General features: G+C 38.9%; 23 protein-coding genes across 27 annotated transcripts; 15 read left to right on the forward strand and 8 right to left on the reverse strand.

The window, feature by feature from the left end:
• The first annotated feature begins 18405 nt into the window (after positions 1-18405).
• LOC108103336 lies at positions 18406-164426 on the forward strand. Of its 2 annotated transcripts, XM_041818412.1 has the most exons (6): positions 21340-21463; positions 21527-21599; positions 21666-21825; positions 131049-131472; positions 163240-163309; positions 164233-164426. In XM_041818412.1, the coding sequence occupies exons 4-6, from the start codon at positions 131286-131288 to the stop codon at positions 164420-164422; spliced, it is 447 nt and encodes a 148-aa protein (XP_041674346.1). In that variant the 5' UTR covers positions 21340-21463; positions 21527-21599; positions 21666-21825; positions 131049-131285; the 3' UTR covers positions 164423-164426. The 2 variants fall into 2 exon arrangements, 1 of the variants encoding a protein (XP_041674346.1); XR_001772217.1 differs by lacking the exons at positions 131049-131472; positions 163240-163309; positions 164233-164426 and adding exons at positions 18406-18838; positions 19818-19886 and having other exon boundaries at positions 21378-21463; positions 21666-22050.
• On the reverse strand, positions 46953-54656 carry LOC108103334 (transmembrane protein 120 homolog). The gene is made up of 8 exons (XM_017208770.2): positions 54540-54656; positions 54025-54245; positions 53137-53255; positions 49106-49235; positions 48655-48794; positions 48345-48562; positions 47842-48221; positions 46953-47441 (listed from the first exon to the last, which is right to left on the reverse strand). The coding sequence occupies exons 2-8, from the start codon at positions 54085-54087 to the stop codon at positions 47328-47330; spliced, it is 1164 nt and encodes a 387-aa protein (XP_017064259.1). The 5' UTR covers positions 54088-54245; positions 54540-54656; the 3' UTR covers positions 46953-47327.
• Positions 56093-62657, reverse strand: LOC108103332 (protein white). Its single transcript, XM_017208768.2, has 6 exons — positions 62392-62657; positions 58550-58823; positions 57834-58488; positions 57422-57737; positions 56993-57124; positions 56093-56863 (listed from the first exon to the last, which is right to left on the reverse strand). The coding sequence occupies exons 1-6, from the start codon at positions 62461-62463 to the stop codon at positions 56249-56251; spliced, it is 2064 nt and encodes a 687-aa protein (XP_017064257.1). The 5' UTR covers positions 62464-62657; the 3' UTR covers positions 56093-56248.
• LOC108103333 (low affinity immunoglobulin epsilon Fc receptor-like) lies at positions 76224-78238 on the forward strand. Its single transcript, XM_017208769.1, has one exon. It carries the CDS (start codon positions 76715-76717, stop codon positions 77906-77908), a length of 1194 nt encoding a protein of 397 aa, XP_017064258.1. The 5' UTR covers positions 76224-76714; the 3' UTR covers positions 77909-78238.
• LOC108103335 (RNA polymerase-associated protein Rtf1) lies at positions 79107-80661 on the forward strand. Its single transcript, XM_017208771.1, has one exon. It carries the CDS (start codon positions 79746-79748, stop codon positions 80571-80573), a length of 828 nt encoding a protein of 275 aa, XP_017064260.1. The 5' UTR covers positions 79107-79745; the 3' UTR covers positions 80574-80661.
• Positions 80803-84714, forward strand: LOC108103331. The gene is made up of 2 exons (XM_017208767.1): positions 80803-82722; positions 82787-84714. Exons 1-2 carry the CDS (start codon positions 80968-80970, stop codon positions 84146-84148), a joined length of 3117 nt encoding a protein of 1038 aa, XP_017064256.1. The 5' UTR covers positions 80803-80967; the 3' UTR covers positions 84149-84714.
• Positions 134891-135794, reverse strand: LOC108103330 (activating signal cointegrator 1 complex subunit 2 homolog). The gene is made up of 2 exons (XM_017208766.1): positions 135662-135794; positions 134891-135597 (listed from the first exon to the last, which is right to left on the reverse strand). Exons 1-2 carry the CDS (start codon positions 135738-135740, stop codon positions 134891-134893), a joined length of 786 nt encoding a protein of 261 aa, XP_017064255.1. The 5' UTR covers positions 135741-135794.
• Positions 137930-139742, reverse strand: LOC108103329. The gene has a single exon (XM_017208765.2). It carries the CDS (start codon positions 139731-139733, stop codon positions 138708-138710), a length of 1026 nt encoding a protein of 341 aa, XP_017064254.1. The 5' UTR covers positions 139734-139742; the 3' UTR covers positions 137930-138707.
• LOC108118145 (UPF0746 protein DDB_G0281095) lies at positions 158839-160026 on the reverse strand. Its single transcript, XM_017230703.2, has 2 exons — positions 159917-160026; positions 158839-159830 (listed from the first exon to the last, which is right to left on the reverse strand). The coding sequence occupies exons 1-2, from the start codon at positions 159996-159998 to the stop codon at positions 158989-158991; spliced, it is 924 nt and encodes a 307-aa protein (XP_017086192.1). The 5' UTR covers positions 159999-160026; the 3' UTR covers positions 158839-158988.
• Positions 161429-162318, reverse strand: LOC108118140 (salivary glue protein Sgs-3). Its single transcript, XM_017230699.2, has one exon. The coding sequence runs from the start codon at positions 162286-162288 to the stop codon at positions 161692-161694; it is 597 nt and encodes a 198-aa protein (XP_017086188.1). The 5' UTR covers positions 162289-162318; the 3' UTR covers positions 161429-161691.
• Positions 164427-171123: 6697 nt separating the features above from the next.
• LOC108118147 (E3 ubiquitin-protein ligase KCMF1) lies at positions 171124-172348 on the forward strand. Its single transcript, XM_017230704.2, has 2 exons — positions 171124-171207; positions 171289-172348. Exon 2 carries the CDS (start codon positions 171317-171319, stop codon positions 172013-172015), a length of 699 nt encoding a protein of 232 aa, XP_017086193.1. The 5' UTR covers positions 171124-171207; positions 171289-171316; the 3' UTR covers positions 172016-172348.
• Positions 172349-200389: 28041 nt separating this feature from the next.
• On the forward strand, positions 200390-205550 carry LOC108118161 (glycine, alanine and asparagine-rich protein). Of its 3 annotated transcripts, none has more exons than XM_017230723.2 (5): positions 200390-200549; positions 200870-201220; positions 202459-203523; positions 203658-204605; positions 204844-205550. In XM_017230723.2, the coding sequence occupies exons 2-5, from the start codon at positions 201163-201165 to the stop codon at positions 205533-205535; spliced, it is 2763 nt and encodes a 920-aa protein (XP_017086212.1). In that variant the 5' UTR covers positions 200390-200549; positions 200870-201162; the 3' UTR covers positions 205536-205550. The 3 variants fall into 3 exon arrangements, with proteins under 3 accessions (XP_017086212.1, XP_017086211.1, XP_017086210.1); XM_017230722.2 differs by lacking the exon at positions 204844-205550 and having other exon boundaries at positions 200397-200549; positions 202459-202526; positions 202605-203523; positions 203658-204706; XM_017230721.2 differs by lacking the exon at positions 204844-205550 and having other exon boundaries at positions 200397-200549; positions 203658-204706.
• A 1459-nt stretch (positions 205551-207009) lies between these two features.
• LOC108118142 lies at positions 207010-208444 on the reverse strand. Its single transcript, XM_017230701.2, has 2 exons — positions 208280-208444; positions 207010-207878 (listed from the first exon to the last, which is right to left on the reverse strand). The coding sequence occupies exons 1-2, from the start codon at positions 208338-208340 to the stop codon at positions 207139-207141; spliced, it is 801 nt and encodes a 266-aa protein (XP_017086190.1). The 5' UTR covers positions 208341-208444; the 3' UTR covers positions 207010-207138.
• A 3265-nt stretch (positions 208445-211709) lies between these two features.
• Positions 211710-214701, forward strand: LOC108118162 (apoptotic chromatin condensation inducer in the nucleus). Its single transcript, XM_017230724.1, has 2 exons — positions 211710-211857; positions 212033-214701. The coding sequence occupies exons 1-2, from the start codon at positions 211725-211727 to the stop codon at positions 214453-214455; spliced, it is 2556 nt and encodes an 851-aa protein (XP_017086213.1). The 5' UTR covers positions 211710-211724; the 3' UTR covers positions 214456-214701.
• A 2570-nt stretch (positions 214702-217271) lies between these two features.
• Positions 217272-218117, forward strand: LOC108118151. The gene has a single exon (XM_017230708.1). It carries the CDS (start codon positions 217272-217274, stop codon positions 218031-218033), a length of 762 nt encoding a protein of 253 aa, XP_017086197.1. The 3' UTR covers positions 218034-218117.
• A 1186-nt stretch (positions 218118-219303) lies between these two features.
• LOC108118148 (kinesin-like protein KIF21A) lies at positions 219304-220378 on the forward strand. The gene has a single exon (XM_017230705.2). It carries the CDS (start codon positions 219412-219414, stop codon positions 220246-220248), a length of 837 nt encoding a protein of 278 aa, XP_017086194.1. The 5' UTR covers positions 219304-219411; the 3' UTR covers positions 220249-220378.
• A 2027-nt stretch (positions 220379-222405) lies between these two features.
• On the forward strand, positions 222406-223787 carry LOC108118150 (mitogen-activated protein kinase kinase kinase kinase 4). The gene is made up of 2 exons (XM_017230707.1): positions 222406-222656; positions 222911-223787. Exons 1-2 carry the CDS (start codon positions 222587-222589, stop codon positions 223729-223731), a joined length of 891 nt encoding a protein of 296 aa, XP_017086196.1. The 5' UTR covers positions 222406-222586; the 3' UTR covers positions 223732-223787.
• Positions 223788-224866: 1079 nt separating this feature from the next.
• On the forward strand, positions 224867-225789 carry LOC108118149 (uncharacterized protein DDB_G0290301). Its single transcript, XM_017230706.2, has 2 exons — positions 224867-225003; positions 225073-225789. The coding sequence occupies exons 1-2, from the start codon at positions 224949-224951 to the stop codon at positions 225726-225728; spliced, it is 711 nt and encodes a 236-aa protein (XP_017086195.1). The 5' UTR covers positions 224867-224948; the 3' UTR covers positions 225729-225789.
• Positions 225790-226868: 1079 nt separating this feature from the next.
• On the forward strand, positions 226869-228602 carry LOC108118143 (PH domain-containing protein DDB_G0287875). The gene is made up of 2 exons (XM_017230702.2): positions 226869-227591; positions 227727-228602. Exons 1-2 carry the CDS (start codon positions 227531-227533, stop codon positions 228518-228520), a joined length of 855 nt encoding a protein of 284 aa, XP_017086191.1. The 5' UTR covers positions 226869-227530; the 3' UTR covers positions 228521-228602.
• Positions 228603-230146: 1544 nt separating this feature from the next.
• On the forward strand, positions 230147-231373 carry LOC108118157 (serum response factor homolog A). Its single transcript, XM_017230716.2, has one exon. The coding sequence runs from the start codon at positions 230264-230266 to the stop codon at positions 231191-231193; it is 930 nt and encodes a 309-aa protein (XP_017086205.1). The 5' UTR covers positions 230147-230263; the 3' UTR covers positions 231194-231373.
• Positions 231374-231798: 425 nt separating this feature from the next.
• On the forward strand, positions 231799-232606 carry LOC108118159. Its single transcript, XM_017230718.1, has one exon. It carries the CDS (start codon positions 231973-231975, stop codon positions 232501-232503), a length of 531 nt encoding a protein of 176 aa, XP_017086207.1. The 5' UTR covers positions 231799-231972; the 3' UTR covers positions 232504-232606.
• A 287-nt stretch (positions 232607-232893) lies between these two features.
• On the forward strand, positions 232894-234038 carry LOC108118158 (estradiol 17-beta-dehydrogenase 8). Its single transcript, XM_017230717.2, has 2 exons — positions 232894-233039; positions 233099-234038. Exons 1-2 carry the CDS (start codon positions 232997-232999, stop codon positions 233803-233805), a joined length of 750 nt encoding a protein of 249 aa, XP_017086206.1. The 5' UTR covers positions 232894-232996; the 3' UTR covers positions 233806-234038.
• Positions 234039-239639: 5601 nt separating this feature from the next.
• On the reverse strand, positions 239640-261417 carry LOC108118155 (irregular chiasm C-roughest protein). 2 transcript variants are annotated; one of them, XM_017230715.2, is made up of 8 exons: positions 261164-261417; positions 252839-252923; positions 243573-244071; positions 243258-243458; positions 242200-242430; positions 241804-241906; positions 240587-241135; positions 239640-240413 (listed from the first exon to the last, which is right to left on the reverse strand). In XM_017230715.2, the coding sequence occupies exons 3-8, from the start codon at positions 244065-244067 to the stop codon at positions 239677-239679; spliced, it is 2316 nt and encodes a 771-aa protein (XP_017086204.1). In that variant the 5' UTR covers positions 244068-244071; positions 252839-252923; positions 261164-261417; the 3' UTR covers positions 239640-239676. The 2 variants fall into 2 exon arrangements, with proteins under 2 accessions (XP_017086204.1, XP_017086203.1); XM_017230714.2 differs by having other exon boundaries at positions 260959-261417.
• Positions 261418-287148: the final 25731 nt, after the last annotated feature.

Below are 287148 nucleotides of genomic sequence, written 5' to 3' on the forward strand. Positions count from 1 at the left end.
GTTCAATATAAGCTACACCTACTTGGACTGATTCAAAGTATGAAAAATATCGGTAATAGCCTACTTCGATTGGCCTCTTTGAATCTGGCAAATGACAGGATCAAAGAAAGAGGCAAAGGCTATTTTTTCAATTTTTCACAGTTTGAATAGGTCAGGGGGTAGAGCAAAGAGAAATTTTCTTTTTTATTTACTTTGTTTATATTTTTTATATACTGAAAACTTAAGCTGCAGGAAAGGGAGAAAACCAAAACTGCTGGGGACTTCCGATGTTGTTTTTTTACACCACTTTCCTTTATTTTTGGATTCTTCTTCTTTCTTTAACATAACTAAAACTTTGCGTTTGACACCCTTTTGTCCTTTATTGTTCTATTGATTAACTACAAACAAGCTGGAAGCCTATATGTTGGGGAAATGTTGCTATAGGTAGTCAAGGTTATTGTCCTCGTCTTTTTTTTTTTTTTTTTGTTAGTTTTCTCGGCTTTCGCGCTTTTCTTTTGTTTACAATTTATTTTGTCATGTGTCGAAAATTGCAAATTTATGAGTTTTTGATGAGTCTTTTTGTGCGTTGTCCCCACCTTAGTTACCACTTCTGTTGTTATTTTTTTGTTTGTTTTTATTTGGGTCAGAGGCTCACACGCACAAAACGAGAAATGAAAATTCGTGGAAAAAGCTGACGGAGCTGGGGGAAAAGCGATAGCTTTGGGAAAATCAAAAGGGGCGGCGGGAGAGGATAGTGTGTGTGCGCTTTTTGACTTTTGATTAAATTCGCACTCGTCAAAAAAAAAAAAAAAAAAACTACCCAAAAATATGTATTTTTGTATATGGTCGGTTGGAAGGATACTAAAAAAATATAATAAATAATTGAGTTTTCAAAGAATGGCTTGGACTTGAATGTATCCTATAAAAGAAGATTATCTTTACCTCTGTTCTTTTTAAGAATAATAAATTAAGGACAAGTTTTTGCTTTTGAATTGCATTCTCTAACGATTAAGGTACATTTACCTTAATTTTTTTTCTTATATGTTATTTTCTAAGAATGACAATTACTTAGCAATAAATCAAATAGGGAATGAAGCTTGCAAAAATTAAATTTCATACAGTTTTCTGCAAGAACATCTTGAAAATACGTCGATATACCCACGCATACTTCCCAAATTGGCAGAGGAAAATATCCAAATATTTCACGTACCAAAAAAAAAAAAAAAAAAACTGTAGACAAATTGCTTTTAAAGCCTTTAAGGCATCCTGCAAGTGCAGGACGATGGCAAAAAAGGATGCGAAGGTTGATCCGCACCAATTTAAATGCGCGCCCAAAACTATGCAACGAAATTTCATATTTCTCCTTTTCCATTTGCATAAAAGTCACACCAACGAAACCAAAAACCAAAAAAAAATTCCCTTTTCCACACCCATGCTGGTGTTCTTTTGTTTTTTTTTTTTTTGCGTTTTTTGTTTGCTAATGCAAATTTTTGTCTAGTTGCGGTCAGGATAAGTGTTTGGTTTCGATGGTTTCGCAAGGAGGGTCCTTCACGTGGGGCGTGCACCTCATCATATTGTGAATTATTCATTTGTTTATGCTCTTAGTTTATGTTTTAATTAAACTTGTTGGATGTCATGCGGCTGGTGGGGGTTATTATTTTTATTCATAGATGGGCGGAATTTTCACTCTGGCAACCAATGGGGCGTATGAGTAATGTAAAGTCTGACAGATTTTCAGTAATCATGGTTTTTTCTTCTTTTAACTATTTTTACATAAAGCTCATTCTTATCATTCGTATTTCGTATGAATACTGGTTAAAAAATGTTTTTTCTTCTGTCCTATGGGGCGTATGAGTAATGTTTGTGATATTTACTTTAAATCATAATTGTAGAAATTTATGGTTAAATAATTTGTAGAATTTAGTATAGTATATATGGATTTTAAGTTTTTTAAGAGATATTTGAACCCATTAAAAAGAACTTTACATCGAGAGTGGCTTAAAGTTGGGTCTCCCAAAAAAGGCATAAAACCCAGGGCAGGCCATGAAAATTGCCAAGTCGCATTATTTATCGTATACGCATCGGGGGGTATAACCAACATACACACTTAAACACACACACATATACACACGAGATAGGACGGAAGGGGGCAAAACAAAATGGCGCTGCATTCATAATGGCGGTTGGTGGTTCGGTCGCTTCCTGTCGACGCTCCGGTTCTTCTTGTCGCAGCGGATGCTTGGCATTTATTGCAGGCGACAATATTTTGCTATGCCCTGCATCCTCTCATCGCCTTGGCCCACCGCCACGCCCTACAGCCATCCCTCGACCTCTTTGTCATACACTGAAAATAATTGAAATGGAGAATATCTATGTTTTTATATTCAAAAACAATGTTTTTCGGTATAATAATTCGTTGAAAATGTTAATGTTTTATAATAATATTTTGATTTTAAAAATATTATATGTAAAGCATACAAAGGATATTAAATTCAACATAAATTTCTGTCAGTGCGCTCTTTTTCTGTGTGCATCCTGTGTTTTGCCTTGTCATTGTCAGCAGACGATAGGAGCTCGCTGAGAGCTAAGGAAATTTTTACTCCTATTTGTTTATAATAAAGTCACAAAAGGACAACAAAGCACTCTTCGCCGATAGGATACGGGTAGGTGATGAACGTCGACAGGAAGTGACACGTTCGCCAAGCCGATGGATACTTGCAGTCCGGGGGAAGGGAGATCGAAAAAGATGCCAAGGGATTTGCAAGAATACCAAAAAATAAATTAAAGGTGCAGTAAATCAGAAGCACTGGGTCCTATAGAGTAGAGTGATAATGAAGAACGGGAAGAGGTATTTAAATTTAAATTGGAAATTTATGGAAACAATCTTAAAGATGCTTCGGGTAGTTAGTAAGACTTAACCATATTAAATAATCTGAACTTAATCTTTATTGAATGATCAACTTGAACAAGTGAACTTCGTGTCTCCAATCTTCTTTTTTATTATATATATATTGCATATTATATATATATTGTTTATATTCCATTAGTGTGTGTTTATTCCTTTATCAGACTATATTCATGGTGTCCTCGTAGCAAGTTGATTGTATAAAGCAAAACTACATTCGAGGATACAGCAAAGTAAACGGCTTACTTTGTAATCAGAGCCCAGGATTTGGTGCTGCAACAACATGTTGTCCTGATGCTGCCACACTTAACCCTAGAATACTCTGTCGACCAACCCTACATCCCAACGCCCTCGTAAGGGACCGTTTTGGCCAACACGTCTTTCCACTCAATGCCTTTTGCAGCACCTTCCCTTGATTTTTCCTTATTTCTGCCGGCTGGGCTAGCAATTGTCCTGTCCGAAGACAAATTTCATTCTTAGTCCTTGCCACAGCCAAAGGATTTGTCAAAGCATATGAAGAGACTAAAACTTGTTAACTGAAATCTCCTTTATTTTGCTTTACTCGCCGGGGAAAATCACTCGCATATGGAGAGGAAAATGCTGGAAAATGCATTTAAGCAAGTATGACTGGTATGGGGGGGGCAAAAGGATTGCACTTGCCAGCTTAAAAATTGAAGAGCATCCGATGGATTTATCGCAGATTTTCACAACTGACGTTCCAAATGCTTCTTGACTCGTATAAAATTTTTTGCTATTTGCAACTTATGACTCGTTGGTTTTCCTAAATAGACATGTCAAAGGAAAGATACATAATTTGTATGATTTAATGGAAAGAAATTATGCAAAAATTTAAAGGAAATGTCTTGTTATACATTCTTTTAAGTCAATGCTATATTACACACGACACACTGAATTTAGCAATTGAGTGTTGAGATGTTATCTAATGTTATCTAACTTTGTGTCTCACTGTAGACATCACGTTCTATTAAAGACAACTGAGACAAGTGTCAACTGACCGCAAGTTGCATGTTAAGTGAGTCGCTAGGGAGTTAGGGTCCTCCTACGTACCACCTATTTCACATCCCCGAGATCCCTACCCTACCTTTTGGATGATTACCGCCTTGTATCACTAGGACAACTGCTGAGAAAGCAAAATCAATTGAAGACCCCTTACCACTACCCTCATTATCTTCCTTAGAACCCCTACTCCCTACACAGTAAAATTAATCAGATATGAATAAGTTATTAGTTAAATGGGAAATTACCTAAAGCAAAAAGGTTTATCATTAAGAAATAATATAATAAGTAAAAGTATCTTTACAGTTAGTTTATTTTTTAAGAATTTTTTATATAATATAGAATCAGCTTATTTATGTTTCAGTGCACTTAATAAGACGACTCCTGTTGCCGCACAACGTGCGGTTGGGGCGACATTGATTGTGGGATTCGATTTGGTCAAACGCGGGCAATTACATCAATTATTTCGATAATTATCAATTGCAGCCCAGCCGCAAATTAATTGTGGCCGGCTCTCCTATCACTACCTCTTGTATCCGCATTGCTATCTTTGGCTGGAAACCAAAACTCTTGAATAACCTGTCAAGTTGAAGGAGTATCAGAGAAGCAAAAAAAAAAAACCATTGCCTACTTTTGCGGGGTGTGGGGTCTTAGGGTGGACCATGTGGCCTCGTAGATTGAGTGTAAACCTATTAGAGAAATTGCCAACTAAATGAACCCCTAAGCACAAACACAGAGAACAAAAAACACACACACATACACACACACACCCACGCACCTGAGTTGGGTCAATTCAATTACTGTGAGCTGCGAGGGTGGTTTAACAACTTATCAGGGGAATTTTCTTGCAAATAATTAATCAGAGATAACAAAAAGGAATACTTTTTCTATTGCTATCCGCACTGAAAAACTGCGAAATAACTAACTTAATGGGCAAAGCAAAACAAGAAATTTAAACTCATCTAAAAGACTTTAAGTTAAATAAGCTCACAAACCCTTGAAACCACCCATTTAAGCTATGATTTGGCTGGAGTGTAATTTAAGACATATTCCCCTCTTTGTGGCTGTAAATATTTAATATATATTTCCCGGGCCATTCCCGTAAAGCTTTCACCTTACCATCTAACCTTTCTGCCTGTGAGGGAGGGGGGCTAGGGGAGGTCAAAAACCCTCACGCCCCCAAAGGCAATTGGCATAAAAATAAAGCGAAGTCCTCGAATTTCCTGGACTAGCATTATTATTGTTATTAAATTTTACTGCCTTTAACTGTTGCTGCAAAGGAGGTGGAGGGAATGGCGGGGATTTGGTGGGTGGCAGACAAATTAGGGGAAGCCCGGGGATACGTGTGGTTGGTGTATATAAGGTCCTGTTCACAGGACCTCGTCCGTTTTACGCACAATGTTTTAATGTTGTGTTTGTGTGCTCATCAATATTTATTGCGGTTCGACTACGTGAGCCGCACACAATCAGCGCCAGCTCCCACCTTTTGGCCTCAACGTTTGTGCAAATATTTTTATTAAGCCCGCCGCTTGTTTTACGAATATACAAAATTCAATTTCAAATATACCCAGGCATCTTGTTGTTATATAGACAAATATATATATATATTTTACTAAATTTTTGCTAGGATTTTTTAATAACTTTTGAGATATTTTAGAAATTTCCTTATTTTTTATACAAAGTTCCTTTTAGGTCTCGTGAAATTTTCCGTTTTTTTGTAATAACTTTTAGGAAACGTAATTAAAAATATAAATCTCATACCAAATTTATATTTTTCTACAGTACTTTCTCGTCGATTGAATCCTTTCTTAAGCACTTAATTTTACTTATTTTATTTGTTGTTATCGTCGAGGGGAGAAATGCGTGGAAAAGCAAGCCAAGGCAGACAGCCGAGTCTGACCCCTGATATATTACCGTGTCGTGGGCAAAAAAACAATGAGCAATTGTGTGGGCGGTTTGTATGGCAGTGAGAACGGTGTGGGCGTGGCACTTGCTAAACAAGGCGCTTATTTACTATTCAAAAACTTCAATTACCGCAAAGTAGTCGCCGCCGGTGCGCTAATCCAAGCCGTCGTGCTTTCTGTCCGACCTCCCCCCTCGCTTAATTATTATGCTGATTTAACGCTTTATTTGCGAATAAATAAAAACAAAAGTTTATTGGTTATTAAGTCATTTCCGCTGGTTGAACCGTCCGATTTTCAGATTTTCCTTTTTCAAGACGACTTAGTCGCACGCAGCCTTTTGTTTAGTTAATAAAGTTAAACAAAATAAAGGTATTTAAAGGTGAATGGAGTTAAATAAAAGGTGTTTGGGGGCTATGAACAGATTGAATTGTTATTGGTATTGAAAAGGATTAGAGATTGATTTAGCTCTGGAATGAAAGTATATATATATAGCAAATAAAGAGGTTCATTAATACTAAAAGTAAGCAATATTACTTTAAATGGTTATATAAATCCCTAAATATAGATGACATGGATTTGTGAAATCGCCTCTAAGCCCTTAGGAATCCTAATCTTTCTGGTTACTGGGCAGCAATATCCTTCATCCTTCGTCCTTAGGCCGGATCCTTAACATTATACGCAATCCATCTTTCTATCGAGTTGGCCACGCGAACAGACACGAACAAATGTGGCGCATTAAATGCAAATGGCTCTTGTCCCACCTGAGGCGTTTCGTGTCCATCGAGGTCCGTGGGTTTGCCTCCGTGTTCCGCCTTGCTCCTCCATGTTCGTTCGTGTTCCTCATCGTTTCTACAATTCCCCTCCAGCTGGGGGATTTTGCTAATTAAACTCAAATCGCTATAGTTCACATCGTGTTAGGCCAAGCAAATTGATTTGAACAACAAGAATAGGGGGCTTCGGTTTCCAAAGGGGGGGGGTGGCCATTGTCTGGTAAACACTGAAAATGAGACTGCGAAAAGGGGTTTACAAGCTGATGGGTTTTATTTCATAATCGAATTAGTTAATTTAAGTACGATTTTTATGTCATATTTTAGTATTTGTTGTATTATTCATATTGAAAGTTAATTTGTTTCGAATTAAATATGTTTAAAATATAGAAAATCACCCAATTTAGGTTCTTGATTCTCAAAATAAAATCTAAAAATTGTAATTTTTATAACAAATATTCCAAAATGTATAGAAATTATAATAACAAATTGATATTTAAGCTTTGGACTTAATATATATCAATATATTTTTGGGGGCAGTGTAGGATTCGCATTACAGCTAATTAATTCGCTGGCCGCTTGGTTAATTAAAGGCGATTGACCATGGAAACCGAAGTGGATGCCGCCACAGCTGATGAGGTGGCCTTCTTTGGTGCATCCTGCCATTTTGCCACCCATCTCTGGTATCTTCCTTGGCCGTGTCCATTAACCAATACCTTTGTAATTCAATAAACAGCCGCCGATGCAATTTGTCAAATGCATTTTCTCTGCCACTGAGATGGCAAGTAGATAAAACTTAAAGAACATATATGGAAACCTAAGTGATAGAGAAATTTTAGTTAATTTTTGATTATGGCTGGCAATTTCTATCAGTGTATTTTGGGGTGAAATAAGGGGTTGAGATCTACCGGCTTTATTCATTTGCAGTCGATGGCCATAAATTGCCGTGCAACGCGGCGTATGAGTTACGGCACCTGGTCGTCCGTGGAGAAGCGACGGAAAGGCGAATACCGAAGGACAGGCGGTGTATTCTTGAAGGATCCAGCCGCCACCGCCAACGTCGTGTCAGCAATTTTTCATGCATTTAACAATAGGAGAAAGCCAAGATGCAGATCGCGCTGCAGAGAATGCAGATGCAGTTGGCAATGACACCGCCTGCCGCATCCTGTCCACTGCCATTCACTCCATCCACTCAGTCATTCAGTCACCCATTCACTTGCTCATCCAGTCAGTCAGCTGGCCATTCATCTATTGTTTGGATTGATGGGTTAATACCCTGTAAAGGGTGTTTAAGATTTGGTCATTGATTAAGTTTATTATTTTTAATATAGCAATCTGTCTAGGTTTTAAGATATTACTTATTCTTGAGGAACTTCGAATATTAAATATTATTATAAAATTAGGATTAGAGAAGGTCTCTCCGAGTTGTATTTATATTTCTATTCATAAAGGTTTTTATTCGTAAAAGATACTTAAACCAGACCTTCGCTATGAAGGAATTGAATATGCCTGTTTTCCAATCTTGTAGTTTTCAGTCAGTTTCAACTTTTTTCTGTCCTTGTTATTTATGCAATGGCTTGACAAAAGTGTGGAATAGCTGCGACCATTATGGCTTAATTAAGTTTTGCAACACTAATTGAAACTTGGCCTTGCCTTGGCACCTTTTCCCCTACCCGCCTTCCGCCTCGTTTTTCATTCATTTTCCCCACCCACATTTTCCAACACAACCAACCTACCCCCCCCTCACAACCATTTGGATCCTCCATCAGCGAGTCAACCACATTCACGTGCCTCGGCAGTTTATCTTCACACATTTGTCCTTTGTTCCTTCATTTTGTTTGGCCGGGCCAAAGGACACGCCGCCTTGGTGGTGGCCTTGTCACCCGTCTCTTTCGCATCGCCTAGACCCCTCCGTCCCCCTCCCCCCTACTATCTCTCTTTCTCTCTTATGGCCTCGTTCATTCTGTTGTTTCCCTTTTGTTGGCTTTTTGATTGGAACAAATGCTTTTCTAATCTCAGCTGGAACATTGCCTTCTTCGTGCATTTCTTCATCTCGCTTTGCTCCTCCTTGGATATTTCTCATTTCGTTTTGTCGCCTATTTGTCATTGCATTTTCCTTGCACATTTTCCCACAGGCAACAGCCACACACGCACACACACACATATAGACACACCAACAGCCACACACATATCCACCCAAACATACATACACTCAGATGGAAGGATATATATGTCAACATCCACATCTGCTGCAGGCCATCTTCAATAGTTTTGCTCCTTGTCCAGGATAAATGCACTGAAAATAAATCAAACTACATAAAAGTATTAAGCAAACTTTGTTTGTTTTTTTCTAAAATATTAATATATATGTTTTTAAAGTTCTTTTCTTTTTGTAGATAAAATCAATCAAGACATAAATTCAAGATTTAATAATCAAGAAAAACACACTCTCGGCATTTTGAGCAGTTTATAATAAGAGAGAGAGAGAGAGATGGATAGGAAAAAAGAGCAAGAGGGCATTGCATTTAATGGCCAGCTGTGTCCAGAAAAATTTTTAGAGGCTAGAGAAGGCGGTCTTTGGATCCGGAAACAAGTTGTGAAGTTAAAAAGTTTCTATGAAAAAAAAAAAAAATGTTCGATTCCAAAACGGATGTTTTGACTCTTTTTTTTTTTTTTTTTGGGCTGCAAACATATGTCCTTTGCACATTTGGAAAAGGACTCTTAAGTGCCTCCCACGACTGCCACGAAAATCGGGGTCTATTGATAATCTCTGCTGAATTTCAGTAATATTTGCCACAAACCCCTCATTGGCTCTCGGGGCTGGGCTGGTGTAAATCAATATTTATGATTTATAACTGGCTAGCCAAATTGAATTTTAAATGCATGTTTCAATAAGGAATTTGCTCTGGCTAAATAATAATAATAATTTGCTAACGTTGATTGATTAGATAAACGATGCAAAACACAAGTTCGATTTAAATGAAGTTTTGCTTGTGCAATGCCCACAATGTGTGTTACATATTTTATTTAATTTATTAGTCAGCCACAATTTACTTTGAAATTGCAAAGTAAACAAGAAATTGATTTTAAAACCATGAATGAAATGTCATAACAAGTGATTATGAGTAAAAACTTCTTGGAAGATCAAGAAGCAAGTTAAGGAATTTAATTAGATTGAAGGAAATTTATGAATAATTACAGAATAATTACAGTGAGAAAATAAATTGAAAAGCAATTATTTATAATATGGAATTTATTTTCAATTTGTAAACCAAACAATGTAAAAGCACTAAGTTTTTGTAATTTTTCGCCAAAAAAGGTGATGTTAACCCTTAGCAAAATTCAAACTCTGACTCTTCCTGACTTTAACCCCAAAACCACAGTATTTTTCTGATCCCCAAAACTAAATAATTGTCCTAAAACGGAATGTAATACCTCGTTAAGCTTGTCTTCTAAATTTTGTCTTGTCTTAGTAAATCTGCATTTAAAGTTAAAAATGTCAAATTTTAACCATTTTTCTCAAATTTGAATTTTGAATTTACACCTCGAAAAGTAGAATTATAACCATTTTTCGCAAATTTTGATAATGTTTCTCGCCTTATCAAAAAATGCAAAATGTTGTTTAAAAATGTAAATCCCCAAATTCGTCAATCCATTGATGAGGAAAGTTAATTTTGGTAGAACGCTGCTCAAAAGTATCTTTATTTTAGCTCTGAGCCTTGTTTTGACTAAGTTATAGGTATAGAACCGATAAAAATAGTACCATTATCTGTCAAAACTCTTAATCCAGATTGTTGCCCAATAATAATAAGAATTATTCTTATGACCAAGCCAATACTTATCGGAATATGGAAAGCCATACATGACTGAATTCGTAATTAAAATTCCACACGAACTGCATTTACAGTTTATAACTTAAAATTTTTGCAATTTTTGGGAAAAAAAATGATGTTATCTCTTATAGAAAATGCAATATTGGGTTTCTTCTTCCTATTTTTCCCGAAAATTACAGTATTTTGTTTATAACTAAGCCAAAAATCGTCCAAGTATGGAATGTAATACCTCGATGAGGTTATTTTCTAATTCCTAGCAGATCTGCATTCACAGTTGAAAATGTACAGGAACCCGCTAATAAATATGGTTTCTAAAAATCACTATATTTTAATGTGATATTACTTTATTTCCCAAGATCTTTTCGTAATTAAGTAGCTTACTTAGTTGCAAATAGAAATCGCTTAGATTTTTTATCGATTTTATTCTTAAAATAGTTAACCATTTTTCATGAAATATTGAAGTGTTGTATGGCTTTCACCCTCAACTTTCTCTGTTTGCCCTCTAAGCACTTGCCATTCCAAAACCGAATCGTCCCGCAATTGATCCTATTCACATCCACTTAATCACCTTTCACCGAGACTCGTTTATCAATCGGTTTTATTGAGTAATATCTTGAAGCCACACGGCACACTAAAAATCAATGTTTGACGATTCCGCAGGCATTTTGCACTTAATTCCAATGGGTAACTTTAAACCAAATGCTAAAGTTGATAATATATATATATATATATATATTGAGAGCTTGAGGAACAAAGGCCTCGGGACAGACATTCGACTCTGTGTTCCCCAGCTCCAGGCTTCAGGTTTAGGTTCAGCTTCTTTTCCCCATTCCATTTCCTTATCCCGACTTGTTCATTTTTGGTAAATTCCGAAATCATATCCCACACACACACACACACACACACACACACACACAGAAGCCCACCAGAGCGCTGTGCACACACATATCCCAGCCATTTGGACATTTGCTAGTCTCTATAGGTCGCATTGCATTTTAGTCACGTTCCGACGGAAAAGTTATCGAAGATTTAAACGCACGTACATGGGGCCAAAGAAAGCTGAGACAGTGCGTTTCACTCGATTCTTAATTTTCCGGTTGATAAGAAAAAAATTATTTAAAAACGGAAAATGGTTTAAAGTTACAATTCAAGGCTTAAGTTTTGTTCATTTTTAGGTTTTAAAAAGTTACTTCTGTTGATAGTAAAATCACCTTAAAAATATCGAATTAAGATATTAAGATTAAGATAAAAATCGAAGAAAATCGAGTTATTAATGGGATTTATTCATTAGAATATTATTATTTTATAATATTTAATATACTTTACGTGAATGTTAGATTTTGTTAGCTTTCTGAATCATATTTTCCCGTTCCGTACGTTACGGTTATATAGAAAGATAGGGAATACCAAGAGCCGTCATCAAATGCCGTGAGTTATTGTAAAACGTCGAGTTCTTCAATTGCGACTCTAATGCGAACGGGAATATATCGGCAAATGGGTGGCGATAAAGCGGGGAAAGCGGAAAACTTCTCATGCTCCCCAAACGATGTGCACGTAGCCGAAGAGGGAGAAAAAGTGCCAACTGTTTTGCTTGTCAAATTGAAATTAAAAGCCAAAATGCCTCAACTTGGCTGCTCCCGATTCTCCCCATCCTAGAGTTCCCCGTTGGAGTCATAGATATAACCTTTTTATAAAATCAATAAAACCAAATAAAATATATAGAGAAGTGTCTGCAGTCAAGCGGCAATAACACACTTAGAGAATTTCAAAATCAAATACATTGTCTTTGAAAAGTATAGAAAATTATCACCTTTAAGGCTAAGTCAAGCTGTTTTGAGTTCAGTTTTGAGTTAACTTAACTTAAAGTTATCCTGCAAGAAAAAGTATAGTTTTTTTTTTGGGTAATTTCTTTGAGTGCATGATGTGGCACGTAGTCAGTTGTGGATACTTTTGGCCTCGTGATAGGGGCAAGTCCCCGGAGTCAGACGCAAAACCAGACCGAACCAGACCCGTGTGCTGTGTGGTCAGCTTTTTGGGGGATTGTGATACTTCTGCGGTCGCGTGACCTTTGCCCTCCGCCTTTGGGCCACAAACTGGCAACAAATTCGAAAGAATGTTGCAACAATTTTGTGTTCTTGAAGAGAGGGGCCTGCCTGTCCGTGTCTGGGTCAGCAGTCAGTGGTCCAGTTGGTCAGTTGGCTGGTCAGGTGTTCCTTCATTTTATTTTCCCAATTCCAAAAGCTTTACATTGTCGTTGTTTTAACTTGACGTTTTCTTTAAATCCTTTTATTAAATTTTGTCATGTGTTTACTTCATATTTTTATATTTCTTTGATATATGAATAAAATTTGTATATTCCAAAGTCTTTATAGGGAAAAAAGTGAGCACTTTTCTGTATTTTCCATGCACTAATGCTTGCTCATTTGCCAAAAATTTTCCTTTCGTATCATTTTCCCCTCGTTCGTTCGTTCATTCATTGATGATTTAAGTGCCGTTTCGACTTTCGGCAATTCTGTGGGGTCCTATAGAGTCCTGTGGGATCTACCCATATATCCTCCTTTAGTTTCCCCAATCTCCCTCCCCCCCCAACAAAATGCACCTCGCGGCCTTCGAAGCCAGTTTGGCAATTATTCATGCAGCCTAAACACAAAACAGAAGTTGCCTATGTGTGTGTGTGTGTGTGTAGAGTGTGCGTGTGTGAGGCCGCCCATGTGGGTGCAATTAAACGAAACTGTCTGTCTGTCCATCTGGCAACCTCATCTCATCTCCGCTTCCGCCATTTAACACTGTAAAAAAGAATAATTTTTTGGATTTATCTATATATAAATTTTGTAAAGGAAAGTTTTCTATTATTTAGCAGAAATTTATCTTTGTAAAAATTATTTATTTATTAAATATTTATTTTCTTACTAATAAGATTCCCTTTTTGTTTTCCGTGCAGTTTGTGTCGTCTTGCGTTTCTGTTGTTTAGCTGCGTTCGCGCAAATTTTCCCATTTCCCGTTCGCTTATTAATGAATTTTCCAATAATTTCTGTTGCTAAAGGGAAGGGGAGCTTCGGGGATTGGAATTTTTGGGGGGAGTCAGCCAAAATGGGGTCTACGTCCATGTGCTGCTGGCATTCTGGTCGCACTTAGACTTATTGTTCGGGCAACGGCCATTAAATCATTTTATTTCGACGGCAGGCAGATGGTGAGCATACGGGAAAAAAAATCCAAAGAACCTGAAATGAATGTTTTTGGGAAATTGTGAAGAAAATTTGTTCTCCTATTTGTTTTTATTTTAGATAATTATTATTTTTAACTGAAACTTCAAGTTATAATACAACTTGCAATGAATTATTATTATTTTATGATCTTGTTAAATATTTCTTTAAATCTGAGTTAGAGAAACCTGCATTGGTCGGTGTAGAGGGCGATTCACATTATCCATTATCCAGTGAAGCTGTAGCGCTCCAACTCAATCAGCGACCAACAACAGCTCGAGGCAATGTGTGCTTTTCTTTTTTCACGCTTTTCCGACCCCGTTTTTCCACATTTCCACGACCCTGCCAGGCGCAGCAACTCGGCAGCAACTTTCAATTGTTTGGGGAATTCGAAGTGAACGTTTTCTGCCATTAGTTAAGGTTGAGGTCGATTGTTGGCTGGCAAAAGGGGCACACGTGGAAAAATAAATAATATAATAATATAACTTTGAAATAATTCCAAGAAAATGTGAACTAGTTAAACTCTTATAGTTTTTAACTAAGAATCAGAATTGTTGTTTAAATTTCAACAAAAGCATTTAATGTATGAGATTGTTCTCAATTTAAACTTAAGAAGTGATTTGGTAGTTTTATTAATATTTTCTGTGTACAAGTTGTAAGAAAAAAGGGTATAGCTGGGTAAGAAAATGTGGGGAATCCCCACTTGAGTTGCCGGTTGTGTGTTAACGTTAATGCTGTTAAATGTTAACTCGGGTCGGTAATGTATGTTTGATAAGTTAATTTTCGCAGCTAGAAGGAAGAAACCCAGCCGGGGGGATAGCCAGGAAAACTGCCAGCTTATCATTAAAGGCATTGGAAACGATTCCTTGGCTTGAGCACACAGCCAAAAGGACTCCCACGGCAACAAAGCCATTACAGTGCTTTGTATGGTTGGTTCAGTAAGGGGGAAAAATGGGTAACAACTGGGGAAACATCGCTGAGGGGGAAGAGTAGCGGGACGGACGCGTAGGGAAACTGGGGGCATTCAAAGTTACAAAGACGCAACCTTCGCCCCTCTATGAACCCCAAAAAGTAACCCCCATTCACTCATCGTCATTGATCCAATCATTCATTTTCTGTAAGGGGTCGAAAGGGCAGGACATTTTGATTGCCCAGTAAGTGGGTGGATTGGTAAGGAAAGGCAAGGCAGGGCAGGGCAAGGAAGGGAAACTGGATGGGAAAGTCACCCACCAGGCAGACAAAGGCTGACAGTCAGTCATCCATTCATTTAATACAGTGGGTTATCGTTATTTTAGATATTTTTCTTAAGTTGTTTCTTGAATATTTATCAAGGTTTAAGGCATTAATGTAGTATAATATCAAAAGCTTTATCAGTAATATTCATTTAAGAACTTTTCTTATGATAATGTATGTTAATTATAAAAGATTTCATATAATTGCTGTATCAAATTTCTAACTTATACCAATATCTGGTGGATACCAATTCTTAAAGATATATATTTATAACGTCAATGCCAATGTGCGAGTGTCTATTGAAGTCTATAGATGATTTGTTTTATTTTTATTTGATTTACTTAAGAAATCGAACGCTTTACGATTTTGATTTGCGCTCGTTGTGTTTGCTTATGAAAGTGCTACTTACAGCGCAACAATGGATGCCATATCGGGGCATCCCCAACCATTCCGAAATAACCGCAGTCATGGAGCCCTCTCCAATATGCCACTGACAGGACGAAATGTTGGCGTTGGAGTATGAAGGAAGGGACAAGGGAAGCGCAAGACCAGGACCAGTACCAGAACCAAGACCAATATCCATTCCCCTACAAAATCCCAAGTGGCTGGTGTCGTTGCTCGCTTTGCTTCTGTTTGGGTTCGGTTTGGTTATGGCTTGGCTTTTGGCTGATTACACTGTTAGGAAAGGCGTTTTAAATTAAATATTTTATTTCACTTCACTTTATTTTCTTCACTTCACTTCCTTTCAGTGAGAAATATGATATTCGGATTATTAATTATAATTATATAATAAGTAAACTTTTAAAAACAATCTAAAGTAAATTCGTAGTACAATTTTTATTGTGAAAAAGCTTTCTTACAACACAAATATTAAGAGTTTTATAAATAAGTTAATTAATACCAAGAAAGGCAGTGTTTTTAAAACCAATTCTCAAGGGAGTTTACTTCTTAGTACGTAGATAGATTTTCCAAATAGTTAAAGGCATAATTATTACCCCAAAATCTCTAATTTTAACCTGATTACATATTTCAAATTTAATTAACAGTGTAGGGCTTTCGTTTGGTAGCTTGGCTTGGCTTGTTATCCTTTCTGCGCGAGGACTCGCTGGTAATCAATGAAATTACTTTTTAGTTCAAGGCGAGCCAATAGTGTTGCAAAATGAAATTATTGAGAAGGAGGTGGAGTAGAAGGAGGATTCGGGAGAGAAAGAGAAGGAGTAGAAGTAGTAGTAGTAAGAGGTCCTGGTGCTTTTTTCCAGAGCTTGCTAATGAAGTGTTGCCAAGATTGGAGGGCGGGGAACGGGCGTGAGATATTGGCGGGACATGCCAGCTCACATTTTTCAGTTATTTCAGTTTCAGTTTCTGTTTCAGTTCAGCTTGCCAGAGCTTCACTTTTTTTCCGGTTGGCTTGGGTGTTGCATACATTTGCGCTTAATGGCTTTGGGGAATTCCGATGACGTTTATAGTCGCCGGCAACCTAAGTAGGAGGAGAAGAAGGAAGCGTAGGAGGAGCTCTAGCTCTCTCTGGCTCCTTGGATACCCGGATCCTCGGGGGAAATTTGCTTTTGAAAGTTTTCCGCCCCCCAATTGCCGCCTTCTTCGAAAACACTTAAAGCCCGGCTCAGAATAAATGGCAAAGAAATGGCCTGGACATAAAGTAAGGCACAATCTCTGCCCGGACAATAACTCCTTGATGGTCAATGATTTGCTGATGGATGATCTTCATTTTATCCTCGTCCTGGTATGCACAAAACCAGACCGTTGATTGTCAACTTGTCGAGATGGATGAAAGACCATTGGCAAAAAAAAAAAACGAAACCATATATCAACTCTCTTCAGTTTTCTTAAATGCTCAAATCATTAAGAAGCAGTTTAAATTTATATTTGTTTATGAAATTAAAAGAGCTCGTAGGTGGAGGATGACTTAAACAAGGCATTTATGATTAGCCATTGATGAGAAAAAAATGCACTTCCTTGGCAGCAGTACAAAAAAAGTATACACTAGTATGTACTGTGGTCCTTGGCCATAATTACTACGTTCCTTCGGTGGTTCACTGTACTGAAAATCGTGTTGCCTGTCTGTCCGGATGATTGACTCCGGCCGCGGGGATTTACGCGAAAGGATGGCGGAAGGATTCCCATCAGGCAGGCGGCTGGGTTGACAGGATGCGTGACAGGATGAGAAGGAGTAGTAGTAGAATGGGGGCAGGAGGCGAGGGCGGAGACAGGCAGTCAAGGGTTAAGCGGGTCACAGCCGGTTGACAGTTGCAATTAATGCGGCAATTGCAGTTGAGTTTTTGTGCCAAAGATGATGTGCTGCGGCATCATCAGTAGATGGATGGATGTATGGTTGGTTGGTTGGATGAATATGGAGGAGTCAGTAGGGGGATCTGGAGTAGGAGTGACTCCATGTCCATGATGGTTATTTCCAGTTTACAGCTCCTCCTGCTAATTGGCATGCATCAATGCATCGATGACGTTTATTAGCAGTGCTCAGACACACTCGAGGGCGGTGGTATGGTGCTCTCTGATGACGTTATTGTGTGCGCAGTGCGGCAAATTAACTTAATTTGATTTAATGGGCAACGCGAGCCCAGCCCGTCCAACGGACGGATAATAATAATTGCGATCTGGGGCCTCCACGTGGCCACGTGGTTTCAATTGGAGTGGAGTAGAGTGGGCACTGAGTCGAGCACTTCAAGGGTCCGATGCCAAACAGATGCAACAATGCAGCTCAATTAAAATACGACCTAATTGCCGGTGACTTCTATTTTAAAAACTGAGGCTATGATGGTCATACATTTTGGGTATGCTCAACTTTTAGATCACCCCCACAGTCAGGTCAGTTTGGTTTTATTTTTTGGTTAAGCGGGTTTGAATAGCTTATATACATAGGTTCTATATTAGCCATTTTCCCTAATAATTTTTTATACTACCCCTTATAAAAATGGAAAATCTTGCCAAAAATTATTTTTTTTTAATAATGAGGATCGTTAGCCTTGTTCATTAGCTTTACAAAACAGTCATTCTCTTAGCTGTACGACTTGTTTTGGCGGAGTTAGAGCTTAAAACCCCAAAGAAATAATTCGATTTACTTCCAAGAAAAAAATAGGCATTAAAATTCAGTAATTCGGCAAGAGTTACACGGCGATGACGTCATCGCGAATGTTTTGAAATGCAATGACAAAGGGGAGAGGAAAAAGTGAGAGTGAGAGCAGAAGATCTATTGGCAGCGCCGTTCTCCCACTTTTCGCAAAAAAAAAAAAACACATCAGCAACTCATTGAGCTTGTAATTTAAATATCATTTAAATAGAGTTTAAAATTATTAAAGGAAATTCTTAGTAATTTTCCGTAATAATGTATGTATGATTCAAACATTTTCCTTATATAAAAAAAAAAGAAAATTGGTTAAAAAATGTACAATTTTTTTTATGATAAGGTCCATTAGCTTAGTTTATTAGCTTCACAAAACAGTCATTCTTTTTGCTGTACGACTTATTTTGGCCGAGTTACAGCTAAAAAACCGCAAGTAGTAATTCGATTTATTGCCGAAAAAAAAATGGCATTAAAAATCAATAATTCGACAAGAGTTACATGGCGATGACGTCATCGCGTATGTTTTGAAATGCAATGACAAAGGGGAGAGGAAAAATTGAGAGTAGGAAGCAGAAGTAAGATCTTTTGGCAGCGCTGCTTATCGTCTCTTTCGCAAAACCTTCTGCAGTCAAAATTTGCAGAGGTTTTTGGTTGACCACTTGTCAGTCTGGAAGCGGTGCACTCCTAGGCAACACGCACTTATTGTCTGGGCTTTGAAGAAGTGCGGAAAAAAAGCAGATAAAGTGATCGCGGAAAAGTGTTATAGTTTTTTATAATATACGAGTATATTCATTTAATTGTGAATTTTTCTATTTTTTATGCCCAACTACATACATACATATGGTGATCCGCTGGCAAGGTGAGAATGTATGTGTACGCGACTAAAAAATGTGAATACATGTAAGTAATTTATTATCAACGTGTGAACAAAAAAAGTATATGCGTGGTGAAATTTCTGAATTTTAAAGTAATCCCAGTTAGAAAATTGGGTCATAAGGAAAATCATATTTAATGGCCATAAAATATTTTATCCAAATTGAATTAAATGCTGTGACAAAGAGGAGTGAGGGAGGAGATGCAAAGCGAAGATCCGTTATCCTCTCTTTCCCGTGTGCACCCTAAGCTCTTCTTTACAGTTTTCAGCTAGATACCATCCACATGAAAAGTGCGAGAGAAGAAGCAAAACGCAGGTCCGTTATTCTCTCTTTCTCGTGTTCATCTTTAGCTCCACGAAGGCTCTCAGTTTTTGTACAGTTGCCAGACATAGACAGTAGCACTCCTTGGTAACATCCTAATAAGAAGAGGGGAGAAGGAACATAAAGAACCGTTATCCTCTCTTTTCGGTCTGCCCCTAAGCTGTTCCTTGCTGGTTTTTCTCTCAGTTTTTGTACAGTTGGTCTTAAACATTAGTACTCCCAGTACCACTAGGTAAAGAGTAGACGAAAAAGTGCGATCGATTAAGATCCGTTATCCGCTTGCTGTTGTCAGCGACTTGGCATTGTTGTTGGCGCTTTGCAGAGTTGTAGTTGTCACTTTTGAATGGTGGGATTGATACACGAATTACAAGCATATAGTGTTGCTGCTTTAGGAGGTAAAAGAAAATGCATCTATTTGAAAAAACTAAAGGCAGCCTTTTGATTATCACTTAAATTATATTGTATTAATATTTATCCGCTTCGCGATCCATCGAACTGTATGTGTGAGCATCTCAATTTACCTGCTCTATCTCTGTCTATATGAAAATGCTCTCATAATTAAATATATACATAAATATAATATTAATTCATAGCAATTCAATGTAAATTATGTTTTGGGACCACTTACCTTAATTTCCCTTTTATTCAGTGTTCTTATCGAGTTTTGTTTTGCTTCTTTTCAGCCCTGTTTCTCCCCGTGGGACACCGAAAATGTCAAATGCGATGCTGAATAATCTTCAAATCTAACAAAAGTAAGGTCAGCGCCCTTTTATACTTTTTCCCATTATATTATTACTATACTAAAATGCGAATATTTTGGTCAATAATTGAATACTCAGATGCTAGTTTAGAAATTAGGTAGTTTAGCTTTAGACTTTATTTGTCTTGCCAAAATGCAAAAATGCCAAACAGCCAAAAGAAATTCAAGCTAAATAGAGTAGGAGCTTTTTCGAATTTAAAACCGATCGTATATATGTACATGTCATGTGGTCAGATAAATTACTATATATGTTATTGAAATGCGAAACCACCATAAACAACCATCATTTCGCAAAACAAGAACTTTGAAATATTTTTCCCCAAACTGAAATACCAATCTAGGAATATATTGAGACTGCAACCGCCGTAAGGTGGTACATTCGAGAGAAGGCAATTAAGAAATTTAAACAGTATCGAACTCCGAGGTAAGTGACAATGAAATATCTGTTTCTAAATAAATTCTAATAATGATAAATTGGCCGAGCTATAAGCCGAGCTATGACTCGGTGCCTCGTGGGACTAATCAACATGCCGAGCTATGTAATCGGTGCCCCGTGGGACGAATTAACATGCCGAGCTATGTAATCGGTGCCCCGTGGGACATGTCAACTTTAGGCTCATATTGTATAAATATATGAGTTAGCTTTTTGAATGCTAAATTCAATTTTAAATCTTAAATTTTAAATCTTAACTTTTAAATCTTAAATTTTAAATCTTAAATTTTTCTATTTGCTATACCAAATTTATCTATCAAAAATTGCATATAATCAAATAAGTTATATTGCAATGACCACCATAAAGGCAACTCGAAGTTTTGTAACTTCAACCGAGGTAAACTATACCAATAATTAAGAAACTTAAATAGTATCGAACCCTGAGGTATGTGGAAATGAATTAATTAACCTTTTTAAAAAATACAAATTCTAATAATGATCAATTTTTAATTGCCGAGCTATGAATCGGTGCCCCGTGGGACATGCCGAACTATGTAATCGGTGCCCCGTGGGATAAGTCAACTTTACCTACATTCTACATACATCTACGTACGAGTCAACTACACATCATCAAGTCATCAAATCATCAAGTCATCAAGTCATCAAATCATCATATCATCAAATCATCAAATCATCAAATCATCAAATCATCAATTCATTAAATCATCATATCATCAAATAAGGTCAGTGCCCTTTTTATACTTTTTTCCATTGCAACACAACATATATTGAGATGATATTATCTCACGAGAGACGATTAATTTGTCCATTACATGAATAGTCAGCTGTTAGTTTAGGGCGTAGGTAACCGCACTAAAAGTACCTCAAGCTAAATTAGAGGAAAAATGGCAAATTGGCAAATCTTAAAGCAACTCGACCATATATGATTTGTACATATCAGATCAGAAAAGTAATGATTAGTTTTGAACAACCAACTGACCAAATTTTGCAAGGCTAGAACCCCTTAAAATCTTTTTCCCCAAACTAAAGCAATAGTCTAGGATTATATTGATCCTACACCAACTTAACTTCGAAGGAAGTTCCATAACCTGCGCTGAATCAATTTAAAAACTAAGGTAAGTGATCCTAAAGTATGTGATTCTTTAAAAATTCTAATAATAATTTATGTTTTTTTTCAGTGAAAAGTGAAAGTAAAAAAGTGAAATGAATGTATGATATCTGCATTTGTGTGTGGTACCATGTTGCCTTAAGGTGAGTGATCCTAAAGTATGTGATTCCGTATAAATTCTAATAATGTTAAATGTTTTTATTTTTCAGTGAAAAGTGAAAGTGAAAAAGTGAAATGAATTTATGATAATTGCATACGAAAAAAGGATGATACGATGTTAAGGTGCATAAATAATATAGAAAAACTTATAAACGTCGCTCAACAATCAACCAATTCCAAACAGCATCTTTAATAATACGGATATTTAAGGTCAGTTATCCCTGAAATGTTTTTCTATTTTATATTTCTATATCTATATCTTCTATATTTTTTCGAAGATTTTAAACATATTTCACAGTCTTAAATATTTTCTCCTACTTTCTTATGAATGACAAATAATTTGGTGAATAATTGTTCTTAGTTGTAAGTTATAGACATTATCATTATTATTTCATCAAAATACATTCCATTCTGTTTTCTCGAATTTTATTTCTTACTCCCAGTCACTCTTTTTATTAAAGTTTCCGAATTCAACATATTTTGTCGCCTTGTTTTAGACGCTGTAAATGTGACAAAGTTAGCTTTGTCCTTTCACTTTCTAATGAAGATGAACAACAGCTCACAAATGTATCTCGCTTCCTTAGATCACTAGATGTTAATATCTACGTTTAATGTATATTTGTAAGACCTGCTAATATGGGAATTACAACATTGTTTTACCTAGCCAATTATGTTGCTTTTTTGTCACGTCGTAAAATTCCATCAATTGACACATCCTACGATCCTCCTAAAAACAAGGTTGGGGAATGAGAATGAGGATAAGGATTCATTAGCCCGCGAGATGTAAACACTGGCTCGGGTTTCCCTCAGCCCTGCCGTTGAAAAGAAACAAGCCCCCTGCCTTTTGGTGTTACATAGGTGTATGGTTATGCTTACAAGAGTATGTCGTATTCTTTGGGCACTGATTTAGCTGTCGTTTCTTGTTCCACTCGTTGTCGTCATCGGGTCGAGTGGCAGCATTTAATGAGGTGCAAATGAGCTTGTCCCGGCATCAGCAGCATCATCACACCGTGCAGCCCAAGGAGCCAGAGTCGCGCACTTTAAAAAGAAATTAGCTGCCAGGAGTAGGCCAAGTGACAGAAGGCCCAAGGAGCGTCAGGCTCAAGAGTACACTGTCCCAAAATAGAGGTAAAAAAAAGGAATTTCTTGACAAAGGAAAAGTAGTTTTAAATTCGATTTTTGGGACGCCTCTTAAATATTTTTTTTCTCTGTTTTTTTCTAAAAAGGAATTTAAACAATTAGAAATTCTCTCGAAGTATTTGAGTAGTAAATATATTTTTTTTTGTATTTCTAATTTGTTTTTTCCGGTGTACTTAGTATCGAGATGAGTGGCAAATGTTGTTGCTAATTTCCCCACTTGCTCTGCTCTTATTTTTTGTTGTTTTTCTTTAACTGTCTGTCTGTCTGTGCGTCTTGGAAATTTTACATATTTTCTATGAAAATTACCATAGACACATGGCCGCCACCTCCGCCGCCGCCGTCGTAGCCGCCCCCACTTCTTGAGAGTAGGGGCTGGGGCTATGCTCTCCACATGCCGGGCACGTAGTCGTGGGTGCACCCACTTAACATGATAAGCGACAAGACACCTAACATGTTCAACACGACACCTTCACGACAGCGACGACGACGTAGCAGCCAAGATCCGGGGTTCCTTAAGGGGATGGGTTGTGATGGGTAATGGTATGGTTATGGTTATGGGGAAGAGAATGGGGTGGTGGTTCTGCCTCCTTCATAGAGGGGGTTGTGGCATGACGCTGCAGGAGATGTGGGTGCTGAGTACTCAGCTCGTTTAGGGCCAAGACTTTGATTTGATGTGTGGAATTTTTACCATGTTTATTATTTGCATTCCAAAAACAATAAAATAAAAATTTACTTTCAAATTTACTTTCCCTTTATATAAGAAATTTTTAAATATAACAAAAACTATTAAAGCTGCGTTTCAATGCCTGATATTCATGCTCTATACTTTTATATATATTTTAATAATTTAAAATCGAAATAACTCTTTAAATATTTGTAATAAATATAAAGTCAATTGAAATTTATTTAATAATTAAAATGTAATTTATGAATGACAGTTAACTGACAACCCTTTTTATGTGGAAAAATCCCGGCTATCTCAGCGGGAAACTTGAGATTGTTGGCAACGAACAAGTTTGGTTTTCTAGGGTTTTGTGGGCGGCTTTGACATGCAAAGGTGTCCCTGTCTCCACCTCCCTTTGCCACCGTTTGGCTGGTTTCTGGTACTGCTCCTACTCCTGCTCCTGCTGCTGCTGCTGACTTGCGGCTTCTCTGTCTGCGGCAGGACTTCTGCGGAATAAACCCGCCCACATGTCATATTAAGCCAGTGTCCTGGCGAACGTGTGCGGCATAAGTTGCCACAGCATTTACACTCGACAAACTCCCACAACCCATCCCAACCCAACGCCCAACATCTCGCCGCAGCTGCAATTATCTATTTGCGACAAACATTTGCAAACAATTTTTGCCTTTGACTAATTAGCGGGCTTAGTGCTTTTCCCACACACTTTTTCCCGCACATTTTCCTTGCGGTAATTTACAGTTTTCAAGCAAATTGAATGTGCCATTAATTTAATATTGCGCTTTTCCATATAGTTATATTTATAAATTGTGTTTTTAAAGTTTATTTCATTTGAATTCTGGTATTTCGTTACTAATTTCAATGGTAAACGAGTTTTTTTCTATTTATTTTCCTTTTTTCTTTCAAATTTTTGAATGCTTTCACAATTTAGTGATTTTCCAAACATTTTCCTCAACTTCTGTTCAAGAGTTTAGTGTGCATGACTGCTGAGCTTGTTTCGTAATAGCCAAGAAAAAGGGGGAAAGAATTGAATTGTTTCGATTGAAATATTACACATACGCCTCGTTGCCGCAATTGTGCAACAGAAATAATTTCCAACATATTTTGGCCATCTGTGTGCTTCTAATGGACAAACACTAAATAAAATGCATTGACATGCAATTTTGTTGGCCTGCAAGACGATTTTCTAATTATTTTTCGCAATGGAAATTTCTCTCAATTCGTTTGTTCTTTTTTTTTTCTGCAATTTTTTTTTTTTTCGGTGGGCGGTTGGAAAATGTATGGGCAGCTCCATAAATTGTCAAACCACAATGTGGGCGGTGCAGTGGATAACAAAAACCGAACCACATAACGATCGAATGCAACCGCGTAACGTTTTGCCACTTTTTACACTTGTCTACAGTATTTTAAATATACTTTTGTGGTCAGTTTGAGGGGAAGGGGGCAAAAAAATAACAGGGCCAATAAAAAGAATATATAAAACCCAAACAATAAAACAAAAATATAAACGAATAAGCTTTATCTATTGGTAAAGTTATAAGTAAAGGAATATAAGAAATGTATTATTGGAAATAAGAATACAATTTTTATATAAAAATTCCTTAAATTAAAAGCTTAAAATTATATTTATTTTACCAATGGCTATCTACTTAACTATGGCAATTTAATACTCAAAATAACATCTTAATACTTACTTATAAACTATAGTAAAATTCCTATGAAAACCATTTTATTACTTACTATTATTATATATTTGATAAACCTATAGAACCCTTGATACCCCGCAGTTTGTAAAACATAACCACCGTGGTATGTAGAGATCGAAACGCATAAAAACCATGTTACCTCCATTTAGTTACCTCTCTCTTTTTTCGCCGTTGGGGACATTCTTTTATTTTTTTTTTTCTGTTCTGTTTTTTTTTTTTTTTTTTTTTTTTTTTTTGTAGCTTTAAGCTACACAAATTGCATAAGTTCAGCGAGGTTTGAGGGGGTGAGGGGTTGAATTGGTGGGGAAGCTGACGAGTCAATGACTCGGAATGAACACCTTTAAGCCGCTTAGAAAATTGCAATGCCCAAAAATCACATCACAGTGAAGCGGAGCAGCCAGCAACAACAATGGTTAGACATTTTTCCAGTTGTCAAGGGACATGACATTGCATGGACCCCATAGTTTTACACTAAGAGAAAATTGGACTGTAGTTTAAAAGTAAATAATAGTTTAAAAGCCTTTTAACTATTTATAACTTCAACTAATTGCAACTTACATCTTACTCACTTAAAGCAAATACTAAAATTAATCAAATTTAAGTCTTAAGTTAAGTTTAGATTAAGTTAATCAAAAGTTAAGAGAACTTTTAGTGCTTTTCTCACTGTATCACCGCCCACCAACTCCACTTTTTGGGACTCCTTTTCTCTGTTGCACTCGCTGCTGTCCAAAAGGATTTCCAAATCAATTTGATTTGCCAAGGGTTAGAGCGTGTGTTGGGAAAACAGGGGGGGGGGCGGGGGCTGGGTGGAAAGCCGAAAGGGGAAATGGTGAAAGTGGTGGCGAAAGGGGAATGGGAATTGAGAAGGGGAAGGGGAAGTTTCAGGTCTGCTGCCGTTCGCAATCAATATGCAATACTGTTGCCCATTGTCTCTCGCTTTTTGATTTCGTTTGCTTTTGTCAATTTCCACGGGCGGCCTCTTGGTCTTCTTTTTCTCTTTTTTTTTTTTCTCTGATCCCTACGGTACTAACTTCTTTTTTTTTTTTGTTGCATTTTTGTTGATTTTGTTTGCTGCAGAGATTTCATTGCTTGGTCCTGCTTTGTTTGCCTCAGTGGCACTCCCATTCCAATTTCCATTTCGCCCAGCGAAATCACATTTGACTTGGCATTTTAATGACGTTGACAGGAGCGGAATTCCAATCGTAACAAGCCAAATTAACAGGCTTTTTCGGACATAAGTTATTTCTAATAAATCAAGTTAAATGAGAGAGATAGAGAGAGAACTGATTGAATTTTAATTAAACACAATTGTCTAGAAATTAATGAAAATATTTAAAAATGAAATTTTATAATGCTATTATGCATTATGATACCCAACGATGATTATCGTATAAAATTCCAGCATCTGTTCATCATTTTATTTCCCTTTAACAGGAAAAAAAAAACCAGAAATTCAATGTAACACAATTTAATTTTCCCTGTTGCTGGTTGCTGGTTGCTCGCTCCTTCCTTCGACTAAAATTTCAACAAATTATTCGATAATAGAAAATCAAATTGCAACAAATTCGCACACAATTGCAACACCAAATGGGACAAGACAAAGGCAACAATAAAAAAAAAAAAAAAAAAATAGAAAAACAGATGAAAACGATGTGAGATCGAAAATAAAGTGAATGCCATCAGCAAGACGCCATTGCGTCAGTTCGATTTTCTCCCATTTTCACTTGAGGCGGCGGGTAAATTCTGGGGACTTAGTCTGGCTAAGTCCAAAGGGCAACAATGTTGTCGCATTTTGTAACTGTCTTGCAACCAAGGAAAATTCTGGCTTCTGGGTTTCAGCGTTTCTGGGAAATGTGATGTGGTAGGTGGTGGCTGGCAGGAAGGGGTTTTTCCGAGCACATGCAGCGAGTTAAAGAATTCCAATCAGCAGGGCCATTGTTCTTGAGACATTCGCCCGGCAAAATTGAAGATAATTGAAGTGTAAAACGTTGCAAGCGGAAGTGCAGCAGTCAGCAAGGGGTTTCCCCCCCAGGAAAATGCCCCTCCCTTCGCTCTCATCCACAGTTTTCCACACTCAACCTTCTGAGGTTGTGTTTGTGCTGATGTCAAGGCATATTATGCAATACAATTTTGGCAACAGCAGATTTCCCTCCTCAAACATTTTTGAGTCACGTCGTCGCCCTGTCGAATGCGGAAATGATGAGAGACAAAAGGAGATGCCCGAGCCAGAAAGAGAGGTGGCTTTATGTGGTAAAGAAAGAGATAGCCAAGGGGGAGAAGGCAAGGGGGTCTCATATCTGTATATATATATATGCAAGGGCAAGAAGGGAGACCACAGCGTAAATGGAGGCCAGCAATAAAACTGTTTGCTGCATGGAAAGAAACAACAATGACTGTCCAAACTGCACTTAGAAAAATGTAGTTTATTTTCTTAATATATTAGTAGATATGTTAAAAACAACATGAAAAATAACTTCTATGGATAACCATCTAATGAAGAAAATTATTAAATTTTCCGAATGATTAACAAGATAAGATTTTCCTGCAGTGTTTGAAGTAAAATAAGAATCCAAACAATGGCAGCAATATGAAGTGGAGGAATAAGAACAAAAAGTGCAATAACAAAACAACGATATGCAAATCGCTGACAACGAAGTGAGCAAACAATCCTTGCACCGAAAATCCTTTTGTCCTGCCAATGCAATTGCCAAATTGCCAACGTAATAAGAAACAAGAAAAAGACTTTTTGGGGACACACAAAAAACTAAGGGAAAATGATGCGAATAGACCAGCGATAGAGCAGAACGAAAACTTGGGCTATTTTCATAGGCAATTTTCCAAGTGGATATTGCACAGGAGTCAAGGTTTTTATTTGCTTAACATTTTTCCGCTCTTTTTCTTTTTTTTGTTTTTTGTTTAAAAAGAACAAAAAGATTTTAGTTTTGTGTAGGGAAAACCCTTGAATAGCTTTTTTATTTACACATTTTGTAGAGTTTTTTTCATTAAATATCTTAATATCTTCTCGTTAAAATATGAATATGAAAATCTTTTTTTAATTCTGCTTAGTTTTTCCACTTATTCGAGAATGCAACAAAAATATGCCGAAAATGGAATGTAAACGAAAATTGAAAGTAAATCAAAACAAGACATGACAAAAATCGCACAACGACATGCCATAAAAAATTGCTTTGCTTTTGTGATTGAAGCGTCGACCCTTAGGGGAAAAGGGGGCGGTAGCAATGGCGGTGGCCAAATGCCATGGGTGGCCGTTGGATGGTAAAAAGAGGAGAGCCAGGAGGAGGGTAACATTTTGCTTTGGGCTGAAATGTCATTGGCAACGCGACTCAGATTGGCAACAGTTGTATAAACGATTGGGATGTTTACTTCATAATATATAGAGGAGGGGGGGTTCCGTTGTGAAGGGGGCCAAACAGCACCCCCGTTTATTTATGACGTTGTTTTTCTTCTGCCAGTGTAGGCAGCGCCGGAAAAATTCTAAAAAAAAAAAAAACATAAAATCAGGGCTGGATAGTCAAAGAAAAATGTTTTCTTATTAAGTATAAAAGAAATTTGACTTAAATATTTCACAGATTTTCCATTTTTATTTTCTAAAAATTACATATATTTAAGTGCCTTTTCTTACTTACTCAAATTAAGCTACATGTCACATCTAGTGTGACTTTCTGTAGCCCTGTAAACCTACTAAAAAAAAAAGAGAGAATACAAAAATAGGGGAATCCCAGAGTGGAATTTTTCGGGAAGTTGGGGGGAAAATTGGCATCCATCACCTGGAGCGCATTACCAGCGGTAAAACCGAAAACGAATAAATGAAATTCGGAATGCATGTGAAATTGCATTTGTGCATGCAGATGAGCGGGGAAAATGGATGAAAAGTGGGTGGAAAATTGGTGGGAAACTGAAGCATGGAAGCATGGTAAATTTCTGATAGGTGGATGGGCTTAGACAAAATCCAGGCTGGGGCGGCCGCCCAGTAGCCCTTTTTTTTGTTGCTTATCAATAATTGGATGAAAAATGTAGCAATTTTTTATGCAAAGTCAACCACAATGTCGTTTGATAAAAATGTTACTTAAATAATAAATAAAGAAAAATATACATTAATTAAAAGCCATTAGAGATGGCTTTCAGCTAGAAATATAATAGTAGTAGTTAATTGTGATCAGTTTAAGAGATATATTTCGTAAAAATGTTGTAAATGATTTAAGATGCCTTCTTCTTAGTCGGAATTTTGTACTTGCTTTATTTTGATCTTTAAATTTCCTTCTATCGCTGAATCTGTTTAGCTTTCTTGATATCTTTTGCCATTTTCCGGCACAACCTTTTCCGTTTTCTGCTGTGTTTTCCCTTTTGGCCGCCGGCAAATACCTCCAACATCTGTCACTCTCGATTGTACCCAGCCATCGCCCCTAAAATTGTTTCGAGCATGTTATCCACTTTTAGGGCGCTTGACGAATTTTTCCCGCCTTCCAGACTTTCTCTCTACTTTTTTGTTTTTTTTGTTTTGTATTTCCTTTTTCCCCTGACCATTTAAAGTCAACGATGCGTTGATGCTGCGAAGGATTCCCGCTGCACACTGGCTGCTGTCAGCAGGTGACTGCCCAAAGGGGCGTGGCACATGGGGAAGGACTCGCTTCACAGACAATTCGCTGACTGGCAGCCAAAAAAAAGAAAAAAAAACAGAAAAAAAAAGTAAAACAAAAAAACAATGAAATAAGCGTACTGTTTTCACTTTTTCCACCCCAATCCACAGATATTGAGATGTGTTCAAAAAATTAGTAGAAGCAAATATGATATTTATATTTTAAATATATTAAAAATATTATTTTAAAAATAAAAACTGACAAGCTTTTTGATAGAAAAATATAAAAACCATATTTCTTACGATATATTTTTTAAGTAAATGATTTGACTCCTATTTTTTTGGACACATGTGTTTGTATGTACAAAGTACATACTGGAATAGTTTTCTATATATATATATATATATATATGCACTTGATTGTTTTGGCTTTATTTTTGATCAGCTTTTGTACTGCGGCTGTTTGTGGCAGCAAAGCGGAAATGCGATTTAAATTATTTGATTTCCGTTTTTGTGGGCGAGCTATTTATTTTCATATGAAGAGTTTTTGTTTTTTGTTTTTGTTTTTGTTTTTGTTTATATTGTGTGTTTTTTTGATGACATTCTTCCAAATGTACAAAACTATATTTATGCACAGAACTTGTTTTCCTTATTTTGAACATCTTATTTTCGTTCGTTTGGCAATTATTCCGTTTAATAGTACCAAGCAAAATGCAAAACCACAATCAAATTGGCAAAGGAAAACAAATCTTTTATTTTATATTTATTAAATCCATTTAAATTGGATTTTTTGGCACACGAATTATACAGAAAAAGTGATAAGAACATATCAAAATATGTTATTTGAAATTTATTCATCAAAAAAGAAACTTCTCTTTGATAAATAATTATTTCGAATATTTTTCTATGGATACATTGAAGTAAGCTGCTGCTTGCTTGACTTTAGCGTATTAACAAAATTCGATTTTTTCGCCTAGCTTTACCCATTTTTTCACTTCACTTTACTTTCCTGTTTTTTGTTGCCCCCTTTTTTTTTTTCGTTGCCTCCTAATGATGGCCACTTCAGTGTTTCCGCTTGCCAGCGGTGGAAAAGCGCAAAGGCAATGGGAAAAGCCAAAAGGAAAACCATCGGCAGCAGCAGCAGCAGCAGCAGCATCAGCATCAGGGGGCTTGACAGGGGTTGAGGGGCTGGAGAAGGGGCTGGACTGGCGTGAATGTAGCTCGTAAATTTGTTAGTTTATTAGCGCAATTTCCGTTGCTAATTAATTTCCAGGCCACACACACAAATACACCAAAGAAAACGAAGTGAACACTAGAAAAAAAAAAATGATTTCAATTAAATATCAAAATAAAACTCATTAACTAGAAACCAATTTAGGTTTTTTACAAATTGTTAATAATTTCTAGATAAAAAATGTAGAGGAATTAGTTAGTTTGCTTTTTGAAGCTTAAGGTCTAATAAATATTATAAATAACTTTTAATATAAAAAAATGTTCTAATTTTATTTTTTTTTTCAATATTTTTTATTGAGATTTCGATTATTTTATTATTCATAATTAACTTTTTCAAGACTTTTTTTTCTATGTATATAACAGGTCATCTCGCTCTAACGTTAGAAGAGATATTAGTGACATGCAGCTTGCAGTTTTTAAAATGCCGGAAAGTGAGGAAAACTCAGGGGGTTGGTTGGTGGTTAGATGGGGAAGGACGCTTCAAGGATGCTGCGGTTTTGTTCTTGTGCCAGGCAATCTGCTGAGCTGCATATTTCTAATTAATTAACCTGCATGCTGTAGTGTATATATGTATATATTTATATATATATTTCTATATATATATATATATATATATGTATATATAAATAAATCCATGTAAATAGACTGGCACACACACACACACACACAAGAACACAACCTCCACCTATGCAAATTTTCAATTTCCGGCATGTCTTAAGTAGAAGAAGTGCTAAATGGCACAAGTAATTCTGAGAATGCTCTCTTAAAGTGATTTTTTTTTTGGAAGATATTCTTAAATTGAAAAAAGGTTAGTTAGAAAGAAAACTGCTCTTTATTTGAGTTAAAAATTCTTTTAAATTTTGTGATATTTTAAAATATAAAAAAAATCATTTATAGAACTCAAAACTTCAAAGGCATATTTTTATGTTGTAAAAACCAAAAAAATATTTTATCATTTAGCTAATTTCCTATGTTTTTTTTTTAATTTGTATTTTTTTGGCAGAGTATTTTTGCCCTATAAAAATAAAATCAGACAAAAAGCAGCCACGAAGGAGGCCAGCGAGAAGCTATAAATTATAATTTCCAAGACATGTTTTCGGCACATAGCAGCGGGTGGAGCAGTGGCAGTGGCATGGGGTCAGAGGGGGCGGCGGTGTGTGACTTTGACAAGTTTTGATGATGTGTGCCCGGGCATACCCCCCTTTTTGTACCCGAACCCCCTTGTCCCCCCCCCACCGAAAAAACCCCACTCCTTGCTCCCTCGTGTAGGCAACATTTTTCAATTAACAAACGAACGAAAAATGTATGACATGCCACACATAGACACTCACTAATACTTCCATGGTAGCCACTCGACATGAGAAACGGTGCCAGGCACTTCCCGCCCACCCCCTGCTGCCCAATTTCAACCTGATATACATCATTTTTCATAGGCTTTCAGAGCCATTTCCCTTGCCTTTTCCTCTACCGCAGCGCTTCGAATCAAAGCGCCAAAAACGTCCTGTCAAAGAGGGGAGAAAGGGGGATTCAAGGGTTGGGTGGGGGTGGTGCAGAACAGCGGTGTAGGGAGGGGTGATAGAGGGAGAATCTCCGGATCAGAGGGTAACTAACTAACTAACAGTCAGCGGACGAAGACAAGGGAAAATCACATTGCACGAAGATCGAAGAGGTAGATACCTTTGTTTAAAGATTAAATTAAAGGTTGATAAATCTTTTTTTTTGGATTTTAAGAAAATGGGAATTATTTTTAGTTAGATCAATTTTTTAGTTCAGAATTTGGAACCTAAAAGCTTTATTATTATAATCTAGCCACCAAATTATAGGGTATCGAAAGGACAGATTATGTGTGTATATATATACCCCTAAATATATATATATATATATATATCTAAATATAGTATATATATGTGTGTGTGGGGATTTGTCTGGGCGCCGGTGTGATGTACTTGTGTCATTCGTTTCGCCTTGGCAAAATGACAAGCGAAATGTTTGCTGCCACAAAATTTCATTTAGAAAAAGGGTTATTAATAATATCAAATTTGACGCTGGGCGGCCATTATATGGAGGACCTACTCTCCCACCACTCGGCTCCTTTTTCGTCCTTTTGTCTATTTTTCGGGCCATGTCCTGGGTTGTCCTTTTGGGCGTTTTGTGGCGCGCTAAACACCTGCTATTTTATGATTTTATTAGGCACTCAACACGCCACACGAAGGAGGGGGTTTTCTTTTCAGCCAGGGACGTGGCACTCCAAGGGGGGTGTGCTGATGGTTTAACTTGACATGTGGAAAACGAACTTCACTCGATGAAATGTTTCGTGTTTACAGGAAAATGCAAAAAAAAAAGAAAACGGGAAAAATAAAGACTGACAGAAAGAGACATTAAGGAGAATATATATTAGAGAATGATTCTTATTATTTATAATGGTTATAGTAAAGAATATTTTACAAAATTCTAGCCATTATTCAGAAATAACTGATTCTAGTCTACTTAAATAGGAATTTGTTCTCATTTTCCCATCTCATGCCTCAAAAGTTTACCCCTCAAAATCACAAGCGTCGAGTGCTTTTAAAGGCCAAACGTGTCACTATACTCATGTCCGTCTGATGGCCCAGTGGTTTTATAAACGTTTTCCCATAAATAAACTGCCAAACATAAAATATGCATATGAATGCTGGCCGGCCTCACACAAAAGGCCCACCACTCACACAGGCATATGAGTTTAAATTGATTCAACACTTACACATACACTGAGAGAAACCAAGAAACAAAAAGGAATTTTGCCTTGCTAAGGTTGCTAAAGTTATTTTCTGTTCCTTACGGAGCTAACTTCTACACAAAAAATCTGAATTTTCATTTTAATAAGGTATTAATTCAAAATAATATAATTTCATTGTTAGCCTAAAAGTTTCCTACCTTATAGTATTCTTTTTCCATATGAATTCAGTTTATAAAATGAGCAGAAAAACGAGAGTTTTTTTTTTATATCAAAACCACTAAAAACATAACAATTGGTATCCATATATTCAACGACACGGAATAAGTGTTCTCCTGCTGCTTTTCCTTTCACCTAATTAATTTTCCAACTTTTCCAACAAATTTCGCCCCGAAATTATAATGATTTTGCTGTTGAAAATTTCCGGGTCATAAAAAGTGAGCATATTCAAAACAAAAACAAACGCAATAAAAAAAAAAAAGAAGAAAGTTCGCCGAACCCAGCGATGATTTCCTTGGAGACAAATTAGCAAAAGCAGTTGACACACGCACACCGCAAATGTGTTTTTTTTTGTTTTTTTTCGGTATCTTTGGATCCTTTGGTCAAACATTAATAAACTTGCCCACACTGGGTGTGTTTTCCTGCGCTGGCCCCCGCTTGCCCCCGCGTTACTCCTTCCTTCCTCTACGTCGTGGCACAGAGAGAAAGTTCAGGTCAAAATGTTGCCACAGGCAATTTGGCATTTGTCTTTATTAAAGTGCCCATGCGAGTGTGTTTGTGGAAATCTTTTCTTTTCACCGGATGTAGTGGAAAGTCCGCAGCCAGGAGTTTCCGGTGACTTGGCCATTTGGGAAAAGTCTGGCTAGGAATTTAAGGTTTTTAAATTCTGTGCTTTAAAAGAAAACTAAATGTTTACCTGAAATCTTCTGAAATCTTCCTCTGATGAATCAATCTTATGATTGAATGAAAATTGTTTAAAAATGTCTGAAAAGTATGCCTATTGAAAACTTTTAAATTTTAATGCAAAAAATATATAAGAAAATGGACTGATGAACACATAACTGAAACCCAAAAAGCTCTACAAATTACATGTGTTTGGTTTTCCTTTTATTAATTTTCTCTACAAACTAACTGCTTCTGACATCGCTCGAGGGTTCTTATAATGCAGCTCAGTAAATTAGCGGAAATTTGCCTTTTGTGGCACACATGCGTAACTAATTTGGTTTGGTTAAAAACTAACCAGCGATGAAAACTCAAAAAATCTAGACAAAAAATGGGTGAAAAATAAAAAAAAAATACATATGTGTAAGAGGAATCCATGTATATAAATGAGTTGGCCAAAGGTTGGGGTTTGAGGGGAGGTAGGTAGGTAGATGGAAATGTAAGTAGAAAGGGGTGAGGCGGGAAGGGGGACCTAACAGGTGGAAGACGATTTAATGCATACAAAATGATTTACACGCCGCTGGCCAAAGATAATACGAGAGTTGTATGGGGTTACGAAAAGGGGGGGGGGAGGGGATAGGTGTTATGAAGATAAGGTCTAAGGATGCACGCATGTGTGCCACCCCCATACACACTCTTCTCTCAACCCTGTACTCCTGTGCCAGCCAGCAGATAGCAGCACAGTTTTTGTGCTTGGCTAGCAGTTGCACTCCACCCCCTTTGAGTCCATCCTACAACCGTGCCAACATCCACCTTTTCAGCCCCACAGCAGCACCACATTCTTCCACACTTGCTGCAGCACCACCCTTTACCCCCCCTGTTGCACTCCAAAACCCTCTTTTAGTGCCCGCCAGCGAGGCTCTGCTTCATATAATCAGGCAGCGCTGAAAAGTATGCTACACTTTTTGCCCCCAATGACTGCACCGGAAAAAGAAATGCAGTTGATATGCCATTCCATATTCCAACAATTATTGCCTTTGTTATGAGAATAATTCTGATTATTTTTGGACAACAATCTGGTTTATGAGTTTTGTCAGATAATGGTACTACTTTTATCGGTTTTATACGTAGAACTTTGTCAAAACAGGGCTAAGAGCTCAAAAAAAGATAGTTTTGAGCAGCGTTCGAACAAAATCATCTTTAATCATCATTTCCTCATTGACGATTTTCGGGAATTTACATTTCTAACAAAATTTTTAATTTTTTGATAAGGGATAACATCATTATCATAGCATCATCAAATGGCAATAATTTTACTTTACGAGGTATGAATGCAGATATGATAGGAATTAAAAAACAAACTCAACGAGGTAATAAATTCTATATTTGGACCAATTTTTTGCTTAGTTATGGACATAATCTTTAGGGAGGAAATCGGAATTTCGAATTTTTATAAGGGTAACATCACTTAATTTTGCAAAAATGAAAAAAAATTCACTTTTTCCGGATTGAATGCAGATTTTTTTTAGAAATTGAACTACAAGTTTAACGAGGTATAACATTCCATATTTCAATAATTTTTGGCTTTCTTATGGAAAGAATACGGAGTTTAAGGGCGAGCCGAATGGGTGGACCGATTTTCGTATTTGTGAAAGGGGTGGCACCATCTAATTTTGCCAAAATATACTTTTTCAACAATGATTGCTATTTGACTACAGGTTTTAAATAAAATAAGATTACTAAAAAATCTACCAGTAATTTTCAAGGTGTCGATGCTCGAGACATGCTTCTCAATATCAAATCGAAAATAACACACATAATTTTCTATGTGTACAAATAGCTTCCTCTTGCTCCTTTACGCTCTGCCAGCTTGCATTTCAAAGCCAGGAGCCTGACAGGCCATCAAGCTGAAATCTCTGATGATACGAAATCAGCATAAACAACAACAAAAACAACAGCAACAGAAACAACAGGGGCGTAGTGCCAAGAAGGGTACAAAAAAAAAAAAAAAAAAAAAGGTGGGCGGGTGGCGAGGAAGGACTGCGTTTATGGCACAAAAGCAACTGCAAATAGGGTTAACAGCCAGTGCAATTTTCATATTACCAGGCTTTCGAAAAACTGCAGGCGATTTTAACCGACCCCGGCCACGTCGCTTCGCCCAGCCGCCATCCTTAACCCTTTGTTGGCACACAAAGTTCGTTGAACGCATTTCGTGAGGGGTAAAAAAAAAAAAAAATGGCTTAAAGAGGCTCCATCGAACGCTGCACACATGGAAAAGGGGAAATGCTCTTAACACGATTTGGTTTCAGATTATAGCTCGTCTGGTGGATATTTGTAGAGGAATTTTCTTTATTCTTAACGGATGGCCATGTTTAGGATTTCAAACTACTTTCTAAAGCAGCAAATGAAGTTGGAATTAGATCTTAAAACTTAATTTGGTTTGGATCCAACCAGTTGGATCAATGAATACCTTAACTTCAAACAAATTCGTAAACTTATTTAAATTAAAATTTTACTCATAATAATTCTCTGAACTTCTTGTGCATTTCATTCTTAAATTTAGTGAGTGTTTTATTATTGACACAAAGATGAAACGATTTGCAAACACAGTGCATTAATAGGAAACGGAAATGGGGACTCGAGTGATTTGACCAGAATTGCATACTTCCCAAAATCCCCAAATAACCCACGACCACCCCAGCTTCTCTGTCCAACCCGAAAGCCCCAATATACACCCTCCACCTCCTCTGTTATCCACAAACTCAGAGGATGAGAATGCAAAATTGACAAAGCCAAAATGCTTTATATAAGCACATATTGTTTAGACCCATTTGCGCTGCAGAAGAAGCAGAAGTCAACTAAGATGTTTCACAGCCAACTGATAGAGACAGAAGATGAAAGGATGAGAGAAAGAGAGAATGAGATAGAGATAGTTATAGAATGACCGAAGAAGACAAGAAGGAGCGAGGGAGTACGACAGAATGTGCCATTAAATCTCTTTAGAACTCAATTCTTATTCCCAACGCAATTTATACAACAAAATTTCAGACACAGTCGCACACAGATGCAATCCATACATATGCAACTCACATACACAAACACACATGCACACTGAACTCAACAACCAAAAAAGCTAAAATATGAGGATTAAGGATGCACCTGAAATACTCTTACTATGCGTTCGTTTTTTTTGTTCAAATTCAATCAATTCTGAAAACAGTTCCTGGTTGTCATTTAAAAAATATGATAACTCTACTTCACCTCCCTTTTTTGAGATTTGTTTTTTATTTTCTATCAATTTTTTTGTGCAAGCAAAATAAGACATATTTTTTAAGTTCTTGTGATATAAAAAACTTAAACTTTTTCCGCATAGACACACATAGAGTATATTTTTTTAAAGGCAAACAAAAAAATGTTCAGAAAAATAAAGCAGTGAAAGGCAGAAGAAAGAAGTGAACACGAAAAATTGAAGCGATGCACAACAAAAGCGCCGCCGCTTTTGCTTTGCTCCCAGCTTTCTCCTTGCTTTCTTCTGCAGCTGTATGTGTGTAAGTGTGTGTGTGTGTGTGTGAGTGCGGACATGTGTAAGTGTGACATATGGAGCGGAATAGAAAATAAGCGCACGTCAACTGCATGACACCAACACATAGAAAACACACGACGCGACAAAGCCGAAAAAAATATTAAAAAAAAGGCAAATAGAAACACACACACATACACAGAGAGAGAGCGAGGGATGGGAAAGAAGAAGGGAAAAAGGAAGTGAGGTGCAAAGGATTAGAGGAAGAAGAAAACGGAAGTGAATCCTGGAGGAGAGTGTATAAAAATGGCGTAAAGCCGTGGAACATATTTATATTTTTGGCACACTTGAAAAGAAGAAAGGGGAGGGGGTCAGAGATTTTAACCACTACTTGTGCTTTGAAATACACAGCGAGAAAATATTTATCATGCAAATTTAAAAACAAGGTTAACTTGTTCTTAAAACGAACTTAACGTACACCATTGCGTATGGGTAATAAGTATTCAGACTTACATCACTCATACGCTGAGTGAAATAAATATTAAGTATATTGCGTATGGGTAATTTGTGTACAGACTTACATCACTCATACGCTGTGCGAAATAAATATTAAGTATACGAACTAGTTGAAAAAGTCAAATAGTTTCTTGCAGTATGCATATCCACTGGCCATTTTCCCCGCGCATTTCTTTGGCATTTCTTTTTTCTTTGTTTCCCCCCTCAGCCTTTTATTTGCCAACTTGTTTCGTACATTATTTTGCTTGCCCAGTTATTATCATTTGTGCGAGAGGCGGCTGTCACCTGAACAAGGATATGGAGAATGCCAGGGACTTGAAGTTGGGTTGAAGTCGCTCTTCACCGAACCCATCCCCCCTCGGCACCTCTTCGCCACATCCTCCGAATTTTCCCCGTCCATCAAATGCCATTTCAGGAAAATGCGGGCCAGTGTGCATGTGTGTGTGTGTGTGCGTGTGTGTTTGTACGAGATCCCAGTTGTTGCTTCTGTTTGCCGTCGTTTTGTTTTTGTTTTCATTTTGCTTGGCTGGTTTGTTTGTTTGCTTTGCCGCCTGTCCTCGTTGGCTCGTTGAATCTGCCACAGAACACTACGCCCCGCCCCCCTCCATCACAGTTTCCCAACCATTTGCCACTCCCCTTGGCGACCATGTCAGGACTTTGCCAACATTGCATACTTCAAGGGGCCAGTCGCAATGATTATACAGCAATGCACAGGACATGGAGATCCTTGGTCTACGCTCCACGAAGCACCAACACTCTCCACCTACCCACTTTAAGTCGACCAGAAAGTGGCGAAATATTTTCATTCTTAAATATTTACCACAGTCAAATACTCCAATTTTATTTCATACTAATTTTTTCATTTCACTATTATTATTCTTAATTAACTATTTTGAGAAAAATAAGAGAATCCATTTTGAATTTCATTAATATTTGGGTATGAAAAAATATAGCCATTTAGCTTGCCCTACGACCGAAAATGATTTTAATTCTGCCCTTTGCTTGGCTTTAAGATCCTTGAAGTGGCCAGGACTCGGCATCCTTTTGGCCTGCGGCAGGGAATTAATTTCTGTGCATATATCTCAAGGCTTTAACACATTTTTCACCAAATCTTGTTAGTTCGGGCTGAGCCTCATTGGATTGGGGGGCGGCGGGCACAAATGAGAGGGCGTGGCGAAGAGTGGTGCGTCAACATGATTAACGCTTTATCATGAAAGTGTGTGCAAATGTGCTGTCGGTATATGTATGTGTGTAAATATATATATAAATATATATCCTGGCACATCCTTGCGCCAGCCGCTTTTTTCTGTTTGTTTTTCTTTGCTCCAGTCCCATGGCGCTGGAATAAATGTGAATACTTTTTTATAATTAATTGACACATGTGTGCAGTGGCTCCTTTATCCTTTATCCTCGGGTTAAACTGCACAAATAATTAAACTAAAGGCGTCTGCTCAGCAACGGAAATCGCTGTCAATTCATTTTGCCGCATTTTAAATGCTCGAAAGTAATTTAAAAAAAAACGGGTAGAAGAAAAGAAAAAAGCTCCCCGAAATAACGAAATGTATACAAGGATCGAAAGGATATCGATGGGATGGCTGGCTGGATGGTTGAAAATTTATTGTTTTTGCCATTAGCGCTGCGCAAATGCGTGGAAAGTCGGTAAAGCGGAGGTGGAAAAGTGGTACGGAAGGGTCTTTTGCCAGAATTGATGTCGATGAGTTTTCGTTAATGTGCGAATATTTATTAAAAGGAATTGGCGTCGACCAAAAAAAAAAAAAATAAAATCCCCACCGAATGGACACAGAAGCGATCGTTGTGGGTTAATTGAAATGCGCAGGGAAAATCGTGTTAAAAATCTTAGTTAAATGAAGAAATCGAAAAGAGTTTAATTATTGCATCTTAGATATTTTTTTATTAATTTATTTTATCATTTAAAAGCAAATTTTTGTTAATTCCAACTACTTTTTATAGAAGTTTTCCACTTTCATTATATATATTTCATACGGAATCCCAGGTTTTTACCTCTTTAACATATTTTTTTTCATTGCGGCAACTGTACTTTTTCCCCCCATTATTTTTTACCCCAGTTTTTAGTGTCTGCCTGGGATATTCTTTTTTATTTTTTTTTTAACTTTTTTTCATATTTGTGTATAAATTTGTTCGGCCAACTCTTTGGCGGCTGCTCATTAGCCGCTTGTCCAGTTTGCTCATTTGCCTGGCCATTAACCGGCTTCAACTTCAACTGCAGTCCGCTTCAGCCCGTCTCGCCCTTCCTTTGGAACCCTTAACCCTTTGACGCCCCCAGCTGACCCAAAAACTTTTGCCACTTGCCGGCCATTGTTGTCGTTTTAAAAATCCAGAAAGAGTGTGAAAGAGTGCGGAGAAAGGCGGGAAATATCGAGGGAAACTACAGCAATTAAATACTGGGCGTGCGAAAACTTTAAGGCGGCCCACGTGGGCGTGGCTACACTGAAATCAATTTGTTATTTGAGGTTTTTATTATTTTTAATTATATTTCATCAAGTTTCTGGCTTTTAAATGGTATTTATTTGTATTTAAAAAAAAATAATTTTCCTAAAATAAAGAAGTTTTTAATATTTCCTGAAAGTCTAATAAATTTTTAAAGAATTTATTCGATTTTCATTTAAGATCAATTTATAATTAAGATATCAAAAGTTTTATTATTATATTAACAAAATAAAAATTCTGTTTGTGGGAAATGAATTTTCCAGTGGCCTTGCCTTCAGTTTGAGTTGAGTTGAGGTGAGTTGACCAACAACCGTCGAAGTTCGTTGGCGGCGACAATCAATTTACCTGACGCCAGTGAAGAGGTGGGTGGTGGTGGGCGGTGTACGTGGTTTGGCTGTATGGAGTAGATATATAGAGAGGGTCCCTCCATCGCCTGATAAATGAGAAAAGTTTTTAACGCCGCCCGCTCAGGTCGGCTCATTGGCATTTTTACGATGTCCCTGCGATGGGGAAAAGAAGAGGCTGACGAAGGGGAAAACATGGGAAAAGTGGTCCGGGAAAAGCGCAGGGGAAACCAAGGGAGCCATGGACAAATAGGCAACAAATGAGACGAGCCTGGGATGCTTAATAGAAAAACTGAAGCGTATGGGAGCAGCAATGGAATAAGGGAAAATCGAGGGGCATTGTTCGGTTAAGAAGGTGAAGGGATGGGGAGAGAGTAGGGTAGGGTAGGACGGGTAAAACAAGGGGAAGGAAAATCGGGTGGAAAATCGCTTGGAAAATCGGTAGATGGCAGTGGGTGGTGCCTGGTCGAGCGGGGCACTTAAAACTTTTTAGCATGCAACCACGAAACGTTGCAGCTGGCAAACTTTTTTCGGGTACACCATCCTCCTCTTCCCTTTTACTCTCCACCCAAAAACAAAAAAAAAAAAAAAAAAGCAGAAAAAGAAAAAGAAGGAAAACACAACCCGAAAAATTGTGTGTGTGACGGGGGCGTTGTAAAAGGTGGTCCGCAGTGGGTTGTCCCTGGTCATGACCAAAGCCTGTCAGCAATTAAAAGTACAGAGCCAACTTACCGCCCTCTATAGGTGACGTTAAGAACACTCTAATGGAAAATAGGAAAATATGTTTAAATGCTTTTCTGCAAAATCTAAGCAGTTAAACGTAAAGAAAAAAAAAGAAATAAAAAAGAATACATTCAAAACAGTTATGATTTTTTTTTAATTATGTTTTTTTTTGATATAAATGTTTTATTTAAAAATGTTTTTAAATTAAATTTCCCTATTCCTAGTATAAAAATTCTTGCAATACCTTTTTGATCTCTTAAAAATAATCATTTCTGGCTGATATAGTTTAGATCCTTGACAACTGACTGATAGAAACCGAGCAGGGTTGTCGTTAGATGGCCTTCCACAGCGACAACCCTAACCAAACCGCAAAAGAAAAGCAAAAAAAAAATAAAAAAGCTGAATAAAACTACAAAAAGAGAAGAGGGTGAGTGCAGAGCGTCTGACTTTTGACCGCGGGCAGCAAAAGCGTGACAAAAAGCGTGACCCGAACTTTATTTTTCCCTTCTACTATTTTTAATTTTTTTTTTTTTTTTTTTTTGGTGGTAAAAATTGAGAAGGAGTGGTTCAGTGGCGCAGTGAGTGGGGGTGCGGTCTTTTGTGGCGGGTTTTGTGTCTGCTAACAAATTTCAATAAATTACAGTTACATTTGCCAAAGTCAGAAAGTGGCCGAGTGGCCTTGGGTGGGCGGATGGTGGGCAGATGGTGGGCGGATGGTCGGCAACAATCCACCCATCTAATGCTTTTGCAACTCCCTCTCAATCCTTTTCCACCAGCCTCCTCCCCCCCCCCAAAAAAAAATGCTCTCTTTGTGTCTGCGAGACTGCATAATTCAATTTGTGTGCGAAAGTTTTGCCAGTGCGTGGTGTAGAGTTTTTAGCAGCTTCCCACTTTTATTTCATTTTTGTTTTTGTTACCACCCCTCATTATAACACCACACCCACCCACCCATGTCAGATTTCCCGCCAAAAAGGTCTAACTAATGCGGCACATAATTCAAACCAAAAGCTACAAATGGGCAAATGACCAGGCTGTTTGGCAGTCAGAGGTTAAGGGTCCCGTCTACTGACACCCACGAGCGGGAAACGTAATTATAAATGGTGGGTGGTTTTCCTAGGCCAGCCAGAGAGATTCTAATTCAGGGAAATGTGGCTAGGGGTTAGAGGTTAATTTAACTCTAGGTACTTAAGCTATATATGATTAAATTCTAAAATACTTCTTCTGGTTTGATATAGAAAATATTTATGTTTTTATAGATTTAAATGAATTTGACAATAGTTATGATACAAGTTCTATGCACTTAAACTTTGGCAATTCCTACCTGGCTTAAATCCACCTTAACTATACTCGGCCAGACTTTCCTCGATCCATTTTGGACTCCTCCCGTATCTCGGTGCATTGATCTGATTTTCAATTGTTGCCGGCGGACCAAAAGGCGAAGAAATGCTGCAAACATTTTGTTGGCAACCGAAAATCGTGTGTCGGCTATAAATCAGGCTCAGACAGTGGGGCTCAGAGGGGTGGGGGCTTAAGGGCGGAAAGGCGACTGATTACGTGGTTCAAAATCCGGACCGGGCCAAAACGAAACTAACGATTTTACGCTACATTTGCTGCTCGAAGGAAGTACGAGAACGAGAGAGCGGGTAGGGTTCTTTTTTTTTCGAGAGGGCGGGGGGTAGACAATGTCTGACCATGGACATTCCAAAGGTCTCCCCCCGTCACCGTACACCCGTTTTTCACCCGCCACCCCTTTGTGTCGTTGTTGGCCATATTACATAGTTGAGTGCATTTATTTATTTGCTTGTATGTCAACCTGTTTGTCTCCTTTTCAATTTTCCAAAGGGGAAGGGGGAACCAAACAGAGGTCCAAAAAGAAAAAAAAAAAAAATGAGAAAGGAAAACTGACCCCATTGATCCTGGCCAAGTTCTTGATTAACTTATTATGCTCATTTGATTGCTCGATTTAATTTGCCATTTCTTTCATCTCTTTCGATTTTTCTCGTTTTTGGGCTGCGCCCCGAAAGTTTGTTTGGCTCTTTTGAAAATTGAATTTCTCTTTTGATGACTGTTTTTCCGGGTTTTTGCATTGTTATTGTTAGTCCTCCGGCTGCCTAAATTCATTTCCATTGTTGGCATAAATTTAATTTCAAAATTAATTTCATTTTTTATTCATACCAATTGTTAATAGCCAGCATATGATGCATGCGTTTTATATTCATATTTCAAACAGACACAAATTGCCTCCTGCCTGCCTCTCTATTTTATTATTGTTTATTATTGTGTTCGTTTGATTTGATTTGAAAATTTCAATTTCATTTTCGGTATTTTTTTTGTTTGTCCTTTTTATTTGAGGACATCTTTTGTTAGAGGATAATAAATATGTATATTTTATACAAATAATCTAAATGTATTTATTAAATAAGTAAAAAAAAAAAACTAGTACTGATGACATTTCTTTTGAATTTTCCAAATATTTTTAATGCTTGTTATTGATAGCTTAAAAAAATATTTTATTTTAAGGTGGCATTTCGTTTGGTTAGCCTATAGAAACATCAGAATCAGAAAGTGATCGAAAAATATAGCTACTAACATAATGGATAAACATCTATTTTGTAAATAAAGTTGAAAGTAAAGGTTTATTTGTAAAAACAAGAAAAAAAAACATTTAAAAATTAAAATTAACAGGATAACTTTTTAATTTCGCTTTTTTATATGCGCCGTGCGAGGCGTAAATCAAATGCTGATTAAGTACGATTTTTCGCGCATAAATTAAATCAGAATTATTGGCCGAAAGCGGACTGTCAGCGCCCACGCGTCCTGTGGTTTGGACCACATTGCGAATGGCTTTCGGCCAATTCGGCTGCCGATCCGTCGTCATGGCATCCAAAGTACCACCACTGTTGTGCGGAAAATCAAACTTCGCAAGCAGAATGCTTTACTTTTCATAAATTTTCCCAAATTTAAATGTTTGAAAATGTCAAATTAGAGACTTGAAATAAAATAATTATCCATCAGTTTAGGGGATTTTAAAATGAGTTAATATGTTAAACGTTTTTTCTTTTAAATTCTTTGAAAAGACAATCAAATAAATAGAAGAAAACCCAAAACAAAAGTAGCGAAAAAATGATGTATGTTAAGGATATTAATTTAAGGGAACTTATCAATCAACCCACTCGCATACAAATTGGTATTATCAATTTTCTGCTGCTGACCGATACTTATATATGTATATAGTTTTCCCTCCTCATTTGGCATTATATTTTGTTCTTGTTGTTGCTGTTGTTGTTGCTGTGTTGCTGTTGTCGATTTGGTTCTGCGTGATTTTCAATCGGTGGCGGTGCAACATGGCGTATGCTTATCAAATTAACGAATTACCCGCTTTTACAATGGCCCCCGTCCGGTATTTTCCGCTTTTCGCTAGCGTATGCGGTTGCAATAAATGATAATCGTGCATGGGAGTGATGGGGAGATGGTTTCCCTTAACCCTTCTTCACCACCCTTCGACCCCCCTTCTTTAACCCTTGTCGCTTCCCTTTTGATGGTCGCTGCGGCTGCGTTGACCAAAAGTCGTAAATTCCGTTGTTGCCATTTGCCGCAGAAAAACAGTGGGCGTTGGGTTGGATGTTGGATTTGCTTGGTGGTGGTGGTGGTAGTGGTAGTGGTAGTGTTGGTGGTGCTGGTGGGGTTGGCAACAACAATGCAAACAGTGCCACAAATGCACAAAATAGCAGCACGAGCAATACCACCACCACCCACACACACAACCCCATTCCAACCCAGTGGGCCAAAAACCCACCGCTCAACGTTCGACATAATTAAAAGCGCGCGCCGTTTACGCAATTAATGAACTCTCGCCAAATTAGGCTGCGGCAGAGCGCAGACAAGCAAAATGGCCAGGATCCCGGGATCCCGGATCCGGGACTCATTGCACGGACCTATATGCACTGTGGGGAAAGCAGTCGCAGTCCTTACATACTATTAAGTGCTCTTCTTAAACCCAAAACGCTGTTACATATTATTAGTAAGAATGGGAAAGTTCCTAATGATAGACTTTCATATTTTCCCATGAATTAATCTAAGAAATCTCAATTTTATTAAAGAAATTGATATTCAATGTTATTAAATTGAATCTAGTCACATTTCTCTACAATTCTTTCACAATCAGCTGTAAAACAACATTTTCTCTCAGTGCTGAAACGCACTCATACAGAGACACTGGGCTTGTGGTTTTCGCGGTCGAGGCGGGCGATGGCAAAATGGAGCTGCAAAAACCGCGCCGCTTTTTGCCGCATTGCAGGAGGCGAACCTTTGTTGCACAAAATTTGAGGTGGGGGGGAGAGGGTTGAGAAAAGCCAGGGGGGGGGGTGGTGGCGGACAACTGGGAGCCGCATTAATGGCCGCCAGTAAAACAAGGGGACATCACCTAAGCCATGTCACTATGTCGCCTGCCACTTTTTCGGAATCATTTGCCATCCAGAGAAAGCTCCTTCTAAGCATTTTATATTTTTTTATTATCTAAAATTAAGTTTAATTTAAATTTATCTATTTTATGATTTGATTATTATTCAAGCCAGGATTTAAATTTTGTATTTTTGATATAATTTTGATATAATGTTATATCAATTTTTGTAATTAATTTTTTTTCCTTTGCCAAATCATTTTTTTTTCTTGTTTGAGAGAGACTTTCACATCCGCATTTCACATAAATTGAAAACAAAAGTCATGTTTATTTACCACTTGTTCATTTATTTGTCTTTTTTTTTAGCTTCCATTTCAATCTTAGTCTAAACATAAAAAATAAACAAAAACGGGTCACTTCAATTCCATTTAATATTTCATCTTCTCACTTTTCATACTTACAATTAGGCGAAAAAAAAGTATGTGTATTATGACTATATATTGTTTGTTTTTTTTTTTTCTGCTTATGCTGTGTTGTTTCTGCTTCAAATGTACATCAGTTTTACATTATGTGTATGAAATGGGGAAAAAAGCTTAGTTCAATGTCGTTTTTTGTTTTGTTTTTGTTTTGGGTGGTTCAGGTTGGAGAGGAACAAAACCAAGGGAAAAAAGTTAATAAATAGGAAAAAAAAAAATCGTAAAAACATTAAATATATATATATATATATATATATATATATATATATATGTTTCATTGAAATGCCAGGCTAAACAGAACCATCGATTTGTTTAAATTTCCTTCTTGTCGGCGGGTGTTTGCGTTGCAGTCGCAATGGAAGTAGTCGTAACCGCAGTCGGAGAAAGTTTCGATCCACTCGATAGGTCCAAATCACTGGCACTATTCTGTAATTAGATAGATATAAAACCATAATCTCATAAGTCCATCAGAGTCACATTGGCTGTCAAGGGGTTAAGGTCTGTCTGCCTGCGCGTTACTACCTTATGGCAGTTTAATAAAATTTCATTACTTTATGATTTTGTGGCTGTTCCAGTAATAACAAAATACTTAAGCCGAATGCATTTGTTTATGGCTAACAAATTGACATTAATTTATCAACAAAATATCAAACAGTACAGGTCAAAATAATAGCACACTTTAACTGGGTGTGGGTATGGGTATAATGACGGGGGAAAAATAACATAAACTAATTACAACAAATTTAAATTTTATGTTAAAACGTGAATCTTTGTTAAATTGCTAGTTCTTCTTGGGAAGGTCAAACAGTTTCCATTTGCCGCTCACCTTCATCTCCTTGCGCAGTTTCATCGATTTGCCCATGCTCTGGAGACGGTAACGCTCCTTGGCCCTTTCACGAATCTTTTCGGGCACCACCCACAGCGTGGTAGCCATGTTGCCCACGAACAGCAACAGGAACAGTCCGCTCATCACGGACACATGCCATGGCGCATCTGCTGGACTGTAGGCCAACTTGTAGAGCGTCCAAGCGTTGTACGCCTGAAAGCCATAGCCAATGAACAGAAATGGCAGCAAGAAGCTCAGGCCACGCCACATCCAAGAGTGAAAGCCCTCGATGGTGATGTCCATGTTGTGTCGCTCACCCAGGGCCTTTAGCCGATAGAGAAGACCCTTCTGGTAGCCAAACTGCAGATATTGGACGATGCCTGGAATTAAAAGGGTGGGTTTTAACCCGGTTGCTTATTATGGACTTAAAATTAAATGCGATACATATTCAAATCGTAAAGAAACGCGTTCTTTATATTTAAACAATTATACTGAAAACTCACTAATATAGACGTTGAAGTACATGAACTGCATTCGGAAAATCTGCCAATGCTCGCCCTGCGGCCAAACCAATAGAACACCGGCGGCTACCGTGGAGATGAAGTGATGCGCCCGCCACCACCCCTTGATTCTAGAACCGTTAACCTTGAGAATGGACTCGCGGATGGTCAGTGTGCAATAATACCAGACCAGCAGAAATATGAAGGCCAGCTCCAGAGCCCTGGCAACAGCAAAAAAAAGCGAAAAAAGAAAAATGGAAAACGCAAATAAAGAGGGGAAACTCATTTGAAAGGCCGGGAAAGCGCTACTTACCTGTAGTTGAATATCAAATTTAAGAAGGCCATTATCAGTCCAATTACGTTGAGTATTAATTTAAACTTTTCATAGTCATCTTTATAGCGAACTTTGTCGTTTCTGTTGAGAATCGAGACATTCACATCGCCCAAGATTATCTGCAAAAGAATGTGGGGAAGAGCAGAGGTCGCAACTGAATTTCATTGGGTCAACTTCAAGTCAACTCGAGTGGAGTGAAGTCCAACAGAAATACCAGGACTAAGACCCAAGTGCAAGTCCAAGTTGAAGTCACAAGTCTCAAGTCCTGGAATCCATAACAAGACGCGCAAATTGTCGCGCAGGAAAGAACTTTTTACTTTACTTGTTTCCCCCGTTTCCACTTTGCGGAAAACTTCTCATTTTTTATGGCCTGTGAGGAGTGACTTTTGGAATGGGGGCGCAGGGGTTTGGGGAACGGGAGTTGACTCACCTGCAGATAGCGGCCGGATTTTGCTGGCAAGGATTGTTCGATTTCATGCAGTTGCGCCTTGCGCTTCAAGATCATCTTTTGGAGTTCATCCACCTTCTCCTTATCCTCCGACGAAACTGAGCCTTTGAACCTGAGAAGAAAGACGAGGGGGTAGGGATAAATATTTAGTCAATTGACTAACCTTTTAAGGCTCTACCTATTTTCAACCGCCGAAAAAGATGTAACGAAAGTAGAAACCCTATATGAACTTCTTGATTAATAATCTAATACATATATTAAACGGTCTCTGATTAGATTACTTCTTTCTAAGTTTCTGTAAACTTACAGAATCATATTTTATTTTGTTTAATTTATTTAAAGACAAACTTACGGGGCAATCTTTTACTCGTGATTTGGATGGACTGATGTCGTCGACACATCGCCCGATTAGATAATGTACATATATAACGTACCTAAATTCTCGTATCGGTGGCCAATTCTTTCTTTTACATTCCCATAAATTAACATAGAATAATATTTCGGACTTTGTTCAAATATTTTATGTTTATTGTTTTATTGATTGATACACGGGGTTGACTTTAAGCCATATTTTTGTAATTTATTCGCCTACAATTATTTGTTTATTGCGGGTAAAGAAACGAGTGAGGCAAAGGGGTTGGTTGAAGGAGGGTAAAAAAAACAATTTCCAGCGTCAAAGTTCAATTTAGATGCTCATAATTGATGGCCAAAGTGGGCGGGGTTTATGCGGTCAATTAACGGTTACCATAAACGTGGGTTCCGCTTTCGGAATATAGTAGATATATATGTGTATATATATAGTCGAATGTATATGTACATCTATATGGCGCTTCAAAGGTAGATTTATAATGGCACTGGGCTGGTTGGTCATTTATCAGGCCGCCGCTTCTATAGTTCATGTTTTATTTTTAAACACCTCTAATACCCCGTTTGAAGCCGATGGATAGATAACAATTCCCGATTATAATGGAGGTGAGGTGACGACCATACAAAGTGTTTCGATTATACTGGTTTCCGCTCCATTTGCTTATGGGGACACCACTTCTCCACCTCCCACTCGTCTGGGATGATGATGACTGGCCAATCTTTTCCAGATTATTATTTCGTATGAGATAATGGGAAATTTCCATAGGAAAGAGTCCAAAAACTAATGGTACTTCAAATATTTTTAACGTTTTCTAAAGATATCTTTGGTACTAGAAAAAACTATATCTCCTAAGATAAAAAAAGTAGTTCGTATAGCAAAGATTCTTAAAATTTTTAGAAGAGCAATGTTTTAGGATAGAAAATTTAAAGTTCAACAACATAATTTATCAAGGCTGGTCCGTGAACCTTACTTAAAAACTTTAAATTTCAAACTTTGAATTTCATTTCTATAGCCATTCTTTAAACTTGGCTTGAATTCCACCCAAAAGTCATGAATTAATTACAAACTAAAAGGTATTTCAAGGAGCCTCTCATCAAGCCACAAAAGGCAAAAAAAAAAAAAAACGAAAAACACTTAAAAGCGCAAACAAATTAAAAGCTTCTTTATGTACACACATCCAACTCTACAATTACAATTAACTGAGTTATCTAGCCAACAAAATCGTTACAAAACGAGCTTAGCCAACAAACTATATTTGATCATTAGTGTATAAACAATATTCGAGTGTTCGTTGGAGCTTGGCAAATGATTTTCATGATGCTAAATGCATTTAACATGTTTGCCATTGTTTGCATTCGGACACTCTTTTTGTGACAAACAAACATAAAAAATGGGAAAGCAGGAGCGAATTCCGTAACTCCGGCACCCAATTTGCATGTCTCAATTAAAATTCATTTGAACAAAAATACGAAAACACGGCGAAAAAAGAGCGAATCAACGGCGAAAACATCGCGAATGTAACAGGTTTTCTTTCTATACACTGACAGAAATGAAATAAAGTTCAGGAAAACATAGGAATATTTGAAAAATTTGAGAATAATAGAGAATACCTTTTACAAACTCAAAATATGAGAAAAAAAAGGCTGCTCGATGCACCTTTATTTTTTGTTTATTTTGGTTATAAATAATTTTTTCCGAGTGCAGGGTCGGTTAGGTCAAAATGGTAATCAGTCGATTTTAGCTATTACTCCGCGAATTGCATAATTTATGTGACCGACTCTGAAAGCGTTCATCAGGTTGCGAAGTTCATCAAACGCTTGCAACGTGAGGCTAAACACGCGACATTAAAGTGAAAACAAAAAAAAAAATAACAAAATAATAACAAGGAAATAAAAAGCGAACGCGATAAGCCAATTATATAAAAATCAAGCAAACCAAAAGGCGTCAAATAAAAGTGTTAAGAATCTGATGTTTCATCATCGCTTTGATTGCAAATATATATACGTATATACCCCATCTCATATGTATTTATATACCCTACATTCGAGAGCGTTTAAAAACGCGCCAATGCAAGCGATTTCCACTCTGCTCACTGCGAAACCGCGCTCAAAACAAATACGAAAAGCAACAGCGCTAAAAGCCTTGGCCGCACAGTGGGTCAAAGTTGAGGTGGCAATTTGCATGCGGGGGCAAAAGCCAGTCGCAATGAGTTCATTTTCACCCCTGGGTTATATTTAACTCGTGGCTTGAAAAAAGCCAAGTAAATGTATCTATAAAAAGTATCTTCTTTGACTTACTCTTTTCTTTATATAATTTACTTTCAAAAAATTAACTTTAAAATGAAATCGCAATTAAATTGTAAATCAATAATAGAATGCCTTTTTATTACATTGCCCATATTAAAACTATTTTGGGTTAAGAAACTAAATGTTTTATGATCTTTTTGGGTTAATCTTGATTTCAAGCTATAGCAGCTTTCTCTCTTCATTAAAACCCCACCCTTGCCCCACTGTGCCCCCACAATTGTGTTATTGTATTTGCGTGTTGCGCAGGTGAGTGTGGCTGTTTGTTTGTGTGTCTGTGCGATTATGGCGTAGGGTCAAGGGCAGCTGGTCAGCTGGGCAGTTTTTGGTTTAATTTGCAGTCGAGTTAATAGCACCACTCACTCCCCCTTTTATCTTGCTCATTGTAGTAAAGCTCCAATTTTTTTTTTTCTCAACCGTATCGGGCAAAACAGTTATTTTTATGAGGTGTCCATAAAACAGAAACCGAATAGTCGTATTTCTAGTCGTAGGTGGACGAAGAGCAAAGTCTGGCTGACTCTGGTTTATCAGAAGTTTTATCATGGCCAAGAAAAGCAAAGGCAAAAACAAAAAAAATAAACAGTTGTAAACACTGTTTCCGAGCGTTCCAACCAACTGTTGCCAGTTGTTACTCGATAAGAACTGATTACCGCCTGACTAATTGCCGCAAGACCTGTGTTCGCTGCTCTGCCGCACTTATCGCGTATCGGGCCAAGTGCTTGCTCGAGTGCTGAAATGCGTGTGTTCGCCAGATTAGACGGCTCTAATTGATTGAAGTCAAATTCCAATCGGGCAAACGCACAAACACTGAAAATCCCCAGCGAAATGGGGGATGGGAAAATGCCTCAAGGTGGCACGCTCATAGAGGCTGTTCAAATATTCTAAAGGGTTTCAAGAAGATATGTGTTATATGTATTATAAAAACTTTATAAGAATTATTGCCATCTATTGATATATATAGCTAAGGAAGTTCTACAATAAAATCGTTTTATGAAGTTAAAGAATTTTCTTTTATTCAGTTTGCTTATCAATTTCCTAAGAATATGTATTTCTTATCTTATAGTGAAGTTAAACCAAAGGTTAACTTAGTTTTGTGTTATAAAAGAAGTTCTAACAAAATCGTTACTATGTATCTATATGAGTTAGAGGTAACTTTTTTTTTAATAATAATCCAGAAATATTTATAGAGACATATGCAATATATTTTTTTTAAATATTAAATTGCCTTTAAGAAATAAAAGGAAACCTAGGCAGATGTCTCAGGGGTTGTAGGGGTTAGGGGTTCCCCCATCCTTAGAGGCTCTTAAAAATATCCAGGGTTGTTGACCTGCAGTAGTACTCACTGTCGCAGAGACGCCGTTATCTGGTTCATGCGATACCGCTGATGCTTGATCTCATTAAAGCAGATTTGTTGGTGGCTATGCTGCTGCTCCAGCAGCTCAATGTACCGTCCATTGCAACGCTGCGATCGTTTTGAATAAATGAAGGGTAGAAAAATTATAAGTTAGACCATTCATCATGACATGGAATATTACAAAAGAAAAGGTAGACGAGTACGGAGTACCGAAGTTTGCAATACCCTTGCGGAAGTTGTAAGATAAAAAGGGTCATTAAAGTTCCCATAGAATAATATCTTTCCATATTATCGATTCTAAAAGTTTGAATTTGACCAAAATTTCTTTTCATAGCCGTAATAAATAACCATATACCAATAAGGTTGGTTTAATAATCTTTGAAATCAGGCGATCAAGGCGATATTTTCTTTAACTGAATGTCAGATATGATGGTTTGATAGGACCAATCTTAAATTTTTTGTTTCAAAAACAGACATATTGATTATATCATAGAAATATCGTAAAGCTCAAACATGATAAATTATAAAACTGTTAATATAATAGTTGGTAAGTTAGTGGGATAATACATATAGAATTTCCCAGATTGCTTTTGAAAAATGAAATATCATGAAATATCATTTTTGTCATAATACATGACTAATTTTAAAAGTCATTGGAAGATATTAAAATAAGTTGGTGCTGCGCTTCAATATTCCGCATTCGGCAAGGGTATTTATAAGAAAAAAAGCAGCTGTTTTTTCAAGGTGAAAGCGACACAGACACTCGCGTGGGTGCGTGTGTGTGTGTCTCTCTTTCTTTTTTTCGAATGTTTTGTTGGGATAGGTATATATTTTTTTTTTTTGGATACTACCACTCGATTTCAGTATATATATTTACCTCAAGTTCGGAGTACTCCTTAGCTAGCTCCTCCCACTCGTTTTTCAGGGAATCGATACTCATGTTTATTGCTTTATTTTGCGGCTTTTCTCGCCGATTTTTCTTGTTTTTACTTTGATTTTTTTCCTGTGTGTTTCGTGTTTGTTTTTGTTTTGCTAACTGTTGTTGTTTTTGTTGTTGCTGTATGTGCAACAGCTGGCGAGGAAGAGTAAAGGGTTGAGCTTTGAGGTTAGGAATTAAACCGGTGAAAAATCAATTAAATATTTTTTTTGTGATTTCCCAACAAACAAACACGCACGCACTCACACAATCACATAGACACACATTGGACTCACACACACACACACGATGCCACGTTGGAAAAGCGAGAATACCCAAAAAAAAAAAAAGAAACCGCAATTTGCCTTTGCAATTGGAAAATTTACAAACAAAAAGCAAAGGAAAAAATAACAACAACACTTCTGCCGCGTTCTCTTGCTTTTCGCTTTGATTCCTTTTTAAAAATAAATTCGTACTCGCGAAGAGCACGGGAATAAGCACACCGCTACCGTCGACTAATATTTTGTTATTAACTATTTCCGCTGCACTTTTGTTTTAAATACTTCGGCCGAAAATCACAAAATACAACACAAAAAGCGCAAAACAACAAAAAAACACATCGCACAAAGCTGAGAGAGCCAAAGAGCGAGAGAGCGTAATAGGAAGAGAGCCGAAGAGCAGCAGATGGTGTGCGAACTAGTTCCGCGGTAATCACTTAACAATAAAATGAGCTAACAATTTTACTTATTGATAAAAAAAAAATATAATTTATATATTTATATTTATTTTATAATTATTAATAAAAAAACTAAAATAATTTTTTTCGAAGTAAAATATAATACAATTTAAATGCAGTTACTTATCTAAGCTCAAATTATATAAAAAAAAAACAAAAAAAGTTTACTAAAACTATTAAAAAGACATTTTCATTCTTACCACTTTTAACACCAATACCACCTATATACAAAACAACAAAAATTAAATAACAAAATTCCTCTTGCGACAAAATGAACCACTTGGAACTATCACGCAAACTGACTCGTGGTGAGCAAAAGAAAGACGCAAAAATGCGATGCCGATAGAGAGGGCAAGCACGGGAGAGCTACAGAGAGTGCCAAACGAAACGTGGTGTGGTGGAGGTAAGCAAATGAACGGTGAACGTGGTGAATATACCGCGCCGAGTTGAGCTTCGGCACTGTGGTGAGAACTGAAAGCGCGCGTATTCAAAAGTGTGTATATTATTTTTACTGGGTTTTCGATCAGTTTTACTTGAAAGTGAGTGGCGTCGAAGTAAATGCTTTGGTTGGGAACAATTTCTTTTCTATACATTCTACTACTTGAACGTAATATATTGTTGAGTTTGTAATTCAATTTCTAATAATACTGCATTCAAAGGTAAAATATAAATTTTTTCAAATTTTCGAAAAATTAGATGATGTTACCCCTTAATCAAGTATGTGAAATTTCGTTTACCCGATTTCCTCTCAAAAAGTACAGTATAATGCCCATAACTAGACCAATAATGGTCCAAACATGGAATGTCGTACCTCGTTAAGCTTGTCATCTAATTCTTAGTAGATCTGTGTTTAAAGATGAAAATGTAAAATTTTTTCCATTTTTCGGAAAACTAGATGATGTTACCCCTTGTCATATATGCCAAACTGGTTTTATGTCGATTTTCTTCCCATAATGACAGTGTTATGTCCATAACAAACAAATATGGAATGTAATACCTCACTAAGTTTGTCTTTTAATTCCTATCATATCTTTATTCACACCTAGTAGATTTATAGCCGGTAGGTAGTATTAGCTGCTCAAAACAGTCAGCTGAAAGCCCAGACAAATATGGCAATATATAAAATCTACATTTCTAGCCTGCACTAGAAGAAGGATCATCTTTAAGGCTTCGTTTAATGGTTCAACTCGCTCTCAATATAATTATATTGACTATTTCAAATGTATGCCTTTTAAATAACATTTTATACGATTCATTTATATTTCTATAGTATATCAAAGAAAGTTGAATAAGTCATACATACATATCTTGTTCTTTATTGACATAAACAGAATTACAATGGCTTTTGTGGGGAGGCAATAAACAATAAACACGATAGTAGTTATGGTAAAAAAAAGAAGCATTAACTAGGAAGCTATATATTTATATATATATATATATATATTTTGGTTACTCCTTGCGCCTGGCCCGAAGTCGTAGAGCCAGATAGGCGAATACCCGGAATCCCACAATGAGGATGGCCAGACCCACATAATCCAGCGGAAGATCAGCGGCCGAGAAGTTGAGGGTCTCTAGAATAACCTTGCCTGAACTGGGGCACGTGGTGTTCGACGAGGTGCAGCTGATCTCGCCCTGCTCCACATCAGCCCACTGGTTAATAAGCAGACCCTCGTTGGCATACCGGAACCATGAAAGATATGACAGCCATTTGAGGTATACCGGCACTGATCCCGAATTTAAAAAGAAGCCACCAAATAACAGGAATGGTATTATGACCGGTGGGCCCACGGACAGGGCCATCGAGGTCGAGGAGCTGGCGCAGGAGATTAAATAACCAAAGGATGTAGAAACATTGGCCACCAATGTGACCAGTGCCAGGCAGTTTAGAAAGTGCAGCACTCCGGCCCGCAGCCCAATCATTGGATAGGCAATCGCCGTAAAGACCAGAGGCACTGTGAGAAATAGTGGCAGTTCAGCAATAGTTTTGCCCAAGAAGTAGGTGTCGCATCGATAAAGTCGACTCCGGGCCTCCCTCATAAAAACTGGCAGCTCTGAGGTGAACACCTAAACAGATATTGGGAAAAAACGAAAGCAGATCGAAATAAATATTTATTATCCATTAATAGAATTAAAATATCTTAAGAATAATTAAGGTCTGGATGGATTAACTAATCTATAATAATACAAACTTACATTAATCGTGGCAAAGACATTTTGGAAGGTCATGTTGGTCAAGAAGAGGAAGATGGCTCCATTGATGTTCATCACGCCCACTTGGGTCAGTTGTTGGCCCAAAAAGATAAGGCCAATCAAGATGGCAACCATCTGGAAATCATAATATTACTTGCATCGTATTAATTGTAATATGTAAACTACTTTTGGTGTGTTTATTTCATTTTATTTACTTATTGAAAAGGTTGGTAAATGAAAAAAACTTTGAATTTCGTTTGCATAAAAACCAATTATAGTTTTAAATTCTAAGAAACTATTCAGTTCATTTGTTGATGACTTTTTTTTTATATAATATCTACTTAAGCATATGGAATATAGTTCTACTTCAAAAATATATAGCATAGGATACATTATACTGATATCTCATATGTTTTCCGTGGAACCACTCACCGTTGTCTGAATGAGTCGAACTTTGACGAGGAGTGGTTCCTTGAGCACCGAAAGCCAGGATCGCCAAAGGACAGCCCGGAATTGCATGAACCAGGTGGCCTTGTAGGTGTAACCATTTTCCGGCTGTTCCAGCGGCTTTTCCAGATTCTTGGTGGCCAACAACTGTTCCATATCCCGGGCCACTTTGCTAATGGCGAAATTGTCGCAGATCTTTGCAATACGATCCCGGGACTCGATCTCCCTTCCTGGCACTACGGCCAAAACTTGAACGTAAAAGTCAGCTGGATTGTAGTTGGTGGGACACTGTGCACCCACGCTGGAAGATATTCGTAATAGTAGAAAGATATAAGAATTTAGGAATCTATTTAATGCTCTTTAGATAATTTAAAAGCAAATAAAAATCGATACTCACTAGGAGAAGAAGTCGACGGCTTCACTGGGAGTGCCCAGGAAGGCAACCCTTCCCTCGGCCATCAGGAGGATCTTGTCAAAGAGTTCAAACAGCTCGGAAGATGGCTGGTGAATCGTTAGGATTACGGTCTTGCCCTTCTGTGATAGCTTCTTCAACACCTGGACAACACTGTGGGCTGTGAAAGAGTCCAGTCCGGAGGTTGGCTCATCACAGATGAGCAGTGGCGGATCGGTTAGCGCCTCCGAAGCAAAGGCCAGTCGTTTCCGTTCACCGCCCGAGAGACCTTTCACCCGGCCAGGAACACCGATAATCGTGTGTTGGCACTTGCTGAGCGATAGCTCCTGGATCACCTGATCCACTCGAGCCACCCGCTGACGATAGGTCAAGTGTCTTGGCATCCGCACCATTGCCTGGAAAATAAGATGTTCCCTAGCCGTCAGCGAGCCAATAAAGAGGTCATCTTGCTGGACATAGGCGCATCTGGCTTGCATCTCCTTTGCATCCACTGGTTGGCCATTGAGGAGTCGCATTCCAGATGGCGATACCTGAATGCCCTGTGGCGATCGAAAAGCAAGGGCATTCAGCAGAGTCGTCTTTCCCGCACCGGAACTGCCCATTACGGCCAGCAATTCACCCGGATAGGCAACTCCGCAGACTGGGATACATTTCCAAAGAATAAGATTATAAATATTCCTTGTGATTGAAATTAAGCTCACCGTTCTTCAGGAGATGTTTCCTGGGTGCCGGAATGTGTCGCTCGTTGCAGAAGAGTCCGCGGGTCCGATTGACCAGCTGCCGCCATCCTGATCCCGGTTGATTAACAGCTCCGAAAATGTCTAGGTTGTGCCAGGCGTAGGTAAGGTTCTCTGGTAGTTGGCCACTGCCCGATCCAGAGTTCTCCGGCGGAGTAGGCGGCCGAAGAGTTCCATAGTTCTTGGTCTGACCGAAACCCTGATTAATGCAACTCTGGGAAGCTCCTCCGCTGTCACCCTGTAAAAAAAAATGGATTGTTATTAAAAAAAAAATCTACTTTTTTTATAACTTAATTATCAAAAATATATTTTCTTAAAAATATATTTCTTTAGGTGTATCCTGAAAATGTTGCAAACTGAAAACTTTTCAATTTCACGGCGTTCGTCCATAAAAATGAAGGCGTCTGTGCATAAATCTTGGCTAGCCTGGCTAATCCCTACCCTCTCGCCAACCATGTTGTGATCCCAAAAACCCTCAGCCGCCCACACCCCCTCTTAGATTAACAAAGGCGACCATCTGTTTAATAAAAATGCCCAAGTCCCGAGTTTTCCAAGTTTCCCGGCAAAGACGATGGTGAGGCCTATTTAAAATGTGCAAATTAGGGCAGGCCATAAGCCGCAGTTGGTTGACGGCCTTGAAAGTGGGCGGTGGTGGTGGTAGGCGTGGCATGGGTCCACCATGTTGCCACTTCATAAGACAATTGCGAGTGTAAATCGGCCGGCATCTTTGGCTTTCGTTTGGGGACTTTGAGCTCCGTCAGCTTTGTTTTTATTAAATATAAAACTTTAAGGGATACTTGGCCATATAAATGGGTTCGTATTTTTTCTTATTTTGCGGGGGTGTAGGGTCTCAATCTTTATAGATGAGTAGTTCGGTCGGTCGATGGTAGTCATGCTATGAATATTTACTTGCCAAAAGTTGTGGGTGAATTTTACTCTATTCACTCAATTTATATACTCGCAAAGGGGATTTTCCATATGAGTGCTTCGAAATGAATAGCTGATTAACCATTTTAAATAATAAAGTCATGGCGTTTTTTTTTAGGACGAATACCATTTACCAAGTGGAAAAGGGAAGGGCATGGAAAGTTTTATATGTTCTAGTAGTAACATTTTCAGCTTGGAGTAAATCAAAATTGTCGTTAAACTATAACAGTTAAGGTATTATTTATTTATGGGCAAAGTGATTGCCAAACCCACTGAGCTGTCAGTTTTTCGCCAAGGTGGGGCTTCCCTTTCGAAAAGGCGGTAACCGAAGACGTTTGCGGTATGGTCAAATCAAACCATCCCCCACCCGTCGTCTTAACTTTTCCGCCAGCCCCCAAACCACTTCCGCTCACCCGCACTTCTTCTCCAACCTCACTCCCTGCATATTTTCATATTTCCATAAACAATTTTCTGTTTTCCATTTGTGAGGTTTCTTGGTATCGCGTTGGCCTGCGGCAAAGCATAAATAACAGGGATCCACTAATTGGCGTCCAGGCAAAAAAAAGAAATATACCAAAAAAAAAAAAAAAAAAAAGAAAGAGGAAAACAAGACAAAATGATGGCCACAATATGGAAAACATTTTATCCACCGCTGCTCTCATAATAATTTGTATAAATAATCATAAAAAATTAAACAAGGAAAAAAAAAGAAAGGAAAAATGAAATGCAAGCAAATGAGAAGGGAAAATCCAAAGGAGGGCCAAATAAAAAGCTGACATTCAATAAAAGCCAGAAAAATGTAAAGAAATAATGTCCACCTTGCACTCAGCGCCTGGCGTTATACAGTACAGTGAAGTTAGGCAGAAAGAAGTCATCTTATACTTCCAAATATGAAACATATCAATTGATTACCAAATTTTTCAGGAGAAGATAATAGAAAATAACATTGAAAATGGTAAATCTGATAAAGGACTTCCTAAAGTTTGGTTATATAGAAAAGAAATGAATTCTCTAGATTTTTCTTCTAATGTTCAAAGTCCATTTTACTAAGTCTCCACTGTTACTTTTCTGCTGCGATGCTTTGGCAGCTTATTCTTCTAGGCACTCGGTGTCCAGTTTTTTTGGGCTGACTTTTACCAGGAAAAATTGTGTGACGTCGCGAGAGGTGGACGAGCAAAAAAATGTAATATCCGTTTTCAGGCACTACCCATGTAGAGCGAGACGGCTAGATGGGCGATTGGGGGACAGAGAGAGCAAGACAGACCTGGCAAAATTGTTTTCACAACAAATGAGGCCGAAAAATGTTATTAAAAAGTTTTCCTTTCCTTTCGCTTTTCACCGTTCCTTTTCCATTGGGCGTTCTTATCTCTCCGCCCTTGGTTTATTCTCCAGCTTCTTCTTTTATTTTCTTTTATATATCTATACATATATATGTATTTTTTTTTTGGAATAAGTAGCAAAAGATGCTACATTTCATATTTATTTAATTTTTTTTCGCTTACTTTTTACTTTGCGTGCTATTTTTGAATTACTTACGAAACAAGAAGGAAATTCGAGAAAATGAGAGTGGGCCCAAAGTGGTTGTCCCGCCCGCCAGATGGCGCTATAGCAGTCAGGGTGGGTTCAGGGCAAAGGAAGAGGAAGAGCCTTGCTTTTTTTTGATGAACTTGACAAATTGAAATGACTGAATGAAGGAGCGACTCAATTTGTTGTGTTCCACTCCCCCGTTTTGTCGAGTGTGCGAGTGGCTAATGAGTGCACTCAAAAGTCATTCACTTTGATGCGAACAAAACACTGAAGGAGGCACAATTATTCAGCGGAAAAGTTCACGAGCACTCGATGAAATTGGGGAAATAATAGGACAAAAAAAAAAAAATACAAAGAATAAGCTAAGAAGATAATAATACATTTTGGTTACATTTATAATAATTTAATTCATCTTGAAAGTCTTAAAAATATGTTAAAACATTTTTAAACAAGAAACACTTAGAAATTGATTTAACAAGCTTGTTAGCTTTAATTTCTTTTTTCCCCCAAAAAGTTTTAAACTTCTTATCTATCTTCTAAGGAAAGAAAATTAGAAAAACTGCCTAGGGGTAGGCGGCGTACTCATACATACTGGTATGTACCCTGCTCACTTATTTGTTCGTTATAAAAGCCGAGGTGCCAAGAATTTGAAGCCAGATACCGAGAGATGTCAAGATATCAGATGCTGAACCTGAAGCATTATTCGAGTCTAGTCAAATAATGACCCAGATAAGACTAGATTGTACATTTTCAGACGAATGAGACGGCTAGGTAAACAATGAGGTCTTAAGATCATGTAGGAGATGCAGATACACAAACAGAAACAGATACGGATACAGTATCTGATATCTTGTGTCTTGTATCTTGTACCTAGTATCTAGTATCGCCCAGAGTTATAGACACCCAACAATGTTGTTGGCCAACTTGAGACGATAATCCGAACCACCCTCCAAAAGGTTATGCATCATTAAATATATAATCTACTATTTATATTTTACCATTATGTAGCAAGAAAGTGTAGAAAGAAAGTCTTTAAAAATATGATTAACTTATTATGTTATCCCAGTTATACTGACAGCTATGTTCCAAATATTATTTCTTTCTTTTTATTTTTGCAACATCATTTTATAAGCATCTTAAAGAGAGTTTTCAAAAATCTTAAAAAAATGGTTTCACTTAGTATATAAAATGATGAAATTTCGATCACAGCTATTTAGCATCATTTATTTTAGGTCTTTATTTTCTTGCGCAATTGCGGTTTGTATCTTTGTGGGCCGCCGTTCTCACGCTGCAAACAATCGGATGTGGCAATCGCTGCAGTTCCTATAGATGGGATCGTAAATACTACTCACGTTGTTCAGATGCTCGGCGGATGGATGTTTGCTTCCTCCACGAATTAACAGCTCCTGATCCTCTTGGCCCATTGCTGGGATTTTTTTTGGTTTTCGTTCCTGCTGCTTTTCCACCCAAAAACAATCACTCAAAAAAAAATAATAGGTAGAACGAAGGTAAATTTGGGATAACGAGAAGCGTTTTGGCACTGCAATTCGTGTTTAATTGATGGAGGAGTAAACCGCTTGGAGCTTCGTCACGAAACCGCTGACAAAATGCAACTGAAGGCGGACATTGACGCTAGGTAATGCGACAACAGTGGCGAAAGAGATGAGAGATATGGCGGCGAAAAAGACGGGTATATGAATGACGGTAGAAAAGAGACCGGGTGGGGGCGACCAACGTTGACTTTGAGTGGAATGACGTTTTGAGTGAGAGATAATCAGAGGATCCGAAAGGGATGGAACTTCAAATACCCTAGCTTGGATTTCTTCTTAAAGATCGGTTGATGAATATATTAGTTTTTGAAGTTCAGGATTTAATAGATGTAACCGTGTAGAATGTACCTTTCCTCAATAAAATGAAGTAAAGTTATTAAATATGAACGCATGTACATCAAAATCTTAACCACCTATTCACGATTATGATAATGCCCCACCTGAAGAGTACTCAAAAGCAGAGTGCCTCTATTTGAATGCTGATTAGAGTAAGAGAGAGAGTGAGTGAGAGGGAAGCGTCTTCTTATCGTGAATAAGCAAAGTCTTGTTAATCCGCCTGTTGTCGTCCCGTTTCGGGGGTTTGTACTGTACTTTGCATGCATGATTTATCAAACGACCGGCGACTGTTGATGATGCGAACTCCGGCCCCATTTTCCGTACCCTTACCCCGTACTCCGAATACTCCGGTCGTTGTCGTCATCGTTAGCACCTCATCTCAGGTCCCGCAGACTCGCACAGTCTCCCGCCATCAGCTGTCCGGACATTATCAATCTTCATCATCGAACCAGTTGTTGGCCCAGGATATGGATCCGGACAAGGACGGACTTTCCGGGTGCGGATATAGGGTTGATGTGGTATGGAAGGGAGGCTGTCAATATCATTTTCACGGGCGATGGGCTAACAGGTTAACAATTGCAGTTGCCGAATTTCCGAGAATTAATTTGCTAACGACGATTAAGTGAATTACAAATGAATACGTTCTGGCTTCTTTTTGATTTGTGGCTTAAATTTAAAGAGAAATTTAAGCAATTTTTGTTTATTCTGTGTTACTTACAAGCTGATTAAGAATATTATTTAATATAAATTCTTAAAAGATAAACTAGAATTTCAATAAAATTAAGTTTAACTATAAGACTGCAAGATTTCTAAAAAAAAAACCTAATTTTGATTTTTATAAATCGAATGAAACAAGGCTCCACTCTTTTTGCTAACAAAGTAAACTTTCTGTTTGAATCGTAAGGGATTTTCTTTGTGAGACGATCTACGGCCAGACAACAAAGAAGCGGTAATGTTTCCACTCGTTTTCTCGCTTACGACTAACCGAGTTTTTCGCTCAGTGACACTTCTGGGGCTTCCCCTGATATTTTGCTTGAGCGAAGCTTAAAGCGGGTTTCGCCCGTCTCGAACTTCGTGTTCGTTGTGTGTTTGCCATCACTCACTCACTCAAATGTTATAAACTTTTTGCACTTAACAATTTATTGTCACTCGGTTCTGGCTGCAGCAAAAGAGCTAAAAAAAAAAAACAACTACAGAGCAGACAAAAACGGGTGCTTAAGACCGATTATAAAATGCTCTAATTGATATGCCAGCTTAATTGGATTTTAGTTAATAATAATGTTGATTACATGAGTATATATGGAGTTTCTTTTTAAAGATTAGCTATAACCTGATTTTCTTGCAATTATTACTACATTTCTTTAATTTCTTTTCAAGTTTCTTAAGGAAAATTAACATTGTTTTTCGGGATTTAAAAGGTCATCAAAGAGCTTTATAGATTTTACAAATATTTAACAAATTCATACTTTAAAAAAAGACTACCACAAACCTGTGACAATCATGTATACCCTGTAAAAGAAAGCGAAAAAGAAGTAACTTGAGCTAAAGCATAGAAAGTTTATTTTTTTCCAAACACTCTTTTTTACTCTCTCCCGAACACACACTTCACACTTTATACTATGCTACATATATACATACTAACAAAGGTAAATCCCTGGCCATTGACACAAGAAGTCGGGCTTGAGGGAGAAGCTAAGGAGGTTAAGGGGGTCTAGGTTGACTTAACCCTCAGATTTTCTTGCCTCTGTACGTTTAACCCATGCAAATTATTGACGCGGACAGCGGGCTCAATAAATCTGTGTGTGTGTGTGTGTGTGTGTGTGTGTAAGTGGAGAAACTTTTGCTAGCTGCACGCTAATCAGACAGCTTTCTAGTTCATTGCTTTCCAGCCACGCCCCCATCCTCAATCCAGACCACCCAACGCCCATTTTCATCTCAGTTGGCTGTAATTGCAAAGTAAATCAGCGCTGCCATTTGCCATGCCCAAAAAGTATGCTCCATGGGAAAAAGTGGCTAAAATTTAGCGAGAGAGAGCAGAGGTAGGGGAAAATCTCAATTTTCAGCAGGGGAAAAAAGGGGTTTTCCTGGGAGGGCCTAAGGTTTTTCAAGCGCCACCAAGGATAATGTAAGAGGGCTGCTCTGGCGAAAGTTTTGGGCAACTTTTAAAGAGAGAGAAAGGAATGTGTTATGGGTTCGGGTCACATAGTTAGTTAGTCCCCCAACTTCAAACCAAATGACGTCGAAGCCATGGAGTTAAACGTTTGTCAAGCCATCGAGGCAAAGATTTATGGAGTATGGGTAGGTTTAGGAAAATGCCAAGAAGGGCTTGTGGTAGGGGAAAAGTTTGGCAAGATTCGCTCAGGTTTCACTCGATTTAAATTAGCACAAATATCTGTATAAAAAAGTTGGACACGTTTTCGAATTTGTTAAGAAATAGACTTTTAGATTCCCATCCGTCATGCCATCTTATTCAATATTGAGGATTTCGGAAAAGAGGGGAAAACTTTATTAAAAGAAAATTTTAAATCTTATCTCTTGGCTTACAATAACCCCTTTTAAGCCTCCATCCCATTTATGGGTAAATAAAATTCTACGAGCTTCTTGGTCCACTTTTTTTGTTTGTTTTTTTTTGTTGTATTTTCTCCATCCGTATTTTATTTTGGTCCCACTTTGCTTTTATGTGTCATCAATTCGAGTTCCTTTTGCCAACTGCCGATGAATTTGTTTATGCAAAGGACCCAGTTCCCTGTCAGAACCAATTTCGACTTCATGGCAATCACTTGAATCTTCGCCTAGTTGGTCGCCCTGCAATAAATGCGAAAGACAGCCGGGCAAATATTTAGATACTTGCACATACTCCTTCTTTTTCCGTATGCCCTTTCGAAGTGGTAGGGTTTTCTGTTTAAGGAAAAGTTAAGAAAATTTAAGAAAATTTATAGAAATTAAGTGAATAAGATATAATTTTTTAAGATTTTTCACTATTAAAGTTTCAATATATTTCTTTCTGTTGAAGCACAAAAATTTTCAACGATTTCCTTTATTTTCTGCTATTTTAGGGTATTATATATTTTGTAAAATTTTGGTTCTCCCGTTGTACTTTCGATCTGCCTGCCGTTTTCTATTAGAGAACATCAAGCAAATGCTCAACAGTGCGATAAGGCAGTGTCAGTTTGTTGGATGTCAAAAGGGAGCGATTGGAGGGGTTGTCAGCGGGGCAGTGGGCTGAAAAGAGGCGTGACCGGGGAGGCCGGGAGTTATAGACGAAGCCTATGGCGAGCGGAAGTCGCCGTTCGCTTACAGCACGCGCGCGTCTCATAAAAACGTATCAAAACATCCGCTGGGAGTCATAAAAATTTTGCACTCTGACTTCGCTTTCCGTCGCCGCTTTTCCTCGCCTTTCCTTGTTACCCCACAATTTCCGCCTTGTGATTTTCCCTGCGATGCAGTTGGCTTCTCCATCTCCATCTACATCTCCATCTCCCCATCTCCATCTCGTTCTCCATGTGGGACTACCCGGCGTATGTGTAATCTAATAAAATTTGCTGTTTATGTGGCAACAGGCTCACTGCTTCCTTCTCTTTCTCTCCGTGTAGCTAACTAGCTTCCTCCAAGTGGCTTTTCCCGCTTTTCCCCAAGTTTTCCTCTTCTGGTTTTTTTTTTTTTATTCTCATCTGTGCAACAGTTGCGCTGCTTTATGGCACAATGGCTGAGCAGTCGAGAAAGCCAGTTAACTGCCAGTTATTTGTTGCAGTGTATGTGTGCGAAGTGTAAGGACGAGAAAGTTGCAATGGGGCAAAAGTTGAAGTCTAAAGGAATTTCAGCATTGTTCTTAGGCAGTTTGAAATAATTCCAGAGCTTATATAACCACGTTATAGGATTTATATTGGTTAATACTTTCGCAACTTCTTCACTGAACTTGATGAAAAAAAAAAAAAAAAACCTTAAGTAATTAAATGAAAAATAGAAAGTTTTCAGTTGGGGTTTTCTGAATGTTAAAACTGTATTTTTATGATTTTATAATTTTGGAAATATAATATCCTGAGAACTGCTCTATAAAGCTGATAGTTTAAGCATTTTTTATGCAATGGCCTTTTGGCGTTCTTTTTTTTTGGTAGAATATTGCTTTTAAGCGGCTTGTGCCTTAAATGCAATTATCGCATAACAAGCACACAGAGAGAAAAAAAAAATAAATAAAAACGAAATCGGTTATGGGAGCGCACACACACACACACACGCACACATAAATACATAAATATGCATATTTGTCCATGGTTTGGGCTTATCGCGAAATTATTTCCAGGCCATGTTTATAGGCGGATATTTAATGGCTGGCCAAATCCCGCGAAATGATGATAAATCTCTCTCTAGGAAATGATTTTTTTTTGGCTTTGCTACCACAAAAAAAAAAATTAATAAAAATAATAATAATAATACAAAAAAAATATAGAAAAGAAACAATTTCGAAGTCAATAGGGATAAAGGCAGTTCATTTTTGGAGAGTTGTAAAAAACCCCAAACGAATGCAGAAAAACATCAAGCACAAAGTCTCCACCACATTTTCCTTAAATTACTATCTTTGTTAATTTTTGTTGTTTTTAATTACATCAGCTCATTAATCATGACAAATCGGAAGACAACGGCAATAATAACAAACAGCAGCCAGTGACATTTGCCGCCTGTTGCAATTTAATTAGATTAAAAATGCATATAATTTATCAAAATGTGAAGGAAAGTGGCGGGCGTGTGGTATGTGGTATGTGGTATATGGCACATGCCACAAGACATGGCCTTTGTCTTTCTGCCTGTGACACAAACATATAGCAAAATAATTAAATTGCATTAAAAGAATGAAAAGGACACGAAGGCGAAAAACATAAATACTCGTCGGGAGTGGGTAAATATGCATATGAAAGGAGTTTTAACGACAATGAAAATGCGTAGCTAATTAGCAAACTGACAGCACAAAGAGGCGAAAAATATGTATGTAAAATATATATATATGGTAGATATCTATATAGATATGGAGGGGAAAATGGGGATATGGGTAAGCTCAAGGGGGAAGTGGTGGGGATAACGTATACGCACCGTTAGACAGGCCAATGAATTATGCAAAAATATATAGAGCCAAGGGAGCGAGATCCTTTTGTTATTTAATTTTCACTCTCATTTCCCTTTCTTTTTGACGGCTTTTCTTTTCAACCTACCACCAACCTTCACCGCCCCTCGCCAGCCAGCCTCCGTTTCATATTTCTTTTTTTTTTTTTTTTGTCCCACAACATTTGACATTTTGTTGGATTTAACACACAAGAAAAAAAAAAAAAAAAAAAAAAAAAGGGAAGGAAAAAAGGAAAAATATTACAAAGGCGGTAAAGCCACGTACTAATATGCCATCTAATTTGTTATTCATGTGATTTAAGCGCGTCAAAGAAGATTAATGGCTAAAAGGCGCCTGGCACCACCAAACTGAAAAGTGGCAAAAAGCCAAAGCAAAGCTCATAATAACAAAAGCCAAGACCGTCTGTGGCAAATTCCAAGTGCGGGGTGGAGGGGGGGTAGTGCGATTGCGGTGTCTGAGGGATAATTTAATAATGCCCAGATTGGTTAACCCACTGCCCCACGCCCCACGCCTGTATCGCCCATTGGGGCGCTTTAATGCGAAATGAAATTCAATTAGAGCACTTTGCGATTAACCCAACGAGAGTTTCAAATGAGTTCGAGTATTCTGAAAGATATTGCAATTAGCAAAACGTTCATTTCCTATACCCTGACAGAAGGTTTTATAATTTTTAGTATGGCTTGTAAGATTAGGATTAAGATAAAGATTAAGCAGCTATAATAATTATCATATTTCATTCGTTTGAAAAAATATTTATCGGTTTATATAATATTAGCCAACATAATGCCAGCCGAAAGTTTCTTAAGTTTCTAATTAACACCAAAAAGTTTCCATTTGTATACTTTATCTTAACCTTTAACCCGAATTACTTGTTCTACTTTTTTTTTTGTCTTCTTAATTGAGTCGAATGGAAATCTGGAAAATAGTTGGGAAAACAATAGAGAAAACCAAATATTATAAAGAAAAAAAACGAAAATTAGTTGATAAGAGGAAGTGCAAGTTTCATTGTTTGGTGGAAGTTCTTGGGCCGCAGCTATTAGCTTTTGTCTGTTTACAAAATGGCCCTAGCAGTGGCTCTTTGATGCGGTCACTCGGGGTTTTGTGGGGTCCTAAGGTTGGTGGAAAACTTTGCGAGTTCTGCTCACCGCAAATTAAAGTGCACAAAATGCTAAAGTTCTCACTGAAATATTTGCGAGACAGCGACGAAGAGGAATCTCCTTGAAAAATAGCATTGTTTCGAATAGGCAAATAGGGCCACGGGGGGGCGACAAAGGGTTAAAAACGGGAAACTGGCCGAGGGATTTTCTTCTGCGGTTTTTCAACCACCTACCAAGCAGGGGGGGACCCTGCTTTGTCTCTCTTTGCCATTTTCAAGAGCAACAGTTCGAAAAATTGCAGCCGCCTGCAATGGAAAATGTACGAAAACCCACCTCTCTCCACCTCTTTGCCTCCATGAAAGGAAAGTCTTGAGAAAATGTGCGGTTTCTGAGGTTCCCACTTGAGAAATCTAATTAAACAAATAGCAAAAGCTAAGCTTGCCAGTAAAATCCACACTGCAGCAGCACACTAAAGGATATTAATAATAAGTTTCGGTTGACTGTACACGCAAAACTTGCCAACTAGCAAGGAAGCCAAAATAATTCCAATCTATGAAAACTTTCGGCATGCGGTCAATAACTTTTCCCCCCCATTGGAATTGTACGGTTTTTGGTATTATCATAATATTGAGTTTATATGGAATGCCGCAACAGATGGTGTTGCGGTTTTGTAAGAGTCCTTAAAAGCTATACAAGCAGGGGTAGATTTATGCTCGATTTATTGAGTGAGAGAAATTCTAGGAAATTCCATTAGGGGAAACTATTTCACAATTCCAATAATAAAGCAGAAAGAAACTGCATAAAGAAGTTGTTAAAAAAATTAGTTTTTTTTATCTTTATTTCTAGGTTTACAGCTTTCCTCAGACTTCCTCAGGTTATTCTCATTTTCCCAAGAGCTAAAAGCTAATCTCAATCTTCACTTATCGTCTGAAGCCCAGAACAAGATCGGTAAACTTGTCGAAACCGAAAGCAAAACAAGAACGAGGGTAATATATAAAATAAAACTCGGCTAGGTTACATCAGTGTGCGTGTGACACATGTCGCCGCGGGTGTGGGAAAATTCTTGTGGTGTGGGGAGGGGGGTTGGATGGAAAAGTGGGAGAGGAAGTGGGAGGGGATTGGAAAACCAGCAGAAGGATAAGGGGGAGAAAGGTTGGTGACAAAGGACAACTGTTGCTGCCGTACCTTGCCTCTGCCACTTTCCCACTTTTCCCGCGTCGGCCGGAAATGGCGTCAATGTCAACGTCGACGCCAAAATGCTCCTGTCATATAGATGTCCCTATGTGGGCGTGCGTGTGTGGGTGTGCCGGCATGTGCGTGTGCGGTTGACAGCAGCACGTTTATGTCTATGGAATGTCCTTGGCTCCAAGTTCGGCTCCCCCAGCTCCTGTTGCTCCCTTTGCTTTCGCTCTCCCCCCTCCTCCTCCTCCTCCTCCACGTGCTCGTTTACAGTCATTTATCATAAAAATATTTTTGCACTCTCATTTTTATAAACTGTATTGTTTCACACCACCCAAAAAAAAAAAAAAAAAAAAAAAAAAAGAAAAGCGGAAGAAAAAACTCAGTGCCACTGAGCGAGTCGACATTTTTATGAAGCTAATTTGATGTTGTCATTCTTCATTTCTCATTTTTGTTGCGCCATTTTCATTTTTACTGCATATGTGTGTCTGTGTGTGTTTGTGTGTGTTGCTTTTTCTGCGAGTAATAAGTCAAGTCGCAGGAGCCCAGCAAACTGGAACTAAGCACTGTTCGAAAATCCATATCAGCTTTGATAGTATATTAGAATCTTTCAATTAGTTACTTTTCAGTTAATTAAACAATGTTTTAAAATAAATATAATCTAGCTTATTTTTATAAAATTAAATTAAAGTTTAAATTTTTGGAAATTTACAAAGAAAGATTGCAAACGAAAACTTTTAAGTGCATTAAGAACATATGGAAAATGCTGAAATGTGCCCATAAAGCGACACCTAACGGCCGTGCACTGAAACTTAACGAGAAATGGTGCACAACTTTTAACTGTTTTTCACTTTCAGTATAGTTGGAAAATGCGTCCGGAAAATAAGAGGCAAGACACAAAATTATAATCAAAGCAGGCAGAATGAAGTGCAGATAAATCTGCAGACTTCATATAAGTCATACTCCAGATTTCCTTGAAACAACTATCTTTAAAATTCGTTTAATGTATACTAATTACTTAGTCTTAGGTCAGAGTAAAAAGTTAATCTTAGATATATATTGAAAAAATGTTAGTTAAGATCACCAGCGAGAATCTGGTGGTTATAACCTGATTGTTTTTAATTAATCGATTAAGTGCTAGGAAAATGCCTGACAATTTCCAAAGATCTTCCGAGAATGGAGGATGCTATATCAAAAAGGACAATGGCGGTTTTGGTAAGCCGGTGCTTTTCCGGCAACACCCACCATTTTCGTCGACTTTTCCTTTATGAGGGCATGTCAAAAGGAGCAGCAGCCTCCGATGTGGAATGAGATTAAGGACAGCCGACGGTGGGGAATGCGAGTATAAAAAGGACTTCCTCTTAGACGACGCTTTTAGCTAAATTGCGACAAAAATGGCAGGAAGATTCGGTGACAGAGGCAGGCATAGGGAGGGGGGGCTATAGGAGGCGACAAGGACTAAAATAATAAAAGAACAATGTCGAAAAGAAGTTGGGCACATAAATAAGCTCTCAGTGTCCTGTGCGTGCGTGTGTGTGTGTGTGTGTGTGTGTGATTAGGATAAATGTCTTGTGGCTGTGTCTGTGTAGGTACCGGAAGCGGATATGCGCTGCAATTGTCATCCAAAGATGGGCCAAAATGCGTGCCTAGGTGGGCACCCATCATAATCATTATACGTCCCCAGCTGTCCTTCAAGTTTTCTACATTTCCCCCAACTCATATTTTACCCAGTGTTGTATTTACCGCCCACCTGCCACATTTCCCGTTCCCGACCCCCAAGCTCGATTTATTTGCGCATTTGTTTGCCTTTGTCGGCACTCATTCATATCACAAAACTCACACCATCGGAGAATAGCGAACAGGAAAAACTCCTCCACATATGCTCCAATTTTTCCATTTTCTTTATTAATAAATACAAGGAAGGGAAGTACAGAACAGAGCGGGATGATAGAGAAAGTTACATGGTCAGAAATCATTTATGAATCATTTATTCACTCGGCTTTCGTTCATTTCGTTATCTGATTCATTCATAAGGTTGCGAAGTAAATGATTAAAGTCTTAAAGTTCGCGAACGAATGAATGATTCATTTGTAATTTATTCTTTACATTAATTGAAGTTCTGCAAGAGGTTATTAGTTATTTTATGTTATGCGTATGTTAACTTTAAACGAGTTTCTTGACTGTATTCGTTGTTGATGATATGGAAAAAGTTGATTCAATCTTATTAAAATGGTCTATAATGGCAATTTTTCAATGTGTTGATTTAAAATTTATATTCCTGGTAATTTTTTGTTATATTTTGTTTTGTTTTTATTTAAGTGTTGGTTTGTTTTATTTAGTAATATTGGCGATGTGCTTTTCTTAGCCCACCTCGTTGGTCTTTAATTCCACCTTGACTTTTGCCCTTAGCGACTGCTTCCGGTGGGTGCTGCCTTCCCCGCAGTTTCCCCTTGGTTTCTCTCGCTTTCCCCCCCATTTTGGGACCTACTCTTCACCCACTCGGCACCAGCCACCCGCTTTTCCAGCTGTCATTCAGCGTATTTCCGCCTGTTCACAGTTAATTGCGGCTCAGCAGTTAATCGTCATTACGGACACATGTGGGACGCCCACGCCCCAGGAGGGTTTTCCACCCGCTTCTGGAAAATCTCCGCCCACAACTGGCAGACCACCCCAACCCAAACCCCAACATCTCATCCCGCATATCACTTACAGGCTGCTCTGGGATGCCGTTTGTCTGTTTGCGGTTTTGATTGTCACTTGATGTGTTGTGATTATGATGTGTGTGCCTCTATCCGCCACGCCCACTGCACCCACAGCGCCCACTAATGTGGTGATTTGTGTAAATTTACTTGTCGAATGCCCATCGATTATGTTTGCTCTTGTTTGACAGGCGTAATTTTATTTTTTTCCCTCTTGTGCGCTCCTAGCTTAAATTCTAAGACACCAATATCCCCCCCACAACCCCCAACCCCCTCCTGACGAGAAAAAAAAAAGTTTTTCGGTGGCAACAAATTTATGCTCTCACCTGCTGCCAAACGCATAAAACTGAGCCAAGGGTAAAAACGAAAATCATAATTTCGCGCTTTTTACTTCTTTGTTTTCAAGCCAAAGTCAAAAGCGGAGGACAGGTGTAGCAGGTGTGTTCAATGCTCTCGACAACTTTAACACTTGGCCCCACACTTACAAAGTGGGTTAATATTACAAAAGGTTTAAGGGCCTCACTCAAATTTGTCACCGGAATGGCCCTGCTAATTTTCATATTTTTTTTTCTTACAAATTTTAAAAGAAAGAAAGTTTATTTTTTCCCTAACAGAAGGAAATTTATTTGAAGGTAGCTGGATGTGACCATGAGTGTTAAATTAGGGGATTTTTTTTAACCATTGCAATGTCATTAAAAAGAGGAACTTTGTGTTTAAAAAAAAAAGTAAAAGAGGAAAATCGAGTTGTGGCACTGCAATAAATGCTTCCATGTCGCCTGTCAAACAAAAGCAGTGCAATTGAGCAACTTTTTATTTTAGCTTCTTGCAGCTCGTGTTTGCTATCTGTGCCATACATTACCTCCCCCCCCCTAGCTTTCTCTCTCTCTCTCTGCCTATTGCTCTCTCACTCCCACTCCCACACTGACTGTCTCTTTCTTTTCCAGGCTGTCCCTGTCTGACAGCTTGCCTGTGCATATTTGAATACCCAACATGGCTCATATTCAACTAATTAGGCGAGTTTTGCAAATACATTTTCATTATTGTAATTCTGCACTAGAGTAAGGGGGCGTGGCAAGTTGGGAGGTAGTCCGGAATCAGCAAGAAATGAGTGCAGGCAAAAAAAAAAAAAAAAAAAAAAAATGAAAACACAACTGCAGTAGGCAACATGCTGGCAAAAGTTTCCCATATGCTAGAAAAGGAAGGGTAGGAAAAAAGGGTAGTGCAAAGAGAGGGGTTTTGTGGGGGGTAACAGACACCGACACATGTAGGCCGAAGCATTTGCATATGCATACGGAACGAAAAATTCCTGGAGGTAAAATGCAAAAAGCTGCAACTGCACAGGGCAAAAAAAAATCCAACTGGAAAAAAAAAATCGTAGCAGAAAAATCCAACTCAAAATAGCAAAAGAGCTCACGTCACAGACAGAGACAGAGGTGGAGTGAAGGAAAAAAAAATGAAGGGAAAGAGGCGGGAAGTTGGTGCAAGGGTCTGGTGGTTGGGTTTTTGGGGTTTTGCGGGGCAGACTGCGGTGGTTTCACACTGAAATTGGCCCAGACTGAAAAATTGAAAGGCGAGAAGCGGGCAAAAAAAAAAACCAAAAAAAAAATCCACATGACTGAAAAAGCAAAGAAACGGAGAAAGAAAAAGACGGGACAGGGAAGAGCCTACAAAAAAAAATCGGAAGTAAGACTTACACGCAACCAGAGTTGATTGTTATAAAGGAAGACCACAAATTAACAAGATAAAATTATCAAAGAAAATGGGAAGCTAGCAATATCTGACTATAAGCGTTTGTTCTTTAACGTTAAAAACTACTTTAATTTATTATTTTAACAAATTTACATACAAATTGAGGGCAATGTCACTGTGCATCTCAAAACTAAAAGCAATGTGACCTTTGCTGTTAATTTAAAGCAAGTGAACGTAATCTAGTGTATCTATTCAGAACTGTCTTTCAAATTGAATTGTCACATAACGCGACTATATATAGGCCGCCATACCTTTAATGTGATATCTAATCTGCTTGGACTGCACATTGTCCAGCTGTCCATCCAGCGTCCGGCCTGCTTTATCCAGCCTTCCTTCGTCCTTTTTCACTTCGCGCTATGCGGCGCCATTGCCTTTTCCTAAGCCCAAAACCATTAACACTTGTTTCTGTCATTTTACATGAAAAGCGGAAGCGCTTTTGTTTCTGTGCAACAAACAAGTTTCCTTGCCTCGCTGCCAACTGGCAACTCGCAACTGGCAACTGCCCCTGGCCTAGTCACATTTCCCGCCCACTTTCCCTCGTCCTTTGCGTTTTTCCTTTTTTTTTTTTTTTTTTGACATGGGTATCCGTATCCTAGATTCGTTCTTAGCCAGCCAGCGTCCGCCGCGGTTCGTTGTACAGGAATTTTCCAGCATTTGAGTCCCTGGATTTTCTTTTTTTTTTTTTTTCATAAGTGCGTTTGCATTCTAACAGCTCAAATTAAGTTCACTTCAAATATTACCAAGTAAAGTATTACCTAAGCCTGAATCACTGAAAGCTGAAGCTATTAAAAAAGACTCATGGTTTGGGTTATTGTGGTCTTCTTCAAGGTAAAATTATAAGAGAAAGGAATGTGACCATGCACTCTTAGGAATAATCCCAATGTTATCATATATCCCGGGAAAGAAATTGTGTTTTGGTTTTCTTGCATTTCATTTAGTTTTAAAGACCAGCCAGTTAAATACTTATGTGTACATTACTGGCCAGTCCTGTTGGCAACGTGGGAAAGGGTTATGGGCTTGTCATGTCAGCCAACTGGATGAGGGTTCCGCCCCCATAGAGCTCCTCCCATGGCCATGGGTGCACAACTTTTTGCACAGCCTGTCAACGTCAAGGCGTGGCTCAGTGCCCTCCATGCCGGTGACTGTACTTCGCCCCGGGCCCAAAAAGGTGTTCGGAGGAAAAGTTCTTGAGCCTTGTAGACTTGATGTTGGGTCCTCACCAGCTGATGCCCAAGTGATGGATGGGTCTCATGGCATTCAGCATTCAGCATTTTCTAGAAATTTTCGTACTCTTGGCCACTCGGTTTAGATTATGGTATTTGCATGACGTTCAGGTCTACGGCATTTTAATAACTTCAGCGCCATGTGATTTGTTTTAATGTTAAGGGAGTGTGTTTTTTCCAACTGCATCATATACGAGTATTATATCCATATTTAACTTCTTGATCTGAATCATCATTTGTCTGACTAGTGTGTTGATTATAAAACAAAGTACATTTTCTTTCTGTTTGAGGTTGCAAATAAGTTTAATCTGATTTATTACAATTCTCAGAACTCGGTTTATAGGCGTTAATCTAAATGCACACAGCTAGGCTGACAAGATAAATTGTGCGTTTTCATATTTCATAAAAGTAGTCGAACTTTTATACTCTAACTTTCAGAAGTTATAATCTAAAATAAGATGTAGCAAAGATATTCTTGATTAAGTGTATACAATTCTCTAAATATTTAAAGAAATAAAACAGTTTTTACTTTGCATATGCAAATTTAATTACTAAATCCCAAGATGGAATGATAATGTATTCATTGCTTGGTCTAACTTAATCACTGGTTTTCCATCATCAGCGATAAGGAGTATTTTTAGAAGCTGACTTTTATCAGTTCTTCAACATTTCAACAGTTCAGTAGGCTGTTAGAGCTCTCTTTGGATAGTTATAATTGTTACAAAAATGCGGACCCCGACATCCTTCCTAGTCTGCTGTTGTATCTTTTTTAAAGTCCTTGGATCTTTGGCATATTCTGAGGAAAGTGATCAATCCATCTGTGTACTAAGTGATCCGCCAAAGCAATGTGGGCAATTCTGTTCAAGAAAACTCCACCCGATGCTAAATTTGATTCCGGATACCGTGATAAAGCTCGATAAGATACAAGGTGAGCAGCAAGCCATACACACCAGACTCCAGGCAGTGCAATTTTGGCTACAGGTGCAATGGACATTAATCAAGGGATCGCTGAAGGAGATCAGCCCAGAAGTTTTCGAGGCGAGACTAAACGAGACTGAAGCACAACTTCTGGCTCTTAACTCCGATATTAAGAAAGAATTTAAGTCGTTTCAGTTAACGATGGAAGGTCAATTCAATGCCAAACTCCTTGAGGTCCAAACAATGCTGGATGATCAGAAAATATCTCTCCAAGAATCCTGCAGGAATACCATAAAGCAAAAGGATTTTGAGGTGATGTTAAACAGGACGGTGTTAGAACTGGGTTCACAATTGAAACTCGTTGATACCGAACTGAAGAGACCTCTTTGGCTTCTTGAAAACAAAGTGGACAGTCAACTTTTGGAAGTGAGTTCTGGGCTGGAAAGGGAATTTTTGAAAGTGAACACAAAGCTTGATAATCAGCAAACAGGCATTCAAGTATCCCTGAAATCGATTGTCAAAAAAGAAGAAGAGTTCGAAGCAAAACTGCAGCTGCTGCAGTCCAAAATGGATGCCCAAGAAAGAGATTTTCGGAAGATCCTTGCCAGAATCGATTCCAAAATCATCCCACCACAATTCCAACAAATCGACAAAAGATTCTTTTACATTGGAAATGAAACTAAACTGGATTGGAGCACGGCAGCAGCCACCTGTCGTAAAATTGGTGGATATCTAGCTTCGATCAAGGACCAAAAGGAACTGGATGCCATTCAACCAAAGCTCGGTTTTATCACATACTGGCTCGGAACCAATGACCAGAAAACAGAAGGACAGTTTATATCCGAGGCATCCGGAAAGAGGCCCTTTTTGAAGTGGAGATCTGGAGAACCCAATAATTATGGTGGTAATGAGAACTGCGTTGATCTAAATCGCGGAACAATGAATGATGCCAGTTGTTCTAATATAGCTTATTTCATTTGTCAAGCGGATAAGGAAATCTAAATATAAGTTTGAAAGGCATAACGAAAGTTTTCCAATGATGGTATTCAGTTTCCGTAAAATGTTTCGCAAAGATATTTGTCCAAATTCCTACAATACACTAGCCCCACTCTAAAGGATTTCTTTTAGAACTTCTTGTCCCAACTTTCTACTCCAGGTCATCGTATCCTTCTACTTAAGACCTTATCTACCTTTATCTTCGTTGGTGCACTTCAAAATATTAGAAATTTTTCAAAGGAATTGAAGGAAAAAATTATAAAAAACTTTCTAATTTGGATTTTAATTATGGCGAAACCATAATCCGTAAATATAAAATATATTAAAAAATGTTAATAATGAAAAATGAAAAAAGGAATATTTCCAAACATTTTGTGCACAGTGTGTACTTCGCTTTATGGCCAAAAAAAAAAAAAGAAACCATCATCGAAATCGAAGGGAATTTCTGTTGGTCAGCTCATCGAAGATGAGAAGGTACCTGCAAGCCGGCAGAGGATTGGGTAAGGTGGGTGGGCAAAGGATATGGGATATGGCCAGGATAGCGATACTGATGTGGCTGTGAATGTGGATGCCGATGTCGATGCCGATGATGATGATGATGATGACTGAGCTTGCATAAACGAGTTTGCCCTTAAGTGTGTGCGCATGTTGAAGGATGGGACAGAGGATCCAAAGACTCTCTGCAGGATGGTGGCTTTGGGGTGATTGGTGTGGGTGGATGGGTAAGGCCGAGGAGCAGCGCAAAGAGAATTTGTGCGTGAGCAGCATATTCGATGTGCCACACATACAGCCAAGTTATTTATGCAGACTCACATACAAAGCATGCAAAGATTTTGCATTACCCCTCCATCAGGCAGTCAGGAACCACCAACCACCAACAACCAACGCCCAGCCATTAACCCACCAAACACCACCCACTGAATGGGCTATGTGCCAGCATCAAAAGGAGCATCTGCCCGGGAGGTCCGCATACAATTAGCTGCAACTGTAATTAAAGCAATTGTATAATAAATCTTTTGCCAAATGGGAAAAGATCCACAGCCCCTCTATCTGCACCCTTCTTTTATTCCAGCAGGTATGTATGTATATAATCGGATAGTGGGTTTAGGGGGGGGCTATAGGGGGTTAAGCAGCGGGTGCCAAGTGAAATGCTAGCCAAGGAGAAATTGCGAAATTAATATAAATTTAATAGTTTGGCCCCTGGCATTTATGGAGGGCATAAAACGAAGGCGGGTCGTTAAATGCATTCAAACGAATGAAAAATAGAGGAATATGGACTTCAACGATACCCTAGAATCTTTAAAAAAAAATCTTTGCACTTTTACCCAAAAAAATGAAATTCTGAAAACTTTAATTTTATAACTTAGAAAACTATTTTCATAGTTTGTGAGGTATAGCTAACTTTTAGGCAGTTGATGGATTGTTCCCAAAAAACCGACTATAAAAGTTGTAAATCTGTATGCGAGGGTATATTAATATCCTTCACACCCAACAACATGTAAGCTGGTAAAATCCTTTTAAAATTTGGCCGCCATTCAAAGACAATTGAAATGCCAAATTAATTCTGCACACAACACTGGGACAATAAATGTTTCGAATTATGTCTTTGTTTTAAGTAGATTAAATATGTTAAACGATGAAGAAATGTTTTTCCTTCAAATTTATAATTTAAGATGTTTCTAAAGTAAAGCTTCTTCTACTTTTGAGAAATAAAGTAGGCTTCCAGTATTGTATTTTTCACTCTTGTCAGTCTTAAATTTTGGTCTTAGCAAATCCATAAAGTCATCGAAAAATTGTTTAAATGTTTAAAGTACCATTTGGTGGAGTAGAGAAGACCATTTGAATGTCCGGCCAGAAATACAGGCGGACTCGTCGTCCGGTGGCGGAAATAATCCGTGAACTGAGGCATCTCCGCTCCTCTCCCCTGCGAATCAACGACGAGAATGAGTTGTGGGCTGAGGGTCATGAGAGGCCGCCAACACCAGATCTTCCTATCGACAGTCGCGATCAATTGGAGCAACTGCGTCTAAGTCGCCATCGAATTGGCTTGCTTCTGCTGCGACCTATGACCTTTGAGCAGGCAATTACCGGATGCTTTGTTCGGGTGAATATTAATGGTCCAGGGGAATTGCCGAATTATCGGATTGCTGAGATTCTGGGCGTCGGGGAACTAGACTATGGCTATAAAGTCGAGGATATACCCACGAATTTAACATTGAGGCTGCGCTACGAAGATCTAGTGGTGCACCATGAGATCACCGATGTATCCAACTTGCCATTTACCCAAGAGGACTTCGAATTGTGGCGGGATATTTGCATTAATCAGGCCATCAGCCCACCCACTACTCACATGGTGACCCGTAAAAAGATCGAATTATATAACGCTCAGCAGTGCGAGGCCAAGCCATTGTCTCTGATCCAAAGGACCTTCTCACTGGCACTGAGACCACCGCAGAAATGTGGCATCATGGAACGCCATGGCGCTGTCTATCCCTGGAAATTGAAGCATCCATCCCCAGTGGTTCCGGAACCACCGCCCATGCCACCGCCAGGAAATCCACCCAGGGGTCTCACCTATCGCCCGAAACATGAATTCTTATCCCCAGATCTCAAGGAAGAGAAAGAGAAAGATACGGAGAGGAATCTGCCCCAAAAACGAAATCTGAAATAGATGGCAATTAGTCGACTATTTAGATAACCAAACCTGTACAATATTAAATCGCATTCAATTGTAAAATATATAAATGGTTAACAGATAATATTTATTTCGATTTTTGTTCCAAATCTATATCAGCAGCATCTTGAAATCAGGTCTAAGAGTAAAACTTAAAGTCAGCTATACGTCATATCATCGACAAAAATGAAAAGTGTTGGAAAAGTTACTGCCTTTCAACACCCGACATCCAGAATGTCTTTGATTTCGACAATCAAGTAGTCGTGTGCTCCAAAATTCAAGGGGAAAACTACTTTCTACTTCAGTCGGCAGTCATACTTCATCGTTAGATCGGGCAGATTTTTATTTCTACAATTTTTTCCAAATTTATATATCTTTTTTGTCCTTGAATATGGGAAGTCGCGAGGTTTCTATTTTGGTACTTTTAAATTTATCATTGTCCGACCAGTGTGAAGCGACATCCCGTTCAAGACAAATCTTGAAAAACCACTTCTGGGACGAGCACGCCACAAGGATTCTGTGTAAGATTATGAAGTCGTCTGACAATTCTGTAGAAATCCGCGTGAGAGCTGCTGAAATTTTAGCAGACCGTTTACGGTATATCGATTACTGGGAAGCTCTGAACTTGCCACAGAAAACTGAAATATTATTATATCTTCGAGAGGCTCTGCTATCTCTGATGGAAGAGAATGTGGAACGATTACGTAGACCCGTTGTGCTAAATGTTAAAATTGCAATTGCACAGATGCAGGAACGCAATGATGATTGGATAGCATCGGTCTTTTGCATAATACAGACTATGTGTGTTTCGCAGCAGGAGTCACATCGGGAATTGGGCGCCTATATATTTAGCCAAATGGCAGAGATCGCATTTTATCCTTTCAATAAGTATGTAAGCCGTGCTGAGACTATCTTTATCGATTGCCTAGAGAAAGCCGATAGTGAGGCACGTTTGGTGTCATTGACCAATGATTTTTTGATCGCTGGATGGATGCGTACTTTGATAGAGCGACGAAATGAAGTTGAGGTAGGAATTGGTATATATACATTATTTATTGGTATGCAAATTAAACTAACTGAAATTCATTTAAAGAATGGTGAAGTTTTGGATAACTTTATGCCCACAATATTACGCATTATTCATAGTTGGCCATATAAGTCAACTGCGAGGTATACCTTCAATGGCATCAAATTACTGGATAACCTAATGAAACATTCGCCGGGCATAGTAAGTCGTGAATTGAATAGGTTAATACGGATAGTTGTCAGCCTGTTCGAATGCGAACGTTTGGAGATACGACAGAGTAAGAAGGCCTTGGACATTCTAAAACGTCTTGTTATTGGCAATGTGGAGAAGATCATCGATCTGGAACTGATGGATAGAATTCTAGGATTCTTTTGCACTGTCTTGAGCGTGACACCAAATCGAGATTCTAATAACAGAGACGATTTTCTGGACACATGTCGTGCTGAGAATACTATTGTGGGCTCAGCTGTAGACATGCTGAAAATGCTCGTGTCTGAAATGAAAGAGAATTTCTGTCTTTATTTGTCCACCTACATATATAAGATGTTTTCGGCAATCAAGGCCCGACCTCCGGCAAACTATTGCGCTGGCATTTTTATATTTTTTGCCGCATTAGCTAAAGATCCCAACGTTCCTTGGGATATCATTAATACCTGGGAAGTTCTGGAGTTGGTTGAGTTAGGACTTTATAGCAAGGACCAGATGGTAAGACAGGCAGCCCAATTCTCGTTGGCCACGATCGTAGAGCGACTGCAGCCGGATATCATTAAATATTTCAACTATATTATGTATATGTTCTACATTAGTTTTTATGATATTCTTAATAGCTTGAACGTGGAAACACCCATCTTCGATTCTCTAATAGTGTTGTTAAGAAACATGCGAAGCGCAGTCCTCAAGGGTCATGTTCCTGATCTGATGGATTACTCTCTAAGATTTCTAAAGTCAGACTACAGTTCGATTACGGTAAAGCAGAAGGCACTAAGTGTTATCGCAATTCTCGGGGATTTAGTTACGGATTCTCTGGATCCTTATTTCGATCAGATTGTGGATATTGCCTCGTCTTGCCTATTATTTAACAACGGTAGTGATCATCGACTCAGAACACAGGCCTTCCGGGTAAGCTAAGTTTTGTTAATACTACTACAGAGGCTATAGGTAACTGTATTAATCTGAAATCTAGGTTTTCGCAACGTTAAGGCGAGTGAGCATGGAAAAATTTTCTGCCTACACCGTTGATCTTCTCGATAAGTCTGTGCGAGTAATGCAAAAGGAAATAGTAGTGTCGATGTTTATTTATGACCTTTTAGGTCAGCTTTGTGCAGCTTCACCCGATGATTTCAAGATGTACTTTAACATCATTATCGAGTACGTATTCGAGGAGCTTAAAAATGACTACGAAAATGAGAGCAGCGTTGAGGAATTTGCTTACTTCAAATGCTCTCTACATAAAGAACGTTACCAAATTCCCAACAGGCGTTCAAAGGCTTTAAATTGTCTGAAATCCATGATTGTTAATCAGCAAGAATTGATTGTACCTTATATTGAGGAGGCCATCAAGGTTTCTTTTGACTGCATCACTCGGCGCAATGATTATGATGTGCAAGCCGGCTTATCTACAATTTCCAAAATCATACTTCATCAATGGCGATTGGATAAGGTGAAGGCCCGCTCCTTGTGCTCCAAGTATCTGCCCAAGCTAACACGCCGTATGTTGGATACTAACTCCCCGGGACATGTGATCGAGTGCCTTGGCTATTGCAGATCGCTGCTTAAGAAACTTAAACGGCAATGCTGTCATTGTTATGATGGCCTGTTCACTGTAATTCACTTGGCTCTTAATCGAAAGCTCCCGTGTCAGTCCGAAAAGGAGTTAAATTGTTACAAACATCGCTTGCCCAGGGACTGGCGTAAGCCACCGTGTTGGTGTAACCACATTGAGAAAGAGTATGTCCTCTTAAAAATGGCAAAGAAAATGCTTTCATTATTTGGAGAGGTCGTGGGACCGAAGATATTTATCGCCCATGTGCAAACGATTAATGGACGATTTTTGTGGCGACCGAGGAAAAACCGAAATATGGACAAAAAGTTTTTCATCTGCGAAGCTCTCATCGGTTGTTTGGAATCCCTGGATTATAAAGCCTGTCGCTACTATCAGGCGATTTCTAAATTTATTACCCAGGGTATAATTGATCCGAAAAAGAAGATTCGCAACCGCAGCTTTGACCTGTTGATCAAAATCATGCAGTTTTTATACCGCAATCCGAATGTAAATTCCTTACATCTGTCTAGTTCTCTGATAAATGCTATTGGTAATCCTGGCGGCCTAACAGAAAAACAAAAGCAAGAAGGATGTTTGTTGGGCTGTCATATGATTTTGAAGGATAATGAAATGTTTCCGATTAACGATTTCCTGGACGTGCTCTTCGATCATTTACCATTAACGAAGATTCGAAATGCTCACTTTGCTAACAAAACAGTGGCCAAAGCTCTTCAGAAGCTCTTAGATGATGACATCGTACCCGATCGTATATCCCGAATATAAACGACTTTTTTCAGAAGGTCTTTGAAGGAGAATGCGGATTATAGTTAAGTAATTAGTTCAAAGTATTAGGTTCTTTGTTGGATTTTTCAAAAGGAGGATAGGCAGGCAGGCAGTGAGCTTAAATTAGATTTCTTTAAGAAAAGGTTTTTCATAAGGTTTCTTTCTTTCTTTTCTTGGAAAAGCTCTCTTTCGCACCTTTTGGGATCTACAAAATCAAGGCAAGGTCTATAAATTAATTAGTTTTCTTCAAAAATAGGTTCTCTGTTAGGTTTCTCAATGCCACTACAAGGGAAGGGTTTCTATGACCTTTTTCACATTTTTTTCAAAACTATAAACCTATATTGATTTTTTCAAACTTTTGGCTTAGATCATACTTTTGGGCTCTACAAAATCCAGAAATGAGATCAATTCAACATCAGGGTCTTATTTAATTTGGGTTTACAAAATTATTTACAGTAAACACTGACATATAAATTGTAACATGCCGGAACACGTGAAAGGTTTTGATAAAAATGCTGACCCTTTTTTTTTTGTAAGTGGTTATAAAAATAAAAATTTAATGTAAACGTGGCTTTAAATTAGTGGGCGGGCGGGCTGGATCTGTTGGTCTCTAAAATTCTCTTTGCAATTAGCATTGAAAGAGCAAAAATTGAGAAGAAAAGTTGGTCAGAAAATTCGACCTCCTTTTTCGAACACCTTTTGTCCCAGCGATGGCGTCACCTGGCGGCTAGCCCCCGCGGATTTGGAAGCAACTTTGAAACGCTAATGAACAACAAACTTGGGGGCAACGTAACGAGAAATGGCAAGTGGTAAGAGCGAGCGGCAAGAGTGGCAAACTGGCAACAGAATATCGTCAATAGGGCAAAAGAAATTACGGAAATTAAATGAAATGCAATTAACCAGCTAAATGAGCAAGGACGCCGCGAAAAAAAAAGGGGGTGGGCTGGGTAGGTTGGTGTGTTGGGTGGTAAATGCTCAACACAATCAAGCGACTGATGAGCAATTAGGAAATGTAAAATTAGCAAGTGAATTTGTCCAAAAAGGGGGAGAAGACAACAAGCCAATTAATTAATATTTAATTGATTGCAAAAATTCCAAAGCAAGATTTTGGGGGGTCAACTTTTTCACAATCTTTTTTTGAGGAATTTTCTCATATTGTTTTTTTTTATGTAATTTCTTTTGGGTAATTAACGTTTGTCCAGCAAATGTTTTTCTCGTGTTAACGTTGTTTTATTATTATATTTTCCTTGTTGGCTTTCTTTATGATTATGCCTGTTTGTTGTAGCTGTTGCTCTTGCTGTTGTTGTTGTTGTTTTTTTCAGGCTTCAGCTTTATTTTACATACACAAAAATGTCACTTAATAAATTTTACGACTGTTTTATGTTGTCGCTTTGGCCCTAAAAACGGCAGCGAAATAGAAGGTGGGATATGGCCATAACACGCCCACTACAACACGTAGTATCCATAAATATAAAAAAAGGGAACCGGGCCACGCCCACACACATGTGGAGGCTGGCCTTAACCCTTGTGTGTCAGTGTGTTGGCATGTGCCTTTTCCATTCTATTCTATTATTCGGCACTCTGCCCTTTTCCCCTTTCGTCACGCACATATCCTTTTCCTGTTTTCTGTTTGCCTGTTTTTCTTTTTTTCTTTTTTTTTTTGGCCTACTCCTGTTGATTCCCCATGATTTGGCTAAATTAATTTCGGGCCATTCTGATGTTGCAGGGGCTTGGGCGTAATTAAAAGCCCAATGGAAAAAAAAGAGTAAAATAAAAAAGATTTAGGGCCAAGGAGGGGCCCAGAACATCATGAGTTATGAGCGAGAGATGCTTTCAAGTGGCTTTACGGGTGAAACTCGTAAATTTGGCATAAAGAAAAAGGGGCAAAATAGCTCGCCCCGCTTGTACCGGGTAAAACTTTTGAACATTTTAATTTGCCCCTGCATTTGCTTTTTTTTTTTTTTTTTTTTTTTTTTTTTGTACAATTTTTCCTCTCTGTCAGTGAAAGTCATTTCCAGTGTTTAGAGGCGGCACATGTTTGGTATTAACCCCTCGACTTTGAGTCCTTGACTTGACTCGTTTTTTTTATTCTTTCTGTGTTTTCTGAAACAGTTTGGCTGTTGATGTTAGGACTTTTGGTTGGATTAAATGCGCACTTCCACCTGGTGACATATCTTTTGGCTGCTGTTCCTTGGGCTTCTTCTTTCAAAAATCAATGCACTGGCAAAAAAATCTAGATAAATCTTGATAAATCATAACTTGGTTGTCTTGGAAGTTAATTACATTTACATTTATTCAAATAGGATCATAAAAAAACGATCATATTCATTTTAAAAAAGGTTTTCAAGTATATTAAATGCAATATAAGGTCTAACTCTTTTCTTTCGGTGCTTATGTAAGGGAATGAGAATGAGTGGTTCGGCAAGATGGTCGGCAATCAGTGAGCATCAGATTCCAACGTTGAACTTTTGGCCAAGAAGTCATGGTAGGGAGCAAAAAGGGGCCAAAGGGGGTCGCTGCTTGTCATGGCATCAGTCAAAAACTTTGCCAGCAACTGAATTATGTCATTTGCTTAACATGGTGCCCCATCGCTCCACATGGGAAAATATATATATTCGAGTATACATATATATATATATATATGTGGTTCAGGGGGCAAAGTCATGGAAGACAAGGGGTAAATAGCGGCACATGTATAGCATAAAAATAGAGAAAACAAAAACCAAACGGGCCAGGTAAAAAAATATGGGAAATAAACTTGAGAAAACCGAATTGGAATGAAGACGATGAAAATGCCAGAAGCAGCAATCAAGCGCAGTGATATGGGAATTTGTAAAGTAACTTTGAAAGGAATGATGGGGATTTTCTAAGATAGAAAAAATATTTTCAGTAAATATGAGATATATATTCTATATTTGTATCGCTTTCTTTATAAATTTTATTTATTTATTATCATTTAATACTACCTTAATAGCAACTTAACTTTACCCCAATTTGTTTATTAGGATAATATAAAAATTACTTCACTTTCATCGACCTTGAGACCACTGTGCTTGTGACGTGGCCGCCGCCATTACATAGCCGCATATTTTGCGTTTTCACATTTTCCGCTTTTCATTTCGCCGTCGTCCGACGTTGCTGCTGTCGCCGCTGCTTCTGCGGCACTGCCTTGAATATTTTTCTTCAATTTTATTAAAATTATGGAAATGAATGAAATATCTGCTGCATCCCATTCCACCCTTTTCCCATTTACCAAGCGCATCTTTTGAGCAAAGAATTTATCGAAAATTGCAGCAGCTGCAAAATTGTCTTCCACTATTTTCCCTGCCCATTTCTACTTGTCCCCGCTCGCTTTTCCCAGTCGCTTTTCCCATTGGCTCTGATGCTACTGCTACTGCTGCTGCTGCTACTGCTGCTGCTGCTCGGCTGCTCGGTACACACCTGGCCAGTGGCAAGTTTAATAATCCGTTTCGCATTTTGCGTTGATGCGAAATCAATCGATGTGCATCGAAAATGCCCGGAAGGAGCAGCAAGATGGAGCTCCAAGGTGGGGCAACTGGGATGCATAAATCCAACTCATTTGCATGGCCAAGGAATCAAGGATGAGCCGCCGGCAATGCCATCCAATTGAAGGAAAGTCCTTGTGGAGGTGACCCCATAATCCCTGTCCTTCTCCCTCTGCTACACTTCAGAAAAATATCAGATATTTATGAAAATATAACCCAATCCAGTTCTTTTTTTTAGTATGTAAATTAATATTTAAAGTTATTTTTTTAATATATATTCTTTGTTCTTGAAAGTTATAGAAATTTGCATATTTTTCATAGTGTGAGTTGTAATTTAGTTTTTGCTAATTAACGAACACCGAAGCGTGATTCCTGATTCTAAGTTTACAAATCGGATTTCCTTTCCTTAACGAAAAATCCCCCTGGCTGGTCTGCTGGCGACTTTCTTTCTTTTCATTTTCCAAACCAACTTTCTTGCATTTCCCTTCCTCGAGGGTTGCGCCATTTAGCAGGTTAATTGCATTTCATTTGATTTCTGTAATTTCTTTTGCCTTATTGACGATATTTTGTTGCCATTTTATCGCCGCCGCCGCCGCTCCCCCTCCCCGGAAAACCCTTAAGTTTGTTGTTCATTAGCAGTTTCAAATCAGCAAGGGCTGACCGTCAGTTGGCGGTACCCAAGGGGACGGAAGGTGTAAAAAAAAAATATATATATATATGTAAAGCGAATGCTTAGCTCAAGGGGAAAGAAATCTTCTTCCGTTTCCTGTTTTTCATTCCCTGGCTGCTAATTGCTTTGCGTTTTAGTGGAAAATTCAATTGGGATGCGTTGACAATTTGATTTCTGGCAATATTTTTCGCATTTTCGCACTCAGGCAAAGGGGATTTGGCAATCAATCACAGGAGTTCCACCACGTCTATTGCATATGTTACGGCAAATCTATTTCGGCCATGTGTGTGCACATTTTTTTACAGTATCTTTCATTTCCCTCCCAACCATACATGACCGAACAAAATTTAGCATTTTTGCTAAAGTTGATATGTATATTCGATTAGTTTAAATATTTTTTTGGTCATTTTTATTTGGGAATTTTTAACAAATAATTAAAGAAAATTTTATTGTGATTAAGTTACTTTCTGGAGAGATTCCATTTTCGGCTTATAAAGATTGCAATGACTCTTCCGTGGGTCCTCATTTTGTATGAATTTCGGAAATACATTGGAATGCCTGTGGCTTATGGATGACAATTAGTATCCCTGCTAGTCGGCTTTTGCTGCTTCTGTTCTTGCTGCTGCTGCTGCTGCTGCTGCTGATGATGATGATGATGATATCCTGGCCATGTCCAGTTTTCAGAAGCAGTTGCAGTTGACAGCTTAGAAAAATCACCGCAGGAGCCTCAAGTGTTTTCCTGCGGAACTTTGATGAAGTATTTGTTGGCTAGACAAATGTGACATATCTGTGGGCGGTGGGAATAGCCTATTCTCAAACACACACCTAAACATTGCACTGTAACAAAATATGGTAATGCCTGAGAAAAGAACAAAATTTTGAAATTTATTTAAAATTTTTATAGAAGTCTTTATTTTTCTTAAAAATAAATTGAAAAATATAGTTTTATTAATTTAAAAATATATGAAAAGATAAAAACAAAGCTTGTGAAAGCCTTTCTGCAAATGGCACAGACTTTCCTCAGTGCAGATCCCACGTTGACCGAACAATCTGTCATTAGTCATCTTCAAGTGGCGTTGAGTGGAATTATGTAAAGAGCCCCCCTCAGCTTTCTGGCCGCTCCACACTGAAATTAATCTTATTTAATTTGAATTTTTATTTAAATAATGAAAACGCGTCCCCGAGAAAGTTTTGTTCTTGGGGTAAATTCCCTTTTCTCCAACGTCCCTTCTTCTTCTTCTTCTGGCCATCTTTATTATTTTTATTATTATTATTATTAAATGGCCGCGGACAGTCCATGGGCGTTCGGTTGTCGTTGGAGGTGAAGGGGCCTGGGGGCGTGGCACGTGCTACTTGTGGAACACTTTCCAATTTGTTGGAACCCCGGCAAGCTCGAAAACAATTTGTGACCCCGAGAACTGCAAACAAACCCAACAATGAGAACAAACAAAGTTCTTGGGGATATATATGTATGTATATAAGGGGAAGAGGGGGGGGAGTGAAGAGAAAGAGAGGTGCTGTGTTGGTGGATCATATGCCACCTGCTGCGGGGGGTGGGGACTGAGGGGGTGGCAAAATGGTGGGCGCCAGTCGTGTGTCATTCTGCGGCAGTGCGCGGCACGAAAATGATTTATGAGTGAGCTGGGCCAATGGTCTCCTTTTAGCAGAAGGGGGATACCGGGGGCCTGGTGACCCAGAGCAGCTTTAAATAAATGACAGGGTCAAGGGGATGGCGGTTCACAGGTCCCGGACTCTCATCACATTTGTCGCATGAATGCGAAAAGGTTTTCAACCATTTAAGGCCAGGAAACCCTCCAAAAAGGGTATTCTAAATATTTTCAAAACATTTTTCTAGGCATTCCTAGAGGAATTCTAAAAATCAACATTTTTTAAATAATATATGTAGTTTCATAAGAACTTTATATTGGCAGCTAAAATATTTAATAATTATTGTTTCAAACTTTTAGATAAAATCTGCAAAAAGATGAAAGTATGTTAATAAGCTATGAGAGGTTTGAGCCCTCTAGATTTACTCCAATATATAAATATTGTACATTGAATCGTAAGATATAGATCCAACTTGATGATTTCAAATAGGTATTTTCCACAATCTTTAAGTTTTCTAAGTCTTCAGCCATTATCTCATTTTCGAGAACTGAAACTGCGAAAGTGAAAGCATTTTTATTTTAATTTTTTTTTTTTTGGCGTCCAAAGATTCATTGTCCTGGCAACCTATTATTTCTTTTTCGGGTATCCTGTTGCCTTGAGCCGACTTTTTAATTGCATTAACACGCTAATGTAAGTCGCATAATGCCGACAGCTGTCCGCGCCCTCCGCTTCCCTCCTCACCCTTCTTGACAGAATGCCCTGCTTATTACATATTTATGTTTATACTTTCCCCAATTTTTTTGTTTTGTTTTTGTATTTTGGACATTCTCATCTCGAAGAACGTTGAATAAATTTTAATTGTCTTTCTGGGTGGTCCTGTGTGCCCTTGTGTTTTGTACGCCTCCGGGCGGGGCATTAAAGAATATTGCTTTGGAACATATGGACACAGGACGTCGGTTCAGTGTTGCCTTATTTTTTTTCACCCCGGCCTTTCATTGTTGGGAGGGAAATAGTAAAAGCACGGCGAAAATTAGCAGGTCGCCAAAAGGGACAAGGGAAATTTCCTTCTTACTTGTGGGCCATAAAATAAATTCCATTATACGAGCGCCTTTGTTGTTTGTTTCGAGGGGCTGTGTTCGTTTCCCGCTGCTCGGTGTAATAATAATAAAAGCCCAAAATGACAAGCCGAACAAAATGGGCGGAGCTTGTACTTTGGCTATGCGAATCGAAGAGAGCTTAAATAAGACAGAATGACAGCCAGATGATGGCCAAGAAATATATTAAGCGCCATAATAATATATATTTATGATAAATAATAATATTTTTGATCTTAATTGAGTATTTTTGGATTACTTAGAACGGAAGGGGGAGAATTACCTTTAATCTACAGTTGAGTTCAAAAATTTGGGTAAACAAAAATAAATCAATTGAATATTTAAGCAGTAGGTCTCACCTTTGGAGACACTTAAATCAGGTAAAAACGGCTCCTTGAGGTGCTGGAGAAAGTCCTTAAAATATTTTTAGTTTAAAAACTTAGGCCCAAGTGGACTGAAAAGGCTAACACTCGCGTGGAAAAAATAGCTAAGACTAAGAAAATTTTCTACATACCAAAAACAACAAAAAAAGGGACAAGAATGTTACACTTTTTCCCATTTTGTGTAAATTTAATTTTATCTTCGTTTTGGGCGCAACAAATAACACATGGCTATGTCTTCATCTCTTTCGTTTGGTTGTGACCCCTCCCCTTTCTATGCAAGCCATTTCCACAGATTTACGTAGCTCACTGGGCAATAATAAAGAGTCTGGCACACCCACTTTTCCTGGTGACAGTCAAGTATCTTGGCCTCTTGGCAAGAGATTTTACCAAATTTTTTTTTGGCACTGGGCTAGACCACCACGCCCCCACATTTTTTTTGAAGGCGGCACAAAAAACAAGGCAATACAATGGTCAAAGACAGAGAACGAAAAGCAATTAGTTCCTTTGAGAAAAAATGCATTTCACACCATTAATCTAAAATATCTAATTATTTTTATCATTATTATTTTTTTAATAAGATTCTCTAAACTGAAGTATAAGTTTTAATTGAAAGAAAAATGCGTAAATATTCTAAATGCAAAAAGAGAAAAAAGAAAAGCTAAAAAGCAAGAAGAACACAAACCCAAAGTGGAACTGAAAAACCAACCACAGGCAAGCTTTTTGTAAGCCAAGGTAATTGACTTTATTAAACATTATTGGCCTATGAAAATATTTAAGAATCCTGTAAAGTTATGAAGAGAACTTTTCAGGAATTTGGAAGTTTGTGAAAGGAAATTTTTCCAACCTTCTAATTGAATTGCCAAGATATTTCCAAAGTATTTCGCATTTTCATGCATCGCCTTAACATATTTTCCTGAAATTCCAAAAGGATAAATAAGCAAACCTAATAAACCAAAGTTTATTTTTTTTAATAGACTTTATTGACAGTTAATATTTTATACCTAATTTGGTTCTATTTAGTTTTCTCCATCACTTGGACTTTAAGCAGATGAAATGTTTTTTTTTTTGGGAAATTTGCGAATTTCATTTGGCAAAAGTCAGACGCTCACCTGCAGTGATGAAAGTACTTAGCATTTTGTATTTAATTTTCATTTCTGCATTCGCATTTCAACTTTTCACTCTCACCACACACAAAAACATAGAGGAAAAGCTTCGAGGCGTTCTAAGCACGTAACTATCTACCATATATGTAGAAAATTGGGGTCAAAAATGTAGTGGAGTTCATTTGATAATGCAATATTTTTATATATTTAATTTAATTTATAAGATCTATAGTTTAGTATAGAATAGTACCAAATACTTTGTACATTTATTTAAGGTTAAAAGTTGTATTCTTGAGGGCTACTAATATTTTGAACATATCTGTATATACAGCAGGGAGATGGGAACAGTTGATGTGTCATAAAAACTATTTTCCATTGAAATTTTGTTACACGAGACAAAAAGCGGAGTCAAAGTAATCAGACCCGGGTGGGGGGGGGGTTGGTGTTTGTTCAGGTGGAGGCTAAGGCCCCAGCGACAGTTTTCGGACAAATTGCTCGGCATGGGTTAAGTGCGGGGGTGTTGAGTTCAGGTCGGTGAAACTTTTTACGGCCGAACATGTCCGGGCATGCAAAACATTTGAAAATGTTAATTAAATTTCTCCGTGCACTTCGTCTTCTAATTGGTTGGGAAATTGGCATTCGGTGCTAGCGGCTAGAGGGACTTTGGGGGGGCTGTGGGGCGTTAAAAACACGTTTTCCCAGGCCCAAAATTATATATTTTTGGGACCACTAATCAGGCTGAGTCGTCCTTCTGCGATTAATTAATGCGAACATTTTGTTGCCACTGCAATTGTTTTGGGCCAAAACCACACATACATATACGAGTATATTTCAATGTAAATATATTTTGCGATCTGAGTACCTATTATTATTTAAATTTTCGGCAATTGTTATTGTTATATTATGGTCAAACATAATTTCGGCAAAATCGAAATTGTTTCGTGCATAAATTAAGGACAATTTATGTCAAAAGTTCAAATGCGATCGATACGTAGGGAGAGGCCAAAATAAATCAAACGGTTTTGTGTACTATTTTCTAGGTATTCTGAATTTGTTTTTAAAAGGATTTAAATTAAGTACTTAATTCGTATGCTAACTAAAAGCATAAAGCTAGGTAGAGTAAACAAATGTTACAAATTACGTTGGCTTGGATAGGAGGAAGGCTAATTATTTTTATGATCGGAAGTTTCTTTGACTTCAATTAGAAGAAGTGGTCAGGCAGGTGTAAGCTTCTGCCTGGCATTTTTCACATTTTCCCCATAGAGGATGAATCTTAGGACATAGGAAATTCAGTTTTTTTTCTTTTTTTTTATTTGCTTTTGTTGTGCAGAGGACGTTGGTCAAAGGATTTTATTAGTTTTTCGTTTATTCGCCGACTGCCTTAACTTTTCCGCTTTGGCTCCTTGTGGCTGGCCTGTGTGTAATTTCTTTATATTTGTGGCTTTTATTACCGAGCCACACAGGACCAAGGACCGAAGTCCTTGTTGTTTGCCTTTCGCTGCCTCGTTGTGTTGGTTTTGCTAATTTTTATTTATGTTCTTAAATGCTCCTTGCCGTGCCAACGGGCCACGCATTTTTATTAATTTTATTTCAGCGTGATTATTGTGATTAGTTTGCTGCTCTCCTCGTCCCCTTCAGACTTCAGCCTTTAGCCTTCAGCCTTCGGTTTTATTTATTTGTGCGCGACGACGACTTTGTCGAAGTAATTTTCATAAATATTTTCCTCCCTTTTTTCCAGGGTTTTTCGACCGGGAGAGGGTTGGCGATGGGGTAGTCGGCCATCGGTTTATTTGGATTAATTAGGAGAAATCCGTTTGGCAGGGATCGAAGGAAAGTTGGCCTAATAAATAAAATTAGCATATGTCTGTGTATATGTGGTAAAAATAATATTAGCCTTACAACTTATTTGTAAAGGGTAAAGAAGTGCTAATAAAATAGTTAGATAGATTAATATCAATTAAGCAGCCTTTACTAGTATATTCTTTCTGATCACAGGATGTGTTTTTTTTTTGTGAAACTTCAGTGAGTTTGTTTCCGGTCAAAGCGGATATCCTAACCAACTTATGGCAATCTCAATAAGCTGACCTATAAAGCTTAACTATAGTGAAATGCTAGTACTAGGACTAGGGGAAAAATAAAGTGGAAAGTGCATTAAACCTGCGATGAAGCCTATTTTGTGAACAGTAAATCGCCTCAATTTCCACCTTTCAACATGTCTCGACATGTCCGCGTTCATCGTCTTCGTCCTGCTACTGTTCGTGTGTGTGTGTGTGTGTGTGTGTGTGTGTGTGTGTGTGTGTTAGTGTGGTACGGCAGTGTGTGTGTGTGCGTGCTGAGTAGGCTCTTGAGCCGCACAACACTTCCGGTTGCCACTTGTGAACGAAAAGCTTTTCAGCCTTTGAGTGTTTTTTGTGGCAGGAACCAAGCAGACATTCCAGACATCCCCTCCCCTGCCCTCTTGTTTTCTCTCAGTGTGTGTGGGTGGTTGTGTGTGCTTGTCGCGCAATAACAAAAACAAAAGGGAAATCCAAGGGGCATTTGGCAACTGCCAAATACCCTAGAAACTTTTATTATAATTCCAAAAAAAACATTAAAAAACAAAATAAATATGAAATATAGAATATTTTTAGTTTAAAGCTTAAGTGTCCACTTTTTCAGTTCACTTTAATTTGCAATATATTTAAAAATAATATTAATAATTAAAATACCAATCATTTAAATAGTTTTATATATTATTAAAACTCAATTTTAAAATTTGTAATTAATCTGTGATAGTTGACTGTGATAGTCACTCAATTTCAGGGTACAAAAAACACATTTTTGGCGAGAAAGTTCGAGTCAACGTCAAAACCCCCAATGGTGACCCATATCCAAACTGCATTCTCCTAATGGACTGACAGTCCAGGACAGATCCATTTGGACATCTTTACTTGATAATTCGCCTTTCGGCTTAACCATTTTTAATCCATTAAACATCAGGTTGTCTAAACCTTTTACAATACTCACAACCGTTTTTATTGTGGTTTTGTGGCTTTACTTTGATTTTACTAGAATTTACCAAAAGGCTGTTCTTTTTTGGTTAGATTTTTTGGGCCAAGAACAAATGTACTTGTCAATTTAAGCCTTTTATTAAAGGTACTTTTGAGTGTCTACCAAAAAATGTACTCAATTTGTTGCGAAGATGGGACACTGCGTAGGACTTTGCTTAATTTCTTATCTTTTGTTTGTTTATTTATCTTTCCCGTTTCGGTTTTTTCTTCTACCAAAGTGTTTTTATGACCAATTTGACGAATGACCCCACTGGCATGGGTTAAGCGGGAATTTGGTGGTTCATGGAATATAGAAAGTTCGATTCGACCGATTTTTGCCTAATTTATTCGCTTCTATAGCTCATAAATATACGAAAATTGGTTCAAAGGGAAAGAAGACGGCAGTTGACTTATTGAATTTGCCTAAACGTACGAAAAAAAAAAAATAGAATAAAAAAGAAAGAAAGGCCGCCAATAAAAACATAAGAGCAACGCATAATCATCAGACGGGGGGTTTGGTGGGGAGAATGTCGAGAAAGGTTGTTCGGAGGGGTGGTTGAGGCGTGGCTGGAGGCGGGGTCGGTCCTAGGAAACGCCTTAATGCCCCATCTAATGGTGCAAATAAATTTCAACTAAGGAATTTTTATAGAGAGAGTCATAAAACCAAATGGCTGCCAATGTTTTGCTTTCCCCCGGTCGTAGTAACGTTAATAGCCTTAATTGAGCGTCTGCCACGCCCACTTATTTGTTTATTAGTGCGCCCATCCCCAAAAACAACAAGCACGAGGAAAATGTGTGGGGGGAAAAAGCATCATGCTGGAATTTTCATTTGCCGTTGACAATAGCAAGACGTGGCCAAATAGTTAGGTGCACTAACGGAAAAACAAATATTTTCCTGGATCACTGCAAATACCACAACCTAGGATACCTTAGTTATTATCCCTTATATCTTATTAACCTAAAAATGAATTTAAAATTTAAGTAATATATATTAAAAAAAAAAAAAACAAATCGAATCCTTTTTTTTCTCACTGCTATTTCGAGCTCGATTTTCTTACAACTTTCCCGCATTCAAGGATTCCTGCAGCTTTCGTCAGTTGAATAATTTTTCACCTGGAATTCGCAGGGATATTCTTTTTAAGGGCCCTTTGCTACGCCCACCGTCGCCCATAATTATGAGCGTGTGAGTGTATAAATGTGTGTGCGTAAAATCTTCTGCTGCGGGTCAAGTTTAAAGATTCAATTTCCGAGGCAGCGGGAAAAAATCCATTAAAATTGTTAAATGCACCGTTGGCAGTTTTCCACATCCTGTCTTCTTCTTCATCGCCATTTCCTTTGCACTAATTTGCGTGTGTGTGAAGGTGTGTGCATGTGTGTGTGTGTGTATCCTGGTCGGTGAGGTGTAACGATGTCGCCTGAAGTATGGCGCTGCAATTTGCTCCGAGAGTCAAATGGATTTGACCTTAGCCACATGGGCGAGGTGAGGGAGCTTTGGGTGGTTGGCTGGTTGGGTGATTGTATGGTTGGGTGGTGCAGTATGCTGGACCAGCACTAATGCTTAAGCTGATTTTAACAGACACACACACACACACCCGCAAACACTCGCAAACACCCTCAAACACACACACTCACATCGCGGGCAGACTTCATTTGCAGACAGAGCGCAAAAATATCTCGAGCACTCTTGGACAGTGGGACAAATTACGGAATATATTTACAATACTTTTAAAAGTCTTCGTTTATTTAAGACTTATATAGCTTAATTTTTTAAATTTTTTCCAACTAATTAAAAAAAAAGCTTAAACTTAAAGCTACTCAATCTAGAAACCAATTATTGTAGAGTTTTCTGAAAAAGAAAGACATCAAGAAAATCGTTTAAACATTTTTACAAATTTTTTTTTTTTTAATGTCCACTGTATTTCCGAAGACTGGGGACAGTGGGCAAATATCACGTAATGCAGCGCGGAAAGCGCATTAACACATTTACACGACAAACACACACACACAAACACACACACATCCAGGTGAACAAAGTAAAAAAAAAAAGAAAAGAATTTTTTGAAAAAAAAAGGAAACACGCGACACGCTTAAAAAATCTTTGCAACTTTCTTTCTGCGCCAAAAGCTGCAAATTTCATTTCACACCCAAAAGACCCGAGACATGCCAAAAGATGTGAAAGAGACGGCAATAGACAGGGCAGAAAGAGATGGCAAGTGGGTGAACCGAGAGAGTGAGAGGGAGACAGCAGGCCGAGAAAAGTGCATGGCCACGAATTAAAAAGGTCATTTGGTCGCACTTTAGACAGTTTTTCCCCCACTCCACTTTTCTTTTTTTCTTCTTTTTTTTTTTTTTTTGGTTTGTTTTTTCACAAGCATCTCGCACACAGTGGATAAATAGGGGAGTAGAGAGGGGAAGGGAGGGGTATAAGGTATAAGGATATAGCTACCTTTTTCGGTTTGGGGACTTGTAAAATAACTTTGGCGCCTGTCCAAATGAGCAGCCCAGCGGCGCGTGGCGAATCCAAAGAGGGAAAGAGTAGCGGAGGTCACAGGAGGTGGCTAAAATTTGGGTGATGGAAAATAGAAGAAGAAAAAAAGGGAAGCAGGCAGGCAGGCAGGCAGGAAAACCCAGCGCGGAAAATCACGTGAGTTCGAAATGGAGAGGAAATTTGCTAAACCTCTGCCTAACTTAAATCTTCCAAAAACAAGTTAATTCGAGTGGCCTTTCGACGCCGCTTAATTAGAAACTAAATCTACATACTCCTAACTAGAAAGTCCATATTCCCAATTAAATAGCTTAAAATGTTTAATATGAATTAAGAATTTTATACAATGAAAGGCAAAACCTTAATGAAATTAAAAATCAAACTTTGTATCTCTTAAGCCAAAAAAAAAACACATTAAAAAAGAATCAGTTTTTAGTAGATTTTTTTTACTACCACTTAATTAAATTGGCGGTGGAAAAACAACCAAAATTCACTTTGTCTCCAAACTCAAACCAGAAGGTTTTCTCCGTTTAATTGTTGCCCTTAGGCAAATCCCACTGTGTATCCTGTGTTGCTATGCAAAAAAGCCGTAGAGGACACAGTAAGCCCCAGCAAAAAGGGAACTTTGATGCCGTTTTAAAGTGCATCAAGAATTAACAAACGGAAACCGGAGGGGAAAATGGAAAGATAATAAGTCCCAGTAAAGTGGAAAACAACAACGGCTGGACTGGGAAATGCCAGGGAAAACCAAGAGCAAAAGGAAGCGTCACTGGCGAAAGGATAAACAGGGCTTAGTTGACCAGGTTGGCTGGCTGCATGGCGAGATAAGAAAATTGCAATTTAATTAAACTAATTGAAAGACGATAGGCGGCAAAAGGTGTCTCCTTCGGGTTTCTCCAGGGCTTCTTTTTTCCCGGTCTTTCTCTGGACTATCCCTGTCTTTCCACGACTTCAAGGCCCGGGCTTTATCCTTATCGCCGCTGCCACACACACAATAAAAACAACAATGGTTGTACTGTACACTAAAAGAAACGAAGGGATTATAGAAAGTAATTACAGGAAATAAATATCAAAAATAGTAGCTAAATATATTTCCTTTTACATAAACTTTTGTGGTAAAACGAGAAATAGGAATGGTACTTGAAATGTTTCTTCGACTAAGAAATTGTAAAGACTAAATTCAGTTATCTTGAATCCTCTTCCTTTTCCCCCAGTGTATTTTTGTGAAAAGAATATAGTGAAGCCATGCAAATTGCTTCTCATCTTGCCATTCGCCTTCGTCTGGACATTTGCATTCAAAACCAATGCGTCGTTGACTTTTGCTTGAGAATGCCAACGAAAGAGAGGGATATATACTGGTATAAAAGAGACGGCATGCTGTGTGAAAAGCAAGAGTCTAGGGCCAGGGCCTGGGCCTGGGCCTGGGCCTGGGTCGAAAGGAGACGCATTCAGGCATACAAATGAGCCCAGGGATTGGAAGTGGAAGTGGGGCATTGTGGGGCGGGCATCAGGGAGTGGAATGGGTAATAGGCCAGGCAAAATGCACATGGACTAGTGCCAATGACAGGGACGTGCCGGGCAAGAAAATTAACACATCGCCCTCAGGATATCCTAGGTTTTTTTTTTCTTTAACTGTGGCTTCAACCATCGATTGCAGGTAGTTCCAGGGTTCCAAGGTTCTTAATCGGTAATGAGTTCCAACTTCTAAATCAATTTTCGAACAGCAAATCCTAAGCCATTTCAAAGCCTTGGCAGTTGTTTACTTATTTCTGAGGATCTTTCATTGACATTTAAGGACATTTAAATAACAAGTTTTGTTTTTATAGATATAGAACATAATCCAGATGAAAATAGTACAATTGCTTCATATTGGTAGCAGATAAATTTCCCCATCATAAACTCGGTCTACTCTATTACCAAAAAAAAAAAAAATCGTACTTAAGTAAATGAAGATGGGGAAAATTGCCGCACTTAATGCGCTTATCTCAGTTTGCAGTTTTGAGCCCTGTGTGCGATGGAATATTGCAATTAAGTGAAGAGGCAGCTTAGGAAGTCTATCTATCTTTTCCCACCGACTTTTCCCTTTCCCCCCCCCCATTCGAAAGACTTTCCCAGACCAACTGCTCTTCACATTCTTTGGCAGCGAAATTTTGTTGCCATTTTTCCTTCCCTTTTTGGGTTGCTGTTTTCATTTTTATTTTTCATTGCATGTTTTTTGGCCCACTGCTTAAGTTTGTTGCTGTCGTCTCAAGTCTCGCCATAAATATGCTGTTACGCATTTTCTCGCCCCATCTTCTACACAAAAAGAAAATACTATTATTAATTAGTACATTTTAGGGAATAATAAAACAAATTTCCCTATGCTTTTGGCTAAACTCTATGCAAATTATAAAAATTATTTAAAAAAGAAGTAATTTTGTATGAAGACGAAGGGGAATAAAGCCAATCCCGTAAAGAAAGATTACAAACAAAATAATCTATCACTTTTTCTTCAATGTATCTTATAGCTGTGCCTGTCTCTTTCGCTCCCGTTTACACGCACAGTTAGTTCATGCCAAATTGAATTGCCGTTGAGCCAAAGTCAACGTTCTCAGGCTTTCAAACACTTTATAGTTTTCCTTTGCGTTTTCTTCTCATGAGGTTTTCCTCTTTCCTTTTTTTTTTTTTTGGGGCTAAGTGTTTGCCTTTGCCGCTTGTTGACTCACACACACACACATATACACCCACACAGCCGTATATAAATTATGATGTGCGTGTGTGTGTGTGTGGGCTAAGCAAAAGTGTTAAGTTGGCAACATGAAAAATATGCGCGCCGCAAAACTTTGGTTTCCTTCGAAAAATATAAAAAGAAAGTCGAAAAAATTGTGCTACAAGCTAACACACACACACACACACACACATACACATGCACACGAAACACATACGCACTTGAGAACGAGGCAACAAATTTTCTCATATGCACATTGATACGATATGCTAAGTTTAGTGTAAGTATCAAATAAAAAGGAGTAAATATGCGTAAGATTTTTTTTAATTAATAAAGCTTATAAATGGTTTTTATAGCTTAGTTTCAATATTTTTGGTGTAAAATTTGATTTTTCTTCTAGCATTTTTCTTTCCTTTTCAAGTTTTATTACAATAACTACTATTATTGGCCCACTGTGCGACTTGCGGTTTCTTCCACTGTTGCTGTTCTGTTGGCATAAGTGGATTACAGTATTAAGTTTTTATTATTAGTCTAAATGGCAAAGTCCTCGTTGACTTTCCGGGACTTACGAAACTGGCGAAAAGTGCCAAGTGGGTTAGGCAAACCCTTGAGGGCTCGGCTGGAAATTAAGTGTAAAATAAGAAAATTAGCTTAAAATAAATTCAGTTGCGGTTACCTCCACCTTCAATATTCATTTGGCTTTTCGTGTTCGCCAGTGTTAAGGATTAATAATTAGAGACGACAGTGTACACATATGGTGTAACCATAACCAAGTCAACCCAACAAAAAGCCATACAGAAAATTCAACTCACCGGAAGGAGGAAGAATCGTTTTCTGGTTCGCACAATTCTCAAAGCGTTCATTTGGCTTGGCCAAAGACGGCATAACTTCCATTTATGACAGGCCCAGTTCGCATATTATGCGGTATTCCCTTCACTTACCAGTCGTTACACTAAAAGAAAAATATTTAAATTAAGAATGAGCAGGTTTATACGCTTTAGACATTGAAATTAAAAAACTAAATAATCTTTAAAACTAACGCCATCACTTTTAATTAATATGAAAATCAATATATATGTAAATAAAATAGTTTCTAGAACCTTAAAAAGTGCAACACACTTTTCCCTGTGTACACCCTCTCCCTGGCTCCCTTGGCCATCAGTGCATATGCATAAAGTTTATGAGACACTGGCGATTGCAAAACTTTTACCAACAATGGCGACAGAAACTTTCCTTTCCTGTGTTCCGTTCTTCCACCATCTCTCTGTCTCTTGCTCCACCTCTATCTATCTGTCTCTTTCTGCATTACCTTAAGTTAAAGACAACAGCAGAAGAAGGATTTTATATCTATGCCATTGTTGGCATAATTTTGGTAAAATTTCAGATTTTTCGAGTTCACAAATTAAAAGCTACGATTTTTAACAATTTGTTGATAAATTTGTGTATTATTGCAAGTGGTAACATTGTCAAATTTTGCAAACAATATTCAAAAATTTTCTTTTCTTCTATTGAAAAATTTATTAGAATTTTTATTTTGAGTCCATGATGTGTGATGATAATTTTTCCATTTTAACTTAATACTGTCGTCACTGCCAGTATGTTTTATTTTGTACTGTCTTGGGAGTAAATAATAAAACTCACTTGAACGAAAAGCCATGGAAAGTCAGCTGGAAAAGCTGACTTTATTAACTCAACTCGAATCCATGGCCATTCTGTTATCTCAAACTTAAGTTGGCGATTAAAGTTATCCTTTGGTTTTCTTCGCACCAAACCGAAATGCGTTGAAAATCTCAAGTAAAGACCTTTTCGCCAAGCAAAAGATTTAGAATCAAATTAAATGCTTGTTGACATGTCATCCACACATACACAAGAGACCGGAAAAAGGATTCAAGTTGCTTTTTTCGGGGTAAGGGGTTAAGCGGTGTGGGTGACAACGGGTGGCTGGCTAAGGGTTAAGGCTAAGCTGCTGCTGCATCAAGTGTCATGCAATAAATATCACTCAAAAAACTTTCTTCTTTTCGGGCCGTGTGTGTAGCGATAAAATGTATCTAATTTAAGATGTTTTTTGCCGCCCGAGCAAACTGCAATCCAAGCCATCCGAACTCTTTGCCAAACTGCGAAGAGCAGTAAACATTTTTAATTTGACAAAACTTTTTACCTTTGACCGCAGGTGGCTCGAGTGGGTGGGTATAGTGGCTAGAGTGGTTTCAAGGTGCATCTAGGTGGTAGTGGTTCTCTCAAAAGGCTACCTTTTCGGGGCAACAATGTGAGGTCAATGCGGCAGACTGAAGTCTGACATTTGATGGAGGAAACGGAATGGCATTGGGGCACTGCAATAAAATGAAAATTTTGCAAAATTGCAGCACAAGATATTAGCCCTCTCACTGGGCTACAGTGTTGCGAATATGGCTAGTTTTTTACCATAAATATATTTAACTATATATACAGCTTAACACTAAAAAGATCTCTACTAAATGAAGCTTTTAAAGTTGCAAAAGTATTTAAAATGCCAACAAAAATTTGTATTCCATTCTGTTATAATATTTAATATTATTCAGTTTCTTAGTTGCTTAACTATCTTCTCTAGGATTCGTTTTAACGCATATCTGGCACCAAAGTCGCCCAACTACATACACATAGATACTCATATATCCCATCTCTGAAGCCATCCTACCACGTCAAGTATGAAATTGTTGTGTTCACACTAAACTTAAGTAACTGAATTAAAATGCGGCTAATAGAGTAGTTGCAAACACATGGAGATTAAATGGGGAAGAGGGCGGTGGCTAGGGAGGAAGGCGTGCCGGAGGCAGATGACGGAGTAAGATGACCAGATTAACTGACTAGTTTATGGCAATCCCTGGAACCGAAGGGCCATCTTTTCATTCCAATGTGTGTGTGTGTGTGTGTGTGTGTGGGAGTGTGTGCGTGTTTCTGTCACTTGGCTTCTTCTCTTTTTATTTTTTTTTATTTTCTTTTTGCCTCTGCTGACAGTTTCTACAGGTGGAAGACAGATGGCAGTGTGTGAAGGTCTGCAGGTCTAAATGTCCTTGATGGACAGGCCAAAGAATTTCTGGTTTTGATAGGTTGCCCAATGTCTACCTGGGAATTCCCAAGCAACGTAAGCGACGTTTTTGTGGTAGTAACAGTATTTCTAAGGGACAGACTGTCTAAAGTATTTGAATAATTACAGCAAAACATTTATTTAATGGCTTAAACGATTACGTTATAACAGAAGTATTTTATTTATATACCCTTCTTGCAAATCATCATGCTTTAAGATTCAATCTTGAATTTTTCAAAAAATCTTTCCTACAGTTCTTTAAGCGATTTTCAGCATTTTGGAATGTCAATCAAGTGCAGGAGTTTTCAACTGCAATTGCAAATCAAAAAAAAAAAAAGAAAACAGCCAAACTAAAAGGAAAAGTACAGAAAAGCTCACCAAGATGGGTGAGGAGCTGCCGTTTATAATGAAATAAAAGTGAGAGCAAATCTGCGTGGGGAATGCAAATTAAAGTGCAAATTGAAATCGAAATGACAGATCCCGACCAGCCTACCCCAGAGTCCTTCTGCCACCAGCCAACAGCGTCTCCTCCTGAGCGTCATCGTCAGTGAACATCATCAGCATCCTTATCGTCATCAAGCTAAAATACACAGAGATATTCAGATTCTTAAGTGAAGGGAGGGTCGGCCCCCCAATCCAAAGTTCGCCCCCATTTTGCCCTAAGAGAAAACAATGCATATGCATTGTCAGCACAAAAACTTGTGAGGGGAGGTCCTGGCAGACCTGCGAGAAGACAGATGCACTATAAAAATGAAGAAATTATATAGCATACTTATGGGCGACGCAGCACGTGCATCTCAAGAGCGGATTGCGCTCGAAGGGTGGATTTAAAAGAATCTGCGAAGCCATAAAAAGACCATACTACGGCTTTTCTCATACTCTATCTATTTCTTTGGAAATATTAATTAAATATTACAGATTTTTCTGTATATTTTTCTGTCATTTATGCAAAATATTATATGCTATTTAAAGTTCTACTTAAATGCATATTTAAATTTATCATCACTTCTTATAGAGATTAGCAAGTATAAAACATTTCTTTTATATTTGCAAAGTTTTGACGTTTCAAAGAAGAACTAACAAATGAAAAATCTCTGGCAGAGCTGCAGAAATTCCAATAAACCCACCTGAAGCATAAAAAATATCTCGTTAAACTTGCGAAAAGTTTCCAAAACTTAAAGAATTTCAAATATTTTTAGTATTTTAGTATATCTGCTTAGTTTTATTGCGTATACGCAATGTTGGCTGTTGGTGGCGTATACGTAATCTGACACAATGTGAATAATCTCTGTTGGCCATTAGGGCAGCCAACAAGTTTTACTTTTGGCCTTGCACACATTCATATACTCGCAGGTGTAACTATGCGTGTGTGTGTGTGTGTGAGTGTATGTGTGTATGTGCAGGAAAGAGAAAGTTAAATTAAAAAAATGTCAAATTGCATACATTTAGGAGCTAATGAAATAAGTTAAGCGACAACAACAACAACTGAAAGCGTTGCCTAGTGCTGAGTACTGCGTTAAGTACCTCTGTATGTGTTTGCTTGCACAAGTGTGTGTGGGTATGTCTCTCTCTCTCTATGTGTGTGTGTGTGTGTATGTTGTTCATGTGTGTGTGTGTGTGCATTGCAATTTGAATTAATTTGACTTTTTTATGAACTTTAAGTATGCCAACAGCAGCCCAAAGCTAAGCTATGCTCCTGTTTTCCCAGGTCCTTGTTGTTGTAAGTGTTGTAGTTGTTCGTCTAGTTGTTGTTGTTGCTGTTGTTGTTGCTGTTGTTGTCGCTGTCCTGCTAGTGTTTGTTGTTGTTATTCTTGTAGTTGTTGCCACTGCAGCTGTTTGGTTGCTGTAAGCTTGTGGCCTGTGTTTCAGTGTATATATGTATGTATGTGTACGTGTTTGTTGGCCACGTCGAGCGTTGATGAGATGCCAGTTGAGTTAATCAGGAAAACATGGTGAGCCAAAGGCACCGACAGAGACAGATATATGCAAAAGGCAGCCAGAGAGAAAGAGCGAAAGAGTGAGAGAAAGGGAGTGGGGGTCTATGGGGGTCTATATATAGAGCAGTAGCGCAAAAAATAACAACCTTCAAGGCAGCCCTCTCAAGGCTCCTTTCGTTGGCCACTTAAAAAATCATAATCATAACCAATTATGATTACGTCAGGCAACCGATTCATAAGCCGGTTGAGCTAAGTTGCCAGCTTTGGCTTTAGACATTAAGTTAAGCCGAAAAAAAGGCGGCTTACTTTAAGCAGATTTCATAAGAAACTTTATTCACAAGATATAATCAAAGAAATATTAAGAAATTTTAGCTTGAAGATGGAATATAAATATAATTAACAATATCCCGTGGCCATATCTTGATATCTAAGGTATCGCATGTGTTCCTGTAATGGGTATGATTACACACATGTTTACCGAACTGAAATCGATTTCCTTGAAAACCCATCTTCCGATCTCCTCAACCTAGCCATCATCCATTTCTGATTCTGGCGAACTGACCAACTGCCCATGTCCATCATCTATCTATCAAAGTATCTATTTATCTTTTGTATCTTTCTATCTGCTTAACTGCGTCATCATCATCGCCATGATGGCCATACATGTGGGGGTGTATCTATACCATTCGCCCCCCCCCCCACATCCATTGCCACTTCCACTTCCTTTTCACTTCCGTTCGTTGTCTTGAGCTTCCTGCGAGGCTGCTTGTTGTTGTCGATGGCGTTGATTGCTGTTGACTTTGATTTTTGCAATCTGCTTTCGATTTATTTTATATTTCTTCCAGGTCACTGACATTTGTGCAATGCCCAGAGTCCTTCGTCCTTGGCCCTCTCTGCTCCCTCTGCTTTTCCTGCTCTTTCTGCTCTTCCCCTTCCTTTAGCCACTTCCTTTTTCTTCACTCACACATGTCCATCATCGTAATTTTTTGTGTTGGTCTTGCTGTTTTTTTTTTTTTTTTTTTTTGTGGAGATCCTGCAGCTTTCCATTGCTTTTGATTTCTAATTTGGTTCATTGGCTCTGGGCATGTCCTTGTGTCTAGTCCTGTATCTGTATCACACTCTCTTTTTTTTCCCAGTTTTTCCATGGCTTTCCCCCACACTACCCCTGGAGAGCCACTGCCACCACATCCCATTGTTGTTTCTGCATGAAATTTGAGTAAATAGCTAAAGCAAAGCGGAATATGTCGACACATGCGGGCAGCTTTCCATTGTGGCTGAGTGTTGGTGTGAATTTGTATGGTATGTGTGTGTGTGTGCGATTGCGGTGTATGCATGTCTCTGTGTGTTTTTGGGTATTTGTGTGAGTGAGGCTGGAAATGCACATTTTGGCGCCCGCATTTTTCAGCATCAATTGTTTCGATTTGGCCTATTTCATTTCCCAGCCAATTTCATCGTCAAATCATATTCCTAACGGGTTTTTCTCATATTGCTAATAGATATTTAACACAACAGACAAATACTAAAATATTTATTCTTTTTTAATCTTTTCTGTATATATTTAAGATTAATATTTGTAATAGGGGGAATGTCTGGGAATCGAAATTTAAAAATATTTATTTTATCCTCTAACAAATATGGTTTTGTACTCAAATTTATCTACTTGATTACGATCAATTAATAGAAATACGGACAAACAATTTCTTGATTTTCCGCATAAATTTCCACGCTGGTTTTTTCGCTTCCATCAATCAAGTCTGTTGGGTATTCAAAATTCGCTTAAACAAAAAATGAAAATGTCAGAGAGTTTTTAGCCGGGCATATTCGATCTTCTTTTTCTGGTTGAGCTCGGGTGTAGAACTCGTTATTGTTTCATCTGATGGATGCCATGACAAGGTTTTCATAACTTTTTACAGCATGCAAAAAGCGATGCCAAATATTCTCTAACCCCGGCCATGGGATTTTTCCAATTTTTCCAACCCCTCCCCCCTTACCACTACCTCTATCTGGCCTTATGGATAACTCTTTTTTATTTTGGCTGCCAATCAGCAGAAAACTGAAAATGTGACCCCGAAAACAAAACAAAACAAAAAAAAAAAATATGCGGGGTTTTCGGGGGGTCTTGGTGGTGAGGGGAAAATGTGATGTATGTTTTTGGCATTAATATAAAACGCAATCAAAATCAAATCAAATGAAAATCGTTCCGAGTTGTTTTTGTGTGTGTTGACAAGTTCATTATGTTTGCATTGCTTTCGGTTAGAGTTAGAGTTGGGTCCCCCTTTTGTTTGTCCACCGATATGACCAATAATCAATGGCTAACACACACACAGACACAGACACACACACACAAATACCCATGCCACATATGGAGGCTGAGACGGATACAAACAAATGCTTGGGCGCACATTAAAAGCGACTTGGGCTAGCCGCAAATTGAACTAATTTGATGTGTGAACAACGGCCAAAATGGAGCAGGGGTGTTCCACTGTCCGGCCAAGTGTCCAGCCATTGATGAGCCAAGCCAGATGGAAGGCATTTCCCAAATAGATACAGTAACAACCATGGTAATAGAACTATTTACTGATTTTTCAAGGAATCAAACAAACAATAAAATAGTTAATTTGGATATTAATACGTTTCGAAGTTTGTCTTTCTAACTGAAAATGTCAAGTATTTGCTATTCGTTGGAAATGATTTTATAACTAACACCCGTTTCTTTTATTTTAGTTTAAAAACCCCTTAAAAGAAACTATATTCACTAAAATACTGACTTCATCTGTGTGTATATATATATATATATGTTCGATATTGATTGACAGGCAAAAGAAATTGCGTTTGGGGTTGGCCAAGGAAAACAGAGACACGAGGAATGTCCAGAGTCTGAGCCAGAGCCAGAGCCACAGCCAGATCCAAAATCCATCTCCGAATTCTGTGTGTTATGATTTCGTGATATATATACCGCATTAATTCAATTTGATGTGGAAGTCTGCTTGCCGAATTTCGCCTGAATTTCGATAAACTGACCGGTCTACGGCTTCTGCTACTTAATATGGATTCCATCTGTCTACGAATTAGTTAGAGCGACTTGGGCATCTAACGAAGCTGCTCGGTTTTAATAACAAAAACAATTTGTTTATCAAAAGTCTTCAAGCATCTGACTAAGCATTGAAAGTCCTCAAGCCAAAATACTACATACATACATACATACTTGTAGATAACTCCATGAAGGAGACTGACTTTAAGGCGAGAAACTGCACTGGCAAATTGTGTGGATTAGCTAAGAACTTGTTAACAATGTTTTTGCCGTTGAGGCCTTGAATTATCGTGAAAAGGTGTTAACAAATTCTATAATGATTGGGCTAAATCGCTAGGCTAGGCAGACTTTTAAAGAATTAAAGGTGAAGATGGCTTTGCTGATTTAAGTGAAATGTCCTTTTCAGCATTAAGTCTCAAAATAGTAGCTGGCCACTTGGGGCTGAGCCAAAATAAATTCATCATGTCGGACAAACGCTGAGTTATTTGCAATTATTCCTGCTGGCTCTCAATTAAATTAGCATACAATCAATCGAATACATTTAGTATTCATACATCGAGCATGTGTGTGTGTTTGTGTGTGTGTCCTTGTCCGATCGAATGCCCATCGTTCAGATATATAAATATGTATATATATATATATATATAGGCTTCACATTGAGTTATCCTTACGCTCATTACATTTGGATTAACATGTTAATAATGCCAACGGGAAGGATTCCAAACTGCCCATCTTTCGTTGGCTTTGTGGGTAGCAATAGCAGTATGCAAATGCGGGCTCTACTCTACTCTACTCTACTCTCCACTTGGGATAAGTTCTACTCATCCCGACTCCTAGTATCCTATGCACTTGACTGAATAATTTAACAAATGCATATATCCAAGCTCTGAATGAGATGGCAAATCGATGTTTTGGCATTGATAGTTGGAGTGTTATAATTGTATGTTTGACAATCTTCATAACTGTCAATTAGATTGCCATATTGCCGATGCCAAGTTGGCATCGCCATCGCTTCCCATTGAAATTTTGGCCCCCTTCAATCCTCCTAATGTAATTGTTTAACACACTACTGGGCATTATTATAAACAAATGCCTGTCTGGATAGACAGACGGACATATGGACAGATTCTGAATTGGATAGATGGACATAAGGTCGAGGGGATACTGCAATACGATTGCCTTGATTTTATTGACTGCACTGCGATTGTGGTGGACATACTTACTCAGCTTATTTGCATATGTGGCAGGTTTTCCATTTGAAACCCAACCCCTCGTATATCATTCCATCCCATTGGGCCGGCTAGCAATTTTGATTTATGGCAGCAAATTGTGCTTTGGCCTTTTTGAGTGGCTCAAGTGATGCAGTGGATCTGTATATCTATCCGTATTTGTATCTGTATCTGTATTTGTATCTATAGCTGTGCCAAATTCAAAATAACTCTTGAGAGAGCCGTATTAGTATTTAATTGAAGGATTGCCAGGCCGTTGAGGGGAATTAGTCTAGATAATCGAACATTGTTTTCAAATTGCTCGCTTCATTAGCCAGCGAGCAGCAAGATGAATTATTCAATTTTAAGACTGATTGAAAGTACAAATTAACTGAAATTAATTTTGAAGAATTTAATTAGGTGATATAAAAACGTGCAAGTTTTTTGTTGGTATTTTTACCTTTTTCCCGTGACTGAAATGCTAAGGCGGCAGGTGACTGGTAACTGAAAAACGCAGTTTGTCCGCCTCAAAACTGCTTTGAATTTTGTTTTTTCGGCCAGGACAATGCGACTAGATGTCGCCGTCGTCCTTTGGTCGCTCGTCAATGTCGCTCCTTGATGGCCGGCAATGCAATTTGGCTAAGGAAAATGGTTAAAAGGATGGCCGGGATGCTAGAAATACGCAAAATACGGAAAATACGGAAAATACGGAAAATGCAAAATGCTGGGTTCTCACAATCGGAGGCATAATGCATAATTATACAATGGGCAACGGCGACGCCAAGGACGATCCAAATGAAGCGAGCTTCAGGGTCCTTATCAGGACATCCGCTTTCAGCGATTTTTAATTGCTATTGTTACAGTTTATTGTTTTATTATAAAGGCCAAGTGAATGAATAGACAGAGAGATGGCTTTGAAAAATAAAACTAAGAGTGAGAAAGCGAGAATGGTCACAAAAAAAAAAAAAAAAAATCATTTAATTTCTTTTGTCGCTCCAGCCAGCTTCTCTTTTTGGATTCTTTTTCGTCGCATTTTCCTATTTCGTTTTATGTTTTTTTTTTTTAATAAATAAGCCAACAATTAGCTGGACGAGGATAAGAAAGTTCTGGCCAACCATAATTGCAAGAAGTCGCAAATTAATTATGTAACGTCAGCAAGTGGTCTTGCAGTTGGCCGGCATCCAATTTATAGTAATTTGCATTTGGAAAATGTATTCAAAGATTTATTATCAAATGGCTTTAAAGTACTGAAAGTAATATTTGAGGACTTTAATTAACCATTCTTAGTATTTTACTAATTTAAGGGAAAAACTCAAGTTGGAAAATGTTTTTAAAAAATACAAGCAATAAAAATTAAAGCTCTTTTCTACTGCATACGGATTATTATCGTATCTAAGCCCTATAAGGGAATAGCTGGGGTATAAATCTCTTAAAATTCCAAGAACTTGTTATGATTTTTTCCCCCAAAAAATGTCCCCCACTCAAAATGTAACAATGCCCTCGACCTGCAGCTCCTTCAGATGACAAAAACATCAAATTAATATGCACTTTTCCAGCACTTGATCTTGCCGAGAGAGAGAGAGAGTTGGTGGGAGTGGGGAGTGTGGGAGTGTGGGTAGTGCCTGATAGAAAGCCGGACACAGAGCCAGCTGGGCGGGGAATATCCTTTATGGAAAATAGAGGAACCCGGCGGCAGAGTGCGCAAAAAGTAGCAAAAGGGGCAAAAGGAATTTGTATACAAATATGGTGAACAAATATAGTTGGAATGAAACAGTAAAGTGCACTTGAAGGGCACTGGAGAGAAGGAGGGCCAAAAAACACGGGCATAAGTGCCAGGTCCTGGAACAAGGACGACGACGACGATGGCTACGACGAGGAGGAGGACGATTCCACTACAATAATCATAAAAGCGCAAAGCAACAGCCACACCACAACACAACACAACACATGTGCTCTGCCGGTATCCTCGAGAGCTGGGCCGGAAATAATGTATTAATCCTGTTGAGGCCATATTTTTTATTGGCATCCAGACCCTTGCCTTTTTTCTTTGCCTTTAACATCCGGGTGGCATCCCGTGCGTATACGTAATTTGCATTAGCAATCGTTGTCAGACCAGTGGCACGCCTCCTTTCGCCTTTCGGCCAGGTGATAAACCGCATTCTTATTATAATGCCACAAAGAAACAAAACGTAGCAAATGTGCACGTACTTATGTTGAATATACACTGAGAAATATATCATTTATTAAGGATATATCATGAAATAAGAGTATAACGGGTATTAACTTTTCAAAAATAACAACAAATACCCATCATATTGACAATATATCTTCGAATAAAATATAAGGAACAACATAGGCTGTTCTATAAATTCCGGGAAAACAACGGGAAAACGTATAAATTTGAAACAGAATTATTGCTTTTGCTTTTGCTTTGCCTTGCCTGCATATATTTCATTATATTTCTGTCGTATTTTTTTTTTTTTCGTCCTGTGTTGATATAAATGTATTAAAATATATGTTGTACAACCGACAAGGACAATTTAAATCCTTTCATAAATATTACTGCTTCGGCGGTGGCAACGCGTCGCGTAATTATTATTACGCATACGCCCCGTTAGCCCCTATAGCGGACCAAAGCGTGTAATTCACCGTTAAGCACGGTGGTCAACGGATGGCAGCAACTGCAAAACGGAAATAATTGTTATGCAATTTAAATTATTCCCTATTTAAATTTGCGCACATTATTAACGCACACAGAAAATTTGCGATTATATGTGCCACGAAGACCGAATGCCAATTACTTTGATTTAAAATGTACAAAAACATCGAGTTGAATTCCCAGATAAAGGGAATTATTTAATCAGAATCTTTACTATGAATTTAGCCTGTTTAAAACTAAACTTGTTTAAGATCGCTTCAATCTAAAAAATATAATGTATATAATATTTCAAAAGAGAGAGAGAGTTTTGTCCGAAATATATTTTTCATCCCACTGTTGACCAAAGCTGACCAAGAGCAGGTCCTGCGGGTTGCTGGAAAATGACAGGGGGAGTGAGACCAGAGGAAGGGTACATGACGCTGGCGACAATTATGCGCATGTTGGCGGCTTAAGCAGCCATTATTCCTGCTGCCTCACTTAGCCATTCGCTTTGCCACCCCGCTTTGCCCTTGCTATCCTTCATCCATTTCCCATCCCAACAACAACAACAACAACAACACCAGCACCGCACTCCTTCCCAGCCCGCTTTCCACCATTTTTCCCCCTAATTTGCCGCCGTCTTTCAAAGGACTTGCACTTCCATTGTTACCGCTTGCTTTTTCATAAATTTAAATACAAAACATATTAAGTTTTATAGCCTGGGAGGGTTAAGTTGTTCGCTGTCCCCTTCTGGCTTAACCCCCAATTGCCCCTGTCGCCCAAGTCTGCATATGTTTGAAATCCAGCTGAGAATTTAGTAACTCCCGGCATGTGTAGGACCGAACTGCATTAGAGTAAACGGCACAAGGAAGTAGAGGAAAAACTGGTCAAAGGGGGGGCGGCAGAAAATACAAGAAAAAACATGAAAAAAAAAAAATGAGGAACAGAGGCTAAAGCAATTGCCGGGTAACGTTAAGCACTCGAAAAGCTTCCGAGGAAAAACGCTTAGCAAACAATTTGAGCAGGAGATCCTGAAAATGAATGAAAATTGGAACGGCAAAACTGGGAAAAAATGCAGTGGCATGGGCTGGGAAAATACATGACAAGGGTTGGTGAGAGGGAGGGAGGTGCGGTGGCAGCAGTACTGATGCCGTTAAATGAGTGGAATGAAATCATATTAATATCCGCATGACTTACTATTATGGCTGGGATCACACTGGGCTGTTCAAGTTCACACAGTTCATCATGGGTTAAGTCTGGAAATCTGATTGAAAATCTACATTACATTCGTTTGTATATAGTTATATAATTTTTATGAATATTTCTATGAAATATTTTTTGTATAACTTCATAATAATTATCATCATTTTTTTAAAGGAATTTTTAGGATTTAGAGTATTTTTTATTAGAAAATGATTTGCATTTTTTAAGTTCTTTAAAGTTTTATCAAAACTTTTGTTTGTAATTTATTGCCACCTTAATTTCCTTATCTTGGTTTATTTATTTCTTTGCCGTTTTTCTTGATTATTTTTCCTGGCGAATGTTTATTTTTGCGATGGCATTTTCCTTTTTATATCAACTGCTCCTGGATGCCAGCTATTTTCTTTGAGTTTCAAAATGGTTCCCCTCGATGGCTGAATGATATCGGAATAAAAGCACAACCCGAGATGCATTTAAAGACGGCATGACCCCCGCCTTAACACCCTCCCCACCCCCCCACATCATTGCGATTCCTCCGACTGCTTCTTATGAAAATTTCGTTGGGTTTTCCTTTCACACGCAAACGGAACCAGAAATATCAAGTGAAATTGCATTGCATTTCCCTCGTTTTTGTGTGTGTATGTGTGTGTGTGTGTGTGAGTGTGTGTGTATGTGTGTGTGTGTGTGTGTGTGTGTGTGTGTGTAGGCACGTGTGTGTGTCTGTGTGTTTGGCATAAATACAGTTTACTAAAATTGAATTCATTATGCTGAAAATACAAACACAGACAGATCGAAAGACACAGCGAAAGCACACAGCAGTCGCCCCACATCAACCATATGGGATAAATATACATATATGTTTATATATATTATATATATCTATATCTATCGATGAGAATCCATCTATATGCGAATATAATATATAATGGAGTCAAAAGCAAAATATTACCATGCATAAATAACGGATGGGGTATATATATATATATATATATGTATCTATATAAATGGAAGTATGTGTGTGTCACGAACAAGTTTATCCGTTTCTATATCTATTTGTTTATCTTTATGTGGGGGCCTCGGATTTTCTATATAGTAAAGGCACACACACACAGGAAGAAATTTAAAAATATTTCACTGATTTTTTTTCATCTTTTCGCTATTAAACAGATACAACAGATAAATAGAGATCAGTTATCAATAATTAAATTATCTAAAAACCTTAAGAATTCCCGATTTATATACAATTTTTCCAGTGCATTATATAAATACATATAATGCACCAAAAATGTGTATGGAAAACAAAAACAAGAAAAAAACAAAAAAAAAAAAAAAAACATGCAGAAAGGAACTGAGAGCGGGAATGAAAGAAGACTGCCATTGCAATGGCCCCATTTTGAATGCGACGCCATTTTTGTTTGGCTTTCGGCGCCCACTGTCATTGATTTACTATCCCAGCTTTTCCCCGCTTTCCCGCCCCTATTCACCCCTCGAATAGTAGTTTCTCGTCTGCCCAAGCTAGCCATTAACTAAATTGATTTGTTTTCAAATAAAAATACACATAACCGGACAAAAAACGGTCACCCTTTAGAAGCAAAAAAACAAAAAAAAAAAAACGAAGAAGAAAAATAGAAGAAGAAAACCTATAAACCGATGCATTGCCAATGGAAAACTATCGAGGGGGAAAATGCAATACCCCCCTTCAGATAAGAACTCTTCTGAAAGCATTCGTAAAAACTAACAATATGGATATCGGGACGACCATATCGACGCTTTTTTACGACTTTTTTTGCACCTCCCTTCCAAGCTTCGTATGAAAGGCCCTTAAAATTACATCATTTCGAAATGGATTTGCATGGAGATCGAAAGGATTTTTTTTGGTGGGTAACCAGCTAGAGATTATCTTCATATAATAACATTAAATTAATTGAATCGATTTAAATGCAATTACCTACCGGTGAATGCTATGGGAAATTCTTTGAAAAACTTTTTAAGTAAATGGAAATCATAGTGATTTTTTTTGGTCAGTAACATTATCACTTATCACTTGGTTTTCCCCATCTTGTCTTCTTGTCGCATTTCATTAATTTAACTGCATAAATGCAGTGTACTCCCGCAATGTTTTTCCCCCAAAGTTTCCCCTAATTTCCCCCCTCGCCATACCGTCTTTCACCAGCTTGCTTGTAAACACTTTACTAAAGAGTTCATTTCCGTTTGCCGTTTCGCAAGCCAACAAAAAAAAAGTACGAGAAACGAGTAAAATCCGAGGAATAAAGAATGAAAAGTGAAGACAGTAGTGTGTGGTGAAAAAAAAGGGGTGGGTGGTAATATGTGAGTATGGCAGTGGGGGCGTGCCATGCTTAGTTAGCTTCGACCCCTTGACCACAGAGCCGGACTCCAGAATCCAGCATCCAGCATCCAGCATCCTGGTCATCAGCCCGTCTCCGGTTCGTTGAGGGCACGAGATATTTAAAAATTCTTTTGTCCTCGCTCCTTGGTCTTAGTGGCTGCCGTATTTTCATTTAGTTTGCATTATGTTTTAAATTGTCGCACTTGGCGCAGAGCGACACACATTCGCACAGGCACTGAAAGAAAAATAAATGGTAGTTAAACCACCTTTGAAGGGGGGAAAAAATGAAACTACCTTTTTTTCAAGATGTTGCAAGCATTAAGCATTTCTAGTTTTTAATAAATAATGAAGTACAAAAATATATGTATCTTAAGTTTCATAAAAAAATATCTAAAAAACTATAATTTTAAATTGCTATTTGTAGATTTTTTAATAGAGATTTTTTCCCAGCGTATGTATGGACTCAAAGACACATACTTAATGAGCTACAGCTGAACGTGTTGCATTTCCTTCTCTTATCTGTATGTGTGCGCTTGTATGTGTTTGTGTGTGTGTGTGTGTGGTTGAGGGGCAGACAACCCCTCTTGACCCCTGACCCCCTTTACTGCACCATTCCTCGCACTCCTCTTCCACCCTTCTTGCGAAGGCAATGCAGACATCATGACCAAACAACTTTCATTTGCTTACACAGGATTTTGAACGAGAATCCTTGTCGGGTTGACAAAAGAGTCTTCCTCGGTTTTCGCCTTCTTTCATTCTATATTTATTTTGGCTTTTCCTTTGGTGGAAATCAGTTGCGGCTTTCACAGCAGTCATCTAGTGAATGTATGACCGCTGAGCTGGAAAAATATTAATTGCAGTTGGGGATGAGGAAAATAACAGAAAAGTTACTTAAATGAAAGTAACAAGAGATTAGTAGAAATTTTGGAATATTAACAAATAATTGTATACTTTGAGTTAGTTTTTTAAATTACCAATTATTTTCATGAATAATTTTCACATAATCAACTTTTCTTGGGATTTCCCTACTACTCCAGACACTTTCTGCAAATTCATTAGCCTTACGTGTCGGCTTAGAACATTTCCTAAAAACTTAATGCCATTTCCAGGTGCTCAAAAATTGAGTGGGGAAAAATCTGCTGATTCAAAGCAAAAAAAAAAAAGAAATACATAAGAAAACTTATTTTGCAAGAGGGAAAGTCGTGAAAAGCTAAAGGTGGGAAATGTGAAAAAAAAAACGGGTGGGAAAGGACCAGAAACACTGGTAGGCAAATTCAAGGGTCTCTAGCAACTTGAGCTCAACTTCAGCAGCCTCTAGTTGGGCTATATGTGTCATGAGCCATTTAAGCTCATTACGGGCATCAATTTGGGCGGATGGAAACGCGTGGAGTGCGCGGAAACGAGACGAGAAAAGCCTGCGGGGAAAAAGACCCCGAGAAGGCTGGAGAAAAAAAATGATGCCTCGAAACCTTAAGTGCTTGCCACTTGCTACTGAGCCATCTGAGGTAGTGGTAAATTGTTAATTTTAAGCCACCTACTACTACTCCCCTTTCTCTTACTCTTTTTTTTTGTTTTTTTTGCGAATTCAGCAAGTTTTGCATTTTTCAGGGCCTTCATTTTTTATGAGTCGCTTTCATTAGCCGACCAGGTGACACGGAGTTTCCTTCGTACGCGCAATTAAACACAAATTTTTCCGGAAATTCACTTCTTAGCCATAATTCTATTCAATATATTTGTAAAATCATAATAAAAAGGTTTCGTTTGGGTATAAGATTATTAACTTTTTTAACATTTTAACACAAAATAAGTTAGTTTATGTTGCGAAACAATATGTATAAATTAGAGGTGAGCCGTTTTGAGCAGGCAAGCACTGCTATCATTTTGAGCTCTCCTGTACATATCTATTTTGAGAGATATGTGAGTATTTTCGGCCATGTAAGATGGAATAAGAAATTGAAATCCATAAAGCGCAGCAGCCATAACAATACAGAGAGAAAAGAAAAGAAAAGAAAATAAAAGAAAAGAAAAGAAAATAAAAGGAAAAAGAAATAATAAAGAGGAAGAGGAGCAGAGGAAGGAGGAAAGAAAAACGCGAAATGAATTTCACTTGAAATGTGAAAACATAAAAATTGTTTATGACTTCCGCTACGCTGCCTGCATCTGTCTGTCTTTGTCTGCGGCTCGAATAAGGGCGGAAAAGCTTGGGGAAAGCCGAGGAAAACTCGGAACCGGACTGCCTTATCAATTGCCGGCAGTATCGGGAGAAGTTTTTCGGGTTAAAGTCGGCAAGTTGCATCCAAGAGCAAGGAGATCCTTTGACTCCAACAAAAAATTGGTAAAAAGAACTAAAGGAAAAAGCTGTAAAAGCGTGAAGGTGTGCCCTCAATTTTCACCAACATATTTAATGATTCAAACATAAAAATTAATGCAGTTTTTCTAAGGTTTCATTCAATCTAAAGCTATCTTATATAGTCTGTTTTTCTCATTTAATCAACTGATCAGTTCGGACAATAGAATTCTTCCCTTTTGAACGCTTCGAATACCAGGTGGCGGTTGCCATACAGGCATTCGCCCACTCACCTGTCGTCCGTCAGTTGAAATGGGATGCATTGCATTCTAGCGGGGTTTCCCCCTTTCACCTGGCTCACCTGAATACCTGGATAGGATACCTGCTGTATACCTTTCTACCTTTCCACCTGGCTACCATCCAGGTTCCATCGAGTGTTCTTCTCGGTTTGTTCCGGCTTATTGCAATTTGCCACGTTGAATGTTTCATTTAAGGTTCGCACAGCGGTTGGTTTCTCGACACGCAAAGAAAGGTGATTATAGTAAATCGTAATATTGGAATTTTTTTTTTTAATATTTTCTTGATAAGAGATGTGTATAAAAATATGCTTAGGAAAATCTTTGGGGTTATCAGTATATTTTCGCCATGAAATATTTATGAAAGTAAAACATTAATTAACCAAAAAAATATTTATATTTCTTAGGAACTTAAAGTTTATAACTCTCTTGTCCTCTGCATGATATTGAAATGCCAGAAATGAATCCACATTTTTTTTTTCTCTGTACTTATATGGTTCTGCAGTGGGTGGTGGTGCTTTTAGGTGGCGTCCCAGTGGGGGGAGGAGGTCGCTCCTTTAGGTGGTGCTGCGTTGCCTGACGACGCGACAATGCAGCGTCCCTTGCCATTCGCTTTCAACCAAAAATAGCCGCATGCAATTGATTACAGCAAACGAATGAATGGCGGAGCAAACGGCAAGCCGGAAAACAGTGGGAAAGCTGGAAGAGAGAGAGCGCTCGGTTGGGGGGGTGGGATGGATCTGCGGAAAATGGTGAAAATGGGTGACAATGGGGTTATTGGGAAAGTGGTAGTGGCATTGAGTCCATGTATTCGATATTTGAATGGAGGATGCTGCGAATTAAAATCGAAATAAAGCACAGCAACGCATTCAGTTGCTCTATAAAAATGGGAAACTCTCAGTAAAACTCTATAAATTATAATTATTTTATAATATCATCTTGATCTTAGCTTATGTTTATTTATTATTTACTTATTATTGGATTATCAAACTATTAATTAGATGGAATGGCTGTGCTCTGACATTTATTTAATAACATCATGCTTAATGAAATTGGGTTGACATTTTTCTAATAATAATACTAATAATAATGCACTTTGGCATGTGTCAATCCAATTATCTAAATTTTATTATTATGGTATACCATTTTGTTGTTGTTGTATACAGTTGCCGTTTTGACCTCTGAAAAACATGCGATAATTAAAACAATTGACCTATTCATTGGCATTCAAAAGGCCACTCTCGTAGAACTTGTGTCGAGCACATCGATTTAATTAAATCTATGAAAACCCGAATAAGTGGATTTAACAAAATAAAAATATTGAAAATCCAGGAAATGCCAATGCCTGAATTAATCAAAGTTGCCTTATTCGCCAAACAAATTGTTATTAATTCGCTCAGCCATAATTAAAAGTGGTTTCTAGGTGCGTGTGCGTGTCTGCGCTCCTATCAGGAGAATAACTTAAGTGTGTAAATGAGTTGCGTTTTCAGCGATTGCAATTCAATTTGGTGTGGCATAAAAAGCGCCTCAAGACGACGGAGATTGCATAACCCTTTAATCGCTCACCGGAAACGGAAGGCGGGCTGTGTGTGTGTGTGTGTGTGAGTGAGTGTGCTTGCCTTACACTTAACCCATGACAGCCACGGCGGCATACAAATGCAATTAAGATCTATTATACGCTTTCCTGCATTCGCAACGTAAATCGTTAGAGTGCTAAAGCGTCAGGAAAATCAAATAAAATTCCCTTCACACGCCATAACAAATTCCTTACTTTTACTCTAACACTATTGCCTTACATTTTGTAATTGTATTTTAATAAGAGTTGAATCCATACCTACGTACTAGCAACTTAATAGCACAGTTGTCCTGATTCAGAGCCCAAGATATTAGTATTTCGACCCTGATAAAGGCAAAAATTGTCAAAATGTGGAATGTCATACCTGAAAATAATGTTGAAAATTTCTGTTAAAAATCGGTTTCCTAATTTTTCAACCCTTGAATCAGAGCTCGCACCAAAAAATAAGAACAATAATGATAAAAGCAAGTATAGGGGATCAATGTTTTGGTTGTTAGCTGCAAAAAACAGTCATTGCTTTAGCCATGCGGCTGGTTTTGACAAAGTTAGAGCTAAGAAACTGCAAGAAATCCGGGCTCTCTGCTGTCAACCGACGTATACGTGATTTTGGGCACAAAAATATCAGTTTTTTGGCCATAGCACAGCCAAAAATGGTCCAAATACAGAATGTAATACCTCGTAGGGCTCGTAATTTGATTGTTATGATTCCCAATGGGTTTGCATTCAAATCTGGGAAACTTCATTTTTTGCCCATTTTTGAAAATTTTGATGATGGTACCCCTTATCAAAAATGCAAAATTTTGCCGAAAATGAATTTCTCAAAATCGCTAAACGAGTGATAGGGGTGGTTAGTTTCGGTCGTAAGCAGCACAAAACAGTCGTTCTTATGGTTGTACGGCTTGTTTTGGCCGAGCTAGAGCTAAAAACCGAAAAGAAAAGAAAGAAATTTCAGTTAAAAATCGGTTTCCAGATTTTTCAGCCCTTAAAACAGAGCTCGCAGCGATAAACCAGAACAATAACGCAAAAACTAAGTATAGGGGTGTTAAGCATAGCTACAGCGGCTGTCAAAAGACGTAGCATACCTTTGGGCGCAAAAAAAAAAAAAACAGTTTTTAGCCATAGCATAGCCAAAAATGGTCCAAATACAGAATTAATATTTCGTAAGCTCATAATTTGATTGCTATGATTCCCAATTGGTTTGCATTCAAATCTGGGAAACTTCAATTTTTCCCATTTTCGTTCTTTTTTGCTTTATGCCTGGTTTTGACGGAGTTAGAGCTTTGAAACAGCAACTAAATGTAGACCACCGCATTGCCAAAAAAAAAGGACTACCATATGTTATATTTATTTACACTGACCAGAGAACAGAATGCATTCTATGTTTCAGATTGCTATTATACAATGAAGTTCTACAAAGTTTTGTAATCCAATCTAGACTTCCCTGTCTGATTGGCAAATGAAAAATTTTTTGTTGTATTCGTAGCTGTTATAGAAATATCCATTTAGTAAATACAAGAAGTTTCCTCTACCATTGGGATAGTTTCTGGCAAAGTTCAAAAGTGGTGCTTCCTTTCGAGAGGCCAGTGATATGTACTCGCCCTTGGAATCCTCATCGTTGATTCCAATCCAATAGCCTTCATTTTTTACCAGCTTATTTGCTACGGCTCTTAACTCTTCCCGATTCGTAAAAGCAGCTAGATATCCACCTTTTCGTAGACAGCTAACGGCCGCCCCATTCCACGATCGTGTACTTTTCTTTTCAATATAAAAATATCTCGAACCAATGAGCTGGAAATTTTTTGGAATCGATTTTTTGTTTGTTTCAAAGATTGGAACTTGTGGAGAATTTTTCAGAGATTTGATTTCTGAACGCATATCCTCGAAATCTTTTATCGTGGGAATGGTTTCCAAGGATTCGCGGATAAGTTTCTCATGGAGTTCCAGCCGTTCTAGGAAACCGAAATATTGCGAATCCAATTTGATTTCCATGGTCAATTTGTGGTCCTCTATGTTGTCAATCTTGTTTTTGAGTTCCGGAATGTAATTGAGCAATGGATTGAAAGTGGATAAGCAGCACTGATCACATTGGTTAAAATCCGACGAATTAGCAAGTGATCGATGCGACTCGAGAGCAATGAAGTAGAAGCACAATAAATAAATTTCCAACCGCATTCTGAAGATCTCTGACCACTCGAAGTAAACTCAGAAAGTCAACTGAAATGAATTCAATTTTGAAAAAAGTCTTGAAAACGCTGATAAAAAGTTGAACTTATGATTATTGAACACAGTTACTCATATGCATATTTTCTAATCATAACTTTATTGTTTCTCATAAAATTATCAAGACTAAGGTCGAGGTCAAGAATATAGCGCTTTATATTTTTATATTCTTCGGAAATATACAATTCTGTGCAACATTTTGAATGAGAACTGATAAATGAAATATCACAAATAACAATAATGCATATATATGTATTTGTTTATTAAGTTTTAAATCTTGGTTATGTTAATTATATATTTTTGCTGAATATATAAAACTTAATTCAGGACAGGATTGACTGGCAGAGTGGTTCGTGGCTCAGGATACGGCATCTGGTTCACTGTGTGGGCCAAAGTAACGACCATCATTTGTTGCAAAATGATGTATAATTTAATACCCGCAAAGCCAACTCCCCGATGGTGAACTCCCACTCCGGGGTGACCTCCAAAACAAGCCAGTGCCCGAGTCGAAGTCAACAGTGTACTTCACTTCACTTGGCTCCCATTTCATCTTCTCGTCGTCTTCTACTCTCCCTCATCCATATCCTCATCCTCATCTCCCATCCCTATATAAATATATATATGTATATATATATATATATATATATCTATACATATGGCCTCACCCACATCCGGGACCCGGCCACGGACCACTAACGCGTCCCCAATGGGCAGCCAACAAAAACCGAGCACATGTGTATATAAAAAATACAACCCCACGAATCGTGGAGTGGGAAAAGAAACTCTGAGTACTCGTGCATTTAGTGGCCACACTGAGAGAAAACCGAAATCACCTTGAGCCAATTTTTACACATATATATATATATATATCCTCTTAGTTTTAAAGCTTTAGAAAGTCTCTGAGACGTTCATATTTTCTATGCTTAGAATAATACCACATAAAACCGCAAAATTTCTCCTAGTGCTGGCCGGCGTTGCTTTTTTTTGGTGTTCGCCTGTCGCCGGAGGACCCAAAAGCTATAGCCCGGGCCTGTACAGATGTGGATATGTTGCGGGGGAGACGGGTGTCTATAGGTATCGGGGCTATAGGGGCCACGCCCGGCGGTTGTTTAACTCGAGTGCTGCACATAATTCATGTGTCCACTTGCAATTTTTCGTTTGCTGCGACATTGTTATGCTGGCCATGTTGTAAAAACGCCAAAAACAAAAGAGAGCCATTCGCCAAAAATAAAAAAAAAAAAATAAAAAAGGAAAACAAGGAAACACCCTCCCACCAAACAAAAAAAAAGAAAAATGTGAGGAAAAAAGAAAGCCAACATCCAGCATCCAAAGAGACGTGTGCGAGCGACTTTATATGCCATTATTAGTGTGTTAGAGACACACACACTTCCCTTTTTTTTTTTTTTTTTTTTTTTGGCTGGGCGGTGGTTGAGTGGGTGGTTCAGTGGGTGACTGGCTGACTGCGCGTGCGAGTCTCGCACACAAAATAGATTACTCAGTGTCGCGGCACTCTATCACGGCACCAGATCAACTGTAGGTGAAAGAGGGGTGAAAAGGGGGTGAAGCTAGGGTGAAAAGGGAGCGACTGGCGTAGGTGTCGCATGGACAATGCTGCCTTGATGTGAATGCTAAGTAAATCAATTATTTTCCAGTGGCCAGCAGATCGCAGCAAATCCAATCAGCTGAAAGTCAGTTTGTAGTTGAATTCATTTATTTATAAATTAATAAAAAAAAATATATATACAAAATGAGGATATATATAATAATTTGCAAATATAAATATATTTCAAATTAAGTTTCAACGGAATTTTGGGTCACAAAAAATAAACGGTGATCGAATGAAGTGACAGCTTAGGTCAGTTTAAGCCATCAATTCCCAGCGAATGCCAGTTGGCCATCAAACATTCAAGTGACAGTAAAGTGCATTTTCACACATGTCATCCGTTGGCCAAAAAAGCACCCCACTTTCCCTTGCCGTTAAACCATGTTGACCACCCTTAGCCGCATAATTTATGGCCCGACATTTATGGCTTTATGGCCTGCGTTTGTCACAAGAGCTTCGCCGAACTCTCCGTTCAGTTTTTAAACCAATTTTTCTCAACTCTTTGCTAATAGAGGAAATAGCCAAAAAGAAAAGGAGGAAACAGCACTGATTAGGCCTCCAGGATCATTAGTAACTGCTGCAGTGCGTCCTTCCTCCGCTTATCTTTCACTTTGCTGGCAATTATCTAGTCAATCAATTGATAAATGGAACTTTTACTCAGTCCTGTCCCCAATGACTGACTGAGCGAGTCTTGGTGTAAACTTGAGGGAAAGAAAGGAAAAGAAAAGGAAAACGAAAGGTCGACTAAAAAAATTCTAAGGAAAATCTTTAGGAATTGGCAAGGCAACTACATGTTACCCCGTGTTTTTTATATAATTGTTAATCTGTTTTGTTAAAGCTTAAAAGATTATTGTCTATGTTAAATTAGTTTATAGAGAATATTTGTTATTAAATTTTCTACTAAATAGGTTATAGATAAATAGCTTACAAACTAATATTAAAGGCTTTACTCAAGGCATTTCAAAATCCTAATCTAGCCAAAAATACCCTATGAAAAACGAAAGAAAAAAAAGGAGTCCCAGTTGGGGGAGTCGACTCGTCACTTGACAACGACATTAGGCGACACCCTTCAATGCCTTTGAAGAGGGTCTTCACCCTTTTTAAGTGCCAAATTATCTCAGATTCCTTAGCTGTTGCATCGTTCGCCTGATTAATTGCCGCGATATACGAATCTCTATATAAATTTATAAATATATATATATATATATACAGTGCACAGATTTTGCAAATTAATGTTGACATGCACAATAAATTTTGCAGCATTTGATATCGAGCATTAGCATTAAATGTGATGTCACTCGATGGCTGTCAAACGTATGCGAAAATTGAAAATTGAAAATCCCTCCCCATCGTTTCCTGTCCGTCTGTCAGGCCCTTTCGCCTGTCATTCCCTACCGAGAGCTCATCGAACTGGAAAATTATTTGGTCATTATGTCAATTTAGTGAAAGCGAATTGGACGGACGGTCAGCATTGAAATCGCCAAACCGAAAACGGAACTCCGCCCATGGAAAATAACATCGAAAAACATGGCAAAACAATGCAAAATCCACTCGACTCCACTACGTATGTATATAAATAAATGGCGACCGACCGCTAGTGTATTATAAAATTAATTAAATCCACAGTTTCGATTGCACTTGTTTTTGTTTTGCGTACTCCATCGCACATTTTCCCAGCTAAAGAAATTGCTAAATTTCATTGTCATTATAGGTAAAACAAATCAACTTTAGCTTTCAAATTGCTCATCACCATAACGAAATAGTATTTTCCATATTATTTTATGATGATTATTAAAGCTGATTATTCTGATTGACTGGAAATCACCAATTGTAAATAATCTTTTCTATGCACAAAAGTTTTTTGAAGTTTGGTTATTTAAAAAAGTAAACCTTAATAGGGGTACATTTGTATAATTTATATAAATGAGAACAACTTGTATAGTTAATTATGACTAACTCATCCGTGTGCAGCACTTAGTTAATCTCTTTTGCGCAGACTTACAGTTCGAATTGTGCTTGAATTATGTATAATTAAATTTCAACATTAATCACATTTCAAGGTAGAAATCAACAGCTGCTGTCACGGCAAAAGGATTTTCCAGCTTGCATCCGTTGGGTGTAACATTGCAGAAATATAAAACAGCGGAACACCAACAGCAATGTTGCCAAGGGTGGGTGGATGAAGTACGAGTCTGGGTAGTGGGCGGTGGTCAGATTTTTAAAAGCTGTGTGCCGTGCAATTGCAGAGAAGCGATTCCATCCTTTATTTAGCCAATAATACGAAAAATTTCAAAATGATATCTGAAAGTATATAATCTTTTCTTTTGTATTTGTAAGCTATTCAAAAATGGTTAAACCCCCTTTTCTAACGACTAATGCTATTGAAAATCTTTAATTGAATTTAACTTCATAGAAACATATTACCATTACCCATTTATCGCTTTCTTGCAATGAGAACCCCCCTTCTTTGAGGTTACGCTACCCAATGACAATTTCCAAACGTCACTTTGCACTAATTAATTTATCGATTTCGCATCGAATGACGAACGCAGCAGGAAAGCAGGAAAGAATCTGACGAATCGGGTGGTATCGGTTGAAAAGGGGAATCGGGTAAGCGGCAATCGGGCCGACAGAAGTCATAAAAGTAAATATGTCTGGGCATATGTTAAAATATGTTTACTGTTTCAATTTCGCTGTGTGCACAAGCACATAAAGCAAATATCAATTACAGTTCTCTTTGTTTCGTCTTTTGCTGCCTTTTATTTCCCTGGCGTTTTTTTTTCCCTGTATTTTCACATTTTTTCACTTTATTTTTGTTGTTCTTCGGTCTGCCCACCCTCCAAGGCATTCCAGCCAATTTATGGCCATGACATAGGCCTGGCATATCGATTGTATCGTTCATCGGGATATCGAAACTGTGGGGCATTTAATTGAATTTTTTCCTTGAAAAGATAAGAAAAGGGATTAAAATATTTCTTAGCAAATGCAAAACATGAATAAAATATATATTTTAATAGAATATTTTTTTTGCAAAATAAACTCAGGAAAACTCAGCTTTATATGAAAAACAAATAATATTTATTTTATACCAATATGAAAGCCAAATATTATTTTATACGAAATTAAATTAAAAAGACGATTTGCCAAATATTAAATGGGACACGAAATGAAAATAAAGAGCATTTTGTAATTCATAATTTGCGTTGAACATAAATCCGAATTTGTTTTTGCTCCGGCTGGATGGCTGGTCGGCTGGCCATTATTTGTTAAATTAATTAAAATTCAATAATAAAAATGTTGAATGCAAACTCTTTGGATTAAAGCTGCCAAAAAGGGGCGAAAGGGGTGGTTAAATGGGTCAATTTGGGGGGCGTGGCGGATCGGAATGCAAAATTGCAAAGTGGAAAATGGAAAATGTTTATTGGCATAAATAAATAATTGCTCACAAATGGTGCGCAATGGCAATTTGTTTACAAATATGATTAATAAACATTTATTAAGCGCTGTCTAAGCGAAGTCAAGCAATAATTGCATTAACATAAATGCGAATGTATACAGAATATATACATATATATATATATATATATATATAGATATATTTATGCTCGTATTCCTGCTGCCTCTGAATATTTGTTGATTAATTTTTTTCGATCACTTGATTTGTGGCTAATTATTGGTAATTCGAAAATGGTATCGAATATCTTTTGTTTTGATAGTGATTTGCATTTATTTGCAGTTTCTCTAGGTAGGTAAACATAATATTGAATAGATTTATGAATTAGTTAACTGACTTGAAGGTGTAAATTATAATTAATAATAAGTTCACGAAAATGATGTTCAGTGTTTGTCCATCAAAAATGTGCGACACCACTTAATCAAAAATTCAAATAGCCCAAAAGATTTGAGCAAAACGTAATTGGAAATTTATTTTGGACCGCCTCTGTTTTTGGGGGCATGGTCAACGACTAGTGTGCGGATGCGTGTTTTCGTTGCTTGTGTGCATTTGGCAAATAAACTGTAATTGTAAATAAACATAAATTTTAAAATTATTACCAATACGCTACGCTTTATTTGCAACTTATTTATATGCATGTTTCTTTTTTTTTTTTTTTGGTTTATTTGGGACGGGGGACGGACTGGGAGAGAGTAGGAACAGATACAACGCGGCATAATGGATACCGACACGCGATATAAATATTATTCGCTTTCAATATTTTTTATGCCCTCTGCAAACAGTGCGGACTAAGGTCGGGCATATTCGAATCTGTGGGCATTTGGCAATCGAAAATGTCAAATATAAAGTGAAAAAGTATTTAGAAAAGCTGTTAGATAAGGTGTTAGAATATAAGTCAGATTTTTTGTATTGTTTTTAATAATAATTAAGTAATCTCAAAAGTTACTTCTTTCTCTTCTTAACAGGTTTACTATATCAATTTAACTTAATTTTTCACTTGGTTTTAGATAATCACTTATGAACTTGATGTCCTTTCCTCACTCTCTGATTTATGTCTCCTTTAGCGCATGTATGATTCGAAATTATCTGATGAAATTTGCGTTTCTTCTACGCCATCCACTTGCTTTTATTATTTGCTGTCAACGTTGCCCGGTGCCACGCCCGTCGCCCCCAACGGTTGTCTGGCATTCGGTGTTTTTTTTTCTTTCGATTTTTTATTTATTTACGTTCGTTTTTTTTTTTTTGCCTGCCTTTGCCACTTTTGCGGATATCATAAATTGGTTCGGCGCGCGACATTTCCCATGTGGAAAATTGAAATGTGTTTTTTTTTTCCTGCCGAGTTGGCCTAGAAGTCCTGGCCACACCCACCGCCCAACAGGCGCAGGATGACGGACGGACTCAAGATGGCAGCAGCGGGAAAACTCGCGAGTCTCCGGAGAGGCGTCGCTTAAGAACTTGTTGATATTCGAAGTGCCCTTAAATTGTTTGACTTTTATAGGAAAATTACTAAAGAATTTCTATTATATATTAGCTATCAAAAGCTTTTAGTAATTATAATCTAAATTCATTTATAAATTTGCCTCATAAAATCATCATTAATTGTTTTTAAAAATGATTTAAGTAGAAAAGCTAGCTTTTCTTTTTCAGTGAACAGAAAACACGACCGAATGAGCCGGCTAAATGTTGGCTGGAAATTGGAGGAACATGAAGAGCCCAGAGGAAGTGGCAGCCCCAATTGTCTCCTCCCGATGTGCCACGCCTCCGTGTCCTTTTTACACCGTACCTAACTCCCCCCTTAATGGGCCCCTTAACACCCTTCCCTCCGCTGCCTACGCTTTTCGCGCATTTTCTCACACGCTCTAATTAGTTAAGCGAAGCGTGGAGGCATGGTCATGGGCGGGCATGGAAATGGGGGGAGGACAGGGGGTGGAAAAAAGGTGGTGTGGTTGCAGCTTACCAGCGGTTGCATCTTTTGTTAGAACGCGAACGCTTTTTCCGTTGCCAGAGCAACGAAAGCCCCCAAAGGTGGGCGGGCAAAGGGTTAAGGCAAAGTTAACCCCTTGATAGCACTTAATTTGAAGTTATTTCATAGTTTGTTTGATTTAGCGGGGAAAAGTTTTTATTCCAATTTTAGAAACCAAGTCTAAGGTAATCGTTTATATAGATTTCAAAGTATTTTTCATCATAAATACGTATAAGCTTGCTATAATTTGCAATTTAAATTATGAAAACAACTTTTAAAATTTTGAAATATCTAAAAACTGGAGTTCTTTATGGATAACGTTATATAATCTTCTACAACAATATAGGGTTAAGCGAAAAGCGGGGCTCAAAAGGAGGGCTGGCAGTAAACATTTTATGCGATCTTCTTTTTATTTTCACAATAATCGCAACAGCAAAAGAGGAAAGAACAGCACTCGATTGTACCGAAAGGTTTTGGCAAGGGAGGGAGGTACAGTAAAACCTGGGGTAGAGATAAAGTATCCGGCAATATGCAACTACATGCCAAAAACTATGGCTGCAGAGGCGGCAGCAGTCCATCTGGAAAAGCCGGAAAATCCCAACCTCCTTCTCCCCTATTAACCCACCCCTGCAGCGGTAATTAAATTGCAGCTGGCTTTCATTGTTGGCGCCTTTTGAGAGTCGAGTGCACAGATGCCTAAAAGCACGTCCCTTGTTTTTTTTTTGGTCCCCAAAAACTTAACAGCCCCCTTTATTATCAGTTTTCAGACACTCGCAGAAGTGGTCCAAAAATGGGCGGCCTTGCTCATTAAATTCAGCCAAACAGAAAATTACAAATAAAATATGGAAACTCTGTGAAATAAAGTTTACTTTGTAGAAGATGAAAATGAAATAAAAATTAACTATTTAAAGAAGGTTTCTTAAGCATACTTTGAACGTGGTTTTAAGTTTTCAAATAATATATATTTTAAAATTTTGTATACCGAGATCTTTTTTAGCCAACGTATCAACATTTTAAAGCTCTTGTTTTGGGGGCTAGAAATTTCTAAGTGGAGACTTGCATGGCGAGTGCATTTAGCATTTCAGCTTGCCTAGATGTTTATTTAAGCGAAGCTTGAGTTTCCCACCGTTTACATGGAAATTATTGTCCGTCCATTTATTTGTCCGATTGTGGTAGATTTTCCGGACGGATGTCAGTCAGTCGGTGGTTGGTCTATTTGCCTCTTTACTCCCTGAATTAGTTGAGCGCATCAGTCAGCTCGATTGCTTTTGCCCGGCAAAGAGGTTCTGTGCCAGATTTTCAATGCATCATCAGCACTATAATTATCGGCATTAGTTGGTTGCAGAACAGTGGTTCTTTCTTTTGCAAATAATACTTAAATATAAAGCGAAAAAAACTAAATTGTGAAATAAAAACAAATATCATATATAGGAAGCGTAGTAAATAATGTAGTAAAATATATTGACAAGTTTATTTCTTTTATAATTTTAGTGTTTAATTACCATAAAATGGACACAGTCCACTATGCTGTTGAGCTATGAACAATGGGCATGGCAACAAAAGCGTGTGCTTTGGCCAACATTTGACCAGATTTAGACAATACAATGCTGCAGATTGCAGACACTGGACTCGGGACATCAGACCGAGGACCAAGGACTAAGGACTTTGGACTCAAAGCTCAGAACTCAGAATACTTGGAGCTTAAGGAGTGCTCCTCCGATCTGGAAAATGCATTTGGGAGGCAATGGGTCCACCGCAGCTACTTACAATGGCCGCAAGCTGTCGACAGGCAGCTCACCCTGCAGGCTGCTCCTCGTCCTGCTTCTAAATGCAGATGCAGATGCAGTTGGATTTACGGATACAAATGTAACTGCGGCCCAAGATACAATGGAATGCCTGGCCTACCTACCTACAAGTAAGTTTATCGGGGTTTGGGTTTCCCAACTAGTGTTAAGCATTTTAATTGCTGGCATTAATTTAGACATAGAGCATTTATTCACCCAGCCAATGCCAGCCAATTTCAAAATTTCCCTACCTCCCACCATTCACATAATCAAAAGTGCCTTGGCAAAATAAATAAATGCATTCGAACTGCTTTTAGCCTTAGTGAAAGACGAAATATGCACACTTAGATGGCTGCTCTCTGCAATTGCCATTTAATTAAACCTCTTTGCCAATGATTTTTGTAAATTTGGAATAATTTGTGGCCATGCTTAGCCAAGCTGAATCGTTTGTTATAATGCATTTTGCCCATAGTTCAGGAGATTATAAGTTCAATTCAAGGCGCATTTACCCGAGGGGATTTGTCTAAGAACTTACATAATTTCATGATTAATTGTTAAGCTGGTTTTAAACAATATTCGATCTTTAATTTCTAAATAAGTGAAAAGAAGGCTGTTTTACATATTTAATTTAATTTCACATTTCACTATTTAAATCCTTGATAAAAAGTGAAAAAAAAAAGAAACGTTGACAAGCCAATTCAGGTTGCAAAATGTTTCATTTTCGGCCTAGTTAAATTAATTTGCTATGCGAAATTTTGGTCCGCCTATTTCTGCGGCTACTATACTGCAGCTGCTACTGCAGTTGCTGCTGAAGTTGCTGATGCTGCGGGCAGTAAAACTGCAGCAGTCATCATATTAAAATGCAATTATACAATTGCTTTTGTATTGCCGCCACCTGGCACCAAACCCTTTGCAATTTGCCCATTTTTGTCGCACTCGTGCATAATTTATACCGATGTGTATGTACCTGGTGTGGGTGTGCGATTGGGCATTTCGTAAATTCATAACGAGATGCATCAAAATTTAAATTGTCATCCATCCACAGTGGGTCCCTTTGAAATGTGAACTTCCACTTGGATGTTTAAATTAATATTTAAGCTTAGATCTTCAATACGTTCCCATATTTTAACGAAGAGCCACTGTAAAAGTCAGTCTTTGCTTGCAGATGCCGCTAGGTGGCGGCAGACACCCAAAAAACTGTCGGCCGAAAAGTAGGCAATGGATTTTGGCCAACGAGCAAAAGAGTTAGAAAAAGGCAAAGCGGGAGAATGGAGAAAGGCGGCAGAGACTGCACTGAAGATGGCGGCAAACGAGGCGGGGTAAATCAGGGAAAGTGCAGTGAAGTTGTCGGCACAAAGGCGCTGGGTCAAGGAGGCGGGGCAGGCCGGGATTTTCCCGGTGTTAGGACCAACTTTAGCACTTGGCCCGCCCCTTTATCCTTGGCTTCCTCTGGTCTTTTTTTTTTTTTGGCATTTTAAGCGTGCAAATGTTAAGTTGGTATTTCCCTACAACCCCTCCTCCCCCCGCACTTTTTGCCTTTTTATAGAGAAAACTTGGAGTTGGCGTCGTCGCCGCCCTTTTGTGCCAACTTGACAAACTAAAAATGAAAAAAGTTTCCCCGAGCGGCGCCTTTTTCAATATCCTTTTCCCCACAAAAAAAAAAAAATAGGGGGGACGGGGCTGGGCAGGGCGGTATGGGGTCGAAGGTGAAGTAACATGTAAGAAGGCAGCCATGACGACGACTCGACGTATTGATTTTGATTTTGGGCCGCCACTCGAGACCTTCCCGCCGACATCCGACATCCGACATCCGAAAACTGAAATCTGAAAATCGTGGGCATCGCAGTCGAAGGGAAAATACCCAGGCCCAGGATGATTTTGTGCCGGGAATCCGTAGGATTTGCCGCATTAATTGGCAATTAGGTGACTATTTCCATACCAACATATCCACGTAGTCGAAAACGTATCACTTAGGTAGGCCAGCAATTAGAGTTTTTGGTAGTTCTTTAATCGTATTAATCACCTTCCAAGTTAAGAAGTCTTTTTGCATAAGATTTATTGATCACTTTAATAAGGTGTCAACTTAGCTTTGTTTGTTTTTGGGGTAAAAGAAATATTTTACACTTCATGTACTTTATCTTTTGATTTCGATCACATTTTAATAATAATTTTTATAGAATTATTTTACATCTCAGCTCAATAAAGTGTTTAACTTTAATCATTCATGGCAACCGGAGATGTTGTCTATTTTTAATGGAGTCGATCTAGTCTGACCCTTAGCCCGAGCCAATTAATCGGTGTAAACCGGTTCGCATTCCCCTCCAATCTCCACGATCTGTAGATAAATTTCAGAGAACCTGACAGCGCCAAAAGTTCAATTCCCCTGAAGACGGCTGCTGCTTCTCTGCGCTGTTTATGCGTAATTTGCCAATTTGCACAAATTTCGGGTATTGAAAAAATAAACAAAGACGACGAGAGAAAGCGGAGAAATGAACAAGGCACTGAGAAAAATTTTAGAGACTGATTTTTTTTATTGGCCTACGTTGTCGAATGAAAATACTCTTTTTTTTTTACTAATAACTGGCACTTTAACTTATAAAAACACTTTTCATTATTTCATTTCAAACTTTAAAAATCTTTAAGTTTACTTCTTATATATTTAAATCTCTATTTTCTTTTATAAATATTTTTTCTAGTAAGTGAAAACATTTTCCTTTGTGTGCGCGTCACAGTCCTTTGAGTCGGTTTTTGGGTCCGGTTCACGCTTTATTTTCATGGTTCATGGGCGGGCCAGATATCCTTGAACTTGCCACAGTCGGCGGCAGGATATCATGTTCCCATATTTCGTCTGGCCCCTGGTGCCCTTATTTCTTATTTTATTTATATATAAAATTGTGCGGCAAGTCGTTGACTTGGCCTAATCCAAACCTTTTTGCCCCAACGCTTATCAATTGTTCTTGAAAAACGGGGGGGACAAGGGTTTTCCAAGTTGAACCACCATTTCGTTTTACGTGCCACGCGAAAAGTTTTCAGGGTCAAACGTGTATATAAAATACTCGCACATTTATATATATATATATATGTATCTGTACGTGGACAAATACCTTTTGTTCTTGCCCAATTTGCCATAAAATATGGCAAAATGAAATTTAAAACCTCTTCAAGATATTCCATTATACGCCAGCTCTCCTTTGTTCGTCGTTTTTCACCTGAAGAGTTGAATGAAACTGTAGCTGAAATTTAATTGGAAGTAAAAGAGCTGGAATTTAATAAGCTTGAGAGTAATATGTGAACTAAGTGAGGCATTAAATCTTTTTTTTCACCTCGAAATTGAGAACTTAAATCAATTTATATATTTTTTTACTATTGACCCAAATAGAAAATCAAAGCAAAGGCTTCGTTGATTCACTTCGTATTTATTGGCCATTTTATTGCTGATAATTCTAGTTTATTATTTTCATGTTTGTTAAAGAATAAAATATATTCTCCACTTAAAAAAATATTAAAAAAAAAAAAATTCTTTATAAATAATTCGATCGATCTTTAGAGTTAGTTGGCTATTTGAAAGCGTCGCCAGATGCGCTGCAATCGAGAATCGGTGGCGGACTGACCAGTTTGTGGTTGGATTCGATCGTTGTGATAGGGTTCGATGAAGTTGACCGCGGATTCGGTGTTCCGTAGCTGGTTTGCCGCTGGCTTCTTGTTGACCTTCCTCTTCTGATGACGCTTCTTTTTCTGTGGATGCTTGTGGACTCGTCTATGTGTCTTCTTGACCAGGTTCTTCTTTCTATTGTTCAACTGTATGCCCTTCAGACGAAGTTTCGTTGACCATTGTGCTGACTTTTTCGGTTTTAGAGTCTCCAGTTCCAGGATGTCCTCCTCATCCTTGTCTTCTGGTAGATCCAGTCGATCCTGAAGACCCCGACCTGTCATGGTGGTGGTCACTGGAATTTCCTGTACCTCAATATTCTGTGCTTCCTTTTGATGGACATTTCCATTGAAGGATCGTGCCGTACTGTTGGTTGTGGGCGTGGTTGTTGTTGTCGTCGATGTCGTGGTGGTGGGCGATCCAGTGGGCGTGGTCGTTGTCGTTGTTGTCGAGGGCTGTGTGATCACAATCACATTGTCACTGGGCGGCTGCTGGAAGAGTCCACGCATCATCATAAACTTCTTCATCAGATCCCGACCAGAACCCACATCTTGTGGAGATGTACTGCCAGAAGCACTGCGTCCCTGCAGCTTTGGCAGGCGGTAAGCTGATGTATAGAAATTGCAACCATTAGTTTTATAAAATCTTGTCACGAGTGTATCTAAACTCACCACTTCTACGCGATTCGCAAGTGGCCAAAATGGCCAATAAGATGACAAGAAATGCAGATATGTTCTGGGAGATCTGCATGTCGTGGGGGTTCCTTGGACAATGTTTGGAAATGGATCGATGAGCTCCGTTCTTATAGCACCTAGCACACCCTAGTATAAGGTGCAATTAAAAATTTCACCCGCGTCAGAAAAAAAACGAGAAGCAAAAACCAAAGAGTGACACATCTTGCGTGATGCCTCGACGACGTGCAATTATTGGGCGTCTAAGAAGGGGAAGTCGATGTCGGGTCTTGATGGGGAAAGTATCTGTGGTATCCGGTGTCTCTGGATACGGCCAGACATGCCGAGATCTCTCCGACCACCGGGCAGTAAATCAAATCTAATAAACTCGACAATAAACATGCGTTCGCATAAATCTGCACTGGCCAAAGGGGAAAAACTCGAAGGCAAAGATATTCCGGGCTGTATAAATAAATAAACGAACTCATGTCCGCCCGCTCCAAAAAATACAACACAGTTCAAAATAATAGGGGTCGAAGGTGTGAAGTTAAGCTCGAGAAAGGTGGAAAAAAAGTGAAAAACTAAAACCTCTTTAAAATGATAAGCAGTGGGAGAATTTAGGATAATTTTCATCATAGGTTTTGAATTTGTTATAATTTAAATTACTAATCTATATATATTTCGAATATGAATAACTGAAAACTTTAAGGTCACCTTTTCTTAGAAAGAGTACTATTTTTACGATCTCGATGGTAGTAAATTTATTTGCCTGCACATATTTATATTACACGACCAGTATCTGTGGCATAATGTGGCATTCTGGGAGGATAGTGTCGAGTGCGTGAGCCGCACCACCAGGCAAATAACTTTGGCATAATTCACTTAAATCTTTTTGTTTTAATCTTGAAAAGTGTTTCCCACAAAACTCTCGCCAACACGCACACGAAGAGCTTTTCTGACAGGCAAAAGATACAGAATACAGAATACAGAATACAGAATACAGAATACAGAATACAGAATACAAAATACAGACTACGGAATAAGGAATACAGAATATGGAATACAGAATATAGAATACAAGATACAAGATACACAGATACTTGTCTACGTGAGTCGGTGGTATTTCCTTGGTCCTTAGCTTTAACACCCGTCTGCCAAAATGTTTTCCCGTAATCATCCAGAGTGTTGTGTCAATAGCTCGACGTTCCGTCCAACTTTGTATTTACTGTTATCGTTATTATTTCCACAGTAACACTTGTGGTCAAGTGGAAGTTTGAGTTGCAAAATCTACACAAAAGGTTCACTGAGCTCTTCTAATGCATATCTGTAATATTCTATTTTGCGGGGAATGTCAGTTGGCAGCAGAAAAAGACAATCTCCTCGTTATTATTTTTATTTACGTTAAAGTTTATGTCTTAGTACATCAAATTTCCTCAAGAAGTTGTTACTTTTTACAAAGCTCCCTTTAAATTTGATAAAACAACAAAAAAAAAATCACTTCAAAAGCGCCCTACGGTAAAGAAATAAATTGAAAAGATTAATTCATGTTCAAAGAAAAAAGGCTTAAAATAAGCAATTAAAATCCCTTGAATATATATTGGAAAATATGTGTCCTGTAAAATAATTGGAAAAGCTATTTTAATGCATTACTGCAGAATGTTGATGGGTGAATTAAAAATCTACGAATCAATCATAATTTGCAATCTGTTCTTTTTTTTTTATCTTCTTGTTTTGGTGCTTTTGTTTTTTTTCCCCTTGAATTGCTTAAATTCCATTTACATTGGCCGGGCCAATAAATTGAAATAATTTGAAATTGGTCCTTGGGTTTTTGTGTATTTTATATAACGAAGGAATTCCATCTTCGGTTATTATTTTGCTTGCATTTCTGATTAAATATCTTCAAGTGTCGGAGGTCCTCAGAAGTGGAAGCCAGACGATGTTTGGCATAAAATTCAATTATAGAATTTTCTATTAACTTAAAAGCTTCTTATATTTATTTAATTTGTTATTGTGTCTCAGTTTGGTTTTTGCCTGTGCGCATTGGGGGAGGTGAGTCCACATCTATCTGTTATTATTATTGAGTTCTCTCGACAGTTGAGAGCCCAGAATGTTGCCATCAATTAGACACACACACACATACAGAATTTGGCCAGAAGTGGAGTGGAGAGGGAGTGGAGTGGAGAGTGGTAGTGGAAAATTCATACTATTTGCCATTTTGCCATTTGCCATTTGCCATTCGGCATTTTCTTCATTTCCTCCGCAAACATTTGCCAGATAATTTGACAGAACGCTCTCTGTCTAACCCACTTCGAAAAAGTGCCATATTTTTGACTGATTGAATTGTCTTTGTGAAGCAAATTAAAATTGATCTAGTTAGCGCATCTATTTCATAGAGTTTTTCCCAATGGCAAACTTTCTTTTTCCCAAGCTCATGTAAAATGTTTATGGGTAATAAGCGAAACTCTGCTCGCAAATTGAAAAGTTTTCCTTCCGGCCAATGGAAAAACTTATCAACTTAATATTATTGGGGCCAACGCAGAGATGAGGAGTTTCGCGAAAAGAGTTCAGGAATTTCTTCTTTTTTTTTTTTCAACATATTTTCATAGCCACAGTTGGGTTTAAAATAATAATGGTGAAAGCAGGGAATATTATGAAAGAGGTTAGATGGTTTTATAAATAATTAAACCTCTTAATCCTTAATAAGCGGATATATTATTCATAAATAACTCAAATGATGGTAATTACCCATGATGGTAAATACCCGTTAAATTGCGACTATTATTTGTGGCATATCTGTAAAATAGAATGAATATAGCCATAACCAGTTGCTTGGTCTAGTTTGGATGATTAAGCTGTCAGAGCAATTGATTCCCATTAAAGTTGGCCACTCGGTTGAGTTTGAATTTACCAATTTAGAGTAACTATCAGGAATAATATCAAACTTGTTTTTAATGCATTTTATTTAGTTTAGGTAGGTGTAGAAAAAAAATTGTTCTTAAGTTTAGTGGTCATTCTGATTCTTTGTTCCGTTGTTGATTAACACGTACTACTTGAGGTACTGCACCCTGCGAATATTCTGGGCCAGTGACTGTAGAGGTCGCCTTCTGGCCAAAGGACGAGGTCTTAACCGCTGGCCAAGGATTCCGTAGCCGGGTGAGACGCCAACTGAGTGACCAGAACTACCGACCTCTTGACCACCATCATTGAGACTCTCCTCGTCCACTTCAAGTTCTGGTGATACGGCAAAGCCAGATATATCATCGTCGCCCAACTGATCCTCCTCCTCCCTGATGGCGGGCATTGGAGGAGGCGGTGGTGGAGGAGGACTACTGGCCAATTGACGGTACATTCGTAGATTCATGGGCACATATCTCACTTCGTTGCCAATGGTAATGGGAACCAAGGGTACACCAGGCAGACTATAGCCACCGTTGAGGCCACCCAAACCGGCATAACTACTACCCAAATCTCCGCCATAGAAAGCCGCCTCATTCCAGCCAAATAGTTCCGGATAGGTAAGTGCCGGTGATGATAATGAGCCGTCGTCCTGTCGCTTCCGGAAATATTGCATGGGCAGTCCGGCCGGATATCCAATTGGAGCCCGGATAAACTCTCCAGCTCGAGTGGCCGTTGTGGTCGTGGATGCCGGAACTGCCGTAGCATTGGTCACAACCGTATTGGTATTGTTGTTATTGATTGCGCCGCCGCTACCCGTACCGGTTACCACGACAACGGTGGTGCCGCGTGAAAAGAACCTGCCCTCATTCCGTCCCTGAGACCGCTGGGCAATCTGGGCAGGACTCAGTCCACTGGTCAGCAGAAGGACCTGTTGCAAATCAAACTGCTGGCTATCGCTTGCGGGATCCTCAAGGTTAACATACACTGCACGCGGTTCGGGAATTTCCTGGGATTTCTCTTGCGGCTCCGGAAAATTTAAACCCTCTAGTAGATCCTTCCAGGCCAATGGGATTACATAGCTACTCGCCTGACGAGGTGCTGTCCTGGCCACATCGATAGCCGAAAGGACAAACAAGAGGAGCAGGCAAGAATAACTCTTCAGAGGAGGCTGCATTTCGCTATGACTTGTGGTGAAAACTGTGAATGGTCCGTGGCAATTTGCAGACTTTTATAGCTCCAGTTTTTTGGGACCGTCCTAATGAGTCGCCATTTATCCACCAGCTTATCACAGATTTTTCGCGACTAAATCCATTAATCACACTTCGTATCTATTCTTGGTCTACTTGGGTTTTTTGTTTTTTTATTTTTTCACTGGGCTTATTAGTTTGGCGTATAGAATGGAGCTGATGTTAATTACACGTGCCACGGATAAGGCAAATTAATGGGGCAAGTAGAGTTATTCTGTAGCAGGCAGATTATTCAATAAGTTTTAAGATTTTCTTTTGAGATTGCATAGCTTGAAAATTCAAAGAATGAAATTTTATATTTACAAATTTTAAAGAATTTATAATAGAAAGTATCAAAAGTTTTTCACTTATTAAGCAATGCAAGAGTATACTTTAAAGTTTTCTACCTTTATTTTTAGTTCACAATTTAGAGACACTTAAATGAATATATACTAATATTTAATAAATTCATTAAGATCCAATTGCTGTGCCTTTGTGAAGATATCAAGTATGAATGAGTATCAAGATATCAGTCTGTTTGGATTTGAATTGAATAGTTTGTTAGTCTTTCATTGGATAGATTTATTAAATATATTAAATGTTCCTCGTTTGCTACGCTTTGACAGTTTTGGCCCCAAATGGATGGCAATATATATAAGCAAAATGCATTTTAGAGTGCATATTCCTATGAGTTCTTTATGTCCACTTTCATTTTGCTTGATGCAAGACAAATAAATATTCTGTTTCACTTATTTTTCGGGCATTTTCATGCTTGCAGAAACACTTGCCACCTCGCCTCGTCTTTTTCGCGCCATCGCTGGATTTCTTCTTTCTCATGGTTCTTAAGACTGCTTGTCTGTCTCTTTCAAACATTTATGCGTGCTTGTGTTTGTGGCCGTGTGCCTGTGCTTGTGCTTGTGTTTGTGTTTGGCCCAATGTGTCAAAGTCAACTTGGTAAAAAGTTTGCTTTTTATTATTTTGTTGGCACTTCTTGAACTGCTTTTTGGCTGCATATTCTCTCCTCTTATTTTTATTTTCTGTTTCTTCCCTTTCACTTCGCTTTCTCAGTTCTTATTTTTGGCCAACTATTGCTACTTCTCGACCAGATGCTCTAGTTATTTTAAGGGCAGTGAAAAATATAATGGTGTTGCATATAAAAAACACAAAATATATATACATATAAAGTACAACCTTTAGAAAAGCAAACTACAATGAAAGGGAGAGTTTACTACAATAAATCAGTAGGAAAATCATCTGTAAACTATACAAAACATGCAGTTATATAATATTTTTATAAATATTTCTAAAATCTTTTCCACGCAAGAGAGTTCACTGTATGTAGGAGAAAGTGGCCAGCCGTCGAGTTAGAAACTGGTACGTTGGTCGGTTGAAAATGGTAAGGCCATAAGGCGATTTTAGCGATTTTACTTCTGCCCGAAGGCTTTTTTTTCGGCAATAAAAATTTAAGTCGATTTTATGTAGCAGGTTTTTAGGATGCTTTTTAAGCGGGCTTAAAGGGAGCAGTAAGTTTCTCCCCCTCCAAGAACTCTCTGCAAAGTTGCAGTTGCCTTTTTCAAAAATTTTTTATTTGCCAAACATTACACACAAAGTTTCATTTCTCTGGCGATTTTGTTGTCTAAGGTCTGCGAGTCATACGAAAGAGATAGCGCGAAAGTCAGTTGAAAAGAGAGGGCAGACATAAGAAGAGCGAACGAGGGGAGAACTAAACTGCTCAGAGTTAATGGCATCGTCAAAAAATTGGAAAGGTTTATTTAAATTTCAACTTGTTTCGAAAACGTTTAAAAAGTTTTGCGCTACTAACTGACTGCTGATAACACAAAAGTCTCCCTACCCCTTTTTTCCAACCCCTTAACCCACTTATTTTCCGACTTCTTCGGCAGCAAAGAAAACTCCTCCATCCCATTTTCCTGTCCTGGGGCCAAGTTAAAACAACTGACAGAAAGTTGCTGCCTCCGAATGGCACCGAATCAAAGGGGAAATTGGGAAATGGAAAAGCTGACAGAGAAGGGGGTAGAGGTAGAAACCAAAGGGAAGGCCGTGACAAAATTAACACAAAATATTTTATTTCTCAGCCAGACAAGATGGCAATGAAATGGAAAGATCCAAGATGAAATGGTTAATAAATACGAAGTGTAGTAGGGGGTTTGATTAACAGGATTAGGGTCACTTTTTGAGTGTGCCTTTAACAAATGTATTAAAGAGATGTTAAGTATTGAGTTTTAAGAGTTTAAAGTTTGTTTAATACAAAGAAACATATAGCACTTTTGGAAGCAAGTAAGCCAATTCGTTAAAAATTTTTCGCAAAATGCATTTCAGTTAATAAAACGAATGGGAATTTTTGAAAGTCTCATTGGCTTTTTGGCGGTTTTCCTCTGTCTATTTATCCATCCATTTTCATTCCCGGATGTAGGTTTTCCTCCTATTCCCTTCATTTATTTTTCCCACCCGTTTAACGCCCGCTTTTTTTTTTGGCTCGCCAATGAATCTGTCAGTTTTTCAAATATCCCCAATGCCATTGTGCAACGTTTCGAGTGGCAGGCACTAATATTGACAACGCACAAATGTAGAACAAGGGAGTGGTGGTGCCGTCGGGGGCGAGGTGGTGCTCCAAAGGGGGAGAGTGGATGATGGTACTCCAGTGGGTGGTGGTGCTGTGAAAACGTGCCTGAGCACGTCTTCTACTTAACTTTGTTAAACACAAATCCTTTGGGCAAAGAGTTGCTCCGTCCTTCTCTTTCTGCCCACGCACACGCATTAGGGGCACGGTGGGTGGTGGGTGGTGTATGGTGTATAGGTGGTTGTGGCATGATGCCCAGAGGGAGCGGGTTCGGTGGACAGACCGGCAGACATAATCGCATAAAGATAAAACAGTTTAACAGTCGCAATGAACAAAAGCAACTGATTTTTCGGCCGAGAGAAGAGGACCATTCAATTGACCTCCTGCTGATTTCAATGGGCGGGGATTGGGGGAGACAGCACCAAAAAACTCAAACTATACAAACAAAGATGGCCAACGGCGCTCGTCGCACAAAAACTGTCAATTATTTAAATCGCCTGGCAAAAATCTTGGCCAGGTATTCAGTTCAGCAGGGAAAGCCCTCGGGGGTGGTCCCAAAAATGGATATTTATGCTTTTATGTTTATAATGGAAGGACACTGAAAAAAAAAACAATGTGTAGGTAATAAATTCACCAACAAATTACAGTGAATCCCTTGAATGCTTAAGGAACATAGTAGGAACATAGATCTGGTTAAATATATTTGTGATACATATACTATGCAACCTCCAATAATCCCATATTTCTAAGTGTAAACGAAACTAAGTACATACATTTGAACTGTGCCAGAAATGTCCTCTGTCGGCTGGTAATTTAAATTAAAGTAAGCTCTTTTTGCCACCTAAATACGAGCGATTCTCTGCAGGCTTTTCGGAGGATAGGCAGCTCTGGTTTAGGGTTGTCAGGTGGCGTCAAGGTCGAAGGTCGTCTTAGTACCGAATCGAAATGTTAAATGTGAAATGCGCGCAAATTAAAATAATAAATCTGCCAAATTAAACACGGAACTCGTTAAGGCCGGGGTGTCCACGGGATGTCGAGATGCTGGGATGTTGGGAAACGTCGGGGTGTAGGAGGAGTCCTTTGTATCCTGCTGATGGCGGCTTCTTTTGACGTCGTCATTAGCAGCATTTACACGTCGCTCAGGGATAATAAGTAACCGGGCCAAGTGCGAAAATAAAGAAAGCGGAAGAGCAGACGCAGACGCAGACGCCAGCGAAGACTGACACAAATTAAACTGAAATTAGTTGCAACTCACTTTGGCCCCACTGCTGCCAAATGAATTGGGGGCTGTTGAATGGGGGGGCGGGGGGGTGTCAACGCTGGCTGCTGCTCCTCTTTGCCCATTGTCGAGCACCGAAAAAATAAGAATGTAGCGAATGAAGGACCCGATGACTGGTCTAATGAGAAATGTCTGTTGGGCAAGACACGGGGTAAAAAAGTGCAACAGGACCAACTGAGACATGCTGTTGGCATCTTTTTAAGTAAAGTGGTGCCCAAATTAGTCACCATTTAATAATTGGCAAACAAAAGTGCTTTTATTTTTTGGACATTTTACATTTACTGTACTACATTTGATCAGTCTCCAATTCGAAATTGAATACCAACTTAACGTTACAAATCATTTGTTAATTAATTCTGCGAAATTCGATCGTTGTTTTAATGCTGCGGGGAACAACGTATTCATTGTCCGGAAATTGAAAAAAACATTGTAATTGTTGATGTTCTTTGGATTCACGTTGATGCTTGGCAAGATGCAATAACAAGGGAATGTGTTGTAAATCTATATGGCAGCGAAAAAACCTTTTGAAATATTTTAACCAATACAATTTCAATTTTGTTTATAAGTTTTTATCATGGGGCTTAATTTCTGATTTGTATAATTTTCTATAATGACTTTAAGTGCTTTTCTTTTATACTTTTAAAGAGATAATAAGTGCTGAACTTTAAAACATATTTTCTCGTTGGAAATACTTTACATTCCCTGTAGAGAAACTCCTTTTCCCAAGTGGCTGCAAAACTCCTTGATTGACCAACAGGGGGCGCCACACGCGCTTGATCAATGTTAATTGACCGAAAATTGTTTTTGCCGTTGACCGCGACGATGCGGTGCTTAAATGCCTCCTGCAGTCGCCGTTTATGACTTGGTCCATTGTCCTCGGTGACCACAAGCCCTTACTTTCCGCTACCCTGCCTTAAATGCATCCCAAACCCCTCTTAAAATTGCCGCCCCTGGCATTCTGCGGCGGTTGTTGCTGCTGTTGATGTTGCTGTTGCTGTTGCTGTTGCTGTTGCTGTTGCTGCTGTTGCTACTGCTGCTGATGTTGCTGTTGCAGCAGCGACAGTTACTGCAGTTGCAGCTGCGGTTCGCTCGCTCAACTGCCACAGTCAGCGATAAAACCACAAAACAGCAACAGCCATAAGGACACAGGGGGCGTGGCCCAGGCAAAAGGGGGATGAGAAAAAGGGTGGCGGCTCTGAAGACAGGGGAGTGCAAGAACAATGAGGTGATAAACTTGCAGGCTCAACGCATGACAACGATACCCACCAGCAACAGCAGCAACAACGTCGGCGACAACGTCACATTTTGATGGCTCCTTGGAGAGATGGCAACCCTCTGCTTGAAGGCGGCTACACTCGACAAAAAAAAACATATTGGGACTGATTAGAAAATTAGGGGAAAGCAAAATAGCAAAATAAAGATGCTCTTAATTTATGTTATATAAAAGAGAATGATTATTCTGAAATGCTGTAATAAGTGTTTCATTTTGCGATATACGTACTCGTATATCATAAATCGTTTGAAAATTGAAACAAACACTTTTTCTCCAAGTGTTAGTACGCAAGCCGGCAAGTGCAGCCATCTTTTCTCCGTTCGCTGTGTGCATGCAAACAACAAAGGAAAATCAGCAACAGCAGTTGGTTGGGGGCGATGTCATAGTCCGCTTTCTAACCGCCAAGCCCCCCTTTCCCATCACCATCCGATCCTACTCAACCCGTACACACAATACCCATCCCCACTAACCCTCCTCGTTTTGTGTACTGGATTTTTTTTCGCTGCTGCTCTTTAACGTGTTTCAAAAGAAAGTTGGTTGACTTTTGAATGACTTTCTTGGCGCGCTTGGCTCGCAGCACTCTTGCCATGCCCCCTCCTGCACTGGCACTGCCCCATCTCCACACTCCTGCACGGCTATCGCCCCCCGTGTTGTTGTTTGTTTTATGTGTTAAGTGCGCTGGGCCCAAGCGCGCAAATTTCTTCGTGTAACTGATGCTGACGTTGACATCGCAGCCCCAAGCGACCCCTTCATTTTTACCCCCCGAAAAACCCCATATATATTCTATATATATATTATATATATACATATATATTTATATCTGAATGCAACGGGGTGTGTGTGCACAGTCGAGTCGAAAATCTAGTTACAATTATAGTGACAAGCTGGCAACGCCAAGATAAAAGTCGTGTACCAAATTAAAACAAATCTCATTCACTTTGATCGTGTTCAAACGAGAGTGATTAATATTGGATGCTGAGAGGTGAATTTTGGTAGCTTGGTAACAGGGCTACTTACTTAATTGGGAATCATAACAATCAAATTACGAGCCCTACGAGGTATTACATTCTGTATTTGGACCATTTTTGGCTGTGCTATGGCTAAAAAACTGATTTTTTTGCGCTCAAAATCAAGTATACGTCTTTTGATAGCAGAAAACCGGCTTTGTTGCCGTTTCTTAGCTGTAACTTTGTCAAATCAAGTAGCCCGGCTAAAACAATGGCTGTTTTATGCAGTTAACAACCAACACTTTAAGCCCCTATACCTACTTTTTACAGTGTTGCTCTGTTTTTGTTGGGGAGAGTGTGGATTTAATGGCCAAAAAGTAAAAAAAAACTATTTTTTACAGAAGAGATTCCGGTTTTGTTGCCGTGTCTTAGCTGTAACTTTGTCAAAACAAGACTTACGGCTAAAACAGTGACTGTTTTATGCAGTTAACAACCAACACTTCAAGCCCCTATACTTGCTTTTATCATAATTGCTCTGCTTTTTTGCTGCGAGCTCTGATTTAATGGCTAAAAAAGCCAAAAAACAAATTTTTAACAGAAATTTGCAATACTATTTTCGGGTGTTTAGCTCTAGCTCGGCCAAAACAAGCCGTGCAACCATAAGAACGACAGTTTTGTGCTGCTTACGACCGAAACTAACCACCCCTATCACTCGTTTAGCGATTTTGAGAAATTTATTTTCGGCTAAATTTTGCATTTTTGATAAGGGGTACCATCATCAAAATTTACAAAAATGGGCCAAAAATGATTTGAATGCAAACCAATTGGGAATCATAACAATCAAATTACGAGCCCTACGAGGTTTTACATTCTGTATTCGGACCATTTTTAGCTGTGCTATGGCTAAAAAACTGATTTTTTTGCGCTCAAAATCAAGTATACGTCTTTTGATAGCAGAAAACCGGCTTTGTTGCCGTTTCTTAGCTGTAACTTTGTCAAATCAAGTAGCACGGCTAAAACAGTGGCTGTTTTATGCAGCTAACAACCAACACTTTAAGCCCCTATACCTACTTTTAACAGTGTTGCTCTGTTTTTGTTGGGGAGAGTGTGGATTTAATGGCCAAAAAGTAAAAAAAACTATTTTTCACATAAGAGATTCCGGTTTTGTTGCTGTGTCTTAGCTGTAACTTTGTCAAAACAAGACTTACGGCTAAAACAGTGACTGTTTTATGCAGTTAACAACCAACACTTCAAGCCCCTATACTTGCTTTTATCATAATTGCTCTGCTTTTTTGCTGCGAGCTCTGATTTAATGGCTAAAAAAGCCAAAAAACAAATTTTTAACAGAAATTTGCAATACTATTTTCGGGTGTTTAGCTCTAGCTCAGCCAAAACAAGCCGTACAACCATAAGAACGACTGTTTTGTGCTGCTTACGACCGAAACTAACCACCCCTATCACTCGTTTAGCGATTTTGAGAAATTCATTTTCGGCTAAATTTTGCATTTTTGATAAGGGGTACCATCATCAAAATTTTCAAAAATGGGCCAAAAATGAAGTTTCCCAGATTTGAATGCAAACCAATTGGGAATCATAACAATCAAATTACGAGCCCTACGAGGTATTACATTCTGTATTTGGGCCATTTTTGGCTGTGCTATGGCTAAAAAACTGATTTTTTTGCGCTCAAAATCAAGTATACGTCTTTTGATAGCAGAAAACCGGCTTTGTTGCCGTTTCTTAGCTGTAACTTTGTCAAATCAAGTAGCACGGCTAAAACAGTGGCTGTTTTATGCAGCTAACAACCAACACTTTAAGCCCCTATACCTACTTTTAACAGTGTTGCTCTGTTTTTGTTGGGGAGAGTGTGGATTTAATGGCTAAAAAGTCAAAAAACCTATTTTTCACAGAAGAGATTCCGGTTTTGTTGCTGTGTCTTAGCTGTAACTTTGTCAAAACAAGACTTACGGCTAAAACAGTGACTGTTTTATGCAGTTAACAACCAAAACTTTAAACCCCTATACTTGCTTTTATCATAATTGCTCTGGTTTTTTGCTGCGAGCTCTGATTTAATGGCTAAAAAATCAAGAAACCAAATTTTAACAGAAATTTGCAATACTATTTTCGGGTGTTTAGCTCTAGCTCGGCCAAAACAAGCCGTACAACCATAAGAACGACAGTTTTGTGCTGCTTACGACCGAAACTAACCACCCCTATCACTCGTTTAGCGATTTTGAGAAATTCATTTTCGGCTAAATTTTGCATTTTTGATAAGGGGTACCATCATCAAAATTTTCAAAAATGGGCCAAAAATGAAGTTTCCCAGATTTGAATGCAAACCAATTGGGAATCATAACAATCAAATTACGAGCCCTACGAGGTATTACATTCTGTATTTGGACCATTTTTGGCTGTGCTATGGCTAAAAAACTGATTTTTTTGCGCTCAAAATCAAGTATACGTCTTTTGATAGCAGAAAACCGGCTTTGTTGCCGTTTCTTAGCTGTAACTTTGTCAAATCAAGTAGCACGGCTAAAACAGTGGCTGTTTTATGCAGCTAACAACCAACACTTTAAGCCCCTATACCTACTTTTAACAGTGTTGCTCTGTTTTTGTTGGGGAGAGTGTGGATTTAATGGCTAAAAAGTCAAAAAACCTATTTTTCACAGAAGAGATTCCGGTTTTGTTGCTGTGTCTTAGCTGTAACTTTGTCAAAACAAGACTTACGGCTAAAACAGTGACTGTTTTATGCAGTTAACAACCAACACTTTAAGCCCCTATACCTACTTTTAACAGTGTTGCTCTGTTTTTGTTGGGGAGAGTGTGGATTTAATGGCTAAAAAGTCAAAAAACCTTTTTTTTACAGAAGAGATTCCGGGTTTGTTGCCGTGTCTTAGCTGTAACTGTGTCAAAACAAGACTTACGGCTAAAACAGTGACTGTTTTATGCAGTTAACAACCAACACTTTAAGCCCCTATACCTACTTTTAACAGTGTTGCTCTGTTTTTGTTGGGGAGAGTGTGGATTTAATGGCTAAAAAGTCAAAAAACCTATTTTTTACAGAAGAGATTCCGGGTTTGTTGCCGTGTCTTAGCTGTAACTTTGTCAAAACAAGACTTACGGCTAAAACAGTGACTGTTTTATGCAGTTAACAACCAAAACTTTAAACCCCTATACTTGCTTTTATCATAATTGCTCTGGTTTTTTGCTGCGAGCTCTGATTTAATGGCTAAAAAATCAAGAAACCAAATTTTAACAGAAATTTGCAATACTATTTTCGGGTGTTTAGCTCTAGCTCGGCCAAAACAAGCCGTACAACCATAAGAACGACTGTTTTGTGCTGCTTACGACCGAAACTAACCACCCCTATCACTCGTTTAGCGATTTTGAGAAATTCATTTTCGGCTAAATTTTGCATTTTTGATAAGGGGTACCATCATCAAAATTTTCAAAAATGGGCCAAAAATGAAGTTTCCCAGATTTGAATGCAAACCAATTGGGAATCATAACAATCAAATTACGAGCCCTACGAGGTATTACATTCTGTATTTGGACCATTTTTGGCTGTGCTATGGCTAAAAAACTGATTTTTTTGCGCTCAAAATCAAGTATACGTCTTTTGATAGCAGAAAACCGGCTTTGTTGCCGTTTCTTAGCTGTAACTTTGTCAAATCAAGTAGCACGGCTAAAACAGTGGCTGTTTTATGCAGCTAACAACCAACACTTTAAGCCCCTATACCTACTTTTAACAGTGTTGCTCTGTTTTTGTTGGGGAGAGTGTGGATTTAATGGCTAAAAAGTCAAAAAACCTATTTTTTACAGAAGAGATTCCGGTTTTGTTGCTGTGTCTTAGCTGTAACTTTGTCAAAACAAGACTTACGGCTAAAAACAGTGACTGTTTTATGCAGTTAACAACCAACACTTTAAGCCCCTATACCTACTTTTAACAGTGTTGCTCTGTTTTTGTTGGGGAGAGTGTGGATTTAATGGCTAAAAAGTCAAAAAACCTATTTTTTACAGAAGAGATTCCGGTTTTGTTGCCGTGTCTTAGCTGTAACTTTGTCAAAACAAGACTTACGGCTAAAACAGTGACTGTTTTATGCAGTTAACAACCAACACTTTAAGCCCCTATACCTACTTTTAACAGTGTTGCTCTGTTTTTGTTGGGGAGAGTGTGGATTTAATGGCTAAAAAGTCAAAAAACCTATTTTTTACAGAAGAGATTCCGGTTTTGTTGCCGTGTCTTAGCTGTAACTTTGTCAAAACAAGACTTACGGCTAAAACAGTGACTGTTTTATGCAGTTAACAACCAAAACTTTAAACCCCTATACTTGCTTTTATCATAATTGCTCTGGTTTTTTGCTGCGAGCTCTGATTTAATGGCTAAAAAATCAAGAAACCAAATTTTAACAGAAATTTGCAATACTATTTTCGGGTGTTTAGCTCTAGCTCGGCCAAAACAAGCCGTACAACCATAAGAACGACTGTTTTGTGCTGCTTACGACCGAAACTAACCACCCCTATCACTCGTTTAGCGATTTTGAGAAATTCATTTTCGGCTAAATTTTGCATTTTTGATAAGGGGTACCATCATCAAAATTTTCAAAAATGGGCCAAAAATGAAGTTTCCCAGATTTGAATGCAAACCAATTGGGAATCATAACAATCAAATTACGAGCCCTACGAGGTATTACATTCTGTATTTGGACCATTTTTGGCTGTGCTATGGCTAAAAAACTGTTTTTTTTGCGCTCAAAATCAAGTATACGTCTTTTGATAGCAGAAAACCGGCTTTGTTGCCGTTTCTTAGCTGTAACTTTGTCAAATCAAGTAGCACGGCTAAAACAGTGGCTGTTTTATGCAGCTAACAACCAACACTTTAAGCCCCTATACCTACTTTTAACAGTGTTGCTCTGTTTTTGTTGGGGAGAGTGTGGATTTAATGGCTAAAAAGTCAAAAAACCTATTTTTCACAGAAGAGATTCCGGTTTTGTTGCTGTGTCTTAGCTGTAACTTTGTCAAAACAAGACTTACGGCTAAAACAGTGACTGTTTTATGCAGTTAACAACCAACACTTTAAGACCCTATACCTACTTTTAACAGTGTTGCTCTGTTTTTGTTGGCGAGAGTGTGGATTTAATGTCTAAAAAGTCAAAAACCTATTTTTTACAGAAGAGATTCCGGTTTTGTTGCCGTGTCTTAGCTGTAACTGTGTCAAAACAAGACTTACGGCTAAAACAGTGACTGTTTTATGCAGTTAACAACCAACACTTTAAGCCCCTATACCTACTTTTAACAGTGTTGCTCTGTTTTTGTTGGCGAGAGTGTGGATTTAATGTCTAAAAAGTCAAAAACCTATTTTTTACAGAAAAATTCCGGTTTTGTTGCCGTGTCTTAGCTGTAACTTTGTCAAAACAAGACTTACGGCTAAAACAGTGACTGTTTTATGCAGTTAACAACCAACACTTTAAGCCCCTATACCTACTTTTAACAGTGTTGCTCTGTTTTTGTTGGGGAGAGTGTGGATTTAATGGCTAAAAAGTCAAAAAACCTATTTTTCACAGAAGAGATTCCGGTTTTGTTGCTGTGTCTTAGCTGTAACTTTGTCAAAACAAGACTTACGGCTAAAACAGTGACTGTTTTATGCAGTTAACAACCAAAACTTTAAACCCCTATACTTGCTTTTATCATAATTGCTCTGGTTTTTTGCTGCGAGCTCTGATTTAATGGCTAAAAAATCAAGAAACCAAATTTTAACAGAAATTTGCAATACTATTTTCGGGTGTTTAGCTCTAGCTCAGCCAAAACAAGCCGTACAACCATAAGAACGACTGTTTTGTGCTGCTTACGACCGAAACTAACCACCCCTATCACTCGTTTAGCGATTTTGAGAAATTCATTTTCGGCTAAATTTTGCATTTTTGATAAGGGGTACCATCATCAAAATTTTCAAAAATGGGCCAAAAATGAAGTTTCCCAGATTTGAATGCAAACCAATTGGGAATCATAACAATCAAATTACGAGCCCTACGAGGTATTACATTCTGTATTTGGACCATTTTTGGCTGTGCTATGGCTAAAAAACTGATTTTTTTGCGCTCAAAATCAAGTATACGTCTTTTGATAGCAGAAAACCGGCTTTGTTGCCGTTTCTTAGCTGTAACTTTGTCAAATCAAGTAGCACGGCTAAAACAGTGGCTGTTTTATGCAGCTAACAACCAACACTTTAAGCCCCTATACCTACTTTTAACAGTGTTGCTCTGTTTTTGTTGGGGAGAGTGTGGATTTAATGGCTAAAAAGTCAAAAAACCTATTTTTCACAGAAGAGATTCCGGTTTTGTTGCTGTGTCTTAGCTGTAACTTTGTCAAAACAAGACTTACGGCTAAAACAGTGACTGTTTTATGCAGTTAACAACCAAAACTTTAAACCCCTATACTTGCTTTTATCATAATTGCTCTGGTTTTTTGCTGCGAGCTCTGATTTAATGGCTAAAAAATCAAGAAACCAAATTTTAACAGAAATTTGCAATACTATTTTCGGGTGTTTAGCTCTAGCTCAGCCAAAACAAGCCGTACAACCATAAGAACGACTGTTTTGTGCTGCTTACGACCGAAACTAACCACCCCTATCACTCGTTTAGCGATTTTGAGAAATTCATTTTCGGCTAAATTTTTGCATTTTTGATAAGGGGTACCATCATCAAAATTTTCAAAAATGGGCCAAAAATGAAGTTTCCCAGATTTGAATGCAAACCAATTGGGAATCATAACAAGCAAATTACGAGCCCTACGAGGTATTACATTCTGTATTTGGACCATTTTTGGCTGTGCTATGGCTAAAAAACTGTTTTTTTTTGCGCTCAAAATCAAGTAATGACGTCTTTTGATTAGAAAAAAACCGGCTTTGTTGCCGTTTCTTAGCTGTAACTTTGTCAAATCAAGTAGCACGGCTAAAACAGTGGCTGTTTTATGCAGCTAACAACCAACACTTTAAGCCCCTATACCTACTTTTAACAGTGTTGCTCTGTTTTTGTTGGGGAGAGTGTGGATTTAATGGCTAAAAAGTCAAAAAACCTATTTTTTACGGAAAAAATTCCGGTTTTGTTGCCGTGTCTTAGCTGTAACTTTGTCAAAACAAGACTTACGGCTAAAACAGTGACTGTTTTATGCAGTTAACAACCAACACTTTAAGCCCCTATACCTACTTTTAACAGTGTTGCTCTGTTTTTGTTGGGGAGAGTGTGGATTTAATGGCTAAAAAGTCAAAAAACCTATTTTTTACAGAAGAGATTCCGGTTTTGTTGCTGTGTCTTAGCTGTAACTTTGTCAAAACAAGACTTACGGCTAAAACAGTGACTGTTTTATGCAGTTAACAACCAAAACTTTAAACCCCTATACTTGCTTTTATCATAATTGCTCTGGTTTTTTGCTGCGAGCTCTGATTTAATGGCTAAAAAATCAAGAAACCAAATTTTAACAGAAATTTGCAATACTATTTTCGGGTGTTTAGCTCTAGCTCGGCCAAAACAAGACGCACAGCCAAAAGAACGACTGTTTCGTGCTGCTTACGACCGAAACTAACCACCCCTATCACTCGTTTAGCGATTTTGAGAAATTCATTTTCGGCTAAATTTTGCATTTTTGATAAGGGGTACCATCATCAAAATTTTCAAAAATGGGCCAAAAATGAAGTTTCCCAGATTTGAATGCAAACCAATTGGGAATCATAACAATCAAATTACGAGCCCTACGAGGTATTACATTCTGTATTTGGACCATTTTTGGCTGTGCTATGGCTAAAAAACTGTTTTTTTTTGCGCTCAAAATCAAGTATACGTCTTTTGATAGCAGAAAACCGGCTTTGTTGCCGTTTCTTAGCTGTAACTTTGTCAAATCAAGTAGCACGGCTAAAACAGTGGCTGTTTTATGCAGCTAACAACCAACACTTTAAGCCCCTATACCTACTTTTAACAGTGTTGCTCTGTTTTTGTTGGGGAGAGTGTGGATTTAATGGCTAAAAAGTCAAAAAACCTATTTTTCACAGAAGAGATTCCGGTTTTGTTGCTGTGTCTTAGCTGTAACTTTGTCAAAACAAGACTTACGGCTAAAACAGTGACTGTTTTATGCAGTTAACAACCAACACTTTAAGACCCTATACCTACTTTTAACAGTGTTGCTCTGTTTTTGTTGGGGAGAGTGTGGATTTAATGGCTAAAAAGTCAAAAAACCTATTTTTTACAGAAGAGATTCCGGTTTTGTTGCCGTGTCTTAGCTGTAACTTTGTCAAAACAAGACTTACGGCTAAAACAGTGACTGTTTTATGCAGTTAACAACCAACACTTTAAGCCCCTATACCTACTTTTAACAGTGTTGCTCTGTTTTTGTTGGGGAGAGTGTGGATTTAATGGCTAAAAAGTCAAAAAACCTTTTTTTTTACAGAAGAGATTCCGGTTTTGTTGCTGTGTCTTAGCTGTAACTTTGTCAAAACAAGACTTACGGCTAAAACAGTGACTGTTTTTTATGTAGTTAACAACCAACACTTTAAGCCCCTATACCTACTTTTAACAGTGTTGCTCTGTTTTTGTTGGGGAGAGTGTGGATTTAATGGCTAAAAAGTCAAAAAACCTATTTTTACAGAAGAGATTCCGGTTTTGTTGCCGTGTCTTAGCTGTAACTTTGTCAAAACAAGACTTACGGCTAAAACAGTGACTGTTTTATGCAGTTAACAACCAAAACTTTAAACCCCTATACTTGCTTTTATCATAATTGCTCTGGTTTTTTGCTGCGAGCTCTGATTTAATGGCTAAAAAATCAAGAAACCAAATTTTAACAGAAATTTGCAATACTATTTTCGGGTGTTTAGCTCTAGCTCGGCCAAAACAAGCCGTACAACCATAAGAACGACAGTTTTGTGCTGCTTACGACCGAAACTAACCACCCCTATCACTCGTTTAGCGATTTTGAGAAATTCATTTTCGGCTAAATTTTGCATTTTTGATAAGGGGTACCATCATCAAAATTTTCAAAAATGGGCCAAAAATGAAGTTTCCCAGATTTGAATGCAAACCAATTGGGAATCATAACAATCAAATTACGAGCCCTACGAGGTATTACATTCTGTATTTGGACCATTTTTGGCTGTGCTATGGCTAAAAAACTGTTTTTTTTTGCGCTCAAAATCAAGTATACGTCTTTTGATAGCAGAAAACCGGCTTTGTTGCCGTTTCTTAGCTGTAACTTTGTCAAATCAAGTAGCACGGCTAAAACAGTGGCTGTTTTATGCAGCTAACAACCAACACTTTAAGCCCCTATACCTACTTTTAACAGTGTTGCTCTGTTTTTTGTTGGGGAGAGTGTGGATTTAATGGCTAAAAAGTCAAAAAACCTATTTTTTACGGAAAAAATTCCGGTTTTGTTGCCGTGTCTTAGCTGTAACTTTGTCAAAACAAGACTTACGGCTAAAACAGTGACTGTTTTATGCAGTTAACAACCAACACTTTAAGCCCCTATACCTACTTTTAACAGTGTTGCTCTGTTTTTGTTGGGGAGAGTGTGGATTTAATGTCTAAAAAGTCAAAAAACCTATTTTTTACAGAAGAGATTCCGGTTTTGTTGCCGTGTCTTAGCTGTAACTTTGTCAAAACAAGACTTACGGCTAAAACAGTGACTGTTTTATGCAGTTAACAACCAACACTTTAAGCCCCTATACCTACTTTTAACAGTGTTGCTCTGTTTTTGTTGGGGAGAGTGTGGATTTAATGGCTAAAAAGTCAAAAAACCTATTTTTTACAGAAGAGATTCCGGTTTTGTTGCCGTGTCTTAGCTGTAACTTTGTCAAAACAAGACTTACGGCTAAAACAGTGACTGTTTTATGCAGTTAACAACCAAAACTTTAAACCCCTATACTTGCTTTTATCATAATTGCTCTGGTTTTTTGCTGCGAGCTCTGATTTAATGGCTAAAAAATCAAGAAACCAAATTTTAACAGAAATTTGCAACACTATTTTCGGGTGTTTAGCTCTAGCTCGGCCAAAACAAGCCGTACAACCATAAGAACGACAGTTTTGTGCTGCTTACGACCGAAACTAACCACCCCTATCACTCGTTTAGCGATTTTGAGAAGTTCATTTTCGGCTAAATTTTGCATTTTTGATAAGGGGTACCATCATCAAAATTTTCAAAAATGGGCCAAAAATTTAGTTTCCCAGATTTGAATGCAAACCAATTGGGAATCATAACAATCAAATTACGAGCCCTACGAGGTATTACATTCTGTATTTGGACCATTTTTGGCTGTGCTATGGCTAAAAAACTGATTTTTTTGCGCTCAAAATCAAGTATACGTCTTTTGATAGCAGAAAACCGGCTTTGTTGCCGTTTCTTAGCTGTAACTTTGTCAAATCAAGTAGCACGGCTAAAACAGTGGCTGTTTTATGCAGCTAACAACCAACACTTTAAGCCCCTATACCTACTTTTAACAGTGTTGCTCTGTTTTTGTTGGGGAGAGTGTGGATTTAATGGCTAAAAAGTCAAAAAACCTATTTTTTACAGAAGAGATTCCGGTTTTGTTGCCGTGTCTTAGCTGTAACTTTGTCAAAACAAGACTTACGGCTAAAACAGTGACTGTTTTATGCAGTTAACAACCAAAACTTTAAACCCCTATACTTGCTTTTATCATAATTGCTCTGGTTTTTTGCTGCGAGCTCTGATTTAATGGCTAAAAATCAAGAAACCAATTTTTAACAGAAATTTGCAATACTATTTTCGGGTGTTTAGCTCTAGCTCGGCCAAAACAAGCCGTACAACCATAAGAACGACAGTTTTGTGCTGCTTACGACCGAAACTAACCACCCCTATCACTCGTTTAGCGATTTTGAGAAATTCATTTTCGGCTAAATTTTGCATTTTTGATAAGGGGTACCATCATCAAAATTTTCAAAAATGGGCCAAAAATGAAGTTTCCCAGATTTGAATGCAAACCAATTGGGAATCATAACAAGCAAATTACGAGCCCTACGAGGTATTACATTCTGTATTTGGACCATTTTTGGCTGTGCTATGGCTAAAAAACTGTTTTTTTTTGCGCTCAAAATCAAGTATACGTCTTTTGATAGCAGAAAACCGGCTTTGTTGCCGTTTCTTAGCTGTAACTTTGTCAAATCAAGTAGCACGGCTAAAACAGTGGCTGTTTTATGCAGCTAACAACCAACACTTTAAGCCCCTATACCTACTTTTAACAGTGTTGCTCTGTTTTTGTTGGGGAGAGTGTGGATTTAATGGCTAAAAAGTCAAAAAACCTATTTTTTACAGAAGAGATTCCGGTTTTGTTGCCGTGTCTTAGCTGTAACTTTGTCAAAACAAGACTTACGGCTAAAACAGTGACTGTTTTATGCAGTTAACAACCAACACTTTAAGCCCCTATACCTACTTTTAACAGTGTTGCTCTGTTTTTGTTGGGGAGAGTGTGGATTTAATGGCTAAAAAGTCAAAAAACCTATTTTTTTTACAGAAGAGATTCCGGTTTTGTTGCCGTGTCTTAGCTGTAACTTTGTCAAAACAAGACTTACGGCTAAAACAGTGACTGTTTTATGCAGTTAACAACCAACACTTTAAGCCCCTATACCTACTTTTAACAGTGTTGCTCTGTTTTTGTTGGGGAGAGTGTGGATTTAATGGCTAAAAAGTCAAAAAACCTATTTTTTACAGAAGAGATTCCGGTTTTGTTGCTGTGTCTTAGCTGTAACTTTGTCAAAACAAGACTTACGGCTAAAACAGTGACTGTTTTATGCAGTTAACAACCAAAACTTTAAACCCCTATACTTGCTTTTATCATAATTGCTCTGGTTTTTTGCTGCGAGCTCTGATTTAATGGCTAAAAAATCAAGAAACCAAATTTTAACAGAAATTTGCAATACTATTTTCGGGTGTTTAGCTCTAGCTCGGCCAAAACAAGCCGTACAACCATAAGAACGACAGTTTTGTGCTGCTTACGACCGAAACTAACCACCCCTATCACTCGTTTAGCGATTTTGAGAAATTCATTTTCGGCTAAATTTTGCATTTTTGATAAGGGGTACCATCATCAAAATTTTCAAAAATGGGCCAAAAATGAAGTTTCCCAGATTTGAATGCAAACCAATTGGGAATCATAACAATCAAATTACGAGCCCTACGAGGTATTACATTCTGTATTTGGACCATTTTTGGCTGTGCTATGGCTAAAAAACTGATTTTTTTGCGCTCAAAATCAAGTATACGTCTTTTGATAGCAGAAAACCGGCTTTGTTGCCGTTTCTTAGCTGTAACTTTGTCAAATCAAGTAGCACGGCTAAAACAGAGGCTGTTTTATGCAGCTAACAACCAACGCTTTAAGCCCCTATACCTACTTTTAACAGTGTTGCTCTGTTTTTGTTGGGGAGAGTGTGGATTTAATGGCTAAAAAGTCAAAAAACCTATTTTTTACAGAAGAGATTCCGGTTTTGTTGCCGTGTCTTAGCTGTAATTTTGTCAAAACAAGACTTACGGCTAAAACAATGGCTTTTTGCAATGCAAACCAATTGGGAATCATAACAATCAAATAACGAGCCCTACGAGGTATTACATTGCACATTGGGACCATTATTGGCATAGTTATGGGCATAATATTACCGTTTCAATGGGATAACTGGCCAAAAATTACTTTTCCAACAGTCGATGCCATATTTCTAAAAATTTAAATAAATTTAAATAAATAAATCAAATACTAATATATTAGTCGTTGAATCGGGTTAAAACTTTTGTAACGTAATCCATCCTAGAAATTAGTTATAGAAGATTGAGTTCATTGGAACTATCTATATTGAGTCTAATAAATTTAAAGTTTTTCTCTCACTTAAGCTGCCCGTCTGCAACCAGCTCTTTCACGCTGTGGACTGCACTTGTTTTAATTACTGCCCCGTGTTGATTCCCCAGGACCTAAAAGACCAACTCAAAGAGAATTTTCCATTTGGGGCTTTCGTTTGTTTGTTGCTTTCGTTTGTTGTTGCTTTATTTCGTGGGAGTTTGGAGTTCAGAGGTCGTAGGTTGTAGGTCATGGGTCGGGGTCATAGGTTGCTTAACCCATTCTATCAGCCCTTCTCTAACCCATTCAGTTATTGCCTTCGCGAAGGCGACGTCGCTGCTGCTGCTGCCTATTAATGTTGTTGCTTGGACGGCGACGGCGTTGCTGTTGTTGTTGCTGGCGGCGATGTTGCTGGTTGCCGTTGTTGCTCAGGCGTCTTCTGTTGTTGTTGGGACTGCGGCGTCTCTGCTGCTGGCGGTTCCTGTTGCCGTTGTTGATGTTATTGCGGTTGCGACGACGTCGCAAACTGTTGCTGCCATTGCCATTGCGGCGTCGTTGCTGCAACTTTTGTTGCTGCTGGCGGCGGCGACGGCGTTGCTGTTGCTGCAACCTTTGTTGCTGCTGCTGCGGCCGACGCCGACGACGGCGATTGTTCTGGGCCTGACCTCTAGGATGATTGGGCTGCTCAGACTGATCCTGCTCTTGATCCTGATTCTCAGCCAAGTCTTGCTGCTGTTGATCTTGCTCCTGATCCTGCTGCTCGCCCTCGGCTGCCGCCGTATTCTTCTCGGTGGTGACCTCGACGGGGTCTTCCTTTAATGGCTTCACCTCACCGACTCGCACATTCTTGACCTGATCGCAGGGTACATCGCTGTAGATCACCACATTGCCATAATTGCAGACAATCTGGTCAGCCTGACGACCCTCGATAGAGCCAATGGAGCCACGTTTGTCTTCGATCTCATAGATGTTGCCGGATTTGGTGATAAATCCCGTGACCTGTAGTGGCTTGCTGCCATTCACTTTGGCCTCCGGCATTTTTTCATGCATTTTCTTTGGCGGAGCATTCACGATCATTGGCTTCGTGGGCTTGACCTCCATTTTAGGCGGGGCACTCGTGGAGCTCGTCAGCGGTGACACCGTTTGACCTTTGGCATCACGGAAAAAAAAAGCAGGAGACACATTTTTTGGTTTAATCTTTAGGTGGCAGGAAAACGATATCAAAAAAATTTACCGCTCACCAGCGAGAGGTCGCTGGAAAGGGCCGTGGCCCAAAAAAGAACCAGGATCATCCCGAATCCTTTGCCGCACATCATATTATCTTGGCTCTTGTTCGCTTCTCGATCGACTGAATCGCTTTCCAACTTGCGATCCCGGGTTATATTAACTAGCGAGCTGGCTAACGGCATTTCGACCAGAATCTTTCTTCTGGGCCTCTTTCGCTTGAGATTTTTGCATAATTAAGTCTGCGGGTTCAAAGCGTGTCAGCCGGAGAATGGGCCAGGGGCGACCTATTTAGTCAGGGCGTACACTGTAAAAACAATATGAAAATATGATAAAAGTATAAAAATACCATTATCAGTACTTTTCATTAAGTTTCTGCCTTGACAAATAGGAAACATATTTGGTTATTATTATTTTATAAGTTCATTACCCAAATAGAATAGTAAAATAGTAGCAATTCCATTTTGAAATGATGTGTTTGAGCAACAAGAGTATATTTCATATAGCATAATTTACAGTGAACTAGAGTCGAACCAACGCTTCCCGAAATCCCCTCCCCATCGGCCAGAGTTCAATGGCTCAAACTAATTAGCATTCATATTTCTTCTTCGATTTTCGCTGCTGTCTAAAAATTCTCGTCTCTTTGCGCTTGATTTTCTCATATGTTGATTATGCAAATTGCTTTCTTGGCCAACAGCTCGAATTTTCAAATTGACCTCAAGCCACAACTGTCCAGTTGACCAAAAGCAAGGGAGGTTCAAGTATCCAGAAGAACACAGAAACACAAACAAAAATATGAAACGTGTTTTGTCGTAGATCTACGCAAGTCCAAATAATTTTTTATTTAATTTCTTGGCATGGAAATTTGTTGTATTTTTTTTGTTAATATAATTTTTTTTTAATACGAATTGCCTTTGTAAAAATTTGTGTAACTGCGTATAGTTGTCGATCATCGACAAAACGGGTTTGCTGTTATTTCTGACTTTATTTCTGGTTAAGCTAAGCGGAAATGTTTAACAAATAATAATAAATCGTATACTTGTTTGCCTAGGTTGGGACCTAAGCGTGGATTGTGTACATAGCATGGATAGAAAATATAATAAAACGGCTTGATCAGCAAATTAAACCAAAAAAAATACACAAAAAAAAAACTACATTATGTTACTGCCAGCATAAAAAGAAACTTTCTCTTTCCACAAATTGTGAATCACAAAGTTGTCCACGTTTTGAATGATTTTGTTGACGTATGCAGTGCTAATGTACAAACAAATAGAGCTAAAATCGATTACAAATCAAATTTGTTTGTACTTTCTACTATATTTCCTTGGTTTGTTGGCTTTGAATAGGGAAAAAAATGAAAAGTCAAACAAACTGGGTAGTTTCATTCGATTTTGCTCAGAAAGCTGCAGGTTTTTCGTTTTAAATTAAAATTAAATTAAAATCTAGGGCAATACTTTGAAAGCAAAAGATATAAATAATATTATACCTTTGATTTGGACAAATTCGATTTATTTAGCAATCGTTTAAATGTTGCTCCAATATAATTCTTTAATAACCATCTCCTGTTTTTAACCAAAAACATGTTCTTTATATTTCAATACCTCCAAAGAAAGAAACAAGTTCATTGTTTTCCGATTTACATAAATTAAATTACAGAAATTACTGTCCAGTAAATTTCTGTTTTTTAAGTAGAATAACCTTTTTAATAGAATTATTATTTATAAATAAAATAAAGTTCACTATGAAACAAAAAAAAATTATTTTAAATATAGGGGAACTGGCTAATTAGTTCTTCTGCTTCTGGTTGTAGTTCCTCAGGGCTTCGGCTAATTCAGATACTGCCGATTTTTGTTCCTTCTCCTGCTTGCGTTCCTGCTGCTTCTTTAACTGCTTGCAAAGCTTTTTCAACTGCTTACGTTCTTTCTTCGCCGACTTCTTCTCACCACTGTCGTCTTCTTCGGAAGAGGATGAACCACCGCGCTTTTTCCGGTGGCTCAATTGGGCACATTGTTCTAACAGCTTGGAGGCCTCATCATCCGGTTTAGGCGTAGTCGTAGTAGTCGTGGTGGTGGTGGTGGTGCTGGGAGTGGTGCTAGGAGTTGTAGTGCTGGGGGTGGTGCTGGTAGTAGTAGTGCTGGGGGTGGTGCTACTAGTCGTAGTACTGGGGGTGGTGCTGGTGGTGGTTGTACTGGCCGTTGTAGACTCCGATTTTGGCTTTTCCGTTGTAGTTGTGGTTGTAGACGACTCCTCGGGCTTTGGAGTTGTGGTAGTTGTTGTGGTTGTTGTGGTACTAGGAGTGGTGCTGCTGTCCTGCGGCCTTGCTAATATCGAAGAGCAACTGGCCACTAACAGCAGGCCAAATAACAACGTGGAAGCTCGCATTTTCGTCTGAATTGATTTCCCTCGACACGACAACTAAATAGAGATCATCGCTGGGCGTTTGCTTATATAGACGGCACTTAGCGTCTCTCAAGACCCTGGAACTACCGCCCCCTCCACTCCCTCTACCCTATTAAGAGAGGCGTACACGATCCGACTGGTTTTTGGGCTGGTCGCTAGATAAAAGTCTATAAATTGTCATTATACATTGAAATTTTTTCAAGCAATTCTTTAGTTTTCGGGGGTTTTTTCGAGGCACCCTACAATGTATGTTATTAAGTCCATTGATTTCTTATAAATGGTTAAAATATGAAGGAAGTCTTAATTCTTATATATATATAATTATTTTTAATAATAATATTTTGGTTTCTTGTAAGCTGCTTATTTATTTTCCTTTTCCTGTTCTTTCTAAGATATAGTATTTATTTGTTGTTCTAATTCAATTTGTTACTATCTTGTTAAACACCTGTTCTTATAAAGAACTTATATTTCAAGGTTTGGTTTTTAAGTTTTTATTGTTAAACTTGATCGATGGCTCGGTGCCTTAATCGCCTCTTTTTGTAAGGGACATACAACTAAAATATTTATATTAATATATATATCTTAGCATACCGACACGGTGTCCAAGAATAATGTCAATATATCAAATAGTTTTTTTTCATGTTGTTTGGGCTGGTCATTAGCGTTTTCTGAGAATTGGCTGGTTCTATAAACAAATTATCTTCGCTTATCAAGCATATATATGTACCATATATTTATTTTTACCCTCACTATGGGGATTTTTAACAATACAAACTATGATAAAAATAAATTAGTTTAATATGTATTTTTTATTTAGATGTCCTTGTTATAGTTATTGAGTTATTCTTTGATTATATTTTGAATAAAATATACTTTACATTCTCCAAGATTCTTTGTAAAATTCTATAATAAAATATTTTTATTTCTTTGCAGAGTATAGTTTGCTGCGATGTTGCTTCCTTGGTTTTCGGGTTGACTTTCCTTTGTTTATACGATTGCATATGTGAGTTGAAACTTTTTTCGCATTGCGGCTTGCTCATAATGCCGCTAATTGTTTATCAATTACACTTGTTAATTGTTTAATGCGACTGCAAAGTGACGCCTGGAGTTGTGGATCGGTTGGGGTGGCGCTGGGAGGGTCAGAGGTCGGGGGCTATCATACAAATTGCAACATTTATCCGCGCACCTGATGCCCCATCGTCGCCGATTACTTGCTCATTTTTTTTTTTGCTTGCCATTTTATTTTTTGTCTGTTTGCAATTTGTACAAGTAATTGAATAAAAAACGCGCTGCAACACAAACAACAACAGCAGCAACAACAAAAACAAGTAATTAAAAAGGACCCAACGAAGGAGTAAAAGAAGGCGGAAAGGGGTGGCACTGGTGGCGGATGGTTTGGCTGCTGGGCGGCCTTCGGGGGCCTTCAGTGGGTGGGATCAACAACCACCGCGTAATCCATATGCAGCAATTTAAATGCAACAGAGAGAATATGTTAATTGCGTGTGAAACCACTGCGCGGAGTCTCATCGCCACTTGCTATATTTGCTCTTATTTATTACTTATTATAATTATAATTTATTTGCACGCGCATTTATATTATTCAGCTCCTTTAGCTTTTTCGGTTATTTGTTTTTCATTAGTCGCATTTTATTTTAGTCGATTTAAGCACAACAAACAATTTGCAGCTAATACTATTAATACCATATTAATGAATATGATTTTAGTTTATATAAATAAAATAGTAAGCTTGGCCAAAGGATTTTATAGACATGTATAAATAAATAAAGGAATAGTCGCAATAATTACTGCTAATATAATGATTTTGTGTTCCTCAAATTACCATCTTGGACAAACAAATTGGTTTCTATTTTTAGTTGCTCTGTTCTCTATTAAGCCAACATTAATACGATACCTTATCGTTTGCAGGTTGGTAATCGAAGATTTTCACATTTGGCTTACTTATTATACCCCAATTAATATGGATGCCCATGATGCCCATGATGATCTCCTGCTCATTAAGGAAACTTGCCAGCCTGGAAATCTGATACTCCTACCGAAATTCCAGGAACTCGAAAGTTCCATAACCATTCAAGCACTAGACAATTACCAAGTTTAACTTTGACTGGTGAGTCAGTCATTCCGGGAACTTGGTGAAAAGCAACTAACTTGTCCTTCTCTTCCGCAGATTCCTCCTTCAACTTGTTTAGGCGCCCATTCCTGATGCACAGAACCCAGAAACCCAGAAACCATGGTATCCCGCTAGTTGGCTGGCCCCAACTACCTGCAGATAGAAATCCCCTTTATGGTGGCCAAAAATTATCATCAGAAACGCCGCAGTAATGAGGAAGTTGACCCAAAGGAAGCCAAGTTGCAGAAGTCTCCTTGTCAAGTGCATTTTGTAGCTCAAAAGTCGTCGTCGTCCTAACTTATACCTAGCTTAATGCAAATTTTCGACTGGATTTCGTCTTTTTGACATCGTACACTATGCCACCATAATAACTCGCATACGCACACTGCGCATATGCCCTGTGCAACTGCTCGAACGCGCTGCAAATCGCTGAATGCGACGAGTTTAAAAAAACCCGAGACCCAGTTGGTGGGTCACGTCACAAAACGGGATCTAAAAATCTTTAGAACAAGCCGACAACAGGAAAAACCGAACGGGAAATCCGAAGGGAAATTCGCAGGACAGGCGCAGGCGCCGGCAGAGACAGCGACGTCAGCAGAGGATAACTTAACAGCACTCTTAACAGACTGGGAACAGATTGTTTTTGCACTCAGCCCGCAAAGAAAATGAAAAGGGTGCACCACCCTTGTCTTTACTTTTATTTTGGCGATGCGTGTGGCATGTTCAACGGCCCTTGATGATGATGCAACAAAAAAAAAAAAGAAAAGAAAAATAAAGAAAACACTGCATCTTCAGGTGAAGATTGCAAACATCCAGCCCCCACCACCCCAACAAAATGCCAAGTGCATTTCAATTGCTTGCAGTTCTCGTTGCACTTCATTAAACTCAATGTCGAAATTCGACAGGCAACGAAAGGGTGGTGGGGTTTTGTGGGTGTGTACGGGGAGTACGGTCACGTGACCTTCACACAGCCACATGTGGGAGGAAGGCACACGGGCTGTGCTGGGGTCATCACGTAGTACCAAGTTGAACGCAAGCCAAAAGAACAACAAAAATTCACTTCACATCTGTAATTTTTCGGTTTTTATTTCCTCTAAAAATGCATTTGAATGACGTTAAAATAAAAAAAATTGTTATATAAAAGTCCCAAATATAAAGAAATTGTAAATTTCCGAAATTTATGTATAAAAAATCATCCGATTGCATGGGCTCGTAGTGTTGTTGTAAGCTGGTTGTTTTGCTAGAGCTAGTGCTTGTTTTTTCTATAATCACTTATTAAGTGGAGAACCAGTGCGTATTAAAAGTATCTTAACAACACATTTACCGCAATTGTAAAATTAATCCAAATCTAATTTCTTCAAAAGGTTTACAAATGTGAAAATGGCAGCCTCATTGACTTCTAATTGTTTTGGCAAAACCTGGCTGTTTTAGACGCCTCAGTGCTATAGCTGGCACTAGATTCCTAGCAAGTAGGCTGCAATGTTTGTAACTAGACCTGCTTGTGTGTCTTCCAAATTTGGTAATTGCAGCCAAATAAATTACATTAATGATAAAACCAAGTATAGTGGTTTAAAGTTTTGGTTGTTAACTGCACAAAACAGTCACTTTTTTAGCCGTAAGTATTTTTTTTACAAAGTTACAGCTAAGACACGGCAACAAAACCGGAATGTCTTCTGTAAAAAATAGGTTTTTTGACTTTTTAGCCATTAAATCCACACTCTCCCCAACAAAAACAGAGCAACACTGTTAAAAGTAGGTATAGGGGCTTAAAGTGTTGGTTGTTAGCTGCATAAAACAGCCACTGTTTTTGCCGTGCTACTTGATTTGACAAAGTTACAGCTAAGAAACGGCAAAAAATCCGGTTTTCTGCTATCAAAAGACGTATACTTGATTTTGAGCGCAAAAAAATCAGTTTTTTAGCCATAGCACAGCCAAAAATGGTCCAAATACAGAATGTAATACCTCGTAGGGCTCGTAATTTGATTGTTATGATTCCCAATTGGTTTGCATTCAAATCTGGGAAACTTCATTTTTGGCCCATTTTTGAAACTTTTGATGATGGTACCCCTTATCAAAAATGCAAAATTTAGCCGAAAATGAATTTCTCAAAATCGCTAAACGAGTGATAGGGGTGGTTAGTTTCGGTCGTAAGCAGCACAAAACAGTCGTTCTTTTGGCTGTGCGCCTTACTTAAGCCGAGCTAGAGCTAAAAAACTGAAAATTACGTTGCAAATTTCAGTTAAAAATTGGTTTCTTGATTTTTTAGCCATTAAATCAGTGCTCGCACCAAAAAATCAGAACAACAATGATAGAAGCAAGTATAGGGGTTCAGAGTTTTGGTTGTAAGCTACAAAAGACAGTCATTGCTTTAGCCATGCGGCTTGTTTTGACAAAGTTAGAGCTAAGAAACGGCAACAAGCCAGTCTCTCTGCTGTCAAAAGACGTAGCATAATTTTGGGCACAAAAAATCAATTTTTTGGCCATAGCACAGCCAAACATGGTCCAAATGAGGAATGTAATACCTCGTATGGCTCGTAACTTGATTGCTATGATTCCCAATTGGTTTTCATTTTAAATCTGGGAAACTTCATTTTTAGCCCATTTTCAAAATTTACGAGAAATGGAAAAATTGAAGTTTCCCAGATATAAATGCCAATCGGGAATCATAGGAATCAAGTTACGAGCCCTTCGAGGTTATTACATTCTATATTTAGATAATTTTTGGGTGTGCTATGGCAATAAATGTATTTTTGCGACCGAATTTATGTTATGTTATATATGCAGCGAAGTACCGAAACTAAGTCATCGGGCCATAAAATAAAATAATAATTACGGTGTGTTTAGAAAAAATAAAATGGAATACCCTTTGCCTTATTTGATAATTGATAATATTTTCATTAGTAAGTGGGTAAAGTCTCTGATCCGTTTCAATTGTGGGGATGAGACCCTCTGCTTTTTCCCAGAACTACCTCTATCCCAATATAATCAGATTAAATAATCTAATTTCCCACTTTTATCCCTCTATTGGCTCATATCTGTGCAAAATTCTTTTGCACTATGTGGGCCGTTGTGTGTCCGTTGGCTTGTCACTTAAATGGCAAATGGGAGGAGAAATGTTCTACTCACCTGCCTGGACCAAAAAGATTTTCTAAGCCAACGCCTGCTGCATTTGCCTAGCTTTCCGCTTTCATTTTGCTGCATACTTTTAGGCATTTGACAAAAACTCCGATGAGCTGAGACCATTTCCATGGATGCCTTTTGCCTTGATGAGCCGCAATCCGGGCCACTTAAGTGGATGTGATGGAAAAGAGGGGGAATCTGATGGCAGAGCGAAGCAAGGTAGGCTTAGTATGAGAAGTAATCGAATGCTATAATTTCCATTAAACTGATTTCCCACGAGCAGCTGCAAGTCAAACCAGCAAATGTTGCAATGCTGATGACCGTCTCTGGTTTTTCGGCTTGGGGTAGACTACCATGGGTGGAGTCAGATCCAGCTCCGCCCACCCTTTAACTGAGGGGAAAACCGACAGTTAATGGCCGCATGCATAAAAACCTGCAGCTAACGGAAGCCCAAATAGGACACAGCTCAAAGGAAGAACTGTTACAGGCGGGGTGGTGGACGGGCTTGGGAAATTCATGATGGGGGTGGTAGGAAAATCTACCAGGTCGGAAAATCCATCCACTACATCTCCCCGAGGACCTTTGGTTCTAGCCAAAAGTCACGAGCCTCTGAAATGAAAAATATATTGTATTAAATTCCAATCTTTTGTGGGCTCTTTTACAATCGACATCAATATATAATTAATTTATTTAGTGTGGTGTGGTATAGGATATTATTAAAAAAAAAATTATCACCAGTTTCAATGAATTAATAAATTAATGATTTTCGGTATTTGGGTAATAAATATTAAAGTATATAGGTAAATACTTTCTTAAGCCAATTCAAACAACTTAAAACTCTCGAACAATTTTTGAAAGATAAATAAATAAACCATTAAAAGCGAGATGCCAAAAATAAAAAGCCCATTAATAAAATACCAAAATCGTTCGACGAATGGCCTAAAAAATACCTTAAATAAAACATAAACATTAAATCAATCATCAAGATGGCAATTGGGTAAAATCCGCTTAGGTTCTCAGTTTTTTTTAGATATATATTTATGTGGCACCGCCGCACCGATCGTCTTCCCTCCCTCAGGCCAAATAAGTCCCACGATTCCGACACGTAAACAAAATAACCCAAAACTGCCCCACTCAAGTGTTTTGTGTTTGTAATCAGCGGACAAAACAGGGCCTAAAGTCTGGGTGAGACTGGGAATCAGTTCGTTCGGGCATTCTTATCACCGCCGGTCAGTCGTCGCCAGTTCTCCACTGGCAGTTAAGGGACACCAAGACGAAGGACTCGTCCTGCTCCTGCTCCAGCTCCTGCTTTCTGTTCTCGTGATCCCCGATTCGGTTGCTGGTCCTGTTTCCACCGCTCACTTAAGCCGCTTTGAGCATGCATGGTAAGAGGCAAATCGGACTAAGCTACAGCTGCTGCTTTAAATTCTTGGGGTCACTCTGTTACACTGACAGAAAAGTTATCATACTAAAATCTACTAAAAATACTCATAACTAGAATTTGAACCTTAACTTGGTTATATATCAAAATAATTTATATGATTCCTAAATATTTATATTATTTTTTAAACAATTTCTCAGTTTGTAGAGTACCCGTGTACAGAGAAAAAAAATTAGGGGTGTGAGAGAAGCATGGCTGGGAAAAAACAGCGACGACTGTCACCTGCGACTTATGCAAATCACCAAACGACCAAACAGCTGAAAATAATTTTCCACATTTCCGTTACAAATAAAAACCAATTCACTTTGCTAATATGGCCGCACAGGCAAGGTCTCATCCGTAATAGAAAAGCCAAGGGGTTCGGGAATGTGAAAAAGCGACGTAGCAGTAGGGGAAAACTAACTGCGTTTCGAATACGCAGGCCATGCTAAAGTTTATGCACGCAATGCAATAATTTTGTTGCACAGTGTATACCCTAGGCGCTGGCGAGTAACAAGGCTTTTTAATTCTGTTTTAATTATTGGATTTATAAAATTAAGAGGGAAAATTAATACTTAGTAGGAAAATATAATTCACAACGATTATTTAGTTAATATATTGGGTTGTTGGAATATTGGTTTTTGCCAAGATTATTATCATTGTATTTTTGAAAAAGCAAAATGTAATAATAATGTAAAAGGAGAAAGAATTTGCAGATTTAAATAAATCTCTATAATTTTGAAAAACCAATAGAAAAATATTAGTTTAGATCTTGATACTCTCTTATAACCTTTTCCTTTTAGAAAGAGTATTGACCATCGACTTGGCCCCTGCGGTCTTGTAATATTTCCATAAGCTGCCGCTTACCAACCCGCTGGATGTTTCTTTTTCGCATTTGTTGGATGTCAGTTAGTCAGTTTGTCAGTCAGACAGTCGAGTAGTCAAGTGGCAGGAACGGGAGCAGGAGCAGGAGCAGGAGCAGTGGCATTTGCAAGTCGTTAAATGCCTTTGCAGCTCGTCATTGTCGTTGGCATTGTGGCTGCACTTGCTCTAAAGCCTCCTGCACCCATTTCCCGTTTTGGGGTACCACTGCTATCGCCCTTCTGCTGGAAGCCATACCCCCTTTTGGCAAGGGTTCCGTGTCGCTGGCATTGTCAATGCTTTCGACTTCCTTCCGCTGTGGCCAACAAATTCGAGCCGCGCATGCAGGCCGGGCAAACATAATCATCATTATTGCAGCAATCAGCATATTTGGCAGGCTTAAAGTCAGTCGTTGTCCTGCGGGAAATACACGGAAGCATTGTACATTTTCCACCGTACATATATGCACAAGCAGAATGCGCCCTGGTTTCCCGCAGTGTACCCCTTTTGCTCTGCGTTTAGTTGTGTGGTTATGCTTAATATCCGTCATTAAAATGGTTGTTGTTTTTACCGCACCGCAGTAGGTGAACTGCAAAAAAATCCTTATAGCTTTTAAAGATAATTTTTAAACAGAATATTGGAATCGTTTGTTCAAGGATTTTCCATTTAGTAGAATATTTTCTATGACAACTATATGGAAATTAGATAAACGTTTTTCTTGTAACCTTTAACCAATACAAATAGTTTTCAGTGTCGCAGCCAGGGGCAAAAACGAGTGCGTGGGCTGGCCTTAGGCCCATCACCTGAACCTACATGAACCCACCTGAAGCCACCTGAAAAACACAGCCAGCCAATACACGTGCATTATGCAAATATCAAATATATTGCCCAGTGCATGCGATAAGAATCCATTGCGCAAAAATTAATTAGTCAATTTGCATGAAATTTATGTACAAAGCGCGAACAAACGAAACCAAAACGAGGCAAAAGTTCAAATTTTCAAGGAGTTGGGGGAGTATATTTTGGGTCTAAACATATATCTGACTCGACGCGCTTTTAATGGGCCCGACGCCACACTATGCAGCAAACAATATAGCATTATGGTTATAGATTTTTTTTTAAATATTTCGAATAAATTAATTCATTAAAAAATTTAAATGTCAACATTGAAAACTATCAGAATTTTGTTTTTTCAAAACTAATTTTTTCAAATGTTTTCCATCAACCCAGCAACCTCTGACTTTATCTTTAACTGGATGCTAAGAATTAGATTCTCATTGTAGAAAAACTTTCCAAGGGAAAGTTCACAGAAAAATTTTCTCTTCAACATTTTGGTGAAAAAATTCAAAAAGAAAACGTTCTTCAGAAAAAGGTGAGTAAACACAATAAAATTATAACAAATTTAAATAATTATTCTATAAAAATTATACCATTAAATTATTTTGTAAACTAGTGTAAACGACTCCAGGGTTTCTTAGGAGATGTTTCCATTAAACCTCGATAAGACTGAACTTTTCTACGACTCCAGAATGTCACGACTGTGTTGCGATGCCTGTGGTAGGAACAGGATGCCCTACTATCGGTACAGGTGCCTTCGCTGTCCGAACTATACTCTATGCCCTTCCTGCCACAACAGGGGCGTCCGATCGGGTCGGCACGAATGGACCCATCCGTTCCAGTGCCTGTTGAGTCGCGCCGGATTGGAACTGTTCTTTGCCGGCGAGGCAATGCCGGCTTTGTGCGCGGACAGCTTTACTTGTCCAATGTGCGGCGATGTGGGTTTTACAAGTGGTGAACTCATAAAGCACTGCCATACCATGCACAGGGTGGAGCGCAAGGCAGTCATCTGCCCACTGTGCGTGGCAAAGCCATCACCGGGGCGTGGACATTTGGTTGGCAATATATGCACCCATTTTGACCTCTGGCACTCAACCAGCAGTCCACATGATAATAGTTTATTTGGTTTTCAGTGGCCATCAGGAGGCCCAGAAATCAGTAACACAGGAACAATATTTGGAACTGGAACAGGCACAGGATCAATATTTGGAACTGGGACAGGTACAGGAACCGCTACCCATCACACCTTGCCCACAGCCCAAATCCCACAAGTGCGCTTCCTATTGCCAACGGGATCGCCACCCTTGGCAATTCCCGAGGATCTCAGCGATTACGAATTATAATGTTGAATCTTGGGAATCAGGATGAGACATAACCAATCTGATGATTCCATTGTATTTAGTTTTGTCTTGTTTTGGCATCTTTTACCCTTACACATACACCAAACATAAAAAATACGAACAAAACTACAAAAACTACAAAATATGTAACAAATATGCATAAACCCTTGTAAAGAGAAGCTATTTTATTACAAATATTATTTACTATATATTTGTTATGAAGAATGCTTGCTACCAAATTCGAAATTATGTAAATATTTTGGCCAAATCAATCACCACACATACATTGGAAGCCATTCACACAAAACATTTTAATAAATTGAATAACGAGTAAAATATGAAATTCTATTCATCTAGAAATCCACTTCTTTCGGGTCGTCTAATAGTTTTGTTTTATAACCAAATTTTCCATTTTCCATTTTCCATTAACCATTTAAGTTTTCTTCACAGTTGCAGACCCAACTAATTAGAAAGATGCCCCTGTTTTTGTGAAATCACCCCACTTCACTGCCAAGATACCAAAGGTAAGGCATTACTTGGTCCTACAGTCTGGAGTTCCAAGTGCTTCTGTTGCCGTAATCCGCTTAAAGGTGGAAACCTTTTGTCATTATAAAAGGATTTCAGGCCTGACAGGATTTTGCATTTCTTGCGTTCCATGTTCCATTTGTCCCACAGTCAGTGTGGGGTTAGTTAACTTTTGCCTGCCTTCACAGAAATTAAGATTCAAAAACCGATATTTTGCCTCTCCAATTATAAAGGTAAGCACAGACAAAGCATTTCCAGATAAATTGCCAATCGAACTAGATAAAATGAGCCAAGTTTAAATAGTGGAAAGGCGTAGATATACCACGTCTCCTTGTCCCATCTACACTGCGAGAAAACTATTTTCTTACTATTGTTGTTCAATTTTTTGTTCAGAAAAGTAACAGTATGAATATCTAGACAATACTTCGTTCTCTACGTATTGAACTTATCTTACTCTAGATTCTTTACTCGCAGTGTAATAGGGATTGCCTGGCAGCGTCCAGCCGAAAACAAAACAGAGGAACCAGGAAACCGGGCTCCAGCTTTTGGCTCATTTCTCCTTTGATCCTGGACTGCATGCGTGGCTGATGGTTGACAATAGATAGACATGGACATCGACACAGCCGGCATGTCCTTCGTCCTGTGTGTCCCGCATCCTCCTCTTCTCCCGTAAGAACACTATATCCCCCGGATATTACCTCAACCCCTACGGGGTGGTCGTTATGGCTAATGAGTATTTAGAGGCCGAATCACGGAATCGTGTTCACTGCAAGTTATCGGCCGGCAGGAAAGGGTTAAGGCTTTCAGTCCCAAGTCAATACGGAACTCTTGAGCGGCCTGCGACGTGCGTGAGTCACGATGGGTGCTCTTAAAGTTTAGAGACTTCGGTTTAACTTTTAGTTTAATTGAAAGTACATAAAAGGAGTTTTTGTAACATAATGGGGAGGAGCAAAAATAATTCATTCAACTTTAGAAACTAATCTAAACATTTAGCAAAATCCACATAGGTTAAAACATGTGCTTAAAACCTTTTATATTTCCCACAGATCCTTTTTATGATCACTTCACTTTAATACATATATTATATTGAGCCATTTTCCGTACTTTTTTTTAGCTGCACTTTCGTTGAGCCCTTGGGGCTTTCCTTTTGGCTTGCCTCACGCTGTCATCTCAAGTGGCAGGCTTAGGGCGCTTAAACCGCCTTTTAGGCACCCAAAACCCCCTTGGTGGGCGCCTGCTTCTTTCCTCTTCCCTCCTGCTTCACATAGCACGCATACGAATGACAATAAAAGCGAACGACTTTGGTTTTTGGATTTTGCAACTTGCCTGAGCCTCTTCATGCGTTTTTCTGGATGTTCTGGATGGGACGCAGGGTGGGGGTTGGCTTTCGTGCCCCCATAATCACCCCCCAGGCAGCCACCTCCCCCTTCGATTTTGCCCCTTGAAGAGCTGCCACAGTTTTGCGACTGAAAGTTGAACCGCAATCGACGTCGCTGGCCGCCACACGCTTGCACAATTTTTAATCATTGCTTCGGCATTCAGAGCTGGTCCTTCGATCCCCTTCCATTCATCTCCACCTCGCCAACTCCCTTTTATGCCTCCCCTCGACGATCCTGGAGCATTGTTGTGTGAAGGACGAGGACACATAAACATGCATGGCAGCAGGCGGCAAACATGCACATAAGAAAATCTAAGCAACCATTCAAAAATCTTTAAATTTAAATGATTGGTAAAATCAATAAATTCTTTATGAAATTCATTTGCCATTAATCTTTGGAGAAAAAAGAGAATAACCAGTCGTACCACATTGATTTCTAACAAATTTTTTTTCCAAGTGTAGCCAGTAGAAGGAGCAAGGTCCTGGGTCCTAAAACGTGGGATCCCAAGGAGCGGGGATGGCCACTGCGACCCCGGATAGCGCAGAGCCTGGGCTTATTGTCCGGGCTTTGGGTCCTTTATCTTGTTTCTAACTCATTGGATCGCAAAAACGGTCTCGTGTTCACCTTAATTGGGGTAAACATAAGTTCTGATTGCCCCGGCAGGGTTGCACACCACACAACAACCCAGAGAAAAAAAGAGTTGCCAGCGACATTTTTCTTTCCCTTCATCCATTCTGAGCTTATCCTCGAAAGGAATTTCGCCCGTTGTCTGGCCAGGGAAGTCGAGTCAAGTCAAAAGTCAAAGACGAACGTCGAACATATCCAATTAGAAGGACACAAAGGGCGGTTGGCGAATATAAAAAGAAAGAAAGGGGTTCACAGGGTGGGTGGCAACCCTGCCGGCCATTGTTGTGAGCAGCAGATCACAGCGCCCAGATAGAAATTGTTGAACGTGTAATTTTTATTTATTGCCTACAATTCTGTTAGAACAAATTACAGCGAAATAGGGATTGTTTGTTTTCCCTTAGACAGCACACCTATTCGCAAGTTATTAGAATAAGTGAATACATAAAATAACCAAAAATTCTAAAGATTACTGTTTCGATTAACTGCCAAACCTTATTGAAATATATATAGAAATGCTCTAAGCTCAAGTTGTTCCCCAATCAGTAAATAGTATTTTAGCCTCACGTTGTTATATGAAAAAACATTTGTGAAAAGGATTTAAAACCATTATTGTTTGAATTTTTAATAGCAAGCAAATACTACTGCTATTGTTCTGCATACAGCTGTGTGTATTTAAAATAAATGTTCAACTTTGGCCGCAGCACAAAAAGGTTGCCGCCATGCAAAAAATGTTTGGAGCTTTTGAATTGAAAAAGCGTTTAGAAATTGTTCGCCTTTCTGTGTGCGGGCAACTAAATGATGGGGAAACTATAAAAATTTCCATAACAATAATAAAAGCAACCGAAAAAGGGAGCGCGGCCCCGAGATCCGAAAAGACATTTATTCATTTCAGTTTTGGAAATTAGCATAAAAGTAAAGGCTCATACATAAGGGATGATGTCAGTGTTCGGGATAAAAAGTGCGGGGGGAGGAGGGTGATGTAAAATTTCTCTTCGGGGGTGTCTTGAGAGGTGGAGGCAAAAGCATGCAGGATACTGGATACAGGATCCAAGAGAGACAGAGCGATGTGGCACAATCAAAACTTGTGAACGTTTGATAAGCGAGAAAACGTGAAAATTTTAATAAAACCAAATGAGCCGCAAAATCATATAGCCAAAAATATAAAAAACAAAAATGAGAAAAACAAGGGAGAACAACAATAAAGACCCGGGAAAACAGAGGCTGATATCCCAGATTGTGTCAAGGTGGGTAATGAAGCAGCCAAATGTATGTCACAGTTTCTGTTTGCTAATGCGGAAACTTTGTAATTGGGGAAAATCTGCTCGGGAAAAAGTCATTTGGAAACAGAGGTACAATATATAAAATTTCCTATAATGGCTGCTTTAATTTTTAGCACCAAATTCGATTTAAAAAATTCAAAGAACACATTTAAAATCAAGGCACTTCATTAAAATAAGTTCTTAAAATGAACTAAATTTGTTGTTTAAGTTCGTTGCTTAATGATGAACTATTTAATTATTTCATTAAATTTTTCAACCAGTTGGTTAACTTATGGCCTCTTTGATGACCACTTCAAACGGATTTGTACCAACTACTGCCGAACTTGTTAGCCAACCAATTTGGCCCGAAAGTATGCGATGAAATCTGTTATTTGCCAAATGAGGGGATTTAAGTCCTGAACTATAGCTTAACAAACAGACATGCCAACAGTGCCCCAAAAAATAAAAATAAAAAGAGCACACAAAAAAAAAAAAAAACCCCAAGCCGAAAACCCTTGTGTATCTGTCATACCTTTGAGAAAAGTTGTGCGTTTTTTTTTTTTTTTTTGCTCTTTGGGTGGGAGTTTGGGTGGCTCAGAGGCAATAACTAAACAAAGGCAAAAATGACCAACACATTTTGCGCCTCAATAAAACTGTCAACATTATAAAGCGCCACTTAAGAAATGAACAAAAGACTGGCCCAAAAGGTGGGCGCGGCAATGGGGAAAAAACAATAATCATAAAATTAAAGCCAAGCCAAAAGGGCAGGCGAAAATTAAATAAATAAATAAAAAAAAAAAGAAACCAAAACAAGGAAGGCCGGTATACAAAAAAAAAATGTACAAAAAGTTATCAGGTGAAAGAAGGTAAACGGGGTTGGCTGACATGTTTAGCATGAGGCACACACACACACACGACAGTACACTGGGAAGAACACACACATAAACGAAGCGTTGACATTGTTGCTGAATACTGCCACTAAATGTCAGCAAATGAGGGTCAGCACACACATGAGCCACACCTTCGAGCCAACTAAATATTGTAATAAAAAACGCAGAAAAAAACACACACAATGAAAAGTGATGGCTCTAGAGGATACCCCGTACTCGGATTATCTTTCTAGGATTCATTTTGTATGTTCATTTTTAAGGTAAATCATATTTTGCTAGAATATTATTCAACTATGCCGAGTTTTCTGCACGCAACAAATCAATAAGATTGTAAATAATCCAGTTTAGTGGTAATAATTGTTTTCAGAGGCCAAAGTATAAATCCTTTTGATTTCCATAAAAATAGCCGATCCTTCCCCGATTTTCCCTGGAATACCCTGTATGCATAAAGGGTATAATGAGGAGGGGAATCATATATATAAAAGTTGAAAAAACCCCTTCGCTCCATCCCTTTGCTATTTTTTTGTTTTATTTTTTCTTTTAATGAATTGACCGTAAAATGAACTTGTTGATGAGCCTTATGAGCTGACTAAAGTGCCACGCCCCCATCCAAAACGCCTCCTTGGCGTGGTCACTTGCAATAAAAAAGGATTATGAGCTGAAGGACAGTCCCGAAAAAAGCCACGCACACACATTCGAACACGATGTAGGAGGAAATACAAACTCGGAGCATATAAATATTTATAAATGTTTGTTTCTGGTGAGGGGACAAGTGTGAGTGTCATTTAACAACTTGCCACACACACACACACACACATACACTCACTGTGAAAAAGGTGCGTTCCCTCCTATTAGCCTTCTCGCCACTTGGCCTTGAACCCAAAGAGCCAGAACCCAAAGAGACTTTCACAAAAATATAGCCAACACAGCAACTGAACAACGAAATGGGGAAAATGATATATGAATCTTGTGTAAAAACAAGTCGAAATGGAATGATTTAATGTTCTGATTTATATATTTATCATGATTAGTAATAGTATCTTCTTTTTAAACTACCTTCGATCTGTAATGACGTAACAGAAAATTGAAAGCAGAGTTGGTAAAAATTAGACTATAGGCCAAACGAGGTATAAATTTCCATATTTGGATCATTAAGTTAATGGGAAAAATATAGCCATTTTGTGAGAAAATCGGATTAAACCAAATTTAGCATTTTTGATCATTTGATGATTTTACCAAAAATTGTACTTTTTCAATTGTGAAATCAACCAAAAATCAAGATCCGAACTTTTGACAGAATATTGCAATATTTGCACCATTTCTTATATAATAATACCAGAACCGTATAAATTCTCTGTTATTTCTCATTGATAAAGGACAAAACTTGTTTGGATAATAAAAAGTTCTTTAAAGAACATTTGCCCTCAGTAAAAGTACCTCATTCCGCATAGTTTTTGACGATTAAGCCCCTCACTAACTAACTGTGCGTGTTTAAGCATTTTACCGGGTCTTTTGTCGAACTTGCCGACTGCAATACCGACTCGTACATCACCGCAACATCGTAAACTGCTGTTGAGTTTTTTTTTTTTTCTATTATTGAGGAACGACTCTGCTGGGCTGCTCGATCGGCAGGATTTTGTGTTTAATGTTATGAAAATGCCTGCCAACGTCAGCGGCCTTTTCCTCTATTTTTACCGCCGGATGTTTAGTGCAAACTTTAGTTTTTCCACACTTTTCCCTTTGCACCTTTACTGCACGGGCATCAACTTCAACTTTCTGCCAGCTTCTGTCGTGTTTCCTTCTATTTTTCCCCTTTTATTTTTCCTCTTTTTCAGCGCCTGTGAAAACTTGTTACGCCTAATGGCTAGGCAAAGGGGCCTATGCGCCACTATATAAATACAATGAGTTCTGTAGTTTTTCACCAATTTTTCGTTGGCTGCCAAACTTGAGAATGAGTTGCTCAAAAATGCAAAAAATAATAATAGTTGCTAAAGAAAAACCAAAAGGTTTTTTTCACTTTTTAAAAAGGTTTCTTTAAATGTAAGGCGAACGGAAAACAAACAGAAGAAAAAAATTCCAATAAATGGTACCAAATTACGCAATGAGTACGTAATTGTTGACGATAAAATATAAGATTCTGTTCTTAGCTTAAATATTATTCTAGAAATATATCTCAATGGATTTCAACAAAGGTTCACTATTATTTTCCCTTTAAGATAGAACATTAGGCCTTAAAACCCGAAAAAGGCATCACACTTTTAATTGGAGTCAATAAAAGCATTCCACATTCTTGGGTTTCCCTCAGTTCAATGTTCAATCTAGCCAGGTAGACCATTCCATTCCACAAAATTTTCACTTTACTGGATTTCGTTTTTCCCATACTCTTACCCCTACCCTGCCCTACCCTACCATTTCCCCTTCAGATTTTTCCTTAGAGTTTGGAGTTGGGGATTCGTTACGTGAGTCACGCAAGTGGGGGCCGAAAAATCCAAAAATGAGTGGCAAAAATGCATACAGTGCCTGTCATTATTTTTGTGCAGTTTGCAATTGGAACAGAGCCTAGCAAGCAAAGTAAAAGGTTAAAGGGCGTGATTGAAATTTCCGTTTGCTTAGCCAAGCAGCGGGGCAGCGGGGCGTATGAGTGTACACTTTTACTCTTCACATTTCAACAGGGGGCTCAGTGTATTAATTACATGGAATCCAGGAAGGAAATGGAACGGGAATACTTACGAACTCATTAATGTCATCAACTTCTTTTGGGGGCGAATCAAAGTTTCTGGCTTTTGGGGTTTTGTAATTATAAACACGAAGCTGTCACCATCAATGTCCAGCATTCATTTGTTTGCCATTGGCTAGATGATGATGACAGCCAGATGTCCCAGGGCCACCTCCTGACCCCGGAATCCTTGGCCCCTTTGGCCCAATCCAGTTATCCCTGACCCTTCCGGTTGATTAATGAATGTGGCGACAGCCAGCGATGACATCGATTCCTTGCTCACTCTCTCTCTCTTTCTTTCACTCCGCCGGATCAGCTAGCGGTTTTACGTAATGCGATGGCAGCCGGAAAAGAAAAAGCGAGACCAGACGGCATTAAAAGTCAGCCAACACAATGACATCTGCTGCAACGCCTTTAGGTGCACTGTAAGCAAATAACGTATAATTTGAAATTAATGAGAAGCTTGTTTTTAATTAAGATTTTACATTTTTATATTCATATTATAAAATAATAAATAAAGTAAATGTCTAAAAATAAAAGTGCATTTATCAAAAGAAAACAAATATTTCTCTGTAGTTTAGATACAAATAAATTTTTCTTGTACCTTTTCTTCTGAAGAATGCAAAGATGAATATTATTATTTTCTGTCAGTGTGGCCATGCTCTTGTGCAACTTAATGCCCGGCCACTTGACTTTGCTCCCCCTGTGGGACCCCTTTAGCCCCCTTTGGGAGTACTCCGCCCCTGTCTGGACGTGGACATTCATTTCGTCTGGCAATTATTTGCAACACTTGCAGCAAAACAAAGAGCAGTATGGAATAGGATGGAGTGGAGGAGCAAGTGGTGGCCAGTGGATGTGGATGTGGATGCGGAAATGTGGAAGTGAAGTGAAGTGGAGAGCACTGGAGTCGAGTGAAGCGACCACATTGCGCAACAAATCTTTTTGTGGCCAGGCACGTGACGAGGGCCGGATCACGTGGCGTATGCGTAATGCTATTTTGGGCCAAGGCAGCACGAAGATCGAAATGATAAATTGTTTAAAGTTTGGAACACCCCCCAAAAAAACTGATTGCCATTCAATTTCGAATTTTTCGAGTTGCCCCTACCCTTTGATTTTTTTTTTTGTACCGAAATTTGCGACACATTTTTGGTGGGCTACAAACTTTGGCCAAGTTCTTTGCGGTCAACAGAAGGAGGAGAGTAAAATGGCCCCAAGCTGAAGACAATTAATTTCGGGTTAAATCATTAGAAAGTTTGGCTTTTGGCCCGCAGGCATCTGAAAATGAGAGGTTTGTTTATGAAAACTTGATCGATTCCTGAACTTTCGAATGATTTTTGTAAATAAATTCATATATAAAGTCAAATGTTTTCACTTTTAATTTATTTCTTTGTTGTCTTTCAAAATACTTTTCTCAACAATCCTAGTTCATTTGATATCCCTGGCAATTAATTCGCAATTTATTTTAAATGCCTTATCTCAATTTTCAATTCGAGTAACGCCCCAATCCAAGTCTAACCCTTACCTAAATAACTTTCTTTGTATATATATATATATATATATATATATATATTATCCCTCTCTTGCTGCTGTCTTCACAGATCGCACTCAGATTTCATTCGTTTACTTGCCAAGGAGTTTCATTAAATTCCCGCTTGACTTTTATCTCATGGCTAATTATTCTTCTTGTTCTTCTTGCTCTTCTTTTTCTGCTGCTGCAAATGAACTTCGTGCAGAAAGAGAGTGGGGACAAGATGAGTTGAAAGAGCTTGGGATATATGCGAATCTAGGCAGCTCCTCTCATCTGTCTCATTTCGCTTTGTTTTCACTCTATTTTTGTTTGGTTCCCTCATAAAACTCAAGTTGAAGAATCCTGACAAGATAGGGGGGGCTTTTCAAAAGAAGTGGGAATGGATATAGGAATGCAGGCTAGGGGGTGGAGGTTGGTAAGATGTTCAAGATCCCCTCTCCAAAAAGTGCAAGGAGGGGAGAGGGGTGGTCTTTAAGTGTCTGCTTCGATATTTACGACATGGCTGAGATTTCAACTTGGGCAAAAGTTTGCCTCAAAAACTTCGTTGCCTTCAATTGTAGTTGCTGGCTTTTGTAGTTGTTGTTGTTGTTGCACTTCTTGTTAAAATTATTGTTGTATGTCTTGTTTTTGTAGTTGTTGGTGAAACAAGTTGCTGTTGCTGTAGTTGTTGTTGTTAAATGTGTTGGTATTGGTGTACTCCCCATTTGTAGCCTTTGTTTTAGTGCTAGTTGTTGTTTTTGTTGTTGTTGTTGTTATATTAATTTGGTGCTGTTGTTGCCTGGCAACAAAGTAAATGATTGCTCCAATGCTGCAATGGAGCCGCCAAGCCGCAACTTGTCGCTCATTCTCATCCTTATCCTTATCCTTGCGCTTTAATTGTCACACATACTTTACACACATATATACACACATATATTTATATACATGATATACATAAAGCATACACCAACGCATATATATCCTTACTCCGGCCACGCCCACACACATGTAATGCCATACGCCCACTTGTTTACCGCTTGCTGGCATTTTGTTCGCCTACCCGTTTTCTGCAGCTCTCCGCTGCTTTCCCAGCTTTTCTTCACCGGATTTTCTTCGAGGAATCAGGAGTGGGCGTGGCATGGGTCCGCCCACTCCCACTCCCCATATCAACCAACTGCTCCAAGAATCTCAGTGTCTCAGCATGTGTATTTGCACTTGGCAACTTAACGCTGAGGTTTCGTTTTAATAAGTTTAACAAGTTTCTTGGCATAATTTGCGGTGCGTCCCTCCTCCTTCCTGTCTTTCTCGCCAGCTCTCTCTCTCTCTCTCTCTCTGGGCAGGACTTTTGCCAGTACCTCCATCCACCATTCACATCCACTTCCTGCTCTACACTGCATTTTCCAAGCCCGCTGGCCGCGGGCTGCGAACTGTCGGAGGATTCTGCAACAGGTCCCAACTCGAGAACCATGTCTCGAGTTTCTCACGTAGCCAAACACGCCTGAAATGCGAGACCAGACCGGTTGCAAAAAAAAAAAAAAAAAGTGCAGAAAAAACAATGGACACCACACTGAGGGTCGAAATTAAAGCTGCAAAGACTTTTTATGGATAATGATATTGTCAGCACTAAGGTATAAGCTTTAAGTAGTTAATCAGATGAACGCTTAAACGATATTAACCATCTGAAGTTATCTTATATTTTGTATCAATTGCTGTGGCTTTAATCTCGCCTCTGGCCACACTATCTCGGTGTTTTATAATTTAAAAGACGCCACCAGCACACACCATCCTTTCCCATTTTTTCCAGGATCCCCATCGCAATCCCTATCCCTAGCCGAATCCCTTCGCCCTCCAAAACGAACCAAGGGAAATTCCATGCGGCGAGCATACTTTTGTTCTTATCAGGCTGTCGGGCTGCTTTGAAGTCGCCTCCGCCGCCATAATTCAATTAAAATGGCAGTCGAGGTCCAAGGCAGCCACATCCTGTTTCATGCGACTGGTCCCAGTCTACTAATGTCCCCGCCCACCTAACTTTCAACCTATCCACCTAGCTATTCGGTTCTGGCGACGACATTGTTGCTGACGACGATTGGCTTTAAGTCTTTAAAGAAATTGCAGTTCGTGGAGGACGGAAGGGTGTATAGGACTAGGGGGGTTGGGCAAAAAGTCCAGTTGCACATAGGCTGGTTGGAATTTGCATGCAAACAATGACATGCATAAACAAGTAGCAGAAACAAGGACCAACGATGATGGGACGCCAACATCCTCATAACGAAGGAGCCACGGTCGGACACGCCGAATGGTAAATGGTAACTGGTATATGGGAAATGGGAAAAACAGGGCGGATGGCATGGGCAAAGAAAGGAAAAGCCGGTCGGAAAATAGGGGGAAAAGCGTCTGCATCGCATTTTGGCCATTGTCCTTGACCAGACGGTTGGAATGGGGATGCGACGAATTGCTCGCATTTCGCTTATCACAATATTATCAGAGGTGACTTCAAATCACAGTGACTAGATGTCATTTTGTCAGGAAAACTAAAGCATACTATATATATTACTAGTACTATAAACTAATCTAAAAGATATTTAGATTTTTATAAATTCTGGGTTTTTTGTAAACTTGCAATGTTAGGATTTTTAAGATTTTAAGTTTTATAATTATGCGATGCTCGCCAAATCTCTTTTGGCATCACTGTGGGGCCATGTCAGTATTATAGATTCGCCCCAGGCCTATCAGATTCCACTCATTTTCCCTTCGAAGCCCCGGGATCGAGATTAGTTGGATGAATGATGGCAACGGAGAAGGACACCTTTGATTCAGACGATTGGGTATAATGATAATAACGGGGGAACATGGATGGAATTCGATTTGCAATTTTGTGCTTTGTGCGTTTGATTCACAATTCACCCTAAAAGATTTCAACTTTTTCAATTATATTACACATTACTGTACAAGTATACCTAAAAGTATCTTTTGATTTTTGCTTTAGTAATTAATAATATTTTTGTATGGCGCAGCATCGGAAAAGTATATTGTTTTAAAATCTGGTTAATAAATTAATTGTATAGTTCGATCACGTTTCTGTAAGAGTTCGCAACCCTTATTACTTTCCCTCATTTTCCATTTTTTTTCGGATGAACTTTTTGTTGTTCCACTCATTGCATTAAAAAAAAAAAACTCAGCCGTACAATTTCCAATTCACTCACAAAACTTGAAGAACTTCAGTATAAAATCTCCTGGACTGCCATGAAATTCAATCAGGACATAGGGAGGATGGTTTAATGGGTGGTTGGTTTTGGTTCCTACCACCCAAAATTTCTAAGCCAAACGGAACGCGCCAAAGTCGAGAGCTTAGTAAGAATTTAAATATGCGAGCTGCATACTTTTAGGGGCAGGCAAACAGTGCGTGCGAAAAAGCAGTGGCGAGGGGACGACAGCAATCGTGGCATCGAACAGGTGGGGCATGGCAGCAGGTTCAGCGCGATGTTTTCGGCATTAGAAGGCCACGTGGCCGCTGTGATTGTTGTTGCTGCGATTTTCAAATCAATTGGCAAACAGAACAACAAAAGCGCAAACACAAACAGGGAATTTAGTGCGTGTGTATGTGTGTGTGTGTATGTGTGTGTCTGGCTGAGTGAATACGGTATGCCTATGTGCGAGGGCACTGTGAGAAATTTTCATGATAGTTTTATATTTGTTTCAAAGTGAAACCTATTAATATAATTTAAATAATACACAAATTAATTTGTGAGGTTTAGGGTTAGAGAGTTAATATTATCATCTCGTCTCTTAATTTGTGTATTATTTAAATTATATTAATAAGTTTCAGTTTGTAAGCAATATAATAATTAAGAAATAAAATGAACTAAGTCATTACAAAATAGTTGTAATTGTTAGAATGCATATTCCTGAGATAACCCATCGTTTCTCTTAGTGCTCGTGTGAGTTGTGCTTTGGCGGCATTTACTCGGTGCAGTAACATAAATTACCACAGGCGGCGACCGCAGCGGATTCCCCTCCGCTGACCCACACGACATAATAAACGGGACAGGTCGCGACCGCTGAAGAGGGCGACGGTAGGCGGCCGAGCAGTTGGCGAGGGGGCATGGCGGTTGGGTGGGAGGACCGCAGACGAGCCACTGCAACGTTTTGCGGCTTGCAAATTATTTACTTAATTGCCAACGAAATGTGTCTAATGAGCCAAATGGCAAAATGGAATGAATGCCAATGCGAGGACCTGGAAATGGCACAAAGGATTACCGATGCGAATGAACACAGCCATAAAAGTCGGCAGAAAGTTGCATGAAAATCTGAATTTGTTGTTAAGAATATTTGCTTCATTTTACAAGCTACTATTCTATTTATTATTCTTTAAAAGATTGAAGATCAATTAGATCAATTATTTTCTATGGTTGGGTTTTTTGTTTAAAAAGGGAATTTCAAGTTCGTTATTTCGCTGCTATTGCGATGGTTTTTTTTTGCTTAGCTGCAAAATAATTTCCGGTAGACAATGAACAATCGAGAATCGAATTTTTCGGAACGTCACTAGCAAGGACGATATAAACAAAGGAGTGACCAGAGGAGCTGAGCGGCAGAGGCATCAAAGCAGGACGACGTTCAAAATGGTCATGTTTGCATATGTCGCTTGTTTTCCTACCGCACAGGGGCAACTAGAATGGTGGGAGCAGGCGGCAGTTGGGGTAGAAGGCGGCGGGCCGAGGGCGTGGCCATATCGAACATTAGCTAAAACTCAAGTGAGCCGCAACGAATTGAAACGAATCGAATTTCTAGCCGGGAACGATGCAAGGAATGTGGGGCACACCAAAAGGAGACATCTCCGTCCCTTTAACCGCTCGTATAAGCCTCCTTATACACTGTAAGAAATTTTTCTAAATTAATGGTTTGTATATATAGTAGTACGTAAAATTTCGAATTCGATGTATACGTAATAGTAAGTAAACAACGTATACGTAATAGTAAGTATACGACGTATGCGTAATAGTAAGTATGCGACGTATACGTAATAGTGAGTATACGACGTATGCGTAATAGTAAGTATGCGACGTATGCGTAATCGTAAGTATACGACGTATGCGTAATAGTAAGCAAACAACGTATACGTAATAGTCAGTATAAGACGTATGCGTAACAATAAGTATCCGACGTATACGTAATACTAAGTATACGACGTATGCGTAATAGTAAGTATACGACGTATGCGTAATAGCAAGTATACGACGTATGCGTAATAGTAAGTATACGACGTATGCGTAATAGTAAGCAAACAACGTATACGTAATACTAACTTTACGACGTATACGTAATAATAAGTATCCGACGTATGCGTAATAGTAAGTATACGACGTATACGTAATATTATGTATACCAAGCATACGTAATAGTAAGTATACGACGTATGCGTAATAGTAAGTATACGATGATACGTAATAATAAGTATACGTCGAATACATTATTGTAAGCATACGACGTATACGTTATATTACGCATACGACTTATACGCAAATATTGCGCATACAACTTATATGCAAAGAAATGCACGTAACTATTTTCGTTCACTTACATTACTTATCCTTCAAAGCTTTTTTAAACTAGTTTTCCCTATTTCTCGAGGTGTATTGGTGGGGCGCAGCATTTTGCGGCGTGTTTGTGCAGTGACAGCAACAGCGACAAAGTTGATTTATCAGTTTGCTGGCCATTAATCATCGCAGCGACAAGTTGGACAGCCAGCGGACCAGCTGGGGTCAAACACGCCTCCCTTGAACCCCCTAAACTCCCCGCGGCCCCCGCCTTAACCCGTGGTGCCCATGACGGTACGCGGGTCTAACGGTCAACAATGTCGCTAACGCTTCAGCGCTTTGCCATTTTCTCGCTGGCTCGCCTTATTTTTTATTTTTGGTTTCCAAAAATTTCATCTTTGTTTTTTTTAAGGAGATAATAAAACAAGAGCAGGGAGATAGATCGATTTCGGGGAGGAGAGGACGTGGATATGGATATGGTGTCTAATAACCTAAGAGGAAACTGGCTTTGCAGGTGACACCAACGGGCAATGTTGGACTTTTCTCTCCCTCTGCTTTTCCGTCCTTCACTTTGGCTTTGCATTAGAGCATTTTCTTGGCTGCATTTCAATTCACAGCACATAAATCGACAGATCGCCGCTGGCTGCGAAACTTTTGCGGCGGTTATGGAAGTCATTTATACCCTTAAAATATTCAAGCCCCTCTTTGTCCTAAAACCAATCCTTAACCCACTGAGAATCAGTGGTCAAGTAATATAAGAGAATATTCCTATTTTAGGAAAAATAAAGAAATTAAAATTAATTTAAGAATAAAAATGTTAAAGACTAGAGAAACTCTTAGAAAATAATATTTATTTTTAAAAAATTCTAGATTTTTTAATCATAAATATAAAATTACTTCTTCTTTAGGTCATTCCGATTCACGTTTTCATTGAATTTAAGAAATGTCAACAAGGCTATATACGAAATTTAGTCTACGTAAAAATTCTACAGAATTTTTTGAATGGGTTAAACATCTTTCGTGTCGTATCCTAGTTCTTGGCCATTTATCTGAGCTGCACAGGTGACACGCAGTGGAAAATGTGCAAAATTGCTGGACATATATATTGATCTGCTACTGCTGCTGCTGCTGCTGCTGCTTCTTCTACTTCGCCCGGTAACCCCTAAACCCCCTTTACCACCAAACCCGCGGCGATAGATGTTAAACGGCCAAATCGATGGCAACACATGCGAGCCAAAAGCCAAAGAGAATTCGCTGCCATGGGAGTCGATTCCTTGGCTTGGCTATCGCCGGTATCCTGCTGTTTTTGAAACCCCTCTCCTCTCTACGATTCCCACACAGTAACCCCCATTGCCCACCGCTCCTGGCATCCACCCCGACGACCAGCCCATCATATCCCCTTCCATTCCCTCGCTGGCAGTAATTAAAGCGCCTCCAGTTAAAGCCGACAAAGCGAATGCAAACAAGGAAATCAGCCAACGATTCTGACCGAAAACGATTTCGGGATGCTCTATAATCAATATCAGCTGGCATTTATTTCTATAATATAAGCAGTATTTTGATTTCAAATAGTTTAAAATAGCTACAATAATTTACTTATTAAAAGTAGCTTCCAAAAGTAGGCAAAAATTAATACAATTATTAGCAAAGTCCGAAAAGAAATACCAAAAATTAGAACCAAAATCTAGCTAAAGTTAATAGAAACATAAGTTGGAGATGTTTCTATTAATGTGCTGAATATAAATGAAAAAAGCTTCGTTTTAGATAAAAGAAAAGCAAAACTTAAATCATTTAAACATTTTTCCTATCCCTAGCCCCAATGTTCGATGACCCTGGTTCATGGGTGAAGTGCCTAGCCTATCTATAGGGCATATGCTAAACCAGCTCATAAACCATTTGTTATTCGCTGGCTGAAAAAAATGTGGACTCCAAGTAAGTTATTTGCCATTGAGCGAGGGGCTCTGGTGTTTTAGTCTGTTAGTCTGTTAGTCTGGTGTTTGTGCTGTATGCCAGGCATAAATAGCACATGGCTATATGGCTATGGCCATATAGTCGTCTATAGTATGGTCACCACCTCCGGGACTGGTAGCCATACTATCTCCACAGTCGCTGTTTGGATATTGCGTATGTTTACACAGGGCCACCAACCACCGAAAAGGCAGGGCAAAGTTGTTCCAAATGCGAGTGGTGCCAATGCCAGTGGGTTAGTGAAATTCACACAGCCAACAGTAACAGCCAACAGTCACAGCCGAAACTAACATCACACACATGGCCAACAAAACTGCGTAGAGATGTATCTTTTGTGTACCTAGTGTAATTTCAACTAATTGCTTAATCAATAAATACATACTTCAATTACTTTTATGACAGGTCGTCAAGAGGTTGGGTAGGATATCTCTGGATATCCGTCCTATATCATTTATATTGAGCGCTCTTTGGTGATAAAAGAAATATCTTTTTTAAGGAAGGATTCATTCATTTTTTTACAACCCCCTCTTTTCCTTTTATTTGCATTATAACTATTTGAAGTTTATAAATCCTTCCAATACCTTTAAAACTTATTCGGCTTGTGATATTTTTGTACAGTCCATGAAGCTGTCAAAATTTTGAGCTGAGCCTGCCTAATTTTTGCCCCCAGCGTGTTGCCTTTAATTTTGGTCAACGTTTCTAGTTTTTTTTTTTTTTTTTTTTTCGATTTACGGTTTCTTTTTTGGCGAGGGACGGACAAGGGGTTTTGGCCGTGTTTTTGGTGTGAGGAAGTTTTGGTCAAGCTAAGCGGCTTAAAATTTCGAGCACACCAGTTGGCGACGTCAAATGGCTGCCATCAACGGGGATTTTCAGGCCCGCGGACTTACCAATTCAATGAACCCTCCCCAAAATCCCCACCGCCCTCTCTCCATCGAACCAGAATTTTCTGGCCCCCGGAAAATTCCCTAACCCCCTAAAGCAAGCCTTAGCCAAATGCGATCACACAAAAACCCAATTAAAAAGTTTGCATTTTTATGCCTCAGCCCCGCGGAAAAAAAAAAGATGTTGCGCCAAAAGGGAAAAGCGAGGAAATTGAAGGGAAAGCAGCAAGAAAAAACGCGTGCGGAAAACTGTTTGTCAAATAATTTTTCACAGGCCAATCGAGAGCTTACGCTGGGGATGTGGTATCCTGATAAGGCGGCAAAATGATAGAGAGACAGGAAAAGTGCCGGAAAAGCGCAAAATGGGCGGCCCATTAGGTGGGCGGGGCCAGTCGAAGAAAATATAAATACGAAAAATAAATGGAATTGTGACATTTACGCGTTTTGCGAGCTTAGAGTGAGTTAATACTTTGGCACGTAGCGCGGAGAAGCGCGAAAAATCGAGGCTATATATCGAGGGCGAGGGCGAGAGCGAGGGAATGGCAAAGCAGCTGTCACCGAGGCAGGCAGCAATGCGGGAAAACATCTTCAACTTACTTTTTCCCAATTTTAATTATTTTTCTTCTCGTTTTTCGAGTTGTTTTTTTTTTTTTTTTAATTCTGTCTCCACTTGGTGTCTCTGTCCTTATTTTTTGCTTCTTTTTTTTTTTGTAGTATTGTTTTTAGCTCTCGCTGGTTGTGTATTTTATTTTTACATTTTTAATTAAAACGCAATTTGCACTTACTTAGAAAATCATTTAAACTGTTTTCATTTTGCTTTATTTTCCTGTGTATTTTTCCATTGTTTATTTATCTTGACTGGCTCACTTCGTCGCCAATATCTTTCATTTCATTCTTCATTATTTCTCCAGAAGATTACTTTTTCCCTCAACCTTACTGTAGGTATAAAGGTTTCTTTTTTTTTACATACAAAAATCAACACAGAAATAATTTCATTAAAACAAAAAATTAGATGTGTTTTATTCTTTGTGTAAATAATATTTCGAATTGCTATTCCCTTTTTCGTATCACAATTAAAATGCTTTGCATATTTCTGTAGAACATTAAAGCTAACAAAATAAGGGCAAGGCCTTGGGCTTCAAAATTATAGAATTATTTAACAAAAAATTGCACTTTTAAGCCATTTTAAATGGCTTTTGATTTTGGCTCACCGTATTCGTCCATCAGACTTTCTGGTCAATGCCACAAAAAGGGGGCATTGGGAAGAAGGACGGCGGGCAATCAAAAAATTGGCAAATGCAATCGAGGGAATTTCCAGCTGTTTATTACACTGCTGGCCATTAAATAATCACAAAAGCCAACACATTTAGTAGCAGGCCTCGCACACTCTAACTCTTTTCGCTCCCAAATATGTTGGCCTTTTAATTGTTCGTTTGCCAAAAGTGGCGAAATGTTTGAATAGTGAGAATTTAGCACTGAATACGAGTGCATAATTAATATCGAGAGTTGGCGCGAAAATCGGTGGAAAGTTGGGGGGGAAATGGCAGCGCTGCGGACCTTTCATAATTCTCCTAATATTTGGTCGGGTCTCTGGGTCCATGGCAATTGGTATGCGACCTCTTTGTTTTGTTGTGTACATAACAAAATATATTTTATCTCATTGATCTCAATATGCCTTCACTCGTCGAAAAACTATGTTGGGTTTTAATTCAGTCTCTATTTTAATTAACACATTTATGTACTTCTTTATAAGACTTATATATTATTATGGTATGTGCCCTGTTTACGCAATCTATTTTTTAAAATTCTTGCAGCTTTATCAAATATTTTTTATCAAATATTTAAGTAAATATTTATAATTACAAATGTCCATGTAATTTTCAATGTGTACAATCCAAACAATGGCATTTATAAACAGAGGTAATATCAGAGGGGAAAGGTGCCATACTTGCTATTCAACATGGCCGCGAAAAACTGTAAAACAGGCAGAGGGAAAGACCGGCTAAGTACTGATGGAATGATAACAATGGCGCAGACTGTACATAACCGAACAATGGAAGATAAACAGGGAGTTGGAGAATAGAGAAGAAAAACTAGAAGAAGAGAATGCAAAACATAAATTAAACTTTAAGTAGCAAAAAAAGAAAGCGAAATATTTCGGCATGAACTATGAACAATTATTTAAAAACTAGAAAACTTTATAAGGCAAATAACCTCTATAAAAAGGTTTAATTTTTGAATCTGATTAACTGTGCTTAGCGTTAACTATAAAAAAAGCTAGGATTCTGGTCAATAGATAAATGAACTTAAAATTTCTCTCAGCTGTAACCTCGTTCATTCTAACCCCATTTAATTTTTAGGTTCTTACCAGGATCAACTTAAAACCCAGCCTTATATATATTTTCCAGCCCAGTAAAGTCCCTTAATCTTCTATAACTTATTTTTATCAGCAGCCTTCTTATGGCCTTACCACTTCCAAAATAAATCCCTCTCATAAAGTGCTGATGATTTTCGGGGATCGTCGTTCGCGAGGCGTTCAACTCGGCAAACAATTTAATTAAAATATGTCAGTGAGCCACCCACCCGAAAGGAAAAGCACCACCCACAGAATCATCAGCACCATTCGCCATTCCACACCCACCACACCACCAGCACCACCGAAAACAACAGAACGAGGCAAAACAACAATTGTCGCTGGGATAAAATGGCAAATTGAAACATTTTGCAGCCGTGACAGCAACGGGTGACAATTTTGCGACTGGACAGGACGAAGGCCTCCTTTCGGTGTTGCCATAAAACTTTGCAGCCACTTGCTCCACATTTTGAGTTGAACCCCCTTCGCAGAACTCTCCTCTAGCCCCCTGCTCTTCATCCTCGCCCTTCGCCTTTCCACCAAAGAAGCCCTCTTTGTTTTTGCGTTTTTAATTTTGCTTTGTGACAATCTCTCTGTGTTACTTCTCAGGATCCTGTTCCTTATCTGGCCCCCTCTTATCCTGCTCCTCATCGCAGGACTTCTTTATTTTTTCGCAATTGTCAACTGCCTGTCGGAAACGCCCCCCTGCCCCACCCCTTCTTTATCCCCGCCCCCCATTTGGACTACACCCTTGTGTTGTCTTCATTTGTGCAATCTTTTCTTTTTACTTCGCGTCGCCATTTGATAAGTTTGACAGCGGCTACTACTCAGCCTCCCCTCCATGGCAGCCACTCTTCAATGACTGCACTGCCAACAAAATTTGTGTTATAAAGTCAACAGAAAAATATCTTCAGAATTAAGAAGCTTGAGATCCTTGGATTAAGTGCATTTAAATGCAATCTAGCGTACTTTGTATGCCTATAATTGGTTTAGTTTTTTCCAGAATTTGATAAATTTAACAATTTCTGTTTCCAATATATTTCCTTTCAGTGTCTCCATCACTTTTCCGCACTTCTGCAACACCACCGCCCGCCTTCTTCGACACTCTTTCTGTATTGTTGTGCAAATAAGCAGCGCTCAGGCGTCAAACTGAAAATAAATGAGCCAAAAGTGGTGAGCTGCTAAGGGCCAAAGAAAGTGCCGGAGAAAGGGGCCAAAAGGGTGGGTGGTGAAAGAGGCGGAGAAAGTGGGTTGGCAGGTTGGGTAGCCAGGGGATTGTGGATGATATTCTTGTTGCTGAAGTGAAAACAAATTAACTATCTCACGCTGGGTTTTTGTTACCAGTCAGAGGAAAAAGAGAGAATAAGACGGGAGGAAGCACTTGCCTGGACGCGGAGACCAGGACGCAATCGCTAGGCTCAGACAAACACTCGGCGAAATGGCTCCGAGGATTGTCCAAGTTGACAGCTCTGTTGATTCAGCATTACTCTTGGCGAAAGCGAAAAAAAAAAACACACACACATTTTTTTGGATCTCGGAAATACGAAACACGTCACTATTAAAATATATATGTGGATTATGTTCTCAGGACCCATAAGAATGCCTGTCAATGTCGTAAAATCAAAAAAGGATAACTTTAAGCTAGACATTCAAGGTAATCCACATATTATTTACTTGTCCAACTTGAATCTGTTCTTATAAGTACTAAGGAAGAAAGACAATAATATGATAACTAACATTCTTGATAATTTCATTTACTTAGAAGCTTCATAGAAATCTTAAATATATTCTTAAATAGAGTAAATAATGTTTTTGTAATATTGTATATATTATAAAATTTCCATATTCTACTAAAGTGCAGTGTATATTTATCCATCTTGGACATTGCTTTCTTTGCTCGCTCTATCACTTTCATTTTGTTTGTCTTTGGCACATTGTCTCACTGCTTTGGAACTGTCTTAAAAGTCTACTACTTTTCGAAGTCCATTAATTATGTAACAATTTTGTCGTAAGTTTAATAATATCAGAAATACAAGGCTGCTATATCGTAATAGAAATGCTAAGATGGGCTTTTACATGTCTCATTATTGTTTTTCCCGATTTTAAAAGGGCATTTAATATTTCAGCTTAAACCTATTTCTTGTCCTTTCATTAGTTGTTTGCTGTCCAATTTCGCTGTTCGCGTTTTGGTTTCTTTTCTGTTTTCTGTTTTTTGTGAGTTTTTTGTGTGTATATTTTAAGGGACTGCACCTGTTGATGAGCTGCAAATGAGATTTGGCAAACACTGAGGATGATGAAACAAGTCCCAGGAACGAGATGATGAGCAAGAAGTGCCAGCTGAAGTGGCGTTTTATGTGCACAATTTTATGCTAATGCCTTGCCATGGAATTAGCAAACAAATCCACGCACAACTTTAAGCCAGTTGACACTTACACACACACACACACACACACACAAATATACACACAGAGAGAGAGGAAATATAGGGTCCTTCAAAGAGACGCACAAATAGAAATTTCGAAGGCTACACTGTAAACAATGGATATTAAATCAAAAGAAATAAATGTCATTTGAAATATAGATTTAAATTTAAATATTTATGAGATATTCGAATTATTTCTTATCAAAAATTTTTCATAATTAATGAAAATAATTCGAAATAGTTTTAGTTCCAGTGGATGTTCCAGTTTATATTCCAGTAAGTTTTACTTAAGTAAGACAGTAATATGTATTCATATACCATTTTTTCCCCATGTACTACTACTCACTCGTTCAACGCAGAAGGACTACCGACTATCCAAAGGGGGATTTTGAAGACAAGGGGACTGAAAGGTGGGGGGGTGGTCCTGCCATCTACCCAAAAGACGAAGTCGAGTCGCTAAGCCAGTTGGCACCAGTAACAATAACTTAACAGCCAGCAAACAAGGAAAATCTGCTGACGAGTTAGGGTGGAAGTGGTACTACCACCATCCCTCTTTAGACCATCACCACCAACCGCCCCTTTGAAATGTAACATTTCAATTGAAAGGATTTACATTCTGTTGTTATGCTTTTCAACATTTTTGTTTTACAGCTAAGGTCGCCCAAAGACAAGTCATAATTGTGTGGTCTGCAGTTTCTGTTTTTGGATTTGGATCGGGATTTAGGGGGACTGTCTTTGGCCACCAAGACAACCCCTAAATGGAGGGTTTGTCAACGAGTTGTCCTCGACTTTATTGTGTGGGTGCAAATATCTAAAAGTAATTGGGCAGTTGAGTGATGCTCTAAGTGCGAATAAATTTATTTAAATTGCAAAGGGGAACGAACATAAGCATTTGGTATTTTTTGAATAGAAATAATTTCTTCGAATGAATCTTTTCTATAATTGTGCTAAAATTATGGGAGAAATATGTCCCTTACAATGAGAATCTTTACTTTATAAGGTGTTTTATAAGAATTTCTGAAAAGGCATTCCATTTGGATATTTATTCCTATATAGAAGTATTGTCGTAAAACACCAAATTAACACAAAATCTTTCTAACTATTTAATATGATTTTTAAAATAAAAAAAACTGCCATTGAAACATGCAGTCCACTGCCATTCGCACTTAATTTTCGAGTGATTCGGCAATGATTTAAATCCGTTTCCCGACAGCTTCCACGCTCCGTTAGGCATTAATTTGGCTCAGCTCGTTTTGGTTTGCCCGGATTCATCTGAACTCGACTCGAAAATTTAGCCCCGGGCCGCTCGACTGATTCACTCATTTATGCAGTTGCTTGTCTAATGACATTTTAATTGTCTCATGCGAGTTTGCCAGTTTGCTAGCTCGCCATTGCCATTGCCATTGCCATCATCGGCGTGCGCCACCTAGCGTTGGGTGGCCGCACCCGCACCCGCACCCGCATCCACACCCGCAAAAGTTCCGCCCACAAGTTCGCAACCAGAAGTTTTTATTTCGAAAATAAACTCATTTTAAATACTTTTGCCAACAATTTGCCATAATTTGGCTCATTTCCTACAACACACGACGCTGCCAGCTTTGTCACCAGTGGGGCTTCAATGGGTAAAACAGGGGGGGTGGGGGGTGGTGTTCCAACTGGAAGAACGGTGGGGCGTAAAAGGGAGTTAAAGTGGTGACTACTGCAAACTTTTGCGTCTGCTGTGCCAGGGGGCGTGGTTGAACCAACACCAACCTTCATCCCTCTCCTCCTTTTGTTGCTTGCACATTTTGGCATTGTGTGTTAAGTTCTTAAGCGCTGCCAAAAACTTGAGCCCGTACAGGCAACCCTTAGGCGGCAGCTCCACAAATGCCACGCCCCACCAAAGTCGCCTTTCTCCTTTCGTGGCCAAAAGAATAGTTAAAATGCGACAGTTCCTAGTAGGATATAATCGACCCTGCAGAGACCCTAGTTTGAACTAAATATATGAAACATCTGTGATTTTCTATGATTTTTCATCATATAGTATAAAACATAAAGGTTTCTCTTTATATAAAAACCAAAACTAAAATCTAGACGCCACACTACGTTACGCCTTATTTATTTGTTTCATTTTCAGTCAGGTGAACTTCGAAATATATATAGAGGTAAATTTATTAAGGCATTTTCTAGGGTATCGGGCACAAAAAGTGCCGCCTATGCAGTTATAACAAGATGGGTGGATTTTGGGGTGGTGCAGTTGCTACTTTATTACAGGGCAAAAACCAAGTTTGTCGGAAGGAGAAAGAAGAGACATCTCATTCTTGTCTAAGGCCCTGTCGTTTTTTGGCCTGTTTGCATAATTTCCCAAAGAGAAGCAACAATTGGCGGTGGCAAGGGGCTAAGCCGGGAAGGCCTGGGCTTAGACACCGTCAGAAAAAGTCTCCCAAAATCAATTTAAAAGAGATTTCCCATTACACCGAAATTTGTGTGATAATAATTTTTGAAGTTTTTGGTCAGTTTACCATATGTTTTTTCTAGCTTCGTTAATTATATACACATTTTATATATTTAAAACGAGTACAAATTAAACATAAATATATTTTTATGAGGCAACAATCTAAAAACCTTAATGCCTTAAGCACTATATTAAGAAGCTCTTTTAATAAGCTGTCACGTAAGAATCAATTCAATTGCCTGCAGCAGAACACAAAATTTTTGTTTTCTCTGCAGTCTACTGTGCTTTGCTTATTCATATATATATATATATATATATATATTGAACTATCTATCCGGTAGACACAAGTGTTCACTTCGGAAGAAGTTAGGAGCCCAAGTTCCAAGCTAAGAGGCTGGGCAAAAGGGATAAAAAGGAGCAGGAAACGAAACGCAGGATAAGGGCATGAATAAAGGGGGAATGGAATTGCCACACAATGGACTCCCTTATGTTTTCAAAAATTACATTTTAAGTTACGAAATTACAGTACAAAATTGAAATATCTTATTTCAGCGCTGCAATTGGAGGCAATTTTTCATGCGTATAAAAAGGGGATGCCATGGCAGGACGAAGGGCTCAGGGCGCAGGGCAGAGGACGAGAAGCTAACGAGCCGCATGGCAGACAAAACTTTGCTGAATTTATCAACGAGTGTGTGTGGATCTCTGTATCTGTATCTTTTGCATTTATGAAAATGTAATAATAACAAAAGACGCAATGCAGACGCGGCAGAAGTAAACTGGAAACAAACACAGAACCTTCAGGACGAAGGACGTGCAGCAACCAGGATGTGTGCGGCATATGTGTGCGTGGCAACCCTAGACAAACATATGGTACACCGAATGCACAATGTATCTGCATCCGCAACTGCATAAATGTATCTCTTTCTCTCTGTCTGCGTCTGCGTCTGCATCTAGCAAAACTTCTGCTAACGAAATTTGCAACTTTAAAAATTTGTCAAAACAAATTATCATAAAATGCTCATCAGTCGGCGAAAATAAAACGAACGAAGGCAAAGAAATGTAAGGATTGTTTCTTGAAAGGGCCAAAGGAAAAGAACAATTAAGACTTTTGTACGTCAGATAAATAATCCTTTTAAAAATATTTTATTAATTCATATTGCCAATAATGACTCAGAATTTTCCAGTTTTCTTAAAGATTGGATAACAAATAACAATTTGCGAATATCAAAATATTGACAGTCTCAACTTTGATTGCAGGTATGATAGGAATTAGAAAACAAACTCATCGAAGTATTATATCCCATATTTAGACCATTTTTGGCTTAGTTATGGGCAAAATTCTATCATCTTGAGGAGAAAAATCAGGACAAGACAAATTTCACATTTTGGATGAGGGTAACATCATCTTTTTTCTGCTATAAATTACAAAAACTATAGTAAACATATTATTATGTGAATGCACATGAAATTCGAATTACGAATTCAGTGATGTATGCCATTCCATATTTTCATGAGAAAAAATCTGATTATATTTCCTAGAAATTCCTGTTTAAGGCAATAGGTGAGAACGTAATTAAATTGAACTTACCTCGTAACGAAAACGCTGATCCGAAGTGAATTAAAATAAATCCACTGCAGTTTTCCTCTGCCATTTCTGTAGCCTATATATATATACACATATATATATATGTTTACTGTCCCCATGGAAAGCAAATGAAACTCCAATTAGCTGCACAAATCAAAGTGAGACAGTTTCGTGCGAAGGACAAGTGGCATCAAGAACATTGGGAAATGAAACCAGAAGCCAGAGACGAACTAAAAATAAAATACAAAAATCAAAAAAAAGTTACAAAAAAGTTAAAGCCGCGTGTCCAGAAAAGTTCTGGGCATTAAATTGATAGAAAATGGGGAGGCGGATGGGGGTACGAAAAAAAAAAAATAAACCAAATAATTGGAAGGGGTACTTTTTGGAGGGGGCTTGAGAGTTTGCTGCGATATTTTGCCTTTGATGGAAAAACAATTTTTCTACTCCATTTCACGCGTTCAAGGCAGAACCATAAAAGCTGGTCAGGAAAGAGAGAGGGAAACACGCGGACAGAGAGAGAGATGGGTATATTGGCGGGGGAATCGTCAGCGTAAAGATGCCGCCAGACCGATAAACGCTAGAAATGAAATAACAATAAAAAGCAATTTTTTATATCGAACACCAAACTGAAGTTTAGCCTTCTCTCTTTCACCACCACACCATCCCTCTCTCTCTCTCTCTCTAACTGTGTCCGGCGAAAGTTTGTTTAGTTGTATATGTTGACCCACTTTACTTTGGCCTTGTTGTTGTTACCGTTCACTGGTTTCTTGCAGTGTACAAATTTCGATTTGTGTCTAAAATATATTAAAAAAAAAATACCTCATCATTAGCCATTAGCTCATGATTGGAGTTTAGCAACGCGAGATACAATCGATATTAGCATTTGTTTTAACAAACAAATCGTTAGAATTATACTTTATAATTTTAGGTATATAAATATATATAAATATATTATTTATACTTTCATATATATAGAAAATATTTTATTGGGTAATTTTGTAATTTCTAAATTTTGAATGCAGTATTTCCTTGAGCTTAAAATACACCCAGTGTACGAAATGTAAGTCCCATTGACTTGTTTGTCATTAGCAGCTCAATTAATTCATAAAGGGAAGCTGCTGCCCATCCGACGTGTATGTATGTATGGTATCCACAAGTTCATTAGTTAGAACCTGCTGGCTTAATTTTATTCCACACACTCGCACACATTGTTCCTAGGACGGGTTTTTTTCTCGAACCCCTTCAACCCGAAAAGAGCGCTAAAAACTTTTGTCAATAAAAGAAAACATTTACAAATAACAACAAAAAATGTCGAGTTAAGACGGGTTTTTTTTATTTGCTGTCGATGCTTCTATTTGTTTGCCTGTTTGTTGACCAAATGTGGAGGTTGCTGATATTTTTTTTTTCTAGACTGAAGGGGAGTCGACAAGTGGTCAGAACAGGAGGTGGTGGCAGATGTCCAAAAAAATCAAAGGGGGTAAGAGGGGCGAAAAAACGTGGCGTCCAACGGGCAGATTCCAATTGACCTACAGCGCGTTCATTTGAAGTTCAAAACTTGACCATGAAGTGGCAGATGCTCAGCGGAAATCAAAACCGAAACTATAAGCCGGGGATTCATTCGAATTGCCACTAATGCTAAGGTCGATGATGGGAATTACACAAAAAAACTACAGTCATTCAGAAGAATGAATACATTTTTTTTTTAGATAAAAAGTGTTAAAGCGGGGGATTTGTATAAGCACGAAATTAGACAGATCTTTAATTATTTTTTGAATACTTTTTCTTGACTATTAAATCTTTATTATATAGAAGAGGTTGTTTATCACTTAAACATGCTTATTTAAATTAAAATCAATTTATTCGATTAATTTTTTGTATATTCCCAGTTGGCTCAACAGATGGTCTTTGTTTAATTATTGATTATCTGGACACCATTTCACCTGGCTGTGCTTTCTCTGTTCGAATGGTGGGGGGGAATCTTAAATGATTCAAATATATGCCTGGCTAATCAGTAAACCTTTCTCCTCATACCAAAAATCCCCCTTAGAGAAGAAAGAGAAACCCTCTAATGATGCGGGGAAGCCTCAAAATATTATCCATTTGAATTTGTGATCGAGACAGGAAAAAACCACCATCGAAAAGTGATCAGTGTTTGTTTATTGTTCCCCTCTTCCAAAACGAGTTAAACGTGAATTTTGTTATTTTTTTTTTCGGGGGTCTGTCGCGTTGAACAATAGGCATATTGACGATTGGTCGTCAAGTCGGGCGTTAATTATTGATTAGTTTAAAGCCCGATTAACAAACCGGCAACGGGCTTAGAACGAAACGGATCGTCCGACGCCCAACAACTTCCATCGCGCTCTCCAAAAAAACAAAAAAAAACGCGTTAGAAAACAAGAACATCACGATAGCTACACGTAGAAAAATCACATAGAATTCCTAATTGTTTGTGTGACTGTAAGGTTTCATGTATATTTTGTATTCTATATTCAGTGCAATAAAGATAGGAAGTGTCTAAAATAAATCAAAAAAATCATGTTAAACAAAAATTCGTAAAACTTTAGTGAACATTATTTTTTGAACCGTTTTTTTTTAACTTGTGCAAAAATAAAATTGAAACAGTGACACTTGATTTAATTTTAAAAGTTTACGAAAAGATTAATGAAAATTAAAACATTTTCGGTTTAATATTGAATAGTTCGACTTCAAGCTCTGAAGACCATTTTTGTTTTCAATTTTTTTAAAATTTAATCTTAAGTACAAATTGTTTTTTTTAGTGCACTAAGAGAGGAAGAGTTGCGGCGAAGAACCGGCGGAACAACAACCTGAACAGCGACACCGCAAAAAAACACGGTGAAGAGACAATAAAAGTCGGCCAGCGGCCAAAAACGCGCTCATTGCGTGCGCTGTTTTCGCAACGGCAACGGAAAATTAGCTACCCAGTTGAGGTGCGGGAGGGATAGCGAGCGTACGGTCGTCATATACAAAATATACGGATACGGATTTTCAGAGTACGAGAAGGTACGGGTGTACGTTAAACAGGAGGCAGAAGTACGGATACGAAGCCAGGATGCGACACGCATTTGTTGGATTAATTGTGTGCTGGCTGGCAGTTTGTCAACCGCAAGGTAAATATTTTTGGAATACGCCACGGCTCCGGGAATCGGGTATAGACAGGATAATGATAGGATATATACCCCCGCGCACACATACACATACACATTCGCACATACACACACACACACACACACGGTGCCCTTGTTATTACAGCAATAATTGCAAAATTATCGCTGGATTTTGCGCCTACGTGCGTTGCATTGTCAACAGAAAAACAGAGGGAACTCTGTTCTTTCACAAAAGGCAAAAGAGAAGGATATAATGAAAACGAAAGAGATAGATAGATAGATAGAAGGAGAGGCGTTCAAAGGCCTAAAGATTTATACAAATTCTAACCGTTCTAGCCGCCTTTAAAACCTTATTATTGGGGAAACACGAGGCTTTAGAGGATCAGTGGATTTGTAGATGTTTTTATTTCACAGTATCAGTTATAACCCTTTAAATGTGAATATTTAATGATATTAGAACTTAGAAGGTTTTCACCATATCAAAAGGTAAATCATGGACTTGATTTTATGATAGTATAGCTCCTATTATATATATTTTTTGTACGTTTTTTTTAATCGCTTAAGGAAAAAGACAGAGAAGCCAATATATTTCTATGACTTTTAATTCAGCCAATAGCTATTGCCAGATTTCTTACCACAAAGACAATCTTCAAAATAGACACTAAAAAAAACCAGTTAGAGATCTTTCCAACTTTCATCTCCTTCATCGCAGCCAGCCATCTCTTTCGTTTCTGTGCAATCTAACAAAAATATGTACGAGTATAGAAAACAAATGCGAACAATACTCAAGAAGTGTAGAATAAAATAAAATGTGTGGAACAAGTTTTCCGAAAAGATTATAAATGCATGGCGTTGGGGGATTTTTGTTTACTTTTGACTGCTGTCAGGGCAACTTGCGGAACTTTCCACTGATGTTGGTTGGCACTTCTTTACGCTTGTTTTAGTTGCAAGTAAAAATGTTGAAATGTCTTTTCCACCGACAATCGCATAAAACCCCAAAACCGATTACCTATGATGGCTTCATTTTAAAATTTGCATGCAAAGAATCGGAATTATTCGACAATTAAAATACATTTTGAGCAAAATGTTTAAAACGAAAAGAGGGAAGCGTTTGAGTAAATACAACGTGTCGAATGGGTAATAAATATCACTTATGCGCAGTGTGGGCGTAAAGTTTTCTTTAAAAAGTGAGGAAAAATAGTATTTTCCGAAAAATTTCTAAAATATTTTAAATATTTTAGCTGAGGCGCAGTTCGGAGGATTTGGATTCCAGCCGCAGTTTGCCTACCAGCAGCCGCAGTTCCAACAGGTATACCGTCCACAACAACCACAGGTGTACCGCCAACCGCAGGCTTATCAACAACAACCTCTGGTCTATTACCAACAGCCCCAGCCGCAGGTGTACCAACAACAGCCGCAGGTTTACCAACAACAGCCGCAGTTTTACCAACAACAACCACAGCAGCTACGCCAAAGGCAGGGATCCGTATCCAAGGCAAACACGAATGCGTACGAGCGGCAGGTGGACTTTGGCAATAATCTGGAATACACCCAGGGTCTGTCTAACTCCAAGGCGGTGACCAAACAGAACGGCCAACGAGTGGTGACCAAGAGTCAGGCCCAGACTCGAGATGTGGATTTGGGAGGTCTCCAGTTGGGCAATACTCTGACTAGGACCAAGACAAATGCCAACGGACAGGTTTCTCAGGGTATTGCCGATCAGTTCAGGATCGGAAACGTGGGTCTTGGAGCTTCGCTCTCACCTCAGAATCTTCAGAATGGCTTTGGGCTGCATCGTGCTGCCGATGGTGATCTGAGCTTGGGTTTGGGTTTCCTTAATCTTGACTTGGACCGCAATGTGGCCAACACAAATACCCTAGCGCAGGCCCAGGTCAATGCCCAAGGTAAGGGCGCCAAGGCGGGTTCAAGCAGTAACACTCAGTCAAATACCCAGAAATATGGCGGCGTCACCGTGACTGATACTCGCTCCAATTCGAATGCCTTTGGCAAGACGCAAAGGGGTCAGACCTCGGCCACTACCAGTGGTTTCGGCGGCAATGCGGCCACTAATGGCCAGAGCTTTGGTGGTCCCTTCCAGCGGGTGGTTCGCCAGAACAGGCGACCCAAGCGGAAGGCCCAGTTCGTGCCATTCGGTTATCCAGGTGGTGGCGGTTTCCGCCCCGGACCCTTCGGCTTTAGTCCACTGGATAGACCAAGAAGACAGTTCGAAGGAGGATTCGGCGGACCTGGATTCGGCGGACCAGGATTCGGCGGACCAGGATTCGGTGAACCAGGCTATGGTGGAGGTGAGTCTTTGAGTTATATATAATATATATAGTTTACACGTGATATCACAATAAACATTTCTATTCACGTTCTTTTAAAATATTACGTATACGCAGTTTTAATATTTTTCTTAAATTTTGTTCATCCCAATTAGGCCAAGAATTTGGAGGAGGACCTGGTTTCGGTGGACCTGGCTTTGAGGGATCTGGACCCGCTTTCTATGAACAGCCTCAGCAACAGCACCAGCAGAATCACAAGAAAAAGGGTAACAAGAACCAGGCACATGGAAATGCACATGCCCAAGGTGGACCTGGCTTCAATCAGCAGGCATCGACGAACAATCATGCCAGCAATGGCAACACTGGAAGTAGCTCCATCAGTTCAAATCTGGCCCAGGACGGTAGCAGTGGCCAAGTTAGTTCGGCCAACACAAATACCCACCAGGGACAGACTGCCAATGGAGGCTATGAGAGCGATCAGAACTCTCAGAGCCAGTCGTTGAACTTCAGACCTGGTCAGCAGCAGGCTTCCAGTGCAAATGCCAATACCCAGCACACACAGCAGGGAGATCGCGATACTTACTCCTCGAACAGTGGATCAACTTCCACGAACAACAACCAGTACGGTTCCTTGACGAATACGGCCAATACGAATTCGCAAGTGGTCCGGGATGGCAATACTCAGGATGCCACCAGCGATGCCAACAGCCAGAGCATCTTTCAGGGCAACAATGGCCAAGGTGATGCTTCCGCCCAGACGAATGCCCAGACAAGCAGCCAACAGGGTCCCGGAGGAATTGTGACAAACTCGGCTTCGAGCAGTGCCACTGCCACTGCCCAGAATGGTCAATCAGCCAATGCCAATGCCAATGCAAATGCCGGCGGTGGTCCGGGTGGTGCTGGAGCTGGTGCCAATGCCGGTGGTTTCGGCAATGGCGGTGGTGCAAATTCTGATGCCAATAGCGGTGGTTTCAATGGCGGCGGTGGTGCTGGAGCAAATGCCGGTGCCAACGGCGGTGGATTCGGTGGATTCGGCGGCGGTGGTGCCAATGCAAATAGCAATGCCTTTGGCGGTAACTACGGCGGCTTTGGATTCTTTGGACGTTAGTTTTAGATATTATTTTTTTTTTATAAAAAAATCACACCTCTTTTTTTGTCACCCACGAAAAGCACGAGAATAAAAACTGCATTTTGTTAATTTAAATCACATTTCTAAGCACCGTGTATATACAGTATATGTTAAACGTCACTTATGATATTGCTATGAATGGAGTGATGCACAATTCCTGTTTATTTTCTGCTTAGATTTTCCTATTTAATATTATTAATTCAAATCCCTAGTTCGTCATCGTGCCCAGAAAAATATTCGATTGCAAAGATGGCAGCAAAGAACTCAAAACGAAACTTCATCTAGAAGGTCATCTATCAAGGATAACTTTGAGTATATTTACTTAAACCACTCATCGTCACGTCTAGAAGATCTGGAGCCTGAGAGTTCTGGACAGGATTTGGATGGGGAAAGGACACCTCTTAATACGTCAGTGGATACTTTTGGACCTTATGATAGTACCCAGCGTCAGGGAAGAACCTTCGGTGTGATCTATGACTGGATTAGTGGACTCTTCAATTCCTGTGTTTCACCCTGCACCTTGGAGGCTTTTCAGAAGCAAACGTGCTGTGAAACTTATGTAGTGGATCCCTCTTATCCACCGCCACCGCCACCTCCTCCCCCTCCACCACCACCACAAACTTGTTGTGCTCCTGTAAGACCCCCTTATCCCATACAACCAGCACCGCTACCAAGGCCACTTCCTCCTCCACCACCACCACCACCAATTCCCTATCCCTATTCACCCATCTATCCTAATAAGAAAACGCCCGTTGTAGTAGTTGCCACGCCCATCAATTGCTGTACGGTGTGCACATTTACGTACTACGGACCTCCGCCCTGTGGGCGGTTTTACAACAACAACACCAACAGTGATGGCAAGAAAGTCACTATCTATGTGCCACCGCCGTACTATGGTCGTTGATCGGAAATAAACTTCGACACAATTAGACAATAATTGCACGGAAATTTGTATAGGTTTTTTTTTTGGAAAAAAGTATTAAAAAGTATTCTTAAAAATAATTAAATTATTTCTTTTAGAAACAAAGTATTAATAACGAGTGCCAGAAAGTCTTCCTTTTACTTGAAGATTAATCAGAAAACTCAAAGGCATTTGAGAACATATTAAAGAGCCCAAAAGTATGTCACAATAATAATCAGAATATTAAATTGCTCACTTCTAGTCATTTAAATATATTAATATCAGACGGATGTCTATTTCTAGAATGCCCTATATTTCATCCGAGAAAATTCAGATTATTCAGATTTCTTGAAATTAAAAAAGAAGAATGCATTCGTAAAGTTGAAGAACCGGAAGGCTTTTGAGTGTGGCAATATTTTTACCGTACGCCTGTCCCATGAGGTCCCTTTGTTTTGTTTGTTCTCCGCCTGGCTAATTCGGAAAACGCTTGCATAATCTCCGTGGGTGGGGGCTTTGTTGCTTGGGGGAATCCTGTCAAAAATGCGGCAAATAAGACACACGACAGGGCAAACGGGACGGGGTATACGGTGTATACATATATAGGTAGCTGCACTGTTAAAGAAATAAAGTTCAGATACTCTAACCGAGAAACATGTATTCTTAAAGAGATAATAATCTCTACAAAAAGGGAAATCTATTGCCTGTGATTATTTGTTTTCTTTTTTTTAAATGGAATTTTAAAATCATTATCTTTTTATTTGATTTATTCATTCCCTAAATTTTTAACCAATCATTCATTCCCATCTTCAACTAGATTTTGTTTAAGGACATCCCCTATTCGTGGATTCATCATGAAAATGGCAGGTTAACGTATCCCAACTTTGTGTCGCTTTTGTTGTGCAGCTGGCTTTCTTTGGGCCTGTTGTGCCGTTGACTTTTGCGCCTAAGCAAAATTTGTGCCATGTGTTTTGTGGCTGCGTTGTTTGTTGGCTCAAATTTGCTGGCAGGCTGCCACACGAGGACTCTGTGGGACAGCGATTTGGACTGGGATCGGGACACCGAAACTGAAACTGAGACTGAAACCGAGAACGTGGTCGGGGAACGAGAACGAGAATGAAGACAAGGATGGGGCTGAGGCACAGACAGGACATGTCACGTCAGCGGCACAAAGCCCAAGCACAAAGGCCTGATAACTGCAGTCGCCTGATAAGCAGCGCCCCAAACAAGGACCAGCCACCCACTCGACAGCACTTAAAGAAATCAACTAAAAGAATGTTTTACTAAACAAAAAAAACAATACTCTAAAATAAACGTTTCTTCTAGGGGTTGTTCTAGGGGTTCCAAATTGATATTCCCAGTTTCAACCCCAATTTCTCCAAGTGTAGCCTTCTTTTTGCTGGCAATCCACTGGAGGCCCTTTGCCACCCGGAAGCACAAGTCGCCCCTTTTGTCATTTCGCTCATAACGTTAATTTATATTCAGTTCAGTCTAAAAAAAAAAAAAGAATAGCCAGTGGTAGTGGTAGGTGTAGAGAAACCCATGTTACAGCCATCGAGAGGAGGAGTATAGAAGAAGGTGGATAAGTGGGTGTCTAGATTAAAGGATCCTAGTTGTAGAACTGCTGGCGACGACGCAGCGCTGGAGCGGCAGCCACGAAGCGGCGTCCTGAGTTTCCGCCGTGGTGTCCGACGGAGGAGCCCTCGTTGGCGGAGTACAGGAGCAGGGGGATCTCCTCAACGCTGGTCTGCTGCTGCTGGGCAGAGTTGCGGACTCCAGAGCGGAGCAGTTCATCGGCAGAAAGTCGGCGCAGGGCAGGGGCAGCAGGAGCAGCGGCGGCAGGTCCGGCAGCGGAGGCACCATCCAAAAGCTGATCCTCATCGTTCTCTGGCTGCTCTAGCACCAAATCCTCGGGCTGGGCCACAGCAATGCTGTTACCTACTGGGGTCTCGCCTTCATTATCAGCAGCCGAGATGGAGCTGCTCTGGAGCAGAGCCTCGATGTTCTCCAGGTTAGACAGGCCGTTGATTTGCAGCTGATCGTGCAGCTCGGCGGGAATGGCGATGGCCTGGACATCCTTGTGACCCGAGATTCCATTGGGCGTCGGGATGAACTGAACATTCTCTGGGATCTGATCGGTGGGATAGACGGGCACCAGCTCCGCCTCGTTCTCGTTACTCGACTTCAGCAGGATCAGGGAAATGGGCACGATCTTCTTGAACTTCAGCAGAACCAGCTTCTTAATGGCCACGGCACCGGGGAAAACGCGACCCTGGGGTCCGCTGTGAGGCTTAGAAATCAGAGCCCGCTGCTCGTAGTGCTGCCTGCGGTGTCCACCCACGTGACGAGCTGATGATTTAAAAAGGTAAGAGATTAGGGGATGGGATAGGGATTCGGGGTCCATCAGGTTTGATGGGTCAATGGGATAAATCATGGCTACTCTAATGTCCCTAGTACATCTATTTTAGTCCAATTACTTTTGAAAAGTCCGTAGAATAGAAAAAAAAACTCTAAATTCGATTAAGATGTAAAGTTTTGAATATTAAAATCTATTTTACAATATTTTTTTACGTTCCAAAACCAATTTTTCTCAATCAATATTTGCCGAAGAACAATCAAAACTATTTATTAATTAATACCCTCGAGCTAAATACAATACCAGAATGTATTTTCAATAATGATGGGACTTAAAGAATCAAAAAAGATGATTAACTACTACCAAGATCTGTCCCCTTAAAACACAAACTCACCTTCGCAGACGGCCAAAATTGCCAGGCCGATGGCCAAAAGGGCTACCAACTTAATTGCCATAATGACGGGGATCTGGAAACTGCTGAATGGACTTGGTCTTAAGACTGGAAGTGGACTTGGACTTGGGTCTGTCGCTGGACGAGGGCCTCTATTAAATGGTCTAGCAAGTGCTCGTCAAAGACATTTTATACAGGGGAGGAACATTCACCTGGCCGCAGAAAAAAAAGCTGCGAAACAGCGGAGACACATAAAAATCACCCGAAAAACAAAAGAAATTAGGCAGCCGGGAAGGCAGAACAAAGTAAAATGTGGCGAAATTGGATGGGGACTGGGACGATTGGCAAATTATTAAACTATGCAAATGTCCAAATCAGTCGGCTGATTTATTCACAAAAAACCAGAAACAGAAAACCGGCAAACAGAGAACCAAACAAACCAAAACTGAATTCCATCCCATCTCCGAGATCCCAGAACGTTGACTTTTGGTGGCTCCATTTCCATTTCTAGTTGCAGTTGCCTCTTACCAAAAATCTTTCAAAAATTTGCATTTTGGGTCGTCTTAAAAACACGGAAAAATAAAAAAAAAAAAAAAAAATAGTAAAAAAGGTAAAGAAAAGAAAAAGAACCGTCTGGCCGAATCTTGAGCCAATTTTGAGGTCAAAAGTGAGATTTTCAATAAGTCAGCCGTTTCCATTTGTCAATGTCCGAAGTGGGCGAGGTCCCACTGTTCTTCCCCTCTCCGAGATGTCAGAGTTCGAGGCGTATTTGGGCCAAATTCACATACCCACATATACTCGTTTATATATGCAGTTTTGGCCAGCATGTGTTCCCCATTCGGATGGAACAACGGGCATTTAAATCAATCAAATGGATCGAGTCCATAGTGCGAAAATTTATTCTTTTCTCCACCATTCTTCTCATTGGAAGTTAGGTCCAACTTAGTGCCAAAGATTAAATAGTTAACCCATCGAACTATAAGTTGAGAGCCATAGAAAATAATGGCCAGATGGATTATGATTTAATGGGATTTATGGCCGGTTGAATACTATTTTAGTTTCTCCCATTGTTTGATATTTTAAATCAACAATCTTTCTCTCTTGGGGGCCTTTGTTTAAAGTCAAAATAAATTTAAGAGATTAGGTGCGGCGTCAAAGAAATACAATGCGTCTTAAAATAGTTTTAAAAGGCCGCCTAAAACTTGGCTGTAAAAAATGTTCATATCAAATGTTGATGAATTGCTTTCAAGACTTGATAAGGTGGTTTTAAATAAGAAGAGATATTTCTAGCCGTGATGCATAGCCTTTTAATTGATTTTTACTATTTTTTTAATAAATTATATTTAATCTGCCAATTACTATATAACTTATTAAAAACTTTAAAAGGAAATTCAATTTGAAATCGGTATATTGGAGTAGATAAGTTTATCAATTTAATGTTTCCTTTTTGAAAATTGAATACAAAACTAACTTAGCCAATCGTAACTATTAAGGACCTTCACTGAATTTGGAATTCAGAGTGCAACAATTTTATAAACATGACTTGTAAGTCCATTAAATAGTTGATTAAAGGCATATTAAGTTGAAATTAAGTTTAAATACTTATTTTTAGAGAATTTTAAGATAAGTCATTGAAAATGTATAATAATGTGTCCAACAATATTTATAGAATTTAATAAAATTTCATACGTGATATCAAAGATAACTTTATGAAAAAAAACCCCATACATTTATGTGACGCAGGTTTTTGCGAAGAAAAAGTTTCCCAAAGCATAAATCGGTTAAATCGACTTATTCCCGATATTGAACCCCTGGCCAAAATATTAATTATATTCTTTAAACAAGATATAGTATTGGAAACCAATCGATTTCCTCAGCCCGAGATCTCATTTGGAATTCGGGCCACTGACCACGGGTGGTATGATTAATTTATGTGCTGTATTTTTTCGTGCTCCATTTTTTGTTTTCTGCATTTTTTGCCAGCCTCTGCCGATGGTTTATCTAATTTATGTTATTGCCACGGCAATTATTTAAATTATCCAGAGCTACCGTTGGCCATTATTGTAAAGACGAGGGCGGTCTGGGAAACAAAAAGGAAAACATATTTGCGGCCTATTATGGGCGACATAAACAAATGTTTTAATAACCAAATTATGCGGAGAGGAACGCAATGTATTCATTAACTATGAGGCCTGGACAAGCAAAAGAGATCCGAGCCAAGTTATTTGATGCTAATGGAAATGCATAAAAAAATCATAAATACTCATTAGCAAAGTGTTATTTTTTTTTGTTGTGTTTTGTTGGTGTATGGCGAAGAAAGTTGCCCCCAAGTCGGGGTCATCTCAACTCATCTCACCTAATCACTTCGCGGGGTCAACATATTTCGAAAGTTACTGTTGTAGGGAAAGTTCTATTTTTGGTACCATAGACTAAGAAAAGTTCCCGGAATTGGCACAATGCTCCAGATTCGGTGAAAAGAAATCCGCTGGGCGGAAATTACTAGTAAATTCCGGGAACTTATTTTGACTAAGATCTTTCTTAATTACTTTCTTCAATGAATCAGAACTAATCTAGGTACATTTTTGAAAAAATATTCATTAATCAATCAATAATCAATATTCATCAATTAATCTAGATATCAATGTCCTTTTTGTTTACAACTAAAAAATAATTAAGGATTTTTTGGATTTCCCCTGTAAATAAATATATGTATGCTAGATTATTCTAATTTTAATTTGTAAAAAAAAATATAGTTAGATAAATACATTATTATCAACAACCATATAATCTATAATAAAAATCTTTACATATTATTATATTCTTATAATTTTTACAACAAGCTATAGTTTTTTTTATTATGTCTTCTTTATAATTATTGTAAAAGGGATCGGAATTTTTTGTGGCCCAGATAGATCTTAAAGGGTAACCATTAACTTAACAACAAAGTCCACAAAAGAAATTCCAGCCTAGGCGTGGTCATTTAGGCCATAATATTTACGATTCTAAGCACGAACTTTTTTTTTTTAACAAAAAACATATTTTAAGCCCATCGAGACCATTTAGCAACGCGACCTGCGACCCGATCTCTTTTGGCCAGCGGTCAAGAAACCGCAAATTGATTTACAGCCCCAGTGGCGAATCAAACCGAATCAAAGAAGAGAGAGAGAGAGAGAGAGAGCTTTGCATTAAATGGCTCTCCACCAGATCGATCGCTCTTTTGAAATTTTTGGCCAATACGAGCTTTTGGCCAAAACCGTTTTGTAGACGGCACATAAAAAGCTCGGGTCGTGTCGCTCCCCCAACAGTACGGCTAAAGAAACCTCTGTCTGTGGACCCCCAGAAAGCGAGACTTTGAGATTGTAACTCTTAGGAACCCGACCTATCGAAAAGTTCAGAATTCCCCAGTGCGTGCGTGATAGTTGAAACCCGAAGAAAATCCCAACAAGCCATGACCAAGTTCGTGGTGGTGGGCCTGTGCCTGCTAATGGCCTTTGGCCAGATGGTTTCCGTTTCCGCCGTAACCGAGGCTCCAGAGGTGGAGCAGTCGACGGAGTCTCCCATCGCCGATATGGCGCTGATTGGTAGGACCACGGATCTAAAGTTTCCATCCCCCCAGAATCCCCATTAATATCTCTGCCTGTGTTTTTCTTTTTTTTCATGTGCTGTGTGTTTTTGTTTTGGTTTTTATTTGTGATTTCACTTTTTTTTTTTCGTTTATGTTTCTGTTACTGTGAATTGTGTGTGCCTGTGGAGCAGATGAGATACCTACGGCTCCCAAAACGCCTACGGAGAAGCCACCCGTTGTCCAGGATGCCCCCATTGCCATTCCAGTGGTGGTGGAGGCTCAGGAGAAGTCCGCTCAGATTGCTCCACAACCACACACTGTGGCTGACTTCATTATCCACCCGCTGATCGCCTTCAAGCCGCGTCAGGCTTCCCTAGAGGAGATCCAGGGCAAACAGGCACCGTCAACACCTGGAGCAAGTGCACCCGCCTCCCCTGGCACATGGCTGTTCGGCATGAATCCCGCCCAACAGCTAGGTTCGTCGTTCTCAACCCTGGCCGGTTCCGTTTCCGGTTGGTTCAACGATCGCTTGGCTGCCGCTGGACAACAGCTACCCAGTTTGGTTGAGTCTCCGGTGAGGGAGTCGACCACCAGCACCAGCAGCACCACCACGACTACCACCCAGCGCCCAGATATTGTGGTGCGAGTGCAGCAGCGTCCCCAGAGGAATGGAAACCGCAACGGTAACCGTAATGGGAATGGCAATGGTAACTTCAATGGCAACCTCAATGGAGGCAACGGAGGAAACCTGAACAACAAGAACAGGCGTCGTCAACGACCCAATCGCTTTAACAACCGTCTGGACTCGTTCGAGGATGACTACTACGAGGACGACTACTTCCAGGGCAACCGTTTCGATGAGGAGTTCGACGATGACGAGGACGAGCAGAGCTTGGAGCAATTCGAAGATGATGACTCCTTGGAATTGCGTCCTCAGCAGAAACCTAAGCGCAAACAGACCCTGGTTCAGTCCCAGAATCAGCGCAGGAAGTTCCAGCAGGAGGAACAGGTGGTCAACCAGAAGCGTCGCCAGACTTTAACCCAGAACAAGAAGCCCAAGGCCCAGAAGAAGCCAGTTCAGCCAGTGGTAGAGGAATCTCAGGATGAGGAGGAGTTGGATGATGATGAGAACGAGGACGATGATGAGGAGGAGGATCAGGTCCAGGATGACGATAGCCAGGAGCCTGATTTCCATCCAGAACCCATCTTTGGCTCTACTTCGACCAGGCGTAGCCAGAATCAACCCAACTTTATCCAGCGCGGCCAGCAGAGCATCATCAGCCAGATCAGGCAGTTTACTCGTGGTCAGACGCCCGGAGAACTAGCCAACACTCTGCGCAGGACCCCCGTTTCCACGTCTTCGGGGTCTTCGAAGACTCGTCGTCCCCAGCAGACCACGTTCTTAGTCAACCGCAATGGTCAGACCGTGTATCTGGCTCCTGAGCTTCTTAACCTTAACTCTCCCTATCCCTATGCCTATGTCCAGGGTCAGACCAAGAAACAGAGGGTTCCCGTTAACGGTGCCTTTCCCCAGCCTCCCCTAACAGTGCCAGTGAGGCGTCAGGGTCGTCCCACCCAGTACATCACCATTCCCTGGAGTCAACTGGGTCTCTCGCCACCAGAACAGCAATCGGTCGTCTCACTGGCCGAGGGCATCCAGGCACAGCCCCTCATCCTGAACATCCCCCAGAGCGCCATAAGCCCGGTGAGGGGTAGCAACTCGGGATCCGCTAGTGGACAGAAGAAGAAGCGTCCCCAGTTGACCGCCTCGGCAGTGCCTCTGCTGGCCGACGCCTCACTGATGGATATCTTCCAGCCACCCCAGATTCCACCATCCAGAACCGGAACTCCTTCCACCGGATCCGCCATTAAGCCCATCTCTGCCCAACCTGTTCTGATTGCCGCCAAGCCCGTTAAGGCCGGCGGTGTGGGAACAACCGGACTGCTGCCCACTCGCATTCGCCCCGGAACGATTGTGGAGAAGGCCCCTGCAATGGAGGCGTTGGAAAAGCCCGTGGAGGCTATCGAGGTCAAGCCAGAGCAAGAGATGATGGCCACAGAGCCGGCTGTACCTCAAGTGGCTGCCAGTAGCCCCGAGCAACAGGAGTTCATTCTCGTCGGCGATGATGACGAGCCTGGTGTGTCCCGCCACATACAGCCAGCTTACGGAGATGCCCGCTATGTGTCCTATGGCGATTTCCATCCCTATTTCGATCTGCTCACTCAGAATAGGCGTTTCGCTTTGAGGAAGAGCGGTAGGTCGTTGGAGAATCCCGAGGAGCAGGTTGCCCCCAGGGCACTGACGACTTTTGGCAAGCAGCCAGCTCAGAAGGAGGAACTTCAAAAGGAAGAAATCCAAAAGGAGGAAATCCAAAAGGAGGAACTCAAAAAGGAGGAAATCCAAAAGGAAGAAGTCGAAAAGAAGGAAGTCCAAAAAGAGGATGTCCAAAAGGACGAGATTAAGAAGGAGGAGCCCCAGCAGGAGAATATCAAGAAGGAGGAACCCCAGCAGGATGAAATTAAGAAAGAAGAGCCCCAGCAGGAGGAAATCAAGAAGGAGGAACCCAAAGTTGAGGAGCCCAAGTCTCTGGAGCAGTCCAAAATCCCAGAATAATTTTGTAAACAAAAAATCCTCACAGAAAAATCGAACCCAAACGAACTCGAAATGAATTAATGAAGAAAACAAAGAAAATTATAAACAAAACCAAAACCAAACGATTTTCAATCCACGTGAAAACCACAAAGAAATAAATTTTTTTTTACATTTTTTTTTGCGTGTATTATAATGCCTGACCAAAAAGTTGAAGAGCCAGCGAAGAAGAGAGAAAACTATATTAGCATAACTAAAAATGTATACATTTTTTTTTGAATGCCTATTTGGCCAGTTGAAAGTTCAAGTTTTCGTGTGTCGAGATCTGCAAGAGCAATGAACCTCAAAAAGAACCGCAAACCTGATCTCCAACCTTTAAACGATGGTTTATTAATGAGGCCCGTGCGCTTTGACCGATTTAAATATGTATCTAACATCTTATAACCGCTTCTTTTTTTATGGCTTTCCATAATTAACATTCGCCAAAGGCAAAAGAAATTTGCTGATGGGGTTAAGCACAAAGAATTGCCGAATTAATCATATATCGATATGCTAATTAGTTGACCGATTAACGGTATTTGGCGTAGGTACAGTTGCTTGAGCATTTAAATCGATCGGCAGACAACCCTGCCTAGCGGTTTTATAGCAGCTAGCTTTTCAAGAAGTTTTGGAACTTCGAAAAGGAGATTTTTGAGGTTCTCAAAAGCCTTTAGCTTAAAGAAAGGACAAAACACTTTATAGAATGTTAGATTTTTAGAATCACAGATTTTTGAATTTAAAGCTTTTGTAAGGATCTTAATACGAAAAATATTTCCTAAAAGCTAGACATATTTTCTGAAAGCTTTTTGCTTAAATAAAGCGTCGAATATAACTATAAAATAGCGTTGAAAGCTGATTAAACTATAAAGCTAAACATCGAAAAAAAATTGTAAAGCTTTGTTTGTATTTTTGGCTTACTAAAGTATCTAAAAGTTATATTTCTAAATTTTAATTAGAAGTACTTATAATAACTATTTGTTAACCATCAAACACAAGCAAGAACATTTTTTCCTAGGAGTTCTAAAGTAAACTAATTTTTGTTTTCCACATTTAACGTATTTTTTATGTAATATTATGTTAAAATTAATTATATTGTAGACCTCTCGCTGGCTTACTACACTTTTGGTTAAGGTAAATAAAATATGCACGAAAATTCTTTTGCAGCTCGAAGACCCCCGGCAACGGTTAGCAAGTCAAGCGAAGCTGTGACCAAAACGATCGATCCCAGATCGATGAGATGAGAAGCAGCCAACACTCTTGGTTACGATTTGGCCCTTGGGCTTGTTGGCCGAAAACGTGGAAATTTGCATAATCATCCCCAAAAAAGAGCGGACACTATTAGGCCAACATGCGAGCACTTCAGCATGGCCAGTTGACAACATTATTCCAGTATTATTCCAATGATCGTTAATTGTTCCCCAACGACAAAAGGCTGGGGTTAACGCTCAGGCAAGTGTTTGAATATCTGAAGAAAAGCTGGTCCAAAGAAGAACTGAATGCCAAATTAGAAAAGCCCGAAGAAAGAATCTGGAATTCTTATTCTTCGATTTAGGCGTGTGTGCGGATATATATGGCCATAAATTCCCCTCCAGGCAAAGGTCAGCACCTGCCGAATCGGATTTGGCCATATAATTAAAGAGCCGAGGTACGGCCAATGAACTTTCAACTTGGTCTGTTCGGCCCAGCCCATAAGTCGGACTTAAGACAATTTATTAGCCATTTGCCGAAGTTGGCCAAAAACTGGACAGCAGCTTTCTTTGTGCCGTTGCCTCGTTTGATTTTGAATTTTGTCTTGGCCTGACCCCGTTGAACTTCTCCCTTGGTACATTCTTATGGAAATTAAGTTGGCGTTCCTTTTTTGATTTTGATTTTTTTTTTTAGAAATTTTTCGCAGTTTCCGCGGGCTTGTTGCTATGCGGATTTCACTGCGACTTCTTAAATGTCTTCAATAAAATATGTTTGAATTTAAAATTGACCCAAGTGCGTGTGGATTTCTTTTTTATGGGTGGAAAAAAAGCATATTTAGCATATTTATGAAAACCATTTTACCGTTTACCGTGGGCAAAATTTCTCCAATCCATATATGGTAATATTTTTTTGCTGACCCAATTTTTTTTAACAGTTCATCATAGTTAAAAGTTTAACCTTCCAAAATTTTAATTTATGCGACCTGATAAATTATTCAATTTTTCCATTTTTTATCAATGGAAAAATATTTAGATCAATTAGGAAGAACAGTTATCCAAATCCTGTACTCCCCAATCATGGAGCATCAAAGTTCATTCTTTAATAACTTTGTCAAACCTTATAAAATTAGCTACCGTTCTAGAGGGTTTACTGCATTATGAATATTTATGATATTAGATAATATCGGAATATGTAATAAGCAAAACCCCAAAATTCTTGAAGTGAATAAACATTTTCGCTGACTAGAAATACTTGTGACATCTTTGATCATTCTGAATTAGCCGATGTATTTTGGCTAGAAGAAAATAAGCAGAAAGAATTCCACAAAGCGAGAATATATAATTTTTTTTTGATTCACACTCCACTTTTAATGAATTTCTAAGTTCTTAAGTTCTATACTTTACTACGTATTTATTAAATATGATTGCCTTACGAGTTTTTTTTTTCAAATAGAGTTATTTTGATATTAAATTAAATATTAAAGATTTTACCGTAGTTAAATATTTTATAATATTTATACAAATATGTAGTAGTCTACTTTAAATCCTTCTTAAATATCAAGACATCCAGATTTGAGTCAAAAAACTGATAACTGAAAACAACCTAATTTAAAAATGAGTGAAATACAGAACTCTACGACTGCTAAAACGGTGATCTACGAATTTGCCTGGCCTCTACTGGTGGCCGTTTTCGAAATTAACCTGTACAGAATAATTTTGGAGCTGGTGGCTCACATCCTGCTGATTGTGATAACCGTGGTGGTGGTCAAGAAGTGCTGGGGAATGGATGACTCTCGCAGTGGCCGGCACGCCCAGTACTCCGTCGTGGGACTATTTTTGTGCCTAGGTGAGACCCTGCTGGTCAGTCACTCCTGGTGGTTGGGTGACTCGATCACCCAGTATCTGCGGAATCTGCTACACATGCTCTTGGGAATGATTGGCCTTTGGTTAGGTGTGGTGGGGATCTTCTTAAAGAGCGTGGCCAAGACCGCGTCCCTTGAAGTACATTTTTGCTCCAAGCACGGACTTACTGGTTTAATAGGGCTCCTGCTTGTCGGTGGCTCACTGGTCACTGGACTAACAATGGTCTACTACAACCATATGGCTGTGCATCTCAGCCACCGACTTATGGGAATCTTTGGCTTTGTGTGCCTCTGCAGCAGCCAGTGGCTTGCCTTTAATTTAGGATTTGCCCGACGGGAATGGAAAAACCGCTCGATTAAGTGGCTCAAAATTGGCTCTCTGGGTGCCACCATTGCAGTAGTTGGCTACGAGTTCCTTTGCCTATCTAGGGACATTACCAATTTGATGCCCACAAATTGGTTCAAAGCCATCGGGCTAAAGTCTATGGAACTGAATAACCCAATTTTAGATTGATCGCATTAAGTCACAAATGTGGTATCTTGTAATTAATCAGTAATTTTTAGAATTTTAAAAAAATTTTAACTGATCTGTGTAAGATTTTAGTAGGGAACTAAGACGTATATGTATTTTGTTAAATATATTTGCTTCGATGTTATAAAATTTTTATTTAAATGGATAATTATTGGTAAGAAAAGCTTTTCTTTTTAATTCATTCGTGTTAAGGTATTTCATCTGAAGAATCTATCTACCTATGTAAACTATTATCAGAAGGCATAATTATAGAACAAGAATCTGTGAATTGACCTGACCTAAGATTGATTAACGGAAACCCTTTTTAACAATAATCTAAATAATTTTTCCTTAAGGCTGACCTATAAAGCACCTGAAGTCAAAAAAGAAGAAATAATTGAGACGTGAGATTCAATTCAAAAAATAATAATACCAGCAACACAAAACTAGACAAGAAAAATATATCGACAAGTCTGAGAAACTATGGAGAGTCTGTAAAATGAGTCGCATGTGAAATATTAGCCAACTTTCAGTCTTTCACCTGCAGAAATTGCCAATTTCCCCGCTAGAAGCCAATTCGCCAGTGGCCTATTAATCACAAGAACAAAGCCATAGTTCTGACTCAACGAGGGTCTATCAATCAGCGATGGTAAATGTATTATATCCCCTTAGATGATATTACCCCTCCCATCGGAATCTACATTGGAGATTTGGGTATATGACCTGTGGCCGGGTATGGGATGCTTGGCACTTCGCATGCGTCGCTGACTCTGAGAGCAGGTCCATCACGAGTTCGCATCGACGGCCCTTGACTTCTCGGGTTTCTCGATCTTCTCGGTCGTCTTTTGATATTCTAGAGTTCTAATGCTATCATGAACTTTTTCGAAGCCACAATCTTGGATTGTGCGTGTCTCTGATTGTTTTGTCATTAGCATGACCGCCGCGATTTTTTGGGCCTTTGGTGATCTTCGACTTTTTGATTCAGCGACTGTTGATTTATTCAGCGCTCTTTCTTTTGTCCGCCCGTTGGGTCACTGACTCTCGTACGTTTCTTCTTTCTTTATTATTTTTCAAATTTTTTTCTGCTTTTCTCCATAGCTCTGTTTTTTCTACCAAATTTCGCCACTTGAAATTATGCCGACATCGACCGCAATTATGCCCCAATGTTGTTCTGGCCTAAGTGGGCTCTCTCTTCTTTTGGCTTTTGTGGGTTCTAGATTCTGGATTCTGGATTTTGGCCAGAACTTTTTCGCATAAAAACCTTATGCCGACGCCGCAGATCGTACAGTTCTGTTTGGGCCTTGCTTACAATTAGGATCCGGTCGGCAGTAAATCTTTAATTTTTGCGCACTTTCTTGACTTGAAGAAATCTTCGAACAAGATGTCCAAGTTGGGAGCTATCTTGATGTTCAGTTTGTGCCTGTATGTGGCCACGGCTCTGGCCGAACCACGCCTGCAGCAGGTGCAGGTTCAGGGGCGGGGTCAGGTGCAGGGACAGAGGGTGCAACATCCCTACCTCTTCCTGACCATTCCCAAGGGCCGTGCCAATGCCGGTGCTGTTGTCAAGGGTTTTGAAATTGTCGAGGAGGAGGACGACCAAGACCAGGACGATCTTCAGGATGAGGAGCAGAATGACGACAACGACAACGATGAGGACGATGAACTGGAGCACCAGCTGGGTCTGAACTTTGCCCGCAGTGGCCTGGCCTACAGGAAAAACCAGGAGGACGACGAGCAGGATGATGATCAGGAACAGGTTCTGGATGCCCAGCTACCCAAAAAGCAGATGATGGTCCAACGGGATCAGGCTGGCGCCATTATGGTACCAGATGGCATCATCGAGATCGAGGGCCAGAGTGTTCTGGACGAGAAGACCGGCAAGGCTGCTCTCCTGGTGCCCCGTGCTGCCTTGGACGCCATTCCCGATGGCGCTGTAGTGGCCCTAATGGAACGATCAGCCTCCAACACCGCTGGCGATGAGGTCGAAGAAGAACGAGCCAATCGCGTGGTGGTGCGCAGACGCAAGAACAACGGACGCAGAAACATCCGCCGTCGTGGCATCAACAACAACAACCTACGACGCCGCCGTCGTCCTGCTCAGCGTCGTCGCCGCGGTGGAAACCGCAGGCGCAACGTTCGCGTCATCCGTCCCCAGGGCGGCAACCGGAGGCGTGGCAACCAGAGGCGTCGCGGTGGCCAGGTCGTCCTTCAGGGTTAAGACCTAAAATCTAGGTCATCCAGCCCCTTTCTATATAGTATTAAAGTTAAGATCAACTACCGATCAGGACACACGAATTTGAAAAAACTTGATAACGATGCGACAAATAAAATGTGATATGAAAATTAAATACTTTCTTCTTTCTTTTTTCTTTGGGAATTCGTAGAATATTCCATTTTTTTCCTAACTTTTTCATAGATTTTTTAATGTTATATGAGAAAAATCAAAAATAAAAGAAATAAAATATCAATCCAGGAGGCAATTAACATTTGCGCTAAGCTGACAGGCAAACACACCATCTGTACAGACTCCCTTTCCTCAGTTACCGCAATCCTAAACCACGACAACCATTCCCACTATCCAAACGTAGCACGAAATACGATCACTCAACACTTCCCAATAATCAAGCTTATTTGGATCCCCAGTCACTTGGGTATTCCAGGTAATAAAAAAGCCTGTCTGGTACCAAGAAATACTCAGGTTATCAACGATTACCCAGCCCCTCAAAAACTCTTCCCTAAACAAAAGATAACAAATCATTATCACCCGTCTCAGACTAGGACACTCATTCCTAACAAACTCCCACTACCTGGACAGAACAAGTAACAACTTGTGCCCATTATGCAACATCTGCCAGATTGATATCCATTACATTATTTGTTCTTGCCCCTCCCTTTTCAAGGAAAGATCTTTATTCCTCAATAGCCCGGATCCAATCACCGTCATAGCTAACCCCACAGATACAAACTCCCTAAACATCCTCAAGTTCCTGGACAATTCCCATATCACCTCACAAATTTAACTAATTCACATTTTTCTGTAAATAAAATGTAAATAGCAAACCATAGTAATATCTTGTATGTACTCTCAAGTTAATCTTGTACAAGCCATATTTTAATTTTAGTCGAGCTGAAGGCCTTAGCTGCTATTGCTCCTAGCCATTTGTTAGCTTTTAGTTTTAACTAATTGTTAGCCTTAGATAAATAAAATAAATAAAATAAATAAATAAATAAAAGAAATAAAAATTTGAAAACCTCAAATATGATACGATCCACTTTTATATTATAATAATATTAATTAATCCCCTAACTCTATAAGAGTTGAAAGCAAGACTTCATACTAATGAGATACTCAAATGAGTATATCCCTTTCTAGAATAATAATTATTAAGCTAAACTACCTGACTGATTTGATATAATCAGAAACTTGACAAGATCAACAGATTGTGATACCGTAATGATATATTATATATTTATATATAATATATTTATGGGTGATAAAAATAATATAGAGTAAGATATGATATAAACTAATAAACTTGTGTTTAGAATTGATATTGGGATATATAATATATATATTTAAACGAATAAACTTTTAATATTGATTGATAACAATAGAGATGTGTTCAAAAGTCATTCTATATGGTATTTCAATATGAAATTATATAATCTAGATTAACTTTTACGGAGTTTACTATAAGAAATTGTGTTTGTTAAGAATGACTTAAAACAGCTGCATATCGAAGAAGCAATCAACATTATTAGGCTGATTGATACAACATGATTAAATCCCGACATCTTCATATCTTACTTAATCACCTGAATAGTAATAACACAATTTCAATGTCAAATAAAATATGTTCACAAAAGTTATCTAAAAAGTTTTTATATTTTTAAGGTTTATATTAAAGCTATATAAATTTCGAAAAATTAAATTTTCAAATGTTTTCTCATTGATTTGTTTTCTTTTTTTGGTAGAACAATCTTAAGATCATAAAAACAAATACACATTTTCATTTGGTATTTCCCTTGTTGAGGGTAATTGCATTTCTTCACAAAAACATGAACTTGTACCTTTAGTTCATTACTTGACTTTATGTGAAGGAAATGCCGAGCCCAACTGAGCCGAAGAAAACCGAGAACTGACAGTCAAAAACTTCTGTTTGGGCCAAATTCTTAGGGTCAAACTCGTCGACTTGACGTCAATCAATCATCGCTTGCTCGCCAATGGATAGAAGAATATGTTTTTGGCGAAAGAGATGGGAAATTAGCATAAAATTCGTACGCCTCTGATCCGCGACCCGGTTCACTTTGACCCCGGGCGAACTTTGGCTAATAGAGCTGGCTAAGAAAAGTGGAAGCTAGCAGATGATGGGGTTGAGGGGCGGATGACAGCAATCGATCAGCTGGATGGAGTCTCAAGTGGGTATAAAATCCCGGGTCAGACCATCAGTTGTCAGTCAGTTGTGAGTACAAACTCAGAGACAACAAGTTAACTAAAAACCTTCGATCCAAAGTCAAGGAAACCATAATCCCGACAAGGAAAAGCCATCCGCAAAATGCATTGCCTACTTCAACTGAGTCTGGCTGTGGCCCTTTGCGCCCTTTTAGCCCCAACCACTACCTTGGGTAAGTTCTCTAATATCTTGTTGTAATATCCAGAAAGAAAGCCCTTCTAAAAGGTCAAACTACAGAAAAGCTTTTGAGTTCAATATCATCAAAGAACTCACTGATTTCTTCAGTAAAAATACAAATACACTTTGAAAAAGGCAAAAGTCATCAAAACATCCCTAAAATACCTTAGTATTATTGGCAACATGTTTTATAAAATGCGTAAAAACCGCAATATTAAAAATATTTTTTTATATTTTTATGATTTCTAGCCGAACGGCGCAATGTATTCCGCGTGGGTGGTCCTCGGTCCGCGGATGCTCCCATTGAAGCCCGCTTCACTTCGTCGATTGCCAACAAACTGACCTCGCTAAAGGGCAGCACTACGACGACCACGGTAGCACCCACAACGACCAGCCTCACCCCCACAACCTCCACCGATACAACCTCGCCCACATCACCCACCACCTCCACCGGAACCTCGACCAGCACATCCACCCCCACTTCCAGTTCCAGCACTGGTCGTGGTTTCGACCCTAGTCACGAGGATGCTGACGAGGACGATGAAGAAATGGCCAGGTCATTTGAGGAGGGGGACGATGATGATGCTGGCAGCTTGGAGGATGACGACGATAACGACGAGGAGGGTGAGGAGAACTACTATGTCGCTGCACCATCATCTGCCGGTGGTAGCAATTCGGTACAACAATCCTCCGAATCTGGTTCCCTTGTCCGACCCTCGGAACTCCAGTGGCGTCAATTCCAAACGGAGCAACGCAACCGCCGCCGGATCCAGCGCCTTCAGCGGGAGCATAACCAGCGAATCAGGGCACTCCTGCGCCGCCAGAGGGCCGCCGACAAGCGCAACCAGCAACGCTTGCGCCGCCAACGCCAGCAGAGCCGCCGACGCGTCTCGCAGCGCCAGCGCCGCAACCGCAACCGCTCTAAGGCCCAACGTCAGAGGCAGAGAAAGAACAACGTGAGCCGCCGCCGTCGTCAGCAGCAGCAGCGCCAGCGCAGACACCGCCAGCAGCAGCGTCGTCGCCTGATGCGCATCCTGCGCCGTCGTCGTCGCGGTGGACGTCGCGTCTAAGGAACTGATCCCGATCTGATGATCTCGATACAGACCTTTGAAAGATACCCAGTCGATCCGAGAACCCATGAAATAAACTGAACTTGTATGCAAAACAAAAACTTTTTTTTTTTTCATTATTATGTGCCATCATTTTGGGAAATGTAATTTTTTTAGAAGATTCATTTTGGAAGATACCAAGAGATACTTTTTAGGAGGAGATTTAAGAAAAAATACGGATTATTCTTCGCATCAGATGCGAAGAAATTGAGTGCAATAATGCATGCTTAAATTATTATTCTCAAAATAATGAGGATAATATTCGAAAATCTTTAAGTACTTGCAATTAAACATTTCGAGATGGATAAAAAAGAACCTTAGCAAATTCGAAACTTGAGAAGATATATCATTGAACCCTTAAATAAAGGGGCCCTTAAAATAAGGTAGGACAGATATCTATTGAAGATCATTAATCTGTAAATTTTTAAAAAGTCAGTTTCAAAGACATAGTTGAAAAGCACTAAACATTTTTATATTTCACTCTTTTTTAAAGATCACTCCCTTTATCTAAGAATTTAACTTTTTTTTAATATAAAAACTGAAAATCTAAATGTGAGATCTTTTAAATTTTCATAATGCTGGTAATTTCTTCCGTTAAAAACGTGCGAATTAAAAGTCTTTCTCTGAATTCAAATGTCTTTCTTCGCAGAATTCTTAGTGGGGGTCACTGCTATAGTGGTTCATTGACACCTCCACTTTCGCCCTTTGGTTGAAGAGTTTCGAACTAAGAATCTGAGATCAGAACTGAATATGAATATGTTAATGTCTCTGATTCGCGAGCTATATGCAAATGATGATTAGCGGCGATCGATCGGATGGCTGGGGTTACGGGTCAGATCGCGATTATTTATGGCATTATGCAAAGCGCTTACAACGCCAAAAAGCTGGCTTTTTCTTCGCCCTTTCTTCGTAGGCCTAAAAAACTAACTAACTAAATTCTCCATCTCCCTTGCTCTCCTGTTACATGTTTTTTTTTTTTTTTTTTGGTTTTCTGATTTCTGCTGTATGTTCCTCTCTTTTACAGGTCCATTTGTTGTAACCTCTTGATGGTTAGGGCCATGTAAGGGCCATGGTTACATATAAATAAGCCGGGCGTAGACCCAAGAAGTCAGTCACAGCAGCCCAGTCATCCAAGAGATACTAAGAGCCCAGACAAGCTAAAGAACAAACACCTCGAAATGCATCTGATGAAGGGTTTATTATTGGTTGTGTGCCTGGTGGCTTTTGCCAACGGTGGGTGAACATATAGGTTTCCTAGCCACAACTATAAGCTTTAATATCCATTTTGATTTTTACCCTTAGCCAAGCCTCAAAACTTCCAGGTCTTCGGACGCCAGCGTGATGAGCCCGCCGCCCAAGGACGCTTGAGCGCCACCCAACTGACCGACCTCTTGAACTCTTTGAAGGGCAGCAGCAGCAGCAGCACCACAGCAGCGCCAACCACCACCACCGTGCCCACAACCTCCACGGTGACTTCTTCACCCACTGGACCCACCACCTCAACCGGAACTTCGACCAGCACCACCACACCCACCAGCTCACCAACTAGCACCTCCACTGGCCGCCAATTGGAGCCCATCGATGAGCAGGAGGATGATGATGAAGAGGAACAGGTTAACCAGCACCATCGCTTCCAGCTGGAGGATGAGGACGACGAGGAGGAGCACCAACAGGTGGCCCGCTCCCAGGCCAACCGCCGCCGTCAGGTGAACGCCCGCCGCCAGCGCCAGCGACTGCAGCAGAAGTACCGTCGCCGCCAGCAGCAGCAGCGTCGTCGTCGCCAGCAGCAGCAGCAGAAGCGTCGCCAGCAGCAGAAGCGTCGTCAGCAGCAGCGCCGCCGCAAGCAGCAGAACCAGAAGCGCCGCCAGCGCCGCAACCGCCGCACCAACATGCGCCTGATCAGCCGCTTCCGTCAGAGCACCCCCAACCGCAACCGTGTCATCCGTATCTCCGCCTAAGGCGTGGAAATCTTTGGATACCGATCTACACTGACCACCAATAAATTGCAATGATATAATACATTTATGGCACTTATTAATTTGGGGTCACCACAAGTTACAGCATTTAACTAGTATTAGGATCATCATGGTATAGCCTATGCCCAAGACCAAATGTTGGGAAGTCATGATCAAGTTTTATCTCTTTAAGGTTATCTAAAGGAATACCTCAGTCTTAGTCACAGTTAGACATAGTCATACCATTCATTCGTATAAAAATAAAATTTATTCAAACAACGCAGCGAAAGTCGGAATAGGAGTCATTACCGCCGATCTCATTAGAGTATATAAAAAAAAAAATAGCTTCCTTTAGTAAAGCAGGGGAGTCCCTGGCAGGCCATTTAAAATAATCAAACATGAATTGCAATGCAATAAGAGTTTTTTAGGACTTTTAAATGGGAAATATTACAGGGTCTTCAGTAATTCCATAGTTACCGCATGCAACAATATCTTTTTATCAGACAACATATCAAATATTTATATTAGCTTGGTTGGGAAGTGTTAATGCATCCACCTTATAGTTCGGAAATTGCCCCAAGCGATTACCATCTGTTTTTGGCCATGCAAAATGTTTTCGATGGACACAAATTGAGTTTAAGGAAGGATTGTGAAAATCGAATCGCCGAGTTTTTTGCCAGTAGGGACAAGGACTTCTTTAGGAGAGGCATATACAAGTTACCATTATAATGGCAGAAAATCATCGAAGGCAACGGTACATATAGCACTTAAATCAGATGCTAACTATGTTAAAATCGTCGTCGAAAATTAATAAAGAAACCGATATGTCATTACAAAACAACCTAATTTATACAGGGGGAAATTTGCTACTCAGTATTATTAAATGGGACACGTTCTCTGATTTATTGAAAAACCAATAGTTCGAAGTAATTTAAAATAATTGGGAGGATCGATGAAAACATAAGCCCAAACTTAAAAAACTGAAATCTATCCCTTTTAATGGGGAAGCCTAACATAAGTGCATTATTTAACTATATAAGTTACAGAAACCTCTTCATTACTCATTATGTCCCATAGAAGCTTCCTATCAAAGCTTCTAACTCAAATACGTATAACTTCGTTTCAGATATGGTTTTCTAGGGAAGAAGTAGATAGTATTTATTTTCAATAAGCACAAACCATAAAGCCTAAGTGACTTCCATCCTTATACGATCTTTAGTTAGTCTACAAAATCAATAAGTGGAACTAGAAATTTACTTCATTGGACAAAACAAATGCATTCGATTTAAGAACCATTATTAGGTCTCATCATTTGTTAAAATTTGATAGAACCTGATGATAAACTACTAGAACTTCTAATACCAAAGAAGCTTTGTTGTCAACCAAAATTGTTACATTCTATTGATAACGCACCATAATATTTTCTATTTTGTTTGGAATCTGTGTTTATCAAACGCCATTCCAATTGATGAGAAATACTATACCGAACTTTAGCTAAAAAATGTCGCATGGGTCAAACTAGTTCAACGATCGCCGAGCGGTCATCTAAATTTATGCAAGAACTTAGGCGAATTTGCAAATTTGCGAAAAAAGAAATGATAATGAGAATTATGGTTGCCGATTTTGGGCTGGGTTGTTGTTGTTAGATCTGTAACTGGAGCGTTGGGTATATAACCCCGGTTGGCCGCTGGCAATATCACAGTCCACCAGCGACCTTTCCCCAGGCACAGTCCAGCCCATCCCAGTACAATTTCAAGGTTCTCGATCCTAGTGTACCCAAGGAAATATCCAGGAAAATACCCAATATGAAGTTCTTCTACGGAGCTCTGCTGGTGCTGGGCACAGCAATTATTGCCCAGGCGGCCGGTGAGTTTAGTTGTTTAATCAAAAAAAAAAAAAACAAAAAAAATCCTGCTCCTTGTCATTTACCTAATTAAACAAAAAAATATATATGCATTAAAATAATAGATTCTAAATAATAATCTTCGGTCTAATCAACAGTTGCCCGCTCCAACGATGAGACCGCCCAGGAGACTGCTCAGCAGAACAAGTACCGCCTGTTCAAACAGCCCGTACAGATCGAGGCACGCAACTTACAGCAGCTGTTGGCCCTGAAGCAGCCATCCTGCCCGCCTGCTGCGGACACCACCACCACCACCGTGCCCACAACCTCCACGGTGACTACTTCACCCACTGGACCCACCACCTCAACCGGAACTTCGACCAGCACCACCACACCCACCACATCGGGCTCTGCCACTGGAACTTCTACTAGTCGTTTCTTAAACCATAATAATTCGGAGGACAACGATGTTGATGACGAGGAGATCGAGGAGGAGAAATACCTAAAGGACGAGGAGCATGAGGACGATGTGGAGGATGATGACGAGGATGACGGCTTCCAGCTAGTGGCTCCCAAGGACTCATCTTCATCTACTTCACTTCGTCGTCGTGGTAGCTCCTCTTCCAGTTCAAGCAACAACAACAACCTGTCCAACAGCGAACTAATGCGCGAGATCGAGCTGCGTCGCCAGAAGGACCTCAACGATCAGCTGCGCAAACAGCTGGCCAATGCTCGTCGTCGCACCGTTCAGAGCCGCCGCCGTGCAAACAACAGTCGTCGCCGCAACCGCCGTCGCCAGCAACAGAAGCGCAAAAACCTGTCCCGCCGCAACCAGCAGAGGCGCCGTTCACAGAACCGTCGCCACCGCAACGCCCGTCGTCGCCAACGCCGCAACAACCGCCTCAGCCGTCTGCGTCAGCGTCGTCGTGCCAACCGCCGCCGCCGCAACTAAATGATCAGCGATCATCAATAACCTCTGACCTACGACATGTACGACAATCGGTTTCAATAAAGTGAATTTCTAAAAACAAAAACTCATGAATTATCACTCTCCTGGGGTTTACACAAAGCTATTATCCATCATATCAATTATATTAATCATATAAATCAGTTTACTCATATCCGATACATTCATCTATGATACTCCTTATATTAGTATGCATAGCAATCTTAATCGGGACAACGAATTTAATCATTATATTCGGTTTACTTATAACCCATATTCATATTGAGTAATCAGTACTCATAATATGCATTATATCCATTCAGAGTACTCATTATATCATATTCGTGTTAATGCGACCTAGTAAATTTATCAAACAAATCGAATCTACCAATGGAATCACATGGTTTATATCTATAATATCTTATAGATATCCTATTCGTCTGATTTTTCAAGAAACATACATCCATCAATAGTCAATCGGTCAATCACTTTACTACACTGCCACACACTAGGAAGATAGTTTCCCAAACCATGTATGCAATTATTTTTGCTGAAAACTCTAGTAAGAACTATCTAATCAAGACAAATCAAACGAATTTTGTAGTTCTCCAATAATTTGTAAAAGGACCTTGTAAATAAAAAAAAGGATATCTGTACTTGGAATATTCTTTGAATAATGATAATTCTGGAAATAAGTTAGCCAATGTTATGACGATTTACTTTTCAATTAATATAATGGTTTAATTTTTTTACCATTGAAATGTGTAAATAAAATAAAAAGATAAAGATTTGTAAAAAATATGAGAAAGATAAACAATTTTCACAATATACATGATCATTATCACTTACCTTGTCATATATTTTTTAACTTCTAATCTGGATTGACATATTATTTATCACTTATTTGACCTTTCACCTAAAAAATAATAATAAATAAGAGAATATTAAACATTATTTTATGGAAAATTGAAAGAAAATACCTTTAAACAAACATTAAAAAGATTGCAGCACATGCTGAGCCAGCTTTGATTATTTTATCCATATTTATTATCTAATTTCAGTTCACTTTTAATATTTCAGTCACCTAAAAAGAGAAGAGAACAAAATGAAACATAAAAAAATGTTTTTATTTTTCTACAAATTACACATATAAAAAATATTTAAAATATTTAAGCACATGTTGTGGCACATTTGTGGGACACATTCGCAGGCTGTGGGCCACCTTCAACCCGTTGGCATCAATTAGAAATTAATTTCAATAGATTTTCACTTTTTTTCAGCCCACTCCACTAGCGAAAGCCCAAGGCGTTGCAGAAATCAGAAAATCAGAAGACCAGAAGAGATCAGTACCCCATAGCTGAAAACCCAAAGGCGTTCCGCTTGGTCGAAAAACCCATAGGATGACCGGCAGAACCCACCGGTTGACGATGATGACGACGGAGAATATAGAGAGTATACAATATATAGCTGGCAGCGATTTGCCGATTTGAGCCACCACACACAGATCAATTGAATTTCAATTGTGTACATAGTTTTACCGTTTGGCACTTACGATCATTTGCATTCCACAGCGTTATTTGCGGGACTATAAAAGCCCTCGTCTTGGACCGATAAAGTATCAGAGCCTGATTGTCCAGCCATCGGCAAGCAACAGAAATCTAAACGATTTTGGTCCACCCGAAAAGTTCTCTCCTCACCTAGAGTAGTTTCCAGTAAAACCAAAATCGAAAAAAACCTAACAATTTAAAGATGAAGTTGTACGCCCCAGTGATCCTGTTGGCCTGCTGCCTTCTAGTTGCACAGGCGGCTCCCGAGAAGAAGATTGCCCAGAAGTCGCGTCAAGTGGAGCAGGATGCCAAGGTGGGAGTGGCCAGTGCGGCTGGTTCCACTGCAGGATCTGCCTCCAAGGATCCCTCCAGCGGTCGGTTATTCCTGAAGAAGTTCCTCACCTTCAAGAACCTATTCAGCAGCAACAACCAGCCGGTGATCCCGATCATTATTACCGGCGCTGGTACTGGAACGTCCACTGGCACATCTCCCACCTCACCCACGGTGACGGTAACCTCGACTGGCACTATTCCCTCGGCCACTGGCACAATCACCACCTCGCCCACGACTCCCTCATCGCCCACATCGACCTCGACTGGCCGTCAAACGATTGTCAAGGGTGCCCGTTATGGTAGCGACGATGAAGCTGAGGATCAGGAGCAGGAGAAGGACCAAGAGCAGGAGCAGGATCAAGAGCTGGCCCAAGGTCAAATGCCCGCTCAGGCCTATCCCGCTGAACTGATGGACGAACAGGCTCTGCAGGCCGCTTTAGCTGCTGGTGCCCAGGAATACGAAGTGGTGACCACCGGACACGAGGTTCAGGGCACCGGCGGTGCAACCGGAGAAGGTGGCAAGGCCACTCAGAGCAACAACCACATTAGCCTGAGACGCAAGGGTGCCCGTCGCGGCCAGGTGATCAGTGTTCGCATTCCTCCTAGGTACCGTCGCTACTTCAAGAACGGCCAGAAGGTGATGCTCAATACTGGCAGTCGTCCCGGCTCCAAGCGCCGTGTGGTACGCAAACGTGTGCCCGCCAAGAAGATCAACAAGAACAACCGAAGGCGTAATGGCAACAAGAAGAACCGTCGCAACCGCAATAAGAACCGTCGCAATCGCATTACCGCCGTCTAGAGATTCAGAATTTGAACACGAAACCGAAATCGGAATGGGAATCGGAATGAGGATCTCATTGATCCCCAAATCCCCGTCCTCCGGCAAGAGCATTTTTTTTTCTAATTTATTGTAGCCTAACTTGCAACTGCCACACTTCCTGTGACAGGATTTAACATAAATAAAGCCCTTTCAAAAGTACTCAACATGTTTATTTATCCTTTTTCAGAGGTGTTTAGAAGTTTGGAAAACGGTAACTATTCAACTATTTGGCCAAGACATATATAAGAGATTCGATAACTCATAAAAATAGAAAACCTTTTGAGGTAGTTTTAATTTTGAAAGACGAATTCAAAATTAATGGCAGTCCTTTGACTTTTTAGAGAAACTTCTTATAAAAAATAGTCATAAAACAAAAATATATTTAACTATATTTTTGTAACGGGTAGTAATAACAAGCCTTTTGGCTTTTTGATGAACAACACTTTTATAAAATATAATTTATGTTTGTAATTAAAAGGAATTTCATTTAAAGAATTCGATTAAGCCTCATAATTAAGAGAACCCAAATAGTTTATGTATATTTTTAACCCACATTTGAGAACAACACCCCCAAGATCTGGGCTTACACCGATCAAGTACCTAGGAAAAAGTTCAGCGATCATTGATCTCCAGAAGCCAAAAAATAGAAGGCCAAAAAACAATTGTTGCTTCTTGCCTGGAATCTCCTTTATGGGCATAGAACCAGTGAAAAGTACGCACTTGACCCAGATTTCTGTACCGAGATCAGATCGTGACGAATGATGGGGCACATTTTTGGGGTATTTAAGCGGCAGTTTAGCCCGAGGCTGAAGACAAACATGGCTGGACAGCGATCAATGATTGTACTGATCGTGGCTACGATCTTAGCCCTTTCGATACCGGGGATCTTTGGCAAAAGCTGTAGGTCGAGCCTCCAATTGCGAGCCCAAAACGATCCCATAGATCTCAGCCAACTGAGTGAAAAGCAGCTACAACAGCTAGTCCAGCAGCTTGCCAATTTGCAATCCGCGAAAGATGAAGCTGATGATGATCTGACGGAGGAGGATGAAGAGGACACTAAACCGAATCTGCAGGATCTACAGGATCCTGAGGACGATCATCGTGGTGGAAGTCGGCCATGGAACAGAGTGCAGCGCATTATCCGGCGACAGCTGGTGAAGATACCCAAAAAATACCTAAAGAAGCTACTCAGGCAATTTGGATTGGCCAGAAGTGCTGGATATAGTGGGCCGAGGAGAGGTGAGGTTATACCCCAATTGGAGGAGTACTACCTTATACCACTAGAGTGATATAAATGAGAGAAAATACACGTAACTTGACAAAAAATTAATACCTTGGCTCTGTTTTGGGAACTGCAAGATATTGAAAGAAAAAATTTATATTTTTTGAAAAAAGATTTTTAAATCATTAAAAAAAAATAATTTTCATAATGTTTCTTTCAATTTTTTCTCATTAAAAGTCTTAAGAAGTGAATTTTTTTGACAAGCCTAAAAATATGTTTTAAATTTAAATGTTGACAAACATTTATATTATCTTCGGACTTGTCAAAAGTTTTTTTCTGATAGATCTTGTTGTGGTATCAAGCAAAAAGCTTCGTTCACGATCGTGGGGTGAAGCTTTTCACCACTTTTGTTTAATTTTTGATTAGCTTAAAAATAGCTTTCGAACAGCTGTTGGCCAGCGATAACATTTTATGAGTATATAGTTGTCATACGACGTTCAAGGGAAAAAAGTGAAAACTGTGTTTTATTGAGCTATTTGTTGACCACAACTGCAGCCGGAATGTCAACAGGAGTACTGGCAGGAAAAGTGGCCCTGGTAACAGGTGGGTGTGGCACCATTTCCAAAGAAAACTTGGATGAACAGTGTTTATATTTACTTTAGGTGCCGGCTCGGGAATCGGACGTGCCACTTGCCGTCTTTTGGCCAGGGATGGTGCCAAAGTGATCGCTGCGGATCGTAATATTCAGGCTGCCCAGGAAACCGTTCAGGAATTAGGTCAGGATCGTTCGGCTGCTCTGGAGGTAGATGTGTCCTCCGCCCAAAGTGTCCAATCCTCGGTAGTTGAGGCTCTCAAGAAGTTCAAGCAAGCCCCCACTATTGTGGTGAATTCAGCAGGGATCACCCGAGATGGGTATCTGTTAAAGATGCCCGAAAAGGACTACGATGACGTGTATGGAGTGAATCTGAAGGGAACCTTCCTGGTGACGCAGGCCTTTGCCAAGGCCATGATTGAACAGAAACTGGAGAACGGGAGCATTGTGAACCTCTCGAGCATCGTGGCCAGAATGAATAATGTAGGTCAGGCCAACTATGCGGCCACCAAGGCCGGTGTCATTTCCTTCACCGAAGTTGCCTCCAAGGAGTTTGGAAAGTTTGGCATTCGAGTCAATTGCATCCTACCAGGCTACATAGACACGCCCATGGTGGCCGTAGTGCCAGATTCAGTGAAACAACAGGTGGTGCAGCGCTGTCCCCTAGGAAGAATGGGTCAGCCAGAGGAGATCGCTGAGGTTATCGCCTTTTTGGCCTCACCCCAGTCTTCCTATGTCAACGGAGCAGCTATCGAGGTTACCGGGGGTCTTAAATAATAAGGATAAATTAAATTTATCTTTATATATTGTCCAACTATACAGGTGTGGGCCAGAACATTGCATTTACTTGTGCAGCCAGAAATTTTTTTTTTTTTTTCCTAAATAAATTTAGACATATTTACAAGTAGTTTTACTGACAGCTGTGTTTGAACTGCGTTTACTTCTAAGTGTTTAAAATTTCATAATAATAATAACAAATTATTAATAAATAACGTAACGAACAATCTAAATTCTAATTCAATCTATAAACATTTTTTCCAATCAGAACTTTGACCTGTTGCTGTTCTCCCTCAGTTAAAACTACGCCATCTATATGTGATTTTTTAGGTGATTATAGGCATTTATCGATCCAGGCTAACGTTTCAGGTACTTGACACTCAAGTCAATAAAAATAATATATAAAAAATATATTATAAATAGCAGCTACTTGTCGTTCCAAGCTTAGGAAACTCTTCTGGTTACTTAAGCCAACGAGCAAGCTTAGCGTAGCTAACAAAGTGCTGCTGTATAAATCAATTGTGGTGCCCTCGATGATGTACTGCATCCAACTATGGGGGCTTGGCTTCGGACTCTAACGTCATGAAAGTACAAAGGGTTCAAAACCGGGCGTTGCGCTTGATTGCAAATGCGCCTTGGTACGTCAGAAACAAAGCTCTAGAAGATGACCTCTACATTCCCTCTATTAGGGAACAGATAAACAGGCACTCGAGTCGGTACAACGATCGTCTCACAGCTCACACCAACCACTTAGCTTCTTCGCTGGCTAACGCAACTATCAGAAGACGTCTAAAGCGAAGGCACCCAACCGATCTCTAGACAAGAGGACGCCAAATTTCTCGAGTTCTAAAGCAGTAATCTAGCATTAGTATTAATAGTATTTGTATTTAGCATTACTATTAACATTCCTGCTATGTATTTATGTTATTTGTTCATTATTGTTCTCAACGTATTATAGGCATTAAGTTGGCTGATTGACGTTTAATAAATGAATTGATTGTTATACCAAAAAAAAATGTTATTAAAAATAATATATTATCCTTGAAAGTAAATATAAAGAGTGACTGTTCCTCTTCTTTAGAAATATAGTACATTTCACCAACACGATATAATCTACATTCAGTGTCTTATGTTCGATCCACAAAAAATGCCTAAAAGTATGTCAACCAGAATTCCATAAAAGCACTTTAATGAAGTGTTCTCTTATATATACAATTTGTTTGATTGATTATATTCTTATCTGGCGTGTGTATACACTTTTGATCGGTAGTTCCAATCAGAAATCTATGCTCTACTTGGCGATACCACCGCGATAACCCCCAACCCATTTCGATTGACCACAAAAGGACCATCGAAGTGGGAAATGGAATGTGCGACACGGCTTGTTGTGGTTTATCGACGGAACCTTCTGGGTGGCTATTTGATATTTGGACCCACCGAAATGTACAATATTAATATATTTCACAATTCCCCAGCTGCTAATTAACTCAGTCGTTCACATACACACGCACATACAGTCGCACAGGGAGATATATGCATGTCAAGCGACATACACAAAGACACACACACATATGTTTGAGTGGTGCAGGGGGTGGTTTTGGGACAGGGTTTTCCGCCTCTGTGGTCGTGCGTGCAATTTAAATAATGAAGACATTTTATTAATTCAAGAAATTCAACTCACCCATACTGGCCACACACACACACACAGTGACACAAAAACACCCACACCGGCAGACACAGCATACACTCAACACATAGAGTAGCAATTACAGTGGCCACCCGACATTAAGCAACCTCCAACCACCGACACCACCGCACAAAGGCGCACACACACAAAACTTGCTAGCCATTTTGGGGTTAGGGTCGACGGGCGGAAAACACACCACACCGACTGAACCACCCAACCACCAGCTGCTAGCTGGTGCGTTTCCCATTTCCTTTGGTTTTAGTGCATAGTGAAAAACAAAACATTTGCTAATCATATGAAGCGGCCCTGAGCTGCCGCTCTTTTTATGCACTTCAAGAAAATCGTGATAATAATTTCTTAATATTTCATAATAAGCAACATTATAGAGAAAAAGGAGGAAGGAGGATAAAAGCTGTCTTATCAATAAATTCAATTATTTATTAAAAAATATAGCATAAGTTGGAAGCTACCAAACATTTTTTAATAAATAAATATAAACATTTAAATATAAAATTTAAATGAATATAGAAAAAAAAAATAAAGTTAAATAAAGTTTAGCACAAGAAAACCCATAAATTCTTCGAGTGCTTTCAACCACCTGTCCTTGTCGCTCCTTGAACCACTCTCCTTGTAGCAATTAACAACGCAGTGCGGCACAAACGGCGACGACAAGCCAACACTTGAGCCATAAAACAGCCCAACACGACCCCCGGAACGACCCCAAAAAAAAACCCGAGCCCCAAGTCCCGAATCTCCATAGCCCGTAACCCATAACCCACAACCCGCTCCATCCACACCCCCGAAAAAACCCCACGACTTCGGAGCGACCAGCGCTTTGGCACTTGCCATATCTCATGTTAATGAAATCGTAACTCTTCGGGCGCCTCGTGTCCGTTTTTTGTGCCTTCCCCTGTCCTGTCCCTCCTACTCCTTGGTTTTCCTTTGGACAAAAAACGGCATCCAAAAAGGAGCCGAGGGAACCGAAAACCCGAAAGGATGTTGGATCGCAGAATGATTAACGCGCCGGCAAAACTCCGCACGACTTCATGGACAATGGGAATTGGAGTTCTTTGAAGGAGGTGACACAGAACTTTGGCAATTGTCAACAATTTCGGATTAGACGATACCACTAATCAAGTAGAGTATGGTTTTAGACATACTCTAGTCTGAAATATATATTAATCATAATATTTATCATTTTAAGTTGCTTAATTTTTTACTTTCCTTACGTACTCACTTTATTTTGTTTCTAAAAACAGATATTTAAAGTGGCTATTGCACAGAAAGGGTGCACTAAAGAACTCTAGCTAATGTCACTTGGCCTGACTTTACTTTCGCCAGTCTCTTGACATTTGACGACTCACGTTAGTTTCAGTTTTCGAGAGTTTCCTCTTGGTTTTGTCAATGAAAAAAAAAAAAAAACCAAACGCTAATTAACACAGCCAACCGCAATTGCAACTTCCTTCTGGCTAAGTGCACGAATGTTCGAGCTGTACTGCCACCCACTCACTACCCACTGAACTACCCACAAGCCCACCAAAACCCACCGCCCCCAGCGAGCCACGTGTGACAGCGAGGGTCGTTCGGTGACAAAGGGCAACTAATTTAGTTTAATGGGCGTCGTGCGCGACTTTGTTGCCCACAGCCGCAGAATTTCTTGCGGCCAACACTTGCCTCACGGGGCAGCGAAAAAGGGTCCTGAAAATGGTGAAAGGCGGAGGTGGAGGAGATGGCAGGAAAGGGGTCAGAGGGGTCAGGGGTCAGAGGCCAGCGGGTGGATTGGTGGGCGCTTGAGCCACCCTTACGCACTCTCATTAAGCATTTTTAGTCAAGCTTAGCGAGCCGTTTGTTTGCACTGTCAACTTCACAACTCTGGTCAATTGCACTGAGCAAAAACAAAAGGACACAACGAGCCGACACGTAGTAGAAAAAATGATGCCGTACTTACTCAGGGTACTTTACCAAATAAAATTATCATTCCTGAAATCGAGAAATTTCAGGAATTATAAATCGAAATTACAAAAAATCAATATCAAAACTAATACATTTAAACGTATCGATATTATCGATAGCAATTTCTTAAAATTTCCCAACTTTTATTTTTGTTGGTGAATTTTTCACCAGCAGGTAATTCACCGAAATATACCAACCTCTTGCCAAAGTAACTCCCCCGCTGAAAGACTAAAACTAGCCCAAATCGCAGACGATTTCTTGCAGTGTAGCAACTCCGACAACTCCGAGGCGACTTGCCATAAATTAACACACATGACTGGCGGTGGCGGTGGTGGTGCAAGTGGTGGTGCCAGTGGTGGAACATTTTCATTTCACTTTTGTTTGTTTGATTTTTGGCTTTTTGCAGCTAGCTGACAGTTGGTCCTTCCGACCTGGGCAAATTAAAAATGTTTTTCACCCACACCCCTTGCAGCAGTGTATTTGTCTTTTGCCTTTTGATGTCCAACTCCCAATTCGCCATCCTCCACTCCGCTCCGCACCGCTTCTCATCTCTTCTTCTTCTTCTTCTTCTTCTTCTTGTTTCTCAATAAATTTTTATTCAGTTTTTTTTTTTTCGTGTTTAACTTTCTGTGTTGTGTGTGTGTGTGTGTTTTATGCTGCTTATTTGCTTTTATCATTTGCATTTTGTAAACAAAAAACATTTGTTCGTTCCGCGCTTAATTGGCGACACTAATAAAATACCCACAGCTAATAAGTATAGCAAAAAAAGAGAGAGTAATGTTTAGTTTTCTGGGATTCCTTAGATGAAATACGCTCGCTTATCAAAATATAATGCTTAGGGCTATGAAAAAAAATGCATGTATATATATATATATATATGTATGTATGTATATATGTCTAGGGCTAGGTCTAGATTTTAAATATGCATGTGTATCTTTAGTTAGGCTAGAACTAGGATAATTAGACCGTTATACACTTAGAAGTACACTTAGCACAATTGAACTGACGAATTGAAAACGTTTACGCGCTCTCCTTTATATTTTTTTTTTTTGTTTTTTGTTTTCTCTGCTTGTATGTATATACTTTTCTTTTCCATGGGCGTTTTGAGATGTATGGGCGTGTCATAAGTTAAGGCGACTGTCAAGATCTAGCTTCTATATTTATTTAACGCATCTAACGCACTATCGACATCTAAGTTATAGCTTAGCGTTGCGAAAAAATGCTACATAATTCAGAATTCAGATGAAGTTAATCGGGGATGGTAACGGTCGGATGTCCTTCCCTTCCATCCCACCAACTTAAATACTATCAGGTACTTTGGCATTTCGTTTGCTTACTCGCTATTCATTCAACTGAATGTCTTTATGCTTGTATATAGATTCTTTAACGTTTACCATATACTATATCTGTGTATACATAATTGAATTCTTTTGTTTTCATTTCTATATTTTTTTTTTGTGGGTTTTTCGGGGGCAGTCAGATGAAAGTTTTTTAACTAATAGATTGCAAGAACGGAAAAACTCGAAAGGTTTGAAGAAGCATTGAAGGCTTTATAGAAAGGCCAAGATAAATATAAAAAGGTAATATTTCCTAAAAAAAAAATGTCCTTAAAAGATTGAAAAGTGGAAAAATTAAATGATCCTTGAGAACATGTTCAACATTGTTCTCGTGTATTTGAAGTTTTCCACAAAAAGGCCCCCAGAAAACCCATTATTGTTAACTGGAGGTTAAATCCCCAATCAGTTAACCATTATATTAAGGCGTTTTTTCAACAAGCAGTAAAACTCTCTAATCTTCCTATTTTTTGTTGTTTTTTTTTTGTTCTGTAAATGCTTAACTCTCATTCTTTGAAGCTTAGTCTCTCTCTAGATCGAACTGGGGATTAGCCTACAATAAGACCTTAATCTAAGAACACAAATACATACAAAAAAAAAAAAAAAATAGAAATAACCTAGACCTAAGGGCTAAAGAAATGATGATGCTATAGCTCTGCTTACGATTACGCTTATATAATCAGATGTGTGTGAGCTAAGTGCCTAAACCTAAGCAATTCGAATTTTTGGTAGCTGAAAAAACACACCACCAACAATGATATTCCTCTAAAGCAATCGCCGGGGCCTCGGTTCCATTTGAGATCAGTCTTAGCGTGGCTCAGTGGGTCATCGTTAATGTTGGCGGTGGTTGATGGATTGTGGTGCTGCTGCTGCTGCTGCTGCTGCTGCTGATCCACCTTAGACGGCAGTGGGTGGAGGCAGCAGCGATGAGTTGGAGGACCTTAGATAGGGATTGCCATAGATGGCGCTATAGCGAGGATCCACACTCAGGGCCATCGAACTGGGCACCACCACATGAGTGGTGGTTGTGGTGGCCGCTGTAGTGCTCTGGTTGCTGCAGCTGCCATTTGGCGATGAGCTAACCACCGAGGCGGTGGTCGACTGGAGACTAGGCAGTCCATTGTCCTGGCGAATCTCACGTGATCCAATAATACTGCCAGTCAAGCTGCCGCCACTGCTGTTGGTCAGAAAGGTCATCGGCAGAGTTGTCGTTTGTGGATTGGAGCCTTGATGGTGGTGCTGGTGGTGGCTCTGATGACTCTGCTGCTGCTGCTGCAATTGCAATTGGTTTTGGTGGTTGTTCTGTAGTATGGTTGAACTGCCATTGGATTTCGTGGAACAGGTGGTCAGATATTGAGGGGGCGGACTATAGTGTGTACTATAATCGCCGTATGGTACATAGCCACCCGATATGTCCACCTTAAGATCGCTATAGTTCGAGGTCCGATCGCCGGGCTCCAGTTTGCAGCTAACTCCACCATTTTTCGTGATCTGATGCTCGCTAATCACATCCGCAGGCGGCAGCTTTGTACGCTTCTTGCACTTGATGTAGACCACTACAAGGATGGTCAGCACCAGCAGGAATGCAACCACCGAAATGCCACCCACAATTGTCATCAGCAATGAAACGCTCTCTGCGGAAAACACAAGAAAAAAGGCGAAAAATGTGGGTTAAATATTGAACAAGAAACAAAGATATCCAATAAAAAAAAAACAGTGTAAAAATTATTCTAAAAATCGTGAATAAAATTTATAGTCCCTGATAAATATAATGATGTAATAACTTATTTAATTTAGGAAGACTTACTTTTAGCTTGCAGCTGAATCTCGGCGACATCGTTGCCATAGTCATTGACCACCGTGCAGTTGTATTTGCCATAGTGATAGGCCTGGCTATCCCTGATGATCAGTGTACTTTTGACGCCACCGGGAACTGCATCAACCAGAATTGAATAGTCGTGTCCCGATTCCGAGCTAATCTCCTGACCATTAAAGGTCCACGAGACGTGACGAGCACGTGGAACACTGCTGGCAAAACACTCAATTCTGGCCGTATCGCCCACCAATCCGTATTGAGTCCTCTGGGAACTGATTGACGGTGAACCCTTTAGATAAACATATGCATCCGCTGATATCTCGGCATATCCGGGAACATTGGCCTTGCAGTAATACCTGCCAGCTGTCTCATTGCTCACACTAAATGTAAGATTTGTGCTGGTACCAACCACTCGATCGCTGGGATGTTGAATCCACACGATCTCTGGCTGGGGATTGCTGTCCACCTCGCAGGTCAGGGATACAACACTGCCTACATCCGCCTCCATTGATTGAGGACGCTGACGGAAACTGGGGGCATCTGTAATTAAAATCGGTCAAATAACAATAAATTATTAATAAATATTGAATAATAACAAAAGATAGTTTATAATTGATAATAGGATAGGAAAATAATATTTTGATTTTGCACAAAAATTGTATTTTATTTATCTAAAAAAAAAAAGGTATCCAAAAATGTTTATTAAATTACAGCTCGGCGGTGCTTTAATAAACATTAAAATGAAATGTGAACCTCGACATTATTTGTATAATTTGAGTAAAAAATTCTGTACAAAATGAATTCAGCCTGAGGAATATTGCGAAATATTTTAAATATTTGCCTCCTTTTCTATTTTACTTGAAATTTGTTGGCAATTTTAACCACCAAAAAAATATGACTTTAATTTGATTTTGGCAATAATTTGAATGCCCGAAGCTGTGTGTGTTGTTGACTTATGGAAATTCACAGATGTAGGTGTCAATAATTTACGTATGGTAGATAAATATTTATTTCTTTTGTTTTATATTTATTTCATATTAACGTAAAAACATTGATTTTTTTTTCTATGAAATGCCAGTTGCAGATATATTAGCAAACCCAATTTAATGAAATAATAAGAGTAAACGGTCAAGAAAATACGTTTAGAGTTTCAAGATTTTATGATATAATCTTAAATAAATAAAATCAATAAATTATCTAATACTTACAGCTTATATCAAGGGTTTCACTGTCCTCGCTCTTGCCGACTGAATTCTGCACCTCGCACTTGACAATCGCGTCGTGGAACTTGCGCGTCACATTGCGTATTACCTGAAAAACAAGAGGAGAGAGGGTCGATCCATGAGTTCCAGTTGCTATTAATTGTGGGAACGTTAGGCCTTTCCGGTGGCTATCTAACTGGTTCCAATAATTGCCAACATTATACAACAGCAAAGGCAGCATTTTAATCGCAATAGTTGCTCTAATTATGCGCCAGCCTGCCAAGTGGAATGCGAACCAGTTTTTATTCGAGTGAAAATCTCGGGGGAAAAACTTTAAGGAGTTGAAATAGCGGTGAAGGGGGAAACAGTAGGAGAAGGAGGAAAAGGAGGAGCGCCACTTACCATCTCTGTCTTCTGACCGCCAATGATCGGTTCGTCGTTGATGAACCAGCGGTACCGGACATCGCTGGGATTCGCATCTGCCCGGCACTCCAGTCGCACCTGCGAGTGCTCCACAATCCGGGAACCGGTGCCCAAATGAACAGCACCACCTCCGCCACCAACCAATCCACCATTTGCACCACCCGGCAGAGATCCTATCACATTCACCTTCACCTTGGGCGCATATTTCACCTGAAAAAGAGTAAAAATAATTTAAGATATTAAGAGATAAGATATCTTATTGGTTTTAAATCGCACAATTCCTATGCCCAGCTGAGCTACGAATTTACGTCCAAAGTTCTGGGTGACCAAAGAATGCCCATGCATTGGCCTTAAGTTGGCTCTCATTCAGCTCAATCAGCTGGGGAATCCCGGCACTCCTTGGCCCGACATCTTCGTCAGGGATTTGTCAACGCCATGGACATGTGCCATCACACACCCGCCACCCAACCCGAAAAACCAGGCCAATGACAAGTGGGCTGAGGTCAGGTCTTTGTTGGCGCCTCTTCACTTTCGCACCCCGGACAAAATGAGGGGTTCGAGGGAGGAGAAAGGAGGGCGCCTTTATATCCCGGCATGAATTAGCCCGTCAGTGTCGTCCATGTCCGGCACAAAAGCCCATTCAAAAAATACTATCCCCCCGGCTTGCAGCTGTCCTCGGGAAAGAAGGGAACTTCCGCAGTGCCGCCTAGCATCACGTAAAACTGATAGCAGGCTCTCTCACTCTTTTGCCCCGTTCATACTATAGATAAGGTAACGTCAGCCTGCGGCCGGACAATGCACTAGAAAAAAACCTTTGTCTAAATCGTATGTAGCCTGGATAAGATCTTGAAGAGCAAATTACCAGAAATTGTTAAACTTCTGACTTCCAACAAAAAAAAAAAGGAAAATTTCTAATTCTGATTTAATTCAACAAACTACACACTGAAATTTTCCCCAGTGTATTCATGCAAAACCTGCAATGACCTGTCAGCAGAATGACCATCGGGGGGTCAGCTGCTGACCAGGAGACTACTCACCTCAACACGTATTTTCGCCGTGCGATAGGTGCGGTCCGCTGTATTCTGCGCTTGGCAGCTGAAGTTCGTGTTATGGTGCTCCTTTTTCGGGGTTAGCCGCAGGACGGACTTGGCCGTAAAACGCCGCTGATCGGGCAGCGTTATCACCGTGTACTCAATGTTATCCGTTAGGACATTGCCCAGGCCATCAATCCAGGTAATCTGTGGAATTGGGATAAATGTTAAGTTAAAGTTTAGCATGGATTGTGATTCAAGACAAGATTGGACAGATTTTTGCAATGACTTTTGACGCCAACAAATATTAGACACACTTACCTCAGCAGCTGGCTTTCCACCAATCGAAACGCATTCGATCTCCACCTTGCGATCCTCGGTGGCATAGATAACGTCGCCTTGCGTGATCTTTGGCGCTTCGGGAGGCACAAGAACTGTTAGTCCGGCGAATGTAGACCTTATAGCCGGCTGGGCTTCCGGACCGGGACTAACTTGACACTGATACCGTGCATCATCGTCGAGCATCACTGGGTAAATGTCTAACGAGTAGTCACCCTCCTCATCACTGCCCACCATCGCATATCTTTCGAATCCACTCAGATCTCGGGATGTGCCAAGTCCGAAATCATCCTTGGTCCATTGAAGGGTTCCTTGTTTATTGATCACCCGACAGGGCAATGTGACTCTCGCCCCAACCACTGCTGTTTGATCTTGCGGTTCCATTGCGAAGCGCTGGTTCTGGTAGCTAGTGTAAGGCGACGTCCTGACCATTCCCACAACCATGGCCAGCAAGAGCAGCTGCATCATGTGCAACATGGTGCTGAAAGATATAAAAAGACATCAAAATTCAAATATGTATACATGTATTTTTCATTTCATCATAAACTGTGAATGCAGATTAGCGAGGAATTTAAAAAAAAACTTGAATTAAAACTTTCTATTTTCTTTTTTTTTCTTGTAGATTTAAATTACTCTCCACTACTCTACTACTTCCTACATCGCTTGATAATCCGAAACACCTCCGACGATATAAAGTCCTTCAATTAGCAGTGGTTTTGGGGTGCAACAAAGGCCAGGGGAAAACCGGATTGGATTTTTTGGGAGCCTTGAGCAGGCGCCAATATAATAATGGAGCCACCAAACAAAATTGTCTTTTCTTCTTGTTCACACATGTATCTAGTTGTTTATTTGCTGTGCTTTTTATGCGCTTTGTTTTGCTTTGTTGCGTTTTTTGGCTGGTTTTTTTTATTTTTTATCGCGTTTCGCGTTTTGTTGAACAAATTTTTCGGAGGGGCCACAATTGCCTCAGGGTCTTATTACTTATTATTGTTCGTTTATTGTTCGCTGTTGGCGCGCGTGTTTTTTTTTCTTCTTTTTTTTTTGTACGAGCTTTTGTTTTCTTCTACCAGTACATTTTTATTTTATTTTCATTCGCATTTTATTCGGTTTTATTCATGTTTTCCAAGTGCAGATAGCCGTACGTGAGCCCCGAAAACGAATTACATTCAAATTAGTCAAAGCAGTGGTTTTTGGGTGGTGCAGGGTAGCGCCGTCACAGAAAAAGGCTTAAGCCGCGAGGCAATACCACAGTTTACGATAAAGAGCGCCCATAAACGGGGCAAATGTGTAAAAATCTTGCGAAAATATTCTACAATGTGCCTGGGCAAATATGTAAAGCACATGTAATAAAAAAAACGAAAAACAAGTGAGCAGCATACTTTGCAAGGCAAGAATAAAAATGAAATAAAAATATGAAAAAAAATATATGAAAACAAGAGGAAACGCTGTAGTCGAGTGCATCGACTATAAGATACCCGTTACTGTTTTACACAATTTTAAAATATTCATTTTGGTAGTGGAAATTCACAAGGCGCCACCTAGAAAGCATGTTGAGTAACTGATAGTTCCTGAGATTTCAGCAATTTTAGTTTTTTTGCGATTTGTGGGCGTTAAAGTGGGCGTGGCAGTGGATGCTGTAATAAACTTGCGCTACGTACAGACCTCAAGAATCTTTATGGTTAATCACAACTTTGTATCTCTTATAGTTCCTGAGATCTCAGTGTTCATACGGACAGACGGACATGGCTCATTCGTCTTCGCTATTCATCCTGATCAAGAATATATATATCTTATAGGGTCGGAAACGCTTCCTTCTACCTGTTACATACTTTTCAACGAATCTAGTATATATATCTTTACAAGAGATGGGTTTTAATTGGATAAAAAAATATATTAGGTTGAAATAAACTACAAAATTCTTTAAAAACTCTTCCTATTGTCCATCTTTAGTTGCCAGTTTATTGGTTCTATACCCATTTACTGCCTTATTTTGTACGACTTATAGAAATCACTTGGCTAAATTCTTTCTGGTAACCACTTAATTCCAGCCACCAAGTTTCAATCCCCACTTTCAGCTCGAGTTGCGTTTGAGGAGATTTGCTTAATAAATTGAAGGTACAATATATGAAGCACAATCTCGACTCTTCTAAGTACTAAACTACATTACTCTCCCTTTCCATTTTTCCGCTTTGCCACCATCGCTTCCCAGCACTTTTCCACTTTTCCAGTTCGACGTACAGGTGCCGGCTGCCTAGGAATTTTCTCACGCATTTTTCCCCAGTTGTTGGGTAACAATTTTACTATTTCTGTATATTCTGTTTTGGAGTTTGAGGTTTCTTCTATTTTACTTTTTGGTTTTTCTTGGTTTTTTTTGGTTTGGTTTTGTGGTTTGCTTCCGTCTGTCTAATTTCGTTTTCTTGTAGTTCGTCGCTATTATTTGTTTTTATTGCACTTATACGGAAATTGGCGCCTCAAATTAAACGAAATTATAACAGAAAATGAAATAATAGAAGAGAAGAAATCCATAAAAAAAAATAACCCAAAAAAGATGCAAACGGAGGTAAAAGATTAGCGGGCTTCCGTTCAAAAAAAAAACCAAAAAAAAAAAACGAATTCAAAAAAAGAAAAGACAAAACGGAAGGCTTAGAAATCCGGGAGGCGGGGCTTGAAAATTACTCAAAATTAGAGTTGTATCCGAAAAGCAAAAACCCAAAAAAATCCGAAAATTCACTGGAGGCTGTGGGAGAAACTCCACATGATGGAAATCTCCAAATCATCAGCAAAGACTTCCAGCTGAAGATGATAATACGGCGTTTGCTGAGCTAATTAAACCCGATTTTAGACACGCTCACATGGAGTTTTTTTAGTATTTGAGGCTCTGCCTTTTATGGTCGATAAAGATTCGGTTTCATCTGTTTCATGATTTCGAAGTTTTTTTTGGAAGAAAAGTGTGTCTAAAGAGAGTGTTGATGGCCTGCGTATCGATGGAAGAAATCTAGTTTTTGGTTTTTAAATTACGTTCCTTATTTTCTATTTTAATTTATAGTTTTCCAGACCCTTAATGACTTCTCCAATAGCAATTTTGATCTTGTTTTTTTCCCTTTAAAATTCTTTCACTTTTTGGTTTTTTTAATTTGTTTTCTCCATTTCACTGTCACTGTCTTAATATCCAGGGCATGTCATACATGAAAACTGCTCCGAATCTGCACCCGGAAAACTGTGTGTGTGTGGGTGGGTGAATATGGTTGGTGCTGGAGAAGGAGGTGGAGTGGTTGGCCAACAATACACAATTCACTTCACTCATTGGCCAAGTCCGAGACTTAACAGTAGCAGCTGCCATCTGGTTGGAAAGTGCCTGGGCATCTCGTCTTTCTCCATGGGAAAACTAAAGCTCAAGTGGTGTGTCTCCCCTGGATTTTTAAGCCCCCCCTCTGCCAACTCCTCCACCACCCACCCACCTGCCGAAAAACTTTTGCCAGAGTAAGAAGCAAGGCGAGTGTTCAATATAAATTTTTCAAAGTTATTTGTACCAGGTGGGCCTTTCTTTATTGATTTATGAGAGCCACTTCGACGTGCTTAGAAGGAGCAGCAGCCGTACAAACTTCATGGGCGTCATTGAGGTGGGGAGGGGGTTTGAAAAATCAGACAAGGGGGTTTTCCAAAAGGGGAATAGATAAACCGTAAATGACAAAAGTCTCGAAGGAAGCCGCACATCCGCTGCAGCTTGCATCTAATAACCGAAGCGAACTGGCGATAATAATGCGATCGTGGAAACTGGTTTACGTTTTTATTTTTTTTACACTGGCCAACAGAGAAAGAAGACAAAACAATTAGCGCCGTCAGGAATGCTTAAGTGGTTTACAGAAATCATACAAAATATGATGACTTTCTCAATAAAAATTATGTAAAAATAAAGGATTTTAATGAAAATCTTAAACATGACATAATGAATTGATAATTTGTAAAAATTAGTAGGAAAATTTTAAAATTCTCTTTTAAATTAAAAATTATTAATTAATTAATCTATTAATTAAATTTAATGAAATTTTTCGTAATTTAATTACCAAGCTGTTTATATTCTTTGCCATATTTGTTTCCTTGCAGTTCTCTTTTTTTTATAGACTTTTATGGATACTTTTTTACAAATCAAGTTAACCCTTTTTTTCTTGCTCTGGGCTGACAACTTGATCTCGGGCGTCGTCTTAGCACCTGTTCCCCTGATTCCAGTTGCAACTTGCAACTATAAATATCACAACAGATGCTTGGGCTGTGGCATTAAAGGATGCTGTTCGTTGCTGGATAAGTGCAGCTGCATCTTGTGGTCAACGATGGCCAGGGGCGTCTGCAAAAGGGGCTTTTGTGGTCTCTGGACAGAAAAAAAAAAAAAAGGGGGGCCCGAAAGGCAGCTGCAGAAAGGAAGCCCGATGGTCGGGGAAGCTGCTGCCAACTGGCAAAACTGGCAACTTCCAACATCCAACATCCCAACTGCCGTTTGCCAACTGACTGACAAAACAGGCAACCATCTATACCCATATAGTCTGCATCCACATCCATAGTATCGATTGGATTGGTTTGGATTGGTCTGGCTTGGTTTTGGCTCAGATCGGAGGGCCGGGGAGTTGAGATTTATGTGTGATAAGCGTCGCCTGAAAATAATTACTGTATCTCTGTGTTGCCGGAGCTGCGAAAATTGAAAACTGGAGCGGAAAGCATTCGCAGCGGAAATGTTTTTCTTGCCATCGGAGTTTTCTGTTTGCCAGTGATTGGCAGCGTGGGGTTAAGAGCGAGGGAGACAGACGGGTCCCAGATTGTGGCATCGGCAACGCGGGGGGGTAACTATCTTCACCAATGACGTGCATCTACTGTCAGAATATTTCGACTGATCTCTTTGGATTGCAAGTAAATATGTGAATAAAATCAAAATGCAATGAGCTGCTGTTCCCATTACAGCTTAAAATAATTTACTAACAAAAGCTGATCATTACATTTCTCTATTAAAAGTTTAAATTTCTTTAGTTAAATACTTAATTACACTTAAAGAACAACAAATTCTATACATGTAACTCAGAAAGAAAGAGCTATATGCGCATCTAGTGCCGCATTAAGCAGCTTGAGCGGCAACTTTAGACGTTGTAAAGTAAGTGAATATGTGGCACACATCCTTTGGCTTTCTATTTGCCTGAGTAAGCTGTCCCAGCAGCCTCAAAGTTTCCCAAAAACAAACCGAAAACTCAACTTTAACTGTCAGTTAAAGTGTCGACTGTACTTGAGGATGCCTTCATCTGTCTCTGTCGCACCTATCCCTTTTTCTTTTTCCATCTTTTTCTTTCGCACACACATGCAAGTGCCCTTAGGGACCGGTTAACCCTTTACCAACGAAAAGAAACAGAAAAAAAAAAAAAAAAATAAGGGAACAGGAAGAAAAAAAGATTGTCCAAAAGGAAGGCTACTTAAAGGACTTTTGCTGACAAAATGGAAAAGGCAACAAGCGGAAGGGCAAAAGAGGAAGGAATCGGGGAATTGGGGATAACCGGAAAAGGCATAAAGGATATTGGTCGAGGTCCAGGGTTCAGCAAAGATTAGGACAATTAAAAAAGGGAATGCTTAACAATTAAAATCAATTTGTGCGTATATCTGTGCGGGACCCTCCTCTTCCCCCGCTTCTCTCCTTTCTTTTCTGGCCCTTTCTGTTGACAATTTGTTTGCTCGAACAAATCAACTAAAAGGCAACGGCTAAGTGGCAAAAGGAGAAAGCCAAGGGAAAGTCAAAGGATGATGATGACTGGCCGGGATTCAATTGACCCTCTCCTTCCTGCTGCCATCTCTGATTACGAGACAAATGTGTGTCCTGGGGCAAAATTGGGGCACCAGGATCTGGAATCTGGATCCCATACCCCTTGCCATTGTCAATAAAAAGGCAAACTGGCAAAAAATAAACTTAAATCGCCTATTAATGGGCCATACACCAGAAGTTTTTGGCCAAAGTCAGTCGAACTTAACGGGACAGTAAACGCAAGCTAAAAAGGTCGTCGTTCATCCTTCAAAGCAGGTTCATTCTGATAATTATCAACAGGGTCAGAGAACATGGGGAAACTTTTAGTTAGAAATTAAGTGATTTTTTACAATCAGTGTTGTTGACTCTGGTTGAAAGGTTCGCAGTGTTGACCAATGTAAGTACTGGCAATAATTGAGATCTTGTTATCAACTTGTGTTCCTTATAACGACCAGTGTTGCCTAGCAATAATTCATTTCGAAAACTTTGCCAGTCAGAACTTGTGTCAACAGCGTCTTGGGCAACAATCTCCCTTAGATCAATAAACCTGAAACGAAACTAGTGGCCAGCTCAGATTTCATAACACTAATCGAATCAAGCCGCGACTCCGAGTTGCCTTACTATAATAACAAACTGCAGCTTACCCAGAAGAACGGGTTAAGTTATTCATCAATTCTTCAAGCATCGCGGTTAGAAAAACCTGGCGAAGGGGGTGAAAACTTGTTAGCCGTGTATAATTAAAGCATCTTGGCTCGATCGGACTCTCATTAGCATAATTCTAACATAATTCCTGACATGGCCAGGCATAAAATTATGAATCGAACGGATAGCAGCCGAAACTCCAAATAAAATCATAAGATAGAGATATATACTATATATACGTATATATATATATGTATATAAATATGTATATATAAAGGAGATGGGCTTGGGGAATGGAGCAGATCGAATGAAAGTTGCTTGGCCACATCGAACCAGAATTTCAATCAGTAAATTGAACACCTGAACTTAACTGATTTCGTGGTTGTTGCTGCTGCTGTTGTTTTTTATGCTCTTTTGTGTGTGTGGTTATATTATTTCGATTTTTTTTCTTCTTTTTTTTTCGGCTGACTGGAAAGGGGAGAAGCTGCAAAGAAGCAAAACAAGTTGAAGTCGAGCAGCAGGAAATTAAGCCAGGCCAAGAAAAGACACTGCAACAATGACAAGCCGCCAGCCAGCTGGCTTCGATTTGGGTTTAGTCCGGGGTCTCGATTTTGGTTTGACTTTGGGATTCGAGTTTGGGTTGAGGCTATATGGTTTTCGCTTTTGGTTTTGGGTTCCCCAGCGGCCACTGGCAGCTTCTCCACTTTACGTTTAGCATTTTTTTCAAATTCATGTTTATGGTTTTGTATTACAAGCGATCGAGCCAAGCCGTCCAGCCGTCCAGCCAGTCAAGATTTGTATAACTTTAAGCCTTATTAACATATTTTATGCTCCATTCGAGTTCCATTCCAAGTCCAAGTTCGCCCACACACCGACATTTTTTCATTTCATTTCCAAGCATTTCGTTTTTATTTCTCCCCGTTTCTATTTTTTTTTTTTTCGTGTGGGCCGCCACTTTGACATAGATCGATCCAATCCGAACTCCCAAATAGAAAAATAAACGAAAACCCACCAGAAAAAAGGCCCATGAGATGCGATTGGCAAAGAGTGAAAAATGATTTCGAAAGCGGCACTTGACTAGACAGTATTTGAATAGACGTCAGATGGTAAACGTAGATATTTACTGGGCGACGTAGTTACTGGAGGTATTGGTTAGTTATTGGATTTAAAAAGACGTTGTTTTTTTTTATTGAGACACCATTGAGATATTTACAATACCTTGTTATGGACCAACCAACCCATATACCAAAAAAAAAAAAACACAGCATCTACTTGGGTTCCTTGAGGTTACTTTCTAACATCCAATGACAATTACAACTAGCGCGTTATGCACTTGTTAATATATTTTCCAACTTAACACCATAACACGTTTCATTCAACAAACTGCACAGCAAACCCAGTTCCCATAGGCAATGTTTTCATTTCAAATTATCATCGACAACGACAATTGCCTCCTGCTGACCAAGAAGAAAATCAAAAAAAAAAAAAAAAAAAAAGAAATACTCCGTACAACACTCACCTGACAGCTGTCACTGTTTTTGGGTACCTGTCCCCCTAAAACCCAAAATCCAAACCGAACCCAAAAAAAATAAACAATCTCCGCCTGGCTACCTCATCTCGGGCTTGATTCTTTTGTCCGGCCATCTGTATCCCTCATTTCCTTCTCCCCATGCAGCTAATTGAGTTATATCCCCACCACATGACACTGCAGCCGCGTTGCAGGCCCCGAAATATAAAATAAGAAGAATGAAAAAAAACCTATTTTAAATCGTCCGAAATAAGAAGAAAAAAAAAAGAAGACAGAGACTCCACACAAATACGAATCAATTCAATAAACAAGAGCGGGACCTTTCCCATACAGGTTTTATCCCCCTTCCCTTATTTCCTAAAAAAAACGCCACAAACGTGTTAGAAAAGAGCAGTAATAATGAACATGAAAGGTGCAGAGATACAGATATTTATATAGAGATACAGGTACGATCCACAGATATTGGGCCATTTGCAGATATATATATATACATATCGACGACCCACTGTCAGTTTTTCTTTCGCTGGCTTTTCTATTTGATTGCCTTGTGGTCGACCGTTACAAGAGTGGGTGTGTGGGCGGTATACCCAACTATCTATATAGAAAAACTAGATATATATATATATAGTCAAGCTTCAAGCTTCAAGCTTCGAAGCAAATATAGTAGTGGTAGTAGTGGTGGTGGTGCAACCACTATGAAAACAAAACATATAACGAGAACAACGACAACTTCAACTGGCGACACCTTCGGTCGCTTGTGTCTAACTAAATCCGATTATAACTAATTATTATGGACGCCGAACCCAAACTCAAACCCGAGCTAAAATAAAGGGGGTACATATGGTACATATATATATATATATATATATAGATGTATAGCAAGGAGGTTACGATGGGCCAGAGTTTCCACACTACTGTATTTGCGGGCTTGGCGTGGGCCATTCTTTTTGTATCTCAGTATCTCTGCTCATTGTATTTCGTGGCTTTATTTTATTATTTTCCACTTTTGAGGCTGCGACTTGAGTTGGGTTTTTGGTTATAGCCATTGTGTAATGTCAGTCATGTGTCCATATCAAAGTTGTTTAAACACGTGTAACGTGTATCAAATGCGTCTAAGGAAAGGGAATCTTTATATAGTTCGTAAAGAGGGAAGATTGATAAAAAGTTTCTGGCCTTTATAGATTATAGATAATCTTAATATAACTATGATAAATGCAGTTAATAACTTAATATTTTTACCTAAGTTGGATGTATGATAACTATAAAGTAAATGGTTATGTTATGTTATTGATTTTCATGACTTACCTTCAACTCCTTTACAATGGGAGAAGAACTCAAGTCTCGACTTTCACTTTCTCGCTTTTCTTGTCTTTTCTTTGGGCCTTGAGATCTGCAACACAAAAAAAAGAGAGAAGAAGGGTAAAAACATAAGTAAGATTATTAATTCAATTCTGTTTTTTTTTTCTTGTACTTGGTGCCGGTTCATTTGTTTGGCTCTGTACGTATTAATTGTTGTGGCTAATGGTCTTTTCTGTTGGCCCTAATGTTGTTCGTCTTCATCTTGGCTATAAACACGCACAGGCCGTGTTTGGCAGCGACGTTCTTCCGCATTCATTGCTCTTTTATAGGACACAAAATGTTTATTAGACATTATGTACCCGCAGTTCCCTTTACCATATAATCGTATATATATATACTTTCATTCTGGCCGAAAAACTTGCAGAGAATCACGCATATTTCGCATAAAAAGTCAACAATCGACATTTTTATGCAACGTTCTGTATATGTGTGTGTGTGTGTGTTTGCTCCTTTTCTTTGGCTCTTTGGGACGCCAGTTTTCCCTTATGAGCGAAACAGTCCTTTTCTGCTTAATTTTCTATTATGATCTTTGGTAATTGTTGCAATGAAAATTTATTGCCGGGAAATATTTACAGAGGGTTTGATAGCAGTAGCAATTTATTAATAAAAAGTTCTAGCCCTATTCTATCCTTTAAACAAGGTTAACCAATGCATAAATCTATCGTTTTATTTAATAATTTACTAAATTTATATTGTTTACGGTTCGTAACTAACTAGAGTGAGACCACATTAAATCAAGAATGTTATATTCCCAATATATTTTCGACTGGCATGCAAAGACTCCAAACAAATTGAAAAATTGATGCCTGCATTAGAGGCTATGCAGCTACTTGCAACCCTTTCCCACATACATGCCTTCCCTTACACAGTTCCTGTAAGTGTAACCACAGATAAGGGGGAATTCACATCCCCAAAAAATAACTCCCTTACCCCATCTATGTATATGCCCCCCAGCCCCCCCATCCATGACTCCTTTTTACCCCCTTTTTAGTTTGATAAAGCGACGGACATGATTCATGGAGGGTTCCGTTGGCTATGCTCTCGATTATATCCTTGCATGCCTAAGGTTTTCGGTTTGGCGAGAGGGTGAGGGGGCTTACCCCCTTTTTTCATGGGCGGAGGTACACAAACACAGACAGAACATGCAATACAATACAAATAAATACACAAAAAAATGAAAAAGTACAAAACGTGTGTGGCACGAAAGCCGAATCAGGCGATTGTCTCTGAGTTGTTTTTTTTATATTTTTCTGTTTTTTTTTATATTTTTTTCCCCCGGCAAGGGGGAGGAAGAGGGCTGTGTTCTGGCTTTGAACGCACTTCAGGGCTCCGGGACATTCAGACAGGACAGCTGGAACGGAGCTGAATGTGGCAACAAGCGTTAAGTGGTTGCCTGTTTGTCGCTTGTGTACTTGGAAATGCTTAACAAATTCAGCAGCGTGGATAAAAAAAAAAAAAATGAAAATAAACAGGGGGAATATCGAGAAATCCAGCTGTGGGGGGTATTATGGGGGCGGAGGCGAATAATAAAAAAAAAAGCAAACACCAAATAAAAAAAAAACACCCCGTCAGCTGTTTCTCCATAGACCAAAGTCAGCTGCTAATCCGCGGCGGGAGTGTCCTATGACTATGATGACTCACAGTTTGATGGGGTGACTGCGATTCCTTAATTTTGGTGGTTGTCCACCAAAAAAAAAAAAAAAAAAACACCCAAAAATAAAATCGAAACTTAAAGTAGAACAACCGAGGGGGTGGTTACATAATGACTCATAGTCCCAAAACAAATGAATTATTTATTAGAAGACATGCTAGAGTATCCTTTTTTTCTCCCTTCTTACAAAGCTTCTAATTTATGTGTTAGTGGTGAAAGTTTAGAGAAAAGTAAAGTCTGGGAGACTTTTGGTTATTTTTATATCTTCCTAATGTATTTTAGAAACTATTAAATTAACATTTTAGTTTATGAACTATTTCCTATTTCTCCGTGTGCATTATTAAAAGTTTTTCCAAATTCTTTCCCCTTCCCTGGAGAAACTTTTCCGTCTTTCCCCCTTTGCATTAAATAGTTAATTTCAACCACTTTCTGCTCGCCGCCGCCCATTTTAATTGTAATTCGAAGAGACTTGACTAAGAGGAGGAATATTCCCTGTGACTAGATGATTTTCCCAAGATCTCGACAAAAGTCCGCTCCCATTTCTTGACCATCATCCTGCTATCATCGCCCTGGCATTTTCATCTCGTAGACCACAAGTATTTCCATACATGCTAGTTGGCCCTAGGAGAAGCAGTAGAAGTAGAAGTAGAACCCCAACCTTTAGAGTCTTGTCCAAAGTTTTTGGGCTTATCTAAATGCCATTTTATTCCAGGCTGCTTTCTTGGCTTGTTCTTGTTTATCTTGCAGATACATCTGCGAATCTGCAAGGATGGGAACATTCTGCGGTCAGAAGTTGTCAGTTGATAAAAATGCCCGAGCAGAGAGTCAACGATAGCCCGAAATCCACTTTGGGTAAATGTAAATATTAAATTTGCGCATAAAAATAATACGGCAAGAAAGGAGATAGAGATAGAGATAGAGATAGAGATTGCTAAACCAATCCAAGCCAAGCTCTGGCAAACTAAAGTGAATTCACAAAGGAAAAAGGAGAACCATAAAAAGCTGACTGCGGCAGGACTATGAAGTGCCAGTGGAGGCTAAGGTCCTGGTCTCGAATTCTCAATTGACGCGCCACGTCCTCGAAGGCAAAAAAAAAAGATACATATATCCAGATACAGATACGGATTGAAAGAGGGGCAAGGGCAAAGGCAAAGGCAAACGCAAAGGAATGGGGTAAAGGAATGAGAATGAGAATGGGAAGAGAGCCGTCGAGGACGACTCCATAATAATTTTATGCGCTTCCAAAAAACTTCCGTTCAGTCATTGCGTTGTGTTTCCGCCCAAAAGTCGGAGACGAAGACATCGCACATGGTTACTTCTCCTCCATTTGAGATGGCAGCGTGAGTTGTGGGACATAAATCTAAATAATAGTCTGGCAAAATATTATAGACCCTTAAAAATTATATGCCAATCTAAGATTAATCTTATTTCAATTCAAAAAATGTTCATAATGTAATCTAACCTTATCTAATTCTAATTCTTCTCAAAAATATTCGCTATAAAGAAAATGAGTGATTTTAAATTATAGTTAATCAATTTTGTAGATATAGATTCAACACGCTTACATCTCTAGATATTTTTGACGTTGTCGACCAAATTGCCATAGAAATTTCGTAAGTTCTTGTACGCTTTTTTTTATATATTTCTTTTTTTTTTTTTTTTTTCTACTGCTTTGCTTTTTCTTTATGGTTCCCGTTAGCCGGCTGCCTGGCTTGATTTTTCCCCTTCCTCGGTTCGGGTTTTGGGTGGGTTTCTTAGGTGGTTCTCTGAGTGCTGGCTGAATGAATGAGCCGGCGAGCGAGCGAGCGAATGAATGAATGAATGAATGAATGAATGTTCAACTGTCACTTCCGTCAGACGGGCCAAGCGGAGTCAGGCCAAGAAAAGAAGGAAACCAGCACCACCCCCCTACACGTCGACAGGGTGCTGCTGTGGATGGGTAAATGGGGGCGACATCGCGTCAACATTGTTGGGGGAAAAATGCGGGGGCCAAACGAGTAATGACATATTCAAACGCAGCGCGAACTTGACGACGCCCCAAAGGAGTGAAGATGTTCTACACCAAGAAGACGCTTAGTGCGGAAAAATCTGAGGGAAAACTGAAGAAGAAATGTGCACAAGAAGCGTTGCCAGACATTCTGACAAAGCTGGCGACAAGGACGTACACTTGTAATAACACGAAAAGGATATTGTAAAACATTTTCATAAGTTCTCTTATTTTCTGAGCGCGTTTTTCTTCCAGCTCGCGTCGCGTTCAATTGCTGATGTAAATGCGCCCATAGAGTAGGGAGAAAATATGGGGGTTGTTTTTTTTTTTTTTGGCAAGGACTCAAAGAAAGTACTCTCTCGATTAACTTAATTAGTGCGGCAGATCATAACCAATATGGAAACTAATCCAAATTGGCAAAGATTTTTTGTGGTAAAAATTTAATATAATTTTGAACGTACAACTTTTCAAATTCTTATTTAAGTTTACAGTTTGAACATTTTCCCTTTCAGTTTGTCCTTATTATTATTTAATTTATTCGTATATATTAAGCAAATTCAGCTTGCCTTGACTAGATTTCACCCCAAATGCAATTTAATTAGGCCTGAAATAAAATTGAACTTCCCATTTAAGACACTTTTATTCATCTAAACTCGCCCAGCTTCCGATTTACCTACTCCACCCTCTGAAAACTCCCCCTTTTACTTCTATTTCTTACATTTTTGGGCCATATGGCCATCGACTTCGTCTACTTATTCCAACTATTGTCCGACAATAAGGAAATTTTATGCACATTTGAGTTCGGTCTTTGGCTGTTTTTCCGTTTCTCCGTTATCCCCTCGCTCCCTTTGGAAATCACCCCCTTTCATTTTTAGACTAATTTGATGTTTGTCCCCATTCGAGATACGAATTTCTTGGGTTTTTCTTTTGCCTTTTGGGCTGCTGCCAGCCAACCACCGAAAAGTCAAGGGAATGGAATCACACACATGGCCGCCCGTTTTCCATTTGCACCCCCCACACCAAGGGGGGGGCGATATTTCCCAAATCTCCTGCAATTTTTCCACAAACTTCCCCCCCGCCCATACCTTTTGCTGACTCTTCAAGGCGATGGCACACTTCAGTTTCCCTGCTGCCTTTCCACTTTGGATCCAACTTTTCCCATCAATGACTATTAATTGGCGTTCTCGATGGATGGTGGGTGGTATCAAAGGGGGGAGGGTAACCATGGGCCAACCCCCAAGCCACCCCTCCTGCATGCTTCACTTGCATTAAGGCGGCGCCATTAAAGCTCATCAAAAATGCAGGCCAAAGTGGCGCACTTTAAAAATGCCGCCTCTCATAGATTTTCATTTTCCATTTCCATTTTGCCCCCATCCTCTCCAACCCCCCCTCTCCACCTCTTGACGGAAAGTAGAGTGCTATGTTTTTGGGGTCAGAAAGAGACCCCCCCCACCACCACCACCCTTTCCTAATGATGATGGCTTGACAAATATTTATTGCTTAAGCATTTGAGTGCAAATATTTTAATTAGTCTGGCGACAAGACAACAGATCTGAAGATGGAAATATATAGATGGAAATGGAGCTGGGGATTCGGAATACTGGATTCTGAGTTCTGGATTCTGGTTTCTGGATATACTGGGCACCATTTCTCAACGCTGATGAGGCTTAATGAACTGCAAAGCGGCTCTCAATTGTCTTCAATTAACCAAATTAACCAAGGGATAAATTGTTTGCCTTTCAATGCCCTCGACTGTTTTTCTTCTTTTTCTCTATTTAACGAGGATGGGAAATTAGCAGATCGCAGGCAATAAATATTTCCTTATTTCAAACCAAAAAAAAAAAACAAATAAGATAATTACCTGGAAATCTCCATTAAAGGACATATACATTCTTTAACCCACTGAGAGCCAGAGGGGGGGAAACAGGGGAACGGGGAAAAAAAATGAGTGAAGCAGTCAAATCAGTGAAAACGATATGGAGAAACTGTCAAAAAGCCTGACAGCTTCGCTCTCAAGGTGAGCGCCATAGACGGGACAGCTGGCGGGTTAAAGGGGGTGCCGAACATAATTTGTGGCATGCAAAGAACTAACAAAGCGACAGGCAGGCGTTGGGAAAAAAAAAGTATTCGTATATATATACAAAATCGCAGGGCGAAATTGAAAAGGAAAAATAAGTTTCGACATGCTGACGAGGACGCGTCAAAACGATCCAACAAATGCGGCCAATCGATAATAAAGCAACAAGAAATGCAACAAAAAACAGCATATATATACGGGCCACAACAACAACAACAACAACTTGCGACATGAGCATGTTGCACTTCCTGCCACGCCTACCCACCACCTCCCTGAACACCCCTTTTCACCATCCTTATTTTCCTCCTGTCGATTGTTTCAGACGTTTTTAGCAATTTGCAATGCCAGCAAATTGGGCCAAATTATAAAATCCAAAAACTACACTACATACACTCTCAAAAACTCGAAACGAAAAATATGTATCTGTTTTTAAAATAAAATATTAATGTAATAATCATTGTTGCCAGACACATGTTAAGATCTTTAGATATTACTTATTAATCTTTTAAGATTGACCTAAGTACATTTTAAAATTAATTTAAGTTTAATGTCTTTTTTATAATGGATGGAAAGAAGGTTACAAAAATTGCTTAATTCATATATTTTTCTCTGCGTGTATGGGACATATATCGAACAAGAGGAAACAGCAGCATAAGTAAAAGGTTAGCTTGGCAAAGAAGAAGAAGATTGAAACTTTGCTTGCTTTTTTAATGACAAGGGACAGGTGCGTGAGTCTAAATATACATATATACTTTTCTCTTTGTAGTTGTAGTATATATGTATGTTTATATAAATTTGGATGTGTGCTTTTCAATGTATTGGCAGAAGCTTCTTCTGGGCCTCCAGCTTCTTCAACTCGCATCTGTGTCTTTAACACCGAAGCTGCCAGCTACATTTTCTCGATTCACAGCTGAAGGCAACGGATTTTCGGTTACACAAAGGAAAAATATATATTGAAAATAAAATAAATATAAGTGAATAAATTTATAATAATAATAAAAATGGCTCAATCAATGATTTTATATTTTGTAACTAGAAAAATAGATTTAGTGTCAAGGTTGTAGGTTTTCTATTGTATTTCTCTTTCTTAAAATGTTAATTAAAAAGAATTAAAATGAAACATAAAGTAAAGTAATTTAATTATACAGTTCAAAGATCACATAACCATATGCGAATTTTAAAAAAGAAAAGATAAACTAATTTTTGGATTTCATTTGATATAAAAACTTAAGATTGAATTTTTAAAATCATTGAAATTTATTTTATCATATTTTTTCTTTTCAAAATAAAAACGTTTATAGATCAACAAAATAATTTACAAAATTTAATTTTTGAAGTGCAGGAAAAGATGTTTTTCTTTGAGCATATTTTATCCGCTTTTATTATGTATTTATTTTATTTTTCTTGTAATTTTCAACTCAAATGCTTAGGAATGCTAATCGTTGTCTTGTATGTTACTTTTTGTGATTTCAACTTTTCTATTTGAAATCCGTATCATAAATCATAAATCATGCAAAAGCATGGAAAGAAAAGATCGAATCAGTTAAACAGATCACTTTTTTCTTAAAAAAAAAAGATGCTCTGGAGTGGAATGGTCAGGAGAAGAAGTTAATTAGGTGTCCAAGGTTTGGAGATGATGTATTTTTGTAGAGGGAAAAGTAAAGATCCCATCGGTTAGGTTTTTTACAGTGCTAAAATTATGAAATTTTCAAAAAGCTCAGTAATACACTTTCATTAGCATTTATATTTTCTAATTAAAAATCAATAAACTATACAAGTTTATTATCGTGTACGTTTAATTATTATTTAATTCTTACAGAAATTTATTCCTAACAGGCCAATAATATTATTGGAAATAACTTTTTTACATTAATTGTATAAAAATTAAAATTAGTATAATGAACATAACTTGCAGATCCATAATGGTTTCCTATTCATCAAAGTTTATTTCTGTACAGTAAAAAAACTTGTAATACATATTTTCTAAAGAGAAGTTATTAACTCCTTTGATATATTTTTTGCTACTCTTTTTCCAGACATTTTCTTTCATCAGATCTTTACTTTTTGCCTCGATTTCAACATGGAAAATACATATTTTCCTTGAACAAAAAACACACGAAGACCAACAACACGCTTGTAATCAAAATGCCAAAGTGGCCGAAAGCAACTTTTGTAAGGCCAAAACGGGGCGGGGATTTGGCGGACTGTATTTTATAAACAAAATCAAACCCGAAAAGGTCACAATGAGGGAGCAGCAGCAGTTGCAGTTGTTAGCACTCGAAAAAAAGTGAACCAAAACGAATGCGATTTTTTTTGATTTCTAATATTTTTCTTGAATATTTTTTACTCACACTTTATTTATATATTTTTAACTCGGTCTCCTTAGTCCTATAAATTGTATTTATGTTTTCGAAATATGATTCTCAACAATCTCACAGTCACTAATCCATAATCGTTGTGTGACAATTTGCAGCTTGTTTGGTTTTGTGTGGGCTTTTGTTTTTTATTATTATTTATTAATGTGAACCCTTGGTTTAATCCATTTTTAGCACTCACTTTATCCACTGGTAATCCACACCAAAATTTATTTATTTTTGGCTTGCGATGCACCAAAAAAAAAAAGTAAACTGTATTTGCATTTAATTCGGTTTTGTTTATATTTTTTTTTTGTGTGAGAGTTTTCTGCGATTATACAAATGTTCGTCTTTGGAGTTTGAAAAAGTATCTGAGAGATACCAAGTATCGAAAGTACGGAGTTTTCGCCGCTGCGAAGCGAACGGTACAAGCGAACGGAACGAAGTGCGAGCTCGATCCACAAATCGGACTTCCTTGGCCACGCCGGCTGCCTTCGAACATAACAAAGCGACGCAACATGTTGCACGTGTGTTGCCAGACCTCTTTTGGGAGGTTAACAGCAAGCAACAGGGTTAACAGAGCAGTTCGATGTTGCATGGGGTTTGGATTCATTTAATTTTAAATCATTTTTTCATTTAATACATTATTACTATTGGAAAATTTCTATAAAATCTGTTAAATATAAAAAAAAAGTCTCAAAAACATTTCAACATTATTTTTAAACAAATTTACAACATTTTCTAAATCAAAATTTTGGCTATATTACGATAAAACATTAAACTAATTTGAATATGTTTTTCTTTTTCATTTTCTTATATTTTTAATATAAAGAAATATTTTCATATCATTTATAAATGAAAATAAATTTTAAGGATTTAAAAATTAAATTTTTAATCTAATCTTCTGTGCCTTTGATACCTAAATTTTTTTTCTGTGCTTACAATTTTGGAAACAAGCCCAAGACCCAAGTTCCTCTTTTTCTTCTGACCATCTGCCTATCTTGGCCTCAGCTTAATTGTCCCCTGATTTGCTGTTAGCAGCGCCACCTTCCGCCGAAAGTGTGGACCACCAACTGTTGCCGGAGAAGATAAAAAAAAAAAGAAAGAAACGAGGAAAGATTAAGTAAAATATAAAAGCCTTTAAGAGCTGCAGATTGAGATAAAGTAGGAGAATTGGCCGTCAAGAGGTCAATGCTGTCCAAATGGCAGCTGTTCTCCATCTCTCCTCTTTCTTCGCACCCACAATTCTTCTTGTTTTTTGGTAGAAATCTGCAGTTTGGTTTGTGGAATGCCAAAAGGGCTGCGAAAAGCAACATATGGTGGACTTTAGCCTTTTGGAGAGCAATTTGTAGAAGACTTTAAGGCTTTGATTTGACAAAACGAAGGGAGTCCTATGGGAACCACATTGAACGAAATTTTTTAAATATATTTAGAAGGAAGTACTTTTTTTTTAATAGCTTAGAATAATTCATATTTTCATTTTAAATTCTAAACCTAAACATAGTTGAAATTCTAACGCTGTGGGAGCCATTGATTTGGTGCGACTTGTTAATCAATTGACGGCATGATGCGTTGATTCTGAGATTCTCTATAATTGAATCGATACACAGAATAGTCGAATGATCCATAGGATACAAAGATACTAAGATACTGAGAATGCTGAAGATACCAGCGATGAAGACGATATGTTGGATGGGAAGATTTCGGCACTGGAAACATGCGAAGACCAAAATAAACAAGTTTCTTTTTCGAAGGGGATGGGAGGAGAAAATTTATGGCACGATTGCTGCGAACGCAATTTAAACTACGCGTGTGAGGGAGGCACCGCTGCTGGAAAATCGGAAAATTCAAAGGGGGGGCGAGGTATGAGGAGATGAGGCCGTGATGAAGTGTCGGCGGTTCTCTTCCAATTTTCCACTCTCTCTCTCTCTCTGTCTGTCTTCACGCCTCTTTTTCAGCGTTTTTCTTACTTTTTCCAAGGGGAGATTTTTCCAAGCACCGCTGATTTTCTTCGGTTCCCCAAGTAATTGTCGTGTAATTTATGGCCACCGTATGGGAATATCAATGCATCGCGCTCTAAATTTACACAAAAACGACAGATAAAGCAAGAATGTGGGATAGTTAGGATATTTCCAACTCTACTTGACTTCTATATAGGCATTGGGCCATAGGATGAAAACTGTTTATAAACACCCTAGCTAAAAATAACAAAAAGGCTTTTCCGATAAGGAAAAATCATAGTGAAATACTATAAATTCTATCTACCAGATAACATTTTTGTAGATTTAAACTCTAAATTACTAATTCAAATCGTAAATTTTCATGTTACAAATTTCGTTCTTAAATATTTCAGATATTTCCTTATCACGCAAAGAGTTTATAAAAGTTCTTTTAACTCTTTTTTGGTCTTAAATATTGTTTTTCATATTCAAATTACAATTTTATGGAGTAGCTAAGTCTTATATTTACTTTCCTTTAAGCATTAATTTCTATTCTTAGCACAAATAAATCCCAGAAAGTCTTTAAAATCCCGTTTTAAAGTCAGAATTAATTTCAATAGTATGAAATCAAAATGTGATACCTTCTGCCCTGCCATTTTTCCCTTGATTTTAGTTGACAGTTTTGGCTGCCTCATTATGGTGAGGAAAGGGGGCGGAAAAACGAAAGAAAAACTTTGTGACTGGTGGGGGGGGGGAAACTTGCCATGGCAACTGCAGATGCAGACATTCATTGCCGTTCCCCATTTGGATTTTCAATCATTGTTGCCAAGCAGCTAAATATAAGCACTCAGACGTGTAAGTTACAAGTCCCCAACCCTCAATCCGAAGTCCATATTCCTGTATCCCGTATTCCGTTTTCCGTGTTCCGTTGCCCTCACTCCATCTCACATCTACCATCTCCCAACCCATCTCCCGGACAGCTGTACTTTGGCACGCTTCTCCATTCTCGATTCTCCGGTATTGGTATTCAAGGGCAGGAAGACACCGCCAACCTCCAGAAGCGTCTCGTCCGTCCTCCATCGTCCTTACCCCGGGGAAGAGTCGCAGACTCCTCGAACTATTTTTGAACGTCCGGTCATTTTGTGTTTTTATTTTTTTGCACTGCGCCGTGTTCCCCTGGAAATTCCCGTGTTTTGTGCCTCCTTTTTTTTTCAGGGGCCAACACCATGAAAAATCAGGGGATTATCAAGCTACTCAGAGGTTGATAAGTTTTAAAGTTTTCAAAAATAAAGGATTTGAAAAATGCTATTTGCTATTTGGTTAAGTAAGCCTATGAAAAGTTATCTTATGATTAATACTTTAAATATTTTAAAGGTTTTTTTTTAACAAAACAATTTAATATATCATTAAATTGAAGTTTTAAAAATTTCAATGGGAATCCGATTGATCGAGTTTTCTACATCTAATCCCCCATCTCTGTGCCCCACCACAAGCCCCTCTCCGTACAGAGGCCAACGCCACCGTTTCTTTTTATGTGTGTTTACTGTGAAATTTATTTTTAATTTCAACGACGCGACCTGCTCCCCTTCCTCATCCTAATTTTTATTTTCCCTTTTTTTGCGCCTGGCTGTAAAAAGATGCTGTGGAAAGGGAAAACATTTAAACAGGATGCAGCATTTCCAGGCGTGGTAGCAATGGCTAGGGGCAGGGAGAGGTGCTGCATGAGGGAAAATGTCCCACCCAAGTCATGCTGAAATTGCTTAAAAATTGCCAGACAGTGCAAATATGTTCCAGCCAAAAATGGGGAGGCCAACGAAAAGGGGATGCTGACTCAAAGTCCCCCGATTACCCACCGCCCGTGAAGTTGACAGCAGCGGCAGCAACAAATAGTTTTCAGCCCTCAAAAAAAAAAAAAAAAAAAGAGAAAACGACAAAAAAAACAACAAAATAAGAGTTGAGAAATAAAGTGAAATAAAAATATAACAAAATGCAAAGCGAAAGGGATCAAGACCCGCCCCTCATCCTCTTCCTTAGTCTCGGAAAACCCCCGCCCATGGCTGTCAGTCTAGGGCGCATTAAAATGCAGAATGAGGAGCATTTCATTTGCCGCCGTCGCTTGGCGAAATTCAAAATCAGCAAATTACGTGCTGGGCCAGAATGTAACTAACACTTTGCCAGTCAACCAATCCCCTCCTCTTCACCCACCCCTTCTCAATTTTCTCGCACCCAACGTCCATGTTATTTCCCCATTCTCTAACCCCCTTTGCGCGCCTAAGACGACATGTAATTATCGTTCAAAGGGATAGTTTCCAGGGGGTGGCAACAAAAAAAAAAAAAAAAAAAATAAGTGTCTCGAAATGGGGGACAAAAGTAAATAAGCCAAAGGTTAAGCAGTCACAGTGACTGGCAAAGTCGCAGCTTGAGGATTTGAAATCCGTAAAATTAAATTCAAGATTAAACTATAAAACTAACAGAGATGAGCTTAAAGCTAATCAAGATTTTTCATTGAGCTGTGCTAAGCCATAAGATTATAGTTATATAAATCATTATAGAAAATCTTCTTCTATTCCTATTCTATAGTTAACTTTTTCCTTATTTAAACAATTTTCATATCTTTTAAACATTTTTACAATCACAATTACATTTTCCTTTTGGTTTTCATTTTGTTTGTCTGGTTGTAACTTAAGAAGGATTTTTTACCAACCAGACGAAATCCCACCCTTTGCATCAGTTAATTGGGAAATGGTCTTAATAAGGCCGGGTCAAAAGCTACTTCTTCGATTCCTGCGGGGTCATTGGCAACAGCTGTCGGTGGAAATGGTGCCCCGGACGACTCAGGCCCCCTTTTCTTAACACCCTATTTTCCCCCGTCCCCCCTTCCCTCATCCCACTCACGATGAAGTCTTAGAGTTTCCTTCGCGAAAATTAAGAGAGGAGCGGTGAGGTGAATGGGGAATTTTTGGTCCCGTCCGTCCATTGGCCTCACGTACGAGTGGGTTTTTATTTTCCCCAAGTTCATTTAAATTTCCAACGCCTGTCCATCTGTGCGAGTCTCTAAACCAACTCGTTGCCGATTACTTTCGCTGTCTAAATTATTTTTCATAAAAAAAAAAGTAGGGGGGCAAAATACTTGATCTTTAGGAAAGTCCAAAGACTGAATACCCTTAAATTGCTGATTTTTAAATGATTTATATATTTGAAAAAAAAATAAACCTTAAATAAAAATCCTTTAAATATAAACATTTATTACAAAAATCTAAAATAATAGTTTAAATTTAACAAACAATTTTCTAAAAATCCATGAAAACCTCTTTGAAAAAGTGTATAAAAGGAGTTGGCAAACAAGTGGGGAGGAAAAATTACGGTTTTGGGTGTTGGAAGTTACAGGCGGCTCAAGGTGAATGGCGCAACGGTAATTAGTTAAAAAGCAGCTGCCTGTGAATGCGACTGTGACTCGATGAGTCGTGACAGCACTAAGAAAAATAAAGTATACGTAGTGAAAACTATCTCTCTTAAAATTATAGAAAAGTTACAGATTTAAATGATAATATTTCTGTGACAAGAACTTGTAAATATTAATGGAAAAATATAAAAATATTCTAAAACATATTTAATGTAATATCCTAGCCTATTTTTCATATATTTCATCTAATATTTTAGGTTTATTATTGCTGAAAGTGTACCACCTCTAAGGCCTGACAGCCTTTGGAGAATTCCAAGGAAGGGGAAGGAGGATAAAGGTGGGGTGCGTGCACCGGTTTATGGCACGTTTGGGAGCAGAAATAAAGGGGCAGGAGGCGTGGCACTGGTACCGGCCAGGGGCAGATTCAACGGGGGGGTGGCGGGGTGGCAGTGCACTTGACCGGCTGCCGTTCGCTTGACAAAAAGTGAAATGTAAGTAATTAAAATTGCCAACGTTTTTAGGCTCGCTTCATTTGTAACTCGAAACTTGGAATGTATTTGCCACCCGTCTGCGTCCTCCGGGGATCCACTGTATATGTCTCCCCCGTCGTTTGGATTTCGATTTTCCATTCACTTTCCAAAAATTGTGGAAAATCAACAAAAATCAACTTGTACGCAAAAAATAAGAAACCCAAACAGGTTATAAAAATAGAGTTTTTCTTGTATTTTTAAGTGGATGATAAAGTCAGCTTTTTATAAAATTAAATTCTACCTCCTCTTTTCCATATTATTTTCTTCAACCTGAAATTTTGAATTTAATTTGGTCTCCCTTGCCAGTATATACCTTGGCATCCTTCAAATTCGCCCTCCCACCCTTTTTTTTATTATGATTTCCCATTGTTGAGCTTGTATTAATATTATTATTATGATATATATTTTTTTTGGCTATTTGTTTGTTTTGTCTTTTCTTTTTGTTTTTTTTTTTGTTTTTGCCTTTCTGTTTTTCATTATTATTATTTTTGGGCGGCAGAAGAGGCTGCAAAATCGCTGAAAAGGCACGTAGCCCATTGATGGAATGAAAAGCGACGAATGGAGACGCCTTTCGGATTTCGGATGCAGGGGGCACGGGGTGTCCAAAGAAAATGGAGTGGGAAGGGGGTTTGAGACAGGGTCGAGCCACTTCACCACGTCGCCGCCTGGCACTTGGCTTTCATTCCAGAATTTTATTTGGACTCTGAACGCTCGGTTCTCATCTTTTTCCACTTCGATTTTTCATTTCTGTATGAAAATTGCTGATAATCAGAAGGGGACCCTTCATTTCCCATCCTCATTACCCAAAGTGCGAGCAGATCACTCAAAGGGGGTCGCCTGATTGTGATAAGCGTTGAAAAAATAATTGAAAGGGGGGAGATTTTTTTTTTTTTGGAATCGAAAGTGACAATTGCCGTTGGCAAGTGGAAAGATTAACAAAGAATCAAATCAAATACCTTAATTTGAAATACTAATTAATCACATCTAATACTTCTTTACATAATAAACTTAAGTATTTTTAAAATAAGAATACATCTTTATGTTAAACTTTCAAGCAAACAAAGTTATGAAAACAAATGACTCGTTTGCCAAATTATTCATTTTTCAAGTGATTTACTCGCTAAGACAATCATTTGTTTCGAGTGCGATGAATGATTGATCGAATTAATAGATAACTCAATCAGGCATTCATTATATGAATGCGGCAAACAATTTCCATCATTTTTCCTCAACTTGAGCTTGGAGAGATGCATCTGCATCTTTTACCCTTTTGCTCCTGCTTCGGGGGATATATATACATATATATATATATATAAGATGTATGTGTTCAGCCATTGTGACACTCGCTGCGTAAAAATCATGTTAAATAAATGAAATTGTCATACTCGATGGGTTTGATGGGGCAGCTGAAAGCGAAAAATGAAGACGAAGATGCAGACTCAGACACCCAGATGATGATGATGATGATGATGAGGATAATGATGATAAAGATGATGGTGGTGACGGTTGGGTTGGGGGGGGCTTTGGATGGGGTCTTGAGATAGAATGGTATGGGATGGGTTGCAGATGGATACGAGATTGGTTGCCAATGGAGTGGCTGCTGCAGGCTGCAGCCTGACAATGACGTTGACGTTGTCGCCCTGATGACTTTCAATGAGTCAACTCCAGGTTCCAGCAATCCCCACCCCCTTCTACGCCTCAAGCCCTGAAATTCTGGGGTTAAAGTACTATACCTCCTACTCCCTTGTTCCTCCTTTAGTTCCAAGAAAAGTCCCCATCCCAATCAGAATGTCTTTTTTTTTAAGCCATAATTATTACCCAGCATTATCAACTTCTCTCTCGCAGACCGACTCTGATAACAATAAAATAATCTTGCAGTCTTCTTAAGTTTTTTTTTTTTTTTGGAAGTTCAATACACTTAAATAATATTTAATTGAAATTTTCTATCTAATTTTAAGTTTTTAAAGTAAATTTATTTAAGTGAAGTTGACTTCAAGTATTCCTTTTCTTAATGAATGTGGTTTACATTTTTTATATACATTATTTATATTATTTATATTTTCTATATTTTTTATATTTTTTAAGTTAAAAGCTACAACAAATATCAAAATAAATCTATCTAAATAAAAATTTCAGAGTATTTTAAACTTCGGCTTACGGGTCAACCTTTCTTTTAGTACATTTTCTTGTATTTTTCCCCATTCCATTAAATCGCTTCATACACGAAATTTATTGTTATTATTAGGAGAGCATTCGCCCCGATTGATAGGGGGATTTTTGGGGGGGGGCGACACTCTCAGTTGTTTCCATCAAAAACATATACATTTCGTTATTTTCTTTTTTCGGTTTTTTTTCTGTTGCTCGAAGAGAGCTGAGTAAAAATTTATGTGAAAATTCATAATTGGATTATGGCATTCGGAGCTCTCGGTTAGCGGTCGGTCGTCGCCTTGAAGGAGGTCCCAATATTTCTCTCCCGACAAGTGACAATGAACTTGAAAATGGAAAATGTGGAAAAGCGCTTGAGCAGCGATAGCATGACTTGGTCTTGTGGTTTTTCGATTTTCATTGCTTTTTTCCCCCACACACCCCAACATTATGTCCAGAGTTCAATTAAGTTTTTCTTTTTCTCGCTTTAACGGCGATTTATTAGCCAAGTGACGACTGTATTTAAAAGTCTAGTCAGGTAGATGACGTCGTCTTTGTATTGGGGTATTAGTTTGGCGGTCAAGGGTTTCCATTTGCTTTATATATGTATGTACTATTTTGAAAAATTGAATTACAAAATTGTACATAAATGGGTATCCGAATTCCCCACATGCTCAACATAAATTAAACGAACAAATCTCTTCTTAAAGTAATGGTAAAAGGAATCTCATTATTTTTATGAGTTTAACACATGGAAACTATCCATGAGAAAATCATGGATAAAATGCATTTAATGATTGACTTAACACTGCTGAGTTTTATGCTGGGAAACTCTGTACAAAACCACAAAAAAACAAAAAACAAAAAACCTTCTCAATTTTGTATGATTTTGCAGAAACAACGTTGCCAATTTTCCAACCTGTTCGCTGACCTGTCAGAAACCTATTTATAAATCGAAGCCCATCATCGATTACAACCCACTCTTTGGTTTTACAGATGAAATATGCATGTATTTAAATGCGTTACAATAAATTTTTGATTTATTTGCGACGCCATTGACTGAATTTTAAATGACAGCGATTTATATCAGATTTATACATAACAAAAAAGCGTTGAGGAAAAAAAATTAAAACATCTGCCAGGAGATTTTTTTTAAGTGAGTAGAGCCAGAGGTGATCTGCTCTGAAAGGGGTTTGATATTTGCGAATATTTTTTGGCATAGATGAGGGCAGTTTTTTTTCTTTTTTTTTAATAGCGATACCCAAAATATGTATGTATATGTACATACATTTAGCTCTATCTTTGGTCATACGTTTTTATGATGAAAAATCGGTTAACATTTTTCACATGTTTTCAAAACTTTTATTTTCATTGGACTTAATTCGTGTCAATTTAATTTTATTTTTAGCATTGCAACTATCATTTGCCATCTCATTTTTTTCTACAATTTAAACCATTTTCTGACCATTGAAATCCCTAGAAAAGTCCATAAAAGGTCATTTGATATATGAGTTTCCATACAACCGACACTTTACTCGTTTTAAAATTGTTAACTCTGCTACCGACTTAATTAAGCATCACCAACGAAAAAAACACCTAAGCGCAGCTTTTACTTTTGGCCTGGGAAACTCCGTGTACTTTGCGCAAGTTTCAATGAAAACAACAAATTAACCGAGACAAAAACCGGGTGAAGGATGGGGGCGAGGCGGGTTTTCTCCCTCGGAAAACACAAATTATCAAAGCAAAAGGCGCTTGGAAAAAAAACCAAGAGACTTGAAGAGTAACTGGGGCCTGGTAATTATACCGTCTTATCACGTTTTTTTTTTTTCGGCTTTTGTTTTTCTTACGTCTTTCGGTTTCAATTTCACATGATAAAGTTTACAGATTTACTCTGGCGGGGGGGGCCTATTTATGAAAATTAGCTTAAAATCTTTATACCATAAAATGACGAATTCAAATGGGTAAGGGTAAGTATTTTATGGAAAATTCTATAGAATATGTGAAAATTATTATTAGTAACTCAACATTGGCTTAAGATTTTCAACCTCTTAGTTAGAAACTTTCCCTATAAGAAATAATATAAATTAGTAAAGACAGCGACCCCCACATATGGCCACTCCTCCCTTCCCACCAAAATCCATCCGCCCACCACACACAGAGAAAGCCTAAGTGCTTTGCCTAAAAATATATATACGATTGCCAGCTGAAGCCGCGCTTGTCTGACGCACAAAATCCCGGAAAATCTCCGACCATATAGTTTATTTCACTCACTCCCTCCCCTCAGAACTAAAAATAACTGCAAATTGTCTAGAATTTACGGAGCACGGGAAATGAGGGGTAAAACAAAAAAAAACGAAGGAAACCGAGAAAATTTCCAACTTGCCTGTTGAGTAATTCCTCGAAAGATCGTCTTCGTCTGGGAATTGGTTTTCCCTGTTTGAAGAGCCCTAAAGACATCTAATGAGCATCATTAGGTCGTCTGTATCTTTGTATCTTGTATCTCCGGGAGCGTGTTCGTTCGTGTGTGTATTTGTTGTATGTGTATATCAGTCGAATAGGATTTGTTTATAATGAAGTCGAAAAGGTAGGGACGTGACTGAAAAGGATGGCTAGAAGTAAGTAAGTAAGTAGGAGAGAGAGTAAGCCAGGGATCTGAGGGTCTTTTTTTGGGCTAACAAATTCCGTATCGATCTTGGAATATTTAAGTTTGATTAAAAGTGTAAAATTGTAATTATATGAGTATAATTTATAGATCAACATTACGTTTTAAAGAAATTATTAAAATAAATAAGAGAAGATTCGTTTTTCCCAATTCAGATCTTAAAGGGTTTTTCAGGCTTTCTTGTCATTTTTTTGGATTTTTTGAATAATCAATAATGATCGATGGTTTGGTGATTAAATCTTTGGGTTTGGTTTTTTGAGTGGGTGTCTAAGGCTGCCTTATGTGTATTGCCTTCTCTATCTTATCTACCTCACCTCTCTTGTTTTGGTCACCTTTGACCTCTGCCGCCCCAGAATTCCTTTTTCTTTCGGTTTTCTGTTTTTTTTTTGGGATCGCATCTTCCGGCCCCGCTTGACATTTTTATGATCGCCCTTTTCTTGTTTTAGAATCTTTATTGTCTCTGACTCTGTTTTTTTTTTTGGTTTCTTTTTCTCCTCGCACACAATCCTTGATATTTTCATTAGTAATTAAATAAAATTTACAATAATTTCTGTTGCACCTACCGCCCTTTCTTTTTTTTTTTTTATTAATTTTGTTCTCATTCGACTTTTCCCTGGAATTTGGCTTTTCTCACACGCTTAACCCTCGTGTCTCTGGGGGGCTATTAAATGCCATCTTGTTGCCTCTTGCTTATTGTTATTTCTGTTATTTCTGTTATTGTTGTTGTTGTTGTTACAGCACACCTAGCCAAAAGAGACAGGTAATGGGTCTAGTGAAAGAGATGGGATACGTTAACATTTTGAAATCTCATTTCTCTGGCTCAGCTTCCGCAGCAGTTAAATATAATGACAATTGAAATCTGGGAAAACAATATTAGAAGCCAAAGAGGAAACTAAGATCTGCTTAGGCATAATTTTGATGAAATATTATTTCAAAATATATTGAAAACCCGGAGAGGAGTTTGAGTTCTGCTTGAAATGTACTTGAAATGAGAAAATATCAAAAAAAAAACTGTATAGTTTTTAAAGGAAAGTAATGATGTTTTTACTGTAAATTCATCAAAGAAATATGAGTAGATATAAAATTGATAACAATTTGATAAACCATTACCCATTTTCTTAGTTATATTTGAGTTCCCATCCCCAGCCCATCCATCATAACCTACATGTTTCTGTTAGCCGCATTCCATCCAATTCTCCGATTCTCCATTTCTCTGGCTCTGTTCACAGTCAATTGGCAACCTTGTCCCGCTTGAGAATGGGCACTCAAATAGACCTTGGTGGGAGAGCAACAGAGCAACAGTAGTAGTAGTAGTAAAAGTTATAACATTTCTGCATAATTTGTAGGCCAGAGAACTGGGAAAAATGGTGTTCTTGTTGTTCTGTGAACTGCCAACTGCCAACTGCCAACTGCAACCTTGGCCAAATCTAAAAAAAACCAAGTCAGTGGCTTGTGGGAAAAAGTGGCGTACTGAAAAGTATCTGCGTACATATCTGACGGGACTATCTGAAGCTGCAAAACTATGGAGCTGTGGAATCTGGCTGCCTGGCTAATTCCAGTCGCAGATTTTGCCCATCGTCGGGGTGTCAATTAAATTCACTCGTAGTCGTAGGGAGGTGCAATAACAACAACAAAAGCAGCAACATTGCAGGCGCAGCAGCAACACATCTGCCGTCCAGCTGCTCTTTAGAGTTCGTCTAAGGTCACACTGTGTGCGCAAAAAACAAAAAAAAAACCAAAAACAAAAAAAAAAATCATGAAACAAGATGAGAAATGAAAAATGGAAAAAGAAATATGAGGGAGCAGCAGTGCGACAAGTGCAATGATGGCATCCCGTCAATGCACTTTATACCATTTAGTTTTCCATTACAACATTTTCCTTGGCTCTCATTCTTGCCGAGTTTTCTGCTTCAGCTTTTGCGATGGGAAAAAATGCAGACCAGCGACAATTTGTAATGCGATTAATGCGGCTAATTAAGTTTTGGCTTTCAAAGAATAGTAACACAGCCCAGAACAGTGGGCTAAAGGTGGGCGGAAAAGTAAATGAAATTATTTGACCAAACGGTTAAATTATGAGAATAGAAATCTTTTGATTTGGCTTAGGCTTATTATTAGATAAGACAAAATACTAATGGGATACGTTATATATATATTTCTTTTATTAATATATATATTTTTTATCCCAATCAGATAGAATTCTCCAATTTACAACTTGGACATCATGAACCCTGTCTGTTAGATATAGCACTTCCCTCAGCAAAAATTCGATCGATTTAGCGGAAGATAAAATCATTCGATTTTATACGATTCTCCGCGGATATATACATATATGTATATTCGAAATACTGGAACTCAAGACAGCTGCGTCTCACACAAATCAGGGAATGAAAATAAAAACGAGATCTGGATAGAAACAAAGATACCAGAACCAAAAAAAAAAAAGAAAAAGAAAACATATAGGAGAGTTGAAAAAATTGAGTGCAAACGCACGAACCGCATTCGTAGCTGAATTTTCTTGTGTCCCCCGCATCATCCCAAAAAGTAGTCGATGAGATTGCTGTTGCTGTTGCTGTTGCAGTTGCTGCTGTGGTGCAATGTGCTGCATTTCCGGTAGCTGCTCAGGATCGACAGGCCTTCTTCTCAGCTCAGTGCGTGTCTTTGCTGGTGCGTGTATCTCACTTCTGTCCGAATTCCCTTCCCTTATTTCTCTCGCTTCCTTTGTTTCCCTTCGTTTCGCTCTTACCCCGCCGCCACTCTATGATTCTCCGATTCTTCTCCAATTCTCAAACCCTCAATCCCATTAAAAGCGGTCCAGAAGAGACGTGCCTGTTGGGCCCTGCAATTGATTTCTTTGAATTTTTTCGCTGGTTTGTTTTGCAGTTTGGTCCCTACTCATCTGGTTATATCTGTTTTCTACACAGCGAGAAATACTGGATACTAAATGAAAGTTATACCCAAAACATGGCTATATTTGCCCATTAAAGTTTTACAAGAAGTTTTACAAAAATAAAATATGCGAGTTATTTAATATTTCTGATAAACATAATTAAAACATAATAAAATTTTTTCCCGTGTGTTTTTTTTTTCCTGTTTTGCCATCTAGAGTGTTGTGTGAAGTCATTTTGTACCTGTGCCCAGGTAATGGGTAAGCCAGTGTGTGCGCACTGCTCAACCCCCCCTGTGGCGATAAAAAGGGAAATATTTCCTAGCCTTAATTTCTGACCCAAGGACCTTGGCGACACGGCTTCCTGTGAGCCGGAATGCGTCTGTGATGATCCTGTGAAAACTACACACACCCAAGTGTAATTAACAAACAGAAGTGAGGCTGCCGTTTCGGGATTAGGAAAAACCAGACGTGTGCAGTTCGGGGATATTTGGGATTGTTAAAATTGTCGAGAGTTTGGGATCGGAGATCTGCGAGATCTGCGGGTATTTAGCGTGTCATTGTCAGTTTCTCTCATCAACGAACGACGAACTTCGGACATTGGGAATCATAATTTTTCCTTAATCTATAATTTGTGAACGAGAGACGGATGAAAGAAAGGCAGGCGGGCAGGCGGGCAGGCGGGCAGGCAGGCAGGATCTCGTTGAGATTGGTTTGCGTGTACGATCTTCTACTACCAACAATTAATGTGTCTCGAAGGAGTTTTTTACCCTTCTTCGTCTGCGCCCTGGGTTACCTGTTCTCATAATTCTCACCTCAACTCTTTGCGCCTCATTATGAACAACAAGTCGAATAACCACAAATCAAAGAGATCCGTGCCGACCCAGAAAACAGAAAAAAAAATAACCAGACAATGACGCTTAAGATTAAGGAAAGGGGAAGTAATTTACAAGTATTTATAATAATTCGAACCATACTAATCATTGGAAATTTCATTCTTAAATTAAACAAGAAATGATTGTTATTACAATTTTTCAATACGAAAGAGATCTTCCACTTTTTCAAGCAACAATAATATTTAAAGATTATTTATAATTCGAAAATAATTTACCAATCAGACTTTTCTGATCTAATATATATATCGTATTATTTTTCTGATTTTTGTATTTTCACTTTTTGAAACTTTACAAAAACAGAATTGCCTGCAAAATTCATAAATTTATTTGAATTTCAAAGTTTTTGCCTTCAGACTTTATACTCTATGCATGCATTTTAGTGTTTCATTTCATCAAACAGTTCAATAGAATAATAATAATGCCACAAAGTGCATTCATTTGCCAAAGCATATTATATTCATAAACAGATATAAATTTAATTTTTGGCATTTTAGTTGCCAGTTCTTGGGGGGGGGGAGAATTTTAATTAATTTTTATTTTTGCTTAATCATTCGAATACCGAAAAAAAGGAAAATCGAAAACACAACATTTTTATGCAAATGCCCTGTAATGTGACAATGAGGTCAGTGATTGCTCCACAAAAATAACGAGGGTCTGCGGATGGATTATGATTTGTTGGAATGCGTTGCAAATTTTCAGTTTATGGCTGCATTTTCCGCAAAATTTGCGCAGCATTTGGTCAATAATTTCACCATGTAAGGGTTTCTCTAATTTCCAACTTTTTCATCGGTGTTGTGTGTGTGTGTGTGTGTCTGTGTGTGCCTTTAGCAATTTTTCATAATAAATATCGTTGACCAGGTTGCAAATTGCAGTTTTAAATCATTTGAATTAGAATTTAAGTCCATAAAGTAGGATATTTGGTTACTAAGTTAACTTTATTTCTTTAATTTATCTCTGCATTTTTTCTAAGATCAGACTTTTAAGTAGATGTGGGTATAATTAGCAAATAAGATATAAATGATTAGCTTTCCTAATTTTTATGTTAAGTCTATCTAAGTTTAAAACTGTTAACCCATTTTTTGCTACCAGATCTGCTGTCCAACTGATGGGCACGTGCTGGGCCAGGCCAATCAGGAACTGAACTCAATAAATGAATGACTAAGTGATTGACTGACGGGCCAGTATTTCCCCGAGGAAAGTGTTCCGTAGTAGTTGCCGGTTGCATAATTTCGTGCCTATCCAAAAAGCAAAAAAAAAAAAAATAACACTTTTCGGTTGGCTGACTCACGGACAAACGGACAAACGGACGTACGGACAATATGTATCGAAGGGGGGTCGCGTGCCCGGGAGCAGGTGCACTGATTACCGCCTGAGTCACTTACCCTCGAAAAGCCGAGGCATATCCCTTCCAAGGCATTTGTCAACGTCACAAATTCGTTACTTGACTTCGGGGGTGGACTTTGGGTCCTTTATGTTTGACTTGCCCTTGTTGCTATTGCTGTTGCTTTTGCCTTTTTCTGCATCATTCACTTCCGGTCCGTGGCTGCAACGTGACTCATTTTTGGGCCGCAGTCGGGGGAAACCCTTATGCGACAGTCGTACCCTGCGTTTCCAGGGGTATTCTAAGTTTTTGTGGAATTATCATAGAGGGCCCGATCTTCCTCGATTTGTTTAAAGGAAACCAAAAGGAAACCTTTGATAAGTAAAATCTATTTTAAACCTGTTCCTTTTCTATATATAATGAAATTTGTATTCTTGAGTTGAAATTATTTTTTAAGAAATTGTCCGAAATATAATAACTTTTGATTTATTTATATATTTTTAAAAAATATATATAAAAAAAGAGTATTTCTAAAAGAGTATTTCACTGATTACCCTTAAATTCTCCCTTCTTTTTGCTCTGCGTTTTGCAAAACTGTCGAATGTCCAAATGCTAATTGGCCACGCCTACAATCCACCCACAAGCTTATGGCAACATCAACATCACCACCACCACCACCAGCAACAACATCAACAAAACCATCAGCACCACCGTCAGCAGCTTCAGCACCACTGGCAGCACCAGTCGGGGAAAGTCTGCAAGTCAGTCAAGGCTCTTGAAAGTTCGAGCCGCATGTCACACGGGTTTGTTGCCCCAATCCAGGCTGCACTGTACTACAGGGAATTCAACAAGGAATCTCTGTTTTCTTTCTTGATTTTTATATAAGGGTTACTTGATAGTATATTAAAATAAATACGAACTCCGAAACTAATTAAATATTACGTAAATTTTTTTTTTAATAGGTCTAAGAAAATCCCATCAAAATTTCATGTATCAATATTTGTTCTTTTGATATATTAATTAAGTTTGTATTTAGACGATAATTTCGTTAAATCGCGGCAATGTAGCTTAGTGTCGCAGGACGTGGGATGCCTAAAGGATGCCAGGATGTGGCGGATGGCAAAAATGCAAAGTACGCTTGATTTACAGTCATTAAAAGGGGTCTCCTTCGCGTGGCAACCCCATCAACATCATCATCCGTATCGCCATCACCATCACCATCACCATCACCATCGTCATCGTCATCTTGGCTTCCTTGGCTTCGTTGGCAAATTGCGTTAGACAGGATCGTCGGGTTTTGTGGTAGGCACTCTCACATTTGCCTGGCGGTGGCATTTTAATTGGCAGCCCAGGACGAGAAAAACATCGGCAGGAATTCGCCAAAGACGGAAGCGCATATCCTTCTGCATACCGTTGCATGTCCTCGGGTGTATGTTTATATGTATTGATGTGTGTATCTGTAAGTGTGTTTCCCATATCCACACTCACGAATCCTTTACTTGTTTTTTTTTATTTTCGTTTTTTTTTTTCGTCCTTTCAGTCGTAGTATTTAGCTGAAGCGCGAATGAATGAAATGCCGAGTTCATTCATAAAATAAATCACAGACGAGCGGCGAGTAAGTCGACTTCTCAATGAAATGGATTAGTCAGCAGGTGGAAAAGAGGTAAAAGTGGGTTGGAAAATGCCTGAAGGATAGGGTGTTTGTAAAACACTGCTGGCTGGGGAACAAAAGCCAAGACCAAAGCAGGAAGTCGATGCCAGAACAAGGACAATGGGGAGCTGGTGGTTACCAAGACCAAGACGTGGTCTCATTAGCGATGCCCCAGACTGACTCTCAGCTGAGTGCCGGCACCCACCCACCCAGGATTACGGGATCACGAAAAAGGTTTATTTATACTTTCCAAAGAGGGTATATACTTAAAAAAATTAAAAAAGAAATCTTTCCCTCCTTCAGGCAAAGATATTTTTTAAAGGTGCATTTAGGAAAATCAAAATTTTGCAATTTTTAAATATTATACTTCGAGTTGTCATGAAAGCTAACATTTTCGTTTAATTTTTCTTTTTCTCTTTAACAATTTAAAATGATTTTTCCTCTATAGAGTATACAATCTTTTCCCTTATTTCATTCGCTCATTTTTTCTGAGTTTCACATTTATATAAACTCTTTTTGTTCTGTCTGCTTCATCTGCGACAGGGAAAAAAAATGAGTTGGTTCTTCTATTTGCCAGAGCGAAATGTTGGTACACTCTATTGACAGTTCACTGCACGACACTTGACTGTTTGAGTTGGCATTCAAAACAACTCACACAGATACAGTGGCACGCATACAGGCGCAATGTGCAAACACAGATACACGGACACATTGAAGCCAAACTGAGCCCAACAACTGCAGCAACACTTTTTAAACAAATACAAATAACAACAACAACAACAACTGACAGCCACCGCACTTTCTTCTTTCTCAAAACAACAACAAAAAGAAGTGTAGAATATAGAGACAAGGGGTTAAGGGAGTCCAAAGAGAGCTAACACCGACGCTTTGAACAATGCAAGTTAATTAAAGTGCAATTAAACACAGGCAGACCGACCCACCGACCAATGGATAAAAGCCAAGATGCAGATGCTGTTGATGCAGTCAAAGAGATGAGGTCAACGCCGGAAAAGTAAAAAACCCTTTCCTGGGTTCGGAAAGTGGATTATCGGTTAAGGTTACTGGAGAAAAGATAACTTAAATCAAACGAAATCTTTAATCTTTATTGATAAGAATTATAAGGGACAATACTAATCATTTTAAATCCAATTCCAATGAGCCAACATACTTATAGAACAATAACTTAAACGGCTTACAATTAATATCTAATTTTCAAAAGAAAATCATAAAACCACCAGAAAATCCTGTCTTACGAATTTATGTTCCTTTTTTTTTCTGTCATGCTCTCTTCAGAGCCAAAAACCAAAGCCAAAAAAACCACAAAAACTTGACCAGCTGCAAAGACTGGCGGGTCTTCTTTCTTCTGCCTGCAAAACCTCAAACCCGAGAGTTGCAAAATATTCTGACCCAAGTTCTGCCAGTTGTTTGTAATTATTTATGGCACCTCCGGGAAACTCTCCTCTATTTGTTTGTTAACACTTTCCAAGAATCCCCAAAGAACTTTTAACCAAAAAAAAAAAAAGAAAAAAGAAAGAACAAAACAGAAAAACCCGCAAATCTTTAAGGATGCAAACTGGTGAAATAAAGCGATTTCTGGTTGTCTGGCAGGTGCATGCGTCATCATTGTATTGTGTGTGTGTGTGTGTGTGTGTGTTCGTGTGCAAAGGCCAAAGTTGTAAATAATTTCGGGTTTGTCTCGGCTTGGCTTCCCCAAAAAGTTGCCCAAAAAACAACCTGAGAGACCCCCTGAAATATCAAACGGTGGAAAATCGAAAAGCAGCAGCAGCAGAAAAAAGAACAAAAACAACAACGAAAATGAAAATGAAAATGAAAAACTGGGTAATTGGGAGTGGCAACACGCCCCCGTCGGCCAACTGCCATGGCAATTACACGCCTCTGACAGGAGAGGTGCACACAAATTAGCCAAAAAAAAAAAAAAAAAAAAATAACCCACCAAGTCAGCCAAAAACAAAGCCAAAAAGCGAGCGAATAAAATACGGGAGAACGCAGACAATACGATGGCTGAAGGCTCGAAACCAAAAACCCAAAATAAGGCCCCAAACTCGGCCGAAAAGATCCCCAAATGTGGAAAATTGAGGTTGGGCCCCCTGGGCAGTGGTTTCAGTACTCTGTTCTTAAAAATTATAAGAATAAGTATTAAAGTTAAGCTAAATAGATCATAATGTAAATATGGAAATACCCTAAATAGATTTTAGCAATTACAATTTAAGTTTCATTTCATTTAAGTATAAAATATATTATTAAATATAATAAAATCCTGTTAAATTTGAAAAAACTTTAAAATATTCAAAATCTTTTTAATTGTAATCCTAAATAAGTTTATAAATTTTATTTAGTAAGTTATATATCTTTGTCTTTCGATGACATGGCCTGGCATTAAATCAAAGTTAGCCACTGTACCTGCTGTTTTAGTTGCAGTTGGTTGCAGTTAGCCGCTGCGGTTGCTGGCTTATAGTTTTTAGCCAAATAAACCAGTTTCAGCGCCAAACTTTCAATTTCGAAACGCCACCAAAAAAAAGGTTAAATGTGAGCGGGTCTTTGGTGGGGTTTTTTTTTTTGTCAGGAGGTTTGGGTTTAAGTTTTCAGTTTCAGTTTCGGTTTCTGGGTAATGTCTTGGCGGGCCTGACAAGCCGCTGATAAGAACGATTTCTGGGCTGGGTTTCTTTTTTTTCCCTGAGCTGTCTTCTGTCTTCCGATAAGATTGGCCTTTTTCGGGATTGAGCATAACAAATGATGGTGAAGTGTGGATATTTGCAATGGACATCGAGGAGACAGATGAGTCAGGCGCTCAAATTATTATTTACCAACATTATTTTATGTTTTTTTATAGCTAAATTTAACATTTACTATCATTTATTTTTAACAATTTCAACCAAGACTCGTACCAATGATTTTATTGGGCAATCATTTTTGTTTTAATTGAGGTCAGGTTTATGATTATTTTTCTGCAATTTGTCAAGTGTTTCAGTCGCGGATCTGCCGCTATTATTGCCAGCTTAATTCCGGCACTCGCACACACACAGACATCATAAATTCTCGCCACTGCAATTATTCAAATCTCATTTAAGCCGCGGAAATAATAATAACGAAAAAAACCAAAAGACTGAAAAACTAAAAACCCAAAAAACCAAAATACCAAAAATAAAACCCCCAAACGACCTTGGGGGCCAAGACAAGACAATGCAAAATGCAAGAGGCCCCGCTGGTCTAAATACGAGTATATATATATGGACAAATAAACCTAGATTCCCACACAAGTCGCTGTCTGACTTTAAATGGTCCCGTAAAATATATCTTAGCGTCATCTTAAGGTGCCAAATAAACTATGTCTTTAAGATCTAAAGCTTAGGCAATAAAATAAAGCTCTTGAAAAAAAAAAATAAAAATAAAGAAAAGGTGTCATCACCTCAAAACGTTGATCATAATGAAGAAACCGAGACATTTGCATTCTTTAACTGAAATCAGACTTTGGCGAGTGATTTACGATTCATTTGCCAAATTCGAACACTGACTAATTTCAGATGCTGCCGCATGGGTCTCTCTGTGGGCTCTTTGATCTTAACTCGAGAGACCAGAGAAATATAACAAATTGCCGGTGCTGATTAATAAATTGTTTTAACATTTCTTTTCGGTTTTTTTTTTTTTTTTTGTTATATATTGCCGGTGAACGGTGAACCCTTCTTATCGCCACAAATAGAAACTATAAATCTCGTGTCCCAGTCTTATTTGCATTCAAATTGGAAAAAAAATGTCCAAGAGCTAAGTAAGCACTTGATAAGTCAACGGAATTTCCGTGGCTATAGGATTAATTTTCAACAGATAATAAAATGTGATTTAATTTTCAATTTTGCATGCCTTTTGTAGTGTTATTATTACAAATTACCAAAAATACTACAAATTCTTATTTAAATTAGTCAACAAAGTTCAAAGTTTTAATTACAAATATGTCTTGGCATTTCGCATAAAATTAGGTCAACTAAAATAAGAAAAACATATTATTTAATTATCGTTTCTGATTTAACACATCTTTCGAATGCCTCGTTTTCAACGCCCACAACAACTCCTATTCGATTACAATTAGATAATTGATTTTCCCTAACACGTTCCTTGTCCAACCTCCGCAAAAGTTATTTATTACAATTTTCAATTTGCGTTTTGACCAAAATAAAAAACTTGAAATGTCTTTAAGCCAAAATCAAAACAGAACTGCAATATACAATTCAGTTGGTTAAATGACAAAGGCAGAAGTCCAAATTAAATGCGCAAAAAAGTGGATAAAATTTAAAATGAATCTTGACTTGAAACGGCGTCAAATGTTTTTATAATTTTAAGACTAATATTAAGCAGCGCGCCATCAAGATTAAAACCCAACGAATAAGTATTACCCTTAAATATATATATTTATATATATATAATGAATACTTTTGAATAGAGCATTTAAGTGCTCTTTAGGTATGTCAAGAATAATCATTAAAGTTAAAAAAATGCAAAATACTTAGCTCATAAAGAATATATTATGGTTAAAAACCAAAGTGCCTGCCATATAAACTCCTTGAAAGTTCCTTTAAATTAAGTTGATGTCAAAAGTTAAAGCCCCCAACTGTCTGGCCATAAACTTTAAACTTGTTTTCAAAGTAAACCCAAACTCAATTGCAATTTCTGGCAGTGTGCGGCGACACGAAAACTTGTTTTGATGTCGCCCGTTTTTGCTGTTATTGTTATTAGCATTTTTCTCTGTCATTTGATGTTTTCTGTGGCCGAAGTTGAAATATAAAAAGAAAAAAAACAAAACGAAATATAAATAAAAATAAAAACAAAATGCAAAGTTATGGCCCAGAGTTGTGGGGCAGGTTTTATTTTATTTCGTTTCGTTTGGTTTTTTCTTTTTTTTGCTTTTGTCTGAAGACGAAACGCCCACGCGACCAACATTTTTTCCCCTCCCCCCCCCTTTTAGCACAACAGACGCTTTATGTTGCGTATACGTCGCGTGGTCTGGGGGTCTTTTGAAAACCCGTTGCCAGCCAGGTAAAGCTAAGATAAATAAATAAATAAATAAATAAAAAAAAAATATGTCTGTATCAGGGGACGGAGGAGGCCGGTTGAAATAAAATCAAAGTGTTACACGACGAAATCCGTGCAGGTGTCATTGAGACTTGCGAATGGCTTGGCGCCAGTTGATGGCGCCAACGACATGTACTCAGAAAAGGTGAATTCTTCGATGCCACCAAATCTAAAACCACAAAAAAAAATTTCGCTACTCCCTTCAAATACATTTCAATTTGTGCGGCTATCGCGATAAGACCAAGTTTATCCTGTGGCAAACTGTCGCAAAGTTTCGCACAAATCTTGTGGCAAGACAAACACGCAGTCAAGTGAGTCTTGAGTCTTCGCCAGTTCGAAGCCAGTTTGGCATATCTGTTTGCCAAAAATAAACGAACCCTGTGAATATTCTTCCATTTGCCACATAGCTAAGCACCACAGAATTTGGCATTTTAGAATGGAAAAAAAATGTTGTTAATAGGAATGGACTACCTTTTCTATGGACAAACAAACTCATTAAGTAGATTTCAGAGATTCCCTAACAAACACAGAAGCCTCGTCGTCTTAATCTGATTTTCTGGGAATCAACATAAAACAACCAAATTAAAAAGCGGCGAATATATACGGAATTCATTTAGTTTCGTTTTAAGCAGTAACTTCCGTTTTTGCCAGATTCACTCTTAAAACTCACGAAACTAAACCAACTTATCATCTTTGCCATTATTATTTCTTCTGTTTCTGTTTTTTTTTTCCCAAGAACTTCTTCTTGGTGACCCAGCGAAAAAGCTAACGGACATCGCAGAAGCGCAAATTAAAATTAAAATAAATAGCAACCGGCTGGCAAATATAATTCTTTTTCTCCCCTTTTTTTTTTTCGTTTTATTTTATTTATATTTATTTTAGTTGTGGAAGCCGAGAAGACTGAAAAATCCAAGAGATCTGAGAAGCTTCGTCAGTCAGTCGGTCAGCAAACTTTGGGCTCTGCCTTTTGGCTCTTCTAATTAAGATGAATTAAGCAAAATCATTTCGATTAGAAAAACGGAGGAGCAAAAGCAGAAGCAGGCATCAGCAGCATCAGCAGCAGCAGCAGCAGCATCAGCAGCAGCGACAAAAAAGCGCCAAGAGATGATGAAAAAGCAAAAGAAGCTAACTGTTCTTTGGGGCGTTTGATGATGAGCCGATGGATGACCGCCACAAAAAAGTATAAAAAAAAAACAACCAGAATAAAATGAAATAAAATAACGTTGACAGATGCTGAGAGATGCTAAATGACGATGAGGGGCCATGTAATTGCTGTTAACTCTGGGGCATAATAACTTTATTAGGAAGTTCGTCATGACGGCCACAGCAGCCGCAATTGAGGGCAAATTTAAGTGCCCCCAGAAAAAAGAGAAAAAAAAAACCGACAAGAAAGAAAAAACCAGCCCATGGTAACTCGAATTTGATTTTGAAGATTCTTTGTGAAATTTAGTATGAAGTTTATTTTTGTATTCGATGAGGTTTTGTTTTTTTTTATATTAATGTCTTAATATTTGGAATAATGTTATCAAATTTTTTAGGAATGGCATCCCTCCTACTTTACTTTCAATAATTTTCTTTAATATTAACATTTCATTCTTTAAAATACAAAATCTAAATACAACTTTTACTTCTTCAATTTCCTAAGAAGACCAACAAAAACACCGAGTACGAGTACTTAAGATGAAATTTAGCTCTTTGGCCATGTTTAGTTCCCAAGCGTATGGAAACTTTCCGGCTTCTCGAAGCTTTTTGCTGCTGTTTTGATATATCTGTGTGTATTTTTGTGTATTTTAATTAATTAAGATTTATAAGCGTCGGCCGAGCGCAATTCAGCGGAAATTTAAATGCAGAGACCTAACTGTTGGTATTATTTTTTTTTTTTTTTTTTTGGTCTTCGGCCTTTTTCTTGCCTTTTCTTCTGCTCTCTGTGCGAAAAATGGCCAAGACTGGGACTACCCAGTTTTAGCCACGATACTCGCCATGTATTTAATTTAATTGAATTTGCGCCGCCATCAACGAGACGACGGAACTTAACGAGCGAAACGTGGCTAAAACACTGGCCAACCCCGTCTACGGTGTTACGGTGCTACGGGTGGTTACAAGGTTCCGGAAGGAAGAGGGAAGGGAAGAAGTACAGGAGTAATATGATAAAATGATTACACATCCGCCTCGAGTTTGCACTGAGACATTGCTCATACGACACGTTGTTGCCAACCGCGCCCCGAGGGCAGGAAATCGTGTTTAGTCTTGAGCCAAAAGACTACCATCTCCCCTGCTCTATAGGTATATATGTATAATATATATATAGCCAACCCCCCCCAGACTTTCCCTTGGTATATATATGCGGGTATATATGTATGTAGCAACCAGTGCGAGATGTTGTGTCCAATGCAATTATGAAAATTTACGAGTTTTTTGTTTCAACAGACAAAGTGCGTTGTTTTCCTTCTCTCGGCTGCTTTATTTCGGTGAAGATAATTTACGATCTGCAAAAGTTTTCTCTCAACTTAATGCAGAAAAACATCATAGAATTAAGCTGCGAACGGAACGAAATCGGAAGGGAAACTTTAGTTTTCGCATTAAAAGGTTAGACATTAAATGAGAGGGAAAAATTCAACAACAAGAAGTTCATTATCTCAAATGATAATAATGAAGTTTTAAATCTTTAAAATATGATATGTTATTTTATGGTAAAGTGTAAATACCAAAATTATATATCTATCATAGTAATTAAATTCCATTATCTACCAAAAAATATACTTAGATATCTAAATTTATGTTAAGTACCTGACCATCATTTTGCCTATTTATATAGCCACCCCTACAAAACAAACCCAACCCGACCCAACTGAAATACTGGAATAATAAATCGAACGAGTGAAGAAGAAGTCCGTAGGGACCCACCATCAATTGTCAGGATATCGAAGATAGCCCACCGATTTGGCCATCCATCCATCTATCCGTCTGACTGTCCATCCATCGGGACATTATTTGGCTTGCATGCCGCAGACAATTTTCTCGGTTTCTGCAGTTAATAATTAATTATATAATTGCAGGCGTACCAAAACGAAAACGAAAAGAAGAAACACCAAACGTTAAATTCTCACGCTTGTCTCGTGTGTTGGGCGGGGTGGAGGGGGGGTTGGTTATTTTGAAATATTTATTATAATTATGGGTCAGGTGGTCGTCTATTCATAGGATCTGCGAAAAATAATCGATATGCATGCGTGTGCCTTGCTATCTTTCTCTCTCTCTTTATCTTTATCTCTCTCTCTTTATCTATATATGTTTTATTTATTTTTGTGAATCCCCGTCTTCGGCTGACGAATTGCGTGGGCCAGCAAGGTTGACACATGGGCAGGTGTAAAAAAAAAGATAAAACAAAAGGGCCGTTTACACTGTCAGAAATTTGATAAGTTAAAACTATATAAAGATATAATTAGACAAGATAAATCTAGAGCTTATTGACTGGTTTATATTTCTCTCTGTGGCCGATTCTGTTTATCATTCGTCACTAAGTCCTTTCGACACACCTGAAAACAGGTGGTTGGCATCTGAATGCGAGGAAAACAACAAAATGCAGAAGGGTTTTAAGCATTTTGGTGGTGGGGATTTTTGGAGGCGTTGACATTAACGAAAATGCTGGGCATCATTTCGACTTCAATTATGCGCA

The sequence above is a fragment of the Drosophila eugracilis genome, unplaced genomic scaffold, assembly GCF_018153835.1.
Source record: "Drosophila eugracilis isolate 14026-0451.02 unplaced genomic scaffold, ASM1815383v1 contig_2161, whole genome shotgun sequence".
Taxonomy (NCBI): Eukaryota; Metazoa; Arthropoda; class Insecta; order Diptera; family Drosophilidae; genus Drosophila; species Drosophila eugracilis.

Coding starts and splice junctions, on each gene's coding strand:
- LOC108103334 (XM_017208770.2), bottom strand. CDS start 54,087: ATGAGTATCGATTCCCTGAAAAACGAGTGGGAGGAGCTAGCTAAGGAG. Junction 49,236..53,136: donor ATAACGGCGTCTCTGCGACA/GTGAGTACTACT, acceptor CTTTCTTCTCAG/GTTCAAAGGCTCAGTTTCGT. Junction 48,563..48,654: donor AATTTGATATTCAACTACAG/GTAAGTAGCGCT, acceptor TGCTGTTGCCAG/GGCTCTGGAGCTGGCCTTCA.
- LOC108103332 (XM_017208768.2), bottom strand. CDS start 62,463: ATGGGCCAAGAGGATCAGGAGCTGTTAATTCGTGGAGGAAGCAAACAT. Junction 58,489..58,549: donor GAAACATCTCCTGAAGAACG/GTGAGCTTAATT, acceptor AATGTATCCCAG/TCTGCGGAGTTGCCTATCCG. Junction 57,738..57,833: donor GCCGTCGACTTCTTCTCCTA/GTGAGTATCGAT, acceptor AATATCTTCCAG/CGTGGGTGCACAGTGTCCCA.
- LOC108103333 (XM_017208769.1), top strand. CDS start 76,715: ATGCGGACCCCGACATCCTTCCTAGTCTGCTGTTGTATCTTTTTTAAA.
- LOC108103335 (XM_017208771.1), top strand. CDS start 79,746: ATGTCCGGCCAGAAATACAGGCGGACTCGTCGTCCGGTGGCGGAAATA.
- LOC108103331 (XM_017208767.1), top strand. CDS start 80,968: ATGGGAAGTCGCGAGGTTTCTATTTTGGTACTTTTAAATTTATCATTG. Junction 82,723..82,786: donor TCAGAACACAGGCCTTCCGG/GTAAGCTAAGTT, acceptor TCTGAAATCTAG/GTTTTCGCAACGTTAAGGCG.
- LOC108103336 (XM_041818412.1), top strand. CDS start 131,286: ATGCATTTGGGAGGCAATGGGTCCACCGCAGCTACTTACAATGGCCGC. Junction 131,473..163,239: donor CCTGGCCTACCTACCTACAA/GTAAGTTTATCG, acceptor ATTTCTTTGCAG/AGTATAGTTTGCTGCGATGT. Junction 163,310..164,232: donor TTGTTTATACGATTGCATAT/GTGAGTTGAAAC, acceptor TATCGTTTGCAG/GTTGGTAATCGAAGATTTTC.
- LOC108103330 (XM_017208766.1), bottom strand. CDS start 135,740: ATGCAGATCTCCCAGAACATATCTGCATTTCTTGTCATCTTATTGGCC. Junction 135,598..135,661: donor TTGCGAATCGCGTAGAAGTG/GTGAGTTTAGAT, acceptor TCTATACATCAG/CTTACCGCCTGCCAAAGCTG.
- LOC108103329 (XM_017208765.2), bottom strand. CDS start 139,733: ATGCAGCCTCCTCTGAAGAGTTATTCTTGCCTGCTCCTCTTGTTTGTC.
- LOC108118145 (XM_017230703.2), bottom strand. CDS start 159,998: ATGATGTGCGGCAAAGGATTCGGGATGATCCTGGTTCTTTTTTGGGCC. Junction 159,831..159,916: donor CGACCTCTCGCTGGTGAGCG/GTAAATTTTTTT, acceptor GTGATGCCAAAG/GTCAAACGGTGTCACCGCTG.
- LOC108118140 (XM_017230699.2), bottom strand. CDS start 162,288: ATGCGAGCTTCCACGTTGTTATTTGGCCTGCTGTTAGTGGCCAGTTGC.
- LOC108118147 (XM_017230704.2), top strand. CDS start 171,317: ATGTTTCCATTAAACCTCGATAAGACTGAACTTTTCTACGACTCCAGA.
- LOC108118161 (XM_017230723.2), top strand. CDS start 201,163: ATGCGACACGCATTTGTTGGATTAATTGTGTGCTGGCTGGCAGTTTGT. Junction 201,221..202,458: donor GGCAGTTTGTCAACCGCAAG/GTAAATATTTTT, acceptor TAAATATTTTAG/CTGAGGCGCAGTTCGGAGGA. Junction 204,606..204,843: donor CGGCTTTGGATTCTTTGGAC/GTTAGTTTTAGA, acceptor TCAAATCCCTAG/TTCGTCATCGTGCCCAGAAA.
- LOC108118142 (XM_017230701.2), bottom strand. CDS start 208,340: ATGGCAATTAAGTTGGTAGCCCTTTTGGCCATCGGCCTGGCAATTTTG. Junction 207,879..208,279: donor AATTTTGGCCGTCTGCGAAG/GTGAGTTTGTGT, acceptor TTAAATCATCAG/CTCGTCACGTGGGTGGACAC.
- LOC108118162 (XM_017230724.1), top strand. CDS start 211,725: ATGACCAAGTTCGTGGTGGTGGGCCTGTGCCTGCTAATGGCCTTTGGC. Junction 211,858..212,032: donor CGCCGATATGGCGCTGATTG/GTAGGACCACGG, acceptor CCTGTGGAGCAG/ATGAGATACCTACGGCTCCC.
- LOC108118151 (XM_017230708.1), top strand. CDS start 217,272: ATGAGTGAAATACAGAACTCTACGACTGCTAAAACGGTGATCTACGAA.
- LOC108118148 (XM_017230705.2), top strand. CDS start 219,412: ATGTCCAAGTTGGGAGCTATCTTGATGTTCAGTTTGTGCCTGTATGTG.
- LOC108118150 (XM_017230707.1), top strand. CDS start 222,587: ATGCATTGCCTACTTCAACTGAGTCTGGCTGTGGCCCTTTGCGCCCTT. Junction 222,657..222,910: donor AGCCCCAACCACTACCTTGG/GTAAGTTCTCTA, acceptor TATGATTTCTAG/CCGAACGGCGCAATGTATTC.
- LOC108118149 (XM_017230706.2), top strand. CDS start 224,949: ATGCATCTGATGAAGGGTTTATTATTGGTTGTGTGCCTGGTGGCTTTT. Junction 225,004..225,072: donor CCTGGTGGCTTTTGCCAACG/GTGGGTGAACAT, acceptor TTTTACCCTTAG/CCAAGCCTCAAAACTTCCAG.
- LOC108118143 (XM_017230702.2), top strand. CDS start 227,531: ATGAAGTTCTTCTACGGAGCTCTGCTGGTGCTGGGCACAGCAATTATT. Junction 227,592..227,726: donor AATTATTGCCCAGGCGGCCG/GTGAGTTTAGTT, acceptor TCTAATCAACAG/TTGCCCGCTCCAACGATGAG.
- LOC108118157 (XM_017230716.2), top strand. CDS start 230,264: ATGAAGTTGTACGCCCCAGTGATCCTGTTGGCCTGCTGCCTTCTAGTT.
- LOC108118159 (XM_017230718.1), top strand. CDS start 231,973: ATGATGGGGCACATTTTTGGGGTATTTAAGCGGCAGTTTAGCCCGAGG.
- LOC108118158 (XM_017230717.2), top strand. CDS start 232,997: ATGTCAACAGGAGTACTGGCAGGAAAAGTGGCCCTGGTAACAG. Junction 233,040..233,098: donor AAAAGTGGCCCTGGTAACAG/GTGGGTGTGGCA, acceptor TATTTACTTTAG/GTGCCGGCTCGGGAATCGGA.
- LOC108118155 (XM_017230715.2), bottom strand. CDS start 244,067: ATGTTGCACATGATGCAGCTGCTCTTGCTGGCCATGGTTGTGGGAATG. Junction 243,459..243,572: donor GTGGAAAGCCAGCTGCTGAG/GTAAGTGTGTCT, acceptor CCAATTCCACAG/ATTACCTGGATTGATGGCCT. Junction 242,431..243,257: donor CGGCGAAAATACGTGTTGAG/GTGAGTAGTCTC, acceptor ACTCTTTTTCAG/GTGAAATATGCGCCCAAGGT.